Below are 288,358 nucleotides of genomic sequence, written 5' to 3' on the forward strand. Positions count from 1 at the left end.
GTAGAAGTAGGGAATTTTGGGAGATCCCTGGACTAAGAAATCCGCCTCTTTTTTACTCAGCCAGTCATGTGCTAGGGCCTCTTCTACCATGCCACCTATCTTAACTCGCAGTGACTCTGTAGGGTCAACTGGTAAAATGGTGTAGTTACGTCTGTCAGAAAGAAGTCTCATGCATTCGTCATCGTAGGCTGTAGTCGTTTGTATGACTATTTCTCCCCCTTTGTCGGCTGGTTTTATTATGATTTCTTTGTTGTTAGCCAACTGTTGGATCGCTTCTTGTTCTGAGCGGCTGGTATTGTGAAATTTTTCAGTGTGTGTTAAATTTAGTGCACTCAGTTCACTCATCACAGCCTTCTCAAATGTTAGTAGTTCAATAGGTAACATGGTATCAGGGGGAGTGAAGGATGAATTCGGTTTTAGACCTGTGTGTGTGGTTACTTTGGTGGGTTCTTTATCTTGGAAAAAGGCCTGGAGTTTTAGTTTCCTTATGAATTCCTGAAATTCTGTATGCAATTTAAAGGTATCCGGGTTGTTTGTGGGAACAAAACCTAGGCCTTTATTCAATACTGCTCTTTGGAGGTCTGTGAGTGGCCAAGGGGTCAGATTTACCACTAGGCCCCTTTCCTGTTGGTTGAGGTTGATGGTTGGTTGGGGAGGGCTCCTATCATGCTCCTTGTGCTCATTCTGGGGTCCTCTTGTTCCGGGTTTTGCCACATCACGGTGTTGCCCTTTCTGTTCTTGCCTCGTGGTCCCGGTAGTCCCTAAAAAAGGCTGTGGGCCGTAATAGCCACCTTCACATTCTGGATTCCATTGTGGGTAGCTGGGTCCTACTGCTGGTGGACCGTATTGGTAATGTGTGAAAGAGGGAAGGCCCATATATTGTTGGTATTGTGGTGGTGCCTGATAACCTCTCCACCCTCTTTGTCTAGGATATTGTTGCCTCTGCTGTCTCCGACCCCCTCTAGGTTGTCTGTATCTTTGATTACCACTAGAGTAGGAGCCTGATAAACCACTATCACAGCCATCAGTGTCTATATCACTAGAGGTATTTTTGGAGAGGTAACCATCTTTGGTATATGGATAGGCCCCCTCTGCTGAAAAACGGTCTTCATCTTTTTTTAATTTGTTGAATTTGCTTTGCTTCAAGCCAAGTTCAAATTCAGTCATTTGTTAGTTCAACTCATTGAGTCTTTTCTTTAGGGCACTGGGTGTCTGGTATGTTTTCAACTGAACTTCTATTTTCTGTATGTCTATTTTGAGTTCCTGTGGAATTCTTGCGGCAGTTTTCACTAACAGCACTAACCAGTCTCTCGTGCAGTGCCACGAGATAAGTGACCATTCTTTTTTGAACTGCATATCAGTTTGGAAAATGAACGGCTCATTTTTTACAATTAACCCATGGGGTGCTATCTTGTTTTTTAAATATTCAGTAATGAGCAGCCCATGTAGAGCTACTTTTATTTGTGTACGTCTTAGGTTGACCCATTCATCCCAGTCTGCCACACTGGGACCTGGATCAGTGTTGCTCAAGCCTTCAAAAGGGTTCACTGCTGCCACAATTCTGTCTATCTCCTCATCACCAAAGGTGAGAACGTGTTTGTCCTCCATAGTAGGTAGTTTTCAGGTTTGTTGGGTTATTTGAGTGTGTGTACTTACGTGTGTGTCTGAGATGTCAAATAATGGAAAAAGTCCCACAGCTGTGCGCTGTCTAGATCAAGAAAAAAACAAATGAGGGAGAGAGAGTGTCAGGAGTGGACACTGGCCAGGTTGACATGGCAGTCCACATTCTGCACACAGGCACTGCTGTGGCAGGCCTGAGACACCATTTTAGGGCTACTGATGTGGATGGCACAATCAGTGCTGCAGGCCCACTGGTAGTATTTGAATCACCAGCCCTGGCACACTCAGTGCACTTTACTAGGGACTTCTTGGTGAGTCAACTATGCCAATCATGGATAACCAATTATAATAACAATTTACTCAGGGAGCACTTGCACTTTGACACTGATCAGCAGTGGCAAAGTGCCCAAAGCATCTAAACCAGCAACAACGGAATCCAGCACAGCGTCAAAATTACAGGAGGTAGAAGCAAAAAGTCAGGGGAAACCACGCCAAAGATGCCAGGTCTAACACTGCCTCAAACAGCAGTGAAGCAGTGCTTTTCTTTTTCTGAGTCTTCCACATGCCCAGGAGTGATCTGACATTACCATTAAGGAGGATTTTAAGTTGCGATTCAAAAGAAACCAAGAAGTCTTTTTCTATCTGCCCCAATCTAAAGTTAGCACTTATTAAATGTATTCAAGCAAACCCAGTCTTAGTCTATAGAAGAAGTTGGCCTTACAACAGTGAAAAACAACTTTTGTCTCGTTTTTGACTGCCAGGAAATATAAAACTTATACTAACATGTCATACTGTTTAAATAGCATGCACCCTGCCATAGCAGCTTTTAAAGTCCATCTTAGGCATGGCTTATAAGTAATAAAAAGTAAGGTTCAGTCCTGACAAAAGGTTTATTGTGCCAGGTTGAAATGACAGTTAAACACTGCCCAATAGACTACAGTGGCAGGCCAGTGACATGTCTTAAATTGCTACTTTGGTGGGTGGCACAATGAGTGCTGCAGGCCCATTAATAGCGTTAATAGCATTTAGTTTACAGGCCCTGGGTACAGGGAGTACCATTTACCTAGGACTTATGAGTAAATTAAATGTGCCAATTAGGTGCAAGGTTATTTTACCATGTTTTATACAGAGAGCACCAGCCCTTTGGCACTGGTTAGAAGTGGTAAAAGAGCAGAGGGTCCTAAAGACAACAAAAACAAATTCATCAAAACATGGGGGGGGGGTGAAGGCAAAAAGATTGGAAGACTACCACCCAAGAGTGTCATGTCTAAGAGGCCCGATCTGATTATATGAAGGAAAACAATAATTGTTGAATTATTTCATTCTAAACATACTAATTCTACTCTTTTCTTCAGTTTTTTAATCTCACTTTTGCTATAATGAGACCATCTCACATTTTTAGAGAGCGAATGTTCGTGCTGTCAAAAGCACCAGAGTTAAAATGTGTGCTAGTGAACTGAGCGGAGCGTCACTGCAACAAAACATTTCATCACCAGGGGAGCGAACACCTATCTGACACATGATTTTTCCTAGACATTAAACCCTTGCTTTGTGTAGTCAGTCATCAGTTAAAAAAAGACTTTAAAAATGTAGGCTCCCAGAGACTACAGGACTTTAATACATACATGGAGGGGGGGGGACACAAAGGAGTACCCGTGTCACAGGGTCAGCTCTCCCTTTTTGAATCAAATTCCAACCCATCTCAGGTGTCGGGGTATCTGCTCATGGTTTGCAACTGCAATTTCAATCACAAATCCTTGATATGTAATTGTGAATCACAATTAGGAGGGGCTTCCCTTTCATATTCCTCCTAACTGTGGGCCCGATTCACAGAACTAACTTAAGACAAAATCCTAAACTTCCTACCATTTTGGTATTCACAGAAGGCACTTACTCATTTTGGTATTCACAGAAGGCACTTACTCATTTCGGCATTCACAGAAGTTAGGACTCCTAACTTTAGGACTCCTAAGTGCCTTCTGTGAATACCGAAAGTCTTAAAATTATGATTTTTCTTAATTTAGTAGTAGTAAAGTTAGGACTCCTAACATTAGGACTCCTAAATGCCTTCTGTGTATACCGAAAGTCTTAAAATTAGGATTTTTCTCAATTTAGTAGTAGTAAGGTTAGGACTCCTAAACTGAGAAAAATCCTAATTTTAAAACTTTCGCTTTTCATAGAAGGCATTTAGGAGTCCTAAAGTTAGGAGTCCTAACTTTACTACTAATAAATTGAGAAAAATCCTAATTTTAAGACTTTCGGTATTCACTGTGTAAATTGTGATTGGTTCTCCCTGATTGGCATATTTGTTTTACCAGTAGGTCCATAGTAAAGTGCACTGAGTATGCCAGGACTAGTAAATCAAATGCTACTAGAAGGCTTGCAGCACTGATTGTGCCACCCACTTGAGTAGCCCTGAAAGGAGAGACTTATGAGTGAATTAAATATGCCAATAGGAGTTAAGTCACTATTACCATGTTTAGGGTAAAGAGCACAATCACTTGAGCACTGATCCGCAGAGGTAGAGTGTACAGAGTCATAATGCCAGCAAAAACAATCAGAAAGAGAAGGGAGTCAGGCAAAACATTGTGGGAAGACCACACTAAGGCTCTCAGACCTCACAGGGACCAATTACTTTCTCTAATTTTGGCAGGTTGCATAATCAATGAACAATTGCGGCTGGTCGTCTGGTCCTTCAATGATCAAATGTTGTCTAGGTTTTTCGCTGTGGTAGTCTTACCACTTGCTGGTGCTGAGGTGGTTGAACCTGTACTACCCAAATGGTGTTTATGGAATCATCATGTATATGTGACATTGTTTAGTCAGTCACATAGATTTGGGGAATGAGCACATAATGTTCAGGCAAATCTGAAGCTTTTAGTAACCAGACCTAGGTTTCAGGTTTGCACTAATCTGTTAACCTAGACTGAACGAATACTAATATCCACACTTCTCTGAACCCACTGATAGCCATATGACAAGGGGTCCACATTCATTACAAAAGCATTTGTTGAGCCCCTTTCTGCTGGGGGACAACAGCTGAGTGGAATTATGATTTTCATATGTTTTTAGACCCCATCTAACAGAATAATAGATAGGAAAAATAGCTTGAAAACTAAGTCTTGACTTCATAGGTAAACGTTTTGGGAATATTGTGGTCTCTTAACCTGCACAAGACCCAGGAAGTACTGAATAACACGATGAAAAGCCTACTAGAGAACTGCACTCCTTATGATATCATCTTTGGGATTGAGACACATGTTTCTGATCTCCTATGACAAACAGTTAAATCACAGTCAGGTTGTGATTTATTTCCAAATGTAGAGGACAAGATAGTACTTCTACACAGCCACAAGACTCTCAACACTCTGTCTCCTGGACTGCTGTAGGATAAAGACTGAAACGAGGGAAAGTGGGTCAAAATAGCAGCTAATTGGGCCACATTTTCAATCACCTGGTTCAGTAACTGGTCAAGTGTCATATGCATTGGGACCTTTGCACTTCTGTCAGAATTCCAAAAATCTAGAAATCTTAAAAGACTCCATGAAGCCTCACCAGGTGATGGTGCTCTTCATCACACCACTGCCAACACCACAGTGCCACCGGTTCCCACCATCAGGGACCGTTCTTCGATTTGAACTGGTATTGCCCCAGAACACAGTTGATCCTCTAAAAATGGAGACTGGTGATGGAGAAGTTAGTTCAACAAACAAAGTTACTTGATGAAACAGAAGCATCAGTAAACTTTCTGGCATATGTTCCTGACAAATCATCACCATGCATAGTGGTGACACATAATTTGACCGTAACCCTGTCCCAGGGCCTCTACAAATTTTTTTACACTATAGCTGGCAACCCTGCCTTATACACTGAGGAGATCACTGCTAGTAATCTTGCTTATAGTAACCAGTAATGTAATCTTGTCTGATATGGATGCTATACAACACTGATAATATTAGAAGCTCTGGATAGTTTTCAATGAACATAAAAAGCTCTTATTACTAAAAAGGTTTGAGACCTCTAGCTAATGTGGCTCCAGTGATGTCCATCATTTTTGCTGGTGTTCTTTATTTTTTATTGTTGTCCTTTTTTTACTATTTTGTATTGTTTTCATTAAAGTTCATATCATTAAAAAAACAATTGCACTTGTTTCGTTATATTTTATATATGTTTTTGTTAACATATGATTGTTAATTTCAATTTTTAAGTTAAGTGTATTTTTTCGGTCAAAAAGTGTTTCAATATTGTTTTTATATTTTTTAAAGAAAGATATATATATTTTACATATATATCTAGTTGATAGTTATAATTAAAAGTATTTATTTTATATTAATTTTATCATTACATTTAGGTTACATGATCTGTTCATTATATAGGTTTGCTAATTTTTGCTTGTAAGTTATTGCTAATATTGATAATTCAACATATGTTTTAAATTGTTGAATTATTGTTTTTAGATTTTTTGAAGAATATATCTGTATATGAATATACGTAAACATATATTTACGTTCGTTATTTAAATTGTATATTTTTAATTATGTTATTATTTTCAAGTGTAATAATTTTAATAAATTACTTATAATTCTATACATTTACATTTTTTATATGCTTACCTTTTTTGATTATATTTTGTGACACAATATTTTGGTAGTTTACATCCAAAGTATTTAAACATGCAATTTTTGTACACTATATTTTTTAGCTGATATTTTTGGGTCATGATATTGTTATGCTGGATTTTCTGACATACAACCATCGTGATGATATCCACACAGCCAGGTACATACTTTACTACATATAAGTCTCAGTTTAGGTTCACGAAGGCCACCTGGCTAGCCCATTTTTCTATCTGCTGTAACCTCTAGGCTCTAAAACATCTCCATCTCTTTGGTCTGTAATCGGGTCTAGATGCTTAACAGCAATCTGATCTGGGTCTTCCACTATCTGATGAATAGGTTACTGTTTCCGGAAGCCACACTGTTTACACACACTGGAATATGTGGTTGGCAAGTGCCTGCGAGAAGTTGTCACCTTCTCTGGAGGAAAAAGTCTAAGGCATGAAAAATCTATTTTCTGAAGGAGAACTTTAGAGGATTAAAGAAAACCAGGTAATCTAGGTATCAGGAATCTAATAATCTAATTCTTCAGCATAAAGGTTTCAGGATCAGCAAGAGGAAGGGGCGAGGAAATAAGAGAAGTAACACAACTTTGTGCGACACATCCTCCAAACAGACTGAGGCCTTAAAATGCTGAAAGAACAGGAAAAGTTGATGACATCAAACACCACAGACAGTTGTGCTAATGTGGAGCAGTGTGTATTTACATCACTGGGATGTCCAGAAAAGGATCATAACATTTGGTGAGACTGGCAAAGTTACTCAGCAGATATTGATAAGTGATACTGTGGTAGCCAGTGTTAATCTTGTGTATCAGATGCAGTCGGAGGACCATACTCGCTGTGTTGCTGTTATTTATACTCTATTGACACTTATCATCAAAATTCTTGTATTAAAAAACCAAATAAAAAGAGTTCTAAAAAAAGAAAGCAAAACAGAAGGGAAACATAATTATTAGGAAAGTCAGAAAGAAACCAAGGTAGGAACAGGCATGATGGAAATGGAGAAAACAAACTGTAGTTGACTGGATGTGAGCCACCTAAATTGGCATCTGGAAAACCTCAGGAAGGTGATTGCCATTTTGGAGTTGAAGAAAGAAGGAGTGGCAGGCAAGTGCCCTGCAGCATGAGAAGAAACAAACTGAAGTGAGACTCTCCCAGGCCACAGCTGTGGGCTTCGCAAAGAGTCTTCTGAGGCCCAGAGGCCCCAGTACCCCGCAAAGTACAGCAGTTCTCGGGCGCCGAGACCACATGAATCACAGACTCAACAGCCTGAAGAGGAACAGTGTTGGGATTCATTTATTCTGTCCATTGTCCTGCAGTAAGCAGCCCTATTTTTGCACTTACACCACAACAACATTATAGAGGATAATCAAGAAAATTCTAAAATATTTACGATACATAAAGACCACCAAACGTGCCTGATATATCAAATCCTCTGCCTTCTGTAGCCTTGTACCCTTGCCTTGGGAGGGGGGATCATTTAGAACTTGGTGGATATTTAGCAGTTCTGCCAGGTATGATAGGTCAGCAGCCTCTACCAATCAGGTGGAAGGCAGACCACTCTATTTAGAAATCCCCATCCGCTGTGCAAAGATTTCTGACTTAAAGGGCAGCTGCCATATTGCAGCACTTAAAATGGGAGTTGTTTTCTTAATGCAAAACAGAGATGGAAGTTTTCTACATTTTTCCTGCCTGTATCACTGTGCCATGGCTCTGATGTGTTCCTTCTCTTTTATTGCTTTCTCTATTTGGAATGCACACCGTCTAGGCCATCTGCAAAATTGTGGGCCATTTTATGTTTAGGAAGACTCTTAAAATTCATCTACCTTATTATCTTCATATATTTTCTGATGTTGTTAGTCAAATCAGTGACAAGATGCCTTAGCACGCATGTTGCCTTTCAAATGTAACAACTCAGAACGTGTTTGTTTAAGCTTTCAGTATAGTGAGTGGGTACCCTCAGATACTCAAGCCTAGGCCTGTGGCGATGATGGAACAGATTGAGCAGAATAATGGATTGTGTCTTTTGCTTTTGGAGATGGAACATTATCACCTGAGGGATATCTCAGGTGTCTGTCACCTGCTCTATGGATAGACTGAGAGACAGCTCAGCTATGTGGAGTCTAAGCGCAGGCATACTTCGGCCAACTAAAGCAAACACCTTTATGATCTGTTTCTCAGAGTGCATTGTAAGGCAGATGTAGAACTTATTTTAATGTATGCCTTCTGTGTTTCTCTGTGTTTTTCTCCTGGATGATTTCTATACAGAGGAAGCACACCAGCACCGCCTTTTGTAGGCATTTCATCAGTGTGACCTCCATCTTCAAACTTGTGTAGTTGCCATCAAAATCCTTATGAAGCTTTATTCCGCTGCCAGACTATGCCTGCGCCTGTGAAAAGTAGCACAACTCTGATAATGGTTATAAGTGGTTACCAATGAAAAAGCATCGCCCAACGAAACACTACTCTTTGCACTGCTTGTTCCATTATTACAATGTCAAACAGGTAACCATTTTTTCTGTCTAGTGTTGCTCTTGTGCCCAATTCAAGGTTGTTCTGTTCTCTACCCAATACCAGGCTAATTGCTTTAATTAGAATACACATTGAGGAACAACCATTATAGACGAGGAATTTTGGAGAAATGCTTAACAGATGTTGCAGTTTATTATGCGTGTTATGCACATTGCCCCTGCAGCATTTAAAAACACATTTATATGTTATTCGAATCAGCACTTTATGTTGTACTGGGGGCTTCAGAACAGAATCGTAAGCAAGGTTGTTGTGATAACATATGCTATTTAGAGCCACAATATTTGTTTCTGCTGGAGTGACCTCTTAGCAAGACATTTCTCCAGAGCTACAGATTCTAGATGTTCTGGAGCTTGAAAGAATACCTGCATCCGTTACATGTTAGAACGTGTTTTATTGCTAAGTTAATTAAAGGCAACCACTTCTTAACACATCTTTAGGGCTGGTGGCTTTCCCGCTGTATATAGCTCATATAAGAACTGCTCAAGGTGGGGTGCTAACAACAGCTATTTTAATTTCATTTAAGACAGAGTCATAAACAAGTAGTAATATTACCAAAATGAGAGGCACTCACTCATTTCTAATCTCAGTAGGAATGGAAGACACACTAGGAATCAAACCTATAACTTGCCAATCACACATCCCGCATTTAGGTGCCTTAACACACCAGGATTAATATTCTGAAACCTGTAAATATGTGTCGCTCAAACAAACATATGTTGCAACACCCCAGTGAGCAGATTGAAAATGTCCTGGAATCAGGGGAGTAAACACACTAAACTCAATAACCTGAGACCTATAAATGTGTGCAGCTCAAACAAGAATGTGTTGTAACATCCCATTGTCCACATTGAAAATGTCCTGACATTAGGTGAGCTTACCAATTAAGCCCTAATATTCGTAGACCTCTACATGTGTGTGGCGTCAAGCAAGCATATGTTGCAAAATCATGAGTAAAAGCGTACGTTTGGTCAAAGTCTTTCACAGATGAACAGGAAAAAGGTTTACTGTCTTGAAATAGATTGCAAAAACGGTTCCTTAAATGCTTGGTTTTGAAACGTGCAGAAGCTACTTTTTCATTGTTTAATTACTCATTCACCTTTTTAAAGATCTGCCAGTAACTTATAAACAATGCAGGACATAGGGATCCAGACGTTCCCAGATCCTGCATTCGGCAGCCATTATTGAGCCGGAACCTGCGTCAGGGCTAGTCCCAATGAAATATGTTGAATTTGTTCCGGTATAATTTGCAGACACTGGAACACATTCAGCAGCTACAGCACATTGTCTGATCTCTCCTACAAGCAACAACATGCAGTCAGTGAAGGGGCATTCTTATTTTCAATTCCAGCTGGGCTCAAAACAAAGACCAAGTTTAAGGGGGTATTAGCCCTTCCTTTTTTTTTTTTAAGTATAATCCTTGCTGATGGTTACCTGGAGCCTATTGGAAACAAGACAACAGCGTGTTATCTTTTCACAACTACTTCAGAGAAACACTGGAGGCAGGTTTTTAACTTTGTACAACCCCTGTATATAAGCGATATGCATACACTGCAAGAATGTTAAATGGACCAGTCTGTCTGACAATTTAAATACCACTTACTATTTTTCTTTATATTTAATTCTTTATGTTATGTTATGTTATGTTTGGAGAGTTTTGTATAGCGCTCAGCTACTCCGTGGAGTGTCCCGGCGCTTAAAACCCTCGGCGGTACAGATGGGTGGGGAACAAAACAGAGCACCTACTGAACAAAGAGCCAAGATTTAAGGTCCTTCCTAAATGCTAAAAGATTGCCTTTTGTCCTGAGAGATAGAGGCAGAGTGTTCCACAACTGTGGTGCCAGACGCTTGAAGGAGCGGCAGCCACACCGGGCACGCCGAATCGCTGGTACAACTGCCAAAGCCAAAGTGGATGACCTGAGTGACCTAGAAGGCTGGTAGAACAACATCTGTTTCCGGATGTACAAGGCACCTGTGCCATGAAGTGCCTTGAAAGCCAAAGTAAGCGCTTTAAAAGCAATGCGCTTTCTAATTGGAAGCCAGTGAAGGGTATTAAGAAGATCGCTGGCACTGGCTCTCCGATTAAGGCCGAAGACGGCACGCGCAGCAGAGTTTTGGACAATTTGCAGGCGCGTTAGGAGGAATTCTGGGAGGCCAAGATACAGCACATTGGCGTAGTCCAGGCGAGAGCCTATCAGTGCCTGCACAGTGACTCTTCTGTGTTTATATTTCATGCAACAGCCATGAACAAGTTTCTTTTAGATACAAACAGGTTCTCACATATGAGAAATGAGACGTGTCAGAGATTATTTGCAGTAATGTAGTGAGCTGCTGCTGGGCTACAATTTTGAACACACACGTCACTATCCCTGAAAATTAATGTAAACATACTTAGAATTTTTTGCACTGTTAGTTATCTGCGCAAAGAAGGCATGAAAGCTGGAACTGGATCATTATTTCAAAGCTAATCAGAAAACAGGGAATACCAAAATACATTTGGCCCAGGTTCCCCAAAATCCTGAAGATGTCCATGAAAGCAGTAACCAACATACCTATCTACTTAAAATAAAAATCTGTGGTTTGGATGTTACATAATGTACTTTGCCAGGGACAAGTTAACCCTCTGTGCAACTTCTTGAGTCAAAACTGTGACTAGAGAAAACACAGATCTCTCCAGCTAATGCATGAACCACCGAAGGAATCTTACTATTATTATTACCCCATGAAATTTGTTGGGCACAAAAAGATCTCTACAGTAGGTGCCTTGACACCATAATAAAAATGCAGCCTTTTTGATTAAATAATCAGAACAGATTTACTATCACATTTGTCCTTGTTGCAAATTTCTTTGCGGCACAGATTGTTTTAAAAAATTTAAATGTTGACTTCATCCTCTATCCTTTGCCACACCTTAACCCCCCATTTATGAGACCCTGGAGTACATCTTTTCCAATTCCAGCACTGCCTATAAACATTGTCAGATCCACTAAAAATATTTGTTGCAATCATATCGAGTTTGACCAGTATTTTTAAAATGCAAAATGTATCTGTGTTGACTCTAAGGATAGTGTCAACCTTTTTTTCCCCTGGGTAAGCCCTGCCTCCAATTTTTTATCTGCTGCCTTGGTCCAAATGTCACCCAGAAAGGAAACAATTAAACGTCAGTAGTCTCAGTACAATGGAGCTGCCCTGACACACGGATGTCCGGCAATGTTTATCTAGTAAAGTGGCACACAAAAGTGGTAAAGTCAGGAAAGCTCAACATGCTATATTCACCTGCAATAGGTTGCCTTCAACTGCATAATATTTATTGCTTGGTGACAGTAACTGTATTTTGAAGGTAGTCTATGTAGGTCCACTCAACCTTTTAAATATTTTGTATATTCTAAGCCTTTTGTGAAGTTATATGTATGACACTTAGGGGCTTATTTATGAGGCTTGCAACACCGTAGCATCACTTTATTTTATGCTCCGAGGGCGCAAGCCTCTCAATCATATCCATGAGGCCACGCAAAGCCACTTTTCATGGCTTTGCATGGCTTCATAGATATGGAGTAAGAGAAAGAAGTGCAAGTCGCTGAGTTACCCTACTCTGCTTTCCCATGCAACACCCATGGATTTTGACGCTGCCTCAGATTCACTTGATCACGTAAACCCGGGTTAGTGCCACACCCTTACGTCTCCCTAGAGCAGGTGTAATGAGGAGAAATATTTTAATTCTCTTGGTTTTTCCCTCTTTCTATGTGTGCTATATTCTGCAGCACACGTAGAAAAAGGAAAGCTCCTCTCTAGATTGTTTATTTACAGGAAGGTGTGTCTTCCTGCACAAAAAAAAAACCTGCATGCAACACAGACACACTTGCACCAGGGTGCCTGCCTTGGCGCTAGCAGGCAAAGTGTGCACCAGAGCAGGGGAGAAAAGACAGGATTTCACCGTATTTCATAAATACAGTGCATTCCTCCCCTTTCACATTGGCATAAAGCAGCGCTAATATCAATATACAAACATACTGCTTTTGTTTCAAAACATGAAGCATGCTATCGCTGAAGCTGCCTCTAAGCCAGACCTGAAAAGACCGTAAACACCTGGCTGGGTAGGAACGGTCCTCTGCCACCTACGAGCATCTTAAACGGTGACGATCCTCCTGCAAAGGCAAATTCCGAAACAAGTAAGTGGCCTTTAAACTAGAAAACTAAATATGGAGATGATCTATCAAAAAGCAGGAGCGCCGTCAAATCACATCTGCAAAGATTCGATTATTTATCGATTAAGGTTTCGAACGCATTGTGTCTGTTGGCATTCCATCCTTTCAGTCGCCTGTGCTTGTCAGCGGCTGCGGTGGGCGGGGCTAGCGGCCCTACGACCAACCTGCTTTTAGGATACAGCTGCTGCGGAGACTGCAGGGGCTGGAGGAACAATGCGAGCAGGGGCGAGGATGTGCTGAAGGGGATCGGAAACCCTCCAAAGCTATTCATCTTCTACGGTAACAAAGAGGATCCAAACAAGGCCAAAACGCTATACATGTAAGTAAATCATATATTTATGAATGCTCTAAGCAGTGCCTGCTCTAGGGTTGCGCAGAATGCGGGGTGCGATTATTCCAGAGGTGCAAGGTAAGGAACAAAAGACGACGCATCTACGTTCAAGTCTGGGCAGCCGATAAGAGCCAATAATGATGTTTAGGGATGTATATTTAGATTTTACAGTGGGTGTGTTTATTTTTACGAGTTTTGTCTTTCCGAAATAATCTAATGGCAGGCAAATAGAGCGATGCGGAAGTACGCGCAGCAATGTGAATCGTATAGTAAACACAACCTCGACTACCCACTGCATCATGAAGAGGGGGATGGTGCGATATTGTGAAGGAGCGACATCATTTTCGCCAGTAAAGCGGACCCACGTAGAGCAGCATATATTTAGGGCCTATAATATTGCAGACTTCACTGATAAATTATGCATGCCGAGTACAGAAAAAAATACAGGCAATATATACTTCAGCCTCGGAATTCAATTTCACAACCACGGCCATTGTTTAGGAGTATTTAGAAATACGTCTTTCCAGGTGCATATTTTCTCTGAATGAACCAGCTTATACGCCGAGAAACGGGGGAATTTTTTGTTCATGGCCACTGCCCCATTAGCGTCATCCTTTTATGTGTGGCACGTCATAACACAAACGGATATCTATGCAAAACACGTGAATAAATGATGCTATATTGAGATCACAATAGGAAGATTAATCATTAATTCAGTGAAAATGGGAGACTTCATGTAAAACTAATAGCAACACCCTTACCGTACTCACTCATTTAATTCCTCCTCATATAGCCTTTTCTGTAGTGAGAGCTACGTCTGATCAGTGAAAATCATCATAAGCTACTGAACACTAGGCAACTTGTGCAATGTTACCAGACGCTCCCACACGCAGCTTAATTCACTTTAAGCCTAATGTTCATATAGCCGGATCGATAAATCAACCATTCAGGATTTGTAAATTTGATTTGATTTGATTTGATTTATCCATTTGTAGAGCGCGCGAATGCCCAAGGGCGTCTTGGCGCTGTGATTTACCTCTGACTCTTGAAGATGTTAATTAGGGATATGCTGAGAAAAGCCACGTTTTAACTTCCTTTCTGAATGATTTCAATGATGGACTGTTTTTTATATCTAGCGGTAGTTGGTTCCAGGTTCTTGCCGTGTGTACCAGGAAACTTCTTCCGCCCCAGTTCGCTCTCTTGAACCTTGGTACCGTGATTGTTTTCTTTTGGCTGGATCTAAGAGGTCTATTTGGCTCATATAGTTTTAAATGGGTTTTTAAAAATTGTGATCCAGTTCCATTGATTGCTTTATATGCTAGGCATAATGTTTTGAATTGTATCCTCTTTTCTATTGGTAACCAATGTAGATTTCTGAGTTTATGGCTGATTCTTTCAAATTTTGGTATCCCTAGTATCAGCCTGGCTGCTGCATTCTGCAGACGTTGGAGTTTGATTAGGATTTTCTTCCTGGCTCCAGCATATAGGCCGTTCCCGTAGTCCAGTCTGGACAAAGCTAATGCTGTCACCACTGTCTTACGTGAGTCATGTGGTAGGTAGGGTAGAATTTTTTAAATCATTTTTAGAATGTCTCACAATGATGATGCCAGTTTATTCGCTTGGGCATCAAAGGAGAGATTTGTATCTAAAGTGATTCCTAGATTTTTCACCTTTTCTGTTGGTTCGGGACATCCTCCTAGTTCTTTTGGCCACCATGAGTGGGTCCATATTTTTGTGTCCCCTCCCAGTATCATGACCTCACTTTTGTCCCCGTTTAGTTTTAGACAATTTGTTCTCATCCATTGGCTGATTTGTACCATGCAGATTTTAAATTTTTCTGCTGTGTTCTCTACGTCTTTATTTATTGAGACCACAATTTGGGTATCGTCAGCGTAGGATATTGGGGTGAAGCCACAGTTCCTTATTAGTTGTGCAAGGGGAGTTACGTACAAATTAAAAAGAGTGGGGCTCATCGAGGAGCCCTGCGGGACTCCACATGGTAGGTTAAATTGATTGGATTTTACCTCTCCCGATTCTATTGAGAAGGTTCTATTCTCTAGATAGGAGGTGATGAGTGCACAAGCTGATTCATGTAGTTGTGCTGTTTTCAGGCGTGTTATGAGGATCTCATGGCTGACTGTATCGAAGGCCGCCGATAGATCAAGTAGTATCAAGGCGGCCTTCGATCCGTTGTCCAGTACTTGCCTGAGTTCCTCCACTGCTGTAATGAGGGCAGTTTCTGTTCCGTGCCCTTCACGGAAGCCGAACTGCGAGTGGTCCAACCAGTTGCCGTCCAGTAAGTATCGGGATAGTTGTTTGTTTAGTAGTTTCTCTAAAACTTTGGCGGCAAAAGGGATCCTGGCTATTGGTCTGTAGTTGTTCGGGTTTTCGCAGTCCAAGTTAGGCTTTTTTAGAAGTGGTCTGATCGATATCATTTTCCAATCATCGGGGAAGATGTTGGTTTTAATGATTTGGGAAAAAAGTTTTTCTAGTATTATACTCAGTTGTTCAGAGCAGATATGCATTATTTTGGATGGACAGGGGTCCATTGGGCTGCCCGAGTTAATGGTGTGAATCTCTTTTTGGATCTGTTCCATTGTCGGGGGAGTGAATAGGAAAGAGGTGGTAGAATCTGTGTCCTTGCTCACTGGGGTTATTGTCTGTAAGTTGTCCCTTTTTGATAATTCTGTGTTATGTTTTTTAAAGGAGTCATATACTAGTGATACTTTGCTGACAAAAAATTCCCCTAACACGTTGCAGAAGTCTGAAGATAGTACTTCTGAGTTGTTATTCTCAAATTTTGATAGTTTTTTAACCGTGTCGAATAGAGTTTTACTTGAATTTTTAGATTCATTGATTTTATGGATAAAGTATTTACTTTTTTCTGTTATGATTAGTTTTTTATAACATGCTAAGGTAGCTTTATATTCTTGTTTAAGATGGGTGTCATAATTAGTTCTCCACTTTTTTTCCGCTCTTCTACATGTCTGTTTCTGGATTTTTAGTGCTTCCGAGAACCATGGCTGTGAGGGGGGTTTTCTTTTTAGAGTAGCTTTCTTTCGTGGGACAGTTAACTCAACTGCATTCTCCAACCATTCGTTAAATTGTTTGCAGGCTGTATTACAATTTTCGTGAAGTGCAGGGTATGATGATTGAAGTGTATCAATGAATGCCTGATTATCCAGTTTAGACCATTCAAGGTACGTTGTTTGTTTGATATGTTCCATAGGTCTTCCAGTGTCCTCTTTGATTTCTAAAGTAGAACTAATTAGTTTGTGGTCTGACCACGGGATAGGGATGGTATCTGTTTTTGTTAGACTTTCACATGAAGTGAAAATACCGTCCAATGTGTGGCCGGCATCATGGGTATCCATGTGTACTTTTTGTTTTAGATCAAAGTTTGACATTGCATCAATAAATGGGGCTACCTTCGGGTCGGAGATTTTTTCTAAATGTAGGTTAAAATCTCCTAAAACTGTATAGTCTGAACTAGTCACACTGGATTCGAGAAACGGGCTTAACAGCTCAATCAACGGCGTTTTTGCACTAGGTGGTCTATATATGAGTAATCCATTGAACGTATATTTGTTCGTAATTTTTATTTGAAATGTTAGGGTTTCACAGTCTGGGGTACTTCCTTTATCTGAAGTTTTGATGTTATAGTCTTTTTTTGCTATAATTGCCAATCCTCCTCCACGTTTTATTTTTCTATCCGCTCTGGAGAAGGAGTAGCCCTCCGGAATGGCCAGTGTCAGATCGGCGTCTGAGGCTTCATCTGCCCATGTTTCGGTAACAAACAGTATATCAATATTATGATTATCTATTAATTCCGCTGTTTCTATGTTGTCTTTAACTAATGACCTTACATTGAGCAATGCGATTTTCAGATGGTACTGTCTGTATTTTGGTATTCTAGTATTGGCCAGACTGTTAATGGGGGAGAAGTCAAAGATTTGTGAGCATGTAGGACAATTTTTACCTTCTTTGTGTGGGTCTATCCAGGCGCATGAGACGCGTGGTCTCAGTTTTTGAAGTTCTTGACTGGAGTATTTCCGTAATCTTTTCTCGACATCGTTTTGGACAGGGGATGTGGCCCTGGGCCCGGTCTTGGCGCGGACGGGCGCAGACGGGCTTGCCTTAGGCACGCCTTCGGCGCGCAAACGGCGCGCCCGCTGCGCGCGTCCGCTGCGCGTTTGTGGAGGGCACATTTTCTAATGGTGTGGAGGGGGCGTGGCCAGCGTCAGTGGGCGTGGCTTGTGCTCGCTCCGATTCTGGCGCCAAGAACTCCGACCCGCCGCAGCCCTGAAATCGGCAGCGCGGGGAGTTCAAAACAAGGTATGGTGAGGGGAGTGCTCTGGTTTTCAAAGTGCGATTTCTAAGCAAGTGAAATCTTTAAAAACAGCATCAATTTATCAACACATACATTTTAAAAGTAATTCTTTAAAATTAGGTGATACAGATCGTTAAAAAGCTCTCCCGGCTATCTCGCCTCAGGAGTGGAGTTATCTCTGTTGAGTGGCTTGGCTTTCGCTCGCTTTAAGGTTTTTTTGCAAGGGGGCGTGGCCAGCGTCAGTGGGCGTGGCTTGTGCTCGCTCCGATTCTGGCGCCAAGAACTCCGACCCGCCGCAGCCCTGAAATCGGCAGCGCGGGGAGTTCAAAACAAGGTATGGTGAGGGGAGTGCTCTGGTTTTCAAAGTGCGATTTCTAAGCAAGTGAAATCTTTAAAAACAGCATCAATTTATCAACACATAAATTTTAAAAGTAATTCTTTAAAATTAGGTGATACAGATCGTTAAAAAGCTCTCCCGGCTATCTCGCCTCAGGAGTGGAGTAAAGTAATGCTTATCACTCGCAAGGGTAACCAGGTACTGATGGGTGGAGAGTTGGCTGCTGCTGGTCACTGTTAGTCGAACAGCCAGGTCTTAAGAACATGTCTGAATTCATGGAGGGTGGGTGAGGTCCGGAGGTGGAGGAGAAGGCTGTTCCAATTTTTTACAGCCAGGTAGGACAAAAAGTGGCTGCCGCTTCTGCTTCGGCAGAAGCGTGGGGTGTCGGCGCAGAGGTAGAGTGCGGGTGTCTGGCGGGTGTGAGGAAATACAGTCTATAGTTTAGGCAGGCTTGTCCTTGATCGTGCATGGCTTTGTAGGAATGGGTCAGCATTTTGAACTGACAGCTTTTTGTGTACGGAGAGCCAATGGAGTTGTTGAGGTGAGAAGTGATGTGGGCTTGCAGAGGTAAGTCATGGTTGAGCCTGGTGCTGAGTTCTGGATGATCTGCAGTCTGTTTAGTAACTTGGTGGTGACACTCAAGTAGAGAGAGTTGCCATAGTCTCCAGGCGGCTGGTGATGAGGGCCTTGGCGAAGATGCATCTGGTGCTGATAGGGATCCACTTGAAGATTTTCTGGAGGATGCAGAGCATGAGGGAACATGCTGAGAAGACTGCGTTGATTAGTTTTTTCCTTGTGAGTCTGCTATTCAGTATAATGCTGAGGTTCTTGGCATGGTCTGCAGGTGTGAGGGTGGGGCCCAGGTCTGCTGGCCACCAGGTGGCATTCCAGGGTTTGCGCTGTTCTCGAAAATGAGTACCTCCGTTTTGTCAGTGTTAAGCTTGAGGCAGTTGTTTAGCATCCAGCTTTCGACGCTGGTCAAACATCTGTGGAAATTAGTTTTGGTGTTAGCTGGGTCCACGGATAACGAGAGTGTGAGCTGAATGTCGGCAGCATATGAAATGATGTTCATACAGTGGGCTCCGACTAGGGTGGCCAGAGGGGCCATGTATGCGTTGAACAGGGTGGGAGTCAGTGAGGATCCCTGGGAATGCAGCAGAGTATGTTCTTTGGACCCGAGATGTAGTGTAGAGGGTGGACGCCCTGAGTTCTTTCAGTAAGCAAAGATGTAATATCAATCAATCAATCAAGGACATTTATAGAGCGCACTACTTACCCGGAGGGTCTCAAGGCGCTAGGGGGGGGGGGGTGCTGCTACTGCTCGAACAGCCAGGTCTTGAGCTTCTTCCTGAAGGAGAGGTGGTCTTGGGTCAGGCGCAGGTCGGTCGGGAGGGGGTTCCAGGTCTTGGCGGCCAGGTGGGAGAAGGACCTTCCTCCTGTTGTCGTTCTTCGGATGCGGGGGACGGCGGCGAGGGCGTGACTGGCTGATCGGAGGTGGCGTTTGGGAGCGTAGAAGTTGATGCGGTTGTTGAGGTAGCTCGGGCCTTGATCGTGTAGGGCTTTGTGTGCGTGGGTGAGGAGACGGAAGGTGATTCTCTTGTTGACGGGGAGCCAGTGCAGGTCTCTCAGATGTCCGGAGATGTGGCTGCGTCGGGGGATGTCGAGGATGAGTCTGGTTGAGGCGTTCTGGATCCGCTGGAGTCTCTTCTGGAGCTTGGCGGTGGTTCCGGCGTAGAGGGCGTTGCCGTAGTCCAGTCGGCTGGTGACGAGGGCCTGGGTGACCGTCTTCCTGGTCTCGGTGGGGATCCACCGGAAGATCTTCCGTAGCATGCGCAGGATGTTGAAGCATGACGAGGAGACGGCGTTGACTTGTCTGGTCATGGAGAGGGAGGAGTCCAGGATGAAGCCCAGGTTCCGTGCGTGGTCTGTCGGTGTGGGTGCGGTGCCCAGGGCGGGGGGCCACCAGGAGTCGTCCCAGGCGGAGGGCGAGGAGCCCAGGATGAGGACTTCCGTCTTGTCTGAGTTCAGTTTCCGGCGGCTGGTCGTCATCCACTCGGCTACATCGTACATCCCTTCGTGAAGGTTGGCTCTGGAAGCGGCGGGGTCGTTGGTCAGGGAGAGGATCAGCTGGGTGTCATCGGCGTAGGAGATGATGTTCAGGTTGTGTTGGCGTGCGATGGGCGCGAGGGGGCTCATGTAGACGTTGAAGAGGGTGGGGCTCAGCGAGGATCCTTGAGGGACGCCGCAGATGACTTCGGTGGCCTCTGATTTGTACGGTGGTAGGCGGACTTTCTGTGTTCTTCCGTCGAGGAAGGAGACGATCCATTCCAGTGCCTTCTCCTGAATTCCGACGTTGCTGAGGTGCTGCACTAGGGTGCTTCCCATTTTAGTGGGATAACGTATCAACGCTTCAGAGAGGTCAAGGAGAATCAGGGCTGAAGTGTTCCCCTGGTCCTGGAGGGTTCTGATGTAATCTGTGGCTGCTATCAGGGCAGTCTATGTGCTGTGATTTGAGCAGAACCCTGATTGGGAGGCGTCCAGGAGTTTGTTGGTTTCCAGGTGGATGGTGAGTTGGCGATTGATGTCTTTTTCCAGGACTTTAGCCGGGAAGGGCAGGAGTGACATAAGTCTATAGTTTTAAAGTTCCCCATGATCAGCAAAGGGTTTTTTGAGTAGGCGTTTGATTTCTGCATGTTTCCATTCCACTGGGAAGGATGCAGAGGTGACGGAGGTGGTGAGGATTGAGGTGAACTCTTAGCTGATGGTGTTGTTTCCTAGGTTGAACATGTGGTGATGACAGGGTCTCTGGGGGCACCTGAGTAGATAGATCTCTGATGGTGGTGGTGGTCTGTTGGTGAGAGGGTCCCACACTGTGATCCTTCGTGTTGAGTTGGAGTTGGTGACATCTGGTAAGTTGTGGTTGCTGGGAGGTTGGTGGTTGGGGGTCGAAGTGTCTGTAGATGGATGAGATTTTTATGAAGTAGTCTGCAAAAGTGTCCCAGAGCGACTGGGAGGGGGTTATGGTGTTTTCAGAAGCCTGAGGGTTGGAGAACATTTTGACGATGCGGAACAGTTCTTTGCTGGGGTTGCAGCTGGCTTCGAGGCGGGTGCCCAGGAGTCCCTTCTCACTTTTTTAAGGTTTGTATGGTACAGGTTTAGTGCCTGTTTAAAGGTGGCTCTGTTTCTGGATGATTTGTTGGTGCACCATGGGTGGTTGTGATGGAGAAGTGAACCATTGAGTATTCCGATCAGGTTAGTTTGGTCATGTTGCTGTATCTGATCCTTTTGCTTGCTGTAAAGATGGGGTCTAGTGTGTGACCGGTGATGTGCATGGTGTCAGTGACTATTTTGGTGAGGCTTAGGCTGTTCATGCTCTTAATCAGGTTGACTGTGTTAGACTTGTTGAGTCCTGAAGGTGGAAGTTGAGGAAGATCAAGCTCTTGGATTTGATGGCTAGGGGAGTGATGAAGTCAGAGATGACTTTGCAGAATGACAGCCGTAGACCTGGTGGTCTGTATGCCAGGGTGTACCTGGTAGTGGTTAGGTTGTCAATGTTGAGCTGGAGGTGTAGGTGTTCCATGATGGGGGTGGAGTAGTCTGTGGTTGCAGTGCATGGAGGGACTCTTTGTGGATGATGGCTATTCCACCTCTGTGTTTGTTACTGCGATCTTGGGTATGATATTGCAATTTTTTGGCATGTTGTTGGCGATGTCTGGTGCTGAGGCAGGATTCAGCCAGGTTTCGGTTAGTAAGACCCATTGAGCCAGATGCTATGGTTTGAACAAAATACTTTGACTATGGGCACTATGACAGGGTTGCCATGTATGTCAGAGCATGGCCTTTGGGGATGTATGAACATGTGTGCGTATGTAGGGGATATATGGGTAGGGTAACTAAGAGACTGTGTTGTATGTACTTGTGGCACAGGATATACCTTTTGCTATATGTGGCACCGTAACATGTATAACTCAAACAGAAGTAATTTAGTGAAGAAAAATGTTCTGCAAAAACATTCAGGATATAGAAAAATTTTCTGAATTTTAAATTTCTCCAACTCATAATCATTGCTCTATTTATTACTTATAAATATGGCACTGTATTGAGAAAATTAAACTGAACTATTAACTTTGTATATGTGGATTCCATAAGACTCATCATTTAAATCTTCTCATATTTGCAAGTGTCATTGTTACAAACACCAAGGGGCACATGCATCAAAGGTTTTTGTGAGCGTAAACGGTGCTATTCGCAAAATGTGTTGGGGATGCGCAATTTAGGTAATCGCTTTTTTTTTGCGAATTCCTATATTGCAATCGCATTTAAGGAATCGCAATTTGCGATTCATTAAATGTAATGCAAGAACCACTTTTAAATAGTGATTTTGCTACTTGGGGCCGCAAATTACAGAGCATTTAAACTGGTCGGTAATTTGCAAAAACTTTGAAAAATGCACTAAAGTTCACTTTCAAAGTTTCATGTTTCGCACGCACATGCCCTTGGGGCATGTGTGTGCGCAACATGGGTGCACATCACAATTTCAGGGGTGCAACAGAGTGTCCTTTTGACACCCTTGCACCCTTGAAATTGCATATGCAATTTCTCATTCATTCCTATGGGCCTGAAGGCCCATAGGAATGAATGGGGAGACATTCCTTAACTGCGACTCGCAATTTGCGAGTCGCAATTAAGGAATGTTTAGGAATCGCCATTTTTATAGCTATTTCTACATGCTTAGGCTTTTGCGAGTCCTTAATTGCGATTCCTTAATAATCGCAATTAAGGACTCGCAAAATCCTACCTTGATGCATGTACCTGCAAGCATCTTGCTCTCAGTGGCCTGTAGACATGCCATATTTATAAAAGAAACATACATAAATGGGAGGAAATGTAAGTGAATAAACATGCTTCATGAGACACTAAGAGGTATTTGGCTTAATGTTTCATAGAGAAAGCTTTATTCACTTTAAATTTCTCCCATTACAAATACAATGACTATTTTTCAGATATAAAGATGGTACCTGTCTAATGGCCACTGGGAACAAAAGGCATGCTTCTTGTTAATGCAACAATCTGAAATGGGACAACAATGAAATGAAGAGTTAATCATTAAGGTAACTTTTCATTTTAATTTTCTCTCACTTAAAAACATTCAGAAACATCATTTTGTTCTCATGATCCAATACATAGTCAACAAGAACCTTTACTTAAGAGTTAAGTACTTCAGTGCTTCAATTCTTCACCTCTGTGACCCAGCCTGAACCAAAAACCTGACTGAGCACTGCTCATTATCAGAACCTGCTATTTGCAGGGTGATAATAATAATGTAAAGTAAACACAGCATTCCCTTACCAGTAAAAGAAAAATGTGACGCTGTGCTTATTTAAAAATTTAACTTGAAGGTACAAGCTACTTGAATGTGTCTGGGAATTAATGGTAGCTTGTGATCAACTGGTTGGAGACAGTAGTTCTCATTACAGTTAGATAATAGAATGAAAAAACATTAGAAATGTACAAAAAAAACAAAGGTTACAGGGACGTAATAGTTAGGTTCAGATTTTACACACACAAAAACATAGAAATTCAGCAGGTACAGGTAAAGTTATCTCAAGAAACATTAACTCGTGCCCTGGTTTGTGAGTGGGTATGTAAGTGGCTGTATGGGTGTGTTTGTGTCCATGTGAGTGTGTGGGTGCCTGTGTGGATCTGTGAGTGGTTCTCTGGGTCTGTGACTGGAGGAATCAATAACTGTATGGGTTGATGAGTGGCTGTATGGATATGTGACTGTGTGAGTAGTTGTATGATTATGTCATTGGTGTGAGAGTGGTTTTCTGGGTCTCTGACAGGGTGTGTGAATGGGTGAGTGAGTAGTTGTATGGGTGTGCAGGTGTGGGTGTGTGAGTGGGTGTGTGAATGCCTGTGTGGGTCTGTTGTGTCTGTGTGTCTGTGTGGCTTTGGGAGTGGGTTTATGAGTGGTTTTATCGGTGAGTAAGTAGATGTGTGAGGGCCTGTGTTAGTGCCTGTGTGGGTCTGTAGTGGGTGTGCGAGTGGTTCTCTGGGTCTCTGAGTGGATATATCAGTGACTCTAGGGGTATTTGAGCACCTGTGTCAACCTGTAGTGGGTATGTGAGTGATTCTCTGGGTATCTGAGTGGATGTATCTATGACAGTATGGATGTGTGAGTGGATGTGTGAGTGGCTGTATGGATGTTTGACTTGGTGTGTGAGTTGCTGTATGAATGTGTAAATGGGTGTGTGAGTGGTGTTCTGGGTTTCCGACTGGGTGTGTGAGTGCCGGTGTGGTTATGTGAGTGGTTCTCTGGGTCTCTGAGTAGATATATCAGTGACTGTATGGGTGAGTGAGAGGGGTTGTGAGTGACTTTATGGATGTATGAGTAGGTGTTTAAGTGGTTTTCTGGGTGTCTGACTGGGTTGTGAGTGCCTGAGTGGGTCTGGGATTGGGTGTGTAAGTAGTTCTCTGAGTTGATGTATCAGTGACTGTATGTGTGTGTGAGACGGTGTGTGAGTGGCTGTATTGATGTGTGTCTGGGTTTGTGAGTGTCTGTATGTGTGTGTGAGTGGGTTTCTGGATCTGCAGATCAATTTTGGATTCACAGAGAGGCTGCAGTGAGTGTTGTGGTGGATCCACGGATCATCATGCACCCTAGAAAATGTCTTTGGGCAATTCCTTGTCATGAGGGATCCAACACAGTCGCCTCCATCAGTCCCATGGAGTCAAAACACCTCTATCCTGACCCCTTATATACTATTTACACTTTATTTCCCCCCCAGAAACCGTGTCCAAATTGACAAAATGGCAGCTGCAACTTTTCTCTCAGGTTGCGGTCAGCCAATCACAGCATTGCTGGTGGCTCGTGGATCTGCATCTCTAGATATACATAAATCTTTTTTTCTTTAAGAACTCCAAACGTACTGAACATATTTACACCAAATTACAAAAATGCACTTCCTCTGGACCAAATTTGGTGCAATTAAATTCGGCAAATCAAGCTGTAGACGTGTCCTAAATCTCTATAGGAAATTGCATCGGTAAAAAGCGTTTTGGACCCCCCTTTCTTTTGGCCCCACCAAGTCATGTTGCAGATGCCGTTCACATCCACCCATTGCCCTAGGGCCAGTTTATGGGTGCAGCTCCTATATATCAATTAGGCCCAACTTGCTTCTTTGCAGTGAAACATTCTGAAATGTAGAGAGAAGCATGCACTTCCAACACCAGCAGCAAACTGTTAGTTAACTCCATATGAAACAATTGTGGTTTCACCACAGAGTTCTAATGAACATCTAGAGCACTAATATTTCTTATTCAAGACATAAGCAAGGGACTCCACATGCCATTTGTTGGAATAGAAGCTATGAAATTATAGGGATATAAATGCAGGCATGTAAGCACAGAGTTAAACAGTGAGGGGAGGTTTACGTTTTTAGTAATTTGAGGTATAATATATTTTTAAAGGGACTAAAAACAGTTATAGAGAGATATGGCTGCATAAGTACAGCTTTACCTTTTCACATCTGTTTATTTCACTTACGCATCTTCTCAGTCACCTAATAGCTCCCTAATTTTAAAATAGTAAAAAAAAATTAAACAAATATGAATCTATGTATATATTTACTGAAAAATAAAGGGAAAAGTGATGTCATAGTTAGGTTAGGTGCTAACACCTTCATTTATGTAAAAATAAAACCAGACATTCTCTAAAAAAGAAACAGCGAAAGTGTTGATATAGGTGTTGCAATGAGACACAAGATAAAACCCAAACCACTGAAATATGTCAGTTATAATTTAGTGAACTAACTATAACATGTGCCCCATCACACACTGCTTATGACATCACATATTAAATCACTCATGATATATTAAATTAAATTATTAATGACATCACTCCTGATATCTCAGTCACAGCCTCCAGCCAAACACTAGATCCAATCTGCATCAGGACTTGGACTCAGTGCAAGCATCAGACGTCCACTTCACATGTTCCCCACTCATAAGAAGGAAAGGTTTGACACAGGGCTTAATCTGTGGGCAGGGTTTACCCCCACCCTTTCACAAGTGACCAACCCCACAATGCACAGACTTTGGACACATACAGTAGAGGTTGTCTGCAAGTCTGGCTTCATACCATACCTTGCACCTAACGTCCAGTAGCGGTTGGAAGGTGGGCTTGCCCTGTGGCCAAACCCTGCCCATAACCCTCCACATGTGATCACCACCGATATGCATGGCGTTCGGCCATGTGCAGTGGTGTTTGATTGCATCCATCCCTACATGACCACCCAGCAGCCTACTTGCTCAACCTTGAGCCTGTCGCAGCAAAAGTTGAACAAAAAGTCTGTTGTTTAATGTTGTTCAGCAGCCAGTTCTTCATAAGTTACCTTTGCCCACTGCACCCATCCTTTTGGCGAATACAAGTAAAAAGACAATACTATACATCAAAAGAATTTCACTCCTGAAATAAATATTTTCTTTTGCATCTTTTGAAAACTTGCAAATAAGTTTATGTGTCCAACCATCAGTTTTATTTGTATTATTTCTCATTCACAAAGCCTATAGCACACTTTCAAAATCATTGATTAATCTTATTGGCAATTTCAGCAACGTTGATATTTAAATATGTTATGTCATGTTACACAATGTAATGCAGAGTTGTAGAGTGCACCATCACCTAGGTAGGTATCCAGGCTTTGAAAAGGCATGAGTTTGGGCGCAACTACGGACTACTGGGACTACTTGAAAAAACAGGTCTTCCGCTTCTTGTGGAATTCATGAAGAGGCTCTTATGTGTAGCAGCACGTTATTCCATGCTTTAGAAGTGATGCAGGAGAAGGCTCGACCGCCAGATCTGGGTTTCCATATGTGTGGGATTTGTGCAAGTAGGAGTTCTGATGAGCAAAAGTGTCTGGTGGTTTATGAAAGCAGATGCGATTCTTAAGGTATGCTGCGCCACTGTTATGCAGTGCATTGAAAGTGTGGGGAAGGAGTGTCGTACAGGCCTCAGCCTGGCCCGCTAGTGCAAGGGGTTCGCCCTTCTGCACACGAAGTCCTCAGACTCGAAGGAAAAAGTTGGCATGGAAACTGGAATTGCAAAACATAGAATTTATTACACTTCATGAAGTGGTGCTAAAGTTCAGACAGTACCCTTCGGCACTATGAGAAGTAGCACAAAGGGCTACCGGACACATGGTTTATTTATACCCACACAGGGGCTCAAGAGAAGGCGGTACAAACACAAAAGTCTCTCCTATGGGTGAAAACATAGGGTGTAGAAGCATTGTCCGGTCGATATTCTTCCCACTCCCATATAGTTCCATTCGCTTGAGGATAACCATGTTCATCTTGATAACACTCTTTATTCAAACGAAAAAGAAGTCCACCTACAGTAGGTTTTCTGTTCGAAAAGAGAAGAGTATACCAAGCTCGACAAGAACCATTATGCGAAAAAGGAAGTGGAATAAATGGTGTCCCACATTTCTTCTGATGAGCTGGAAGCATACCAGAAATCCAGCAATTCGTGGTATTTGTAGCATCATGAGTGTGGTGCAACATTTGAACAAAAGTATTATTCAAATAGGATTCTCGATGTTTATGCTCATGATAGGGAAGAGTGAAATGCTGATGCTCTTCCGGAATCGGAGTAGTAGGGACCATAAGAAATTTCCGAGCAGGGCTCAATATCTCAATCACCCAGGTAATTACTGCAATGATTATTAAAACAATAAAAACACTTAATACACCCAAAATTCTTTTCTTAGTAGTATTCATAGTCTCAAAAGTCTTTTCCAAACTAAAAAACAGAAAAAATAAAAATAGTCAATGAGCTCTTTACCCTGGGTAGACGTTGGTTTATTCGCCACAGACCAAGACAGGTGTCACTACACTACACAGGGCTGATCCCCCTCCCTTGTCATATCGGCTCTCCGTTTCCACTACCCAGAGCGGTTGCTCAACCAGTCTCGCAACAAAAAAACCTTCAAATCTTTCTCTTTGATCTCAAATCATAACGTGCTGCTCCAGAAGTCGTCTGGTCCGGGAAGAACTCCACAGATCCACCAGGTGATACAGCAGGGCCTTTCTCCGTAGATAGGATATCTCGGTGATCAGTCAAAACAGCAGGTTCCACCAAGGTCGACAATACCTTGCGGCAGTGGGTACTATGGACCCAGTTGCGTTTGTTGGTGATCCGGACTGCCGTCTTCGTAGCGAGAAGAACTTGCTCTGGTCCACGCCACCTTGGCTCCAAGCTGTTTGACCTTTCGAAGGACTTCACCATAACAAAGTCCCCGGGACGGAGACTATGGCCCTCACCCTGGGATTTATCCGGGAGCGCTTCTCGAACCTGTTGATGAATAGAAACCAAGCTGTCAGTTAATTGTGCCAAATAGTCATTCATTAAAACACAAGGTACATCATACACAGATCTTGGCTTCGGAACTCCCCAGACATTCATTGGTCGTCCAAACACCACCTCGTACGGGGTAAGACCCGTTCGAGAATGAGGTACTGATCTAATGGACAACAATGCCAATGGCAACACGTCTGGCCATGTCAACTTCGTGGAGGCTTGGATTTTTGCAATCTTAAGCTTGAGAGTGCCATTATACCTCTCCACCAATCCTGCAGATTGTGGATGGAACACAGCGTGGAATTTCTGCTTGATGCCTAATCCCTTCAAGACATACTTGATAACTTCCCCAACGAAATGAGGTCCATTATCATTCCACAAAAGTCTGCAAACACCAAACCTCGGGAAGAATTCCTTCAGTAGCACCTTAGCAGTAGTAATAGCCGTATTATCTTTCGTGGGGTATGCCTCAATGCATTTACTGAAGGCGCAAACCACTACTGGGACATACTTCAAATTATTACACCGCTCAAACTGAATGTAGTCCATTTGCAGGACTTCAAAAGGTGCAATTGGTGTAACAAAACCTCCAGATGGAACTCGTGTCCCCTTTCCAGGATTATATTGTAAGCAAATCAAGCAGGACTGCACTACTCTTTTAGCTGTGTTAGCAATCTCAGGATGCTCCCAAACTTGCGTAAGCATTTTCGTCATGGCAAGAGCTCCAACATGTGCCACACCATGTGCCATCTGAACCATGGGTTGCACGAAAGCTATAGGCAGCTTCCATCGATCCATTTGCTTGTTTCTCCAGCAACCTTCATCATCTAACTCTCCTTCTTTGGACCATTGTTCACGTTCCTTATCAGAAGCTGTCTTCTGTATCTCTCGCACTTCCTGTCTAGCATCGTACCATCTTTCAGCTTGTGACTTCACTACATACATAGAAGTGGTATTTCTCTGCATGGCGGTCTCACGAGCTATACGATCTACAAAAGCATTTCTTTGACCAATTTTTTCTGTGACTTTCTTGTGTGCACTACACTTCACTATAGCAATTTTCTTCGGCAATGTCAATGCAGTCAGGAGATTGTGCACTAAATCTCCATGCATTATCTGCATTCCATGGGACGTAAGAAAGCCTCTTTCCTTCCAGAGTAGGCCAAAGTCGTGCGCTACTCCAAAAGCATAGCGGCTATCTGTGTAAATGTTCACACACAAACCAGCGCTGAGCTCACACGCTCGCGTCAGTGCTATCAGCTCATCTGCTTGAGCCGATTTCTGCGGTATGCGAGCTGTCTCCACTATCGTCTCAAGTGTGGTGATTGAATATGCGGCCGAAGTCGTACCATCTGGTAACTTCAAACAAGACCCATCAACCCACAATTCACCATCTACATCTGGAAGGGGCGTATCTTGTAAATCAATGCGACTCTTTGTCTGTTCTTCAGTCAGAAAAATACAATCATGTGTTTCTTGTGACTGAGGCTGAGTCACCAGATATGGCAATAAAGTAGCTGGATTCAAAGTTGCACATCTCTTCAATGTAATGTGGGGGGCTAACAGTGTCAATTCGTATCCTGTAAGACGAGCGCTAGTCAGGTGCTGCGTCTTTGTCTGATTTAAAAGGGCACCAACAGCATGTGGTACTAACACTAACATTTTATGTGACAAAACTATTCCCTCACTCTGTCGAATAGATACCGCTGTTGCTGCAACTGAACGAAAGCATCCAGGCAATGCTCTAGCAACAGGGTCAAGAACTGCAGAAAAATATGCACACGGGCGTTGCTTATCGCCGTGTAACTGAACCAACACTGACAATGCACATCCTTCATTCTCGTGCACGTAGAGTGTGAAAATCTTTGTATAATCTGGTGTGCCTAACACTGGTGCTGAACAGAGAGCTTGACATAATTGTTGGAAAGCATTTTCACATTCATCTGTCCATGGGAGGAGTATAGGGGTATCCTTCGTCAAAAGTGCTAATAAGGGTTTAACAATGTGTGAAAATCCCAAAATCCACTGTCTACAAAAGGAAGTAAGACCCAAAAATGCACGTACTCCCTTCTGTGTGGTAGGAACTGGCGTATCTAAAATGGCTTGTATGCGATCTGATGTCAATGCACGTCCCTCCTTAGACAAAAGGTGACCTAAGTAGGTTACCTTTGGTCTACAATATTGCAGCTTCTTCCGAGAGACTTTGTGTTGATGTAAAGCAAGAAAAGAAAGCAAAGACAAGGTACATGTTTCACACTGCTCCGGGGTATCGGCTGCCAACAAGATGTCATCGACATATTGTATGAGAGCCACACCTTCGGGCAACACAAAGGAATCAAGTTCCCTTTTCAATGCTTGACTGTAAATACTCGGACTTTCAGTGTAACCTTGGGGAACTCTACAAAATCGATACGATCGATTATTCAAAGTGAAACCGAACAAATATCGGCTATCAGAATGAATAGGGATTGAGAAGAAAGCATTCTTCAAATCGATTACAGTAAACGTGGTAGCAGTCGGAGGGACTAAGGTAAGAAGCGTAGTAATGTCTGAAACCACAGGGTATTGTGGTATCACTATCTTGTTCACCTCCCTCAAATCAATAATAAACCTGTAAATTCATGTATCTGAGTCTTTCTTCAAAATCGGAAGAATTGGGCTGTTGCAAACATTATATGGGACCTCCTCAACAACCCCAGCTTGTATTAAATCATGAACAATTCGTATAAGTGCTTCCTCCCCCTCCTGTGAAATGCGATATTGTGGCAAACGAGGTAGCACAGCTCCCTCCTTGACACTGATTTGAATCGGAGGAATAACCATCTGACCCACATCAGTGTCTGAGGTAGCCCATAAAGATGCAGGAAGTGAAGCCAATGCAGCATCCTCTTTAAGCAAACAGATTCTATCAGATGCAATGTAATTATCATTTGAAATGACACGCACTGCTTCAGGAAAACATCGTATTGTAGCTCTAAAGTGTTTCAACATATCAAGGCCAAAGATATTATCTGGAGTGTTCGGGGAGAGTAAAAATGGACACGGAGCATCAAATTTATCAACAGAAAATAAAAGTGGTTGGGACAACGGGCTAAGGGAAGGTGTTCCATCGAAACCTATCGAAGTAATAGTTGTGCCAGACAGGGCAGCCCTCGGAACCAATTGTTTAGACAAAGCGCTACGTGTAGCTCCTGTATCGACCAGAAACCGATCAGTAGAGCCCAAAACAAGTGCTGTAACATAGGGACCCGTCTGATCTACTGGAACTTCAACTGATTCCTTACCCCATCCTAGGCAATCCTATGCATGAGCAGAGTCATATAGATCAGAGTGAACATAATCAGATACTTGACATTGATTCTGTTTATCAAATGTGTTCTGTCTTTGTTGTGGACGTGGATTCATATCAGACCTGACTCGATCATTCATAGTACCACGAGGCACCGAGAAACCTGAACCAGGTCTTCCCTGGCCCCGTTCTCGAGCTGCTTGTTGAGCATGAAGCACCGGGCAATCTCGCGCCCAATGGCCGTATTGTCTGCAATATACACATTGATTCGGAGCTATGTCTGAACGGCCAGAAGAAATATTGGAAGGTGATCGGCCACTTCTATCATAATTTCTGTTAAGGCTCCGATCATATCCTCTAGGAGGCGGGCCATACACTTGAGCCAACATAACTTTTGTTTTTAACTCTTTCGACTTCTTGTCCTCAGTCCCCTTCGCCTCCGTTTCCTGGCGCTCATAATACTGAGCCATCATCAACACAGATGCCGGAGAGGACGTAGTGCAAGAACTCTCACTAGCTTTTAATCGACTTGCTATACCGGGTAACAAATTCGAAACATATTTATCTACAAACAGATGTCTACCGGTATCGTCATTAAGAGACTGACCACTAAAATCGTGAAAGGCTTCCTCAAAGCGAGTAAAGAAATCAGAAACCGATTCATCTATCTTTTGTTTACAGGACGCTAAAACAGTCCAATCAATCTTTTTAGGGGGAATGACCGTTTTCAGTTTAGTTAAAATGGCTGTAGGAAGATCTAATATCAGTCTATGTGGTTTTTGGGCGGGCTCTCGATCCGCATCTATGCGCTCTATCTCTTTCCATTCGGCTCCAAAAACAGTACGATCATCTATTTTACGAAAGGTCCTCCACATATCTGGGGGTAAAATAAGACCGAAAAACAAATCTATATCACATAAAGTCATAACACAAGAATTCAAGGCACCCTCGACCTCTTCATAGAAGGCAGCTGGATTTTTACGCGGATCAGGTAACGAACCTTTAAGTGCCATTACATCTGCTCTATTCCAGGGAGTGTAAACCCAATTATAAATGAAATAGCCCATCGCATCGGCAGAATGTTTATCATCATTATCACCCGTTCCTTTAGGAGGAACATACAAAGGTGCGGCTTCCCGCATGGGTTTCATGACAACTGGTATCATCTTATCTGTCTCGAAGATAGGACTTTGCGCCACTCCGGACGGATTAGTCTGTGGAACGGCGTTCGCAGCCTGTTTCTGCTCCTTCAGATGCCTCGCCTCGTCTCGTATTTTAACCAGCCGTCTAATGAAATCGGGTGCCTGAGAAAAAACAAGAAGACCATTACGTATTTGCTTATGATCATTTGCAATATCAACAGGTTCTAAAATGTCGGAAGCTTTTCGATACAGCTCAACTACTTCATCAGCAAATGAGGCAGTGAAATACATTTGTTCTTTCTCTGTCCAATTCTGCATATCAGCGGACAGTTCAGCAGCAGAATGTGCACCACGCAATGCTTTACGGGCAGCTTGTCTGATCTCGGCCGATCGTTCTACAGACAGCATAGATCGGGAGTCCCTCGTTTTCTGTGTTTCCGCATCAGTCTTCGTCATCCCCGGACGGAGCCGACGGAGCAATATACGGGGGTGGAGGTCGATCTAATAACAAAAAATCATCTTGTGGTTTATTAAGGACAGGATAGAGAGGCTGACGGACAGGATATTGGCCAGATATCTGTAACCTTCGTTCTTTTTCCTCTCGCTCCTGTATTTCTTTCGTTTCTTTGTTTCGTAACTCCAGCGCTTTCTCATACACAGTCTTTCGCTGTTCTTTCTCAATCAACGCTTGTTCACGTTTCTCCTGCTGTCGTACTTCTTTCTCCCACATTCGCAAACTCTCAAACATATCAGGTCTAGACTTTCACTCAAACAAACAGTGCTCCATATATTCAACCTTTCGCGCATCAAACGACCCATGCAATGGCCAACGTAACTCAGGATCCTTTTTTGTGTATGTGTGCCACAATGTGCTGTACATTATGGCAGAAAGACCAACCTTCAAATACATATCTCGATTAGGAGTCCCCTCGGGGGGAGCCGGCTGTGATTCCTCAAGTCGTAAACTGGCGCCACCAAACAAGCAGCACATCTTACGAAGTGCGCGGCAAACAGGCATGCTTCAAAAATAGTGCAAGATATACACTAACATAGGTAAAGAGCGCTTAAGGTACTTTCTTAGTACGATGCGCTATACATAGAAAAGGCGGAGAAAGCTCCGTGCATCACCTGCCTATATGAATTGCAATCCATATATTGCTAACATAGGACCCAAACCAAACCAAAGTAGACAAGTCTATCCAAATACAAAGTGCTCGGGCAAGCGTTCCTAAAACTGCCTTACCAATATGGGAGCTTCCAAATGCCAAAACCTACAACAAAGCGCCGCAAAGCGACTCTCTTACCAATTGTAGGCTGTCCAGATTCCAACTGCCAAGTTTCAAAAATTCGACCAAACGGTCACTGCACGGCAGACCAACAGAAGACATCTCAGTCGAGGACCGGCGCCACCGGGATGGTCGGATCAGAAAGTAAGGAAGAAACACCTCGGATACCAAGACACTGGTCTCATCTGGTAGCGATCGCAACCTCAGCGAAGTTCCGAACCTTCGTCGCGACTTCAGCCATCCGAGTCGCCGATGAGCCCCACGTGCCGGGCGCCAATTTGTCGTACAGGCCTCAGCCTGGCCCGCTAGTGCAAGGGGTTCGCCCTTCTGCACACGAAGTCCTCAGACTCGAAGGAAAAAGTTGGCACGGAAACTGGAATTGCAAAACATAGAATTTATTACACTTCATGAAGTGGTGCTAAAGTTCAAACAGTACCCTTCGGCACTATGAGAAGTAGCACAAAGGGCTACCGGACACATGGTTTATTTATACCCACACAGGGGCTCAAGAGAAGGCGGTACAAACACAAACGCACATTTGATGCCCATACAAGGTAATATCGAGGAGCAAAATCGATCAGTGGGAGGAGCTAACAATCATGGGGTCTCGGCTAACACATTCCAATCTAGGACTAACCATTAGCAGATGGAGACCCTAACGGTCAGCGGTAAAACACAGAGATGCTATTATTAGACTGTTGCCGGGCAGATTCAAAGGACATGAGCAGAAAGGTAGGACAACGCACATAGTCGACACGAGGCAGTGTGTGGCAGACAAAATGGCTGCCATGAATACAAAATGGATGCCATCCAATGTCAAGATATCGATCAAAACTCGATGTCTTTTGCCAACGCTCAACTTAATCGACGTTAAAATACAACAGGAGTATGAATTGTGCTTGTTTGTAAGTGGGGAGCTAATGGAGCTCCTTTGTGTACGGTGTGATGTGAGTGCAGCGTGGAGGGTTGAGAGTGGTTCTGGCTGCAGAGCTCTGAATGGTCTGCAGCTTTCTGGTGAGTTTTTTTGTTTATCCCAGCAGAGAGGGTGTTCCCATAGTCCAGCTTGTTTGTGACGATGGCATGTGTGATAGCAGCAAGATCTGTATGTAGTTGGCAAGCGTATAAGGGTCCACAGAGGGTCTCTTCAGCAAAGGGAGGACAGTTTCGTTTTTCCAAGAATTTAGGAAGGTTACAGTAGAGGTGGAAGCATGAATGGGAGCATTGCGCTAATGGGTTGCAGTCCTCTGGAGTAGGCGTGGTGGGAGCAGGGTTCAATGAGGGCAGCAGTGTCCTCTGGGGTGATGATGGGCCATGTGGCTAACATTGGTTGGATAATATTTAGAGCCATTTGTTGAGGTCTGTCAGGTTCAGTTGTGGGATGTTGTTGCTGTAAATGGTGATGATTTTGTTGCTGAAGACGTGAGAGACACTGTGGCAGAGATCTTGTGAGGGGTGATTGATCTGGAGGTGGCTGATAGTCAAGTGAAGTCTTTCCCAATGTCAAAGATTTCTTTGCTTCTGTTGCTCATGACATCAATACAGTCTGCAAGAGTGGCGCATCTAGTGGTCGGGATCAGTTGGTAGTAGTGCCCTCAGTCAGATTTGGATGTGGTCCTGTCTGCATCCCGGCACATTCTCTATTTGCACTCCAGTTGTTTGCAGCGGTGTCTCATCATCCGAGTTCTTCTGTATACCAACTTGCATGGGGTCCGGAATTTGTTGTATTGCTGTGTTTGAGGGAGGCGGAGAGTCAGCGGAGAAGGTGATCCAATTGTTAAAATTCTCTTGGAGGCTGTTGCTGTGCTGGGGTCACTGGTGTTGAGAGCAATGTTCCAGTTCTTGTCAGTGATGCTGTTCCAGTTTCAGTGGTCAGGTCTGTTGGTTGTGCATGTGCACTGGACTGGGGTGGGATGCTGAACTTGACAGGGGCATGGTTAGTCCATGGGACTGGTGTGGGTTTTTTGACTTGGATATTGCTCACTGTAACTAGGGTACAGGTGGTGTACAGCGACTTGGGTAGGTCCCTAGGATCTAGGGTTGACATAGTCTTTCAGTGGAAGTTCAGGTCTCGGAGTAGGATGCAATTGCTAGCATAGAGGGCAAGTGGTGGATGCGGTCCATGAGGCTGTTGGTGAAGTTTGTGGTCTGTCGATACAAGTGTCACTTACGGTGAAGTTGGCTGTGATGTGTAGCTTGAAAGACAGGTGTTCCATGTTGGAGGATGTCATGTCCATGGATGTGGTGCAGCTAATGGTGTTCTTTTGGATAATGGTGATTTTAACATGTCATGAGTGATGTAATATGTGAGGTCATAAGCAATGCACGATCGGGGCGCAAGTTATTTTTACTTCACAAAACTAAACTGGTGTTTGTCAATGTTTTTGTGTTTTTAACATCAGCTTGTGTCTCATTCCACCAACACCTTGATATATTGTTACTTTAACCATTGTTTTATTCAGTGAAGAGAGATAGAATAGAGAGTACTAAATTGCCATTGAAGGGCTCTGATGACACCATAAATGAGGCAGAAAACTGAGTGGGTTGTAAATGTTACCAAAGTTCCCAACATGGCAATATAGTACCATATTATGCATGCTACCCGCAATGTATGTTTTTATATTACCATGTTTAATTTGTAGCAGTTAGCATGAAAATGGCATTTTTCAAGCAGGGAACTGAAAAGAGTAAGTACAATACTGGACTATACTGTTTGATTTTCTGTGATGAAAAGAAGAAATCATATTAAAATAGGCACTTGAAATACAGCACGTTAGAATAAAAATGCATACTGATTTGTTAAATACACATGTCTCAAGAAAAGTCTGATTTTAAAAGTTGTCACCTGCAAATAATAGCTAACAATGGGCTGTGATTGCAACTAGAATTTTCAGGGTTTGTTTATTGTTCAAGAAGAAAATGTTGATTAAACATGGAATAATGGCCTATGTTGTCAGTGGTTAGGGGTTGTTGTTTAAGTGCACTAATATGGTTATAGACTTATTAGAAGAAGGGAAGAAACTCATATCGAGAAAAGCCTTTCGATTACACAAATGTCATATTTTCACTGAAACGAAGTTGTTTCCGCTAACCATGGAAAGTATTTCCCATTTATGACTTCATCCCTATAAAATATGAGTTTTTAAACTTCTGTATTTTGATAAATAAAACCAACCACTAGTGTGCAACATATTGTATATATGCAGATGCACAAAGTGTTAAATGCTATTTATTTAAATTGTTGAGTGTAGGAAGAAGCCATGCTTCACAAGCCCCGAAGATTCGAGTGGGCCATGCTTCCCCTTTCCTTCATCAACATTTTAATAGATAGCCATAATTCAATGCATATCTTCATATGTGGCTTATACCACGTCGTTTTGCCATTTTGTGTAATTTAATACAGTTATATAAAAGAATTTAACCAGCCATGGCATAAAAGGGGTTAAATCCATACATTGAAATAAAATCCCATTAAATATACCTTCTTAAATTAACAAAACTGTTTTCCTATATCAAGTTATTGTGATATGCAAGCTTTATGACAAGGAGCATTATATCATTATCACATCAGTGACACTCTTCTATGTTAATAACATGGAATTTGAACTTTGCAATATAAAAATAAATGTGTTAATGTGTGTTTATTACATGTGTTAGATATTATGATACTAGTCAACTTTTTGCTTTAATTGACATTACATAAATACATGTAACACATGATGTATGCTGGAATCTATGACATGCTTTTTGTTTTAATTAGGGTTTAGTGTACAATAAGCACACTGGTAAATTAAACAGATTCCTTTGATACAAATCATAAATATCTAAGTCTACAGAAAAATATAATCACAGTATTGTGTATTCCTTCAAAAGAAGGTGTGGTGTCAATAAGACAAAGGCCAATGGAAGTTGCATGATTGAAATTTCTTCTGAACATGCTTTTGATTCTAGTGGAGGTGGCACCAATTGTGCTTTTCGCTGTAGTTTTGGTGGTGATACAAAGGGTGCTCTTGAGACTGATGGCACTGAACCATTTTTTGAACCCTTAAGCTTTTTGTGTGCAACTATCTGAAGGTCATGGTACTTGACACACAGAACATCCCTGTAGTGATTATTCTGTCAAAATCACCTTAGAACTATGTAGAATACATGGTGGACTTTTATTCCAACCATTATCCTTCATGGGAGATGACATTCACAGTATCTCTCCACTACTGAGCTAATGGATGATTCGAACCTGTAACTTGCTATACTTTAAAGTATTTCATTCTCTGCTTCAATGCTCTGGCAAGATCATGCCCACAGATGATGCAGTGTGACACTGAATACAACTCATCATACAATAAGGATGGGATGTCTGCAACACTGCACTCAAACCATCCTCCAATCAAGACTGGAAGAACTATTAAGCAGTTGGATGGCAAAGATGATGTCTCCCAGTTCCCTGCTAGTACATCTTTAGTTAATGAACATCAAGAGACTTTCTACTACACCAATTGGCAGAACTTATGTGGCAAACTCCATCTCATGATGGAAACACCCACTATTAGCACACTCCATAATGTTTTAGGCCGAGCGTGAGCCAGCACGCAAGTGCAGCTCTGCGAAGAGCTGTGGTAGTTGAGTATGAAGAGAAGCTTTTCCCACTCCCCGCCTTTTTTTTCATTGGCTTGTGAGTTTGTCCTTTGTAAATGCTGGCTTCTGATTCATTATGAGGCTTGTTAGTCCCTCCTTAGTACAGCCATGTCGTCATTTGTATCCTCCCATGGTTACTGGCCCCTTTACTTCGAGTGTTACACAGGGCATGTACTATTTCCTTCGTGCACATGTATCGTCACACAGCTTTGTCCGTGCCTTCTCCTCTCCTCCCTCACCCTCCCGTTGTCCGTGCCTTCTTGGTTCTACCAGTGAAACTCAATCACCCCTGCGGCCAGCCGACGTACTTCATGCCTGTAATGCAACTTGTGCTCATGTAAAGCGCTCTGATCCCTTTGGGTCGAGTTTGCGCTATATAAAATTTGTAAGATGATGATCCATATGCCTTCAATAGGTGTAACGTAAATCACTATGTAAATAGATTTATTTGAGTCATTCTTTGGAATAATTACGTCTGCTTCTGTTAGGGTGCTATGCTATGGTATACATTCTTCCTGCATTGATGGGCCTGGTACCATATCATGACTGACACATCCAGTTATGCCATTATAGCCAGGAGGACTGCACCAGTAGTTTCAATCCCTTACTTCTAATGAGAAGAGTGAAACTACAAGACCCACCATGCACAGAGTTAGATGTTCCTTGACATCTATGACTGCTTGTGGATGGCTATGCATGGCATATCTAAAACGGCAACACTTAGCGCACTTCGAACGTCTATGACTTAAGCTCACTCTTGTGAGTTTCTGAGGTCAGTCTAAAGTAGGTCAAGGATAACCCAGTTCATTAATTGTTAAACGACAACAAGCAATGAACAAGTCCACCCAGTGGCCCAGGGACGTGTTCTGCAATGCTGATGAGAGCCGAGGCAAGCTCAAGTTTTTTTGGCCAAACTCCTTTGACCCTTGGCACTAACTGACTGGAAGCACTTTTACCTGCTCCGAAAGGTGATCCCTCTGATGCATCAGTTATGTAAGACATAAAAGGGACTGGCCCATCGCATCGCATCTCAGAGGTGTTAACATTAGTGACCAGGTTTGCACCAGGGAGCGCACAAGTGTGTTCTGGGAGTGCTGCGCTCGTGAGGACACAGGTGGACCACGCAGGTGGGGAAGACTGACACTTTTCAGGTATATATTTACGTTTTGTCTATCAGGGGACGCATGTGCAATATATAAAATAAATGTATGTATGCGTTGTCCTGTAACTAGCGCTCTGAAGCGGCTGTGAGCTACCAATAGCCCTGTAAGGAGTTCAAACAATAATAACTGAATTCTTATTTGATGCGCTGTGCTCAGAACGGACTCTGTGTGTACCTTAGAGTCAGGAATGGTTGTTCTTTTGTCAGAAAGTATGTGAACAGTTTAGATAGAACTTAAAAAGCTTGGAAACATCGTTCCCAATAGATGTCACCCACTTCAACCTGTGCTTAACAGCAGGCATCATTAGCAACAGTCTATTCCAGGGCCGGCTCTAGGCATGTGCAAGCTGTGCACCTGCACAGGGCCACCAAACCCCAGGGGCCACCACGCCAATATATATCCTTAATATATTAATCCTCTGAGGATGGATACGTATTTGCGTGGTGGCCCCTGGCAGGGATTTGGCGGCCTCCGGCTCTGTTCCACATCCAAACACCCTGACCCCCTTCCTGAGCTCCGGGGGGCTCCGCCCCGCCCGGACCCCCTCTTCCGGGCCCCCTACCTACGCTCCTTGCCCAGGGCCACCATGAGCCTAGAGCCGGCCCTGGTCTATTCAGATTTTAAAGTCCCATAATTTTTCTCTATACACCTACCATATCCTGCACACTATTCTATTGCCCAAGGACATTGTCTACAGCAAGGAGACAATCTGCTACATTTCTTCATCCTAAGGTGTATCCACATAAGTTTCACCAGGTATCATTTGCGTGATGGAGGCAAATCCCGTTTTCCTTCTTGGGCCTATTTAAGGTTTCTAAGATTAATGTGGGCGCCTTATTGCATACCCCAATCAATCAGGAGCTCTTTGCTGAATCTTTGTTCAGATTGCAACCTCATGACCTGGCTCTTCATCTGCAATTTCTCTTGTTGCTGTCATCTGTGCAGTGCTGGAATTGGTAAGACATTTGGGGTCTCAGAAAGTTATATGAGTTTCCAATCAAGTCAAACCAATCACAAACAGCTCCATGACTTTTCTCAAAATTCTTACCTCTACGCAAAGGGTTGACACCGTTTTTGTGCATTTTGACATTTCAAGGATTATGATTTTCAAGGAAAGGTCTTTCCTATTCAACATTCCCTCTAAAAACGATGTGAGAAACAGCTCCTTTATTTTCAGGTAGATCCTGGGCAGCGCATACGCTGCTCTGCGAGCCATGCTGTATTGGAGTATGCACTTCAAACCCTGCCCACTGTCCCCCATATTTGTCATTGGCTTGTATCATTGTCCTTCTTAAATGCTGGTTTCTGTTATCAGGCCTGGTAGTCCCTCCTTTGTACTGCCTTGCCTTCATTTGTAACCTCCCATGAGGACTGTCCTTTTTATTTCTGCTGTTGCACCGTTCGTATTCTTTAGTCTGTAAGCACTATTTTCTTCAATGAGTTTCTCTTACTGCAGGAGGGTCTCTCAAGTACAGTTGTGACCACCAGCTTGTTTATTTAACTTGTAGTAAATAGGAAGTCCTTCAGGTGCCATAGGAGACAGAAGGTGGCCACTCAGCAATGCCTTTAAGCATTTGGAATGCAATAGGTCTCGCATTTGCGAGAGTTTAAGGTATTGGCATTGTAAATGACAATGCCTTTAATTATGTTTTAAAAGCCAAAACATTAATAAAAGGCTTTGTCATTTACAATGCCAATAGCTCTAACTCACGTAAATGCAAGACCTATTGCATTGCAGATGCTTGTTTGAGTTGGTGTAGGACACACATGCTTTCCCATGCTTGGAGTACTTCATATGATCCATGCCATTCTCAGTAGTATTGCCCGGGGTGATTCATTCCACCTAAACGGTAATGCTGCACGCGGCACTCTCAATACATTGCTGCAAGTGATTCAGATGACTCATTGAGCACTTAATGACGGTACTAAATGTGACCGTTTTAGTTCATGCAGTGGGTGCCCTCTTTTGACTCACTCTGTGACCAGGCACTGAGAATACTCCAGTTAAAACACATTATCAAGGGTAGAGAGTACTTTGAAAACCTGTGACCAGTTGGTGGTAGTGCTCCAACTAACAGGCTTTATCTCATGTTCAGAGGGAACAGAATCCTTCCTCACTGAGAGCGCTCAAGGTGGTATGATCAGTCCCCTGTTTGGAGTGGGATAGCTGTGAGTCTGTTGCTCAATGCCACCTGGTAGTTCTTTAAGTGATACCATTTGTACTTTCTGTGAATGTTATTGGTGACATACCCATACCCAGAAGTGGTTCATTTACCTTCTCTGTCTCTTCATATAAGAATTTGTCAGCTAATGTTCTCGGAATTTGTTTGCCCTTTGTCTGTACCTAATAAAAGCAAGGTACTGAGATCTCACACCTCATTGTGCTTGTGTTGTGGGTGCTTCTGTCATGAGACAGCCCAGCGTGCCCTGCTGTGAAAAGCATCACTTTACGCAAAGGCTGAGGCTTGAGGCCAGCCTTAGGAAGACACTTGAAAGAAAATCAAACCGGTTCTGTAGTATGAGCCATTTGCAGACTGTGCCCTGCTCAATCTGTTAAATGTTGTGCTATTACAAAAATTATGGAGTTACAATTCATTCGAACAGAAACTTTGCCTAAATAACCTTAGTGAAAAAATAGATTTTCTACCATCCCTTGGGAAATAACAATTGTAAATTCTACAAAATCAAAACTCTAATCATAACAAAGCAGAGAGAAAACGATATATGGACTAAACGGAACATGCGTTTAAAACCTGCTCTGAATACTCACAGACGAGTTCACTCAGTTGGCACAAGAAAGATTGCTAGCTACAGTTTATGAGTTTGACTGTCTTAGGACCCCTCGAGACAGGCCCACACTGTAATTACATCCTCCTCTCTTTTGTCATTATTGCATTGTGGACGGTTTAATGTATTCTCCCTTGTGCTTCTGTTCTCTTAAAATGTGTTAGTTTCATCAATTTCATCACACTGAATATCAATTCAATTCAAAAGTGCTTTATTTCGAGTTTTACTCATAAAAGCAGACAAACATACATATATTAAAAAACAATTAAATTTACATCGTCATATTAGACTTAAGCACACAGTTAGTATTTTAAAAACACAGTACATGATTAAAAATGTCAAAAGCAGGTTTAGTATAAAAAAGTGCCAGAATGATAATCACAAATAAACAATTTGTGAGAATATATCTTAAAATTTCAAACCGATGATACGTTAAAATTAAATATATTACAATGAAATATAAAATCGATACGAGTCTAGCAGTCACTGACCAATTAATCAATTTTTCCAGAGAATAGACTATAGCCTAGCAGTCTCTGGATTTATCGTAAATTATTACAGAGAATAGACATGTATCTAACAGTTCCTATGAACGACTCAATAGATTGTTATCCTCTGATCGTTCTCTGTCTTATAATCCAAGCCCACCCCAGGTACTTTGCAGTAGCAATTATAATCCAGTTAGCAGATGTAGTTCTTAAAATCCGCAATGCTACCATGCTGTTTTTTGTACCTAGGTTCCTACACATGGGAGCCAACCAAACTCGCCTAGGAGCGGAATACATTGTACAGGAGAACAAAAAATGACCAAGAGTCTCATTACCTACCCCACAGACAGGACAAATTGACGCACCCCCTGCTTTCCATTTAGATGTTAAATTAGATAGAGGAAGAGAGCCTACCCTCAGTTGGAAAAGCAGTTTCCTGCCCATGGGCTTTAATATGTAATCCCAATACATTTCATAAATTGGGTACAACTTGGTCTCTAAGTAGCTAGTGGTCATAGACCCACTATTTAAACTAAGCATACTCTTTTTAACAACATATTCCCAATAAATACTTTTTATGGTGGACTTGGAGGGGAATGAGGCCCCAGCTGGGTCAGCCCATAGAGCATTAAGTCCTATATCGAACAAGGCAATCTTCAATGATTTAAACCATTTGATTTTGTTGTAGCAGTCACTTGTGACAACATCTTTAAACCCATTCGCATAGTGAGAGAGCTCTGGCGTGGTCCAAAGCCTACGCCAGTATAAAATCGGGCGTAGTTTGGCCTTATCAGAGATCGCTCTCCTACCTAATTCATATCTTAGGGGCAATTGCGGGCTGCTCTGAGGGACGCCTATCAAATTCCTATAGAATTTGTTTTCAGAGGTTTGGAGCTCCTGAAGGTTATCATACCCCCATAACTCCGCACCATACAAGGCAGACCCTATTGCTTTTGCCTCATAGATTATCAGTGGTGGTTTAATGGGCTTAGTGAGCGATTTCCTTTGCTCCTTGATAATTGTGCCAGCTAGTTGCTTGTGCCTTAATGTAGCAATATTAAGGTGTGACTGCCACCTATTATCGTTAGAAATGTGGATCCCTAGGTAGGTGAAGGATTTTACAACCTCCAAGGTGCGACCACTCAACGAAATATTAGATTTAAAATTTCTGTGGGGATTGAAGGCCATGAGTTTTGTCTTGGACCCGTTTACCTCCAATCCGTGGGCTACACAGAAATCATCAAATATTGCCAATGCTTTTTGCAACCCAGCTGGTGTTTTTGATAAAATTAAGGTATCATCGGCGAACATTAAAATTGGAACTTTTTCACCTGCAAGAAAGGGAGCATCCACTGCCTGAGATTGCATAGAAGAAACCACACCATTAATAAAAAGGGTGAACAAAGTAGGCGCCATTGAACAACCCTGCCTAACCCCACGCTCAACTGGAAATTCAGCGGTGTCATTACCATACCCGCCCCAGCGAATTTTAGCATAATTGCCCTCATGCAAACGCATGATTAAGGACAACAGTTCCCCGGGGACCCCAAGTGTCACAAGAACTTCCCACAGTTTTGACCTTGGTACCAGGTCGAAGGCAGCCCGCAAGTCAACAAATGCTGCATACAGGCTGCCTCCACCTAGCACCACGGTCCTCCACTGAATCAGCTGAAGACGGAAGACTTGGTCCACAGTGCTGGTTGCCCTGCGAAAGCCGGCCTGAAACGGGGATAAGATGTTATTATCCTCAACCCAATCAAGCAGCCTATTAATAATTACTCGCCCCACTATTTTTTGAACAGTGTCGATCAAGCTAATTAGGCGGTAATTACTAGGCAGAGCACGATCACCTTTCTTGTATATCGGGATGATAACAGCACCCCTCCATGTTACAGGAATAACTGCACCTCTGGCAATATGATTAATTAACAGATGAATGTATTTGGACCACCTTGCAGTATCGTTTAAAAAAACGTCTGCTGGTACACCGTCAATGCCAGGGGCACGACCATGATGGACAGTTTTGAGTGCCATCAATATTTCGTGCTGCGTAAAGGTGTCAGCTTCTGTCATGGAAAAGGGTTGACATACGCTATCTGTAGGCAGGTCACTTGAGGCATATTGTTCGCTAAAAAATTTAACCCAGGCATCCTGGGGGACATTGTTTGAGGTGGCGTCTTCAATCCTGTCATGACCCCATTTGACTATGTGCCAAAATAACCTGGAATGATTTTGGTCACTGGCACTCTGTAACAAATTCCAGTGGGCTTCGTCCCAATCTTTTTTTGCTTTAACTATGGAAGATTTATATTGTATCCTAGCTGTCCTGATAGCCTCCTTGTTTTTATTCTTAATCGCGGCACATAAGCGGGCCCTGGCCCCCTTGCAATCTTGATTATACCATTTGGCTGGCCTATGATTCCCAGGCTTTTTATTATTAGCCGGTTTTAAGAAATGGCATTTTATTTCTTTGAAAAGGTCATTGTGGACCTGAGTAACCATATTTTGGGTTGGAGATACCCCAACCTCACCCTCAAGGGCCACTATGGCCCTATCAGTTGCCATATTTATTTTTTTCAAAACCAGCGGGTCAGTTTTAACACTGGTCCACCTCAGCCTGCGCATATCATTTGTGGGTATAGTCAATGGCGGAAGAGGTTCAGCACAGGTGCTTGAAACGACATCAGACATCCACCAATTATGAAGGACACATAAAGGGTTATGATCGCTCTCTAACCTTTCCAACACAACCATGTCAATGACATTTGGCCATAGGGGCATACTACATATAACGTAGTCAATACGGCTCTTATTTCTTCCATTGTTAAATGTCATAGCTGGTACTCTGTCAGACTGGTACTCTGTCAGACTTTGTCCGACCGTTCAAGGCCCTTAACCCATGTTCAAGACACATAGCGTTTAGGCCAAGAATATCCTCAGTCCAGCGAGTTATTGGAACTGTATTGAGAGCGGGAATATCCCATAGCATGTCTTCCTCCATGCCCAGTTGTACATCACCAATGTCTAAAGGTTCAAAAGTGCGATTTAGGTCGTCAGCTATTAGTATGTTATTCCCTGATGAGTGAGTTTCTAATAGTTTGTACAAAGACAAAAGGACCTCAGATTTTCTTACATTTCCCCCTCTGGCATATATATTATAGATATCTATGGGGGTAGATGAGTTACCCTTTAATCGGATGAGCTGAATATCTTTTTGGTAAAGCTCAATGTTTCTCACATCAATCATAAGAGCCTGGCGCACCCATATAGTAAGTACCCCCATCGGTCGCCCTTTTGGACCCTTGGTGGCCGGGAGGTGAAAATTCAAGTAACCAAGTGCGAATACAGGGTCAACAGCCCAGGTTTCTTGAAAAATACAGACATCATATTGGCTGACAAAACCAAACCATTCACCACAATCCATTTTGGAACAAAGCCCCGCAATGTTCCAAGACAATAAATTCCCGGTGGCATTTGCTATTGTAGAACAAGTGCAATGAGCTGACCCTGTTGGCAGTAGATCAACATTACCAGTTTCATTAGTATTTACAATAGCTAAACCAGCTCTAGGTACAATAGTATCTGTCACATTTTGTAAAAGTATAGGACAACTCGACACCACTGTAGGGCTTGCAACCGTAGGAACTTGCAACAAGGTGGTGGAAGTGGATGGTAGTCAATCACAAGCGTCTAGGTTGGAAAGTGCAGCGAATCTATTTTCCACTCCTAGACCCCACTCAGCAAGATCAGAGTTCTTGCTGCCCCTCTTAGTTACAACGTTCCATTTTGTTCTAAGAGTGCTGCAATTAGGACCTCTACCTTTCCTGGGATAAAAGAAATCTAAAGTCAGAGGGACAATAGGGGTAAATCTTTTCTGAGGCGGGTGGAGATTGGGCAAAATATTTGGCAGGACCTCGGGGTCAGAGAAGTTAAGTACAACACAGTCCCCCTTGAATTTTTTTGCCCTGTTCCCAATCCACTCGACCCTTCTTGCATTCACCAGTTCTTCCGCTAGTTGCTCCTTGCCCCAGGGTGTTATGGCCATGTTATTAGTTAGCCATGATAACGATTTGTTTAGTAATGACGCAGTTGACTCAGCATCACTGGGGGCTAATTTAGGTACATTTGCAAGAACAAGAACTAATGGTGAAGCTTCCACGACGAGCTCTGATGATCCTTTCATGGTGTTTGGTTCCCCGTGAGGTAAGGCAGATGGTACGTCTCCGGGAGGCCTGTCAAATAAATTTGCCATTAAATGCGACGGGGGATTTGGTGCAACAACAGGAGTCGGTCCATTGGAGTGGTTAGATTGAATTTCACTCATCAAAGGCTGGACACATGTTGTAATGACTTCTGGTAGTTTTCTCACTTCCCCCAGAGTTTTTCCCAATAGACCTTCCAGTTTGCTTACCTCAGCAGTTAATTTATCAATTTTACTAATCAGGGGTTTTACCATCCCTTTGATTTTTGTATCCATCAAACAGCAAAGTTTTTGTAATAGATCGTCGGAAAGAGTTACGTAGGTTTCCCCGGTCAAATCCTCCTCCTCCTCATCGGTAGATTTCCTTGGTGGCGACGCAGCTTTATTTTTAGATGACCTTAAGCCTCCCCGCTTTTGAATGGCTTTCCTTTTGCCCCCGGGAACCCTAGGTGCGGGGATGGGGGGAGCGGTAGAAATAGTAGACTCACTGTTTGCGGAAAGCACAGTCGGTGCATCAGTGTCACTATTTTCTTCAATATTAGCTACAATGCCACTGGGCTGAATGCAATTTGAATCCTGGAGGGAGGCGTGTGCCCCGCCCAGGAGGCTGTTGTTTAGCAAGGCGAATGAATCCTCATTCTCAATATCTACCAATGGTGATTGTAAAGGTGATTCTAATCCCAGTGAGGTCCTTCTGTCGGTATTGATTTTTGTCACAACTTGAACAAGATAGTTCTCCATTGTATTAGAGACTGTGGGTGGCTTTTTTGCAGGCATTTGGCAGCAAGAATGCACTTGAGGCAAAAATATGTATACACACAAGTAATGGGGTTTATAATTACCTGGAGCTTGGTAGGTCTAGTATGCCTTGTGCGATGAAGAGGAATAGAAACAAAAGGCAAAATCCCTGGCCCAACCCAACCGTGGCCAACCTCAGACGGCCCGCCCTTTGTCCGGGCTTCGTCCGGGCGTCCCGCGAAGCGGGTGTCTGCGGCGCTTTTGTGCGCCTCCTGGCGCCCTCGCGTCGTTGGAAAGCGTGCCGCCGCGTAGGCTGCCGGGAATTGAAGTCCCGGAGCGGCGGCGCGTTTGGTCTGTTTGCAGATGACTCTCGGCGGTGGCGGCTTGTCTCCAGGTGCCCCCGCGACCCCAAAGAAAGGCTCCTGTCTGTGGCGGCGTTGCGGCATCAGCAGGTAGGTTAACAGAGTCTCCCCCACTCCGCCGGTGTCTGCGGTGCTTTTGTGCGCCTCCTGGCGCCCTCGCGTCGTTGGAAAGCGCGCCGCCGCGTAGGCTGCCGGGAATTGAAGTCCCGGAGCGGCGGCGCGTGTGGTCTGTTTGCAGATGACTCTCGGCGGTGGCGGCTTGTCTCCAGGTGCCCCCGCGACCCCAAAGAAAGGCTCCTGTCTGTGGCGGCGTTGCGGCGTCAGCAGGTAGGTTAACAGAGTCTCCCCCGCTCCGCCGGTGTCTGCGGCGCTTTTGTGCGCCTCCTGGCGCCCTCGCGTCGTTGGAAAGCGCGCCGCCGCGTAGGCTGCCGGGAATTGAAGTCCCGGAGCGGCGGCGCGTGTGGTCTGTTTGCAGGTGACTCTCGGCGGTGGCGGCTTGTCTCCAGGTGCCCCCGCGACCCCAAAGAAAGGCTCCTGTCTGTGGCGGCGTTGCGGCGTCAGCAGGTAGGTTAACAGAGTCTCCCCCACACTGAATATCTCGGAGTGTCTAAGCTGAATAGCTTTGAGAGTCTTACAGTCAGAAGCATCAATTAAACGGAAGCTGCCTTTAGAATATTATATGTAGTTAGTATTTTTGTATCAAAGTTTGTTTTTAGGTAGAAAGGGTGCATTTAAAGTGAAATTATGTGCAGACTTCTGTTGCTTTGAATTTGAAACCTGTTGCACAAAACTAGTGAGCGTATGCATTATGTGCTTCTTGTTTTCTGTTTAGAGTAAATTAGACTTCTCCATTTCCAATTAAACAGCGTATCATTGACCTGAAGGCTTGTCCTATCAATATATTAATTCCAGCAGCGATCACCAATGTGCGAAACAGCTTTCTCAAAGATCATTTAAAACCACGGCCAACCAGCTCAGTGTCCCGTCTATCACATACTGTCTGCCCCCAGCCACAAGCTGTACTCATTGAATATGGTTAGGTGCAGCATTTTATCAGGGTTTGGCCCACATTTGAAAGGGTCACTTCCCCTGCCTCTCCAGACTCTTGTGAACTCTACACCAGTCCTCTTTGGTGCCTCCACCAAAACAAATCTGCATGTATATAAGCACACACGCACTCCTACACATAAAGACAAAACCCTTACTGAAAGCAATGGAGTAGAGGAGGGTAGCACCGCATAAAGTGTAAGGTGAAATGGTCCAAAAGAACTGGAACTAAAGAATCAAAATGTACACACCCCGTTTTTTTTAATAGATATAAAACTAACAGCACAAATATTAGGAATTGAGGAGCCTCTGCAAGGGCTTCAATAATAGCAATAGAAACATTTTAAAATCCCATTAAAACAAACAAGAAAAAATAGAGTACTGATATTACGTATGTGGTAAGGCAGACTCCCCTCATGAAACAGCTTAATCTACCAATGTAAGTTTGGAGAGGGTGAAGAGATCTTTGTCCTTCTGACTTCTGACTTTCAATTGTATCAGTCAGACAGGCCAAGCTAACACATAATGCCTGTCATTGTGGCATTGAATCTGGCCACAGGTGGTTTGAAGCTGCGGTGACTCAGAAACACTAGCAGTTGCAGCTTTATCTCAAATACGTTTCTGCCTAGAAAGAGGTGAAATAGCTGTTTTTTCTGTGGGTAAAATCACATACAGATGACCACTGAGAGAAAAAGGTTGGATGTGTGTCAATGCAACTCAACACTCTGGGTCTTTGGATTACAAATTTCAATCTTGCGTCTTAAAGCCATCGAAGAGACTGGTGAGTTTGAGCAGTAAACCCCCCATTTGAGTTCACTATGTAATGCTGGTTTGACAGAAACTTTCAGCTTGGTTCCTGGCTTAGTGGATGTTGAATAAAATCTTAGAAAGGGTAAAATCAGTTTTACCCTAACACATTTTAATATAGCTTTCCTGGACTGTCTTTTTTCTTCTTACAGTCCCAGCTCGAGGTTTCTGTGGCGTCTTCTTGGTTGGAGATATTTTCACTCTCAAAGCATGCAGTTCCATAGTAGAGTGACAAGTTTTATAGGATATGCCGATCCAATTATCACTGTGGACCTAGTTTTAAACCAACACTGTCAGTTCAGGAAACAATTTATATACAAGTAACCCAGGTTTCACAGTACCGCTCAGTTTTATTTTTAAAGAGGAGCAGGAAACACACTCCATCCCCTGCAGCCTGGATAGATGCCTGCTGCCAGGACAGTTCCACAAAATGCACATCATCTTCCTCATGGAATTGTTAAGGTGGAACAACGTGTGTCATCTTGGCTTTGAAATGCTTACGGTGATAATCTCTGATCCCTTGTTAGAATGCTCACCGAGAGATACACCATTGCTTGCTGGAACTGTTTCAGGTGACATACGCCATTCCCAACTGGGGGTGATTCAAATACCACACTATTTTCACTGCAAGGAAAGTACTATGTGACACATTCCCTTCCTTGCTGCCACAGATCGAGGAAAGGCTCTCTGACCAATTTTCAAAGGGCTCCAGGTGAAACATTTCAAATCCTGCTCGATTGCTACACAGTCAAGCCACTCATCCATTGCTGGCAGTTGTAAATGCATTCACTGACATATTCAAGCTCATGCAGGCAGTACTCCAGAAATACTCTTCCATTCCTTACCATGCATTCTCGTTCAATTCATGACCCAATGCTTCATAGTCACATGTCTTCAAAGGTCTTTTTTGTTCTGCTAAGGCAACACAAGTCAACACAGGATTTGCAAGCCAAGTAGTAAGGAAGATAGACATGTTGCTGCCTGCTAGATGGTTGGATTGTTTGAAAGAATTTCGTGAACAATAATACTGAGAGACAAAAATATAGAGTCACAAATATCCCAACTATATATATATTCACTGAAAAAAACATGGGTTATAGACCATATATAGTTAGGAATTAGCATTTAAAAAACCTTATTTTACTCACACAAAACCATTGAAATTCCATATATAGTTAGTTGCACTAACTATATATCGCGCACCCGCAATCCACTGCTGATGATGTCACATATTACATCATTCATGACATGGTCAGTGACATCACTGATGACATCACTGATGACATCTCAAATGACATCACTGATGACATCACTGATGACATCTCAAATGACATCACTGATGACATCACTGATGACATCATCCAGTGACTGTGTGTTTCTGTAAAGTTTAAATATGTTTTACATATTGAAGAATGAGTAGATGTAGAAGTGTCTGGATGAAGGATTTAGTAGGTGCGTGACTGACTGTATGAGTGAGGGATTAAATGTGTCTCACTGAATGCATGGGTTAGTGACTAAACTGTCTTAATTTGTGCATCATTATGTCTGTTGTTCTGTAAACTGCTGCATGTGTTGATCAGTAGCTATATGAGTAACTATATGGGTTATTGATTGATTGTCCAAGTATTTGTATGGGAGACTGAGTGTGTGTGTGACTGGCTGGGAGATGTGTGACTCTGTGCAGATCAATGTGTTCTTGTATCAATGATTGTATAAGAGAGTAAGTATGTGTTAGTATATGTTTGAAAATGTAAGGTACTCTATGTTTAACTGTATAGATTAGAAAATGGAAGTGTGATTGATTCTTTACAGGACTGACTAGGTGTGTGAGTAACTCCATGGATGAGTGGCAGAGTGTGAGTGTCTGTATAGGTGTATGAGTGCATATGATAGTGTTGTAAAGATGAGTGATTGTATGTATGAATGATTGTATGGTTGAATGAGTGAATGTGTGTGTAGACATAGGAATCAGTGAGTGCGTATGTAGTAACTAGTATTGGTGTGTCAATGGTTTAAAAAATTATATTCTGTATTTAACACTGGGTGTAACAGAGGTTATATTAAAGTGTGAGGAGATGCATTGTATTGTCACATGAATGATATCATCAGTGATGTGACCACTGGTGTCAAATGAGATGTCATCAGTGATGTCATCAGTGATGTCATTTGAGATGCCATCAGTGATGTCATCAGTGATGTCATCAGTGATGTCATCAGTGATGTCATTTGAGATGTTATCAGTGATGTCATTTGAGATGTCATCAGTGATGTCATCAGTGATGTCATTTGAGATGTCATCAGTGATGTCATCAGTGATGTCACTGACCATGTCATGAATGATGTAATATGTGACATCCTCAGCAGTGGATTGCGGGTGCGCGATATATAGTTAGTGCAACTAACTATATATGGAATTTCAATGGTTTTGTGTGAGTAAAATAAGGTTTTTTAAATGCGAATTCCTAACTATATATGGTCTATAACCCATGTTTTTTTCAGTGAATTTTCAAGGTTTTGTAAATGCTAATTCCTAACTATATATGGTCTATAACCTATGGTTTTTTCAGTGAATTTCAATGGTTTTTTAATAGCAAATATCAAAAGCTTTAAAATGTCAAGTACGTGGTAGGTAAAAACATTTTTGTGTTTATGCACGCTGATGTGCTTTGAACGCTGCCCCCCCCTCTTTTCTTTTAGGAGTATTCTCTCTTTGCAGATAGTGAAGGGTAGGTAACGCAGGCCTTTGCCCCCGTTGTAATCCGTCGTGCCTGCTTCCCTCTCCATTTGATTGATTGTTATCCAAGCATTTACTGTTTTGGAATTGGTTCTCTTTGGTTCATTCTCTATTTACAAACAAGCACAGAGTCGCAATACTCTGTTTAGTCTTTGCAGATAGTGAAAAATCGTCAGAAAAAACAAAAGGAATCAAGCAAAATCAGTAGGCCACAAATGGGATCTCTTTTTGACCTCGCTAAAATAGAAACATTAGGAACAACCCCTCATGAGAAATATGAAACTAGTGAGAGGAACCGAGCTCGACGCCATGATGGCTGCAAGACAGCTCGGCTCCGCCGCCCACCCCGCCCAAAATAACGACAAACCTTATGCAAATATTATAAATATATACAACACACCAGCAAAGTAACAGGGTAAAACGTTTTATTAAATAACTATTTACATGGCAGCCTGCTGCAACATCGATCCAAATGCATGCCGCCGTTCCCGGGATTTCTCCCCGACTACTCTGCGGCCTACGAGATGGAGAGGCCGGGGCGTTGACTAGGCGGGGCCTCCGGCCGCAACCACAGCGCCAACGATCGCTGCTGACGGAGAGGAGCCTTGCCGGTGAGAGCCACTGATCTGAAGAACCGCTGCCTGCTGTGCCTCCCTGACCCGCTTGACGGAGGCCCCCGAGGGCGGTGTGGTGGCGCGGACTCGGAGGGGACGCTTGGCTCCTGCCCCCTCCCCAAGTCTTGTTGCCTTCGTGTGGCCTGAGATCGCCCCCGACATAGGCGGCCGGCTCCCGGGGTCAGGCGGAACTTTTTGCCTTTTGGTGACTCTTCCATTCTGGACCTTCTCCCACAATCCGTTTGACCTGAAGACACGTCCTGCGGTGCCCTGGTCCGACCATCACATATACCTGCGCCAGGAGACGGCGTGGGGTGCACTGGAAGGGAGAGGCGGCGCGAACGAGCCTCCCCCACCTCCCCAGGTGGAGGTTTCTCAGCTGCACCCCAGCGCTTCACTCGGCCAGCTGAATTGCGCCTGCTCTTGCTATTACAGCGTCTCACCCGCCATCCGGCTGAATTGCACCCACTCTTGCGGTACAGCGACAGGCGGCTGCCACGGAGCTCACGAAATGGCGGTCGGCTCCACAGACTTGGGAATGTGAATGTGTATGTATTCCATATGCCCGGCCGATAAACGTTCTGTTTGCGCAACTGCCGCGTTAGAAAACAACATCGTGACGCGTCGCGTAACCGCATCATATCGCGTTGTCGCGTAATGCGTCATATGACGCGCCGCGTTAGCGCACCCGGAAGTGCTCCGGTGCGCGAGGCGCGAAGCGCAGCTTCCCGGAAGCGATCCGGGGCGCGGCGCGGAGCGCGTAACGTAAGCATAACAGGTCATGTGACTTGTTAATAAAACTTTTCATTGGTTCATTTCACTTTTGGGTTCCTAATGATGTAAGGCTAGGTCATGTGACCTAAAAATAACACTTTTCATTGGTTTAGAACTATTTTTTGTCCCAAATGATGAAAACCCCTCCTTGTTTCCTCACTCTGACTTTCATCTTTGTGAGAGGAAGACCTTTTTTCATGACTTAGCAATGGCAAGTGTTGTAGCTTCAGCTGGTGCATCCCCACCACCACCACCACCTCCTAGGAAGAGAGGACCACCTCCTCAGGTGGTGGTTGAGCAAGAGGTGCCCCCCCCCCACCTTCTTGTTGCCTGATCCGGCCAGCTCAATCGATCGAGCATGAGACTCTTAAACCCAGGGTCGTAGGCCCGGCCATCTTAGTGATGTGTAATGCATGCCGCCGTTCCCGGGATTTCTCCCCGACTACTCTGCGGCCTATGAGATGGAGAGGCCGGGGCGTTGACTAGGCGGGGCCTCCGGCCGCAACCACAGCGCCAACGATCGCTGCTGACAGAGGGGAGCCTTGCCGGTGAGAGCCACTGATCTGAAGAACCGCTGCCTGCGGTGCCTCCCTGAGCCGCTTGACAGAGGCCCCCGAGGGGCGGTGTGGTGGCGCGGACTCGGAGGGGGCGCTTGGCTCCTGCCCCCTCCCCAAGTCTTGTTGCCCTGGTGTGGCCTGAGATCGCCCCCGACATAGGCGGCCGGCTCCCGGGGTCCGGCGGAACTTTTTGCCTTTTGGTGACTCTTCCATTCTGGACCTTGTCCCACAATCCGTTTGACCTGAAGACACGTCCTGCGGTGCCCTCGCAATGCGGCCTGGTCCCTGAATGTGTGCGGGGGGACGGTATTGATTGGATCAAGATGGCGGCTTCACACAAAGCTGACTCAAGTGTTGCTGCTGATGCTATGCAGACAAAAACTGGTTTTCAGTTTGTACATTCTTCAGGATTTTTCCATCCAAGGCTGGTTGAGAGTTTGTAGAACGATGGCTTCAGATTTTCAACATACTACTCTTCAACATTCTTCATAAATGTAACAATGTGAGACTCACTAGGAGAACGGCCGTTTATCTTTCCTTTCAAAATGCTGCCAACAATATTTTCTGAATGGAAGACACCATCTTGTAGCATAAAGGGCTGCGTCAAGGGTGGTATTGCCCAGAATGTCTTGTTTTCTAGTGCTCGTAATGACGAAGCCAGAACTGCCGAAAGGGATTCTGGTCTTGCCGCTACTTATTGGAGACATTGAACTATACTCTGGACCTGCCTGGCCTCGACCAAAATGGCGCCAGTATGGGAGCGACTTGCAACTCCTTATGACGTTCTAGTTACTTAGCCTTGACGTTATGGGGGATGTATGCGGTCTTTGTGCACATGGCGGGCGGGGAAGGGTACTGACTGGGAATACGGACAACCCTATTGATGTCGATTTTTCATTATTGATTATTATATTAATAAAGCTTCGAAGAAATGTTACCCATGATACTCGCCCATGGTGTGCGTATGCACGATTTCATTGTAACTGATCCTGTTATACTTTCAATTAAAAAATCAACCTTCACTGATCCCGCAACCGTTTGTCACGTTTAGTTTTTTCAATTAAATGGCTCGCTTGTTACATACTCCTATACCCCTGGCTTTTGAAAGACACCATCTTGTAGAATAAAGGGCTGCGTCAAGGGTGGTATTGCCCAGAATGTCTTGTTTTCTAGTGCTCGTAATAACGAAGCCAGAACTGCCGAAAGGGATTCTGGTCCTGCCGCTACTTATTGGAGACATTGAACTATACTCTGGACCTGCCTGGCCTCGACCAAAATGGCGCCAGTATGGTAGCGACTTGCAACTCCTTATGACGTTCTACTTACTTAGCCTTGACGTTATGTGGGATGTATGCGGTCTTTGTGCACATGGCGGGCGGGGAAGGGTACTGACTGGGAATACGGACAACCCTATTGATGTCGATTTTTCATTATTGATTATTGTATTAATAAAGCTTCGAAGTAATGTTACCCATGATACTCGCCCATGGTGTGCGTATGGACGATTTTATTGTAACTGATCCTGTTATACTTTCAATTATAAAATCAACCTTCACTGATCCTGCAACCGTTTGTCACGTTTAGTTTTTTCAATTAAATGGCTCGCTTGTTACATACTCCTATACCCCTGGCTTTTGACCCTTTCCTACGCGCGGTCTGTACTACCGCCCTCGGGCGATCTATGTAATGAACAGACTACCATTGCCGAAACACAAGGGAATGCATCTCAGAGAGATAAGTCAAGTACGTGGTAGATAAAAACATTTTCGTGTTTATGCACGCTGATGTGCTTTGAACGCTGCCCCCCCCTCTTTTCTTTTTCTGCAGGTTACATTGGAATTTCAGCTGAAGTATGGAGAAGACCTAAACCGCACCGTGTTCCACGCGAGGAAAAATAGGCTAGCTCTGTGAGACGGTACATTATATGTAGGAGCTATCTCTGGGAGCGTGAAAGATTGCATGGTATGAATGTGCGCATGGGTCCTGATTTGTACGGTTTGAATGCATATGTGTGGCGCACGACTGGGTCAATAAAAGAATGCTTTTTGTATGACTGAGGCGTTGATCGAACGGTTAATGGAATGAGAAAAATAAGCCCGAACATGGTATCCGCATGTGAAGGACGAAAAAGAATATAGCACTTTCCTTACTTAGGAACGACTCTCTCTGGAGCTAGTGAATGGGAGAGTAGCCTACACCAGAAACTTGAAGGGTTCTTTCAGTACGACGAACCCGACCCCAACCAATATCCCAAATGTACACCCAAAATAATGCGCACCAGTAAGTCAATTTATGTGCTGACTAAATAAGAGAAGTTAGCTCGGCTCCGCCGCCCACCCCGCCCAAAATAATGACAAACCCTATGCAAATATTATAAATATATACAACACACCAGCAAAGTAACACGGTAAAACTTTTTATTAAATGACTATTTACATGGCAGCCTGCTGCAACATCGATCCAAATACATAGCCCAGGGGCGACACCACGCGCCAAGGCTCGTCCCCAGTACATCCAGAGGTGATGTCCGACAAGTTGTGTGTTGCTGATGCCGCCCCCCCCCAACCATCTTGTTGCCTGATCCAGCCAGCTCAAACCCAGGGTCGTCCCGAAGTGCAGCAGGTCCGCGGCTACGCCCATCCGGAAGACGAGGCCCCCGGCACGTATAGGGCGGGGCCTTGCTGGCAGCCATCGGCCGAAGAGGTCGTTGGGTGGATGGCCCGGAAGCACCACGGCCACGATGTTGTTGTACTGGCCTTCCCATTCGTCCACCCTGAGGTGGCATCCAGCGAGCCACGGGTGGAGGGGGGTGAATGCCTTGCTGATGACCCCCCTCTTATTGCCTGGTCCGACCATCACATATACCTGCGCCAGGAGACGGCGTGGGGTGCACTGGGAGGGAGAGGCCGCGCGAACGAGCCTCCCCCACCTCCCCAGGTGGAGGTTCCTCAGCTGCACCCCAGCGCTTCACTCGGCCAGCTGAATTGCGCCCGCTCCTGCGGCACAGTGCCTCGCTCAGCCAGCTGAGTCTCACCCGCTCTTGCGGCACAGTGCCTCACTCGGCCGGTTGAGTTTCGCCTGCTCTTGCGGCTACAGCGTCTCACCCACCATCCGGCTGAATTGCACCCACTCTTGCGGTACAGCGACAGGCGGCTGCCACGGAGCTCATGAAATGGCGGACGGCTCCACAGACTTGGGCCTGGCCTGCAAGGATGGCTCTGGGCAACCCTGGAACTTAGACGCTTGACTGCTAGGGCATGGGCCCCATTCCCGAAAGCGTCCCCTCAGCCTTGAAGATTCTACAAGAGTCACCGGGGCCCCCGACTCCCGCAGGCTTCCGGTGGGGAGCGCCTGCCATGATTGCTCACGGAATAGCCACGACGTAGCCACGGGATGGTGGTGCTCTCATGCTGACGCCAGCTTCAGTCTGAAACATCCAGAAACACTGTAGACTACCAATTTGATCACTTCTGGTGGAGCCCCAACGTGACCCGGTAGGGAAGAACTTGCCCTCCCCTCTTTGACTGATGGTTCTTGTTGCCTGTCCCTTCTGTTGTCATTTTACGGAACTTTTTGGACTGCTGAAAGGGGTTCTGTTCCGACCGCTGGTTGGTGGAGACATTTTGACTATATTCTGGACCTGCCCGGCCTCGCCCAAAATGGCGCCGGTATAAATGAGACTCGCAACTCCTTGATGTGTACTGGTTGCTCAGCCTTGATATGACGAGATATGTATGCAGTTTTGGAGCACATGGCGGGCGGGGACGGGTACTGATTGAACATTTGGACATCCCTATTGATATTAAGTTCTGATGTATTATTGATTACTGTACTATTGAAAGTTCGAATTAACTTGTTTTCTAGTGCTCATAAAGCCAGGACTGTGGCAGAGCGTCCAAAATCTACAAAAAACACCACTGCCAACTCTTCAATAACTTCCATCACCCAGCACCGCATTTCCAAAGAAACAGCATAGCAAGCTTTCGTGGCCTTTAGAGTTTTCCGAAGCAGTTTCCCAAGACCATCACTGCAGCCATTACAATCCAACAGAGGAACTTTTTCCAAGATCAGCATATTAACAGGGCTGCTGGTGTAATCGGGGCTCTTGCAGCCATTCAACTTAATTGAGGCTTTCACAATGACAGACCGCCCACTGAACTTCGTGCCATGACATTCACTTATAACATTCTGCTGGGTCTTCGCCGAACTGAAGTCTACAAATGCAAAGCATTTCATTCCGGCGCGAACGAGCCTCCCCCACCTCCCCAGGTGGAGGTTCCTCAGCTGCACCCCAGCGCTTCACTCGGCCAGCTGAGTTGCGCCCGCTCTTGCGGCACTGCCGAAAGGGATTCTGGTCCTGCCGCTACTTATTGGAGACATTGAACTATACTCTGGACCTGCCTGGCCTCGACCAAAATAGCGCCAGTATGGGAGCGACTTGCAACTCCTTACGACGTTCTAGTTACTTAGCCTTGACGTTATGGGGGATGTATACGGTCTTTGTGCACATGGCGGGCGGGGAAGGGTACTGACTGGGCATACGGACAACCCTATTGATGTCGATTTTTCATTATTGATTATTGTATTAATAAAGCTTCGAAGTAATGTTACCCATGATACTCGCCCATGGTGTGCGTATGGACGATTTTATTGTAACTGATCCTGTTATACTTTCAATTATAAAATCAACCTTCACTGATCCTGAAACCGTTTGTCACGTTTAGTTTTTTCAATTAAATGGCTCGCTTGTTACATACTCCTATACCCCTGGGTTTTGACCCTTTCCTACGCGCAGTCTGTACTACCGCCCTCGGGCGATCTATGTAATGAACAGACTACCATTGCCGAAACACAAGGGAATGCATCTCAGAGAGATAAGTCAAGTACATGGTAGATAAAAACATTTTCGTGTTTATGCACGCTGATGTGCTTTGAACGCTGCCTCCCCTCTCTTCTTTTTCTGCAGGTTACATTGGAATTTCAGCTGAAGTATGGAGAAGACCTAAACCGCACCGTGTTCCACGCGAGGAAAAATAGGCTAGCTCTGTGAGACGGTACATTATATGTAGGAGCTATCTCTGGGAGCGTGAAAGATTGCATGGTATGAATGTGCGCATGGGCCCTGATTTGTACGGTTTGAATGCGTACCGGATGCTCCCCACGCAATTTTTTTTTTTTTTTTTATTTTTTTTTTTTTTTTGCCCCGCGGGGCCCTTTTAAAGCCTCCACATCAAACCTAGGGGGTCAGGGAGGATCTACTATGCCCCCTTATGGTCTTTTCCCCCTTTGTTTTGGCCTCCTCTTGTCTCTCGATCCTACCGAGAGACAAGATGGCAGCCGCTCCGGACTGTTTAGAATGTTAACAGACACCGGAGAGCCAATCAGCTTCGCTTCGCGAAGTTCCGTTACGCGTCAAGTACGCGAACCGGAGCGCTACCCGGAGCGCTGTTACAGATATATATATTTTTTTAACGTTAATTTATCAAAATCCACTGGAGCACATATATTGAGACCTAGCAAAGGCACATCGGGCTAACAGTCCCTACAATTTTGCCAAGTTTCATGCAAATCCATTCAGCCGTTCGGGCTAAAAGTGAGGCCAACCGCCCTATGGAAATTAAGATGGGAAAAACGCGTTTTGGGACCCCCCTTTTTTCTCGCCCCCCCCTTAACGAAACCCCCCCAAATTTTCAGGGGCTGCTCAGAAACAAAATGTTCCATTTTCCTGAAAATTTCAGCCAATTCCGTCCACAAACGCCAAAGTTATTAGACATAGAATTTTCAAAAATCCCATAGTGAAAAAATCCTAACTATATATACCTACTGGCGACCGCCAGTAGGTAATATATATATATATATATATATATATATATATATATATATATATATATATATATATATATATACATTATTAATTGAAGTAATAAATTTTCTCAAAATAAAACATTTAACCGTATCAATGCGGCGGCTTTTCCAGCTGTACGCGGCAGTTTTGAAATTACCGCGTTACATGACGAGCTCAGCTCGTCATGAGCGCACGGCAGGTTACGCTTATGACGAGCTGAGCTTTAAAATATTTTTAAAAACAGATACAATTAAACAGCAATATAAGGCCACTCTAACCAATATGTGGGAAACTGTGGGCGTTCAGAGGGATTTCATTTAATATTCCCACTCCAATTTACACAATAGTAGACAAGGTGTTGGGCTTCAGAGGGATTAGACTGACTATTCTCACAGCAGTCTAAGCACCAGTAGGTAAAGTGACAGACTTAGATTTACTATTTCCATTCTAGTGTCAGCAACAGTAGGGATAGAGTTGTATTTCGAAAGGGCTAGATTTACTATTCCCACTCCAGTAATTAACAACCATAGGGACAGTGCATGCTTTCAAAGGGGTTAGATTCACTAGTCCCACTACAGTCTAAGTAACAGTTGGGAAAATATTGGGCTTCGGAAGGGTTAGATTTACTAAGCAACAGTAGGGGAAGTGTTTGACTTTGGGAACATTAGATTTACTGTTCCCACTTTAGTCTAAGTAATAGCAGGAAAAGTGATGGACTTCTGAAAATTTAGATTTACTATTCCCACCTCCAGAATAAGTAACAGACTTCAGAGGTGTTAAAGTTACTATTCCCATTACAGTATGGAAAGTGTTGAACTTTGTATTACTTTTGCCATTTCAACTCATAAAAATTAAAATGTAACAACTATACATTTTAAATTTTACTCTATGTAAAACATGCATACAATATGCATTTAACCCCTTCGCTGCTCATGACGAGCTCAGCTCGTCATGCAGTACACTGCTTGTGTGCTCATGACGAGCTGAGCTCGTCATGAACAATGGGATTTCTAAAATATGAGCACAGAGGGGGAATTTCTATAGCATTGATGTGGTTAAAAAAACAAAATAATTACAAAAATTCAATTAATTTAAATTAAATTGACTTCCCTCCCTATAACTCCCAAAAAACACAAACACCCAAAAAAGAAATGAAAAATATTGAAATGAGGATATGAATTAAACAAATACAATAAAAAATAAAAATGTTTTACAAATAATAATATTAAACAAATAATTTAAATAATAAATAAACAATGAACATATACTTACCTAATTCATTATCAATAAAAAATCATTTAAATTAACAAGTAATTAAAAAAAATTGTATCTTTTCACCCTCTCCCTCTACAAACCTCGTAACCCACTTCCAATGAATAGTCATGTCACACTGATGGCTGCATTGTGTGAAGCTCACCGAGTCGAACTCTAAGCACCACAAAGCAAATCTATCTGCCTTTTTTAATGAATTCTCTATTACCACACTTTTCTAAATGAGGCCTTACAAATTGTTTCATTACTTCCTTTTTTGTCCACTTTCTTCTATGATGGTATAAAGGTCCCTTTAGTCTTTTCTTCACAGAAAGAGTTAGTAGTGTGATCTACAATAAACCAGCTCCTTGACTACACAAACTACATGTACTAGGCCAGACTCATAGCAAAATTCTAAAAGTAGAGTTTGGCCTAAGGACATGCTATGGACTCCCTGCAAACAAAATAGTTACCTTCAGGATCCTCAGCCTCATCCACAGATGTATCAGCAGAACAATGTTTAAAGCCTCTTTGTGACAAAACAAAGCAGTACTATGTGACTTCAAACGATCAGAACACACTGCAGGTCAAAGTGAAATTCTTTTTCCAGTTCAGGGTCCTCAATAAAGTGAAATTCTCTCCTTTGTCAGCCACACTGAGGGTAACCTTTAGGTCACGTTTTCTCTAGAAAATAAGCACCTTTGGTGACTAAGTTTGTGGCACTGTCCTTTTTAAATCTATTTATCCGTTGATTCATGTATTATTCATCACTCACATGAAATTAAGCATGACCTGCTTCCAGACATCAGTCTGGCCTCAAGTGGTAGTGCTCTGATAGGCTAACAAACAACTCTCATAGATGTAGCTTCAGTCCCTTTCCATAACAAGTCCTATCCCCTCTCCTTTACCGAGCATAAACAGACATAGTTAAAATACGTTTCCTTCTAGGCGATCCATTATAGGAAGGCACATCAACTTATAGACAGGTGTCAGCAATCCCTCGCAGTGTCAAATGTCCACTGAATTGATTGTTCTCATTGTTGTTGAGGACTTGAGAGCTTTGAATACCCTGGAGGAGAAGCATATTTCCAAGGAAGGCCACCCATTTGATTGCCATGGGAATATTGTAACATTCTGTTCTTATCTCCAGCATTTTGAAACATGGAATACCCCTAAATGCAATTTGTAGACTTTAAAAGAGGTTCCTCTGTGTCACTTAAACTGTGCCGCTGATTTTTTATTCAAAGGTGAGAAATTTGAAATTAAAGGAAGTGGAACCTGTCTGCTTTTGAGCAGCAAATATTTGTAATAGTTTCTGATAGAATGTGTGCTGTAGGCTTTGTAGATAATGCAGAATATTTAGCGATATGGGCATGTTGGCACAATAAGCCATTATGAAGTAAGCCAATTATACCAAGTGAACTGCACTGTGGAAGGGTCCCGACAATTTCTCTATTCAGAATGTTTATGCATCATTAATTCTTAATAACACTTGTTAGAAATGGGGCTTCTAGTTGGCAGAGGTATGGCCCTGATCAAGAATGGACCACTACTCTGTCAGGGTAAGTTAGATATAAACCATAAATTAACCTATACTGTCCCTCGGTAGCTTGGCACAGAGCAGTCAGGCTTAACTTAAGAGGCCTTGTAAGTATTTGTGCAACATTTTAATTACATTAACACAATGAAAACACCACAAAAAGTCTCCCCACTAGTTTAGAAAAATAGAAAATATATATCTGATGAAAACAAGACCAAAACAAAAAAATACAATAAGTAGAAGTTGAGATATGCATTTTTCAAAATCTAGAGCCTGATTACGTCTTTGATGATGCAGGAGGGGGCCACCCCATGTGCCCCCTGCATGTATCCCCAGCACAGAGGCACAAGGCTTACCTATAGGTCCTACTTTGTTTCCTCCCCACCTCACTTTACATGGCAGGCTCATCACATTGCCTCAACAGCACCCGCAAGCATATTGCAGCCTCCAGACCCCTGCGCAATCCCTGGCGGTTGTGGCGGCACCCTCACGGTCTGACAGCCACACTCTTAATGCGGCTGTTGGACCACTGGTGTGGCAGTCCAACACCACACCTCCACAGTTCCAATTCACAGCGTCCTCGTCGAGCCTCGCATGGGGTTTCGAAGGATTGGCATGGCATCAAGCCATGCAGGGTTGTCCTTGGATCGGTGCTGCGTCGTTGTCGAGCTTAGTGGTCTGGGCTGGAGGCAGCACCTCAGGCACAGAGGGCAGTGTCTAGCAGCATCAGCAGTTGCAAGAATTGGGCTCCTGATACTTCACAAAAAAGGAGGCAAGCCAGCAAGCCTTTGGAGAACTTTGGGTTCAAGGATGTAGAGAGCAGGTCCAACCCTCTCACTCACAGGTAAGATGCAGTAAGCAGGAGGCCAACACAGCAGAGCAGGTTGCAAAGTGGCAGTCCCTCCTTTAGCACAGCAAGTAGCAGGGACTAGGCCAACACAGCAGAGGAGTAGCAAAGTGGCAGTCCCTTCTACAGCACTGTAGCTCTTCTTCCAGCCAAAATGTCCTTGGGTCCAGTAGAGGTCTGATTTGTTATTGTCAGGAGACCAGTACGTACACCCAAATGTGGATTTGAAGTGAGGGGGAGACATTAAAGAAGCCTTTAAAGATCACAAGGTCTCTTCTTTTCATGCCCTGGTTCTTGACAGAACGCAGGGGTTTATGCAGCTCTTTGTATGGGGACAGTCACATCCTTATTCAGGTGCAAGTATCTGCACCTCCTTCCCAATCTACCTCAGCATGAGATTGATGTACATGATAAGCAATCACAATGCAAGTGCCACACCCCTTCTCCCTTTGTGTGACTGTCTAGAAGGAATGTACAAAGCCCTGCTATCACTCAATCCAGACTTGTATTCAGAGACAGGCAGAGGCACAGAATGGTTAAAGTAAAATTATGCCAACTTTCTAAAAGTACCATTTTCAGACTCACAATTTTAAATCTGACCGCACCATAAGTTGTGATTTTAAATTTTGAATTCATAGACGGCAAACTCCAAATTTCTATCTGATCTCAATTGGAAATTAAAATGTGTTTAAGGCAATCCCATTGTTAACCTATGTGAGAGATAGGTCTTGTAGGAGGGAAAAACGAATTTAAAAGTATTTCACTACCGGGACATGTAAAACTTAAAGGTAAATGTTCTACATTTTAATTTCACTGCACCCTGCCCATGCAACTACCTAGGGCCTACCTTAGGGGTGACGTACATGCAATAAAAAGGAAGGGTTGGGCCTGGAAAGTAGGTTAACTCGCCAGGTCGAAAGGGCAGTTTAAAACTGCACACACAGGCTCTGCAGTGGCAGACATGAGCTATGTTTGAAGGTTTACTGAGCGGGTGGACAATCTGTGTTGCATGGTCAAAACTGGCTATGGATATATTTGGCCCAGTGGGTGTAAGCGATGGTCATATGAAGTATGGCATAGTGGTTTTTGATTATCACAGTAGGTGGTTTGAAGTAGCGTTTGTCAAGAGTATTACTTCCGCTGTAGTTGATGGTGTGCTGAGAAAGCAGTTTTTTCATGAAAAAACTGAAGAAATTGTCACTAACAATCTGCAGTCCTTTTCCATGAAGTTGAGGCCTTTCTAATTAGTTTTGGTGTCAAACACGTTACTTCTTCATTGTAGGAGTGAAGAAGCAATGGTTTGGCTGAGAGGTACAACAGCATAATTAAGGAGAACATACAATTATCTATTGCAAGTCTTCGGTAGAGAGGATGAAAGAGGTGAGGGCTTTAATTTGGGCTCTTCGCACTACATCTAATGTGGAAAATAAGGTGTCTCCTTTTGTATAACTTAAAGGGACATTGCCAGGATCACTTTTGAATAGGTTGAGGATGGATAAGAAAGTTGTCTCTGCTGAAGTTTTTCGTGGGGTGAAAGACGCGTGTGGAAGCTCAAGACAAGTACACTACTTCTGTGTCCAAATCTCTGGATGTGGTGGAAGGAGATTATGTCAGGGTATTCCATTCAGAGGAGCAAGGACAACGTCTTGTTTCTCATCACCCAAAAGAGTGGTTTGTGTTAGCATGTATTCATTAATACTTGAGGATGGGAAGTGTTGGAACAAAGGCAAGTTATCTGTAGTGCACAAAAGTATTCCAGGGGTTGTGGAGCAAAAGCATGGTGTTACCCCTGGTGTTGTTCTTAGGAGGTCTGGTAGGTGTTCTCAGCTGCCTTCCAAGTTTCAGTATTATGTTTTGAATTAATGATGTTGTCATGTTTCTGGTTGGATATGCCTTATCCCCGGATTAGTCATGGACCATCAATTTCATTCCGCCTCCTTTGTTTTGAGAGGAGCATATACATGCCGTGTACCTTGTTTTCTGTTGTTATTATATTTAAGTTTTCATGTGTGCTGGTACTTTTATGTGTTGTTTTGTCTTTTGTTGTGTAAGGGAAAGATATGTTGAGATCTTGGTTGCAGAATCTAGACTGTGGAATGTAGGTCATTATGTATGTGTAATGTGTATTCTTGAACCGGGGGCAGCAGTTTATGTGAGCCTGCTTCCCTGTCAGTCCATATTATAAGATGTTCTTCAATAAATGGCGATTTAGAAATTGGAGATTAGCAGCCAGCATTTCTCCAGTTATTTTGGGAAGGAACGCCCATTTTGCATCTCATTAGAGATGCAAAGGGAGGCATAGGGAAAAAGGGTGCTAACATGCAAATATGCATGTTAGCGCCCTCTTGTTTATAGGGCGATAGTTTTATTTCCACTTTTTTGGCATTTAAAGACCAAAAAAAATGAAGCCCTTGCTGATATGCCCCATAGTGTGCTGTCCGTTTATCTGCTGTCACAAAGGCAGGCAGAACTAATTGGAAGGAAGAAGTTTAGGGGATGAAGAAAGATGGAGTTGTGCAAAACTGAGGTAGAGGAAAACTTCTGTTTATGAATGACTGCGAGTGAGGTCACTATTATGTTTTTCCTTCTTTATCTGTAGGTGTGTGATATTGAGTGAATAGAGGATGCATGTGTTTGAGTCTTTCTTTTTGTGTGCATGAGTGAGAGTATGTTGCATTTGATTAAATCATGGATCAATTTTTAAAGAATATTTTTAGTTATTGTGTCTTGGCATGGCTAAGCTGAAGGAGAAATTACCCTGCTCTCAGTCAGACACAATAACTAAAAATATTCTTTAAAAATTGATCCATGATTTAATCATGTATTCAACCCCACTCCTCGCAGGACCCGCTGCGCGGGTCCCGCTTCGTGGGCAAGGACTGCTGGGCATAACAGGGCTCTGAACTGGTGACTGCTGCTGAGGCGAGACGGGGAAGAACTGCAGGGCTGCGAGCGACTGCAGGGACTCCAACTACCAGGAGTCCCTGCCCGGCCAATAGTCTACACCTGGCCCGCTCTCCCTGCAAGCCCCGCCCCCAGAGAACGGACTTCTTAAACCTCACCTGCTCCCTGTGTTGGTGGGACGCTCTGCTCATTTGAACTGCCCTCTGCTACTAGCGTGGACTGTGTCTCGGATTCCCGCCCCGTGACCTTGTTGCTGTATTCAACCCCACTCCTCGCAGGACCCGCTGCGCGGGTCCCGCTTCGTGGGCAAGGACTGCTGGGCATAACAGGGCTCTGAACTGGTGACTGCTGCTGAGGCGAGACGGGGAAGAGCTGCAGGGCTGCGAGCGACTGCAGGGACTCCAACTACCAGGAGTCCCTGCCCGGCCAATAGTCTACACCTGGCCCGCTCTCCCTGCAAGCCCCGCCCCCAGCGAGTCACTTCCTTTATAACCATCACGTTACCGCTGCGCGGGAGCGCGCGGGAGCGCCCGGGGCGAAGCCCGGGCAAAGGGCGGGCCCTCTAAGGCCCTCGTAGGCCGGAGTAGGCTGGGCTGGGCCTACCTTCTTGTATTTGTTGTAGGGGTATTGGATTTATTCAGCCCCAGTTTCCAATTCGGGTATCATATATTTGCCATGCCTTCACCAGCTTTGGACGGACCTACTGTGAAGGCGGGGGGTGTTAAAAACAGAACTTTGGATAATTATTTTTCACGCCCTCTGGGTGATGGGGATGGGGATAAGGAAACCTCCTTGGCGGAGCGCAGGGCCGAGCGCCGCCGCTCGATTGAAAATCTGAAACATAGGCCCCTTGTAGATACCTCCTTCTCCCTTGAGGGTGGCTCTTCTTCGAACACTAGCGAGGAGCCATTATCCCAGGATGGCGTCCCGCTTTTGTTGAGGGATTGTACTATTAGCCCCTGTCCATCCATCGTGCAGGCCTCTAAGGTTACCCCCCCAATCAGCCTCAGTAGTACGGCTGTTGATCTAACCTCTCAACCCACCCCAGCATTTAAAGCTAGGAAAGCTAAGCCAAAGTTAGTTACTGTGGCTGAATTGCATGGTCCCCCCCCTAATAAGCGAAGAAGGAAGATGAGGGGAGTGCAGAGTAAATCCAAACTCCCCCATTCCGATTTCGGGAAATCCTCCAAGCCCGCCCTAATTCCCGACAGAATGATGGTGGATGTGCGTAATTCTCCCCCTGACAAGGGTACTAATGGTACGGATCCTGCTGATGCCCCTGGGAATTCCCCGCCCAATACATTGCCCCTGGTTGCTCCTCTTGGGAACCTGGAATTTCTGCTTAGATCACTGCTCTTGCCCATCAGCGAGAGTATCAAGAAAGTGGAGATCAGACTCACTATTCTAGAGGCTACATTAAGTTGTATGAAACCATCAGTAACCTCCCAAGATAGATCCTCTGAGTCCAAGCTCTCTTCTACTACTTATCCTACCCCACAAATCTCCTTAGTTAATTTGGGACCCCCCTTGGCGACTACTACTATCCCCCCTCAGCAACCACATATGGCCAAACCAGCCCCGCCCTATTTTAGTAAACCTATCATCCCTCCATCACAATCCTCAGGTCCTGCCCTCCCAGCGACAATCCCCAGTGGGGCAAAAATCTCTGACAGGATCCCCCCCTTACTCCCCGAGAAATCTGTTCCCAGACCTCGGAGACCTGACCTTCCCCCCGAGGCTAATGGTTTTATGGTAGTCATGGCCGGGGTTCCCCCTCTTGATGTGGGTGAAGAAGAGAATTTCTGCTCACTTAAAAGCAAAGTAATCAAATGGCTGAACTATAACAGACCCCTCCCAGCACATTTTAACAACGAAATTATCATGGTGAGAAGGGTACCATGGCTGGGTAAAACTAGGAAGTCAATAATAGGGGATTGTATCATGGTGAGTTTTCGAGATACAAGGACTGTTCTTCATATATGTGCTGGGTCGAACAGATCTCTTGAATCCACCATCCGGACTTTGCCAGTGTCTTTTTTCTTCCCCCCTATACATATGTACCATGACCAAGCCCAAGGTAATTGGACGAGGGTTGACCGGGGGGGGCAGACATTGTGGGTATACAGCACGACCAGTTTTCCAACCCCCATTGAAACCCTTTTATGATTATAACCGTTTTAGTTGCTTGAACGGATTGGATGGTGTAGATTGACTGCCCACAGCCCCAGACTCCATTCTTCCTTCCTCTGATAAAGGGTTTATTGTAACGTTTGGCAGTAGTCCCATTCCTACTCCAAGCCCTGTAACGTCCTCCACTGCCCCCTGCTGTTTTTCCTGTTTCACTGGTTCCCATAGTTGCTAACAACCCTTTAACCACCACTGAGCCAGCGCCCAGTAAACCCTTGTTCCTCTGGTTTTAGGTTTGCTAGTTGGAATGTTGCAGGTTGGAGTAGGCAATCGGCGTCCCTAGGCTGGAGGGAGATCCTCTCCGACTTTGATATTTTATGCTTGCAAGAGACCTGGGCAACAACAGAAATTAACCTTGATGGGTTTGTGTCTTATAATAACTCGACACTAAGGTCAGGTATGGGTAGGGCTAAAGGGGGTCTGGTGATTTTACTGTCTGTAAACTTCCCAGTCTGTATGAAATCCTACCACCCTGTGGGTTACCACTCCCAAATTCTAACATTGAACATGTAAAGGGCCATGTAATAATGGTGATTAACCACTATAATAACTTGTTTGACGCTTCTAATACATCGGTGGTGGAGGAGTTGGGTTCTGCCTTGAGCAACTTACGAAGAGATATCAACAAACCAACTGATATCATATGGGGCGGGGATTTCAACCTTCGTACCTGTCCTCATTCCTTTACTAGAATCTGTGGATACGACGGGGACAATGGGGAAAATCGGGCACACTTTGTTCATTCACCCTATGGTGATTCCCTTAATTCCCTCATGTTAAGTATGGATCTTATGATCCATCCCCCGGCAGTAGATGCAGATGGCAAACCTGTCCCTACTTTTGTAGGATCTAACTCGGCTTCTGTTATTGACCACCTATTGGCCTCTACGCATCTTGTCCCATTTTGTACGGTCCCCGTTGTCTTTGACCTTGGAAGTAGCGACCACCATGCTATTACCATGCTCATTTCTGCTTGGGGGTCACCAGCCAACAGTGATCATCTGGTAATTGAAGATGTCACCCCTTGTAGACAGAATGGTATCCGTATAAAGTGGAGCCTGGACAACTCTGAAAAGCTGCAAGCTAAAATACTTGAAGCTGGGTTCACTGAAATCTACAATTGTTTAGACTCAGAGGCCTTTTATTGGTGCATTATAACCAATTTTGTGGCACTTGGCATCGTTATAAAAAGGTGTCTTACCATTACTAAAGCCCGAATTAGGAAGCAGAATGTGGGCTGCTTTGATAGCATGTGTACTAAATCTCTGCGGGAACTTAAGCAGGCTTTAACCAAACTCCCCAGAGACAGGGCGGCTATTAAATCACTTAGACTTACCTACAAAAACAATCTTGTACGTAGGAAACATGAGCTTAGGGAACTTGCCTGGGATGCCCTGAACCAAGCATCGGTACTACGTGACAGTAGGCTTTTTTGGTCTACTGTCAACAGCCCCTTTCTTGCTAATGAAGAGTTCCCTGTACTGTCAGCTCAGGTCAGTGAAGCAAATTGGGTTGCCCACTTCTCTGGAATTTTTAACCCGCCCAGGGAGGACTTTTTCAGCTCCCCTATTCAGATGTCTGAAACGAGGTTACCCCTGGATATTACCCTATCAGAGGTGGTTATTTCCATAAGTCGGAGTAAAGGGGGAAAGGCACCAGGACCCGACGGGGTCCCGGTTGACCTGTATAAATCTAACCCGACTCTCTGGAGCCCACTCCTGATGCAGGTGTTTAATGCTTCAGTTTTGGAGAATACACCACCTACCTGGAGTGAATCTATAATTTTACCCATCTATAAGAAGGGAGATAGAGGAGAGGCCAAGAACTACCGCCCTATCTCCCTTCTTGATTCCTCCCTGAAGATTACGAGTAGGGTTCTCCTGATGAGGCTGGAGGAATGGGTAGAGGAAAATAAAATTCTGGCTGAATCCCAATATGGCTTCCGCAAAGGACTGGGGACCATTGAGCAGTGCATTAATCTTGACCTCCTCATTGGGAAGTACACGAGAGCGAAACAGGGTACCTTATTTCTCTGTTTCGCTGATCTGTCGAGTGCTTTTGACCTTGTGGACCATAACTTGTTATGGTCCACATTATTGGGTATGGGTGCCCCCCCAGCAATCATTCACTTCCTGGCCCGACTTTACAATAAGTTATCAGCCCAGATACGCTTTGGCCGGTCAGGTGAATGCACAGAGAAAATCAAGGTTAAATCGGGCATAAGGCAGGGCTGTGTACTGGCCCCCCTGTTATTTTCCCTCTTCATTAACTCTATAGAATCAGAACTGAAGAGGGTACATGCAGACTCCCCCCAGGTTGGCGGCCATCCGGTACCAGTCCTGCTCTATGCCGATGACACGGTATTGCTCTCGCGCACCCCAAATGGACTCCAGAAACTTATAAATACTTTTTATAATTTTATTAATGAGAGAAAACTGAGAATTAATAACTCAAAGACTTTTATCATGGCTTGCGGTAAACAGATGAAATCTGTTATGCCGTTCCATTTTAATAATCATAAAATTGAGGCTGTGGACAGATTCTGCTACCTCGGAGTTACTTTTAACAACAAAGGGACTTGGGCACAAGAGATTTTAAATGTCAATGGTAGAATGGCTAAAAGTTCCTCTGTAATTTTCCGATTTGCAGCAAAGTTAGGGAGTCGCCGCATTCCAGATATGTTAGATATCTATAGGCATAGGTGCGTATCTATTGCTTTATATGGTTCTGGTATCTGGGGCTACTGTCAGCATAGGGAACTGCAAGTCACCGAGAATGGGTTCCTTAAGAGACTTCTTTGTTTACCTCCTTCGGCACCCACTGAATTGTGTCATAATGAGATGTGCTTGAAATATTTGACAGATTTGATGGGACTGAAAACTTTAATGGTATGGAGGTCAATCTGGGTTAAAGACGAGACTGACTTTACAAGGCAGATTATCCTAGATTGCCTGAAATTGGACAAAGCCCTCAAGATCCCCTGGTTAAGTTATGTCTCTTCTTCTTATAGTGATGTTTTTAACCTTGACGTCGTCAATGACCCATATTGTGCCGCCACTGTATCTAAAAAGGAACTCAAAGATGTTTTTATTGGAACTAAATCTGACTTACGCAGTGTGAAGTGTATTTCCATGCCTACTCATGTATTTTATCATTCCAATAAGTTGGAAGAAAAGGGCATGCCTATGTATCTAAAATTTATAACCAAGCAATCTCATCAGTTTGCTCTTACGAGGTTTAGACTTGGTATTGCACATAACTTAGTGGCCTTCCCAGTGATGAAATTACATAGTCAATCCCCCTGTCCCTGTGATGGCCAGTCTAGGCAAAGCACTTTGCACTTTATGCTTATCTGCCCACTTTATATGCACCTTCGCCGTCTCTACCTCAGACCCGTTTTTTTAAAATTCTCTGTGTATACTACAGCCCAAGCCCTGAAATTGTTATTTGCACTTGATTCTGCTGATATCTGTTTTTTTTACCGCTACCTTTTTACTTAAAGCCATTTCGCATAGGAAAAGTCTGGTGTTCTAATACTTTTAAATTCTTATATTGTTGAGTTATTGTTCTCACTGTAAAGTTTGTATTGTGTGTTTTTACATTGTATGCTTTTGTGATTGTTTTTAATAATCGAATAAAGCTTTGGAAATGAATGACTCTTAAGTGTACACCTACATGTAAATCTACACTCAGAAATGGTTTATAGCAAAAAAGCAGAGATATACACCTATGTTTTGTGGTAGAACTACATGTGAGTAGATCTTGCACTCATGTAAATGTACCTATGTAAACTGTCCCCTAAGTGTGTTCTGGTGTTTCCTGAAGTGAAATTGCTGGGTTTGAACATTCCAGACTCCTTTTTATCAGGAGATGTTTAGCACAAGATAGCACCAGGTACACCTGCAGCTAGAGATGAATACTTACAAAACAGACAGTGTCCACAGCCTTTGGTTCCCTTTCTCGCCTCTAAGCTCCCCCACCCACCACTGACATTTACTATCTGGATAGAGCAGTTGGTAAATGTCAATGAAATAGACCCAGAAATTACGGAAATCCTACAGATTGTCAACCATTATTCCCTATTCTTCATAGTTAGTCACCATTTTGAAGACTTTAACGCATAATGACCAGCTTTAGGTGTAGGGATTCCATCTAGACTCTACACCACTAGTCTCCCTGCTAATGTGTCTGGCCAACTTGTATTGAAGTTATTACTGTCATTCAGAATATGTGTCTCAATGATTTGGCAAATGAAAACTGCTCTGCTAATGGTTGGAAAGCATAGGCAGTGTAATTTTAACTCAGTGTATGAATTTAAATCCTTGTATCCTGCTTCTGATCAGACAATGTTGTTTATTAATAATTAACTTGACATAACAGCATGGCATAAATCACATATTGAGGAGGGTGTATACTATATAAACTGTATATGTGTGCTTCAGCGTAATCTCAATCCAGACTGGTAGTCATGCAGGAGACAGCTGGCAGTAATGTGATCCTGGAGTTGAGCATAGATTGCATTTTCAATTGGTCGGTGAGTGATGCGCCTGTAGTTGGCATTCACCATTTTCTAGTGTTGGTGGGTTTTTTTTATTTTAAGAGTAGGAGTTTTTATTCTGTACTTAGCAGCACTGGGAAGATGCATTAAACAAAAGAGGCATTAACTGTATTGCATGAGTATGGGTGAGAGAACTTCTCCAGTGAGAGTTTGGCGAACGAAAGTCATCATGTTTATAGGAGGTGACTTTGAGAGAATTGAGTATGTCTGTGAGGTCTGCAAGAGATAGGGTTATAAATTATGACCATTACAGGATGATGTGGAGAATAGTGGAGAAGTGTGGCTCAGGAGGCAGACCCTGAAGCAGAGGTCAGACCCGGGATCAGGGTTCAATTCCCGACGCGGCAGGGTCTTGAGCCCAAAATGTCCAGGGACTCGATAATTCTCGCTTCGGTGCCTACTCGAATCACGGGTTCACACTCTGCAACTCTGGGCAATAGCTTGCTTAATCTCCACTACGGCCCCCCGCGGCGGGATGCCTGGCTTTCACCTTGGGGATGCCCAGTAGGGGTTATTTCACAGGGAAAAAGCCAGGACGGGTTCCCAAAGCAAAGCGCTTTGAGACCTTGCGGTGATAAGGCGCTATATAAGAACCTTTGAATTGAATTGAATTGAATTGATGTGAGAAGGTGTGGATATAAGAGCAGAAGTAGGCTTGGTGTTGTTGAAGTGCTGTCTACTGTATTTTTTAACTGAGGGAAAGTGTTGATGTGTAATATCGGAGGGTAAAAAAGGGGTGGTTGATGCAGTGCCCTGTTGCCTTGAAGAGCATTCTGCTTCCATTGGCAGCTTCATTGATGGTATTGGCATAGCATTTTGCTTTGACTGATGTGATGACTTGTCAGCACGTTACCTGGAGAGACTTCGGTAACGTGCATTAATTGGGGTTGATGTTATTCTTCCCATTCTTTCCGATCTGCGGGTGGGGCGTTTGATGTCGACAAAGTCTTTTGGAGTGTTAGAGTTCTGAACGTGTCGGCTTGCACTTGCATGTTTTAATTGGAGCGCATTTATTCACCTGGTTTTGGATACAATTATGGCGGTCGTTTAAAGGGTGTTCTGTATGTCTTTTTTATATAACATCTTTATTTTGGTGCAGTTATCATGAAATCAATGTCATTACTTCAAACAGGGAATGGTTTCTAAAACAGCAAGTTAAATACTGCACCTTCTTGTTTGCTTGTCCATAGTATGTTTTTGAGAATACAGCGTGTCAGGTAAACATGCTTATCTTTCTTAAAAACACTGTCTATGGAAAACAAAAACTGTTGAAGCTAGTGCCAGGAAAGCATATGCAAGAATGGGGCCTGATTGCAGTTAGTTGTTCGGCATTTATAAATATGCTGCTAGGTAAATATTAGACAGTGGCTATATTCACAGACAGTTAAAGCAACTACCAGCAAAACATAGCTCACAATAGATCCTGATTGCAATTAGAAAGTTCCGGGTTATTTTGGCCCTCATGCAGAGGTTACTAATTAAATAATGGACAATGGTGAAGCTCTGCAGTGGCTGTCATGATGTAATTTCTGCAGCATCTGGAAAATATTGGTCAAATATGGATATCATTATAATGATTTATAAAATCCTCTGCAGAGCTTCACCAGTTTCAGGAAAACAGGTTTACAAAGCAATGAATAACTAAATATAGCAGCAGGCTTATTATAACTCTCCAGAAAGAAAGGAAAAATATGCAGCACTATGTGCCCAATTCTCTGGCACAATTATTGTGACCCATTTAAGTTAAAAACAGACAGGGTTACGCAACGCATCATTGTGCCAAAGGGAAAGAGACAAATAATCTCATATATACTAAGATTTGGTGTCTTTTATATGTTGCTAGTTTTCAATCCCTCTTCACTGGCACACTTTTGGCATACTTGCACGAGTGCACAGACCCTTTCAGAATTGCACGTGTAATGTCTAGCATAGGTTTTATGCTGGACGGGTACCGTTCCAGTATAAAAGGTACACTTTTACGTAATTTAATACTTCTCCACTGTAGAGTAAAACACACATGCAAAGTTTGAAAAGAAACATTTTCTGAAATCCTTTGTTTGCCTTGAAGAAGCGTAACTTTTTGTTGCAAAGTTTTGTCTACTTGTTTCTAGGCATGGCTGTGCATCAAACCTCAAGATTGCATGGGAATGTATGTACTACCCACGGAATGCCCCTTTGACATAAAGTAGAGCAAACCACTACTTTGCTTTACTTTAGTCAACATTCCAACGCAAATCAGGATGTGCATTGGAATGTAAATCCCAACAAAGCTGGAGGCCGAATGGGAGTACCTTGAACTGATAAAGACCGGAAGGGGTGGGAAAAGCGGTCTTTTCTCTAGCCTGCTGTGTCAGGGGTATTTGCCAATAACCTTTGGTGAGGTCTAAGGTTGATATATATTTGGCATTCCCCAATCGTTCATTCAATTCAACGATTCGTGGCATTAGATAAGAATCGAATTTTGTGATACTATTTACCTGGCGGAAGTTAATACAAAAGCGAAGACTTCCGTCCGGCTTTGGTACTAATACAATTGGGGAACACCAATCGCTTGTAGATGGTTCTATGATTTGTGAGCGTAGCATGGCTGTTACTTTCCTTTCTGCAGCTTCCCTACGCGCGGCAGGAATCCGGTATGGTTTCTGCTTCAAGATGGTTGGGATTAAGGATATAATGTTGTGCTCAATCATCGAGATTAATCCTGGTACTGAGGAAAAAAGGTTAGGAAACTTTTCCAATATCTCTTGTAGTTGGGAATGTTGTTCTGGGGATAATAATTCTCCTAGAGGGGGTTTCTCAGTCGGGGCTTCCAGAGTGTTCAGGGTAGGGATTTCTAAAGGTTTTTCGGTGCTTACGGATAGCACCAACCCCCTTGCTTTATCAGGCTCCACAGGGTCATTCCATTTCTTTAACAAATTTATGTGCTAAATTTGTTTACCCCAGGACTATGCGGCAGCAAGAAGCTATAGTAGAAGGAATACCTTCTCCCCTGGCTTAAACTCTCTCAGCTGGCTATTTCTATCGTAATATTGTTTTTGGTTATATTGAGCCTTTTCTGTGTTTTCATGCACTAGACCCCATATCCTAGTGATTGCTGACTTCAAATCAGCTGCATACTTAGTGAGAGGTTGTCCCTCCTCATCCTCACTCTCCCATTGTTCCGCTGCCATATCTAACAAAGTTCGTGGTTTTCTCCCGAACAATATCTAAAATGGGGAATATCCTGTTGTTTTTTGCTCATGCGTTCTTATAGCAAACAGGATAAGGGGTAGTTTCTGGTCCCAGTCCCTTCCAGTCTCAGGGATGACCTTGCGCAACATATGCTTGACGGATTATTATAGCGCACTACAAGGCCATCGGTTTGGGGATGGTAGACAGAAGTACTAAGCTGATGCATACCCAATATCTCACAGACCTGGGTCATGATACGGGACATAAAAGGAGTGCCCTTATCAGTAAGGATTTCCATTGGATACCAAGGCCCTGGCTATGGCTGGGGTGGTCATTGTGGTCAAAGGAAAGGCCTCAGGGTATCTACTTGCATAGTCCACGATGAACAGTATGTACTTGTTTCCTCTGGCCGAGGGTGGAAGGGGACCTACCATATCCATGCCAATTCTTTTGAAGGGGATATCTATTATGGGCAAGGGACATAAGGGGGACTTTTTTATACCTTCGGGGTGTGTATACTGTCACCTCACACAGGCTTCACAATGCTTCGCTACATCTTTATATACCCCTGGCCAATAGAATTTGTCCAGGAGGTATTATAGTGTTTTCTCTTTCCCATAATGTCCGCTTCCCTGTTTGGTTATGGGCCAAGTGTGTTTTCGGAAGGGAAGAGGCACTAGAAACTGTGTTTTGGATTGTGTGTCCCCTTTTACTGATCTATACAACAATTCCCAATTTACAAAGAAGTAGGGTCCTACCTTATCGAGTTCTGGTTCTTGTACTTGCTCCCAAGCATGAACAAGGGTGTTTTCATTTCTTTGTGCTGACCGGAAGCTAACTGGGGCCGGTTCGATGGGACCTGTGTTGGAAAGAGGAAAAGGATGGTAGGACATCTGTAGATACTGTTTCTTTTCTTTTCTCCTTTCCTTCTTACTTTTCCTATCCTTTCCTACTGTCCCACCCAAGTCACTGTCGTGGAAAGGGGCCTCATGTAACCAAATTCTATCTTTTCTTTTTGTCTCGTCTAGGTATTGTTCAAACCTGGGGTGGTAGTGCCTATTATAACAGCTTCAGGTAGGGAGGGAATAACCCCCACTCTTCGTACTTGCAGATCACCCGATATTTCCATAAGGACCTCTGCAACAGGGTATGTCTTGATGTCTCCGTGTACACAAGTAACATACACAAAATCATTATCTTTGATTTGGGGTTGGGGTACCAATGCTTGATCTACTACTGTCACATGGCATCCGGTATCTAAGAGGGCTTTTTGGTTTTTCCCGTTCAAAAGAATATCCTTTTTGAACTGTTGGGGACTGTCTCCGTTTTATCATTATCCGTCCTCTAGAGTAACCCACATCCATAGGCTCGGCTACTGAGGCCCGATAAGGACATTGCCGAGCAATATGGCCCCATTCACCACAATGATAACACTGTGGCCCTTGTCCGCTAGGGCCAGGAGTGGGCTGGAAAGGCTTAAAAGTAATACAGGGACTCGGCTGGGTTTTTGCTTCTGGTCTGGGTGTATTCTTAGGAGACAAAATAAGGGCCCGTGAGATGCCCGCCTTAAACTCAGATGATCTATGGAAAGCACATGCTATTTCTACTGCTGTCATAAGTTAGGGTGTTGTTTCACCCTAACTAGGGTGTTAGCAGGTAGGGCATCCAGATACTGTTCTAAAATCACTTTTTCTGTCACTTCCATAGTAGAAACCAGGGGTGTTAGCCAACGATGCCCCAAGTCCTTGATTCTATAATACAGGGCCTGTGGGTTATCACCAGCGGTACATTTTTCTTTCCTGAACTGGTTTCGATAATACTCCTGGTCACATCCCAATCTTTCAAGTATAGCTCTTTTTACTTCTTCGTAGGCGGTGGTACCAGCAGGGTTGGCTGCGTGATAGGCTGCATGTAGTTCTCCCGACAGGAGAGGGGCTATATACTGGCTCCACCTTTCACGAGGCCTTGCAGCCATGGTGGCAACCCTTTCAAAGTTGGTAAAGAAATAGTCAGGGTCTTCTCCCTCCTGAAACTTCTGAAGTACGGATCCAGGAACATTAGGGTGTACTCTAGTACTCACAATCGCATCTGTGAGCCGCAGTATGACCATATCCTGGGCCTGTTGGTTAGAGGTAAGGAGGGCAGCTTGCTCCCTTATCGTGCCTTGTAGTGCTTCCCTGTCTTGTTTAGCGGTTTGGGCCTGTTGCTCCAATACCAGCTGCAAGTGACGTTGTCCTTCTGCGAGTTGGGTAATAATGCTTTCAAGGGGCATGGGCTGTGTCATGATTCAACACCTGTATGTGACAATACCACTTCTGACACCACTTTTTGGCCGTGTGGGTGGTCGTAGGGTATGAAAGGATTGTCCAGACATTACAAAGTGGGGTATTGAGTATTTATTATTGTTTTATAAGGGAGATATGGTTAAGGGACTTCATAAACTACAAATAAAACAGTTCAGTCATTTACAAGTGGGGAAGAATCAGTCCACATAAAATAATAGTTTCTCCTCTGGTCAGAGTTGTAGTTGTTAGGTCTTCTGGATATTTCTTTGGTTCTTGAGACCGTTGGGTATAGAAGGAGAAAAAGAAAGAAAAAATATAGTCGGGTCAAATCCTATTCTATTCCATTTTGTATTTTTGTGCTACCGTCACCAAGGATTGTGAAATAAGGGGGGGCAGGGTAGATGCTGGAATAACGTCTCAACACCCATGTGCCCTACCTCCCAAAACCTCCCCTCCACCCCCACCAGAATGATTCCCCGAGGGCTGCAGGGCCGTGGCGTAGGGACCCAGGGCGTCTTCTCCCTTTTCTGGCCCACCGGGTATGCATGTTGTATAGAGTGCTCCTCTGGCGTCCTGCTGCGCTGGTAACCTTGCGTCTCCTCCATCCCTCTTCTCACTCAGCTCCTCGTCCGTCTCCTGTTCCACCTCTCCTTTCTTTCCGTCTCCAGTCGCCTTGTTCCGCTCTTCGCTCATCTCCCGTTCCTCCTCTCCTTTGATGCTGTGGCGCACCGTCTCCTCCGCTGGTGTTCTACTTGGGCCGCTCGATTCTGTATACATCACCGGCCCCTCCTCTTTGAATCCTTGCACCACTAGACCGCGTTCTATTTCCGGCGGGAAGGGTTCTGGCACATTAGCCTTCTCCCACTTCCGGTTCGCCTTGGACACGTCCTCACTACAGATAAGTAGGAGGTAATGTATCCTCTCATGATTGAAAAAATACTTAACAACAAGGGGTGGTGATGGACAGAGTCTCTGTATTAAGCAGAAAACTCTCACCCAGTCAAGAGATCAGGGCTAGATCCAACACCGTTTTTTAGTTCACTGCATCATCCCAGTTTCAGAACCTGGCTGTATGCAAATTAGTCTGTTCCTGTCCCAGTGCATGATGGGAACAGGGCAAACCAAACTACAAAGCCAATTCTTACACTGGAAAGGAAACAAGCTACCGGGGACCGGTTTCTGGCATTTCAGCCTCTTCGGCCCGGCTTGCTTGAATCCTGATGGTGCAGTGAGCAAGGGACTCATGTCTGAGTATACCCTTCCACGCTTAGGGTGGACAAAATAATTAACAACAAGGGGTGGTGATGGACAGAGTCTCTGTATTAAGCAGAAAACTCTCACCCAGTCAAGAGATCAGGGCTAGATCCAACACCGTTTTTTAGTTCACTGCATCATCCCAGTTTCAGAACCTGGCTGTATGCAAATTAGTCTGTTCCTGTCCCAGTGCATGATGGGAACAGGGCAAACCAAACTACAAAGCCAATTCTTACACTGGAAAGGAAACAAGCTACCGGGGACCGGTTTCTGGCATTTCAGCCTCTTCGGCCCGGCTTGCTTGAATCCTGATGGTGCAGTGAGCAAGGGACTCATGTCTGAGCATACCCTTCCACGCTTAGGGTGGACAAAATAATTAACAACAAGGGGTGGTGATGGACAGAGTCTCTGAATTAAGCAGAAAACTCTCACCCAGTCAAGAGATCAGGGCTAGATCCAACACCGTTTTTTAGTTCACTGCATCATCCCAGTTTCAGAACCTGGCTGTATGCAAATTAGTCTGTTCCTGTCCCAGTGCATGATGGGAACAGGGCAAACCAAACTACAAAGCCAATTCTTACACTGGAAAGGAAACAAGCTACCGGGGACCGGTTTCTGGCATTTCAGCCTCTTCGGCCCGGCTTGCTTGAATCCTGATGGTGCAGTGAGCAAGGGACTCATGTCTGAGCATACCCTTCCACGCTTAGGGTGGACAAAATAATTAACAACAAGGGGTGGTGATGGACAGAGTCTCTGAATTAAGCAGAAAACTCTCACCCAGTCAAGAGATCAGGGCTAGATCCAACACCGTTTTTTAGTTCACTGCATCATCCCAGTTTCAGAACCTGGCTGTATGCAAATTAGTCTGTTCCTGTCCCAGTGCATGATGGGAACAGGGCAAACCAAACTACAAAGCCAATTCTTACACTGGAAAGGAAACAAGCTACCGGGGACCGGTTTCTGGCATTTCAGCCTCTTCGGCCCGGCTTGCTTGAATCCTGATGGTGCAGTGAGCAAGGGACTCATGTCTGAGCATACCCTTCCACGCTTAGGGTGGACAAAATAATTAACAACAAGGGGTGGTGATGGACAGAGTCTCTGAATTAAGCAGAAAACTCTCACCCAGTCAAGAGATCAGGGCTAGATCCAACACCGTTTTTTAGTTCACTGCATCATCCCAGTTTCAGAACCTGGCTGTATGCAAATTAGTCTGTTCCTGTCCCAGTGCATGATGGGAACAGGGCAAACCAAACTACAAAGCCAATTCTTACACTGGAAAGGAAACAAGCTACCGGGGACCGGTTTCTGGCATTTCAGCCTCTTCGGCCCGGCTTGCTTGAATCCTGATGGTGCAGTGAGCAAGGGACTCATGTCTGAGCATACCCTTCCACGCTTAGGGTGGACAAAATAATTAACAACAAGGGGTGGTGATGGACAGAGTCTCTGAATTAAGCAGAAAACTCTCACCCAGTCAAGAGATCAGGGCTAGATCCAACACCGTTTTTTAGTTCACTGCATCATCCCAGTTTCAGAACCTGGCTGTATGCAAATTAGTCTGTTCCTGTCCCAGTGCATGATGGGAACAGGGCAAACCAAACTACAAAGCCAATTCTTACACTGGAAAGGAAACAAGCTACCGGGGACCGGTTTCTGGCATTTCAGCCTCTTCGGCCCGGCTTGCTTGAATCCTGATGGTGCAGTGAGCAAGGGACTCATGTCTGAGCATACCCTTCCACGCTTAGGGTGGACAAAATAATTAACAACAAGGGGTGGTGATGGACAGAGTCTCTGAATTAAGCAGAAAACTCTCACCCAGTCAAGAGATCAGGGCTAGATCCAACACCGTTTTTTAGTTCACTGCATCATCCCAGTTTCAGAACCTGGCTGTATGCAAATTAGTCTGTTCCTGTCCCAGTGCATGATGGGAACAGGGCAAACCAAACTACAAAGCCAATTCTTACACTGGAAAGGAAACAAGCTACCGGGGACCGGTTTCTGGCATTTCAGCCTCTTCGGCCCGGCTTGCTTGAATCCTGATGGTGCAGTGAGCAAGGGACTCATGTCTGAGCATACCCTTCCACGCTTAGGGTGGACAAAATAATTAACAACAAGGGGTGGTGATGGACAGAGTCTTGACTGGGTGAGAGTACTCTGCTTAATTCAGAGACTCTGTCCATCACCACCCCTTGTTGTAAATAATTTTGTCCACCCTAAGCGTGGAAGTGTATACTCAGATGTGAGTCCCTTGCTCATTGCACCATCAGGATTCAAGCAAGCCGGGCCGAAGACGCCTGAAATGGCAGAAACCGGTCCCCGGAAGCTTGTTTCCTTCCCAGTGTAAGAATTGGCTTTTGTAGTCTGGTCTGCCCTGTTCCCATGATGCACTGGGCCAGGGACAGACTAATTTGCATACAGCCGGGTTCTGAAACTGGGATGGTGCAATGAGCTAAAAAACGGTGTTGGATCTAGCCCTGATCTCTTGACTGGGTGAGAGTACTCTGCTTAATTCAGAGACTCTGTCCATCACCACCCCTTGTTGTAAATAATTTTGTCCACCCTAAGCGTGGAAGGGTATACTCAGATGTGAGTCCCTTGCTCATTGCACCATCAGGATTCAAGCAAGCCGGGCCGAAGACGCCTGAAATGGCAGAAACCGGTCCCCGGAAGCTTGTTTCCTTCCCAGTGTAAGAATTGGCTTTTGTAGTCTGGTCTGCCCTGTTCCCATGATGCACTGGGCCAGGGACAGACTAATTTGCATACAGCCGGGTTCTGAAACTGGGATGGTGCAATGAGCTAAAAAACGGTGTTGGATCTAGCCCTGATCTCTTGACTGGGTGAGAGTACTCTGCTTAATTCAGAGACTCTGTCCATCACCACCCCTTGTTGTAAATAATTTTGTCCACCCTAAGCGTGGAAGGGTATACTCAGATGTGAGTCCCTTGCTCATTGCACCATCAGGATTCAAGCAAGCCGGGCCGAAGACGCCTGAAATGGCAGAAACCGGTCCCCGGAAGCTTGTTTCCTTCCCAGTGTAAGAATTGGCTTTTGTAGTCTGGTCTGCCCTGTTCCCATGATGCACTGGGCCAGGGACAGACTAATTTGCATACAGCCGGGTTCTGAAACTGGGATGGTGCAATGAGCTAAAAAACGGTGTTGGATCTAGCCCTGATCTCTTGACTGGGTGAGAGTACTCTGCTTAATTCAGAGACTCTGTCCATCACCACCCCTTGTTGTAAATAATTTTGTCCACCCTAAGCGTGGAAGGGTATACTCAGATGTGAGTCCCTTGCTCATTGCACCATCAGGATTCAAGCAAGCCGGGCCGAAGACGCCTGAAATGGCAGAAACCGGTCCCCGGAAGCTTGTTTCCTTCCCAGTGTAAGAATTGGCTTTTGTAGTCTGGTCTGCCCTGTTCCCATGATGCACTGGGCCAGGGACAGACTAATTTGCATACAGCCGGGTTCTGAAACTGGGATGGTGCAATGAGCTAAAAAACGGTGTTGGATCTAGCCCTGATCTCTTGACTGGGTGAGAGTACTCTGCTTAATTCAGAAACTCTGTCCATCACCACCCCTTGTTGTAAATAATTTTGTCCACCCTAAGCGTGGAAGGGTATACTCAGATGTGAGTCCCTTGCTCATTGCACCATCAGGATTCAAGCAAGCCGGGCCGAAGGCGCCTGAAATGGCAGAAACCGGTCCCCGGAAGCTTGTTTCCTTCCCAGTGTAAGAATTGGCTTTTGTAGTCTGGTCTGCCCTGTTCCCATGATGCACTGGGCCAGGGACAGACTAATTTGCATACAGCCGGGTTCTGAAACTGGGATGGTGCAATGAGCTAAAAAACGGTGTTGGATCTAGCCCTGATCTCTTGACTGGGTGAGAGTACTCTGCTTAATTCAGAGACTCTGTCCATCACCACCCCTTGTTGTAAATAATTTTGTCCACCCTAAGCGTGGAAGGGTATACTCAGATGTGAGTCCCTTGCTCATTGCACCATCAGGATTCAAGCAAGCCGGGCCGAAGACGCCTGAAATGGCAGAAACCGGTCCCCGGAAGCTTGTTTCCTTCCCAGTGTAAGAATTGGCTTTTGTAGTCTGGTCTGCCCTGTTCCCATGATGCACTGGGCCAGGGACAGACTAATTTGCATACAGCCGGGTTCTGAAACTGGGATGGTGCAATGAGCTAAAAAACGGTGTTGGATCTAGCCCTGATCTCTTGACTGGGTGAGAGTACTCTGCTTAATTCAGAGACTCTGTCCATCACCACCCCTTGTTGTAAATAATTTTGTCCACCCTAAGCGTGGAAGGGTATACTCAGATGTGAGTCCCTTGCTCATTGCACCATCAGGATTCAAGCAAGCCGGGCCGAAGACGCCTGAAATGGCAGAAACCGGTCCCCGGAAGCTTGTTTCCTTCCCAGTGTAAGAATTGGCTTTTGTAGTCTGGTCTGCCCTGTTCCCATGATGCACTGGGCCAGGGACAGACTAATTTGCATACAGCCGGGTTCTGAAACTGGGATGGTGCAATGAGCTAAAAAACGGTGTTGGATCTAGCCCTGATCTCTTGACTGGGTGAGAGTACTCTGCTTAATTCAGAGACTCTGTCCATCACCACCCCTTGTTGTAAATAATTTTGTCCACCCTAAGCGTGGAAGGGTATACTCAGATGTGAGTCCCTTGCTCATTGCACCATCAGGATTCAAGCAAGCCGGGCCGAAGACGCCTGAAATGGCAGAAACCGGTCCCCGGAAGCTTGTTTCCTTCCCAGTGTAAGAATTGGCTTTTGTAGTCTGGTCTGCCCTGTTCCCATGATGCACTGGGCCAGGGACAGACTAATTTGCATACAGCCGGGTTCTGAAACTGGGATGGTGCAATGAGCTAAAAAACGGTGTTGGATCTAGCCCTGATCTCTTGACTGGGTGAGAGTACTCTGCTTAATTCAGAGACTCTGTCCATCACCACCCCTTGTTGTAAATAATTTTGTCCACCCTAAGCGTGGAAGGGTATACTCAGATGTGAGTCCCTTGCTCATTGCACCATCAGGATTCAAGCAAGCCGGGCCGAAGACGCCTGAAATGGCAGAAACCGGTCCCCGGAAGCTTGTTTCCTTCCCAGTGTAAGAATTGGCTTTTGTAGTCTGGTCTGCCCTGTTCCCATGATGCACTGGGCCAGGGACAGACTAATTTGCATACAGCCGGGTTCTGAAACTGGGATGGTGCAATGAGCTAAAAAACGGTGTTGGATCTAGCCCTGATCTCTTGACTGGGTGAGAGTACTCTGCTTAATTCAGAGACTCTGTCCATCACCACCCCTTGTTGTAAATAATTTTGTCCACCCTAAGCGTGGAAGGGTATACTCAGATGTGAGTCCCTTGCTCATTGCACCATCAGGATTCAAGCAAGCCGGGCCGAAGACGCCTGAAATGGCAGAAACCGGTCCCCGGAAGCTTGTTTCCTTCCCAGTGTAAGAATTGGCTTTTGTAGTCTGGTCTGCCCTGTTCCCATGATGCACTGGGCCAGGGACAGACTAATTTGCATACAGCCGGGTTCTGAAACTGGGATGGTGCAATGAGCTAAAAAACGGTGTTGGATCTAGCCCTGATCTCTTGACTGGGTGAGAGTACTCTGCTTAATTCAGAGACTCTGTCCATCACCACCCCTTGTTGTAAATAATTTTGTCCACCCTAAGCGTGGAAGGGTATACTCAGATGTGAGTCCCTTGCTCATTGCACCATCAGTATTCAAGCAAGCCGGGCCGAAGACGCCTGAAATGGCAGAAACCGGTCCCCGGAAGCTTGTTTCCTTCCCAGTGTAAGAATTGGCTTTTGTAGTCTGGTCTGCCCTGTTCCCATGATGCACTGGGCCAGGGACAGACTAATTTGCATACAGCCGGGTTCTGAAACTGGGATGGTGCAATGAGCTAAAAAACGGTGTTGGATCTAGCCCTGATCTCTTGACTGGGTGAGAGTACTCTGCTTAATTCAGAGACTCTGTCCATCACCACCCCTTGTTGTAAATAATTTTGTCCACCCTAAGCGTGGAAGGGTATACTCAGATGTGAGTCCCTTGCTCATTGCACCATCAGGATTCAAGCAAGCCGGGCCGAAGACGCCTGAAATGGCAGAAACCGGTCCCCGGAAGCTTGTTTCCTTCCCAGTGTAAGAATTGGCTTTTGTAGTCTGGTCTGCCCTGTTCCCATGATGCACTGGGCCAGGGACAGACTAATTTGCATACAGCCGGGTTCTGAAACTGGGATGGTGCAATGAGCTAAAAAACGGTGTTGGATCTAGCCCTGATCTCTTGACTGGGTGAGAGTACTCTGCTTAATTCAGAGACTCTGTCCATCACCACCCCTTGTTGTAAAAAATACTAACAACACAATATTCATTAAACTAAAGAAGTTCTTTTGGAATTATTTCGGACAGTTACAGGTTTTCTGAAAGAGTGGAAAGATGTTTGAGCATCATCATAAAATAAACATGCCACCCAGATAATGCCCTTTTACCTCCAAGATTTCCCATATCCCATATAATGATCTTTATTTAGTTTAAGAAACTTACTATAGCATAAAGCTAATTTTACAAATGTAGTACATTAGAAGACAGTTTGAGAACATTAAGGTTTCAACAACTAGCAAGTACGTATAACTGGGGCCAGGATGTTTGCAAAAATAGGCTAGGCCCCAGCGACATCTATTCTGCGCATGCATGGCGTGCAGCGCTAGAAACGCTCCCTAGCAGACATAGAAATTTGTCTGATGGTCCAGGATGGTGCCCTATCAATCTTTTTCGTGATCCGCTGGAGCGACTGGCTTCCGCAATACTACAATCCTTCTCCTTTCTTCTTTACCATAGTGTGGGACATCGATCTCCCCACCTCTCTGGGCTGGGATAGCTGTTGGCTCATATATATGTGCATACACCTCTGAGAGAGTGTACCATCCTAACATTTTAAACTAAATGAGCGCAGCTACACATCGCATCTATAGGTGCACTATATACCTCAGCACCAGAGCTACCATTCCATCATCTTCTAAAGGTTACGATGATTTTGTGTATCTGACAAGGTTTCTTTACATACATGGCTACCTGATGAAGGCGTAACGCAGAAACGCACGTAGGACATGAATTTCTTCAGCCATGACAAATATGAATATTCTCCATTATTGAAACCATCTGATGATAATTGAATTGTGGTTACTCCATTGTTTTGTCCATGTTGTGTCGCTACCTGCATATAAATTGTTCATAATATCCTCATAGCATATCTTTGCAGAAATAGGTAGTGTATGAGTGTGTTAGCATGCCTACATGCTTAGACTAGGGATCATGGTTTAATAATGTGTAAATATTGAATATTTATATTGCACATATTCAGTAACTGTATGTTATGATATATATGTTTTCAATTTTGCCCTAAAAAATACAAAATAATATAATATTTAAAAATAAAACATGTTGGTATAAATAAACCTATATTTTGGATACCTTACTGCATGTGGTTGCTCACATATTATGTTTGCATATCTATAGGTCCAATTTGTTATTGTATTTCCTAAATGTTTTTCACACTTAACAGGGGCAAAGATACAATATAAGAATGGGAGGAGAAAGAAATCACCTCTTGAGCTGAAAAAGGGTTCAAAAAGATTTTTCAATATTAAGTCATATTGGAAAAAATTGGAGAAGGAGCTTTGGACTTCCATAAAGAGGCTTCTGTGAACAATACCCTGACTGAAGGTGATATGTGGAAAATGTATACTATCTTTCTAATTAGGTTTCTTAAGTCTTTCTATAAAGATTCTGAAAAGTTTTGTTCTCCACAAAGCCAACTCTCCTTTCTAAAAATAAATGGAGGTGACATTTACAGGGATTATGCTGAAGACATATAATAATAATATAGGGCTGATCAATTTTAATCGGGTCAAGACGACCCCCTCCAAAAAAGTAAAAAGCTATTTCAAGAAGAAATAAATTATTCTAATTTTGTCAAACCTTCCTTGAGGTTAATATAAATTCAAACACTAATAGTGGGTGAAAACTATTTTCCAAAATATTTAAACTTTGAAGGGTTCCATTGAAAGTCAGTGGATTAAAATACATGTTTAAGGAGAATGTATTGAGAGGGAGAATTTCAGTCTTGTCAGTATTATTTTTATAATATAACATTGAGGAAAAATTAAACATTCCTTTAAGTAAAGCTGGAATGGAAGTATGGGGATTTGAGATATAGAAAAGAATGTCATCAGCACAAACTGATAATTTCAATTGATTATCTTTATAATGAAAACCAGTTGTTGATGGATTATTTTGATTATGGTAAAGGAAAGGCTCAAGAGCCAGAACAAATATTGGGGAAAATCGACATCTTTGACGTCCCCACATTTGAAGGGAGGAATAAGGGGAACATTTCCCACTGACTAAAACTGAGGCTTTTGGGGAGACATACAGTATGGAAATATGCAACATAATTTTTGTGCCAAGGCCATGTCAAGCTGAAGATTTTAGCATAAAGTTCTGGTCAGTCCTTTCAAATGCTTTTTTCCATCTACTGTTATGGACGCAAATGGATAGTGAAGAAGGAACGTTTTATTGCAGACATTAAAAAATAATCTAAGGTTAGCTGAAGCAAGTCTTCCTTTTATAAAACCCAGTTATTCTTTCCCTATTCAGGTGATTAGAAAGGGAGCCATATGTAAGGCCAGAAAATTAGCAAAATATTTGTAATCTATGTTCTCAAGAGAAATTGGTTTGTAATTTTTACAGTACAAGAAATCCTTTCCTTCATGGTGAATAAACCAGAAAATGGCTTATTGAAATGTACCTGTAGCCAACTAGGTCATGGAGAAAAAATACAAACAATTATAATAATCTCTGCAGCAAAATATTAGAAAAAATAAGAAAAAATTGTATTGTGAACCCATCCGGACCAGAGGTTTTACCCCTCATGAGTGCATTAAGTGTATTAGCAATCTATGGTAAAGAAATGTTATCTTCAAGAAGAGTAAAATTAAAACCATTGTTACAGGTTTAAGAATATCATCTAAATAGGAGTCAAAGCTTAAAGATAGTGGGATAATTTCTGAAGTATACAGAGTTCTGATAATATTTGACAACTTTAGTCAGTATATCATTATCTTTAGATAATGATAACCTTGGGAATTACATAAAGAATCAACGGGATTGTGTTGTTTCCTAATTTTAGGGTAATTAGCTAATAGTTTGCCAACGGTATTGCGATCACCAAAGTAACAAATACATCTTTTAAGTATTATGGAAGATGCATTATTTGTAGAGTGTTCATTAAAATGTATTTTGGCTTATATAAGGTCCTTTAAGGCAGCAGCAGAATTAGATGTGTAGCATTAATGTTCTAGTCGTTTGATTGTGGATAATAAGGATTTATGCTCCCTATCAAAGTGTTTCTTTTTCTGATGACAAAATCAAGATAAAACCACAGGCAGTCACTTTAAAAGTGTCCCATAGAAGTTGAGGTGAAATCTCAGAATCATCATGAATAGTAAAAATAATTGTAATGAAGGAGAGAAATGTGAAAAAAGAGTGACTGCTGCAGTAAAAAGTAATTTAATTTTCAATTTGGACTGGAACGGAATGAAAACAAAATCTGTAATCACCGGAGCATAGTCAGAAATCAAAGGAGGACCAATGGAAGACTGAATAATATTTGGGAGAGAGATTTACTAAGATAAATGTGGCCTAACTTAGTGAATGAGCCATGTGTAGGGAAACAGAGAGAATATTCGGATTACAAAGTCTCCAGGGGCAAATCAAGTGTCTTTGAGTAATGGTGGAGCAAAATTGTTTATGCATTATAAATGGTATGTATTTAACTGTGGATTGACGATCAAAAAATGGATCCATAATCTGGTCCTAATTGACTTTTAAATTAAAATATTTATCATTAAATTGCAAACCACGTTTAGAGACATCAGAGCAAAAATTACAACCACTTTGTGTGGGACCATAAACATTAAAAACTATTAAGTAAGTGTTATTCATGACAAATTTAACAGTAATTCATTTACCTTCATTATCTGTTACTTGAGATAAATTGTATCTTTTTGTGCCACAGAAATTTGACACCATTTGTTTTATGATGAGTCAATGATGTTAGATCTGTACTCACCCAACCACGTTTGAGTTTTAAGCCTTCAAGTTGTGAGATGTGAGATTCTTGAAGCAAAAACAAATCTGGATCATATTTTGTTAGATGGGACAAAACTCTCTATCCTTTTATAGGTTATAGGTTGAACTGGATCCAATCACGAATAGAAACTTTGATGAATTAATTCAAGTTCACAAGGACTCTGACTTGCTGCTTCTTATTGGATCAGTTTATGCAATGGAATTTTACATACTGTTCATTAGGGTACCCTCTGTTGTGAGTTGGGGTCCATTTTATTGCATCGCTTGTGTTTTCATTTGATGTATATTTCAAATTGAATTTTGTATTGGGGTTAAAAATTACAATGGTCTATAGGTAGTATTTTTTATATATATTATCTGCTTTTTGTGTACAAGTGAAGTAACATGAGTTGTATATAAATATTTTTTTTAATTTTTTTTAAAGCCTATGATGTGAAATTTCTTTTTGGGTGGTCTATATGTATGTCTAACATATGTGCAGATGCAAGTGAGTGGTGGTTTTATTTTGTGGTGATACCTCAAGGGGATATTTTAATTTGTACTTTTATAGGATTAATAGATGCTTTGGAATTCGATGAGATTACTCTGAATGTTACAAACAGCAGAACTAGTATAATCCATGATGTCTTAATTATGAGTGAAGTACAACAATGTCTGAAAAGAAATTGAAAAGGAGAAATCAATGAAAAAGGAAAAGATAGAAAAGAAAACGTGGTGGAAAAAGAGTGGATAAAGGAAGAATATAAAAAGCAGAAGAAAAGGAACAACGTCTCAGGCAAAGAGACAGTCCAGTAATGACTGAAGCAACATACCTTGTTATAAGGCATAATTAAGGATGGGATGGTGACAGTACAAGGTGAAGATGCTACAGCAGGGGACCAAGGTGTACCTACGACAGGGTAAATTAATATAATATGAAGAGACAAGAATGAGTAGTACACCTGCAAATGAAAAAAAATATATTAGAAGACAACACTGAACAAAACCAGAAATGAGTAAAAATATTATAATACTGCCAAACCATGTCTAAATGACAATAAATGACAATAAAATAAATAAAACATCAGCAACTAATAAGGCAAAACATCATTTTAACACTTATAAGGACCTGTAGCATCCATAACATTAGAGGATTAAAGTCTTAGACCATTTTTGAGGTCCACAGGATTTTCATAAGTAGCATTTTTGTCTTGCAAATTGACTTTGCAGGAACACAGATAAAGCACACCATATTGAGCACCCATGGCATGAAGTTGTGGGGGGAGGTCTAGGAATTCTTTCCTCCTGTTAGCTGTTGCTCTTGAGACATCTTGAGTAAGGAAGGTTTTCTTTCCGGACCAGAATGTGTGCTGCATAAAGGATTTTCAGAAGATCAGTAAATTCCAGAAATAAAACAATGACTACACAAGGTTTAGTAGTGGTATGTGGTGCGTGAGGGCACTGGCCAAGTCAGTGTGCACTTTGAATAAGAACTGTTGAAGCTGGCAAGTCAACTAGTTGGGACAAGAAGCATTTGCAAAAAATGATAGTGGATCTGTACCTTCAATGCCTACAGGCAGGCCTTAAAGTTGAAGATTGTTTTGCCTGTGTCTGTTTTCCAAGTCTTCCATCTGAAGTTTTAATTGACCCACTTACTTCTCCAAGGTAGCTATCTTATGAGTTTCATCCTGTCCATCTCTAATTCATTGGTCCATCATAGAGACTCTTGCATCCATATTAGACCATTTGTCATCCAAGTGTTGTATGTGACTATTGGTATCCTCTACAAAGGGGCGCAGCGTTCTGATTTCTTCAAGCAAGAGTTTCAATGAGATAGGTGACTATGACTTTAAAGGAGAGAGAGGGTCTTGTTTGCCCGCTTATTAGTGGAGGTAGTATTCTGTGGTCTCAGAGTAGGTGAAGGCATTAGCTCAGTCTGAGAAACTCTATTTGCCATTGGTGAATTACAAATTGAAAGTACAGCCACTGAGGAAGATAGTTTAAGTTTCCTAGTGGTGCTCATACAAGACCTCTTTTAAAGCACAAGAGGAATAACAGGTAGATTGTTATTAAGGAGCATAAAGTCGCAAAAACACAGATGAAGAAGGTTCTCACACTGTCAAGGATATAAGCAGAAAAAGGAGTAGAGAGCACTAAAAATAGCATAATCTATGAGGAATATATTATAGTCACTGAAACGAATTGTAATAAGTGCTTCGTTGTGGATACAAAATTGTATGCAAAAAGAGTCTTTGAAAGAAAAACCTTCTTCCTCGTAATGAATTAATCATCATTGCGAGGAATAGTGTACCGACTTATAAGCACTGAGGATATTCAAAATAACTGCTGCATCTCACAAAGTAGAGAAAGCAGAGACTCCTCCACACTGTCAGAGAAAGGAAGCACTCAGAGAATGGGAAAGGGAATCCCGCTTACCTGTAGGCTTTCCAAGGTAAGAATGACCTAATTGCAGAGAAGTTACACAGCAGGCAACAATGTCTTCAGAGAAAACTTCCCCGCCACGGCAAAGATCTCCCAGGTGAAGTGGCCATCTTCTGCAGTGGTCAACCCCACCCCAATCATGCTGTTCAGGTCTGGCCTGGGACAATGCATGCACTGAATGAGCTCTTGCTTACCAGAGATATTGTATATAACAGGGATCTTGCAGCTCCCTTATTGCTTAACATTTGTTGGCTTCATTGTCACTCCTATTTGCTGCCTTCTAATTGGCCAGCGCATGCTAACTGCGCTTCTGCATCTTTCAGCTGGAGCATGAACCAAGTACCTATACTTGAGCTCGAGTGCCATCCTTCCACTGATCGTGCTGTGAATGATGCGCTAATTTTATTTTTTCTTCTTCCCTGTCATCCGTGTTGAACCTTTTACCATTTGTAGCTATGTTTTACTATGCCTCATGCAAAGAAGCTCTTTTCTCCTTTGAAATGGATGATTATTGTGCCAACAGATGTAATCTGTGTTTGTTCTGACAATAGATGTTATCTATTTCCAATTGCATTTTCACTAAGACATGGACATGGACGCAATTGATTTCTTTATGTGCTATGATTTCTTTTCAAATGGCAGATTTTTTTCCTTTTTTATGCATGGGGAGATTAACTGATTTGCTCAGAATTACAGGGGTGTTGTGCTGAGACTCAACAAGAATTGGCTGAGGCAATAACTTTCACTTTTTATAATATTGGCTCTGCCAATATCTTTTGTTAATGCTATACAGCTTGGACATCGCTGACTTTGGCAATGATTTGTAGCCATCCTGTATAGCAGTGTGGCTGCTGTGCAGCATGGCTTAAAATATTAGTAAAAATGAACTATTTTGCGCCCAGTGCTAATGCACTTTTATTTTAAAAAAAGCATTTGCGCTGGCTGAATCATATCACTTTTTAAAAATGTGTTTTAGCCACACTGCAAAGCATCTGGTCTGCTGTACAGCATGGCTACAAAACATTGCCAAAGCCAATAGCTCTTACAGGTGAGACATATCGATTTTGCCAAAACCTGTTCCCTTTATGACAGGTTTGCTGTCTTACTTTACCTCCTTTTCTAATTAATCTATTTTCTGTGTCTGGCTTCTGGACAAAGTGTTAGAATAAAAAAAAGTTCCAGACCCTAGAAATGAGTGTTGGTGCACACCACCTGCAACCACCGGCAGAAATTAAGCACTGTTCCTTACCAGTTTTCAATATTGTTGGGATATTAAATCATTATTCTCACAGCCTTTAATTCTGTATTTAATATTACTAAATATGTTTAAATGTGCACATGATTTAAAAATTATAACATTCCATTCTCAATACTGTAGGTAAATACTGAACGTTTACATCTTGACCAAATACTGTGAATAGAAGTTTATAATGAACTTTACATCACTCCAGACAAGAGGACCCATGGATGTTCTGAATGAGCTACAAATACTTACAGCAAAACATATGGAAAAGCTTGAAATTAATAAATATTATGAAGTGATAAGAGAGCTTGGAAAGGGAACCTATGGCAGGGTGGATCTAGTCATCCACAAAACCAGAGGTAAGGAACGGCATCTGGTTAATGTGGTACAAATGGTGTATTAATCTATCATTTTATTTGTTTTGTCTTTATTTATTATTGCCTGACATGAAATCCCAGGCCACGTGTACAGCCCATTAAAGCATTTTGCTTCACTGGTTTTGGTGCTTCTTGCTGACTTTTAGATTTATTTAACTGGACTACAATGTGAGCGTGTGTTTCTATATACTATCTGCAATGTGCAAACCATCTAATTTCTTATTAGTATTTAATGTTTCTACCTCACAGAAATCTTAATGTTCTACATGACGTAAAGAGCACATTTTTGGGCATTCATTAGATGGTGCTAACTTTGAATTCTCCCAAACACCTGGACCTTACTGGAACAGGTACTAGTGCTTTTTCACCATTTTAGTCCACAATTTTAATTACAAACATTAAACAAAGGTTTACCTCAGACACCTCATAATAACCCATTGACATCTCCTTATCCACCTTCAAAGTACATAAAATGTGATCAGAAGATAAGCACCTAAGGGGAGGCGAAGTGGACGACTTTAGATGAGACTGCTGGAGGCACTGAAGATGACAAATGTCACAGTAGGCTCTTCTACCCTCGACCTCCCATGGAGCAAGTAGGATAGTGTTCTAGGATACTCCTGCGTTAGTACTACACTACACTGGGTGATTGATCCTTACAACCCCCGGTTTCCTTTAGTGGTTGATCCTTTATACACCGTGTGTAAAAAGGCAGAGCCCATTAACATCACTTGGTCCTGATGAATGCTATGTACCCTCCGGGGACCCCAAAGCAGAAACATGTTGACCAATATATAGTACAGTGAAGGGATAATGAGTTCCCATATCACTGCCCATTCTTTTAATACCATACATTTGTTCCTTTAATTAAATTAGTCTTTTGACAAAAGTAATGGGTTTTAGATCACTTTTCACTAAATCACGGGCCACCACTTAGTTTTAGAAGTGCATCCCTGTCTCCAGGTGCATGCCTGCCCTCTATCAAACAGAGTTTTTAGAGGGTGAGGACGGCCTATGATGAAGCATGACACCAGGTGGTGTGTGAGGCCAGTCCTACACTTTTTGTGAGATGCCCTCACTGGACATGTATCTCTAGAGACCCTGTAGGAACCCCAAATAGGGACAGCCCTATTTGTGTTTAGATTACAAAATAAGCACTCAACAGCTAGAGTTACAGAATCAGATTATATCATGAAGAGAAACCTGAATACTTGAATATTCGACTCCTAAGTATTCTAGAAATAATGTTTTATGGTCAGTGAATTCGAAGCGGGGTAGCAAAATATGTGAACTGTCATCCGAAAAGCATCTTCACACTTACATTGACCCAACTGTCCCATTCGATTTTCCACAAAAACATTATAATTGCATGGAATATGCGCCACCCTCAATAGCATTAAGAAGCACCTAATGGTAAGTGATAGAGTTTTAACCATGTACAGAGAAAAGTCTGGTTGTGATTTAAAAATCAAAAAGATGTACAAATCAACGTTTTCTATAAATGCACTTAAATCATTCCTATAAGAATGGTCTAAAGATCTATTTCTACTGTGGGTTATTAGCAAATGTACACTATCTGCATCTGCCTTCTATCCTTCAAATTGGTAATCCAGATCATATTTCATAAACAACTTTCAAATCTTAATTTTTGATTACCTTTGCTCCTAGACCTATCCTCAACCTTCGACACGGTCAAACATGACAGTCTCCTTGAATTACTTGAACACAAAATGAGATTATCAAGGGTTGTCCTAAATTAGTTTGCCTCATTTCTACACAACAGAACTCAAAGAATTAATGTTAACCAACCCTTGTCCACTAACACTCCTGTCACCTACTCTCTTTAACCTGTTCCTGGAGCCTTTAACCAAAATTCTGAAATTTTCCAATGTATAATACCACATGTATTACCTAGACCTTAAAATCTCCTCCCCATAGGAGATCCGGCTACTCAACACAACTCTTCAAAAACCCCAAAACTGGCTAACCAGAAACCACCTTAAACTCAACACGCTCAAAACCGAATTCCTCTTAATTGCCGCACCAAAAAGATCCCTCGACATCGAAGATTGGATGAAACACCTAACAGTGTTCAAATGCATTCCACACATTATAGATTCCACAAGATCACTAGGAATTACACTAGACAAAAATCTCAACATGCAAGAGCACATCAGCTCAGCCACCAGAGGAGCAAACTCCCAAATGAGTATTCTAAGAAAAATAAAACACTTCCACCCCTACGAAGACATTAAATCAGCGGTGCAAGCGCTAGTTATCCTCAGATTAGAATATGGGAGTGCTACCCTATGTGGTCTGCCACGATCCAGGTTGGCTCCACTAAGGGCATCCCTTAACTCTGCTGCAAGGCTTATCACAGGATCGAAAAGGTAAAGCCACATCACTCTGGATCTGAAGGCACCAAACTGGCTCCCTTATGAGGCAAGGATTCAGATGAAGATAGCGTGCATGACCCACAAAGCCCTACACGTCTATACACCGAAGTACCTAGCTGACAAACTGGAACTGTCCGGCGGTGGCATCTAGAAGCACCAGCACTTTACTGTTGAAACCTCAAATATTTCAATAAAAGAAAACCTACAACCGAGCCTTCTCCGGATTGGCCCCTAGAATCTGGAACTCCCTGCCCCCTGAAATCAGACTGATCCCTTCAACCACTTCATTCAAAAAAGAAGTCAAACAGCTTTTAATGAACAAATCTCTACCCTGAACCCACAAACTTATTCTCTGGATACTGATCTGACCAGCTGTTCTCCAACCAGGGCTTACATGCCGTCTAAGTACTGGTTTATAACTCACTGTCTCACTCCTGATTTCAAAGGACATAGTCATAGTTTATGTTTCTTGGTTAGCTATTTTCTAAATATTTCACTAATCTGTAAAGCGCTCTGTTACCATCTAGGGTCAAGTTCGAGCTATATAAAACTTTATAAATAAATAATAAAAATAAAATATTAGGTCTTTCAAACACAATGCTGCAATTCAGCACCATCAATCAAGGTTAAGTTAATCTGAAGAACTTTAATGAACATGAAATGTCATGATGTCAGGATATTACCTCCGAGAAAAGACAACAAACTGTGCCAATTGTTAAAATAAAAGTGATTTTTTTTCTAGAGAGTGGTTAAAAAAACATAGAAGGCAGTCACGTTGATGACAGAGTCAGAGTCATGTGTAGGCACAAACGCTGTATGAGGTTCTTTCTACTATTAGAATGTACATGTGATTATTAACATCATTATAAGAAAATTCGGTCTATGAATAGCAACGGTTTCTCCCAATTATTGAAATTCAATGAAACACTTTTATGTTGTGTCTTTTATAAATGGTATATTTCGTTTTTTTCTATAAAATCTAAAAAAAACCTGAAAACATACATAGTTTACTATCATCAAGTGTTTTTTGCTTTTATCAAAGGTACAAAGATGGCTTTAAAGTTTCTAAGAAAGAAAACAACAAAACAGAAGAGTTTTCTTCAAGAGTATTGTATTTCACGATACCTCTCTGCCTGCCCATACATCATTGGCATGTATGATATAGCATTTGAAACAGATGAACACTACGTCTTTGCACAGGAGTATGCAGCAGCTGGGGACCTGTTTGATATCATACCACCTCAGGTAAGCATTACATAAATAGGCATTGAAGAGCTTAAATTGTGGTGTATGTGAAACTTTGGCACTCATTAACTTAAATACATACTTTTCATTAAAACAATGAATTCCCATATTAAACCACACAGTTAATTAGAATAATGGATGGAATTAAAATTAAAAATTGAATTGGTTCAATGCACTGTAACTGTAACTGTTTAACAAACATTTCTAAGCCATGTGGATAGTTGTCTTCTTTGATTCTGTGGGATCCTCGCAGGTGGGTTATGTAAAGCAACTTTAGTAGATACAGGTTTGGACCCCAAACATCAGTTCTTCCTTTACACTAAGTAACAATACATACTGCTGTCACACATGGACACCAGTAACCTTTAAATCCTATTTATCATCATTATCAAATATCATGCTTATTCATCATGTTGACAGAGATTTTTTATCTCTAATATGCCAGGGATAGACAGACATATGTCAAGGAATGCAGCATTGAGTCAACAATGCCCACAGTAAGGCAGAGGGCAGCTAAAATGTTGTTGAAAATGTCCACGATATATCATGGTTTGACTACCATGGTGTCATTGATAGCCAAAACAAAAATCAGTCATGCCCATAATATGTCAAGGATGGATAACTATTATACCAGGGATGTCTGGAACATTCTGAAGAAAGTTTTAATACTGCACAAGATAGCCCACCATTATGTTATTGATAGCCATAGTGTTGCCATGAATTCCCACAGTATGTAAAGCATGGTCCATACTAAAGCATGGTAAGATACCAAAATGTAGTGGCACCTAATGTAAGTTTCTACTAAAATGGATGTTATAGATACCTGCAGTGCCCGCATTTTAAAATCAATCATACTGCTGCATCGCTGGGGTAAGTGGCTCTGCTCTGGTTACACAGGAAGACATGTGCAGACGTGTGCAGACTGGGGTAAGAAGACTGCTGTCTGACCTAGCCTGTTATCTACACACAGTAGCCTGTCACAGATGGGACTTTGAATAAATAGTTTGTGGCCTATGCAGACGTTTTAATTTAATGCCATATTTCCCTGAGCAAGCCTTAATGACATTTAGGTTTTGAACTATCCTTCGGGCCAAAGTTTAATTTATATGCTTAGATTGGGTGAGATTACATGGATCAGGAGAAACTGTAGTAAAGACTCTGACTTCCACACAGTACGTAAAGAATTGGAACAATGCTTCAGCTGTAGGGGATATTCACAAAGGTTCTGAACCAACCTGAAAACAAAATACTCTCTGCACAGCTACAGTCACTACTAAGGATCAGGGATGGTAAATACAAAAACACAAGTACAGGAAGCTTACCTTTATCACCAGATACAGTGCACCAAGCCGTGCTATCTACAAGATCGTATATAAATACAGGCACCTATTAAGACTGGTAATACCAGCAGCGGGTTTGTAGTGATGCAGTATATGTTGGTGCCTCCAGTCGTAAACGTGTGTGTAAAGCAAGACCATACAGTGAACGGTGCTACAGGTAAGAGGATAACCTAAAACCCCCAAAATGGACCGAAATCCTTGATACAATTATACAGGTAGCCTGTGCACACGTAATCCTCCTTAACAGTATTGATACTGCAAGTATCTCATGAACATAACAATAACAGTAGTCGTATTGACGTTTTTTTTCCGTGTGGTTTATTTGTGTTTCAGGTGCCCAGCCAACATGTGTTTCGTCAGGGTGTAACCCTCGACGTCTTCAGGGCTATAAGATGTATAATGGCAATATGTTACAACATAGCACTGTACAGTTGGAATCAACTGACAATGGCAGGCTAATGAACTGTGACTCTAGTGTAAACTTCACCCGTAGTGACAAGTACCCTCAAATCCAAGATCTTTGGGTGTACCATGCAAAGTGATAGAATGCATCCCCAGTGATTTTTTAAAACTTATGGTGTATGACAACAAGAACTTAGTACTTACATAATATATATACACATAAAATTGCACTAACTATCGATCCACATATTTCAAAAATATTACAATACCGCAGTTCTATTGTGAATCATCAGTGCCTTACAAGATCATCATACTTCTGCGTGACAAGTGCTGGAAGTGGAAGGGATACATTCCCCAGAAGAGACCAAAAGGAATATGGGGAGTAGGATGAAAGGGCATGCAGAAGGCTGGAAGAGCATAACCAGAGAGCACATCTTACCTATTGGACAGATGGCTAGATGAAAGAGTATCTGGGAGAAGGGAAACATCATAATTCAGTAAGTATTTAAGTTGGGTCGCGATACATGGGAGTAAACATAGGGGAAGCAGTTGAATAGCAACAGTGCTCACCTCTCCGCCGGTTATACTTCCGTCCCAGCTGTGGCGTAAGTCACTCAGTGGTGAGAGTAATCAGAAATAAAATGGTAAGTACCATAATATGAGCACTAGGGGGAGAAGCGGGAGCAGTGTCACCAAGACAGTCAAAGATAGCATATCTGTAAGACATATTATCCTGAAGGCATGTGCCTAGTGCCCACTGTCCAAGATCCTAAAAGTCCTCAACTGATTGGATCAATTTAAGATGTGGTAGCGAGTTTATGAAACAATGTCATCCTGAGGGCAAGCGGCAAGTATCCACTGTTACCCACCCCAGGAATCAAATCACTGTTCAAGTAGATCTATCATGCAAGCAAAATAATGCAGCAATTGAACATGGTAGACACGGTAATAAAATAAAAACCGTCCAATTCAAAGTATTATGATAAATAATGAGTTTGTTAGGTAGCCCACTATGGCTCACATAAATGCGTAACATATGACCCTATAAAGCGTTTAAGGAGCCGTACGGGACTCGCGGTAAATGTAACAGCAAAGTATCTAGAAAGACTTGTGTTGTCTGGTCCCTGGCAGGACCTTCAAATTCCCCTGGGTGAGGGTAAGTGCAACGGAAGAAAATCTAAAACAGGAGCAGGGATAGCACTGGCACAGGTTTCTGCCCATGTCCACTGGGAGGCAGGTGATCTGACCTCCAGCCTGGTGCACGGTGAAGTGGATTGACTAAGTCAGAATCAAACCTGAGAGTGTGGGCTTGGGCTCCCATGTAGTTTCACAGCACTTTGTGCTGGTGCCTCATGTGAGGCAAGTGCATCCACTGATGAAAAAAAAAATTGTGCCAGTTGGTGCTTTTGCTTCTAGGAAGAAAGGAACACAAAAATAACATGAAGGCAATATTAACCTGGGTGACAGGTTTCAAACTTAAAATAGCAGCAGTCTCAAGAAGGCACAAGGGCTCCCTCGATTAGGATAATTTCACTTTGTGCCCCAGAAGGAGAGGCTCAGCTGATGGTATTGGTGTGTGTTGGGGACCTCTAAAGAGCTGTGGTAGGCACATCAAGAATCAAAAAAGGCCCTTGTCACATTTTCAGGAATAACATATGCCTCCTTGGGCTAAAACTCCATGACTTCTAGGATAGTTTTTGCAGCAGATACAAGCTCTTTTGTAGGTTTTGCCTAAATGTTCTGGAGTGCCGGACTCTTTATTGTTTTATCCTCCGAGCTTGGTAGGCAACTGAGATAAAGCGAAAATAACCCTGGACACTGGAATTTTCAAAGCTTTGTTGACACATTCAAGTGAGGCTTAAATAACTAAATATTCTTAGTGCGAATGAAAAAGTTACATTCAGTGCATGTTTCTAACGGCAGCTCAAATGTTGGAAAGCACAGTGGTGGAAGGGTTTATGGTTAGACTTTGACTATAATGGTGACATTCTTATGAAGCCTGTAGGCCTGAATGTTCATAAATTCATGCCTCTTGTGTGATAAACGTAAGGGGGATAGTGCTAGTATGCACAGCATCATAGGTGCCTCTGGCTTCTGAGATTCAGACTGCATTTAGAGGGTTCTTTGACCTGGGTGACATTCTTTACTTTGTTCATCGTGTATGTTGGGAAGCCCTCTAAAGTGTATCACCATAGGTAATTCCTCTCCCCATTCTGTACATTTTTGCAAATTAATGCTTAGTATCTAGTTTTGTGTGGAGCCCAGTACTTTTAATTTCATAATAAAAACACTGACTGACAGCAACGTTTTAAGAGTTCTTTGTTGTGTTGCGGAGTTTTCAGTCTCTAACCAGCAGCACCTCCCATGAGTAAGCCTTGGACTGTTCTGCTTGGCAAGCCAGAGAGAGTCAGGTGCTAGAAAGAGACATTTAGTGCCCTGTTTAGAGGTCCACGGTACAGGAACCCCGGCACACCACATGCGAAAGACTACTGTGACATTTGAGACCCAGTACTTTCTAGCTGCTCTGGGACCCTCCACACCTATTTCTCACACTATCACATCAGCCCAAGTAGTTTACCGGCAGACTTGAGCAGGTAGTCTATCGTCTTGTCATGTGACCTGCTGAAGGGTAGCTGGACAGAGCAAACCATTGCATGCATATGCCCTTTTGCTGTAGGCACCAAGAGACGACCTGTGGTTAAGCATCGTCTGCAGAGAGTGGACGAAGAAAAAGGTCCAGTGGGTTTGGGTCTCTGCAGGCCAGGATGGTCTTAAGGCCAGAACTCTGACACTCAGGTCAAATATCCACACAATCTTCCACACGCACCATATAGCAATCCCCATTCCTATAATCATACTGAGACCATGGATGGGGAAGAAAATAGGAAAAGTAGAAAGATGGTGAGGAGTGAGATAACAACCAGATACAAGTACACATGGGGTGAGAAGCCATGCATTATCACTTAGTGCTCCAAGCCCAATGGTGTAGAGACATTCAAAGGGAAAAATTAGTTCTGTTATGTCAGAGGTTAAAAGAAACCGCTCATCCACTCAAAAGATGGTGAGACCCTAATACTCCTGAGGCAGTGTGTGCACAAGAATGGAGAGGAACACCATTTATTCAAGAACAAGGAACTGATAAGAAAGCCTTTGAATCATGAGGAGGCCAGACCCAAAGAAAACTCTGTGTGAAAGTAGGGTAACAATCAAGACCGCAAAATGGTTAGCCTGGTAGTACACATTTCAATAATTAGTCATGAACTTATGAAACACTCACCAGCCAACTGGATATCTAAACTATTGTCATTTTCTACAATTCCACCTAAAGAGCCTTGTGGAACTCAAGGCAACACTAATTATACGATTAATTAAACCCAAACACTCAGCATGATTACACACCAAAAAAGTCTCAGTCAGTGTGCCTTGCCCAGATAAGGGCAGAAGAGGACGTGGACCACTGCCATTGATGGCCACACTGAACTCAAAGCATTCTCCTCATCACATAGAACCCACACCATCAAAACCAAAGCCACCATCTGCAAAACGACCATCAACAAAGGAATAAATAGAGGCAAACCACTCTTCTAACCTGTCAACTACTGAATCAATCCTCTTCCATAATCAGTCGACAAGTGCAACTTCATGAACAACTTCTATGTATTTATGAATGTATGTATGTAGCAATGTATTTTTATAGGTGGAATTCAGGTATTGTGGCTTAGTCAAAAGACATTAGAGTGCTGTACAGAGTAAAAGGAAATGAAAAAGTCAACACGTGATAGAAAGATGGTTTCTAAGTGCATTAGCGGAATATTATTGCACTGTCCTGTAGTGTTCTGAAGAACCAGGTCTTCACACTCATCTCTTTCCTAAACTAAAGCAGTGTTGGGGCAATACAGTCATTCCAGATCCTGGAGGCCTATGTGTAGAAAGCCTGTTGTTTTATTAATTTCTTTCTTTCACGTCTGTGTCTCCAGTGCAATGGTTTCTTCGCTGCTAATATGCTGGAAGCTACTGCAGATGGTGATATCAATAGGCATGGGCTTCTATGTATTTTTGTAGAGAGAGCTGTTACTTGTCTATCTTGGTTTTCTTCAGGATGTCTTCCTAAGGGTGAGGTTTGTGTACAGGGTAATCTGAGTGATTTGCATTGGGTGAAAGTTGGGGTTAAAACCTGCCAAAGTTGCAAGAGATAGATGGATTGTCACTAAAAGTGACACAAAATAACATTTATGAGCAATGATTATGCCAGCAATAGCCATAATGTCAGAAGGTATCCCAACAGTATTTGAAGGATGGACAGCTTTATGCCAAGGATAGTGGTAGAAATTGGGTTTCTGGTTGGCACAGGTATACACCCTGTCCCAGCAGGAACCACAACCCTATTCAGGGTATGTCTGTAACATGTTGCTCAAATACAGATTTACCTTTAAAAAAGGAAAGACAAGAGGTGTTTGGCATAACAGAAACAGTTGGTTTAATTAAACACTTCGGCCAGGGGCACCGTTACTGAATCGTGTCTGAGGACTACCTCAAAGTACAGTTAATCTGAGTGGATGTTTATACAGTTTTTGGGAATCATAAAAATACCTCCTGCAATCCTCGTTTGGTAAAAGAATGCAGGCCTTGTCTGTGGAGTTGTAAAAAAGGTCCCTAGTAACAACTGCACTCATGCCTCGACCTTGCATGGACACAATGTGGGCCAGTGGGCAATGTGTCCAGCAGTCCCTGCTCGCATAGGGCATGCTGCGGGCCAGACGGGGGAGGTGCAGGGTGAGGGGTAGTAAACTCGGACATACGACAGAACGGAGGAAAGTAATTATTACGTTCCTCCATTCCGTCGTATGTCCAAGTTTACTACCACCCCATTGTACCTCTCCCCCGCCCTGCCCCATAGCCCCTCAGCATGCCTTATGCGAGCCACCACTGGTGTCCAGATGTCCAGCATGAGGGGCTTGTGTACTTTGTGTGCTGTGTGTTGATTGGCTGTGTGTGCCTAAATTCATGTGACATCTGACTTTATAGTATTTTGGGAATGTGCACACCCCATATGTGCTTTATTGGGGCCAATTTTCCTGGGCCCTTTTGGTGTCGCTGCGTATACCTGGGAGATGAACCTGAGTTTCCTGTTTGCACGTTTGTCTGCCAGCTACATGCCATCCCACCTGTGACCTGTCAATCAGTTAGCTCGCCACTAGCCTGTAAAGCCTAGCTGACCACGTATTTCTGAGACTGGGTTGATGGAGAGTTAATGATGGGCAAATTTGACAATAGTCATTCGTATATGCAAGTGTATCATTCATTATAAGCATTGGCATCGATGTTATCAATATCAACAACACACTTTAAATTAACATGTGCCCACTCTCTGTAGCTTGACACAGAGCAGTCAGGCTTAACTTAAGAGACAATGTGTAAAGTACTTGTGCGCACAGCCCATAGTAACTCAGTGAAAGCACCATAAAATGATTCCACACAAGTTTAGAAAAATAGAGAATAAATTTAAGAGTAAAACAAAACCAAAACCACAAAAATCCAGTGGGTTGATGTCAATTTAGGAAGTTTTAAAGAATAGACTGTTTTGTAGTGCTTAGAAATAAATAGTGCCAACCGGGGATATCTGGTCACGCCCGACAGATGCAATTCCAAAAGTTCAGGCCGACCGCAATGGAGTGCGTATCGGGTACAGGGACCAGTCTTGGCCCGCTGAAGAGTACCTTGGATCTGTCGAGGATGAAGCATGGAGCAAAGGAACCGATGCACCATTGTTGATCTCGCAGAGGGGTAGATGCGTAGGTTCTGAGCTGTGCAAAGTAAAAGGATGCGTGGAGAGTCAAATTGCGATGAACATCGGGGCGATGCGCCATTGTCAAACCGCTGGGCTGTAGAAAATGAGTGCAGCACAAAGCAATGCTTAGGCGCTGAGCCGCCCAAAGTCGGAGCTGCATCAAAAATAGGGAACAATGCGTTGCACTGTCGACGATGGTGTGTCGGATGTAAGTTCAAGTGGCGATGCAGCAGTGTTGAAGGAATGCGCTGGATCCGATCAGCTCAACTTTGTCAATGCTTGGATTTTCTGGGTTGTAGCACTGAAAACGTACTTCTATTGGCCCAAGACTGGATTGGCACCACTTGGCAGAGCAGGACTCACAGCAGACAGAGTCCAGGTGCTGTTTGCAGGGTGACGTCTTTGATATCCCTGAGACTTCAGAAACAGGAGACAAGCCAACAAGCCTCGCAGATACTTTGGTTCTGGGATGTATTGATGCAAGTCCTTCTCACTCCCAGCCAAGAGGTTACAGGCAGCAGGCAGCAAAGCAGTTAATCAAGCTGTCAGTCCCTCCCGGCAGCACAGCAACCCTTCTTCCTGGTAGAATGTCCCCAGTTCCAGAAGTATTCTGATTTCGTGGTGTCAGAGATCCAGTACTTATACCCAGTTGGGCCTTTGAAGTAGGAAGACTTCAAAGAAATGTCTTTAAAGTGCACAAGACCCTGCCTTTCCTGCATTGGCTTCAGACCCACTAAACGGTGGTATGCAACCCTTTGTATATGGACTAGACACAGTACTTTCAGGTGTAAGTGTCAGCTCCTCCCTCCCATCTGCTCAGGATGACCCATCAGCATGCAGATGGCCACTCAGTCCCACCTACCCTTCCCTTGTGTGTGACTGTCAAGAGGTAATGCAGGAAGCCAGCTGTCAGCCACTCCAGAAACCTATTCCAGAGACAGGCAGAAGGCACCACATGGTTACTGTAATAAAATGTCAACTTTGTAAAAGTGGCATTTTCAGAATTGCAATTTAAAAACCAACTTCACCATAAGTTGTGTTTTTTAATTGTGATTCTAGAGGAACCATATTGGGGGTTTCATCGTTTTCCCAATTGGAAATGTTATCCTATAGGAGAGATAGGCCTTCCAGTAGTGAAAAACTAATTTAAGAGTATTTTCACTACCAGGATATCTTAAACTTAAAAATGCATGTCCTACTTTTTAAGTGCACTGCTCCCTGACCATTGGCTGTCCTGGCCCTACCGTAGGTGTGACATGTATGTAATAAAAGGAAGGTTTGGGCCTGGCAAGCAGATTAACTTGCCAAGTCAAAATAGCAGTTTGAAACTGCACACACAGTTCGGCAGTGGCAGGTCTGAGGCATGTTTAAAGAGATACTTCATTGGGTGGCACAATCAGTGCTGCAGGTCCACCAGTGCAAAGAGAACAATTGATGGACAGAATGCTACACAATGTCAAACATTCACCCCAGTACAGAGATCTGGTCCTAAATCCATTGTTTATCCGCTCCCCGTGCCATTCTAGTTCAGACGCAACCATATGCAAATCAGTCTTGACCCTGTTCCCCATGGGAACATTCCAGCCGGAACTGCCAGGTCAGGTCCTCCCTGGACTGGAAACAAGCATCGTGGGACCGGTTTCGGAGCATCACCCCTCATCAGCCAGGCTAGCTTGACTCCAGTGGCATGGAAAGCACTGGACCCACGTCTGGGCATATCAGTCCCTCTCGGGGTAACGAATGCAAAAAGAACAATTGATGGACAGAATGCTGCACAATGTCAAAAATTCACCCCAGTACAGAGATATAGCATTTAATTTACAGGCCTTGGGCACATGTCGTGCACTTTACAAGGACTTCTAAATAAATCAAAGATGCCAATGGTGGATAAACCAATGTTACCATGTTTTAAGTAAAGAGCACGTGCACTTTAGCACTGATTAGCAATATTAACGTTCCTGGATTCTTAAAACCAGCAAAAACAAAGTCAGCAAAACAGTCAAAAAGAGGAGGTCCTGAGGCAAAATGTCAGGGAAAACCACGCCAAGGATGGCAGGTCTAACAGGTAGCCAAAGGTTTATCACAAATGACAATAATATATCATGGATGGGCTATTGTTACTCCAGGGATAGCTGCAGATAATGCCAAATATAGGTGAAGATTTGGCAGATATATGATGGAATCCCGCATGCATTTCCCACACATGCCTTTACTTCGCAGTCACTACCCTGACTGTGACGTTACCACATGTTCCTTTACCTCATAAGTCATTAAAAAGACTTGCCTTAGGGGGGCGCTGGACTTTAGAGTCCTATAAATTACTATTCCAACACCAGTCAGTGTTTCAATAGGGAAGGTGTTGGACTTAAAATCCAACACAGGTTCAATAATGCATCAGTAAAGCAACTTGTTGTAACCACTTGCGTGGTAAAGTAACTTGTGCTAACGTCGCAGTCGGGGTACTGACTGTGGAGTAAAGGCATGTCATGGTTCTGTTTGTGGCGTAAAGGATGTTTCCCAGAATTGGCATTCATTATATAAGGGTTAGCTAGAAGCTAAGCAGGAAAGTCCAACATATGTTGAGGACTGGACACTGTTCTACAAGGGATAGCCACCATGTTGTCATGGATGGCAACAATATGTGAAGATTGGGCCACTATCATGCCAAGGTCACCATGTGAACCCACAATATTGTTATGGTTTTGCCATTATTAAGGCAGGCATAACCTGATTGTACCCAAGAAGGTCCACAGTATATTAACAATCAGCTATTTTTCAATACTGGGAAAGTAACGAATGTGATACAGAGTCCTATAATGTCAAAAATGGTTGGCTGTTATGGCTAGCAAAGCACCCAAAAAGTAAAGAATTAGGTATATTACCTTCTTAGCTACATCAGCCGGACTTTAATGCCCTTTGCAAAAATACACACACAAACATCAGCCACTTGCACGAAGAGTACTGAAGTCCCAGTCTTCAATCGACTGGAATTGTTTGTTTAAATTCTCAAGTATGCGCTAACAGGCACAAAAGCAACCATACTCATGCTCACACTAGTCTACCAGACAGACACACGAGCATAAGAACACTCAACCTGACTGTAAAACACACACACATTTATACACGTATGCTAACGCGGGATTACTGGTTACTAGTTATCTTACCAAATCCCAACCTTGTCGACTGAATCGTTGGTACCTGTCGTTGAGTAAAAGGTAATCTTTATAATAAGTCAAACAATTAAGAACTTCCACCACTCTAAATGACCACTGACCAAATTTAAGTTTCAAAGATTTAATATAAAGTCAAAGATAACTGAAGATACAAACTTCTCAAAATGAGATTCAAAAGGTAAATTGGTATCACTATAAACATAAACTTCTTGAGTAATCTAAGTCTGAAAAACAAAATAATAAGTACAATCTCGAAAACCATCAGGGTTGCCAAAATAGATACAAGTTGCAACCTCAAAGTCATTACAGAAAAGAAAAATTAAGGTTAGTCTGTCCCTACACTATACTAAGTGACATCCCTACTTAGCAAGATCTTAACCCTCTAGGTGTCAGCCGTGGTGACTTCCTAAGAAGATCACGCACTTCTCTTTGTCTCTTCCCTGATAATGGGTCTCTCCTGATCAGCCTATCTGCCTACCCATCCGCTTCCTTAGGCTCCCAAAATCATCTGCTCTGCTCTCCTCCCGGGTCTCTTTCCCTAATACCAAATCACATTTTCAATAGAAACGCCCCTTGGGACGCCCCTCACGTGGTACATCTTTGCGCGGCAAACTCCATGATGGTACTCTTGAAGACCCTCGTTATAGTTGACCTTGGTTCCCAGGCTTCTTCTCCAGTGCGCTGATACCCCCTGAAATTCCTGGAAACTCCTACAGGCCTGCGCAAGGCGCCACTGAACAAAGTCCCTTTCATTCGAGCTGATTAGGACCCTCGCACCTGCATACAGCTCGTCCTGCAGTGGGCCTCAAATTCCAGACTCCACCATATCTTTAGTCGTAAAACACTCTCAAAGCTCTGTGCTGGACACCTCGCGACCTCTTCTCTAACGAGCACATGACGATTTAAACGACATGACATTATCTCCTCTGGCCTACTTGATTTACATGCAGCAGGTCCCTGCACTCTTAAAACGTTAACTTGATTTAAACAGCAAACATTCTTAACTAGCATACGTTTCTAAAATAACACATCTATAAAGCATATACTTTTAACCCTAAGTTCAATAGTACATTTGGAAGAACCATGTCAACCTTATCTCACATTAATTTAGCAGCACGTTCAGGTTTGCTGTGAATTGCCCTAAGGCCTACACAGTATACTGGATTTCAAAGTTACATTTAATTCGGACATGATTCTTTTAACATGAGAACATGAGGTTTTCACATATATTCCAACATTTCTACATTAATCTCACACCGTTATAATTATAGTTACTCTACTTAACATTCTATACATTTCACTACTGAATATAAAACACTCGTGTGCAAAACATGTTTAAACTAACTACGTGCTTGTAAATATGGCGTACTTATACATTTTTTCAAACTTGTGCTCTCTCAGTCCCCCCTTTGATGACCTTCAGGGGTCATCATCACCAAGACACCAAAAATGTAGAACCCTTCAAAGTGAAGACAGGGCAGTTCCACCTCTTTTCATACTCTCTAATGCTTTCAGACTCTTATATTGAGTGTCCTGCATCGCTGTCAACTCTTCTTCCTGTTTTCTCATAGTTCTCTGCAACCTATTTGCTCTATAACATTGATACAAACGCACCAATCCCCACAAAGTGATTACACAAATCACTATTATGATGATGGGTTTCAGTATGTACCAAACGATACCCTTTCCTAAGTTGGCAAACCAACTTCCAACTTTACCCATTCCATGACCTACTTTTTCCCACACATTTACCTTTGCTAGGTCCTCAATTTCGTAGTGTATGGCAGTGATATTTTGTATATACTTCTCTAGAGGTTTTGAATTGTCTGGAATGTAAGTACAGCATTCCTGGACCTTCAAGGCCTTACAGACTCCTCCCTCTTTAGCTAACAGAACGTCTAAAGCAAGTCGGTTCTGAAGAACCATTGCCCTAATCGATTGCATCTCCCCTTCTATCAGCATCAAGGATCTTGCAGTAAAGGCAGATAGCCTATCTACGACTGTAGCTAACCTCCTGATCTTAATGTCATTCATTATCAATCCTAAGAAAGGGAATGCAGCACCTAGTACATCTCCAACTACTTCTGCTGCACCCAGCCCTCGTTTCCATCTAGTTGATATTTCCTTCTTAGGCGTGTCTAAATTCTCAACATGATATATTTTAGGGAAGACAACAGCCAGATAGCATGATCCGTACCAATTATCTGGTAACTTCACATAGGCATTTCTTCCACATACAAAATATACATTTGGTATTGCTTGCATCCCTTTCAAAAAGTTCTTAGAGTAATACTCCAATTGAAAGGCATGTTCACAATGGACTTGACCTACATAAAAGTTTTCATAATAGGAGTAACTCCTGTGAATGCACAGTTTTCCCCGTTTATCCTTATCCAAAGCAATTGGACCAATACTACCTTTTCTTTGATGTGCCCTTTCCTCCTTGGTCCAATCTGTTTCCCATTGTCCTGATGCCTTCAATATCTTCTGCCTCCTGTATCTAGTATCTACCTGTGCTATAAACTTTTTCTCAACTTCTGATATTTGACAAGTCAGATTGTTCCTTCGAGCATGTGAAGTATCTAACGTTTTCCATGGAATAAACCATTTGTGTAATCTGTCTTCGCTTTTGTAGTAGTCCCATTTGTTCAAATGCTTGAAATTCGGAACCTCTGGCAATGTCGAGTCGAAATTCGAGAAATAATACTCGAATCCTTCTCGTCCATAAAACATGCTCAACAATAAACTGCACGTTATTCCATATGTCAACGGAAGATGATGGTATCTGATACCCTCCTCCACTGAAGCTGGTAATTGCATACAAACGTAACAATCCTTCACTTCCATGGCATCAACATATTCATAAAGCAATTTAGCATAAGCATTTGACTTGTAATTTCCCTGTGACTCATCTGTGTGAAGCCTTTTTATTTCTGCATCTAACAACGCTTTGTCTTTCTCATTGACGTTTCCCTTCCCTTTAATAATGGTAGTTTTCGGGGTTGATACTCCCTTATCCTCCTTGACTGCGGTTTCATCCCCTTCGTGTCCCACTAGGAATGAAACAGTTACCACTAAAATTATAAGAGAAACCACTACTCCTAAAAGTGTAACAGCTATACATTTTGCCCTGCGGTTCGGGTTGCCAGCCTCCATGTTCTCAAACAGTGTAGTTCTTGACTTTCTTCCAGCATTCACTTCCTCTTCTTTTCAAACAAAGTCTTTCTCTCTTGCAATGTCTTTCTTTGAACACTTGGAAGCTTGACAATTTATTTCCACAAAACAGTTCAAAGTCCAGTAGAAAATAGACAACCCTAGCCCTTCTCCATCCACTAAAAGGAATCCCCTATCACTTTTCTTCTTCCACTCGGCGCTAGGTTATCTTGCAACAAGTTTACAATTTCTTTTCAAAAGTCTTATTTTCGTCTGAAGTTATGTATGACTCAAGGAGTGACACTACGTCTTCATAAATGTCCATCCGAAGTATCATTCCCTCAGGTTCTGGGCAGTTCGTACCACAACATGGAAAGTCAACTTTTTCTAGGATTATTCTCCTTATTTCGCTCAAGACAAGTGGACGGACAAAATTGAGAGTTAGCGTTTTTTCAATTTCTACTCCTGGTACTATCAGTTCTACATCCACAATTACAAAGGGGTCCGTTCTAATCAAAATCACTTTCTTCACCTTTCCAGTTCTGCGCCCCTTTGAAGACATTCACAATATGGTATTAATCCACAACAATAAGCGCTCCTAGCATTTCTACTACTCGCTCAAGCATTTCCAAACGAAGAAGAGTTCCCTCCAATATTGGATATCGTGAACAGCAAACTGGAAACTCAACTGTCTCTAAAATCAATTTTCTTATTCCACTCAGGAGAGCAGGATGAACGATGTTGAGTGTCAGCAACCTTTCGGTCTCCGCTCCTGGCAGTAGAAACCTTATTTGCACTGTGATGATCGGGTCAGTTCTGATCAGTTCCACTTCCCTGATCCTCCCTGTTCTGTGTCTCCCAGACATCTGCAACGAGGTAGGTCCAGTCGGGAGTAGAGTATCTTCTACTAGGCACTCGCACCCTCCTTGATCTTCTAAGACCCTCCTCGGCTTGATCCTGGATATCTTCTTCTGGATCTGAGTCTTCGGATATAGGAGTAAGCGTTTCTTCCTGGGCCGACCTCAAACTTAGCCTTCTTCTCCTTGTTGGCCAAGTGGCAGCTTCAAGCCTTATTCTCCTATTCCTTGTCCTCTCACTTGGTTCTTGGTCGCTTTGATACGGATCTGAGTCTGAGTCGTATTCACTTCTGCTCTCTCCTTCAGTTGCGTCTTCTGTCTCACTGCCGTCCTGCCTTCGCTCTTCTTCTGAATCCGTTGCGTTCCCAACTTCTTCTGACACCCCCTCAGCTGCCTCAATCCCTTCTTGCAACTCTTCTTCCACTTCCGGGCTTTCGTCTGGGATGGGAGCTGTTCCTTCTAGAGGTGCTGGAACTCTTCGAGTATGGGAAGCATGGATCCAATTTGGCAGCCCCCCGCACTTCACCGCGGTGTTCGTTATCAGGATTACCTGAAAGGGCCCACGCCAGCGAACATCTAGGCAGTTCTTCCGGACGTGTTTTTTAACTAAGACCCAGTCCCCTGGGTTCAGATCATGACACAGGTTCCTCGATGCTGGAACTTCAGCCGCATGCACCTGAAGGGACACAGAATGGATGGCGTCAGACAGTCCTTTACAATAATCCAAGATCAGATCATCTGTAATATTCAATAGGGCAGTAGTTGGAACTGTAGGAAGTCTCATGGCCCTCCCCATCAGGATCTCGTGGGGAGAGAGACCTGTCCTCCTGTCAGGTGTGCTGCGCATGCTCATGAGCACTAAAGGAAGAGCATCTGGCCAACTCAAGGATGTGGATGCCACTACTTTAGCCAATCTATTCTTCAACGTGCCGTTCACTTGTTCCACAATTCCTGAAGCTTCTGGTCGATAACTACAATGCAGCTTTTGATCGATATTCAGTGTGGAGCACAACATCTTCACTATTTCGCTGTTAAAATGTTTTCCTCTGTCAGATTCCAAAGAGGCAGGCACCCCGAAGCGCGGTATCAACTCCCTGAGCAACAATTTAGCCACTGTGAGTGTATCGCACCTACGTGTAGGGTACGCTTCAACCCATCTGGAAAATACGCATACAATCACCAACACATACCTAAGGCGATTGACTCTTGGCATTTCGATGAAATCTAATTGCATTCTATTGAAAGGCCCCCCAGACCTCCCAATGTGACTCAGTGTGACTGGTGTTCGTTTGCCTACGTTCAGTTGTTGGCAGGTAACACATCGCTTACATACTGATTCTGCTGCTATCCTAAATTTAGGGCAATACCAGGTCTGCCTAAACACTCTCATCATAGCATCCCTTCCTAGATGTACTGGACCATGTATTTCTCTTGCCATGGGATTAGCTAATTCTTCAGGTAACACAGCTCTCCCATCTGCTGAAACCCAAAAATCCATTTCACTTCGCACACAACCTGCTATTTCCCATGCCTTTTTCTCTGTTTCAGGTGCGTTCTCCTGCATTATTCTTAAATCCTCCCAAGTGTCTACAGTTTCTAACATCATACTTAATTCAGTCTTTTCTTCTGCACCTTCTATTTCCACCTTTGAGAAAGAATAATTTTGTTCCGCACAATAGCGTGCGACTTCATCAGCGTATCTGTTGCCTTGTGACACAAAATCTGTATTCTTAGTATGAGCTACACATTTTACTATTGCGATGTCAACTGGACCTTGCAATGCTTCTAACAACAGCCGCACAAATTCTCCATTTCGAATGGGCGAACCAGAGGAGGTCATGTAACCCCTCTGAGACCACAACTGCCCGAAATCATGAACCACACCGAAACCATATTGGCTGTCCGTGTAGATGGTGACTCTCTTTCCGTTTCCTGCTATGCAGGCACGAGTTAGGGCAATAATTTCTGCTACCTGTGCGGAATGTACTCCTTCCAGGCAAGCGGCTTCCACAACTCCAGTAATGGTACAAACAGCATAAGCTGCTCTCAACCGACCAGTATCGTCTCTTAAACATGAGCCATCAACAAAATAAATGTCATCGGGGTCTGACAATGGCTCATCCACAATATCTGGTCTGGGTTTCGTGCATAGTTCAGTCACATCAAGGCAATCGTGGTCTTTACATCCTTCGCCTTCTATTACCGTAGGTAATGGCATCAAAGTAGCAGGATTCAAGACAGAGCATCTCCTGAGAGTCACGTTCTCTGCGGCAAGTATAACTTGCTCGTAGCGCGTGAGCCTACTATTGGTCAGATGCTGCGTCTTCGTCCTGGTCATTAGCAATTCAACTGAATGTGGTACATACACCACCACTGGATGTCCCATCACAATACTCTCGCTCCTTTCAATGCTGACACCCGTTGCAGCAACGGATTTGAGACATCCGGGCAACGCTGCGGCTACTGGATCTAATGTAGCCGAAAAATATGCAACTGGTCTACGGGCATTTCCGTGGGTCTGTGCCAAGACTGACAAAGCACATCCCTCTCTCTCACAGCAATAGAGTGAAAATGACTTTTCGTAATCTGGCATTCCCAGAGCCGGAGCACGACATAAATCGTCTCTCAGCTGTAAAAACGCCACCAGACATTCTTCATCCCATGGTACCGGATCACTCACCTCCTTGTGCGTCAGTTTCTATAAGGGCTTTGCTTTCAGTGAGAAGTTAACTATCCACTGTCGGCAGTAACCCACCATTCCTAGGAACATTCTAACTTCTCTCTGTGTTGTAGGCGCATTCATTTTCATTATCGCCTCAATCCTCTCTGGGGACACCTTACGTTTCCCTTTTTCTAACCTGTGCCCTAGATACTGTACTTCTGTCAGACAATACTGCAACTTGCTCGGAGATACCTTATGTCCATTTTCAGCTAAATGGTTCAGTAAGGCAATTGAATCTGCTTTGCAAGCTTCCTCTGTCTCTGACGCAACAAGTAGGTCATCTATGTACTGTACCAGAACCGAGTTCTGCGGCAGTACTAGATTTTCGAGATTCTTCTTCAACAACTGGTTGAAGATGGATGGGCTGTCTGTGAATCCTTGTGGGATTCGACACCATGTTAAAACGCGATCTTCCATTTTAAAAGCAAAAAGATACCTGCTCTCTTCATCCAATGGGATTGAAAAGAAAGCCTGACAAAGATCTATCACTGTGAACCATTCTGCTTGACATGGTATTTGAAACAATATCACTGAAGGATTCGGTACCACGGGACAACATGAAACGACTATGTTGTTAATTTTTCGTAAATCCTGCACTATCCTGAATTTCCCGCTAGGTTTCTGCAAACCCATAATCGGGGAGTTACAAGGACTACCCACGATTTCTTTCAGTATTCCCTGCTGTATCATTGACTCGATCACAGGTTTTATTCCCGCAATCGTTTCCTGGGACAATTTGTATTGAGGCGTTCTTGGAAACTCAACATTTGGTTTTACCAGAATTTTTACCGGTTCTACCCCTTTAATCAATCCTATATCTTCTCCTGTGAAATCCCACACCTCTGACGCCACTGCATCTCTTAAATCTTGGGGAAGATCTTCTACAGTCAGAGTAGGATATAGTTCTACACAGAATTTTGAATTGGCCACCTTAAAGGTAGCATCATCGTCGGTAGTCTGTACCTCCACTCCTTGTGGGGTGCAGTATATGGTGCAGTTCAATTTGCATAACAAATCCCTTCCCAACAGACATACCGGACTCGAGTCACAAACCACAAACTGATGTTAATTCATGTGGTTTCCAATTTTCACAGACACTGGTTCTGTCAAGGGACTAGTCATTCTTTTATTTGCGACTCCTACCACCTGAATTGTTTCCCCTGACATTGGCAAGTCTGGAACCACCGCTGATCTCAGAGTCGAACGAGTAGCCCCAGTGTCCACTAAGAACGTAGTGGGACACCCTGCCACTTCTGCCTCAACAAATGGCCTTCTTTGATCCACTTCTAGGACTGCCCCAAGGGTACAGTCCTCTTCACTGCTCACCCGTTGTCCTGTCAATGGATCAATGTAATAACACTTTTCTTCCTCGATAAACAGAGGCATTTGTTTAAAGACCTTTCCCCCAGCTGCTATCTTCGGTGGCTGTGGGAATTGGGCCCGTGGAGCCGAAGTCCCCCCTTTGGCCACCTTATTACTTGGGACTGTCACCTTTTGTACTGGGACTTCTTGGACCTGCTCTTCTACTTCCAGCTCTCCATTTTCAGGGTTAAAGGGACACTCGCGTCGCCAATGCCCCACCTGGTGACACTGATGACACTTTGTCGTTTTCTTTAAAGTGGCAAAGTCTATCCTAGGTCTCTGCCCTTCCTCATTGTCCTTATTCTGACCGTTTGGCTTTCGTCCCATCCCCTGTTTCTGCTAGCCACCCTTCCCAGCGGACTGCATTTGCACCACCATCAATTTCTCCTTTAGATTCTTGGCTTTAGAATCTATCTCGTCACTGCAGTACCTCGCATAACGTAAAATCTCATCTAGTGGTTTGTTCTGCCAACAGATTAAATGTTGCTGTATCATCAAACAAATATCAGGTCTCAACCCCAAGACAAACTTTGACACAAACTGCCCTATATCTTTGGGATCCATTACATCTAGTCCACTGTATTGCTTGAATGTTTTCAATAACCTTTCATAAAACTTGTGAACTGTCTCCTTGGGTTCCTGCCTTGTTCGGTCTATTTTTACCCAATCTATGTCCTGTGGTGGTACCTTATCTTTCAGCCATGCTATTACCCTTTCATACTTTCGCATGACAATCTCGGATGGTCCATTAGTTCGAGCATCCCTCAATGGTTCAGCATTTGGCCATTCGACACTAGTCTTACAAGGGGTCCACAGATCAGATGGGACCACGATGTCAAACAACGTGTTCAAATCAATCCACAATACCTTCGAAATTTTAACAAACCTCTCTACCTGCTTATACCATTCTACTGGATTGTCCCGCAACTTCGGAAATGAGTTGGTAAATGCAGCTAAGTCTCCTCTACTCCAGGGCACATGTACATAATTTCCATTTGATATTTCTCGCAAAGGGAATGCCTCCATATGCATTACCCTTCCCTCTGGGGTCATCACATTTGTAATTCGTCTAACCGTGCCCTTTTTCGACCACCTTTCTTCCCATTTATCCAGTTCCCTCCACACTCTTATCCCTGATACCAGCTCTCTTATGTGTGTTTTTAATCCAGTAGTTCTCTTCTCATCTAGATCCTGGTCTGCGTACTGTAATCTGTGGTTACTCTGTAATGCCCTTGTCCTAGACAAATCCACGGCATATCTATCTGCCAAATCAGTCAGTTTCTCATGAAACGCTCTAGCTTTCCTAGTAATATCCTTTGCCATGAACAATAACTCATCCTGTTCATACAATTCTATCCTTTCCAAAGGCAATGTTCCATCTATTATCTCATCAACATCTGATTTTAAACTGGTAACATCAAGCCTTTTTGCCTTCATTTCAGCTTTCAAGACACTCAATTTAGCTCCTCCATCCGCATCTCTCCCATCCCAGCTCCGAGATCTACGTTTAGGTATTGGTGAGTTATAGGGAGTCCTCCCCTGTTCCCATCTCTCTAAGTCCCATGCCTTTCCATCTTCTCGGGGTGGGTGGTGAAACACTCCTTCACGCCTCATAGCCCCTCTCTCCCCATCCTGGCTAGTTTCACGGGATGCAGGGTAAGATGTTCCATTACTCCCTCTTTCCTCCCTACTTCCCTGTGATTCCTGATTATTCGAGGCGTGGCGGGACCTATCGCTGTTCTCCTTTCTCCAATGTTGAACATCTTCCCCGAGTGTATGATGAAGGCACCTAAACCTATTCTGAAAAGCCCGTACCGCCTCATCTCCTCCTTTCCCCCAGAGACGGGACATTTCCTCACATTCTACAATCCTAGTATTTTGTTCCGGCTGTTCTCTCTGATTTGTAGGACATGCATCCCCTCTATTCTCTTGACTTTGGCCTTCCCGGCCCTGACTGCTTTCGCTGGCCCCACAATGAGATACAGTCCCGTTACCCCTGCTTTCCCACTCTGGTTCTGTTCTTGTCCTGTTACTTGGAGATACTATGGACCCGTCCCATTCCCTCAAATCAGCTCTTAACTCTGAATAGGATCTTGGCCGTGGTCCCCTTAGATCCATTGGTCCTCTCGGACCTCCCTGTTCTGAATTGGGACCGACAGTTGTGTCTAATGGGGTATTCCATGTTACCGATCCTGGCAACTGCTTCCATGCATTTGTCACGTTATTCCTCCTTTCCATCTCGATCCTTTCTCTATCCAATTGCCTTTGTTGTTGCCCCCTATCTCTCTCAGGGTTATAGATCGAAACTATGGGTCCTATGGTCACAGGCACTTGAAGAGCGTCTGGTAATCCCACAGACTCAGCCCTTTCGGTGGTTGGCGTTTTCTGCACCACAAACCTTCCCACTACACTCTGTACAGTGTTGTTTGGAGGTGTTTCTCCACTTTTGATAGGTGTCCATTCCGATATAGGGAGTGGTGTATATCCCTCTATGTCATTCCCATCTTCCCTTGCAAGCCCTCTATCTTCAATTTCCTCAACTCTCGGAGGTGGTCTATCCATTAACAATCTGTTTATCAGATTGTCCTCCGACTCGCTTTCCTCGTCTTCTTCCATGAGGTTTCCTCCTCCTGACACCTCCCTCATCGGATACATTTTCTCCACCTCAATAGTCTGTACCCTCCAACGCTTTTCCTCCTCATCCCATTTGGAATCTCGCACTGCCCTTACCGATCGCGTCAGTCTTTGTTGACGCCTGTTCAAATTTCGGTCGTGTGCAGCCTTAATCCATGCATTAAGAGCCTCAAACTGTGTTGGTCTGGGCGAGGGTTTCAATGAGGACATGGTTGCTTTTAGCCGATGTAACACCTCTAATTTAAACGTCCCGTACCTCGGGAACTGCATTTCCTCATTCCCTTCCGTAAGCTTATTCCAAGCCCCAATCCACAATATGGTATGCAGCCCCACATTCGTTGCCATATAATGAGCTGGCGTACCCTCCGGCGGAGCCTCTTCCCCATAATAATGTTCACTTCGTTTACGTTTAAAAATCCCTTTCAAACACTTAAAACACTTCATGATTTCTCTTTTCTCCGCGTTCGTTTACTTCCTGATGACACTCCACCAATCTCAGCGCCGTTCTCACTAACTGGCCTATCCGTACGCGACTTTCCTCCGACGTCACTCTAGCCGCCCAACCAGAGCGCGGCTCTAGCTAACGTCACACCATCCGCTCAATCACAGCGCGGCTCTAGCCGACGTCACCCGTCCCCCTTCGCAGCAGTTCCCCTCCTTTCTCAGCTCGTCTCCTCGGTCATGCACGCGTCCCATTCATACTCTGAAAAATGATTACTTCCGTCCAAGCGATCACCTTTCTTGACTGTACGCCCACAGTCTTTCTGTAGTTGTCACCTTAACTTAGCGAAATATCTTTCCGTTTACTTCCAGACAATCGCCTTCTCCGATAGGTTACTCACACACAGTAACTTTCGACCAGCGTCCGTTACTCATACACTCACTCTTACACTCCCCCTATCTTGGATCCACGGCGGTCAATGGTACATCGTGACCTCCGTACTATGGTCGACAACTACCCTGGATGTTCGATACACCCAAAACCACTTAAGCTCTGGCCTGAACTTAAGATTTCACCAGTTCACCCGTTTACCAGGTTACCAGCTTACCAGGTTGCGCGCGCTCACAACCTTCTCTCATTCACACTACAGGCATTCAACTCCGCAAGACATTACAATACAAATACAACACAAAACACCGCAATCTGTTCACGCATGACCCTTTTTATACTCACTCTCCGATACTGCTGCTTTTCTCGCACCGTCTGCACCTTTCGGCACACGATTCTTCCGCTGCTCGTCTCTCGGCGTCTCGGGCCTTGGGGTAAACTAACCTCTCTAGATTACCTTCCTCAAGAAGATAACCATCCTCACTCTGCTACCAACTGCTAACGCGGGATTACTGGTTACTAGTTATCTTACCAAATCCCAACCTTGTCGACTGAATCGTTGGTACCTGTCGTTGAGTAAAAGGTAATCTTTATAATAAGTCAAACAATTAAGAACTTCCACCACTCTAAATGACCACTGACCAAATTTAAGTTTCAAAGATTTAATATAAAGTCAAAGATAACTGAAGATACAAACTTCTCAAAATGAGATTCAAAAGGTAAATTGGTATCACTATAAACATAAACTTCTTGAGTAATCTAAGTCTGAAAAACAAAATAATAAGTACAATCTCGAAAACCATCAGGGTTGCCAAAATAGATACAAGTTGCAACCTCAAAGTCATTACAGAAAAGAAAAATTAAGGTTAGTCTGTCCCTACACTATACTAAGTGACATCCCTACTTAGCAAGATCTTAACCCTCTAGGTGTCAGCCGTGGTGACTTCCTAAGAAGATCACGCACTTCTCTTTGTCTCTTCCCTGATAATGGGTCTCTCCTGATCAGCCTATCTGCCTACCCATCCGCTTCCTTAGGCTCCCAAAATCATCTGTTCTGCTCTCCTCCCGGGTCTCTTTCCCTAATACCAAATCACATTTTCAATAGAAACGCCCCTTGGGACGCCCCTCACGTGGTACATCTTTGCGCGGCAAACTCCATGATGGTACTCTTGAAGACCCTCGTTATAGTTGACCTTGGTTCCCAGGCTTCTTCTCCAGTGCGCTGATACCCCCTGAAATTCCTGGAAACTCCTACAGGCCTGCGCAAGGCGCCACTGAACAAAGTCCCTTTCATTCGAGCTGATTAGGACCCTCGCACCTGCATACAGCTCGTCCTGCAGTGGGCCTCAAATTCCAGACTCCACCATATCTTTAGTCGTAAAACACTCTCAAAGCTCTGTGCTGGACACCTCGCGACCTCTTCTCTAACGAGCACATGACGATTTAAACGACATGACATTATCTCCTCTGGCCTACTTGATTTACATGCAGCAGGTCCCTGCACTCTTAAAACGTTAACTTGATTTAAACAGCAAACATTCTTAACTAGCATACGTTTCTAAAATAACACATCTATAAAGCATATACTTTTAACCCTAAGTTCAATAGTACATTTGGAAGAACCATGTCAACCTTATCTCACATTAATTTAGCAGCACGTTCAGGTTTGCTGTGAATTGCCCTAAGGCCTACACAGTATACTGGATTTCAAAGTTACATTTAATTCGGACATGATTCTTTTAACATGAGAACATGAGGTTTTCACATATATTCCAACATTTCTACATTAATCTCACACTGTTATAATTATAGTTACTCTACTTAACATTCTATACATTTCACTACTGAATATAAAACACTCGTGTGCAAAACATGTTTAAACTAACTACGTGCTTGTAAATATGGCGTACTTATACATTTTTTCAAACTTGTGCTCTCTCACGTACATGCAAAATCCCTCTCATTCTAGACTCCCATAAAATTATACTGGCTTGCACACACCACGTGTTTGCTGACAGGCACTCCATGAAGAGTGAATGCGCAGACTACGAAGACTGAAATAAATGAATTGTCAACCTGCACTATCATTTGCTTTTATTTCTGAATGCCTGAACACACATATGTACCAGCCATCAGTGGCAGCCAGCAAGTATCCTCTCGTTGTCATCTTTAGTATTTTTTGTGTGTGGACAACAAGCGCTGCTTTGGATTGGGCTAGTAATCATGCTAGGACTTTGGCCAATGGGCCTTGTACCATTTCGTCTGCACCATGACCCTCCTACATTTGAGAGCGGTATGGTTTCCTTTTCGTGGGTGTAAAAATGTTGAAACATGGCATAGAATCGCTATTGCTGTTGACCTCCATTTTTAAGGAAATTGTTAACATGGGTGTTGTACTGCCACAAGGGTTTGCATTTCTATATGATTTGGTGACATCAATGTGATCACCTGTAAAGGTATTAGTATGACAGTCGCCAGGATGCTTTTGTGACGTTCTTGTTCATCAGTACTCTGAATCAGAGCCTGTGATCAGCCAGTCTGCATGTTGGTGTGTGTGTGTGTGTATGTGTGTGTTTATGTATGTGTGTGGGTGGGTGTGTGGTTGTTTCTTCTGTTGTGAGCAGCAGGCAAATTATTCAGCAGTCTTTTGCTCATGGTTGAGTTTTATGCTCTTTTGATGTTTTTTTACATTGTGTGTATGTGCAAAAACATTTATGTTGTGCTGCGCCAACTTGATCACAGCCTTCCCTGCTTTCACATATGTGAGCTGATCTTCAGAGTTCTTTCTCTCGATGTCATGTAGGCACTCGATCTGGAAAGTCACTGTGTTATTGTGTCTGTATGTGGGTGAGTGTATACATGCCTGTGTGTGTGTATGTGCGTGTGTGTGAATGTTTTTAATGAAATGCAATTATGTGACGTACTTTTTCTTTGAGGAGGCTCATGTCTGTTCACTGACACCCATATGTGAAGCGAGATCATTTGGAATGGCGTCATGTACGTTAGTCTATGTGTGTGTCATTGAATTGTAATACATGTAATCTTTTAGCATTCTTTTAATCTTCACGTGTGTTTCGCATCAACTGTGTTTGCTTGATGCAAGTAGATCTAATGTGTTTCTTTATGAATAATTAGTACACTGCGTCGCCGCAGGATCACGATTCTCCCTGACTATATGACATGGCTTGCTTGAATATGTCCCGGAATGCATGCATACTGCAGTGTCTACACAAGTCAAAGTTCTGCATGTTTCATTGTAGTGTAAATTAATGCCTAATTAGGCAATCAGGACAGTGATAAAAATGTTGGTTCAATAGAGAGTAACATCAGGCAGGATAGTTGATGAATATGGCAAACCCATCTTCGTTATACTCCAGGCTTCAAGCATCTGTGCGCAATTCTTCATAAATGATAAGTGGGATTGTTAATACTCTAATAAAGGTTTTGTGGGAGACAGGGAAACAGCAACAAATACCGCATTTACATTGACGCTTTTTGGCAGTCTAAAAACTGGGTGCAGAATGATACCATATTCGAAACTCTTTCCTTAAAACTGAGAAAGGATTCCTCAGATTTAGACTTGAACATGACCCAACAAGAAACTTTGAAAGTGCGTAAATAGTACGTACCAGAAGACACAGAAAAAACAGCAGCAACTAAAATCTATAGACATATTTGGTGCAAAGTAGTGGCTTGCTACATTGCAAAAGTGTTTATATGAGTGTTGCATTCAGTTGAAAGCCAGTGAATTCCATTACCAGCTAAAGGTCTTGCGATTATGTTTTGTCCAGTTATAAGATCTGAAGGGCAGAGTCATACATACCATTGTACACATATTTGCAATAGTCTAGACAGGGGCAGTTTGTATTCTTTTATGAGATATTTTTAGATCAATTTCAAATATGACCTCATGAGATTTGGTGCGAAAGGAACATTCTATCCACCTTTGATGTACAGTTTTTTGTATAGTTCTTCAATTTCATTATTAGCTTGTCAACGACTTTAGAGTCACCCAAGCCAAGCCTTGTATCTTCTGAGTGGTTATTTTGTTAATGTGAGTAAGTAGTTAGGGAACAGTCAGTTATCTTAAATTTTTCAGTCCAAGACCTGTGTGTAACAGTGTACTGTATACCAAAGTGTATGGTCCCTTCACTCGCCCCTCATATCATAGAGAGCGTGGACTCTTAGGGTACCCCGTCGTAGGCGAAATGTCTTGAAATGGAGATGGCCTATGCTAATACATGAGTTTGGATTCTTCGGAATGAACTGGTTCAGTCCAGCTCTGCAGGCAGGACAGTCCTCTTGCCTTTGTTTTACTTTTTAAAATAGCTTCAGTAAGTGAGAAAAATTGTAACTCCGTATTTGAGAATGTGCAGTAGCATTAATAGATAAAATGCACATTAATGCAATATGTGATTTCTTCACTTTTTTTGTCTGAGCTAAGTGGCATAAAGGCATTACGTAATACTAAAAAATGTGACTTCCCCCTTATTCTTCATTTGGGGCCACATGCATCAAAGTAGGATTTTGCGAGTCCTTAATTGCGATTATTAAGGAATCGCAATTATGGACTCTCAAAAGCCTATGCATGTAGAAATCGCTATTAAAATAGTGAATTCTAAACATTCCTTAATTGCGACCCGCAAATTGCAAGTCGCAATTAAGGAATGGCCTCCCATTCATTCCTAAATTGCATGCACAATTTGCGAATACCAATAGGTACTCGCAATTTGCGCATGCAATTTCAAGGGAGCAAAGGTGTCAAAATGATACCCTGTTGCACCCCTGAAATTGTCATGTGCACCCATGTTGCTAACACACATGCCCCAAGGGCATGTTACCTGGAACCTACTTGAAAAATGCTTTAGTGCATTTTTCAAGTTTTTTCCAAAATACAGACCAGAGTAATTTCTCTGTATTTGTGGCCTCAAATAGCATAGGGGTACATGCATTGCATTTGAGGAATCGCAAATTGCGGCGCACTGGGATGCCGCGGCGCACACTTTAGGAACCACCACCCTAAACCCTAAAACACTACCCCCTGCATGACCCTACACTACACAAACACTACAACACTACCCTAAACCCTAAAACACTACCCCCCTGCATGACCCTACACTACACAAACACTACAGCACTATCCTAAACCTTAAAACACTACCCCCTGCATGACCCTACACTACACAAACACTACACCACTACCCTAAACCCTCAAACACTACCCCCTGCATGACCCTACACTACACAAACACTACAACACTACCCTAAATCCTATAACACTACCCCCAGCACGGCCCTACACTACACAACCACCACAACACTACACTACACTACACAAACACTACACTACACTACACAATCACTACCCCAGCACGACCCCCCACCCCTAAAAAATTAACCCAAACCCCCTTACCTCTCTCGTCGTCGTGGTTCCACACTCCTCCTGGTTCCAACTTCTTGAAGTCTATTTTTTTTACACAACGCATGTGCATTTACTATACATGCCTTTACAACGTAATTCGTTGTAAAGGCATGCGTGGTAAATGCACACGCGTTGTGAAAAAATGCGGAGTGATAGTATACGAGGTCAAGATTCGGAGTAAACGTGCCGCACCATCTATGTGGTGTTTGTATAGTGAAAAGGTAAAAGGAAAGGCAATAAAGTGCTTTAAAAGGTAAAAGGCAGATATACAATCAGACAGTGTTTCAAGAGGTGCGGGGTGCTGGTTTCAGGGAGAGGAGTTCAAGTTCAAGTTCAAATTCATTCATTTATAAAGCGCACTACTCACCCAGAGGGTCTCAAGGCGCTGGAGGGAGGGGTTTATTGTTTATCGAATAGCCATGTTTTCAGTTCTTTTCTGAAGGAGATGTGATTCTGAGTAAGGCGGAGGTGGGTGGGGAGTGAGTTCCAGGTCTTGGCAGCCAGGAAGGCGAAGGATCTGCCACCCATGGTGGTTTTTTGGATGCGCGGGACTGCGGCGAGGGCTTGGTTGGATGATCTTAGTTGGCGGGTGGGATAGTAGAAGGACAGTCGGGTGTTGAGGCATTCGGGTCCTAGATTATAGAGGGCCTTGTGTGCGTGGGTAAGAAGGCGGAAAGTAATTCTTTTGTTGACGGGAAGCCAGTGGAGGTTTTTTAAGTGACCGGTGATGTGCTCTTGGCGCGGGATGTCTAAGATGAGTCTCGCTGATGCGTTTTGGATGCGCTGGAGCTTTTTCTGCAATTTTGTTGTAATTCCGGCGTAGAGTGTGTTGCCATAGTCCAGTCGACTCGTGACCAGTGCATGGGTGACAGTCTTTCTTGTTTCGAGGGGGATCCAGCGGAAGATCTTTTTGAGAATGCGAAGGACGTTGAAGCAGGAGGACGATACGGCGTTGACTTGTCTGGACATTGAGAGGGAGGAGTCTAGGATGAAGCCAAGGTTACGAGCATGGTCTGTGGGTGTGGGCGCAGATCCCAAAGCGGAAGGCCACCAGGAGTCGTCCCAAGCTGAGGGGGAGGATCCTAGGATGAGCACCTCCGTTTTGTCTGAGTTGAGTTTTAAGTGGCTCTGTTTCATCCATTCGGCTACTTCTTTCATACCTTCGTGAAGGTTGTTTTTGGCGGTGTTGGGGTCTTTGGTGAGGGAAAGGATTAGCTGGGTGTCGTCGGCGTAGGAGATGATGTTGAGGTTGTGTTGACGTGCGATGGAGGCGAGGGGACTCATGTAGACGTTGAAGAGGGTGGGACTGAGTGAGGAGCATTGAGGTACGCCGCAGATGACTTCGGTGGGATCTGAGTAGAAAGGGGGGAGTCGGACTCTCTGGGTTCTCCCGGCAAGGAACGAGATGATCCAGTCCAAGGCTTTTCCTTGTATGCCGATGTTGTTGAGGCGTTGTATGAGGGTGTTGTGACAGACAGTGTCGAAGGCGGCGGAGAGGTCGAGTAGGATGAGGGCCACTGTTTCACCGTTGTCCAGGAGTGCTCGGATGTCGTCGGTCGCCGCAATGAGGGCGGTTTCGGTGCTGTCTTTGGCTCGAAAGCCGTTCTGTGAGGGATCCAGGGAGTTGTTGGATTCAAGGAAGGCTGCGAGTTGGCTATTGACGGCTTTCTCGATGACTTTGGCCGGGAAAGGGAGGAGGGAAATGGGTCGGTAGTTTTTCAGATCTGAGGGGTCTGATGTTGGTTTTTTCAGAAGGGCGCTGAGTTCGGCGTGTTTCCATATTTCTGGAAAGGTGGCGGAGTTGAAGGAGCAGTTGATGACATCGCGGAGTTGGGGAGCGATGATGGAGTCAGCTTTGTTGAAGATGTAGTGGGGACAGGGGTCAGAAGGTGAGCCAGAGTGGATTGAGTTCATGAGGCGAATGGTGTCTTCAATGGTGATTGGGTTCCAGGAGTTGAGGTAGTTAGTTGGAGGGGTGGGATCTGAAGGGGGTGGGGTGAGTTGGTCATTGGGAGTATTCTTGAAGCTGTTGTGGATGTCGGCAATTTTGTTGTAGAAGAAGGAGGATAGCGCATCGCAGAGGTCTTGGGAGTTAGTGATGTCGTTGGATGCTGCGGGAGGGTTGGTGAATTCTTTGACGATATTGAAGAGTTCCTTGCTGTTATGAGAATTGTTGTCGAGACGGTCCTTAAATGCTGATTTCTTGGCGGATCGAATCAGTTGGTGGTGTTTGCGGGTGGCTGTCTTGAGGGAGGCCATGTTGTCTGAGGTTGGTTCTTTTCTCCAGTTCTTCTCCAGGGTGCGGCATGTCTTCTTGGATTTTTTAAGGTCATCATTGAACCAGGGAGCTTTTTTGTTGGATGATTTCGACTGGTGTTTTTTCAGGGGTGCTAGTTCGTCCGCACTGTGGGTAATCCATTGCCTGAGGTTGGTGGCCGCTAGGTCTGGGTCCGTTGCTAGGGTGGGAGTGTTTTGGCTGAGTGATGTGAGGAGTTGGTCGGTGGTGATTTTGTTCCATTTTCTTCGGGGAATGGGTTGTGGACGGTTGTGGGTCAGGGTTGTTTTGTAGCTGAAGTGAACACAGCTGTGATCCGTCCAGTGGAGAGCTGTAGTGTGATCGAAGGAGATGTGCTTGCTGGAGGTGAAGATAGGGTCGAGCGTGTGTCCGGCTATGTGAGTGGGGGTGTCAACAAGTTGTTTGAGTCCGAGATTGGACAGGTTGTCCAGAAGGGTGGTGGTGTTGTTGTCGAGAATGTTGTCAAGGTGGTAGTTGAGGTCTCCTAGAACAATGTAGTTCTCGGAGGCGAGGGCGTGCGGGCTGACGAAGTCAGTGATGTCGTCGCTGAATTGAGATGGGTGCCTGGGGGCCTGTAAATGAGGGTTCCTCTAAGTGTGGTCCTGGGGTCGGTGTGGATCTGAAAGTGGAGGTGTTCGGCGGTTGCAAGATTGACGTCAGAGCTGGTTGTAATTTTGATGGTGTTTCTGTGGACGATGGCGATGCCTCCTCCAGTTTGATTGGTGCGGTCTTTTCGAATGATCTTGTAAGTGTCCGGTATGGCTATGGCGATGTCGGGGGCAGAAGATGCATTCATCCATGTTTCAGTAAGGAAGGCGATGTCAGGTGACGCAGTGTCGATTAGGTCCCAGAGTTCGGTTGCATGTCTGTGGACCGAGCGGGTGTTCAGTAGGATGCATTTCAAGTCGTTGGGTTCGGAGCTGTGTGTGGAGGAGGTGTGTTTGGTGAGGGTCCTGAAGCAGTTGAACTTACAGGAGAGGCAGGAGAATGGGCCGTGGGTACGTCCTGGGGTAGTTTCGCAGCAAAGTGGGGAGCGTCCGGCGTTGAGGGCGAGGAGAGTAGCGGCATCATAAGTTACTCTGGGGGGTTGGGAGCGGCATAGAGCAGGGGGACGGGCGCTGGGCGTGGTCCAGGCGCGGACGGGCGCAGACGGGCTTACCTTTGGCGCACCTTTGGCGTGGCCGCAGCGCGTGGACGCTGCGCGTGCGAGAGCATCTATCATAAAAGGATAGTGGGGGGGAGGGGCGAGGGAGGGTCAGCAGGGAGGCGGGATCGGGCGGAGAGGACGGGCTCTGAGGCACAAACAACAAACAAAATGGCATCCGAGTCCAATTTGCAACAGGAAGGGGCACACCGAGTGAGTGGCGGTTCCAATGCTTTTTAAAATTAATGAGGAGCACTCGGCAATGTGATAATAACACAGGCGCTATGCTAAGTAGCAGCTAGCACACACAACAGCTGGGCATGCGCGTCTGAGACAGGGAAAGTGCAGGAATCAGCAGAGCGCTGTGAATGGGTTAATATACCCACGCTTATGGCTTCAATCGGCAGAGCGCTATAATTAGATTGATAAACACACGCTTGTGGCTTCAATTGGCAGAGCGCTATAAATAGATAAATAAACACACGCTTGTGGCTTCAATCGGCAGAGCGCTATAAATAAATTAATATGCACACGCTTGTGGCTCCAATAAATGCGGCGCAATGCAATGACAAAGGCAAGTAATAGGTTATAAATAAAAAGTATCACAGGCAGAGCAGCGAGTATAATAACGATACCACAGGAGCAGGGAGCAGGGAGCGACCGCTTCTGAGAGCGTCAGGACGGTCACGGCGCTTCTAGGGGTGGGGGCTAGGCTGTGTAGTTCGTGGGAGGGAGGGTCAGCAGGGAGGCGGGATCGGGCGGAGAGGACGGGCTCTGAGGCACAAACAACAAACAAAATGGCATCCGAGTCCAATTTGCAACAGGAAGGGGCACACCGAGTGAGTGGCGGTTCCAATGCTTTTTAAAATTAATGAGGAGCACTCAGCAATGTGATAATAACACAGGCGCTATGCTAAGTAGCAGCTAGCACACACAACAGCTGGGCATGCGCGTCTGAGACAGGGAAAGTGCAGGAATCGGCAGAGCGCTGTGAATGGGTTAATATACCCACGCTTATGGCTTCAATCGGCAGAGCGCTATAATTAGATTGATAAACCCACGCTTGTGGCTTCAATTGGCAGAGCGCTATAAATAGATAAATAAACACACGCTTGTGGCTTCAATCGGCAGAGCGCTATAAATAAATTAATATGCACACGCTTGTGGCTTCAATAAATGCGGCGCAATGCAATGACAAAGGCAAGTAATAGGTTATAAATAAAAAGTATCACAGGCAGAGCAGCGAGTATAATAACGATACCACAGGAGCAGGGAGCAGGGAGCGACCGCTTCTGAGAGCGTCAGGACGGTCACCAGGAGTTGTCCATGAAACTAGTATTCTCCAACAAGTTATTTCTTTCAGCTATTTCCTAAATCGAGGAAGTGTGGAAGCTTACTACTAGCACTCTTGACTCCAACTTGTCTTTAGAGGTCCAGGCTAGTAAGGTGTCTAATACCTTCTCTCGGCTCGCCAAGATGCTGGTACTTTTGATCAGCCAAACCTGTTGCAGACTACAGTGCTTAATTTGTAAAATATGAAGTGCAGGTGCTTGCATTTTTGTCGGAGGTCACACCTACTTTTCTCTGGCTCCACCCACTTCCTCCGCTGACCCCACACACTTACTCTATTAGCTCCACCCACATCCTCAACTGGCACTGGGAAAAGTCAGATGAATTTCAGCATTGCTCAGAATGATGACACCTTGAGAAGGCTACTGACTAGAAAAGGGATGTTTAAAAAATATAACGCTCAAGAAATGTTACACTAATTTTGTGGTCTTTGGTATTTAGCCTATTACCTTCCAGGTGGCTGGGGGAAGGGAATCATAACTTTTAAATCTGTTTTAAATCACTCATCCCTCCCACTCACTCAAAAATGCCAACTTTGCGGGATTCTAGAAAACAGCGCAATCCCTGGGCGAGGTGCATGGGACGAGGGACACACCCCGCCCCATCCAGTGGCGTCACTAGGGTTGGTGTCACCCGGTGCGGGTAACTCATGGTGTCACCCCCTCACAACTTACCGGATGGACCAACTCACCCTCTGCCTGCACCATGTCCCCTCTGCCTGCACCATCTCTCCCTCTGTCTGCACCATCTCCCCTCCGCCTGCACCATCTCTCCCTCTGCCTGCACCATCTCTCCCTCTGCCTGCACCATCTCCCCTCCGCCTGCACCATCTCACCCTCTGCCTGCACAATCTCACCCTCTGCCTGCACAATCACACCCTCTGCCTGCACCATGTCACCCTCTGCCTGCACCATCTCACCCTCTGCCTGCACCATCCCTCCCCCTCCACCTGCACGCCTCCCCTGCCTGCTGCTCTTTTAACTCTTTCCCCATCGCCTTCATCACCACCCCTGGTTTCTCCCTCACAGTTCTCGCATTTTCTCAAAGTGACTGAAATAAACACATGAAATGTGCTTTGATTTCGTGCGCGCGCCCCTGAGGATAAGTGTAAATAGTTAGACACAGAGCAGAGGCGAGGCTGCAGAGCTCCGACCAGTCATTCTGGACCTTGGTAGCTCCATAGCCAACTCCATCCCATTGAAACATTGCACAATCTTTCTTACATGTTTTAAGGAAGGCAATGTGCACATAAAACAGAACACACAAGTTATTTTTTCGCACAAAACCGGTATCTTGACAAAGAGCTGCCTTTCACATTTTCCAATGTGGGAGGCAGGACCTGGGGTGCTGCAGCCATTCTAGTGACTTCATAGAGACCACTGCACCCTTTTTATGGCTACCATACGACCTTTATTAATGACTTGAGATAAGATATCATTGTCGCCTACCTCAGATAGACCTCTAATAATGATGGGCTTCTGGGAGATTGGCATTATGCAAGCCAGGAAAATGGGCCTCGTGCCTCGGTTAGGTTGCAAAAAAAGCTAAAGCTGGGGTGCAGTGGGCTCCTCGCACCCAGAAGCACCAGTGCCATGTACCTGCTACACTGCAGATAATAACGTTGTTTCACACAGAACACGCCTTGCAAGTGATTGTGTCGGCGCTTCAGCCAAAAGCACTTTCTGCAATACTCCTCCAAAGGGTACCAGAAAGGCAGCACTGGTGGGTTTTTAATATATCCTAAGCAGCATATTGTTTGTTCTTCAGAGAAAATAAAGGATGACAATATTGTACCCCTTTCCAAAAAGCATATCTGAAAATGTGTTCTAGATCTGAAAGCTACAAATGCCATGTTTTGTGATAGTAATGCACATGTGGTATATGCCCGCCGGGGATCATCAGTGCAGCGCTGGCATCAGGGAAGTAAAAGCCTGACAAGTATAGGGGAGGAAGAGGAAGCAGCAGCTGAGCAGATTGGAAACCAGTTAAGGTTTATCTACAGAAACAATGCATAAAATAAAGCACATAATGCATATACAACTGAGCAACTCGAGATATTAGCGGCATTGCGACTGATGAGTCACAAAATATCTTTGAAAATACTATCTTGCTCCTTATTGTGTACAGTGCAGATTTGTGAATAAGCCCAGACAATGGCTACAGCGACAACCTGGCTGATTGGTAAGCAGATACAATTTCTGTATAAGTCACATTAAAGCAGGGGGAGAAACTACGCTGAGAAAATGTTCGGTAGGGGTTAGATCTACTATCGTGAGCGCCGTGATGAAAGAGTCTGCACAGAGTAAACAAAACAGGAACACTTCTTGCTAGAAAGCAGGCCAACAAAATAAAATCTGTGTGAACTTGGAGCACTTACAAAGCGTGGAAGACGCGTGCAGCTAAGAACAGAGAAGTGATTTCTTCATTTATTCAAACGATTGCAGTGGTGGTAGGGAGGCCGATGTGCACTCTGATGTTTACAGGAATTACCCAATATATTCAAAAGAAACACAACTGCCTAAGATTAGACTATCTGACCAGAGAGCAGGACTACAGGCGGCGAGTATTACAATGCAAGAAAGAAAATAAAACTAGAATGCATGAGCTCAATTAAAAACGAAATGGTGAGATTGCTTTGTAGCTAGCAGTGGGTGATGCTTAATGCATGTTTTCCTTTGACACCATTATCTGTAGTGGGGCGTTACTGTAGCATCAATGTAACGCAACTGGTGCTATGTAAACCCCTCTGATACCCGATTCGGGTCTAGTTCGCGCTATATAAAAGTTTGTAAAATGAATGTGCTGTATTACATGGCAGTACCTACAACTCTTCTGCCCACAAAATAACAACACACTTGTCACCCGGACCTTGCTGGTTAGATCCACTTATGCCATCTGTTCGCCAGAGCATGCAATGTCCTTTTTACACAGAAGAAAACCAATGATTGAGGGTTGACGGGACAGATTACCCTTCCAATATTGGTGCTTAAATAGGCATGCAAACCCCCTAGCAATGCCCATACACTCAATCAAATGCTGCTCTGTGAAGACAAAGTGCGACAAAAAAAAACAAAAAAACACACTATAGGGCAATATTACTCCAACAACTAAACCACTCCACCCCTGTTCTATTTTTGACGATTTCCCCATGCCCCTGATCTTAGACTGCACCACAGGCCTCCATCTCCGTCCAGCTGGTTCCCGCTGTGTGAGGCAGGAGAAAGCTGGGGCCCCATGACCGATTGGAAAGAAGAGGGGGGGAGAGCAGAGAGGGTGTGATGGGGGAGTTTGTGGGGAGAACAGAACACTGAAAGCAATACCAGGGAGACGAGAAAGAGCTCATTGATACCTGCAGTTCGCTACAGAGTTTAGAGGCAGTCTTCGGCCAGGGCAGCTGTGAGGAGTAGCCACAGACAGAGTGCCCTCTGCTCGGAGGCAGGCTGAAGCGCAGCTCTCCCTCTCGCCCGCCTGGCTTCGCTGCTTACAGCGCTCCAATACTTTTGGGTTTTAGTTTGCGCTATTTAAAAACAAATGGTGCGCAGTCTGTGTGGGGCATGGAATGGAAGGAAGGGTCGAGGGTTAGCCAGAAACAGTCCCGCGCCCTCCGCCCTGTGGAGTTTGGTTTTTACGTTTTGAAACTCGAAGATTACACAAATCTCAGCAGCGAGTGTTCAACCTACTAAGCCATTTTGTAACCCCCAAATACCAAGGTGCGTGCACAGGGCAAGTTCTGAGGAAATGAAAGGCGCACAGCCGCTATATTTAAAGCATGCTGTGCTGCCACAGAAAAGAAAGCAAGGCTCGGGAGGGCTATAGAAAATGTGTGCCAGGCTGCCAAAGTTACCAAGCTAAGGCCGGTGATCTGGTTTTCAGTTTTAAGCAAATATCAGACTCCTATTTTGTGCCACCGAACAAAGGGCAGGCGTGTCATGAATCCGTGCCCATATCTTTAAAACAACACTCACCTTGTCTGGTTTGTTCAGCCCCTTACGGGTCACTCTCGCTGTAACCCTAGAAGACATAAAATGTGTTTATCTTTACTGTCTGTAACTGCAGAGCCGTCCGCTACCTTCCCTCGGCTCGAGATATTACTGCCATGAACCCTCACGTCTGCCGTGGGTGCGCGCGTACGTACTGTCGTTGCTGCATGACTGAGCTGTGTTACATACACAGCGTAACCAGATGGATGGTGTCACCCCCATGTGAGGGTGTCACCCGGTGCGGTCCGCACCCCCCGCACCCCCCTAGTGACGCACACTGGCCCCATCAGCGCCAAGACCCTCGCAGAAAAATGTGTCAGATGGTGGAATCAGTTCGGAAAGGAAATTATACAGTTTGCATATTACAATTCAGCTTAAACACACTGTTATACTTGATCCGGTCAGGACAAGCGTCACTTTGTGAATGCTGACAGACAGTGAGCACAATATTAAATATTGCACACTATATACAGCTTACAAATATGCAGATAAATTATTCAAGGGCTGCAGAAGAGAAAAAGATAACACTGACACCCGTAGCGGCCACACAAGTTCTGAGTTCATTAACGCATTCATAAAACGACCAGCTTCCAGTGGGTAGAAGAAGCATAACTGCTTCTTTTTCTTTTTACATTGCACTGGGGGCGTGGTTCCTTTCATTAAAGGGTTACAAAACAAGAAACATGCTAATGTTAAAGAGAGTACAATTTATTAAATCAGTGAGGCGCACATTACAACGATACAACTGTATAAGCTAGCTCCAAGTGCAGACACAGCAAGTCCGGGCTCGTTATGAGGCACTGTAGCGCCTAGTGCTGTTTAGACAACGTGCAAAGCAGTCAATGGTTTTTCCAGGAGTTTTTCGCTGTTTCTCCAAGTCCCATTTACTCCAGGAAAAGGAAAAATTATTAGTGATTCAGACCTGTGGTCTCTTCCTATCTGAGCATTGAAACCTAAGTCTTTATACCAGAGTTAAATATTCTGTAAGGTTCTTCGTCATGGTAAATTAAATTGTGACACATGTAAACCTCATTTAAATGTTGTGTAAGTGCTAAATGCTAATCAAATAAACTGCGTGGAAGAAATGAAACTGCAAATCAATTGAACTCATTTTTCACCGACAGTCATCTACGTAGAAAAATATTTAATCAATTAATTTCTTTGCAGCCTGCACCCTAGTTTCACCAAAATGGTTCTTCACAAAAGTTATGGAACACTTCTCCTACTACACAAATCATTCCTATTTCAAGAGCGATTACTCTGCCCATCAGAGTAACGTAATGATGCTGCGCATGCTGCTGCTGCCTGCCTGCCCTGTATCCTCAATGTCGTTGGGCTGCTGATGGCTTGTGGGGTGCTGTGGCCAGGCATGGCAATCAGAGAGAAATATGGGTGTGCCGCGCTGCCTGCCGCACAGCCCCTACAACTTCCTGCTTAGTGGCATGCCATACTGGCATTTAACAACTTACTTAACCCGGGCAGGCGCTGGCGAATGACCTCAACCGAAGCACACAGGGACTCGGGAGACCCACCCAGGCCAGAGCAACACTCTGCGCCGGCTCCCACCCAGATAGCCACTAAGCCACTGTTAAGCAGTAAACTGTTTAGGGGAGGTCCAGGATACTAAGTTCAAAGGCAGGGGCTGGGCAGGGCCTTTAAGTTTAAACACCGGCCTGCCTATATCGTGATAATAATTTGTACGGTACTATGATGTTAGTGGCTGCTACTAGGCCAGACCAGCCAAGGCACAGTGCATGCATATTCGAATGTGAATCTTGTGAGGATACTTCAAGGGGCAGGGCCTTCTAACAACTTCACCCAACCAGTGGCGGCCTTATTGTGATACATTATTGCATACCGTGGCGTGGGCCCGGGCTATGTGTAAGCATGGCCAGATGGCGGCCGCTACCAGGCCAAGCCAGCTGAGCCCAGGCAGGAGTATGCATCATCGTCAAATTCAAATCTTGGGAGGAAGGATACTACTTCAAGGGGCAGGGCCTTCCCTTCTTTAACAGCTTAACTAATCTATCCTATTGTGATATAATGATGAATTAAATAAATGTGTACCATGGGCCGGGTCAGGGCCAGGAATAGTGGAGTGCGTTGTCGTCATCGAATCTTGTGGATGGAGCCGGAGCTACCCCGGAGCCCGACACACCACCACTGGGCATGTTGTAGTATGTGGCAGGGCATGATGTCTCTGACTGCTACTTAAGTTAGTACTCACGGTTACACTTGTCGTGGTCAGCCGCGGCTGCGGGGCACTCTTTTTATTAACTGATAGGCCACCTGGTGGTGCTGCCTGCCCTCAACGTGGTTGGGCTTCTCTATCTCGTGGGGTGCGGGTGTGTCGGGAGTGGCAAACTTGCATGGCGATTGTCTCTGGCACTCACCTTCCAGATGGCCCATGTCACAAGACGCGCACTCCCTCATTCTCTCTCTCTCTCGATATATATATATATATATATATCAAAGCTCCAGTTACACCATACAACGAGTCACTCATAGAAGCGGGTGCTGTCACGCGACGGTGTCCGCGTGAAAAATGCAAGCTCCAAATTCCTCAAAAATCCAGCCGGGTTTAAGGAAAACAGCACTGACGCATATAGCAGCATGTCATCAAAGGGCTTTATTCAGAACAAACGCGTTTCAGGAAAAAATCCCTTCGTCAGTGTTCACATCGGAAACACACTTTGTGGCACCATTATCTATGTTTGTAGATATCATAAAAACAAACAATGGACTACATCACAGGCGCTGTTTTCGCGCGCCATCTTTGAGTGTGTAGTGAGTAAACCTGCATCGTTTGAAACATCAAATGGGTTATCAACTCCATACTTCAAGCCGTGTATCGGCAAACGTTGATTCTAGTCATTACTTGTAATCATAAGTAAGGTAAAATAGTCCAAACTAAAAACAAGAATAGACATCATGCAAAATATCGCAACATCCACATGAAAACCACATTAAACGATAATCACGGGGGCATACATCTTGCCGTGGATCGGCACTGGCAGCCAAATATTAGCTGCAAAAACTAGGAATTATTAAACCCAATTGTTTCTTGATGCAGGAAATACAATAGACATATAAGTTTCGGTGCAGCTTGAGACAAAAACCCATTCTTATGCTTATTATTTTACACATGAAAAAATGCCATATCAGGAAATTGCAGAATTATCAAATTATATACTGATATACTACTGATTCATCAACCCAAGTGTGATGCTAGTTCTTCACCCATGTTCAGGCCCTTGGGCGCCCTTGTCTCTAGATCAACAATGTATCGAGATTCTAGTCTCCTGAGCGATTGTAACCTATTGCCTCCTCTAGGATTTTCACTAACGTAATCTAGGCAAAAATATCTCAGGAGATTCCTGTCACTTTTGTGCTTCAGAGCAAAGTGTCGGGCCACCGGATACGTAAAATCTCTATTAGAGATGGCTCTCATATGCTCGAGCACCCTTAGTTTGACGGGGTTGATGGTACTCCCCACATATCTCAATAAACAAGCACATGACAGACAGTAAACCGCATGATCTGTGTGACAAGACATGAATTTGTCAATTTTCTTGCCATCTCTGCAGCCAGGGACTTCGTATGTTAATGTTCTCTTGCTTGCTATACAGGCTTTGCATTTCCCACAGGGAAAAAACCCTTTAGCGTCTTTTAAGGTACCTGTTTGTCTTTCTGGAGGCTGCAAGTAACTGTGGACCATCCGGTCACGTAGCGATCTTGCCCTTTTAAACGTGATTAATGGTATTTCTGGAATGTCTGGCCCTACAATCAGATCCGATTTTAAAATGTGCCAATGCTTGGACATTATGGATCTCAATTTGAAAGAGTTAGCAGCATATGGTGTTATCATGCGGAATTTACCATCTGAAATGGGGCGTGTTTTCTTAACAAAAAGGTCTGTCCGGGGTAGTTGTCTAACTTTATTCAAAGTGTCCTGGAGGATTTGCCCACTATATCCTCTAATTCTGAATCTCTCCATACTCTCTAATGCAGCTTGCTCAAAATCCTTGGTCTGACTACAGTTACGTTTGAGTCGTAAAAATTCCCCGTATGGGATGCTATTAATGAGTTTACGGGGATGCCTGCTTGTCGAGTGCAATACACTGTTCCCAGCTGTTGGTTTTCGATAGAGTTGTGTGCATAGTTGTCCCTCTCTAACACTTACTTGTAAATCTAAGTAGTTAACACTGTTCTTACTCACATCACCAGTGAATTTTAGATTGCACTCATTCTGGTTAAGTATTTTTATGTATTCCATGGCTTCCTCTATAGACCCGTCCCAAACAAGGAACAGGTCATCAATGTACCTGTACCACGATACCACCTTGTTAGTCCAAACTGCGTTCTCTGGGGCCCAGGCTACCTGCTCCTCCCACCAGCCCACAAATAAATTCGCGTAGCTGGGGGCGAAGCAGGAACCCATGGCCGTACCAGAGAGTTGGCAGTAGATGGTATCGAGAAAAAGAAAGATGTTATTACGCAAACAGAATGCGATCAATTCTAATAACATTTTGTTATGCATAGCATACTTCAACTCTCTTTTCTTTAGAAAATAGTCCACTGCATAAAGACCTTGCTCATGGTCTATGCAAGTGTACAGGCTTGCAATGTCCAATGTAATTAGCACATAAGAGGGTTGCCAGGTTAACAATTCCACCTTCTCAATGAAATCCGTGGTATCTCTGATGTAAGACCTCAAAGATAGCACAAAGTCAAAAAGAAAGTGGTCCAGAAATTTTGAGAGATTCTCGGTCAAACCTCCTATAGAAGAAATAATGGGTCTCCCAGGAGGACTGTCACTGTTCTTATGGATCTTGGGTAGATGGTAGAAACAAGGTAAAATGGGGTTCATGATTTTCAGAAAAAGGTATTCTTCAAGATCCAACATCTGTTTATCATGCCATTTTTTAAGCAAAATATACAAGTTGTCAATACTTTTCAGATATTCTTGTTTTTTTATTGGCATGTAGCAGGACACATCTTGTAATTGGCGCATAGCCTCTGAGACATAACTCGATCTTGACATGATCACAATGTTTCCTCCTTGGTCGGAGGGCTTACACACAATTGTTTTGTCCTCCGTTAACGTTTTGATTGCCAGTTTTTGTTCTGTTGTGATGTTATGTAATTTTGTTCTATCTTGATTATGTTCTCTCCTCATAGCCATCAGATCCCTAATGACCGCATCAGAAAAAACATCTATTGCATCAGTTGCAATCTGGGGGACAAATTTTGATGCCAATTTAAATTTGCTTTTGGGCGCCTCTTGATCAACATCAATGTTCATCAATCTCTGTGTGAGAGTGTGACCACTCCCCATTATTTCCATGTCTTCTTCTTGTCTAAGATTTTGCAAGACCTCACACGCTGTTAGGTCATTGACAGATAGAAGGTCAGTATCTTTCTTGTTGTGTCTCAGTTGTTTTGCTTCTTTCCCAGTCGGTTTTGTCTTGAAGAACTTATGAAGTTTGACCTTTCGGATGAATTTATATAAGTCAATCCGGGTTTGAGTGTATTCCATGTTATTGTTTGGGCAGAACGTAAGGCCCAGCTTGAGAACAGATTCCTCCGCTGGTGTCAATACTCGCTGGGACAAATTCACGATGGTTAGTTGGTCAGATGCTCTCACCATCTGCCTCTCCTCTTGCTCCTGGTTATCCTTGGAACTGTTCCTGTTTGTACGGTTCCTTTTCCCCTTCCAACCACCACGTCTGGTTTGTCTTGATCTTCTGGGGGCTTGTTCTTCCCGCCTCTGAGCTAACTCTCTCGAATGACTTTGAACTCCTGTTGCAAAGGAGTTTTAGTAGTTGGTACTACTGCTGTGCTTGGAGTTTCATCTCCAGATAATTCGCTAGCAGTCAGATCAGATTCTGAGGTTACAGTCGGTGATTCTACTGTAGTATTGGATATATGGCTCTTTCTTGCGACTTCCTTGCGTGGTTGGTCGTACTTCTTAGAGAACGTGAGGACCCTACCCATAGCGTAGTCCCGCTCGTCCCGGTCAAACTTTTCTTGTTTTCTCTGTTTGATCTTCGTTTCATATTTATGTAATCTCTTTTTCATGTTTTCCCTCAGTTTTTCTTGTTCCTCTTTATCAGTATTTTGGGCAATCAACTCCTCCAGAATTTCAATTTCCTTAACGACCTTGTCGCGGTCACTCCATGCGAAGTGGATTAAAATCTCCAGCATACCTTTGCAGGAATTCGCTATGTGGGCCGCCCAGGTTTCCAACAGGAGGGGGTCAGGGTTTTCATACGCGGGTACAGTAAAAATTCGTAAACCTCGCGGTACTCTCTGTACTTCAATGTACCCCTGTAGAGATGTACCCTCCCACCACTTGCGGAGTTCACGCTCATATAGTCGTTCTAGTCTCTGGAATTGAGTTGTCAAAGTGTTTTGAATTGGACCGCTTGGTGTAGGTAGCGGTTTCGAAATGTCTGGGTTTTTGTTCTTAAAGATGTCACCAGCCGCATCTCTGCGTTCCGACATTTGAACATGTTCCGTTATTTTGTTGTTACTCACTTTGGTCACCCGGTCCCGGGGACCAACAAATGCCCGATGACTGTTTGCTGCTAATGCCTCGCTTCGCTGCCCACGACCAACAAACACAGCATCACAGAATTGTAGTTAAATTGTCTGGCTTACGAATTCTAGATGAGCCGGTCTCCACAATGTCAATGCGCTATTCCAAGCTGTGTTCACAGTGTGAGGCGATCACTCTTTACTCCTCGTTCCTTCCGGTCGATGGCAGCGGTGCACTCGTTTTTGAAAATCAAAGCTCCAGTTACACCATACAACGAGTCACTCATAGAAGCGGGTGCTTTCACGCGACGGTGTCCGCGTGAAAAATGCAAGCTCCAAATTCCTCAAAAATCCAGCCGGGTTTAAGGAAAACAGCACTCACGCATATAGCAGCATGTCATCAAAGGGCTTTATTCAGAACAAACGCGTTTCAGGAAAAAATCCCTTCGTCAGTGTTCACATCGGAAACACACTTTGTGGCACCATTATCTATGTTTGTAGATATCATAAAAACAAACAATGGACTACATCACAGGCGCTGTTTTCGCGCGCCATCTTTGAGTGTGTAGTGAGTAAACCTGCATCGTTTGAAACATCAAATGGGTTATCAAAAGGAACCGTACAAACAGGAACAGTTCCAAGGATAACCAGGAGCAAGAGGAGAGGCAGATGGTGAGAGCATCTGACCAACTAACCATCGTGAATTTGTCCCAGCGAGTATTGACACCAGCGGAGGAATCTGTTCTCAAGCTGGGCCTTACGTTCTGCCCAAACAATAACATGGAATACACTCAAACCCGGATTGACTTATATAAATTCATCCGAAAGGTCAAACTTCATAAGTTCTTCAAGACAAAACCGACTGGGAAAGAAGCAAAACAACTGAGACACAACAAGAAAGATACTGACCTTCTATCTGTCAATGACCTAACAGCGTGTGAGGTCTTGCAAAATCTTAGACAAGAAGAAGACATGGAAATAATGGGGAGTGGTCACACTCTCACACAGAGATTGATGAACATTGATGTTGATCAAGAGGCGCCCAAAAGCAAATTTAAATTGGCATCAAAATTTGTCCCCCAGATTGCAACTGATGCAATAGATGTTTTTTCTGATGCGGTCATTAGGGATCTGATGGCTATGAGGAGAGAACATAATCAAGATAGAACAAAATTACATAACATCACAACAGAACAAAAACTGGCAATCAAAACGTTAACGGAGGACAAAACAATTGTGTGTAAGCCCTCCGACAAAGGAGGAAACATTGTGATCATGTCAAGATCGAGTTATGTCTCAGAGGCTATGCGCCAATTACAAGATGTGTCCTGCTACATGCCAATAAAAAAACAAGAATATCTGAAAAGTATTGACAACTTGTATATTTTGCTTAAAAAATGGCATGATAAACAGATGTTGGATCTTGAAGAATACCTTTTTCTGAAAATCATGAACCCCATTTTACCTTGTTTCTACCATCTACCCAAGATCCATAAGAACAGTGACAGTCCTCCTGGGAGACCCATTATTTCTTCTATAGGAGGTTTGACCGAGAATCTCTCAAAATTTCTGGACCACTTTCTTTTTGACTTTGTGCTATCTTTGAGGTCTTACATCAGAGATACCACTGATTTCATTGAGAAGGTGGAATTGTTAACCTGGCAACCCTCTTATGTGCTAATTACATTGGACATTGCAAGCCTGTACACTTGCATAGACCATGAGCAAGGTCTTTATGCAGTGGACTATTTTCTAAAGAAAAGAGAGTTGAAGTATGCTATGCATAACAAAATGTTATTAGAATTGATCGCATTCTGTTTGCGTAATAACATCTTTCTTTTTCTCGATACCATCTACTGCCAACTCTCTGGTATGGCCATGGGTTCCTGCTTCGCCCCCAGCTACGCAAATTTATTCGTGGGCTGGTGGGAGGAGCAGGTAGCCTGGGCCCCAGAGAACGCAGTTTGGACTAACAAGGTGGTATCGTGGTACAGGTACATTGATGACCTGTTCCTTGTTTGGGACGGGTCTATAGAGGAAGCCATGGAATACATAAAAATACTTAACCAGAATGAGTGCAATCTAAAATTCACTGGTGATGTGAGTAAGAACAGTGTTAACTACTTAGATTTACAAGTAAGTGTTAGAGAGGGACAACTATGCACACAACTCTATCGAAAACCAACAGCTGGGAACAGTGTATTGCACTCGACAAGCAGCCATCCCCGTAAACTCATTAATAGCATCCCATACGGGGAATTTTTACGACTCAAACGTAACTGTAGTCAGACCAAGGATTTTGAGCAAGCTGCATTAGAGAGTATGGAGAGATTCAGAATTAGAGGATATAGTGGGCAAATCCTCCAGGACACTTTGAATAAAGTTAGACAACTACCCCGGACAGACCTTTTTGTTAAGAAAACACGCCCCATTTCAGATGGTAAATTCCGCATGATAACACCATATGCTGCTAACTCTTTCAAATTGAGATCCATAATGTCCAAGCATTGGCACATTTTAAAATCGGATCTGATTGTAGGGCCAGACATTCCCGAAATACCATTAATCACGTTTAAAAGGGCAAGATCGCTACGTGATCGGATGGTCCACAGTTACTTGCAGCCTCCAGAAAAACAAACAGGTACCTTAAAAGACGCTAAAGGGTTTTTTCCCTGTGGGAAATGCAAAGCCTGTATAGCAAGCAAGAGAACATTAACATACGAAGTCCCTGGCTGCAGAGATGGCAAGAAAATTGACAAATTCATGTCTTGTCACACAGATCCTGCGGTTTACTGTCTGTCATGTCCTTGTTTATTGAGATATGTGGGGAGTACCATCAACCCCGTCAAACTAAGGGTGCTCGAGCATATGAGAGCCATCTCTAATAGAGATTTTACGTATACGGTGGCCCGACACTTTGCTCTGAAGCACAAAAGTGACAGGAATCTCCTGAGATATTTTTGCCTAGATTACGTTAGTGAAAATCCTAGAGGAGGCAATAGGTTACAATCGCTCAGGAGACTAGAATCTCGATACATTGTTGATCTAGAGACAAGGGCGCCCAAGGGCCTGAACATGGGTGAAGAACTAGCATCACACTTGGGTTGATGAATCAGTAGTATATCAGTATATAATTTGATAATTCTGCAATTTCCTGATATGGCATTTTTTCATGTGTAAAATAATAAGCATAAGAATGGGTTTTTGTCTCAAGCTGCACCGAAACTTATATGTCTATTGTATTTCCTGCATCAAGAAACAATTGGGTTTAATAATTCCTAGTTTTTGCAGCTAATATTTGGCTGCCAGTGCCGATCCACGGCAAGATGTATGCCCCCGTGATTATCGTTTAATGTGGTTTTCATGTGGATGTTGCGATATTTTGCATGATGTCTATTCTTGTTTTTAGTTTGGATTATTTTACCTTACTTATGATTACAAGTAATGACTAGAATCAACGTTTGCCGATACACGGATTGAAGTATGGAGTTGATAACCCATTTGATGTTTCAAACGATGCAGGTTTACTCACTACACACTCAAAGATGGCGCGCGAAAACAGCGCCTGTGATGTAGTCCATTGTTTGTTTTTATGATATCTACAAACATAGATAATGGTGCCACAAAGTGTGTTTCCGATGTGAACACTGACGAAGGGATTTTTTCCTGAAACGCGTTTGTTCTGAATAAAGCCCTTTGATGACATGCTGCTATATGCGTGAGTGCTGTTTTCCTTAAACCCGGCTGGATTTTTGTGGAATTTGGAGCTTGCATATATATATATATATACATATATATGTATATATATCATAGGCACCTTTTTAAATTAACTTTATTAAATTAAAAAAATACTCTATAAAATAGAAATAATAATTTTATGCTTCTACTTCTCTATATTGCGAAAAGGGCTAATGAGCACCAGAACACTGGATAACAATTTTAGAACAGCAGTTAGTAAATGGGACCAACCTGAGGTCCAGTTGTGTGTATCCAGCCGTGAGGGCAACGGCATTGCAGAACTACTCTATCCCTGCTACGTGGAGGACGGGCGCAGCCAGCAGCTTCATTTTCGCGCCGTGAGGGCAACGGCTACGAAAAACCACAACTCCCAGGTGCCCCGGGACCCACGTCGTACTTCCGACACCACCACCTGCGCCTGGAGGTGCTACAAATCACCAGAGCGTCTCCCGCCATGCGGGACGCGCGCAGGCATGTGTGCGCCGGGCTAAGCCTGGGCAAAGGGTGGGCCGTCTGTGGCCGTCCGGGGCAGACCGAGGCAGGGCAGGGCCACGGACTTTGGATTTTGGACTCCCACATTTTACAGTGAGACTTTGTTATTAATCTTGCCTTAGTATATAACTATTTTGCATTTTTATAAAAACAATTTTGTGCCACTAGGTGGCGGATTATCCTATTTTGGGCAATTCATGATAGCTTATACGGTCTTTTTAACCCCTACCTGAATATTTTATTTTGATAAACATGTCTAAAAATAAGATAGCACCAGCATCAGCCACATTGGACAACTACCCAGTCAAGGTTGTCCATAAAATTAATAGTGAGAGGCGATCGTCGCTAGGATTAAATAGTCCTCTTTTAGCCCCAGCATTGTGCATTTCTCCTGCCCCACTAGTAATGGATGATACTTGTAACCCCAATAACCTGGACGTATCTGTCGAGGTAGTGCCTGAGCAGTCAGGCTCCATCCAAACCGAAATGGATGATTCCATATCCACATCAGTACAGCGTTCCCGACCCCTGCCACTAGAGTGGTTAGAGCGTGTAGAAAAGTCCTGCCCGAACGAGGGGGTACACGTACAATTAGAAAAAGAGCAGTTACCCCCCCATAGAACCTGTTAAGGATAATGATGCTATGACTAATGATGATATTGTACAATTGGATGCTGAACAACTTAATCTTCTAGTCAGCATCATTGACCTAAAGATAAAGGGTATTATTAAACCTCTAGTGGAAAAACTTGACCAGATGTCTGCAGAGGTAAATAGATTAGGAGGACTTCTGAACAAGTATATGGATGATGCAGGCAGTTTAATAACCCCTGCACAGAGTAGTAATATTAACCAAGACGTTCACCCTGGGAGAGGGGCATGTGTGAGGGAGACTGTTGTTCAGAACCCAGCCCCCCCCCAGTATGCCATGGTATTCAGGCTGTAACAACAGCAGTAAGGAAGGAGGAGGGGTGGACTGAGGTAAGGCGAAGGCGCTCTATTAACCTCCCCCCTGAGTGTGCACCATACGTCGTAGTTTTAACTAATGTACCTGAAATTGGGAATGAGAGCCACCAGGAAACCCATGATTCCTTAAAAAACAAAACGGTATCTTGGTTAAACAGACAATGTGGATTCCCCACTGCATTCTCTGATCAAGTTTTAACTACAAGAAGGGTTGACTGGATAGGGAGCGCTAGGAAGAGCTGCAGGGGAGACTGTGTAATTGTAAATTTCAAACACGCACAACACGCAGCCACAGTTCTTCTTAGAGCAGCCTCCTTGCCGATCACTGACTACAATGTGTGTGCCCGCTCGCTTGGTTTTTTCTATAGCCACTTTAATACTACACTTCATGACACTAAAAGAAGCAGACCCTATTCACCTATCCACAGGCAACTTCTTGATATCACTATGCCAAATCGTTTTCAGGCCTTAAGCACTTTGGATGTAAATGATTGACTTAAACAGAATGGTCAGTCGCAACCCCAGGTTACTACCTGTACCAGTGTGGATAATATCGAAGTTAATACTGTGGTTTTTGAGTTAAATGCCACACCTGGGCCCAAACCGGTGGCTGATTCAAGTGTGACTATGGAGTGTCGGGACACAAGTATTAGCCCCCAGGGAAATGGATTGGGTCAAAATCAGTGTTTAATGTCTGATAGTGTTGGCATAAGTGATAAAGACACTACGTTTGTCAGCTGGCATGTGGCAGGATTAAAATCCAAGGAGAGGGATCCGGGCTGGCCAAACTTTATTAATACCTACGACATTTTATATTTCCAAGAAACATGGTGCAGGGACGAAGTTAGCTATGAGGGATTTGTCTCATATAATTTACCGGCTCAGGGTGTGGGACCAGGCAGAGCGAAAGGGGGCCTATTGACTTTAGTATCAATTTCACGCCTAATTGTGGTTAGAAAGTATCTACCCGTGGGCGACCACGGGCAGATTCTTTGGCTTGTTGAGGACAAAGATCGTAACATCCTATTGATTAATTATTATAATAATATTTTTGACAACACTAGGGCTAAAGTAGTTATAGACTTAGCTGGTGCTATTGAAAATTTATGTTTAGATAGGAATGTTGTATTTGATTTTATATGGGTAGGGGATTTTAATATCAATCTATGTGAACTGTCATCGCTAAAGGTCTGTGGGGTCACTAACAACGCCGGATGGGATGTCTTGCATTTCGGGCATAACAGCTACGGGGAAGAATTGCGCAAGCTCATGGGCTCCTATGACCTGGAAATTCTGGAGTATAGTAAAGACGTAAATGGTCTACCCAACCCTACTTTTAAAAACCGGCATACCAGTTCTATAATTGATCATGTGATTGTGTCCTCTAATATTATCTCCTGCTGTGCTCCCCCCAGAATTATTGTAGCTATACTAAGTGACCATAATTATATTATCTTGGATACTACCTTTTGGGCTGGTAGCACAGCTAATGTAGGTTTGACGATCACTAATGTAGAACCCCACAGGACCAATGGTGTCAGACTAAGGTGGGCAGGAGAAAGGCCCATGAATTGACTAGTTCCATTTTAGAAAATAGAAATGACCATGAGAAGGTTTTGTTCTCTTTTAATGAAATCAACAAAGTTATTAATGCTAAGTTCACTGGACGTAGTAATGCCCACCAAAGGAAGGAACCGGGCTGGTTCAATCATCACTGCACTGCCACTTTAAGCGACCTGAAACAGGCTTTAGCTAAAAAGCCCAGGGACATTGATCTAATTATTAAATCAAGATTGCAATATAAATGCCCACTTAAACAGAGGAAGAGGGATTTGCAGCAACAGGCGTGGGATTCCCTCAATCAAGCAGCAGAGCTATCAAATAGTACTTTGTTTTGGGCCACGGTTAACTCTTCTTGACTTAAGGATGAAAAGACACCTGAGTTAACCTCTAATGTCTCGAGTGATGGTTGGATAGCCCATTTTTCTAATATCTTTGATTCAAATAGATCGGTGGACATTGATCCCAATGGATGGGATGTCTTGTTGTTCAACATTTCACCTAGTGAGGTTGAACAATGCATACGTGCCAGCAAGGGAGGGAAGGCCCAGGGCCCAGATGGGGTGCCTATTGATGTATACAAAGCAGCACCAGAGATCTGGAGGCCTCTTTTGGCCTCCGTCTTTAATGCAGCCGTGTGCTCTAAGGCCCCTGTAACCTGGGGCGAATCCATCATTGTGCCAATCTACAAAAAAGGAAGTAGGTCTGATGTAAAAAATTACCGCCCCATCTCTCTTCTTGACTCGTCGGTCAAGATTATGAGTTGAGTCATGCTTGTCAGATTAGAGGAATGGGCCGAGCAGGAGGGCATTCTGGCTGACAGCCAGTATGGATTTAGAAAGGGCCGGGGCACACTTGATCAGTGCATCCATCTTGATCTACCGATCGGGAAATACACCGAAGCGAAACCCGGCTCACTCTACCTCTGCTTTGCGGACCTAAGTAGCGCTTTTGACATGGTAGACCATTCCATCTTATGGTCAACCTTGTTGATGCTAGGAGCTCCTGATGGCATAATTTTCTTCCTGGCAAGGCTGTACACGAAACTGCAAACTAGCGTACGCTTTGGAACCAGAGGAGAATGCACTCCGAAATTTAATGTTAAAAGGGGAATTAGGCAGGGCTGTGTCCTGGCCCCACTCCTTTTTATATTATTTATTAATGGAATTGATGGTATTTTAAAAAAAGTTAATGCAGATGCCCCTCAGATTAAAGGTGCCCCAGTACTGGTGTTATTGTATGCCGATGACGCTGTACTGCTATCAAGAACCCCTGTGGGATTACAGCGACTAATGGATAGTTTTTCTTCCTTTATCAAAGACAGAAAATTAGTAATCAATAAAGGGAAAACACATACAATGACCTGTGGGGCCAAAAGCAAATTTTTAAATGCCTTTTTTATTGACGGTGAAAAGGTGCAACAGGTTGAAAAATGTGGTTATCTAGGTATTACCTTCTCCAAGGACAGGAAATGGACTAGCGAATTTATCAATATACGGAATAAAATGGCTAAGAATGCTCATATTTGCTGCGAAGGTTGGGGAAAGGTGCAGGCTGGATATGCTTAAGATTTACCAGGCTAGATGTGTGACCATAGCATTATTCGGGGCGGGAGTATGGGGCCACAGCTGCAATTACAGTCTGCAGCTGGAAGAAAATCACTTCTTAAAAAAGCTCCTGTGTTTGCCAACATCTGCCCCATCTGAACTAATCCACCGAGAATTAGTCATCAACTACTTAACCGATCTGTTATACGTTATACGTTAGACCACTGATGGTTTGGTGCGCTATCTATCTGGCTTAAGGATGAGAAATCTTTTAACAGATCTATAATCGAGGATTGTTTATCATTGGACAAACATCTTGAGATACCTTGGGTTAAATATGTTGTTGTCTGTTTCTCAGACATATTCGAGTTGAATATTTTAACTGATCCCAGTGCAGCTTCGAAGATCCCAAAAGCAGAGATAAAAAGTAAATTCTTGGCATTTGTAGGGACGAAGTGAGCATTTGCCTCTGGATTGTTGTCCACTGTCATGTTTTACAACAGATACAGCTTGGGGGAAGGATTTCCTTTTTACTTAACCATGGTGACTAGGCAGTCACATAAATTTGTGCTCACTAGACTTAGACTTGGTATGCACATTACCTAGTGGCCCACCCGGACATCAAGAAACACCCGACGGGGCCATGTATGTGTGATGGTGTGTCTACCCAGAGCACTCTGCACTTTCTGCTGTTTTGCAAACTGTACATGAACTTTCGTACTACCTTCCTGAAACCCATGTTTGTCAAGTATGGTGTATGTACAGTTAAACAGGCTATGGACTTAATTTTTAACTTACAATCTGCGGATATCTGTTTTTATACTGCAACGTTTTTAAATAAGTGCATTAATTCCAGGAAAAGTATGTGTTTCAATGAACTTTGATTGTTAATTTTATCTGTAATATTTCTTACTTTTAATACTTCTTATGAATTACTGTATATTTTATGCTTGTGCTTTTATGGTCATTCATTTGTACCGAATAAAGCTTCATGAATTGAATTGAATTGAAATGGTAAATAAACAATATGTAGGCCAAACAGTGAATGACCTCTGTACACAATTCAGGAACCACAAATCGGCAATAATTCATAAGAAAATTGACCAGCATGTAGCCAATCATTTTAACATTGTGGATCATTTACTATCAGATTTGAAGATTTTCCCAGTGGAACATGTCTCAAAGGAAGAACTACTGGACTCCAGAGAAAACTTCTGGATGTACCGTTTAAAATCACTGCATCCAGATGGACTGAACATTACTGACAATACAACCTGATTACTGCATATCTAAAGAACTCTCAGGACTGCATTGATTCCACATTCCAAATGGAATCTTCCCTCATGATGATTTTTGAACATTCAGCTGTGTCAACTGTGCAGCCACTGAGCAAACCCTCTTGTACTACCTGAGGAAGGTGGAAGATGAAACGTTGTAGTGTAAATATATTTTTGTTCTTTGGTGAATCTATCTGTTTGAGTCACTTCTTTCTTGGACATATAAATATATATATATATATATATATATATATATATATATATATATATATATATATATATATATATATTCACATAAAAAACATAGGTTTCAGGGGTGTTGTAGTGGTTATTTCACTCGTACAAAACCATAGAAATTCCTCAGTTACAGTTAGTTCTGCTAACTATAACTTGCGCGCCCGCAATGCACTGCTGATAATGTCGCATATTACATCATTCATGACATCGTCAGTGACATCACTGATGAAATCTCAAATGACATCATTGATGACATCATTCAGTGAATGTGGTTTAGTTTGAAATTTAAATATGTATTATATATATATATCAATCTGTAATGAAGAATGAGTGGATATATACCTGTCTGTATGGAGGATTTAGTAGCTGTCTGGCTGTGAAGTGAGTAAATGAAAGTGTCTCACTTAATACATGGATTAGTAACTAAACTATGTGAATTTGTGAACACTGTTTCTGTTGTTGTATAACATGCTGCATCAGTTGGTCACTAACTACATGAGTGTTTATGTTAGTTATTGATTAGTTGGGTAAGTACTTGTATGGGACACTGAGTTTGTGTGTGGTTGGAAGGGGTGTGTGTAACTCTATGCATAGATGTGTGAATGGTTGATTGACTGGATGTATAGGTTTAAGAGTGCATGTGGAGACAGTTGTTTGGGTGACTGAGTGTATTTATTTGTGTGCTGGTGAGCTAATATATGTTTTAAGTGTATATCTTCAACAAAGTAAATAAATAAAAGACATTGTATGTGAGAGTTGGTGTATATAAATAAGTTTTTACTATGAGTTACTATGTGTTTGAATAAATGAGGTGTTGTGTATAATTGTGTAAGTGAGTAAATGTAAGTGTGATTAATTTTTTTCATGAGTGAGTTGAATGACTGCATAACCCACTAAGATGACTGCTGATGTTTCAACGGCTATATATGCGTATAAGTGCATTTGATAGTGTTCTATTAATTAGTGACTGCATGTATAAGTGATTCTGTTGTTGTATGGGTAGTTGTGTGTGTAGACTTAGGAATCAGTGAGTGGGTATATAGTAACTGGTATTGGTGTGTCAATGATTTCAAATATGGTACTCTGTATTTTACAGTGAGTGATGAAAGGTTATACTAGTGTATGATGAGGTGTATTAGATTGTCACATGGATGATGTCATCAGTGACGTCATCAGACATGACATTTGAGATGTCATCAGTGATGTCACTGACCATGTCATGAATGATGTAATATATGACATCATCAGCAGTGCATTGCGGGCACGTGAGTTATATTTAGAAGAACTAACTATAACGGAGGAATTTTTATGGCTTTGTACGAGTGAAATGTCCAGCTAACTATAACACCCCTGAACCCTATGTTTTGTTCTGTGAATTTCTAAGGTTTTTTAAATGCTAATTTCTAACTATAACGTCTCTGAAACCTACGTTTTTTTCCGTGAATTTTAAAGCTTTTTTAAATGCTAATTTCTAATTATAACGTCTCTGAAACCTATGGTTTTTTCAGTGAATTTCAAAGGTTTTTTAAATGGTAATTTTTAAGTGTAATAGTAGTTATACCTAATTTTTGTACTGATTAGCTACAGTTTTTTAACTGTTTATTTATAAATATTTTATTAATTAAATAACATATTTTTCTGAAAATTGCAAAAACAAATTCAAACTGAAATATTGTTTAATTTTTTTGTTTTATTTTTTATTTTAATATGTTTATATTATTTTCTTTTTTTTAAATTCCAATTTTTTTTCGGAGTCGCGCACCCAAAGCATACATATCACGGTGGGTGCACGGATTCTAGCTGCCATTTTAGAAAAATCGTGAAGGATCCGCATAAGGTGTGCGACGGCTGCGTGTTTTATAGTTTTTTGGGGGGTTTTTTCCTGACATTTATTGAGCGCGCGGCTACCCGGCGCTGAGGACTGCGAACGGGAGGAACCCAGAATTTAGAAGCTGGAAAATAAAAATGTCTTCAGTTTGCCCCTGAATTGCGATTCGGCGTCAATAAGACGGAGACTGATAGGTAGTGAATTCCAAAGTTTAGATACCACCACCGCAAATGCTCTACCACCCTTTCTTGCTAGGCAGAATCTGGGCGGGAGCAGGAGACGGAGGTGGTTTGATCTAAGAGCACGTGACGATTGGACTATCTTCAGCCTGTGTCTGAGGTATCTAGGGCCTTTTCCATTCAGTGCCCTGAAGACAAGTACAAGGGCCTTAAATTTGATGCGCGCAGTAATAGGGAGCCAGTGAAGCTTCCTTAGGTAAGGCGAGATGGAATGCCGGTAGGGGACCTTACAAATCAGCCTGGCTGCAGCGTTCCGCACGATCTGCAGCCTGTGGAGGAGGTAGGCTGGAAGTCCTACATACAGACTGTTTGCATAGTCCAAGTGCGAGGTAACAAGGGCGTGCGTCACTGTCTTCAGTGACTCAGTGGGGAGAAAGGGGGAAATCTTTCTTATCATGTGAAGTTTGCCAAAGCATGCAGAGGTAACTTTCAGGATCTGGGTTTTATAAGATAGTTCGTTGTCAATTTGGACACCGAGATTGCGTGCCACTTTTACCGGGGAAGACGGAGGATTCAGATCGGCAGGCCACCAGGTGGCGGGCAGCAAGGGGGTCACTTGATTAAAGAACAGCACCTCCGTTTTGTCGGTGTTGAGTTTTAGCGTGTCCAGTGTCATCCAGGCTACGATATTGGATAGGCAGGTTTTAAAATTCTCTAATCCGAGGGGCGAGTGGTCTCTGAAGGAAAAAATAAGCTGCGTGTCGTCAGCATAAGAGACCACTCTAACCCCAAATGCCTCTATCATCTTTGCCAGGGGTGCGAGATAAACATTAAAAAAAAGTGGACTAAGGGCAGATCCTTGTGGCATGCCGCAGCCAAGTGATTTTTTATCTTTAGACCAGAACGGTCGGCACCAGACTTGTTGTGTACGGTCCGTCAAGAAGGAGGTAATCCAGGCCAGCGGGGTATTACAGATCCCCAACTCTAGGAGCCTGTCCAACAGAATGGAGTGGGACACCGTGTCGAAAGCTGCGGACAGGTCGAGGAGCACAAGCATGGCTACCTCTCCCCTGTCCACGCTCTCCCGCACGGTCTCCGTGACCTCCAATAATGCTGTCTCTGTGTTGTACCCGGTCCTAAATCCGGATTGTGAATCGTGTAGGAGTTCATTCGACTCTAAGTAGTCGGAAAGTTGTTCTTGGACAATTTTTTCCAGAATTTTAGCTGGTTTGGGGAGCAATGATATTGGGCGTAGTTGCTGAACACAGCTGGATCGGACTCAGGTTTTTTCAAGAGGGGCATAAGATCGGCCTGTTTCCATGTCTCCGGGAACTGACCCTATAAGAGGGAGGCATTCCATAATGTTGCCAGGGGTTGTACAATCGCTGGTGCCACCGCTGTGAACACCTGGGTGGGCATGGGATCTAGTGGCAAACCAGATTTTCATAGCTGTATTTTTTTCAACGCCACGTCCAAAGAAATAGGTTTGATCGTACGCAGTCTCATGTCCCTAGCGGGAGTAGGATTGGGGGGTGCAGACTCTAAGTCGGACATATTCGCCACGTCAAATGAGACAAAGATGTCAGTGACTTTCTCATGAAAGAAATCCGAAAGTCCATCGCAGAGCTCTTGGCAGGGCTCTATCAGGTGCGTGAGGGCCGCAGGGTTAGTGAAGTCTTTAACAATCTGAAAGAGCACCTTTGCTGAGTTGTCTGAGGATTTAATTTTGCTGGCAAAATATTCTCTCATGATGCTATGTTTGGTCTTGTGAAATTTTTTTAGAGCCACTCTATACGTTGTTTTGGCAGCTGGATCGTAGGTGCGGCGCCTTAATATTACGTGATGTGCGTGATTTGGTATGCGACCAGTCCGCGACTCCTGCTCCCGTGCATTTGCAACACATGCGCATTATGGTACGCGACGCTTGCGCGGTGGCGGGTCCCTCGTGACGTCATATACGTGCTAGGGCACGCTCGGTGCGCGACTCCCGCAAAAAAAATTATGTTCTTAAAATTATATGTATGTGTCGTTAATATACATATTAGGGTGTGAGATTAACTAAGATATACATAAAAATAATATATTTGCACTTATAATAAACTTATATTATTTTTAAATATATTTTCGCGTCGAGTGCATGCTTCGTGAGCACAGAGTGCGCGGATCCCATGTGACCTCAAAAAAAATGATTTTATTGGTCCATATCTTAATTTACACTGTAACTATTGAAGGACTCCACCCATTTAAATTTTTGTTGGAGCATCTTTAGAGAGACATCTCTTTTCCTGCAAGAGCCGTTTTTGCTCGTTTTTTTGGGTGTTTTTCAAAAAATATCATACAAAATGGCATCTGGACAGCAGCAGGAGGAAGTTCTTCTGAAGAATAATTCTTGCAGAAGGCATCACGTCCACAGAGGCCGGAATCTGTTGTGTGGAAATTCTTCACTTTTCCACCTGAAGAGAAGAAAGTATATGCGAGAAAGGTGACATGCAAAATTTGTGACCGAGTCCTATCAAGAGGCAGTGAAAAAAAATACTCTTGTGGCACTGCTACTATGTACATGCATCTCTGGAACACCTGCAATGGACATTACGACAGAATTCACCTTTTTCAAGCAACACTGCATGAAGTGTAAGAAACTTATATGCTTCGGTGAGCAGTCAGTGGATGCACTTTGTGCTGCGCAACGCAACCTTCATTGCTAATTTTTTTTTGCTTGTTTTTGGAATGATAAGTAATTTCAAAGGTTTCCTGTTTTATTCTTTCTTTTTTTGTTCATTTTTTGAAAAAACACCCAAAATTGCTCAAACAAATGTAAAAAAAATACAAAAGGAAAAAAAAGTTCTTATCAGAACTACCTTATCTGGTTAAAGAAAGAACTATAATTGCAAGCTAATGTGTGAAAGTTTGATGGAATATATGCATACAGTATGATTGACTGAAAGAATGCATTCAAAGTTTATGGTGAATTTATAGGTGAAGATTTATGAGGAAGTACTGCAGCGTGACACTGCAAGCTCTTTAGCTGCACTGCACTGTGCCACTTCCGAAGCACCGGGATGTGACATATGTACATGAATATGTTGCAACTCTGTGCACTGCTGCATAAACTGCAGCCATGCGGTGACAGGCACCCTTGCACCATGGTGCAAGGATGTCTGTGTCGTGCGGAGATGTTTTTTTTGCAGGAAGGGACACCTTCCTGCACAAAAACAATCAGTAAAGGCTTTTCCTCTTTCAATGTATGCCTTGGAACGCAGCATGCATTGAAAGAGGAAAAAATGAGGAGAAATGAAAGCAATTCTCCTCGTTTCGCCTTGCTACACCAACTCTAGGATGGCGCAGCATTCACATACATCTTCAGATTTATGATTTCTCATGAATCTGGAGATGTCTTGATCTATGGGTGTTGCGTGGGAACACCCACAGCAACACCTATGGAACGCCCCTTCAACGCAAAGTTCTGTGTATGAAGGGGTCGTATTTACAAGGAGAGGAAAAACCACACAGGGTGGCTTTTCCTCTCCTTGTAAATATGAAGGACTGCCTGGTGCCATCACTACGTTACAAAATGTGACGTACTGGTGGCGCAGGGTGCTTGTGAATCTGCCCCAAAAGTGCTTAGATATTGGCAGACTGATACAATAAGAACATAGCGCTGGATGGGTGATTGAAGAATTCCATGAGACTGACAGGAGGTATCCTACACTGCATAGGTACTACTTCAGTATTTAATGGAGTGGACCAATAGTATGTATCTGCTTAGAGATTTGTAGGGATTATGCAAAGAATATTTTATGTGTACTTGTGTTGGTGCCTAGGTTATTTTATAAGAATACCACTAGCAACTGGAATGATGACAGTGCTGCAAACAGAGTGAACACTTAAAAGTGCTTACGTATTGGTGGAGTGATAGGATAAGTAGATAGTGGTAGGTAAGTGATTAAAGAATTGCATGGGACAGACTGGATGATTACTACACTGCATGAGTACTAACTGGGGGGCATATTATCAAAACACGGCATTAAAATTATTGCCGCTTTAGCTGCAGGAAACTGCCGCTAAAGCAGCGATAATGGGCTTGATAATATGCCCTTGAGAATTCCAATAAAAGCCCATGTTCTGGTGTTAACATGGGCTTCTATGGGAATTCTCTACGGCATATTATCAAGCCCATTATCGCAGTTTTAGCTGCAGTTTCCTGCTGCTAAAGCGGCAATAATTTTAACGCAGTTCCTTGATAATATGCCCCTGGGTATTTAAAAGAGTGTATCAATAATATGTAGCTAGTTAGAGGTCTGCTTGGATAGTGCACAACATATTATAGCTGTACTTGTGTTAGTAGCTAGGCCATTACATAATTTCATGATTAGTAACCTAGAATAATTACAGTATTACAAACAGAGTGTATAGTGAATTTATAAGTGCTTAGGGATTGGCGGAGCAATAGGATACGTAGATAGTGCTGGGTGGGTGATTGGAGAAATGCATGGAACCGACAGGAAGATTCCTAAACTGCATAGATAGTGACTGGGTATTTAGAAGAGCATATCAATAGTTTGCAGCTGGTTAGAGGTCTGCATGCATAGTGTACAAAATATTGTACCTGCACTTGTGTTAGTGGCTAGGCCATTCCTTAAGTATATGACTAATAACTGGAGTAATGTCAGTGCTGCAAAGAGAGTGCAGGCTAAATTTATTTGTGCTTAGGTATTGGCAGAGTGATAGGATACGTAGATAGTGCTGGATGGTTGAATGGAGAAGTGCATGGGACAGACAGAAGGATTCCTAGACTGCATAGGTACTAACTGAGTATTTAAAAGACTGTATCAATGCTATAGCTGATTAGAGGTCTGCATGCATAGTGCACAGAATATTGTAGCTCTACTAGTTCTACTGGCTAGGCCATTCCTTAGGTACATGACTAGTAACTAGAATAATTTCAGTGCTGCAAAGAGAGTACATGTTGAATTCATAAGTGCTTAGGTATTGCGGGGTGATAGGATACGTAGATAGTGGTGGATGGGTGTTTGGAGAAGTGCATGAGACAAACAGGAGGATTCCTAGTTTACATGAGTACTACTTTACTAAGTCGCTGGCTAGAGGTTTTTACATATAGTGCACAGCTGTTGTGCATTGATAGTGTTTCGATTACTTAATCTTACCTTGACAGTAGTTGATATCAAAAAATGCTAAACATTTTTTTCAGTTATTATAAGTGCTTAGGTATTGGTGGAGTAATATGATATGTAGCTAGTGCTGGATGGGTGATTGGAGAAATACATGGGACAGACAGGAGGATTCCTACACTGCATAGATACTAACTTGATATTTAGAAGAGCGTATCCATAGTATGTAGCTGGTTAAAGGTCTGCATGCATAGTGTACAACATATTGTACCTGCACTTGTACTAGTGACTGCCATTCTGTAAGTATATGACTAATAACTGGAGTAATTTCACTGCTGCAAAGAGAGTGCATGCTCAATTTATAAGTGCTTAGGTATTGGTGAAGTGATAGGATATGTAGATAGTGCTAGATGGATGAATGGAGAACTGCATGGGACAGACAGAAGGATTCCGAGACTGTATAGGTACTAACTGAGTATTTAAAAGACTGTATCAATACTATGTAGCTGATTAGGGGTCTGCATGCATAATGCACAGAATATTGTAAATGTACTAGTTTTTCTGGCTAGGCCATTCCTTAGGTACATGACTGTTAACTAGAATAATTTCAGTGCTGCAAAGAGAGTACATGTTAAATTTATAAGTGCTTAGGTATTGAAGGAGTGTTAGGATACTTAGATAGTGCTGGATGGGTGATTGGAGAAATATATGGCACAGACAGAAGGATTTCAACACTGCATAGGTATTAAATGGGTATTGAGAAGAGCGTATTAATAGTATGTAGCTTGTTACAGATCTGCATGCATAGTGTACAAAACATTGTGCCTGTACTTGGATTAGTGGCTAGGCCATTCCTTAAGTATATGACTAATAACTGGAGTAATTTCAGTGCTGCAAAGAGAGTGCATGCTATATTTATAAGTGCTTAGGTATTGACAGAGTGATAGGATACGTACATAGTGCTGGATGAGTGAATGGACACATGCATGGGAAAGACAGAAGGATTCCTTGACTGCATAGGTACTAACTGAGTATTTAAAAGACTGTATCAATGCTATGTAGCTGATTAGAGGTCTGCATGCATAGTGCACACAATTGTGTAGCTGTACTAGCATTGGTGTGTCTATGGTTTCGAGAATGGTATTCTGTATTTTAGGGTGTGAGGCGGTGCATCAGAGCATCACGTGGATAATGTCATTAGTGATGTAATTTTAGATGTCATCATTGATTTCACTGACCATGTCATGAATGATGTAGTATATGATGTCATCAGCAGTGCTTTGCGGGGGCGCGAGTTATAGTTAGCGCAACTAACTATAACGGCTGAATTTCTCTTGTTTTGTACGAGTGAAATGTCCAACTAACTATGACGTCCATGAAACCTGTGGTTTTTTTCAGTGAATTTCTGAGGTTTTTTAAATGCTAATTTCTAACTATAATGTCCCTGAAACTTGTGGTTTTTTTCAGTGATTTATATATATATATATATATATATATATATATATGTGTGTGTCTGTATGTATATATATATATATATATATATGTATATATATATATATATATATATATATATATATATATATATATATATATATAATATATATATATATATATATATATATATATATATATATATATATATATATACAAATATATATAAGCAGAGGAACCTTTGTGATAGAAGCGCGAGTATGCACATCCAATCACAGAGCGACACATGTCGTATTGCGAGTGCAGGTGAACTTGGGAGGTTTGGATAGGCCTGTGTAGAGACTCATGGAAGCAGTATGCAGTAACCCACAGTAACATATATGAAAAACAGACTTATCTTAGTAGGCATCTCGTATGTTTGACATATTTCAAGGGACACTAATAAATGTAAATAATTGTATTTGGAGGGTTAAAAATATTTGTTTGTGGTACCTGCGGCAAAGGGAAGGCATATGTTGATTTTATTTTATTTTATGTATTGATTTTATAATTTACAAAGGATGTTTTTTAGTGTTACAGAATAACTAGTGAAGAAAGACTTACATAGAACAAGGGAATATGCACAGTCATCAACTAGTTATGGTAATTCACTGGGTGGGTCCATGGTTGACAAAGTAATAGCCAGTCAAATGGCAGAGAAATGTATCACATGACTATGGTAAAATGTATAAGAATGCTAGGATGTAGCAGTACAGATGTTAGTGAGCAAGGCGGGAGCAAGCCGCCGAAACGCGTCTGAGCAGCAACTGAACATGGAATAAACGTTTTGAACTGAGATTCACGGAGTCAGCGCCTTCTTTGAATGGGAAAGTTTGGTGTGGTAAAGAATATATATATATATATATATATATATATTACCTACTGGCGGTCGCCAGTAGGTATATATAGTTAGGATTTTTTCTCTATGGGTTTTTTGAAAATTCTATGTCTAATAACTTTGGCGTTTGTGGACGGAATTGGCTGAAATTTTCAGGAAAATGGCACATTTTGTTTCTGAGCAGCCCTTGAAAATTTGGGGGGGGGTTCGTCAAGGGGGGGCCGAGAAAAAAGGGGGGTCCCAAAACGTGTTTTTAACATTGAGTTTTCCATAGGGCGGTTGGCCTCACTTTTAGCCCGAACGGCTGAATGGATTTGCACGAAACTTGGCAAAATTGTAGGGACTGGTAGCCCGATGTGCCTTTTGTAGGTCTCAATATATGTGCTCCAGTGGATTTTGAGAAATTAACGTTTAAAAAAAGATATATATCTGTAACAGCGGACAGGGCAGCGCACTGGTTCGCGGACTTTTCGCGCAACGGAGCTTTGTGAAGCGAAGCTGATTGGTTCTCCGGCGTCTGTCAACATTCCAAACAGTCCGTAGCGGCCGCCATCTTGTCTCTCGGTAGGATCGAGAGACAAGAGGAGGTCAAAACAAAGGGGGAAATAACTATAAGGGGGCATAGTAGATCCTCGCTGACCCCCTAGTTTTGATGTGGAGGTTTTAAAAGGGCCCCGCGGGGCAAAAAAAAAAAAAAATAATAATAATCGAACGGCTGAATGGATTTGCACGAAACTTGGCAAAATATTAGGGACTGGTAGCCCGATGTGCCTTTGCTAGGTCTCAATATATGTGCTCCAGTGGATTTTGAGAAATTAACGTTCAAAAAAAGATATATATCTGTAACAGCGCTCCGCTTCGCGTACTTTTCGCGTTACGGAGCTTTGCGAAGCTGATTGGTTCTCCGGCGTCTGTCAACATTCCAAACAGTCCGTAGCGGCCGCCATCTTGTCCCTCGGTAGGATTGAGAGACAAGAGGAGGCCAAAGCGAAGGGGGAAATGACCATAAGGGGGCATAGTAGATCCTTCCTGACCTCTTAGGTTTGATGTACCATTTTGCCAAGTTTGGTGTAATTCCGTTCAGCCATTCAGGCTGTAGACGTATGTAAATGTCCTATGGAAAATTGCATGGGGAAAACACATTTGAAAGTGTTGAAATTTAGAACCAATTAAAATGTTACTTTGGTTTTGTATTTGTGTGTGATGAAAGTTAATTGGTTATGTATATATGTCAAATGAGAGAAAACCACAGCCATTTTGTGATACTACTGTCTGAGGTACATTTGTGAGGAATTTTTGGTGGTGAATTTCTGGTGTTTGATTTACACAGTACTAACACTTCTGCTACTTTTAAAAAGGTGAGTTGTTAATTTGTAAGGGGAACTATGTTGTACACTTGAAGATAATTTGAAAAATGTTTTCTGTTATTTATTTGCAGTCCTTCTGTTATACTAAATACTTGATAAAGTTAGTTTTATATTATGTATTACTAAAAACGATAAATGAAAGTGATTATTTTTTTCTGCAATTTACAGCAAGCAATTTCAAAATAAAATGGCTCACAATGAAGAGACCGTGGCAATTTCTTTTGAATTGTCCAACACATTGATTGAAATTGAGAGCACCAATAATGAAATATTGTCACAAGGAGGACATGACTTGTATGATTCCATTAGATTGATTGAAATGGACAGCACCAAGAATGAAATATTGTCACAAGGAGATGACTTGAATGATTCCACTACATTGATTGAAATTGAGAGCACCAATAATGAAATATTGTCACAAGGAGGAGATGGCTTGTATGATTCCATTAGATTGATTGAAATGGACAGCACCAATAATGAAATATTGTCACAAGGAGGAGATGACTTGAATGATTCCACTACATTGATTGAAATTGAGAGCACCAATAATGAAATATTGTCACGAGGAGATGACTTGAATGATTCCACTACATTGATTGAAATTGACAGCACCAATAATGAAATATTGTCACAAGGAGGAGATGACTTGAATGATTTTTTTGATCAATCTCTTGATGGCGAATTTATCGAGTGTTTGGAGACCATAGAGTTACAAGAATCATCATTGGAGACTTTTAATGAGGACATTGCTGATGAGGACATGTTACTAGTTCTTTCAAATTTAGAAAATTCTGAAGAATAAATTTATATTTAGAAATCAAAAATTGTTTGAGACATTATTCATTTTTATTTTTAATTTATGAGGTTGTAGCGAAGTGATTGTAGTATAAAATGAGACTTATAGTATAGAGTGCAACATTTTTATGTTACATGGTAAGTTTACTCATATTTACTTCCCTTCTGCCACTATATTATCTCCAATGTGTATTTGACATGTCTTCTTCATCTCCGGCCTCCTTTCTCTCACTGTGTGTCTCCGATGCATCTTATCGCTGGTATTTTGTGTAATTACAGAAGAGATTAAAATAAAATAGTTCGGAACGTGAAAAGGGGGCAAAGTAGAGTAATCCTCACCCCCTAGGCCTTTTTAGGCGGTCCCAAAAGGATCAGTTTCTGCTTTCCTGAGAGATTATGGTATGAGTTCCATATACCACAATAACTTGCATTACAACATGCAAGATATCTATCTCCTATTACCAACTTTTGGAGATATTCGCGCTAAGCGCGAATATCTCCAAAAAGTAACACCTGCCCTGAGCAGTTCTTAGCCATGTTATCCAATGGGAGGTGGATAACATGGCTAAGAGCATTAGCTCGGTAATGCATGAATATCGCTGAGTTTTTAGCGATATTCATGCATTGCGGCCGTTTATTATCGCATTTGCGATAAACCTTGATAATAGTAAGGTTTATGTTCGATAATTTCTGACGATGCTTAGTGGTAAAAAATTGGTTGGTAAGCATCGTTAGCGATAAATATCGCTTAACTTTAGTAATATGCCCCAACGTCTGTTAACGTTCGATTCGAAGGAAATGAGGAAGTGTTGAAAAACATTGTCTGCGCCATCTTGCCTTTTTTGAAATGCCACACTTTTGTCGTGCACGGCAGCCATTTTAGGTGTCTTGACCAGACCCACTCTCTGCACGCTGTCGATTCGTAGCATGGCTCCTCACCCACGCAAGCATCTTCCCTAGGCACTGGTCACCACCGCTCTCTGTCTTATGCATGGGCAATAAACCTCCCCCCATCTGCGCTGCTCTTCCCTGAGAATCACACTCTGTGCCCGCCCGACACCTCCCTTTCGCCCTATTCACTACCGCACCCTCTGACACTCCTCTTTCTCTGTGTCCGATTGTCCAGGCTATCAGCTAGCCCTGCAGATGTAGTTTATGGCCCCAGCTGTAAAGAATCACCCCTCTTCAAAGGAGTTATAGTAGATCAAGGCCCACACTCGATGAGATCCGTCACACCACACGTGTTCCTACTATCTGAAAACCATCCTGTATTGTGATTGGGGAGGGGACCGAGCCTGAAGCGGAAGATTCTATGAATGACTCTTTGTACATCAAAGTTTTTACAATTATGTGTCACATTAAAAATATATAGCACTCCAACAAAGTAGTAGGAATATAAAACTTTAATAACATATATATATATACAACAAAACAAAAACAGTAAAAACATTTAAACAACGAAGAGACCGTGGCAATTTCTTTTTAATTATCCAATAGATTTATTGAAATTGACAGCACCAATAATGAAATATTCTTGTCAGTAGCGGTCTGTTGTGCGAATAGTTCCAAGGCAGCAGAACGCGCTGAAATCTAGATGGCACGAAAGTGATGTCTAGTAAGTTGCCGCCCAGCAAAAAACGGCGTGGGGCGCCGCGGGGGTGAGTGAGTCCAGTAGGCACCACAGCTATTCTTACCGGCATTGCAGAATTACTGCTGGGGACAATGCCTGTGCTGTAGCAGGGTCACAGCAGAAACAAAAAGGATTCTGTTGAAGATGTTGTTGGTTTTCAATTTGAAAACAGTTCTGGTGTCAACTGCTATGCTAATGTAGTGGTTAATGTTTTGTTTTCTCTAGAAAATGTAAAAGAGGGGGAGGCAGTCCAAAGTTCCGTTAAAAGGGCAAAGAAAAGGATCGGTGGTTTGAACTATCAGTCAAAAAGGGGAGGGGGTGCAATAATTTTTCCTACCGGGTCACACTGTGCTTTCACCGGAAGTGAGGTCTGCAGGATTCTAGTAATTCAAAGTGAGGCTGGCGCCAGCATGGGAGCGCCGACGTCCCGCAGATACAGTTTCGTCACTCCACGGGCGATCATGGCAGTCATTCCCCATCGGGGGTCGGAGACTCCCGCGGCTCCTCTAGAATCTTCAAGGTCGTGGAGGACTACGGTGGTGGAGTCAACCAGTGACCGGGCCATTTCTTTATGCTGGGCCCGCTCTTGCCAGGTCGCCCGCCATTTTGAGAGTTCGGCAGCTACCGGCGATCGCGGGGTCACATGAGCGGACGGGCTCCACCTTGCCGGGCGAGACGTTGCAGCATGGCCACAGTGGAAGAACCGTTTTCCGGGCGCCTGGAGCGCTGAGGGTGCAGCTGGGAAGTCTCCACCTGGGGAGGCGGGAGAGGCCTGTTCGCACCGTCTCTCCCTCCCAGTGCACCCCACGGCGTCTCGCTTGAGATTTGTTATGGCCGGACCAGGCGATGAGGACGAGGGGGGGGTCGGAGGCATGTGCAAGACATCCCCCCCCAGTGTTGTCGCAGCCATTATAAAAGAAAGAAGTGTCCCGTCCGTCTTCGGGCCGGGCTTCCGGTGGATGTCGGCCGGACGCCCCTGGCTCTGGCCCCATGAACGGGTTTCTTGGTTTATCGGCTGCAGCCGGATCCCGTCGGCCTCGGCCCCCCGACCGTTGGTGGTCGGACCGGAAGAGCATGTGGCGGGACTACCTGCAACTCTCAAGGGCCACCGCGGCCGGACTGGGAGAGAGAGGGGAGGGTCAAGGAGACATTCCCCCCCCCTGCAACTGTTCAGCGTTGTAAAGGCAATCCCCTGGCCGGGTCCCGCTGGCCTCGGCCTCTCCTTCGGCTACACCCTACGTTAGGATCTCCTGGCCGAGGCGTGGCAGCAGGACCTGCCTTATATGGGCTGCTCCCGGCTGGGCGTAGCCGGAACCCTGCCCCACCTTGGAAGTTTCCAGAGTGGGGGTGGATGTTCTACTGACTTGCATTTTCCCTAGTCTATCGATTTTTTTGGCGTGGCAGGCGGTGGGACAGCGAGGGGTGATTTGGTTTCTCTTACTGTTTTTCTGGTCTCTCACCACTGGCATATTTTAACGTTTTCTTGTTTCTAGGACATTAATAGGTTTTATCATTACGTTATGTTATCGTTTCTTTGTTCGTTGTTTAATAAAAGTTCATGTTCATCAGTGGCCTACTGATTTTCGTTTTCCTATTTTTTTCTTTCCAGGTTGTTTCATGGTAAAGTTTCTGTTAACAGGATACAGTGATCACTTCGTTATTATTGCATATGTCCTTTTCACTAGGGGTGCTCTCTGGTCGGGCCAGATGACGTATCTCTAGTAAATGGTCCGGGTGAAAAAGGTGCATCAATCAGTGGGGAGTAGATAGGCATGACAGATTACAACGGGGGAGAACGGTCCGCATTACGTACCCTTTCACTACTTGCAAAGATTTTCCTACGTTTATTTGCAAACAGGGAATACCTCCAAAAAGAACTAATTCCCAAACAGTCAATGTTCGGACAATCAATCAATCAATGAGGAATGAAATAGGTACGACGTGTTAAAGGCTTGCGTTACCTACCCTTCACTATCTGCAAAGGGAGATAGAATATTCCTATTCTTCCTTGTTTGCAGGTAGAGAAGATCCTTAAGAGAATTAACTTCGAACAATTCAATGCTCGATTGAAACAATCAACAAGGGGTACTGTGAACACAAATGAACGCCGCTTATATACATACGCATTGCTATTTTCAACAGGTTGTTCCTAATGTTTCTATTTTTGCGAGGTCAAAAGAGATCCCATTAGTGGCCTACTGATTTTGCTCGATTCCTTTTGTTTTTTTACACGATTTTTCGCTATCTGCAAAGACTAAACAGAGTATTGCGACTCTGTGCTTGTTTGTAAATAGAGAATGAACCAAAGAGAACAATCAATCAAATGGAGAGAGAAGCAGGCACGACGGATTACAAAGGGGGCAAAGGGCTGCGTTAACTACCCTTCACTATCTGCAAAGAGAGAGTACTCCTAATAGAAATGAGGGGTGGGGGGCAGCAATCAAAGCAGATCAGTGTGCATAAACACGAAAATGTTTTTACTTACCACGTACTTGACATTCGACAGCTTATGATATTTGCTATTAAAAAACCATTGAAATTCACTGAAAAAACCATAGGTTATAGACCATATATAGTTAGGAATTAGCATTTACAAAACCTTGAAAATTCACTGAAAAAACCATAGGTTATAGACCATATATAGTTAGGAATTAGCATTTACAAAACCTTGAAAATTCACTGAAAAAACCATAGGTTATAGACCATATATAGTTAGGAATTAGCATTTAAAAAACCTTATTTTACTCACACAAAACCATTGAAATTCCATATATAGTTAGTTGCACTAACTATATATCGCGCACCCGCAATCCACTGCTGATGATGTCACATATTACATCATTCATGACATGGTCAGTGACATCACTGATGACATCACTGATGACATCTCAAATGACATCACTGATGACATCACTGATGACATCTCATTTGACATCAATGACCACATCACTGATGATATCATTCATGTGACAATACAATGCATCTCCTCACACTTTAATATAACCTCTGTTACACCCAGTGTTAAATACAGAGTATAATTTTTGAAACCATTGACACACCAATACTAGTTACTACATACGCACTCAGTGATTCCTATGTTTACACACACATTCACTCATTTACCCATACAATCATTCATACATACAATCACTCATCTTTACAACACTATCATATGCACTCATACACCTATACAGACTCTCACACTCTGTCACTCATCCATGGAGTTACTCACACACCTAGTCAGTCCTGTAAAGAATCAATCACACTTCCATTTTCTAATCTATTCAGTTAAACATAGAGCACCTTACATTTTGAAACATATACTAACACATAATTACTCTCTTATACAATCATTGATACAAGTACACATTGATCTGCACAGAGTCACACACCTCCCAGCCAGCCACACACACACTCAGTCTCCCATACAAATACTTGGGCAATCAATCAATAACCCATATAGTTACTCATATAGCTACTGATCAACACATGCAGCAGTTTACAGAACAACAGACATAATGATGCACAAATTAAGACAGTTTAGTCACTAACCCATGCACTCAGTGAGACACATTTAATCACTCACTCATACAGTCAGTCACGCACCTACTAAATCCTTCATCCAGACACTTCTACATCTACTCATTCTTCAATATGTAAAACATATTTAAACTTTACAGAAACACACAGTCACTGGATGATGTCATCAGTGATGTCATTTGAGATGTCATCAGTGATGTCATCAGTGATGTCACTGACCATGTCATGAATGATGTAATATGTGACATCATCAGCAGTGGATTGCGGGTGCGCGATATATAGTTAGTGCAACTAACTATATATGGAATTTCAATGGTTTTGTGTGAGTAAAATAAGGTTTTTTAAATGCTAATTCCTAACTATATATGGTCTATAACCTATGGTTTTTTCAGTGAATTTTCAAGGTTTTGTAAATGCTAATTCCTAACTATATATGGTCTATAACCTATGGTTTTTTCAGTGAATATATATATATATGTGTGTGTGCGTATTTAATCTCCTCTCACTCTTACAAGGAAGAAAACAGCACTCAGGTTGTAGTTTGGAAGTATTGAATCTGCAAAGGACGTGATCCACACGTTTCCACTCACCCAAACCTTGATAAGGATACAAGACATCATTGTAGCATCCATATTTAAATGTACAAATTCCTCCAGTTGCCATCATTAACAAAGGACTACATATTACTTTAGCCTCATCGCTGCTTGAGAGTTTCCCCTGCTGTGTTGGACAGCAATGAAAATGGGTGTGGTCATGACGAGCTCAGCTCGTCATGAGAACCTGAGAGCTATATGCCATGACGAGCTAAGCTCGTCATGAGCATAGAAGGGGTTAATCCAAAAACATGGCTGCCATATTTGCCTGGTCACGATGTGAATATTCAGGAATTGATACAATAAAGAAAATAAAACAAGTGTTAATATGCACACAGTGTCATTACAGCATATCTTGCACCGTGACCGCCATACCTGTATGTTCGCCAACGTGAATTATTCATAATAAACATACTTAGGATTGTAAACAGTAACATAAACAATGGACTATACATTACTTTAACCCGTTGGCTGCTTCTGCGATTTCGCGGCAGTGAGGCCGTTTTAAAAAACGGGCAGGGCCGCGTCGGCCATTGGCCGACGGCAGCACCAGCGAGGTAGTGCTGCCGTCGGCCAATGGAACTAGTTAAAGTGAAAGGCTATCGGCCATATTAATCTGGGCACGTTGCATATTATATTGGTTCTTACACAAAAGAAAAGAAAAAAAGGAGTGTTAATATACCCACACTATCCCTAAATAAAGTTCTAGCGATTATAGTTCCATTCCATTCACAGCTCATTTGAGATGTCATGAGTGATGTCATGAGTGATGTAACTGACCATGTCATGAATGATGTAATGTCTGAGGTTATTAGCAGTACATTGTGGGGGCGTAAGTTATAGTTAGCTCAGGTAACTATAACTGCTTAATTTCACTGGTTGTGTATGAGTGAAATCTGAGTCTTACTATACCGTCCCTGTAATCTTTGTTTTTTTCAGCAAATTTCTAGTTTTTTAATTTTTTTTAAGTAAGATGCATATCACAATGGATGGTTGGGGGTTGGAAGCAGGGCCTGGCATTGTGATGCCCCCACCCAAGCTTGCTGCTCCTGCCTTCCCTCCTTCTGGCCATCCATTGTCCAAGTCAATGTCCCTGATTCCGTATTACAACCCTGTGTGGCCGTTGTTCTGTCACTGGCCTTCCCGCCTTTTCTGAACAATTAGCTTGCTGCCCCATCCACCTCCTTCCTATCCGCTGTTGTCTGAATCCATGGACTAGCCTCCTCCCTCCTGCCATGCATGGTCTGATGTCCTGCCACTTCCCTCCATTTAGCATGATGTACCAGTCCACTCGTCCTGCCCTCCATTGCCCAATTCTATGCCCCATCATTGACCTCCTGCTTAGCCTCTGTGCTTAGCTTGCTGCACCTATTCTCCTTCCCCCTGCCCTCCGATGTCTGTGTGCATGCCTCTGCTCCATCCTTTTTGCCCACCATGTTCCATGGACCTGCCACTCCTAACTACTCTGTTCTGTTGAGCTGCCACTCCCCTCCCACCTGCCTAGCATTGTCAGATGACTGTAACCTGTCCCTGCCACCTCCACCCTGCCTGTCCACATTCCATGCCCCTATCCCCTTACCCCTGTCCGCCATGGTCCATTTTACTGCCACACCCTTCTACACTCCCTGGTCTGTTGTGCTGCTAATGCTCCTCCTGCCTGCCACGTGTGGTCTGTTGTGAGCCCCCTTCCCCTGAACTCTCTTGTCTGTGCCCAGGTCCTGACCCTCCCTTCTATACTCTATGGTCATTTGTGCATGCCCCTGCACCCTCCTTCTTGACCATCATAGCCATTGTGCTGCCATTAACACTCCTGCTTGCCATTCATGGTCTTCGGTGCTGCCACGGCCCCTCCCACCTTCCCTGTATGGTCAGCTAGCTGCCCCTGACCCCCTCCCACCTTCCCTCCATGGTCTGTGTGTATGCCATTATAGTCTAACTGTTGCTCTCCATGGGGTGTCTTGCTTCTAGTGTCCATCCTGCCTGACCTCCATGGTCATCCTGCTGCTCCTGCCCTGCCCCCTTGCCCCCAGTCCTCTGTTTCCATGTGCAGACCCCTATTCCCTCCCTCCTGGCGTGTCTGTTCCATTGTAATGCCCCTGAACCGTCCCTCCTGCCCTTTATGGTCCGTTATGCTGCAGCTTTCTCTCCGGTCTGTCCATTATGGTCAGCTAGCTACCATTGCCTCTTTCCCTTTTGTCCTCTGTTGTCCATGTGCATGGCCCTGTCCCCTCCCTATTGCTTTCTATGGATTGTTGTGCTACACTCCCATCCTGCATGCCCTGTGTGGTGTATTGTGCTGCTGAAAACCCTGATGCCTGCCCTGTAGGGTCAGTTTGGTGCACCTCTCCATGTCCCTACTGTCCTCTGTTATCCAAGTCCATGTCCCTACCCCAATTCCTCCTGTCTTCCATGATCCAATGTACCATACTTGCTAACATTTTGAACTTTGTAAGAGGGAGATTTTGAAAAAAAACTGGGGTATTGATTTTCCCCTTTGACTTACATTGAAAAAGAGGAAATTGTAGACAAGAGGCAGATCAAATAAAGCCCATTTGGGGTTCAAAACATTGGATGTTTCCTGGCTGAATCGGGTCTGTTGGCATGTATGGTTCTACTACCACTGCCTCTTCCTTCTGCCCACTATGGTCTATTATATTGCCACAGCCTCTGTTGCCAGGACTGTATTGTTGGTTTGTTGCCCTTGCCCCCCTTTCCACTGCCCTCCATAGTCTGTTGTACTGCCACTGCCCATCCTGCCTGCCCAGTGTGATGATATTGTTGCCTCTGCAGTCTGCACCCTTCTATCTGCCTTCAATTTCCATAGTCCGTGCTCCTGGCCTCTGCCTCTCAATAGTATCCTAATGAACAACTAGATTGCTAACATTCTATATTTATTATAAAAGTGTGGAACGCCTGACGTCATCTTGATGTAATCAAAACTGTAATACCTAGAGCATTTCCTTTAGAAATGACATATATGAGAGGGTCTTATTTGCATCAAAATTATGGTTAGTGCTCTAAAAAACCTAAAATGAGGACATATTAGTTTTCAAATAGCGACAAATCACTTTTAAATTATTTATCTTTATGTTTTTTCATCCAGTTGACCACTTGATTAAATGTTGCACTTAGGGGAGAGGATGTTGTGTTACTTCCAGAGCTGCAGACTTTGCAACTGGGGAACCAGGTTGGAATTTCTGCTTCAGCTCGACATTCTGTGATTCTGGTCAAATCACTTAATCTCCCCATGTCTACAACAAAAATGAATTTGTTCTTGTGTTAATAACTAATGCTCATGTAAAGCACTCCAATACCTGACAAGTCTGCACTATATAAAACTGCAAAAACACAAAAAATAAAAAGTGTTTTGCACACTTCTGTCAGTGGGCTACATGTGGGCTACATCTGGGTGATATTTGTGCTATATTTGGGCTCTTTTGTCTCTGGCGGCCATGTTGGGAGATTTATTTGTTATGAAGTTTCCTAATTTCCTCATTTACTGCAGTCTCCTCAGTTGGAAATGTTTTCAGTTTTTTACTTTGATTCCATCAAGAAGGTATTCAGATATGTCATGCATTTGCAATAAATTCTGAATGTTAGCATTCTAGTTGCTCATTAGATCACTGTAGTAAAGCTACTGCTCACCACGGAAGTCTGCTGCTGGTATTAAAAGTGCATATTCCGGTCTGCATGTCAGAATTTTTTAATGAAATAAAAGAGGATTTGAGAAGTCACTCAAAACTGACCTAATTTTTCTTTCTTCAGCACTAATTTTAATTTCCATGGCAAAATGAACCCCCTCATTGTGTTCCTTTTTAAATTAAATGTTTTAAGTGTTACCAGTTTATTCCAATCAAGATGGCTTCAGGTGTGCCATACCTTTATCAGAAGTAAGACTGTTAGTGCTCTAGTTGTTCTTTAGAACTCTCTGGGACATTCTGTCATTGGGCTACACTTGGGCTAAATCTGGGTGATATTTGTGCTACATTTGGGCTCTTTTGTCTCTGATGGCCATCTTGGGAGACTTATTTGTTAAGACGTTTCCTAACTTCCTTATTTACTAGAGTCTCCTCAGTAGGAAATACTTTCAGTTTTTTACTTTGATTCCATCAAGAAGGCATTCAGATGTGTCACACATTTGCCATAAATTAAGAATGTTAGCACTCTAGTTGCTTATTAGATCACTCTAGTAAAGCTACTGCTCACCAGGGAATCTGCTGCTGGTGTTGAAAGTGCATGTTTCAGTCTGCATGTCATACTTTCTCTGGCAAAATGAACCCCCTCATTTTGTTCCTTTTTAAATTAAATGTTTTAAGAGTTACCACTTTATTCCAATCAAGATGGCTTCAGGTGTGCAATACGTTTGTCATAAGTTAGACTCTTAGCGCTCTAGTTGTTCTTTAGAACACTCTGAGAAGCTGCAGTAGAACACAAAAGAATCAACTGACAGTCTTTGCCCTTGTTGGATGTACATGTTTTACTGAGAATGTCAGACTTTATTCTCACATGACTGAGAAAGGTAATGTGAATTTACAGAATATATGCTCTCAGTTTAGCTTGTAGATCACCTTCCAAACCTCTGTGGGAAAAGCATGAGAAAATAATTTTCTCTCAAACATGATTCATGATATCCCAGCAGAAGGCTTTTTCACATGGTAAAATCACCTTAGAACACACCACAATTCCTAAAATGAGTATGGTACCATCAACAAATGATTTATAATGTAACTAAAGACTTAAATCCTTCTATTAACTGCAATGGTGCTATAATGTATATTGGTCCCAAGATGGCCGCCAACACTTCTTGGATGAAGTATTGACAGCCAATCAGATCTCACGATGAGATGTGTGATTAGGCTCCGCCCAGATATATATATTTCTTTTTCCATTAATATTTTAAAAACTACTGAACGGATTTACACCATTCAACAAAAAGGGCTCTTTCTGAACAACGGGCTACCTTTTTGCCAAATTTGGTAATTCCCGTTCAGCAGTTCAGCCTGTAGCTGTGTCTAAATGTTCGTATGGAAAATTGCATGGAGAAAACACGTTCTGGGACCCTCCTTTTTTCATGGCCCCGCTTGCCGGATCACCCCGAAACTTTCAGGATAGGAGCGGATACGTTTTGAAAATTTCGTGAAGATTTGTCAATCGGCGCCAAAGTTATTGAGAATAGAATGTTGTGATTTTCCTATGGTAACTAGTTCCTAACTATAACTACCTACTGGCGACCGCCAGTAGGTAATATATCTTAGTAAACTTAACATGAGAGGGCACAGCAACATCCTTTTTGTTGGGATGGTGGGGTGGGTGGTCACAGGTAGTAAACATCTAGCTGGGGTTTGTACTGTAGTTAATTGGTTGCAGATACCCTCTGTTGGTGAGGCGATTGATATATATATATATATATATATATATATATATATATATATATATATATATATATATATATATGTATATGTATATACTAGCAGCCCGTCCCGACCTTGTCCGGGTGCAACAGGCTTCCCCGACCCCCGCCCGCCCCGACATTGTGAAACAGCCCGGGCCCCCGCCCTGCCCGTCCCCCGCCTGCCCCGACATGGGTCCCCTTACTTGAGCCGCCGCTCCTCCCGCCTGTCCGCTGCTCGCACCGCCGCTGGCCTGTCTGCTGCTCCTCATGTCACCGCTCCTCCCCCGCGCCATGTCCGCCGCTCCCTTACCTCAGCCGCCGCTCCTCCAGCCTGTCCGCTGCTCGCACCGCCGCTGGCCTGTCCGCTGCTCCTCACGTCACCGCTCCTCCCCCGCGCCATGTCCGCCGCTCCTCATCGCGCTCCTGGACGCCGCTCCTCCCCGCACTCCTGACGTGAGCACGCACGTCGCGGCCGGCGCTACTTCGGAGGGACTACTATTTTTTTACTGTAAATTTTTAAAATCACGTTTTTTAGAAATTTTGTATAGCCTATAACCATCTACACACCCTGACGATTTCAACGGTGTATCGGGTGTGTGGATTGGCGCTGTGGTTCCCGAGTTTACCCGTCTCAAAGGCTGAAAGTTCTTCCTTTATTATAGTAGTATAGATATATATAGCTTTCAATTCCGGCGACCACCAGAAGATGGAATTGCCATTGTGCCTTTGGGCTTCTGTTACAAGAATTTGCAGCCTATAAATAATGATGGCCAGAATCCTCCCCCTAATACCCAGGCTAACTCTTCTATCACCACTAACAAAAGGTTCCTTCTGCTAGCAAGTCCTAATTGTGATGACTAACTCCCTGAAAAGTATGTCTCTTTCGTTAAATATAACAAGGGTGTGCAGCATTTGCTGCCACTGCTACCAGAAATTCATGTTAGTCTGGAAGAGTCGGTAGTCGGTCATTGAGCTCTTAAAATTGCTAGTTGAAATGTTGCAGGAGTTAAATCCAAACTAATGGACCCTGAATGGATAAATCCGATTAAAGTATATGATGTAATATTACTTCAATAAATAAATCTACCGTCATAGGATGGGGAAAGGGAACAACAAATAATTTTGTGTCCCTATCAACGCCAAAGGGAGCGCTGGTTCAAGCAGGGGATGTTTTATACACTTGTCACAGTGACCATAACCCAATAGTATTCAAATTGCTAATACCCCTGTGGGAAACAAGGGTAGGGAACCCAGGCCCAATTGGATTTAGCACTACAGATAAGGGATTTAGAATCAGCTGGCACAACATTCCGATCCCTGCTTTATTTAAGTCCTTAGTTAGCGCCAACCTTAGCAAGCTTATGGATCCATTACCTATGGTTGACCCTTCTCCAGAGGAGGTACTGGTGGCCTTTGGGTCTCTTAACTACTCAGCCAATTAGATCATGCAAGGCCTCACTGCCTCAGGAAGACAGGGGAAAAACTGGGTGGTTTGACCAAGATTGCAGAATAGCAAACAATGTCTCAACTTATAGTCGGGCCAAAAATTCAAGCAGATGTTATCCATGCTAGAGCTACTTATATGCCAGTCTTAAAGTCTAGGAAGCAAACCCTGAAGTAATGAATACTTGCAAGAAAGGTGAATCCAGGGGCTTCTGGGAGATAGTTAAGGGCAAGAATTTGCTCCTAGATGTCCATGAGGAAATAGGCACAATTATATCCCCTGGCCAGGGGGTAACTCACTTTTCTGCAATTTACTCAGTGGCCCGAGTAGGCCATTCGAAAGTGGTGTGGAAACACTCAAGTTTCCCATTGCTGTTAGATTTGGGATGTAAGAGGTATGGGAGCCTATGAAGATTAGTCCTGCTAATAAGGCTCCCAGTCCTGATGGGGTCCTTATGGACTTACATAAAACAAACATCTCCCTTCAGGCCTGCTAAATACCAATATTCTTAATGCAGCTGCAGTTAGAGACATTGGCAAGGAGCAGAAAGCTGCCCAATTGTGCCTGTCATTAAGAAACTGGATTGTAAGGGCCCTAGCTGCTATAGGCCCATTTGCTTGTTAAATTCGATCATAAAGGTGGCAGGAAAAATTATTTTGGGGTGGATTGAGGAGTGGGCTCACACCAAAAATATCCTGAGTCCTGCTCAGCATGTTTTTAGGGAGGGCAAGGGAACATGGAACAATGTCTCAATCTTAAGTTTTTGATTGGGAAATAGGTGGTGGTAAAGAAAAGAAATATTCATTTAGCATTCATGCATTTCAGTAGCGAGTTTGACCATGCTAATAGGTCCAAGATGTGGTCCCTACTGGCCAATTTTGGATTGTCTAAAACCCTTTTGGATTTTTTCGGTACCATCCACTGCCTTTAGGTATGGCCAGGATGGGGAGTGTACAGATTCTCTTACTCTTCACAGAGGTGTTAGGCAGGGGTGTGCTTTGGTGCCCCTACTTATTTTATTGTATATCAATGGATTTAATCTGGTTTTGATATACAATTGGAGGGAGATGGTCAGGGTTAATTCCGTTTTTGTCCCGTCCCTGCTATATGCAGATGACACAGTTTTGTTATCCAGTACAGCAAATGGCCTCAGGGGGTTTGGTGAACTTGTTTTTAATCTTTATGAATGATATTGATCAATATACTAATATCTCCAAATCCCAATTATTGGTCTGTGGGAAGTTGTCCTTCAAAATTAGGCCCCTAAGTATCAAGGGCAGAGGTTTTTCGCAAGTTAGTTCTTTCCCAAATTGGGTGTTACTTTTGACCAACATTGTAATTGGACCCCATCAGATGTCAGCATTTTAATCAAGCTTATGGTGCCCTTTTTAAGATATCTGCGTCCATTGGTAAGAAACCTGTGGTTCCTCAGCCTCAATTTTATAGGATAAAATGCTTTTTGGTTCTTAACTAGGGTGCATCTATTTGGGGTTACCAGAATTGTGTGAAAGAGCAGCAGGTAGAGAATCTGTTTTGCTGAAAATTGCTTGAGGTTGGTCCAGCTAACCCAAGAACTCCAATGCTTGACGGATCACTCTGAAACTTTCCATGCCCTATATGATCAGTAGGGCATGGGCAATGTTCTGCATTCTGTCCATCTACTGTTGTTTTTGTTTTTGCATCTACTAGAATCACCGGCACACTGATTTGGTAACATTTTGTGAACATTCATCAAACGGCGCCTAAGAAATAGGCAAGACAAAAACGCTTTTCCTATGGAAACATGGTCCTAATTAGAACTACGTGACTGCCAATAGGTTATATATATATTTGCCTTTCTCCCCTCTCACTTTATTCCCCTTCTGTCTATTTATTTCTTTCTGTCTCTCCCCATCTCTGCAATCTGCATACCTCTACCTATCTCCCGCACCCATAACTATGCATTCCCTACCTTTGTACCTAGTTTTCTTTCTGTACCTCACTTATCACTTGTTCTTTCATCTCTCTCTGCCTGCATTGCTGTCTCTTTACCTCCCTTTTTAGTTCTCAGTGCACCTACCTGTAACTTACACTTACCTTTTGGTGTACTCCATGCCTCCCTCACTACCTCTCTCGTCTCTTTCTACCTCAAACTACTCTACTTCATGTCAAAGTACATCTATAATGTTGTATCTCAGCTCTCTCTGTGTCACGATTCAGTAAATTCCCAGCTTTTTCTCAGCCTCTCCCACCACTCTTTATACCTCAACCCTCTCATCCCCATCACTCACAAGGGCACACTGTACCTGAAAATGAGTAATACATTTAAAGTTGTTCCAATCAGGAGGCCCCAACTATGGAGTCTTAGGAAGGCGGGCAGATTGCCCCCGCCAGGCTGGCGGTAGCCACCGCCAGCCTGGCGGGGGCAATCCGCCAGACATCCTTCCCTGTATTCCCTCCGCCATATTAGAATGGCGGGGGGACCACGGCGGAGCAAAACACCACCCACCACTTTTCCACCCCGGTCGCATTGCGGCCAGGGCGGAAAATGATTAATATGGTGGCGGTGTCTATGAGACACCACCAGCCATATTACAATGGCAAGAGTGCAATGCCTTTCCGCAGCGGCAATGCCGCCACGGAAAGGCAGGCGGTGTTCACTCTGGGGAACCCCTGTGGGCCCCCAGAGTGAAGGCCCAAGGGGGTGGCACACGGGGGGTACCTGTGGTACCCCTCTGCATTTGCATAATCAATGCGGCAGGCACCGCGCGGTGCCTGCCGCTTTGATTATGTAAATGATGCAAAGCATTTTTAGTATTGTGGCGGGCGGAGCAGAGAGCTCCGCCCGCCACAATACTATAAATACAGGATGTGCCCGCCACTGTGGCGGGCACATCCTAATGGTGCGTGCGGGACCCCCGCCCTTAGGGCGGGCGGTCCCGATTTCCGATAGGATCCCGCCCGCCATCCTAATGAGCCCCTATGTCTTGCCACAAAAATCCTTAATAATGCACTGTCCAATTGAGTTAAAATGTTTGTGAATTTTGGTTCTGCAGCTCATGTAAACTCTTTGGCCTCATGGCATCGAAAAGGAAAACACAGTAATATCGTTCATAATATGGGATAGAAGGAAGTCGTGGCAGGCATGGCTCGCGGGGTGGAGCAGGGGGTCATGCGGAAGGGTTTGTGGGGGTTTAATAATATAAAAAAAATTTAACTTACCTTTCCGCCGGCCGGGTCCCACGTCTTCTCTGCTCCTGCTCTACTGCCTCCAGGAACAGGAAGCAGGAAGCCTGGTTCCCTCCCCTAATCATTCACAACACTGCAAGGAGGGTTGTAGTTGGTCGGGACGCCGTCCAGCCATGGTTTTATAGGGAGGCCATTTTCTCCATGCAGGATGCATTGCGGCCTGCAAGAAGAAGGGCATGGTGCGCATGACTGCTTTGGGCGGCCCCAGGGTGCTGGCCAAAGAGTCTTTGCACACTCTGGAGTGGGCCGGCACACCACTCCTCCCTTGCCCTGCTCGATGAGCAGCCCTGCCCACCCGCCAGCAACCAAACATGAAATGTTTTACCATTTTATGTTTCTGCTTCTCACACTGCGAGAAAGCAGTGGGGCAACGCTCCTCCGCCCTATTGGAGAAGCCGCACCTGATAACATGCATATCCTTTTCCAAAAGAGTGCTTTAGTTTGGTGCATAGTTACAAAACCATAAATTTGATGCAGTGTTGGCACAATGATCCTTGTTATCCCCCACTTGCCAACAGCACCTAGAACATCGGCTAGCACAAAAAAAAACATGACAGAGGATCCATATCAGTCCTTCTTTGAAGAGGTCTCCCTCGGTTCTGAAAGTCAGGGTCTGAATAACGTTTTTATTTATGTGATTTTCTATGAAAGAGGTAGTGGACTTCTGAGAGGGTCTATTTCCAGTGCGCGTGGTATAATCTGTTTGCTCTCCGTTGACTTTGTTTTAGATATTTTACAATGGAGACGAGCGGGAAAGGCAAGTGCAGAAATGTATGTTTGCTTAAAAAGCTGTGAATCTATGTGCATGACAATAGTTTGAACCTATTGCACATATGCAGTGCATAGACTGCAGTCCTACCATATTATCCTCTCATTTTCCCTACTCTAAGGCCTCAGTGATTCCTGACAATCTCCGGGGCTAGGTTTGATCTTTTCTTTGGGCTTTGCTCGTCTCACGGTTTTCATGATACACTCGTGCTACAGCAGTCTTATGTCTAAAAGTTGTAGTGTGCAGTGTTTAGAGAGTTATACTCACTGAACCAGGGCACTTCGGAGTTTATGTACAGTTCACCTCAGTGTCCAGGGAGTGTTCTTGCTGCAGGAGGACGGAAGAGACAACCTGGGACATGCCCGGGGTATCACAATGATTCTTCACTATAGCGTAGATCATTCCAGGAACAGGGGCTTTTCCATGCTGGCCCAAGCCGATCCTTCTTGCTCTGTGACTTAGGTCCTATTACCGCCAGCAAAGAATGTATGACTCCATATCCTGGTACCAAAGGAGAAAAGAGGGCGGCATTTTCTACACAGCCTGAGAGCCCAGCCCTTCCCTAGAGCCCTAGTGGTCGACAGCCAGAGACATGGCCTCCCATTTTCCTGCCCTTCTCCCCCTTAACTCTCTTTCCATCTCCCTTCCACAGCCTATAACCCTCATTTAATTGGCCTTCTCCACACCTTACTAACTCCCTCCCCTCTGTCCACACCCCACTTTAGTTATTAAATACCCCTCTGCATTTCTCATCACCTGTCTCTTTTGGTAGCTGTTGTATGCTGCTTGCGTGTGTCCCAGCACGCAAGCTTCTAGAATGTGGAATGTTCAGATGCTGTTATCGGTGAGTTGGAGCTGGACTGTCCTGTTGGGCAGTTGGTGGTTGTATAAGCTGTTCCCTGTCTACAAATAAACCTATCTGATGAAGACTAAACCTTGTGTGGATACTTCATGACCTACAACATATTGGCGACGTCGGGAGCAACCCTAGAAGGAAACGAGTCTTCAGGTTCAAAAGGAAACAGCGTTCACGTCGGTTCTGACAAAAAAGTAAGACTTTACATTTTATTTCATGTATGCGCACTGAAAGCGCCAGCGGCAGGTTTAAAATAAAAATACATGTGCCTTGATAGCACCTGCGGCAGTGTGGAACCTTCGCCTCAGTTCAGTGTGGGACCTTCGCCTCAGTTTAAATATTGTGCGAGCGCAAGCACTGTGCGTGTCTCTGCTCAGCGGCGGTTTAAGTCTGTGCACTTGATGGCACTCGCGGCTGATATTTAGTGCAGGAACACGAAGGTCTACTCATATAAAGAGAAAGTGAAGAAACGTTTGACTTTGGGAAAACGTTGTGGATTCAAGGACACTTACGCGAGCGCACTGTAATTCCAACTGCGCAGTAGAACGCCGAGGTCCACCATTCTCTCCCTCTGCTGCACTGACGTCAGGGTTAGATCGCAGTGCGTTCTGGGAGTGAAGGTTCACATCTTCTTTATGGTTCGGCCATCTTGGTTAGGGAGAGTTCAACGAGCATATTGAGGAAAACATATAAAAAGACTGACAAAACGCTAATTTTGTTTTGTTTCACAAGAACAATATTTTGTGCAAAATAAAAAAAATAAATAAAAAAAAAAATTTTTTTTTTTTTGTTTGTTCTGGAAATAGATATTAACCTACATTAAGAGACATTTAGTGAATTAATTGAGTTTTCACCCTAAAGCCATGTCTAATATTATGGTTCCACCACATTTTTTACCAGTGGCAGGAGAACCGAAAATGGATTGGGATTTGTGGTATCCCATGTTTCTGGCCTATGTCAGTGTTTTGGAGGAGGAAGGTTGTTCGGCCAAAAGAAAATTAGATTTATTACGCTTGTCTTTAGGTGGACAAGGACTAAAGGAGTTATCTGATCTGCCTCCCTTGGAAGATTCTGACTCTGAAACAGATGTTTTTGAAATTGCAGTCAAGCAACTAACCATCAGATTTGGGAAAAAAGTAAACACTGTGATGGAACGTTTTAAATTTTACTCAAGGGCGCAAAAGGAAAATGAAACTATAGAGAACTACATTTCTGCGTTACGTGCTCTTGCTGGTTCCTGTGCCTTCGACACAATTAATTATGAACAGGTGCTTAGGGACCAGATTATGATGAAGACAAAGAGCAAGAAGATACAGGAAAGATTGTGGCTGGGGACGGAAACTTCACTAAAAGCAGTGGTCAATATAGCCAAAGGGATCGAACAGTCAGAAAAGTTTGTGTCTGAAATTAGAGGTCAGAGTCAGGGCATTTCAGTCAAGATCCAAGAAGCCGTACCTGAAGTTTCCGTTGTCAGAAGTCAAGCATTTCAAAAGAAACCTGTTGCATCCAATTTTAAAAGAGAAAGTTTTACGAGAGATAACAGGTCTAATGAAAGTTTCACGAAAGAAAATAGGTTCAACAGTAGACGCTCTTTCATAATCTGTTACAGATGTGGAAGCTTTGAGCATGTGGGGAATTTTAAAAGTTGTCCTGCTTTGAATAAGATCTGTGTTAAATGTAAAAAGACTGGTCATTTTGGGAAGATGTGTCGTTCACCACAAAAAGTTAATTGTATTTCTGTAGACGAAGAAGAGTTTGATGCAGAATTTAGTGAGTTCAACTGTATTTCTTGTGTATCCTCTGATGAATGCAAAAGTTTTCCTTCTGCTTTATTTCACATAGACGGAAAAGAGATTTCCATGCTAGTAGATTCATGTGCCTGGTATTCCATAATTGGGAGAGATTTGTTTGAAGAATTGTGGCCAAATAGAGAATTCACGAGTCCTGATATCAAACCTGGCAGCTATTCTGGCCACAAGATTGAATTAATTGGTTTCTTTTGGGCAAAGGTTGAATTTAAAGACAGGTTCACTCAAGCTAAAATATACATTGCCAATAAAGGGGAATCGCTTTTAGGCTGGCCCCATCAGAAAGAGATGGGCATTAAGCTAGATCCCAATGCCTCACCCCCTGTATATATTGACCCAACCATTCCATGGCCAGTTTGCATGGTAGCCCCGAATGACAGTGAATTTGTAGATAGCGTCAAGAAAGAATTCCCTAAAGTATTTGAGGAGAAGTTAGGCGAGTATACCCAATTCAAGCATAAGATCATCCTTAAGGACAATGCGGTACCTGTAAGGCATAGGGTTAGGAATGTACCCTTAGCCTATCGTAGCAAAATGAAAGGGATTCTTGATGATCTAGTTAAATCCAACATCATCGAACCTATTGAGTCTTCTCCTTGGGTTTCTCCTATTGTTTTATCTTTAAAGGCCAATGGCGACCTCCGCTTATGTGTGGATCTTCGAAGCCTTAATAAGGAGATATGGTCTGACATGCATCCCCTACCCAAAATCAATGAGCTTATTTCCACCCTCTCCGGTGCAAGCGTTTTCTCTACATTAGATCTTGCTAGTGCATACCACCAGGTTGTCTTGCATGAGGATTCTAGGAATCTAACAGCTTTTGTCACGCCTGAGGGTATGTTTCGCTACTTACGGATGCCGTTTGGCCTTGCCAGTGCTGCATCAGTGTTTCAGCGCTTAATGAAGGAGGTGTTGAATGATTGTGAAGGGGCTATTGCATTCCAGGACGATATCTTGGTTTTTGGCAATAATGTTCTGGAACACGATAAGAATCTCAAAGCTGTGTTGGGAGGGATACAATCTAAAGGGTTGACCCTCAAGTTGGCTAAGTGCAAATTCAGACAGGAGAAGGTAGATTATTTGGGACATGAGATCTCCAAGGAAGGAATAAGACCCAAATTTGATCATGTGTCCAGTATTTCAAAGGCTCCTCCTCCTACCAATAGGGATCAATTATTTTTCTTCCTTGGTTTAACTGAATATTTTAGCAAGTTTGTGAAGAACTATGCTTCCAAAGTGGCTGCTCTTCGACTGTTACTTAAAAAAGGTGCAAAATTTGTATGGGGAAACGAACAGCAACAACAATTTGATGTGTTAAAGAAGGAAATTTGTTCTGCTCCTTTCTTGAAACCATTTGTTGTGGGTAAAGAATGTATTGTTTCTGTTGATGCGTGTAATACTGGATTGGGTGCAGTTCTGATGCAGAAAGGTATGGGTGAAGAAAGTATTGTCTCGTATGCTTCAAGGACTTTGAAAGGTGCTGAGTGTAACTATTCAACGATTGAAAAGGAGCTATTAGCGTGCGCTTGGGCGGCCCAGCATTTCCGGCAGTTTTTGTGGGGCACAAAATTTGTGCTTAGAACCGACCACAAGCCGTTGGTGAGTATGTTGGCTGCGGGTGGTGGAAGGATTCTTACAGCCCGATTGGCCAGATTGGCGGCCAAACTACAGGAGTATCGATGCACTGTGGAGTATATCCCTGGTAGACTCAATGTGCATGCCGACTGCATGTCAAGGTTAGCTTTACCTCATCACGAAGTTGAACAATCTGATGAGTGTGACGTAGCGTACACCATGAAAGACATTAATGTGGATGTTTCAGAGGTCATCAGTGAAGATCATTGGGTGGAGGCAATGTCTGAGGATAATACTTTGAGTTTGGTTAAAACTTATCTTAAATGTGGGTGGCCTGAAGAAAGGAAGTTGTCGGGTGATTTAAGCTCATTTTTTAAGGTTAAGGATGAGCTCATGTGTTTTAACAACATTATCACCAGGGGTGACAAAATCATTCCTCCTTTGTCAGTCAGGGAGAAATTAATTAAGATTGCTCACGAGGGTCATATGGGCATGTCCACCACCAAGAGGAGGTTAAGGGAATACTATTGGTGGCCTTCTTTAGATGCTGTTGTGGATAGATGGGTCAGGAATTGCGTTTCTTGTTCCAACAGTGACAAGAGTGTGAAACCATTGTCCTCCTCGTTCACTCCCATTGAGTATGCTGAAGGACCTTGGAGAAGGTTAGGCATTGACATCATTGGTCCTTTAAATTTGCCTGGCTGCAAGGAAGTCTATGGATTAGTTTTAATAGACTATTTTTCGAAATGGCCAGAGGTCAAAATTGTTGAAAGAATCACCTCCAGGCAGGTCATAGACTTTCTTAACAATGTTTTCTGTCGGGAGGGCCTCCCTTCTGAGATTATATCAGATAATGGGACGTAGTTTACTAGTGTTGAGATTGAAACATTTTTTAAAGATCATGGCATATCTCACAAGAGGGTTTCCAATTATAATCCTCAAGCCAATGGCCAGACCGAGCGCTTTAATAGAGTGGTCAAGGAATCTATTCAGTTAGCGGTCAGGAATGATTTGAATTGGAAAAGAGCATTAAGTGCCACCTTGCTCACATACCGTACATCACCCAATTCGGTGACGGGGTGTTCCCCTTTCGAATTGTTAAGAGGTCGCAAACCTGGATCTAGGTTGCTACCTTGGTGGTTGAAATCCAATGGCCCCAGTGTGTCTGGTTTCAATGCCAAGGAAATGGATGAACGAATCAAGATTTATCAAGAAAAAATGGGCAAACGTTCTGTGGAAAATGTTTCACGCCACAAGGTCAAAGTTGGAGATTTGGTGCGTGTGAAATTTGGAAGTTCGTCTGTTAGGAATTGGGCTAAGTGGTCGGATCCTGTCAGAGTGATTGAGGTATTTAGTAAGGCTGTACGTGTTGAAGGGGGGAAAATTTGGAATTTCAGACGTGTTTCTGTTGTTAGATCTGACAAATTGTTGATGGATCCTAAGAAATGTCTTACTCACTCTTATGCTGAGGATAATGTTACAACAGTAGCATTTATGCCTCGAACCCCCTTCTGCTACTGTTGGGGGTATGTTGTAGGTGCTCTTGTTGTGGGAAAACGTTCACATTATGCATTTCTGCTGGCCCCTGTGCCAGTACTGCTCTGTGTTGAGGAAAGCCTGATCTGCTGCTTCAAAGTCTAAACATGTTCTGTGTATGTGAACAAGAGTGCATTGTTGCTACATTGATTGTACTTGATATATGTGTGTGGAGCGCTGTGTGTGCACGTGTGTGGACCATACACTGCTGTGGTCTTCACTTGTTCTGCGTCTCTGTGTTATAGAAGCTACATTGCTGTTCTGTGTGCTTGTCCTGTTGCTGCCCATGTTGGACCTCTATTCTGCGTTAATGAATCTTGGTAATAACCTTTCATTAATAAAAATTCCGAAACTATTGTCATTGTCAATGCTTGTTGCTGTAATGGTCTTAAAAATCATGAAACTTCTCCTAGCCAAGTAGTTTGATGCTTCTATTGTGCGCTGCCTACTCTACATTCAAAGTGGATTGGCATCGATCACAACATTATTCCAATGAATTTCTGGCACAGAGATGTCGAATAGTTCTTTCACTTTCAAATGTCATGCTTGATGGCAGTGTATTTTGAAAACTCTTTACGTTGCTTAATTACTTGATCATTTCCCCTCTCCTTTTCAAATTCTAAGGCTCCTTGCAGAAATGTGGCATTTGATTTCTAGAACAATGTAACATCCTAGAAAGCTCCCCTGCAGGTTGTGGGCCATGAGTCACTGTAATTAATTAGTCTGGGGTGCCTTTCCAAATGATTTCCTCGCTTCTGATAATTCCATCATATGACAAACATTACATTAAATGAAACCGAGTAAAACTTTCTTTGAGAACCAGAGGGCACATTAAGATTATTTAGATAACCGTAGCAGCATTGGCAGCCCATATATAGTTTAGCACCCATTATGTATTGAGCAGAAGAGTTGGTTAATGCTGTAAATCTTAACATTTTGACTTCTGTGGAACACCACTGAACAATTACTGGAATTTGGGACGCCCACTAAATCGATGTTGGAATACGGGGACCTCCTCTGATTCATTAATAGAACCCAGGGACTCCGGCCCAAGCAATGTCAGTGATTTGCAGAAACAAGCATGTATGAAACAAATACATAATGATGAAATGTTTTATTTAATTCACACACAATTATAAACAATTCTAAATCATTTTAAAGGTTGGAGCTATTCCTAATTCACATGAGGCCACCTGCCATCCATACCATATTCTGTTTAATGCACTTGCGCTGCTCCCACGAATCAATCCGATGAAGCCAACTTCATTTGTAATCTTCAATTTCAAACACCTTCACATGTACAGTACGTTTCAAAATTATCAGTGTTACATTTTGCGTCTTTGTTTACACGCGTGTTATTAAGCTGTCAATATTATTTCATTTTCTAAGTAGTCGCAGACCCTTTGATTGGGCTTCGCGGACCCCCCCCCCACTCCGCAGGGGGGGGCTGAGGGGAGGGGGGTCCGCAAACCCGATGTTAGAGGACTGTCGAAAAGCAGAACCCTCCGGTCATCGCAATAAGGTTACTAGAATGGCTCCTACCATCTGAATTTCACACACATTCTCTCTAGTAATGAATTGGTGAAACTGGATCAGCACCTCAAGGAAATAAAAACAGCAATTGAATGGTCTTTTTTCTTGTAGTTCGTGGATGTGAAGAATTTAATATGTCCAGCATAATAATTGAGGATAATACTTTGTGTTTTCTATCTATTTCTAGGTCGGCCTGTCAGAGCACATCACTAAGCGTTGTATTTATCAAGTTGCATTAGCACTGGACCATCTTCACAGCAGAAAACTAGTGCATAGGGATATCAAGCCTGAGAATATCCTGATATTTGACAAGGAGTGTCGAAAAGTTAAGCTGTCCGATTTCGGAATGACCCGCATCACGGGCACAATGGAGAAACGAGTAAGCGGCACCATTCCTTATACGGCACCAGAGCTTTGCGAAGCTTCCAAGCACGATGGGTTCCTTGTGACTTACAACATTGATGTCTGGGCCTTTGGTGTCCTTCTCTTCTGTATGTTGACTGGAAATTTTCCTTGGGAAAAGGCTCTAAGTTCAGACTCATTCTATGAGGAATTTCTACAATGGCAAAGATTCAAAAATGTAGACACCCCGTCTCAGTGGTGTAGATTTACCCCCAATGCCCTTAAAATGTTTAGGAAACTACTTTCTATTGAACCCCAAAAACGTTGTTCAATAAAGGATGTCTTGTGTTTCTTTGGTAAATGTTGGGTAGTGAAGAAAGACAGTTCACAGGCTTCTTCAATGAATTTGAACGAAGATATGTTCGCAAGAATAAAACACCAAGGCCTGCCTTTTGCAAATGGTGATGCTAAGAACTGTATCAACCAAGACTCCCGCACTAATTTCTCTCTGTCATCATCCAGCAGTATTGATGACGTAGCCAAGGAAGGAAACCATAATCATATGCTAGTATCCACACCCATTGAAATTTGTGTTTGAATGTGTCTCAATAAGTTTACTAAACGCGATACCGCTGCAACATATCATGAAAAGAAAACATCTAGGAATGGTGTAATTTCGGTAGACGATTGTCAGATCTCATGCTGTCATTTTGAATGCAAAAAAGAAACTTGTGAATTTTAGATTTATAAACTAATTAGGGAAGAATAAAATGTGAAAGAAACATAGCTCTGTAGTTCAGTTGATTGACTTCAGTGATGTTTCCAATTTTTTGCTGTTTATTTTTATTTACTTAATAGAATTTGTTAATATTATCAATATTAAGTGTTGCCTATGATTTCCACTATTTATTTTGAAAATTCCAGAAGTATAATAAAGCATATGTTTTTAAATCTAAGAAGAAGATTGCTAAGCATGGAGATCGAAAAGCAGTTTGTTCTGGAACAGTGGTTGGAATACTTGTTTGAGAAGAATTTAAGTGTAATGCTTATATGAGAGAAAATGACAACAGAGATAGGACGATTCTCTTTGGGAGAAGCCTTAATAGAATATCTCACTTCTGTTCTGCGTGAGTGTCTGTATAACTTACCAGTCCCTGAGTAGGCTATTGTGGGCCTGCAAAGAGTACAGTATAGTTAAGCCTTCAGTGGATTATGATGCTGCCCACTAATTGACACGCCTAACCTTGCTGTGTATGGGCAAACTCAATGTATTCACTACTGGAAAGGCACGGTCTGTTATACTAAGCCCATGCCCAAACATTTAGAGAGATATCCTTCAGAGTTGAGATAGCTAGACATGTTTAATATTTAAAATGCTACCCCAGCAGTAAACAGAAACTTCACAAGACTTCAAAAAGGATGGGATCGAGAATCAATTGAACATCATGGTGCAATTTCCCTTCTTACAGTGGTACTTAATTGAACCTTTTTTATTACTTAGGAGGTTATTTTGGCAAAGAGGGCATTCAACAAGGTGAGGGCCTCTCTCTTTATTAGTAGTGGAAATCTGTTGAAGTAAGCAGACTTTGGGCCTGATTTAAAGTTTGGCGGACAGGCTACTGCTTCACAAACGTGACAGATATTCTGGCCACCATATTACAAGTGCCATTAAATGTAATGCACTGGTAAGAAGGTGGACAGGATATCCATCACGTTTGCAAGGGAGTAACCCATCTGCCGAACTCTAAATCAGAATTTATCTTACAAGCAGAGAGAGATGCACAGGAGATATGCAATGTCCTCAAGTCAAAGATCTGGTAAATGTGGTTTGAGTCTCTTAGCATTTGGCACTATGTATTGCTATGAATAAAAAGACATGCAAAGAGCCAGGTGGTTTATGAGCCTCCAACAGAGAGTTGTGTGATACCAGGGCCGGCTCTAGGCTCACGGAGGCCCTGAGCAGGAAGTGTAGGTAGGGGGCCCGAGGCCGCCAAATCCCTGACAGGGGACGCCACGCAAATATGTATCTAAGGATATATATTGGCGTGGCGGCCCCTGGGGTTTGGCGGCCCTGTGCAGGTGCACAGCTTGCACATGCCTTAGGCCGGCCCTGGTGATACCTGTAAGTTGAAACTAGCACAGTGACTCAAAATGTCTTCCTATTTTTGGTTAAAAGAATACAGTCGATTTGGATAATAAAAGTACCCATCATGGTTAGACCCAAAAAAGACAACCGTCATTCAGCAAACAATAGTCTACATTAATACAAAATGATACGATTTGCTTAAGTCCTTCTGGGAAAAAAAAATATTTTTGGTCTTCTGGTGGGTAAAATATATTACTAAATGTTTGGATGAGATAAAAAAAACAGAACTTTCCACGGAATGAGCTACAGCAAATGCATCATGTTTTGTTTATAAATTAGTTGTATTGTTATTACTATAGCGCTTTACTGCCTAGATCCACAATTGTTGTTAAATGCACTTCACAAGTGAGAGAGCCAATATGCAGGAAGGGCCTTATAACTATCACAGTCCAAGGCAAAAAGGGCACATTGCTATTAGAACATCCCAAGTAAAGAGGCTGGATTTTTTTTATAGAACAGTGCGGGAGAGAAGTGAAAGGTTAAAACATATGGGCAGAAGGCCTATGCAAGTCAATATTTGTCCCTTTGCATCTCATTTGTCTTCAGGAGGGTCTCAAAATTCCAGTGTTTTGAAATGGCCTTCAGTTCTCTATAGCAAGCTATACAGTCCATTAAAGGCTCACTTTCATGCTACTGTCCAAGGATTTATTCAGGATTGTTTAATACTTCACCAATCTGCGATGGTCACAGACATCTTTTAGTCCCTCCCAATGGTCATTGGGAAAAAGCAGCATTGATTCAATCAGCTATCATCACAGGACTTTCCTTGGTCAGAAGGTCCACCCACACATTATCACCATCTACTCCTTTGCCTAGAACATTTGTGCCTATGTTTCCCCAAGAAGTGGCCATATAACTTACTGCATCACGCATATCTGGCTCTCTAGTTAAACTTACACCTCTTAACTTGTCAAAAAGTAGTTGCGACTCTTGCTGACAATCTTTGCACATTGTTTAAAGTTACTTAGTCTCAGGCATCATTACTAGCGTTTCGACCACTGCAGTTATTGTCGATGGACTTGCGCACCTCTTCTGCCAAGGCAGTTTGGAACCTTGGCATTATTCTGGAATGGAAACCTGATACTAGATCCATAGGCTACGGATGAAACTAGCTTCAGTTTTTAGGATCTCAAAATACTGCTGCACATAACCCCAGTACCATATCCAGGTGGTTAACGCCTTATTCAATCCAGGCTTGATTGAGGTGTTTTTACTTGCGGACCTCTGAGAATACTCAATCGACTTCATCTGATAGTGAGGACGAAAAAAATAGGATCATATCTCCCAAGCACTCCACCTACTGCATTGGCTTCTGTTTCTGAAACATACCCAATTCAAATACTTAACAGTCATTTACAAGGCAGCTTAATCATCTTCACCTGTTCTTGGTGATAAAATCAGCCGGCACTCCCTGCCTCGCTCTCTGAACTCTTCTACCCAATAACATTCGCACATTGCTCCCACAAGCAATGTCTGTTCTAGAGAAAGAGCTTTATCTGTTGCAGCCGGCAATTTGTAGAGTACTTCTGCACTCCATTTTCATGCTCAACCCTCCCATCGCATCTTCAGAAAACAGCTGAAAGCGTGGCTTTTTCCCTATAATTCTCTCACTTCACTACATTTTGTAGTAAACAGGTTAAGTCATGTGTACCAGAAAGCATTAGTCAGTGCGCGCTACAGATACCCAATACAAGAGCACAGCAAAAGACAAAACATAACATAAAATAACTTAACTAGGTAGCAAGACTTTCATGGCTGGAATAGCCGACCACGGGATGCTTATAAGAAATAGCAGCTCAGAAGGGAGGAAAGTCCTGCTAAAAAAACTCTCAGAAGACAAAAGGGATCAAAACCCATCAGGTTTTGGTTGCTGCTGCATCAACTCGGAGCTCCTGCTGGGATGTTTGGCTGTTATTGTAACATGCTAGCCCAGAGTAGCAACTGATAAAGATGGACAGCAGAGTCTGTGAAAGGAGACATAAGTCTTTGCATGCATCATTCTCTGTCAGCTCTGTCATGCTGCTTATTCTTCATTGGTCAGAAAGCAGGTGACACTCTGCTCTCCTTCCACGGATTTAGTGACACCATGAATCATTGGACAAGAGAGGCAAAAGGCTCACTGTTTCTTCTCAATCACATCCTCTGCCTCCCTCATGCATGATCCAGATATACTGAGGAGAGGCAGGGGAGAGGGAGTGTCAAAGGCTGTGGATAAGCACACTGTAATGTTAATAGCTGCAGGCCTACGTCAGTGTTCATAGCCTGTTGCTGTTCCATTGTCTACTGTCAAGCTGTCAACATGAAAACGTTCCAGTGTTTAACTATTATACGTTTATTAAGAACGCTGAAGCTACAAAAAGTTTAGTTGCTATTTGAAAATGGCTTTTGTACTTAATACTATTGTAGTGCTACCTTTGCAAATCTTGTTATATTAATTGTATCTCTGTGTGTGTTTGTATGTGGAAATTGTATTCAATTCAATACATTTATTATCTTTATATCAGCCAGAAATTATCCTTAAAGCGCACACAGATACAATCATAAGCATGATATATTAGAAACAAGCAGCCTTGTACAAAACAATAATTAATTAAAACCACCATTTGCAGATAAATACACGAGTCATATCAAAAAGTGCATAAAATGGAAGTTGCGTAAATTAATATTAAAACAGCATTGACTCGCAAAGTCTAACAGCAGATTAAAAAAATTGGCCCACTTTAAGAAATGTTTCCTGTGTACGTAGAGAATGCTCTACAGTTTTTAATCTGTACCTTTTGGGTCGCTTGGATAAGCAAGCCCTTAGACAATACCTTTAAAAAAATCTGCAGAAAGAAACAAAGCGCAACAAGGTTTAGTCAAATGTTTCATTTCGGCTGATGGTGGTAACATCATATTGACCAAGAGGGAAACAAAGTTTACTTGTAACTGAGCCCAGGGTGGAATCTGGTGAGAAGTGATCCTTCCCAAGGGCGATTAACATATTCCAAATATGGCGCAATCCCAGGGCAGGCTAAGTGCATCGCATAAGTTCTAAGGGTATAGGAGGTAGACATTGCCAGATTCCTTTCTCTGGGCCGCTTCATCAGAAAGCTTTCTTTTATCCACAACTTATCCTCCTTCTGAAATGTGGTTGAGTCGGTGAAGAGGCTAAATCTACCTAAACTAGAGAGGTTTGACTGGATGTACTTAAACCAGGGTATCGAAGATCCCAAGGCATATCGCAAGCAATTTTCAATTACATATCTATTGAGGGACGCCTGAACATTACACCAGATTAAACACCGGAGTAACAGAGGAGCCAGTGGCGTAACAAAGGCCCCCGCAGTACTGGGGTGCCCGAGCACCAGGAGACCCCCTCAGCACAGTTCCTTGGCCTGGGAGCTCCTGAGTGATTCCAGAGAGGGGCTCATCTACATACTTTACAGGGGGGGCCCTCAAGTTTTGTTACGCTACTAAGAGGAGCCAGTTTTATAAAGTCTTCCACATAATCTAAACTGAGCTCCTCATGCACCATGACATCATGGTTGCTGGAAGCAACCCCCAATAATCTACAATGCACCTATTTTCTTCACTCTGTAAATTGTCCGTTTTACAACCCCACCATCATATGTTAACACAGGGACCGAAGACGTCGTTTAGGGGTTGCAAGCGTCACAGTTGCGACCCCCCCTAGCTTGCTCCTTGTGCCCCCTAGCCCTTCCTTTGCAACCCCTGCCCTCAGTGGCTGCAAAGTAAGCAACAGGAATCTGAGGAACAGGCATTTTCATTCCGCTGTCTTTAAAGGAGCAGCTTCTGAAGGCAGCTGCACACAGAGAAAAATTGAAACATTTACATGTTTCAACTTGTGGGAACATCTAAGTTGTTACTTAGCAACACCTTTTGGGGCTTCCAGCCTCCACCAAGCACGAGTCAGCTTAGCCTAAAGGCTGTGGATTTTGGTGGCTTTTAGAGTGGGCTGTATTGCTTTCCAGTGTTGCTGGACCCCAGTTTTCTTTCTGGTACTTTACCGGCACTTTTGCAACCCTCCAAGAATCGCAGCATGGCAGTCCCAGTAAGTGGTTTCATTTTACTTTTTGTTCCATTTGATTCATATTTGAAAACCAATGTGTGATTTTGTTCGTTCTACAGCATTATGTATCTGCTAAGCAGGGCCAGACTGGGAACCCAAAGCAGCCATGGCAACATTTGTCAAAGAAGCCCAAGTACGGTGCATAGCGAGTGATTCTGAGCACTACAAGGAAGTTTTTGGGGTGTTGCCCCCCCAACCAAATTTACAGCACCTTTTTCAGTATTCAGTCAATAATATAGCTTTTAATATATAGTCAATAATGACCTTACAGTGCACCAGGATACAACAATCTTTTTTGGGGCTCTTCAATGATTCTCTCACTATCACCCTCCAACTGTGCCTCTCATCTCTATACAGCCCCTCTCTCACAATTATTTCATTTGTTTTGTAGCACCTCATACCACTGTAGGGTGTCGGAGAACTTTACATCACACACACATACAGAGACAATGAATCATATGAGTGTAAATAAGTGTAGAAAATGTTACATGACACAAAGGGAACTACAGGGGGTAGGATTCACATGTGATCCATACTGTTAGGTATTTGTTTAAGAGGGCTTGGTCCTCGAGAAGCACAAACTCAGGATTCAGAACATAACACATTGGTTAAGGTTGGCTTTACTAATAAGAATTTATTTCTACTCAATCACACCTTTTTTTAAGCAACATTAGAATAATAAAAGACTAGGAATGAACAGAACTTTCTAACCTGTGCCATCCAGCTTGCATTCAACTCATTGAAGACAGTTCATATTTCCCTAGCTGCCAATTTTGCAGATTGGTTATGTGTGACATTTCCATGGTTTCAATGCACTTATGAGTGACATTCAACTGAAAATAAGTGACTCTTTGTCGCGAGTAAAAGCAAGCAATCAAGTGCATTGAAAGAGCTAAAATATAAGAAATTTCAAACTTCTAAGCAGAGAAAGTTCTAAAAATATCTTGAAATGAATGCAAAACTCCTGAAATCTCTAACCTACAACATCTTTCTAAGATGACCATTTTCTATAAAACAATTGCGGCAACTAATTCAAAGCTTGAGGAAGTTCACAGCAGCCAGGCACCAGCCGGTGTTCAGTAACTTCAGCCAGTACAGGCTTGCTGTGAGACCCGTAACACAGCGCTGAACAAGGGCATCATCTGGGAAGAACTGAAGGACGTTTGAAGGAAGACAGCTGACAGGTTCCAAAGTGAGGTGTGAAAATGCCTGTATCATGTCTGAGAATGCCTGCAAGATGAAGAGGCACGCTGACAGCCAAAAAACAGATCACCCCTCACAATGACCTGTCATACGTACCTTTCAGGGACCTGACTTGAAGCCAAATGTACACTGGGGGGTGGGGAGGGGCTGTCCTGGTAGGAAGCAGGGCAAGGGAGAAAAACTGCCTTCCATGTCCTCATATGTTGTATACATGTTTTGCACAATATGCCAGACTCCATCCATTTAAGCTTGCTGCAGGAAAGTGTTTTTACCAGGAATATCAGCAGCTGAATCCAGCCCACCCACTTACCTAAACAGGAAAAAAACAGAAAAAAATACCTCACCCTCATACAATGACCTGCCACATTTACGTGCCGTCTTGAGACCGGAATGCACATGACGCACAATGGCATGAAATAGAAAGCTGCAGTCTGCAGCCTCAGTGTCTTGGGGGCAAATCACCATGGTCTCAACTCTTCCCAGAGTGCACTACCAAAACTCAGCGCTAAACTGAGAACCAAAACCGGCCCGGCAAAGTGCTCGGCCGGGCCCCGGGGAGGAGGTTGGGGGTGCGACCGAGCTCTTTGCCGGGGCCGGTTTTCGGCCAATTTTGTTACAGGGCCGATTTTGCCGCTATAAACGGCCCTGTAACAAAAACGGCCCCCAGGGGCCCAAAACCGGCCCCCACCCTTGCGGCACACCAGGCATTTGCCCGGTGCCCGCAACGGCCAGTCCGGCCCTGGTACTTGGCAGGGCTGAAGTTCACTGTGCTAGATTACGATTGTAAAGGGATCTTTGTGGCAAAAACAGTAAGCCAATGACCTCTGCAAACAAAATACTGTTCTGTGAAATGTATGGTACATGTTTTTTTGCAGCAGGCATATTAACTCTCTGTGCTACCTTAGATGAGTCAAAACTGCCACTAGACAGAACTGGATCTCTCTTTAGAAGGTCCATTAATCACCAGTATTATCTTGACACTTGTATTGTTGCCTCAAAGCTGCTAGTTATTCAAGGAACTCTGGAACCAGTGCTTTCAAAACTGCTGCACGGCTACAAAAATCAGCCTCCAGAAACAAAATCGGCCCCCCACCCTTCCTGCATCCTGGGGAAATGCCTGATGCCCAATACGGCCAGTCTGGGCTTGCTGCCAAGTGATCTGTTAGCTTGATTCTATATTTGTATGACATTTCAGTGACTTATTTATGACCCTTTATCCCCAACTCTGAGTTGCTTGTTATTATTAGGGTGCAAACTCTGCACCCAAAAATTCCGTTATCCTGCAGTAACAACCCACCAGTACCATGCAATTCTGAGTGTAACTCCTCAGAATGGAGAATAATTGTGCCCACCCAGGATCACCGGGCAAAATTCTGCACAATATGTCGTATTCAGAGAGGCGTAATCTTATTCAGAGAGGCCTAATACACACATTTAACACTTGCTCTGAGCAGTTAGTAAATATGGGCAGGGGCTTCAGTGTGGGGTGATAAGGTGATGGAAAGGGTGGTAGAGAAAAAGGAAGCTGCTGGCTTGTGGGAGACCGTTACATGTTTCCTCCACAATTTGCTTGAGAGTGGGGCTTGGCTGGTAAATCGGTCCAGACTGCAATGCAGTTCTTTCCTAATGTTATTTTACCTGCAGAATTTTCGATCTGGTAAAATGTGGTCTGATGTCCCAGCACATGATAAATCCAGGGGTAGGAACAACAGCTTACTCATGATTGAATGGAGCGAATTTCATACAAGAAATCTGCTCAACTCACCCATAATCAGAGCCTTTTACCACTTACCTTGTGCTGTAAAGGCATGCAAGGGAAAGGCATACATATGGTAAAGGCTTGCACTGTAATTGCAATTTGTGGTAAAGGCAATGCATGGTAATGGAAGCATGGTAAAGTCATATGTCATAAAGGCATATGTTGTTAAGTCATACATCCATCAGAGAATGTTTGAGGTAGGTGGGATGGTGAGGGAGGTACCCCAGATGATTAGAGAGAGGGCGAATCAAGAGATAGCTACAATTAGTCGTCAAAGATAAGAGAGAAGATTCTATGGGAGCGAACTGAGAGAACTCAAGCTAGCTGGTCTAGCAGTGCAGGGAATGGTGTTGACAATGAGAGAGGTGATAATGAGAGAGATGGAGTTGGGAGGGATAAGGTGCAGCATGTAGGTGAGCGTGAAATAAGGAGAGAGAAATCTGAGCAAATTAGAGTGCTGAAGTTGGAAGTAGGAGGCACATTCTGAACCCAAATGAGAGCAAAGGGTGTGCGGAGAAAGGAGATAGAAGAGAGAGAACCAGTGTGATAAAAAGGGGACAGAATAAGAGGGAGATATGATGGGAAATATGTGAACAATAGTAATGAGAATAGGTAGAGGGATGGAGCCGGTAATAGAACTGTGAGAATAAGTAAGAGAGAGTTGTTTTTAAAGGTGTGGTTAAGAGGTGAACTGAGAGAGGAGAACACATCACACGGTGATGTAGAAAAATGATTGAAGTGATGAGTATGACATAAAAAGTTGAAGGTCAGAGGAAGATGGGGAAGGAATATAAGATGGGTTGTATGTCTGTTGTGTGAGTGACAGAATGTGTTCTTAACCAGAACTTGCAAATTTCAATGGTTTTTCAGTTTTCATTAACCATAGCCATGATATTTTCTGGGATATTTGGGATTTGTTGATTATATATCACAAGTAACAGTTCACTATGCCCAAACTCACCATGGGCAGCAAACCCCTGCACCACCGCCCTTGGGCACACATCTGCCTCACACAATAGAAGATATGTGGTTGAGTGAATGATGTGGGTTAGGTGCAACGCCTGACTGCCTGTGGCCAACCCTCACTGCGCACTGCTGAAGTACATATGCAGCAGATATTGGGCTCCCGCAAATGATTGGGCGCAGGGTTGAGTTATGTTATGTTATATGCGGTTTTATAACGCGCTCCGATAGTCAAGACTGTCCTGGCGCAGGGAAGAAACCGGATCAGAGTGGGAAAGGAGTCTACTATTCATGAACTTGAAAGAGGTGAGTTTTAAGCAGTTTTTTAAAATTGGTCAGATTGGGAGCGTGTCTAAGAGCATCTGGCAGGGCATTCCACATTTGAGCTCCCTTTACCGATAGATATTGTCCACCCAGGCGAACTCTTCTAAACCTGGGGACGACCACCTGCTTTTTGGAGGTAGATCGCAACTGACGGGTCGGGAGGTAGAGAGTGAATCTTTTGGCTAGATAGGGAGGGCACGGACCATGGAGGGCTTTATAGACAATGACCAAAGATTTAAAACGCACTCTTTGTGCCACAGGAAGCCAGTGAAGCTCCTTCAGCTGTTTGCGAACGCTGTGTCTCCTGGGGATGTTAAAAATGAGTCTCACCGTGGCATTTTGGACTACCTGTAACTTTCTGATCATATAGTCAGGAGCCCCTAAATAAAGGGCGTTAGCGTAGTCCAGACGGGAGAGAACCAGAGCTCTGGCTACCGTTTCTTTGGCTGTTTGTGGGAGGAGGGGAAAGAATTTGCGCAAGGTGGTCAGGGTTCCAAAACACATCCCTGTCAAGCGCGAGATCTGGTCGTGGAAGCCCAAGTCGGCTCCGAACCATATACCCAGGTTCTTGGCTATCCCACTCTCTCCCGTTGGGCATGTCGAATCGCTGGGCCAAATAGACTCCTTAAAGTCAGTAGGGAATTGGCCGTAAAGCAGAATTTCTGTGTTTTCCTCGTTGCATTTGAGGCATGATTTGGCTAGCCAGGCAAATACGGAGGATAGGCATTGGCGTACTCCTGAGGTGCACAAGTGCCTGGTCTGATCAAAGTGATCAATGAAGTATGATAACAGGCTCTGGTAAAATGGTAGCCCAACCTTCCTGAAAATCAAGGGCTGACCACTAACAAATATTTATGTTAGGATCTGGCTAGAGGTCCGGCCCTGTGGCCAGTCCTCTCTGCAAATGGCCTTAGACCTTGCACAAAAGGGTTGGATGCCTGCAGATGTGCTGACCAAGCCCTGTGGCCATCACCCGGTGAACAAGGCCAAAGGCCCTCTACCGTGGGTGAAGTGCAGGTTTAATGGAGTGGGTTGGGGCAGGCCTTGTGGCCAACCATGGTCAGAGGCTGTGTACAGAGGGGTTGGTCACCTGTGGAAGGTTGGACACAGGGTCTTGTCGAGGGCAGTTGGGATTTGCTATCTATAGGTGACCTGACCACAGGGGCTGGATGACACTGCTCAATGGGGTTAGTCAGAGAATTCTTAGAAAAAGGAGGAGATACCACGCAGGAGCAACCAAGAGGGACTGGAGTGATGTTCCTAATCACATTCCGAGCTTATCATCATTGGTGAACTCACTCCCTGCATGTGGCAGGACTTAGATAAATGAGAGGGAATCAAATACCTTTCATGTTAACATCCTTGCCCTTTGAACTGTGCGAACATAAGCATGTGCCATGGTGTATCTTTCCATCAACTACCCCTAATGAGGAAGGGTACTACACACACACTAAGGTTGTAAACAGGTACTCATCTATCAAGAAGTTTAAAGTTGCAGTTTGCTGAAGAAGAGGCTATGCATGATGTACTTTTAGCCTGACTACTAGTTAGAACATGCTGAAATCAGGTAATCTTGGAAACTGATGTATGGCACAAAATGATGTTTTGCTCTTGGATAGAGATATTAGGGTTATGCGAAGCACAACCAATGTATTTACAGTATCAAATGAAAAAAAAGTCAATCTTTAATTTTATATTAGACACGGACCCTGGAGATTTATATCAGAGTAGAATTTTATAATCAGACTGAGTTCAGTTATAGTGCTGTGTGGGAAAGAGTATGTGTTGTCAAAGATAGCGATATTTTCAAACACGGATGAATAAGATTGTAAATGATAGAGAAGAAACTCGAAAGAAACTGAGTGATGTATTTTCATAGGAAAGAGTGTTGTAAAATGTAAATAGGGCAGGAGGTGCAAATACTCCTGGAACTACAAATCTCGGACATAATATCAAGAAACCTTTGGCAAGTGCAAGTTTGAGGGGAGTTTATTTGCAGTGTTTTGAAACGACATACTATGCTGATGTGATTTTGCAAACTGTAAAACTTCAAACCACCAACGAATGTGCATTAACTTTTGGAATATGATTCTCAAAGACTATGTACAGGAAGACTTAGGAAAACATTAGTGTATTTTACTTGCCATTTGTAGAAGGTTATCAGAAACAAAGCGTACGGGAGTCACACAACTGCTGAGACATGACTAACCCTCTGGACAAACATGTTAAGGAAGGTGATTAAGATTACTAAGTAGCTGGAAGTGAAAACAAATAGTGATAGTATTGTAAAGTGAAATCTCTCGGTGGGTGGTTACCTAAAGCAGAAAAGTCCAAAGCATTACAGGGGGAACATTAAGCATGTTAACAAATCTTCCATACAGAATGTCGGAGAACAGTTTGGCAACTAGCCATTCATTTCAGTGCTGGGGGAAAGGACCAGAATATGCTGTATCTGATAGATACAGCACATTCCTGCCCTTTTCTTTTGCCATAGACCCGCTCTGCAAGAAGGCATGGGGCTCTGCCCTAAGGCAAACACTCATAAATGGACCCTGATTCATTTGTTGCTAGTTGTGCGTTTTTGGTCAGGAGGGTTCCAAAACCTTTCAATCAATCAATGTTCTTATAAAGCACAACTACTCACCTGTGAGGGTCTCAAGGTGCTGGGGAAGGGGGTTGGGGAGGAGGTGGATCTGCGGTTCAGTTGAAGAGCCAGGCCTTAATGTCATTCCTAAATTGAGGCAGAGATGGTGATTGCATGAGGTGCAGAAGAAGGGAGTTTTAGTTTCAGGCCTTTGCAGCGAGGTAAGAGAAGGATCCTCCTCCAGCCATGGTCATGCTGATCCGTGGGATGGTGGTGAGGGCCGATTGGGCAGAGGAGAGGTGTCTGGGTGGAGTGTAAAGGAGAGGCGGTTGTTGAGGAATGCAGGACTGGCTTTGTGGAGGGCTTTGTAGGCATGAGTGAAGTGCTTGAAGGTGATTCTTTTGTTGATAGGTAGTCAGTCCAGGTCACTCAGGTGGCTGCTGATGAGCTGTGACATGGGATGTTCAGGATGAGTCTAGGGGAGGCGTTCTGGATGTTCTGTAGTTTCTTTTGGAGTTTCTGGGTGGTGCCGGTGTAGAGTGTGTTGCCATAGTCAATCTGCTGTTGATGAACGTGTGGGTGAGCGTTCATATTCATCTTGTTCCAGTGTTGTGTAGTTTATCACAGAAAACGGTGTACTTGTTGACTGTCTTTATGGTTTCCTGTGTGAGAAGGAGATGATTTTATGGTTGTTCCACGTGTAAGGTGTTTCCATTAACTAATGCTAGGTCCAGGTACAGAAAATGTAGGATCAGTTATGTGGCTTGGATTCAAACCGGATTAAACAGAATTTGGTTTTTAACATTTTTGGTTTATTGAACCAAATGTTTAAAGGCTTGATTTAGAGTTTTGTGGATGAGTTAGTCTGTCAAAAATGTATTAGATATCTTATCTGCCTTATTAAAAGTGCATTAGATGCTATGTCACTCGTAAAAAGGCAGATGTAGTACCTGTCAGACAAACTCTAAATCAAGCCAAGTATGCTCAAGTTTGTATGTCTAATACACAATTTGGATATTGGATCCAAAAGGACATTATAAAAGCTCCATTATTAGGTGATGGTTTGCATAGCAGGATGACATTATAAGCAGAGGTAGAGATAGGGTTGCATCTTATCAGGAGTACTTCACAACTTTGAATTGAAAGGTCATCCAATTTGGTGGGCATAATGTTTACCTTGAAAATGGAAAATTATTTCCAAATCTCCTCCTTTCTTGCCTTGACACTTAAGAATAATGCTTCGATATGCTGGTGGAATTGATTTTTATAGCCCTGGTGCCATATCCTATCTTAGCCATGTTTCTTTAACGAGTAGCACGCCCAGTTATGAATCATTTAGTAGATCAAACATGTTAAGCTTATTTTTGTTAATTGATCATGCATTGATAAGCATGCATTTTTATGGGGTGGGAAGGGAGTTTTGAAAATGTAGGAAGGGAAAGCGGAGTTACTTCTTCTGAATTACCCGTAGGACTCTATGGTTTATCTTTTGAGAAGTAGGGAGTGATAATGCAGAATGTGATGGTGACTGCCCATGGACAGATTTGCATGTAAACCATTGCTCTTTGGATAGTTAGTTTCCTGTTCAAAAATACCTCCTAGTTATCTGGTTGGTTTAGTATGACATCATATGTGTATTTGTACAGTGAATATATCACCCAAGGGTATCAAGGCACTGAAAAACAGATGTTTATTGTTACCCAACTCAATGGTACTCATTTTATGGACCTCAGAAGGATGAAAGGCTGAGTGAACCTGCTGGGATTTGAACCTGTGACCATGAGGTCGAACAGACACCTCTACAGTGGAAGCATTACTCCAGTAAGCCACCAGACATGGTATATGAGAGATAATTGTCTTTCAATATTGTGGTGTGATGATTTTGAGCCATGTTATGTTTGAGGAACAGAGATTCAGAGCATACAAGTGTATACATATTTTTTTTTTACATTTATTGCAAGTGGATGTAGTGTCAGACTTGAGAGAGAGGGTTTCATTTTTAGCACTGAATTCAGCAATTGATGTGTTTTTGAGGGTAGATGTGTTGTCTAATGGGGAAGTTTTACATAGTGAATTGTTGACATTGACCAGTGGTCAGTGTATGAAGCTGGCTCTTAACATAGTATACCAAAAAGACAAAAAGAGGAAGACAATGCAAAGAGTCCAGGTTTACCTTGTAAGTGGATAGGGGCTTGCTCTAACAATTCCAAGGTGCTCTTCTAGGGGATAGTGTGGTTGAACCAGAGACTTTTTAAATCGATGGGCAAAGTGGGCTCTGGCCCAGGGCCCCAAACCTTCAGGGGGCCCCGTGACAGAGACGGCTTCGTTGTCTAGAGTTTTGCCCTAATGACCTTGAATATTTCTTAAACAGATGGTTTTAAATACTGTTATCCTTTAATTGATTATTTATGTACCTGATGTGTGAGAGTGTAGTACAGCCATTTTGCAGAACAAAAAAAGTTTATTTTAGATCAAAACAAGGCCTAACATATAAGAAATGGGAGAGGTTCGCTGAGATTATTCGCAGTAATATTGGTGAGCTGCTGCTGTGTTACAATATTGAAAACACACATAACTATCCCTGAATATTAGATGTAAACACATTTAGGGCCCTATTTATGAGAAGTGATGCATTGCTGTGTGAAAACAGGGATGCGTCACTTCTCAGTGCGCCCTCCTTGCAACATGATGGATGCAACATATTTACTGAATGACGCATCATGTCGCAAGGAGTTACAGATACGTCAGTATTTCTGATGTATGTGTTGGCGCAAAAGTGATGCATTGCTAGGGTGTGTCTGAAAACAGATGCAACTCCAGCAATGTGTCCATTCACATGGGGCAAGCCCCATGTGAAAGGGCCTGCATCAGTCTTACGCCTGCTGCGAGGCAGGTATAAGATATTGACGCAATGGTGTCCTAGAAGTGGTGCACTGAGTTCTCATAGATTTCAATGCACCACATCTACGAGGATTTTTGCCAGGGAACACCCACCCTACTTATATTATACCTTTTGCAGGTATAATATGGTGCAGGATTTGCAAAGTGACGCATCTGCCTAGATGTGTTACTTTGTAAATATGGGCAACATGGCACATTGTTTATGCTGCTGGTGTGTCACAAAAAGTGGTGCACCGGCGGCACAAAATTGAATCAAGGCCTCATAAATAAGACCCTTAGAAGTTGGACGAGTGTTCCTTTGCACTGTCAGGGACCTAATGAAATGAAATAGTGTATTTAATAAAGCGTGCAGCTACTCAGACTAAAGTGTCCTGGCGCGTGACACCGGGAGGAAACCGTGCATAAAAGACCCATCAGTTAATAAAAAGCCAGGTTTTTAAGTTCTTCCTGAAAGAGAGTAGGTCTGTGGTTAGTTTCAGAAACTCAGGGAGCCTTTTCCACAATTTTGCACCTAGAAAGCCGAGGGATCTGTCTCCAGTGCCGGTACAGCATATTTTAGGCACGATGGCCAGGTTGCCATAGGAAGGGTCTATATGTTGTATAGTGATTAACGCGCTTATTTAGGTAGCCGGCTCCTAAGTCGTGGAAAGCTTTAAAGAAGATGGTCATCACTTTGAAGTCGAACCATTCTTTTATGCTGAGCCAGTGTAGAGACTTAAGAATAGGGGTCATACTAGAACTGGGTTTAGGTCTCAGGATGGCTAAGGCTGCCTGCGTTTTGTACCAACTGTAGGCGCTGGATAAGGGATTTGGGAAGACCGATGTACAAGCTGTTGAAATAGTCAAGCTTTGCACCACGATCTTTCTGCTCTCAAGTGGTAACAGTGGCAGGATTTTTTTAGCATCCGGAGTATGCCAAAGCAAGCGCTAGTTAGATTTTGGATTTAAAAGTGCATGGAGAGTCTTGTCTCGACTGGCAGGGGTGGCAGATCTTTTGGTCACCAAGAGCTCCAGTGAGGCATTTCAGGATTACCAAAGAAAACAACTTCAGTTTTGTCAGGATTGCACTTCAGCTGATTGATCTTAATTAAGCCAGTTAAAAACCTTTGTGAGGAAAGACCTAATCATTGCCCTGTCTTTTTCACATGTAAAAATCAGCTGAGTGTCATCAGCATAGGAAGCGATTTAGGCGCCCTCGTCCTCTACCAGAAATGCCAGGGGGGATAGATATATATTAAAAAGGGCAGGACAGAGAATGGAGCCCTGAGGGACACATACACTCATGGCCAGAACCAGGGATGAGAAAGGGGGAGCCAGATATCCTGCGATCTATTTGCCAAGAAGGATGACATCCATGTAAAGGCAGTCCAGCCAGGTCGTTGTAAGCAAGTCTCTCCAGGAGCCTCTAATGTGGGACCGTATCGAAGGCCACCTACAGATCGAGCAGCAGCAGAACAGCCTTGCCTCCCTGGTCCAGCTTACCCGTGAGAAATTTAGTCACTCCCAGCAGAGCGGACTCCATACTGTAGTTAGCCCTAAAACCGGATTGAGACTAATGAAGGACTTTAATGTGTTTTTGGAGGGCCTTGTTTATATGCTTCTCTAACACTTTGGAGAGGGCCGGAAGAAGGGAGATTGGCCTGTAGTTGACAGGGTGCGTCGGTTTGGCATTAGCCTTTTTTATCAGTAGAAGAATCTTAGCATCCTTTCAAAATTTCGGCATGCTGCCTGAGGAGAGGGAAGCATTAAAGAGCTGGTTTACCATGGGGTTTATGGTGGGAGCTAATAGATCCAGGATATTCACTGGACATGGGTCGGTAGGAGAGCCAGACTTAATGCTTTGGAGAAGGGTCAGTGACTCTTAAAGCAGAGACTCAGGGAAAGCTGGTAAAGATGGAGGATCCAAGAGGTGAAATTTGCTCTTAGAACTAAGGTAGATGGTCAGTTCTTCATCTGAGATGTTAGTGAGGGCTTGTTGGATCATGGAGATCTTCTTGCGGAGGAATTGAGCTATTTGCTTAGACCATTCTCCCGTGCATGGCCCTTTCTGTGTGCCGGCTTTCGGGGTGTTAAAGGATTTAACTATACTAAAGATGTCCTTACTCTTATTTTGAGAATTTTCTATCTTGGTTTGAAAGACATTTTTCTTGGCTGCCTTCACGAGAATGTACTGAGCTTTTAAGATGTCTTTATACAACTTCCTGTCCTCAGGTAGACAGTATTTACGCCATTTCCGTTCCATTTTTGTACAATTTATTTTGCTAGATCTGAGGGAATCATTAAATCATGGAGCTGGTGAGGCTGACCCCTTTGAAGAGCAGGAAACAATAAGTACCGCTGCACCAATGTTGGTTCAGAGCCATGAACCAATTGAGAGAGCATCCGAGTCAGGCAGCCAGACAGCTCCGGTGAGGAACGACCAAGGGCATCTTCTAACATTGGGATAGATATTTTATAGGCCGCCCTGTAATTAGGGACCCACTGCCCTGCGTTAGCCCGAGGGGCTGTGGCAGAGATGGGAATGACAAATTTTAATAGGAGGTGGTCAGACCAAGTAATGGGAAGAGGTAGTCAAACTGAAGTCTCAAAGTTTAGTCAAACTGAAGTCTCAAAGTTGAGAAAGATTTGGTCTAGGGTATGGCCCTTCTCATGGGTGGCCGAAGAAATAGATGGAAACATGTTGCAGACCTGGAGCGTCTCCAACAAGGAAATTGTTTGAGGGTCTTTCCCTTTGTCCATATGTATATTGAAATCTCGCAGAATATGGCAGTTGTTGTATTTTAAGGCCAGGGAGGTGGTGGCTGTATTAGGCGTAGTAATAACATTTTCAATTGCACCGGGAGGTCTGTAAATCTGAAAACCAGATATGCTATGATGGGGTATAAGGTACAGTGGAAGCCTAAGGACTCTGCGCCCTTGTTGTTTTCCATCGGGATGGGAGAGCAGTCTAGTTTTTGATTGTAAATGATGGTGACACCGCCCCTTCCCACTCAGTCAGTCCCTCCTAAGGATTTTATAATCTGTAGGGATGGCCGAGGTGATAGTAGGGTTGGAGGCTTCAGACAGCGAGGTCTCAGTGAGAAATTTAAGATCACGCTGTTTGTCTAAAAGTAGGTAATAAATGCGTGGTTCATGCTTTTGCAGAGAGCAACAATTTAAAAGGGTGGCCTTTAAGTCCTCTGTTTTCTTATTGTTTTTACACTTATTGTTGTGTGGGAGGATCTTGGGTGCGAGTTTCCTGGGCTGGAGGAGAGACCACTTGCACTTATTGCATCGAAAGTCTATCTCCAAGCTCAGATCAGCCGCTGTACACTGACATAATGAAAGCCGCCTGAGGCTAAGCAGTTTTTCCCTATTGTAATACAGTGGAAGAAACTCATCGGAGGGGAACTGGGCAGCATGGATGGCACCCAATGCCTTCGGGACCTGACGGGCGCAGACAGGCTTGCCAGCGGCGCACCCGCTGTGCACGTCCCTTTGCTTCGGGAATATATAGGCTAATATCTATGCAAACTGGATCACTAATGCAGCTGAGAAAGCAGAAACTGCATGGTCGGAAGCGAGGAGCCCAATAGTAGCCCCAGCCCTTCTGCACAATAAGCGTATCAGCCGTGGTAGACTAGGACTGCAGGAAAAGCGAGAAGCGAATCGGAGCAGCTAAGGCGGTGTAGGCAAGCAGAATCAAGTAAAGTGCAAGTGCGCATAGGTAGGAGAAATTTCTAAAAAGACACACATATACAATTTAAAAAGTATTAAAAACCTAGTAGCAGGGCAGAAAACACTAAATCCTACTGATGTCAGCTGCGTGTGTCCGTCTACTTCAGGAATTTATAGGCTAATGCCTATGATGCAAACTGGATCGTTAATGCAGCTGAGGAAGCGGAAACTGTGTGGGAAGCAGGGGCTCGAATTGGATCATAAATTCAAAGCTGTTCTGAACAGGGCACCCAAAATATGCTTGGCCCAGGGCCTCCAAAATCCTTAAGATGTCCCTGGGTTGATCAGCCTTCGGCTTATCAGAGAGGACCATTCGCCAACTTCATCACGGACATCATCTGCCCGCATGCCATCGCATCCACCAACTACACCCTGCTGGGAAACCTCAACATCCACCTCGACAACCAAGTGGACCCCAACACCACATCCCTTGTGGACAACCTCAACAACATTGGACTCCGCCAGATCATGACCGAACACACGCACTCAGCAGGCCACACCCTCGACCCACTCTTCACAACAGGAAACTCCATCACTTTCAACCTCATCGACGAACTCCCGTGGACTGACCACGGATACGTCTATTTCACCTTCAGAACACCCACCATCCACATCCATCAGCACCGGCTCCCACGAAGAAATTGGACTAAAATCACTGATGACCAGCTCACCTCCTTACTCAGCAACTCTACCCCAACCATTGCGGAAGACGATGACCCCAATACCGCAACCCGAACTCTGCACAGATGGATCTCCGACAGCGCCAACACCATAGTCCCCTCAAGAAAAACAACAGAAATCCTACTGGTTTACCACAGAACTTCGAGAGTCCATATGCATGTGCCACCACGTCGAAAAGGCCTGGATGAACTCTAAATCCTCAGAGGCCCACAACGACTTTAGCGCCACCACCCACGCCCACCACCAACTCATCAGAAAAACAAGGAAAAAGGCAATTGAAGACAGAATCGCCACACATGTGCACAGCAGCAAAGAACTCTTCAGCATTAACAAGGAGTTCGCCCAACCCACCAGTGAGTCTACTGACATCTCTCCATCACAAGACCTCTGCGACAAATGCAGGTCCTTCTTCCACCACAAAATCAAGAACATTTACAACAACTTCAACAAAGACAACCAACACACTGAACTCTCACCAGTCACCCCAACACCCTGAAGCCAACGATTGACAACTATACAGTCCTCACCACTGAAGACACACTGAAGACAACAAAGTCAATCCACTCCAGGGCCCCCACGGACCCCTGCCCCCACCACATCTTCAACAGAGCTGCCGACACCATCGCACCCATGCTCCTCCACACCATCAACCGCTCCCTGACAAACTCCTCGTTCCCCGACGACTGGAGATCAAACCCCTCCCGAAGAATCCCTCGGCGGAACCCACCGACCTCAAGAACTGCTGACTCATCTGCCGGCTCCCCTTCTCAGTGAAAGTCATTGAGAAAGCCATCAACAGCCAATTCGCCACCTTCATCGAAGAGCACAACATCCTCGACTCCTCCCAATCTGGCTTCAGTAAAAACCACAGCCCAGAAACCGCCATCCTTGCCGCAACAGATGACATCCTCTCCCTACTGGACTGAGGACAAACAGTAGTCCTCATCCTCCTCGACCTCTCAGCAGCGTTCGACACAGTCTCTCACCGCACTCTAATAAGCAGACAGGATCCACTCCTTCCTCTCTAGCAGAACGCAGCAGGTCAGACTCCCCCCTTCCTCTAAGACCCTACACCTACCACCTGCAGAGTCCCCCATGGGTCCTCCCTCAGCCACATGCTCTTCAACGTCTACATGGCCCTGCTCGCCCCCATTGTCAGAACCTACGGACTCAACAATGTGTCATACACAGATGACACCCAACTCATCCTCTCCTTATCCAACGAACCCAACACCGCCAGACACAACTTTCAAGAAGGCATGGAATCCTTCGCCAAATGGATGAAAAGCAGCTGCCTATAAATCAACACCGACAAAACAGAAGTACTCATCTTGGACCCAAACCTGCCGCCTGGAACGACACCTGTGGCCCACGCTCTCGGATGCCCACCCACCCCCACGGACCACGCACGCAACCTTGGAATCATCCTGGATGCCGAGCTCAAAATGTACCGCCAGATCAACTCTGTTGTATCCTCTAGTTTCCACACCCTCCGCCTCCTACGTAAGCCCTTCAAATGGATCCCTCTTGAGCACAGAAAGGCCGTCACTCATGCCCTCATTACCAGGAATAAACAAAAACCTCACCCGCAAGCTACAAAACATCAAGATCGCCGCAGCAAGACTGGTCCTCAACCTGCCAAGACACTGCCACATCTCGCTCCTGCACACACTCTGCTGGCTCCCCATCGAGGCTAGAATGACCTTCAAGATTCTCACCCACGCACACAATGCACTCCACGACACCAAAACAGCATACCTAAATAGCCGACTCAAATTCCACGCACCCCAAAGGACCCTAAGATCAGCCCAACTTTCCTACGCCGTGGTCCCCAGCACCAGAAAGACCAGATCGGGAGGCCGCTCCTTCTCCTTCCTCGTGGCCAGAGCCTGGATCACCCTTACGCTCCACCTCAGACATACAACTTCGCTCCCCATGTTCGCCAGAAACCTCAAGACCTGGCTCTTCGACAGACTCCCTCCTTGATGGACTCGAACCTGCACCCCCCCGAGCCCCAGGGCCTTGAGACCCTCACGGGTGAGTAGTCACGCTATAAAAAAAACCTGATTGATTGATAGAGGAGTGTTAGATATCTGCTGCATACAGGCACACACGACTCAATGAAGAGATCTACACCAATTTAGAAAAATAACACACATCTTTATATATATTTCATCACCATAATCAGCATGATCAGTCAAGTACATTTCAAGTTAGAACTATTTACAGTTTTCAAAAATCTCCACACTGCAATTTCTGAAGTGGTAATGTTATCCTATTTAAGAAAGGCATACACTGCATACAGGTACTTTACACTGATTTACAGGAACACTCTTCCGGACATAAGGTGAGTTTGGCACAGGGTTTAAGGTAGCAGCAACAGGTCTCCTCAGGCAGCACTGTGGTGGCCGGGTGCAGAGGTCAAATACAGTGTTGGGTGCCCCTTTGAAGTAAATGGGGATTGGTCCGGTTAAAAAGAGGCTTCTGGTTTGGACTGGGGGTCAGTCCAGCTGAAGCAACAATGTGTCTCCGGTCTCATGATACTCAGGGACACCTTTGGTCCTCTTCTCTTCAGGCTGGGGCGGTCACGCACACAGGTGTCCTGGGGTATCAGGTTTCTGTCAATGGAGACACTTGCGGTAGAGGAGGACTGCACAAAGAGGCTTCAGGCGACATCGAAAAGTCCACAGTTGGCAAACCCAAGGTGGGCTTCAGCACTGAAGGGTTGAGGGACCACATTGGCCCACTTCAACTCGGGCTAGGGGGCCTGGTTGCAGTGGTGCTTTCAGGTGTGAGGTTTTTGGCAGTCCGGAATACTCACAGTTCTTCTGGGATGCCTGCAGGATGCAGGTGAGTAGCTCAGCTACTCAACAGGAGTTCCAGAGTTGTGGGTGAAGGCTGGAAGTCCTACCAGGCTTTTGGAGACTCCAGCAGCTGCAGGACGAGTTGTCTTTGGTGCAATTGTAGAGGATCGCAGGCAGGCCAGCAGGGCTGGCGCCAAGTCATTTGTTGATCTTCTGCATTTGTTTTCTTCTTTCAGGCCGGCAGGATCTGATTTCCTAGTGCTAGGGGTTCCCCTAAACACTAGATTTAGGGGTACTAGGGAAGTGTAGGGTAGTAGCCAATGGGCTACTTACCCCTGGGGTGAATACACCCCCTATATGATAACTTAATTTTCACTGCCGTCTTTGAAAGAGGCACAGCCATGCGACAGCCACACTGCCTGCCCACAAGGCCACTTTAAAACCGTAATCTGGCAGGTGGGCGGTGGCAATTCTTTGTGTGTTGGGGCATGGCGTGGAAATACTACTCGCTCCCGCACCACTGAAACTTATAATTGGCCCCTTAATAGATTTCTCCCAAACTTACAACATATGTCTGGGAATATACCATTAAATGCAACCACTTATATTTACAAAATACCAACACTACAACTATTATTGTGTGGTTTAATGGATTTTACTCATTAGAAGCCCCATGAACATACATGCCAACATTTTAGATGAGGAAAGTGGTAGTTTTGAAAAAAAAGAATCAGAAGAATATATTTCTCCCATTGAGGTCTATTGAAGCAGAGGCAATTTCAGGCGGGAAACAACCAGGGCTGGACTGGGAACAGAAACTGGCCCTGGCAAACTGCTCAGCCGGACCCCTCCTGGGATGAGGGGGAGTAATGTAATGTAATGTATGTATACTTGTAAAGCGCACTGTTACCTCGATACGTGGTGTCCTGGAGCTGTATACCGCTGGGGAACCCGTCCTGGCTTTCCCTGTGAGAGGGGACCCCAAGGTGAAGCCAGGCATCCCCGGCGTTGCTAGGGCCGTTGCAGCTGAGTGCAGCTGAGCAGTTTGCAACGGCCGGTTTCTGCCGATTTTGTTACAGGGGGCCGATATTGCCGACCCCCTGTAACAAAAAAATGCCCCCCTTGGGCCCAAAACCGGCCCCCACCTAGCGGCCTACCAGGGAAACGCCCAGCGCCCGCTATGGCCAGTCCAGGCCTGGGTACAACCAACATAAAGGCATTTTTGGCTAAAAACTTTGGGAGACTCCCTCCTGAATCTGGGTTATAGGCAGGTATGCATGAATGTCTCAAAATGGCTGATGAATGAGAAGCCTGCTCTGTCAACCAGGCAGCTGATTCCCTCCGTGTCATGAGAAGCAGACATTTATTCAATCAGTGTTCTGTTTATTTACTGTCAAGTCTTGTTATTGACAAATGTGAGGCCGAAGAAGTATGGACCGAATGCTCTGTTGGCTGCTTGCAGCTCACCCTCCCCACCCCTTATCCAGTAGGCGGATACACAGCAATTCCCAAAAATTAAAATAATAAAAAGAAAGCGGACTTTCTGGTTTTTGAATCTTCATGCAAACTAAAGAGAGAAAAATACCATCATAATATAGGAGCACAGGACTCTAATTGTTTCCCAACGAGGGGTGAGTATTCATCAGCCTCCGTAAGCATCAGTAAGACCTGCAACAATTAAAACAAGAATTTGCAATGCAATAGGTCTCGCAAAAGTTTGAGCTATTGGCTGCGTAAATGACAATGTCTTTTAGCCCCTTCCTTGAGTGGGTAATTCCCCCACGGTGGAGGGGGCTGGGGAGAGCGTGGCGCTGCAGTGCTCGTGACGGGACCAGCTCGTCATGAGTCACGGTGGAGCTGTGCTCATGACGAGCTGGTCTCGCCACGACTCCATCCACTGATTAAAACGCCTGCACAGGCGAGGAATTATTTGTGCGTGGGCGGAGCGGTGCCGTTATGACGAGACTAGCTCATTATAAGCATAGCTCCACTGTGACTCATGACGAGCTGGTCTCGTCACGAGCACCAAAGAGGTTAACTATGTGCTTTGCTTTACAGTGCAGTGTACTTTGGGACCTTATAAGTGTTTAACAATGCAGTATATTGTCCTGGGTGCTGTGCCGCTAGGAACTGAATAGTTATATAATTATTACACACTGGGTCATGCAGTCTGATTCAGGAATATATATGTGCCCCCGGAAACATTGATAGATACAGTCCAAGGCTTGAGGACCAGTGTTGTCCAACTGAAATGTGACTCCTATGGCTTCCACTCCGGCTGTATAGGCCATAAAATAAAATATAGATTTACCTTTTCCTGTCCTGTCTGGCAAACACCATAAAAGGAGGCCATCTCCTGACTTCAGACAGCTGTAAAAATATGTCTCCTCACATGTTTGAAGAATATAAGTTATGAAACTGGTGGGCCACAAGGCACAATACGGGGGTTGTCTCTATCTCAGGTGACATGATGAGGTAGGAGTAATGTGTCCATGAAGGATTTGTGACAGCGCTGTTCTCAAGACTAGAAGAGAAAATGTGTCCCTGAACCAAGAATAGATTTAAACTGCATTTCAAATATAAATAAATGTATAAGTCAAATCTGATATGTTTGAGTCAATCCATATTCAAAAAGGCTTGCAATCAGTAATTTATAAACCATGAATGTTTATTAAAATATTAAAGTACAATACAGAAGGTAAATAAATAGACACTCTCAATTGTATAATATATGAGTCATTGGGAAAAACAGCATGACCAAAATGAGAGCAGAGCATGCAGCAAATCAATAGAATACGAGGTAGTATACCCAGCGGCTAAGGGAAAAGTGTAAAGTATCTCTCTGGCTCACTCCCAAACATGCAACCTTTTATAACAAAATAAACCATAACAGCAACTTAAATCGCACAGTTAGTATACTGCATATTCTGCCTGTTGTTTCTTGTGGAGTCACTGTTTGGGGCCAAGGACCGGACTCGGTGTATTGCGGCGTGAGTGAGAGCGAGACTACCGCTCCGAGGGTCCTTTGCACAGTCGCGCACCTGCCACTGTCATCAGAGCGCCAGGAGGCGCCGATAAAGACTCACTGGAGCTCCAGCAGTGCGGGACGCCCTCATTACTGCATATTCTGCCAGTTGTTTCTTGTGGAGTCCCTGTTTGGGGCCAAGACCGGACCCGGTGTATTGCGGCGTGAGTGAAAGTGAGACGATTGCTTCCAGGGTCCTTTGCGCCGTCGCGCATCTGCCATCGTTATCAGAGCACCAGGAGGCACCGATCAAGACTCACAGGGGCTCCGCAGCATGTGATGGGCGCAGGCTTGCCCCGGCCAAGCCCGGGCCAAGAGCGGGCCCGTCTGCACCCGTCAGCAACTGACAGAGGCTGGGCAATCCCTCTGACCTGTGGTCACCCGTATGGGTAAGCTCAAGTCTACATGTTTAAACGACCTGCCTAAAACTAAAGCGAAAATATCTCGAAATTGTGTGTCTATAATGTCATATCTAAGAGATGCTGTTGGTGCTATTACGACGGAGATCCACAATGTAGAAGCCCAACTGGCGATGGGAAACGCGATTGAGTTGGTCGGTACTTCCCCCTTGTTGACCCCTTGTACTATCGGGTCAGCCAATGTTAATAATCCTGTAGAGGGGGCCTAAAGTCTTGACAATGATGGTATTTCAGGAGAAGCCTCTGTGTCCCCCCCTCTTTGGAGCTGACATTGGGGACTATCACTAACAATATGCCATGGCCCACCCTAGTTGAACAGCTCTGGACTTTAGCAAAAGCTAAAAGAAAGAAAGGTGTCAAGGGAACCAAGGGTGGTGCCATGAAAAAAACTCCTGTCACCCAGGCGACACTTGACTGTGATTTAAATACCGCAGCACGGCCCTCTGTCACTTCTGGAGCTATCACCTCGGTAAATCAATGGACATAATATTGACTCATATTTACACTTTGTTTGAGACGTTAAGACTTGATCTGGTTAAATGTACGAAATACGGGGTAGAAGGCATTATGAATAAATGATCATCTCTTGAGAAAACATGGATGGGGGGCCTGCAGGAATACCTCCCTTTAGGAATTAGTAACCCAAATAGATTAAGTGTGGTTAGTGGGCACCTTGGAGGAACAGATTGTTCTATTATTTCTGACTCTGGTACTGATCCTCGGAAACCTACATCTTGTATTCAGGAAGGGAGTATTAGTGGTAACTTAATTCGTCAGGGCAACATGGAATCTTGTGAGAGAGAGGATATAGTTACGAAGGTTAATTTGCCTAGGCTGTGCAGTGAGATGAGCCAGACTAGAGTTAGTTTGCCCCTGGAAGCGACCCCATTAGTTGGGATTCTTACCAGGGTTCCACAACTTAAGTTAAATCATAAAGAAACCACAGAAGAGCTAATACGCAAAGTAAGATTCTGGTGCTTGAGACACTCCGAGGGAGGTTTATTAGCATCTAACCATACTATAATGGCAAGACGCGTTGGCTGGGCCGGCCTCGGTCCTAAAAGTATTGAGGGGGATTGTGTGGTAATCAATTTTAACAGGAGCAATGTAGCAGGCTGGGTTTTTGAAGACGATAAGTTTGGTGGTTTGGAGGGACTTAGAGCTCTTCCGCTGGGAGCATTTTACCCACCGAGAATACCTGAAATATCCTGTAACTCAGAAAGGTCCACTGGTCTATTTTTGGATATGAAACAGCAAAGTATAACGACCGGATCTATTGCGAAGAGGACCATCGCCCATGGGATGGTATTACTGCAACACCCCACACTCTTGAGGGATTCTAGTGGAGCGAGGATGATGATTAGAGGGGTGGAAATATCAAATAGATATGAGGTACTTTCTCAATTAGATACAAATGATTGACTAACCAGCGTCTCATCTGCTCAGGGGCGGTAGATGGAGATATTAATCACGCAGATTAATGATTCACCATTACTACCACCTCATGGAGGTTTGATTAAAATGCTTCGCTGGAATATTGCGGGTTTGAGAAACAAAGTGGAGGACGTAAATTGGATTACCTTTTTAAAACATTATGATATTATTGGCCTCCAGGAATCCTGGGAAGTCGAAAATTCATTATGGATAAACAGGTTTTCCTCTTATTTTGAACCTGCCAGACCATCCACTATGGGTAGGCTAAAAGGGGGTTTGATTGCTTTGATTTCCCTAAAAGTTGCATAAGCTAGAAACAGGTTTGGTAAATTGTCTAGTTGTTGAGGTTACATCTACAGATTCACCCAGAATTTTAATTGCAAATTTTTATAATTCTTTTGATAGAATCACAGTCGTTGGACATTTGGTTAACCTAAAAACCTACATAGAGGGATATAAGGAGACCTATTCTTCGCCTTGTTCGGTTATAATTTTAGGAGATTTTAATATACATTTATGTCATAAGCATTGCAGTGTTTTGGCTTGTTTGGTAGGTTTTCAGAGAGTCACTTTGAGCATACCCCACAAGGTGTATATCTGGAGCAAATCATGGCAGATTTGGGACTCTTTTATCCAACTAACCCAAGTGAGACACATGTTATCCCTACCTTTAAAGGGAGAGGATGCCACACAACCATTGACTACATTCTTATAAACACAACCCTGGAAGTATATGTTAAGGAATATACAGCCCTATGGTCTCAATTCTGTGATCATAATCCCATACATTTGATTTTGAGGGGGGGGGTCACTCTTAATTCAGAAGTTAACACATGGGTTGCCTCAGCAGCAATGAAGAATACAGACCAGGGCCGTAGACTAAAATGGGTATGATCATTCCAGAAGATTTTTGTAATGAATTGGTCAATCAAGTTGGTCCTGAAATGGAGTTATGTTGTGACAGTGGGGCAGGTGATAATAGGGTTCTAAAAGCCTATGACACAACTAGTAAGCAGGTAGCTAAAGATCTCCCATACTCCTGCAAAGAACACACACACGGAGGAGAAAGGTGGTTCGATCATCGGTGCTCAGTGGCACATCATAACTTAATGGGTGCTTTAAAATCTAGTCCACCAGATAAGACTAAGATTGCTGCCTGTAGGAAAGAGTATAAACTGGCAATGAAGACTCGTAAAACAGACATAAAGAATGATGCTTTTAACAAATTAACTACCATTGATGTGTTAAAAAATAGTTTAAAATGTTGGGGTCTTTTCTCAGAGGATTAAGGAACTACATTGGAATGTAATTTAAGGGAAAAGGATTTGGTCAGCCATTTTAAAATGTTATATGGGGATCAGGAATATACTGAATCCAAGGATCCTATTTATGTGGGCAAAAAATATTCTCTAATTTCTACAGATAGTGAAATAGAAAATGCCTTAGCCCAATGTCTAAAAATAAAGCCCCGGGACCAGATGGGGTTCCAGTTGACCTCTTTAAAACGAATATATCTCTATGGTCTAAACTGTTGTCTAATGTTTTAAACAGTGCCTGTAAGGTGGGTTTGCCACAGTCCTGGTCGCTATCAGTAACAGTACCAGTTTTAAAAAAGGGACTAAGAAGTGACCCGCTCTGTTACCGGCCTATTTCTTTGATTGATTCAGCTGTGAAGGTCTTAGGCAGAGCGGTACTGGCAAAGCTTATGGAGTGGCTGGATCACGCTAATATCCTCTCCAATCTACAGTAGGGTTTTAGGAAGGGGAGAGGTACCACTGATCAATGCCTAAATTTGTTTCTACTGACCGGGAAATATACCCTCGCGAAGAAGGGCACTTTACATCTATCATTTATGGACCTCTCCTCGGCCTTTGACCAAGTAAATAGATCTAAGCTGTGGCACTTACTGTTAAAGCTAGAGTAGATGAGAACATTGTAAAACATTTTGCGGATCTTTACCAAGATCTTTAAGCTACAGTAATATTCGATCAAAAAGGTAACTTAACACGCAACATCCGTATAATTAAAGGTGTGAGACAGAGCTGTATTTTAGAATCACTTTTATTTACTTTATGCATTAATAACCTTGATGAAATTGTATTGTGTGCTAGCATGGATATCCCTCATATAGGACAGAAATGAATCCTGGCCCTTCTATATGCAGATGACACTGCTCTTTTAGCTAGAACTGCAAATGGTTTACAGCATCTTTTGACCACTTTTGCTACCTTTATGAAGTCCCTGGACTTGGACGTTAATTATATAAAATCCCTCTTTATGATTATGGGACCCAAGCCCAAGAAATACAAGTCTCACTATTGTGAGGGGAATTAACTTAATTGGATAACGTCATTCTCATATCAAGGTGTGCTATTTGATGAAAGGGTGTCTTGGTTCCTACAAATGCAGGACAAAAGAAACATAATGGCTAGGTAATCTATCGCCGTCTTAGATTTTGCATGTAGATTGGGCTCTAGACCCATCCAAGCTATGTTAAGCATCTATAAGGCTAAATGCCTTGCTATTGCGAGTTATGGATCTGACCTTTGGGGTTATAAGAGTCCTAAGGATATCCAAATCGTGGAAAACAAATTATTTTTACGAAATTTGCTGTCTGTTCCGTCCTCGACTGCAACTTATATCATTCATCAAGAGCTGGGCATTGGTTTCATTTCAGATATTATAGAAGTGGCTCCCCTGCTGAAATGGATTAGTATTTGGACTAACCCTGAGCTCGTGATGAATCATGATATTATCCGTGATTTTTTATCTCTTGATTTGATTAGTTGTATACCATGGTTAAATTATGTAAAAAGTGTTGCTACATATTTAGGGAAACCTGAGTTGTTTAGTTCTCCGGAAAAAATGGTTAAGGCAGACATATTGTGGGCTAAAAACATGTATGTCCAAATATCCCAAACTAATAGAGAGTGGAAAGAACTAAATAAGCCTCTTGTGAGAGTACACCAGTTGATATGCACAACATTGACAATTGAGACGTATTTGCCGATAGTGTCAAATCAGCAGCATCGTTTTCTCTTGGTTCGATTTAGATTGAATCAACTGCACTTGTTCTTTGCTGAACCCAAGGGATGGAAAAAGTTGGAGGATTTACATGTATGCACTTGTGACAATTTTTCCACTCAGGATTCCATGCACTTTGTTCTATTTTTTGAGCACTTCTTACATATCCAAAAAGTATTTATAATTCTCATTTTAAAAGGTAAAGGTTTTATCCAGGCAAGACCGGCCTTCATTTATCTCCAAATGTTAAATAAGTCATGGGAAATTTTTAGTATTGCTAGCTGTTTAATTGCTGCAGTTAGAATAAAGAAGAAAGTAGGATATGATCATAATTCGTGTCCGCTGATAGAAACTTTATGAGATTTCTTTCTAATGTGTACATTGAGGAATTGGATTGTATTTTTTGACACTTCATGGATATTTTTATTGTACATTTATAGTATGCTTTTATGGTTTTAATTAACCAAATAAAGTGAATTTGCCTGACTGACTGACTGATAGGGTGTGGAAATGTATTGCATATTGTCTATATAGAATAAAAAAGTAATAAAGTGGTGGCAAACAAAAAAAACAAGGGTTGAAAGGGACTGAGCCAAAAACAATTCTAAGTATATTGCAGACATCAGGGGTTTATAACAGCTGAACTGTGAAAACCAGAAACAGGTCAGTTTGACAGCTGAACTGTCAAGACCCATACCTAGAAACTGGTGGTGAGTGAATCAGTGCAGCACTGTATAAAGAACTGCTCTTTCAGAATTTGAAATCAAAGTTTTGTTAGTATGTAATCTGGTTTATATCTGTAAACATGCATAGATGCCCCCGTTGACATCTCATCTGAGGCTGTGCTCTGTACCTTCTATTTCTGAGTGATAATACTGGTCCACTGGCTCAATGCATCACCTCTAGAGTAATACTTTATAAGCTAAAGTGACCTAGAACAATCAAGAGAAATACTAGACAATCACAATAGAACACTTCCTTTATGACGGACCTATGAAACTGAATTGAGGGATGGCATAAAACTTTAAAAGTTCAAGTTATATGAAATTGAGGTTTTATAAGTGGCGGACCTTCAGGTCCCAACAGCCACATTCATTTTATAGAACTGGGTACATTTCCTGATTTTATTAGTTATGAAACTATCTGCGTAATTTGTACAGTTCTGCATCTAGTCAAGTAGCCCTGACGGTCCAAACATTATTTTCCCATGGTAAATCCATCATGCTCTAGCTTGAAGGACTTCAAAGTACATAAAATATGAACTTATTATTCTTACGATTCAGTTACAGAAACCAATTTTTGGGGAGGTTCTTATCACTAATTGAGACAAAGGCTTCACAGAAATATCATGCAGCAGAACAACAGCTCACAACTAACTCCAAGATAGGAACACGGCATGTCACTTGGTTGTGCATACACCTGACAGCACAGAACGTTCACAAGGAAAGAACGTTTAGCCTCTCATTACGCAGGAAGAGAACTTGAGACAGTGCACTAGACAACAGGGAAGGAACAAACAACCAACCTTAAAAGGCTTCTGGCAAACGTATTGCACCTGCATTCATTTTTCAAACAGCAAAGGAGCCATGCTGGGGGTGTATGTACCAGAAAATAGGTTTTAAAACTATATATTCTACTATTACACCCCAAAGGCATGTATGGGTGCATATTTGTACTACAGTTGCAGTCTGAAAGCTTATCTAATATGATGTGGCATACCTGCCTCCTCTTGTGTCGGTCCTTGTTTAGATACATGGCATTCTTTCACTTGCAGGAGAGGATCACCCCAGAAATCCACATTTGCATGTCCTCTGTGTTACCAATGTACAGGCTCTCGAAATGAGCCCTTGGAAGTGTACGTGCAAAATGGATCTGCTGACTAAGTGGCTAGTGAGTGCCCGGAAAATTATAGAACATAGCTGGTGCATTTTAGAGCATTCCACAGCCGGGCTTCTGTGACACAGGACTGTTAGTTAGTGGTGTTAGCAGACTGGGAGAGACACAATGTGGGGCGCAGTTAAAAGAGCAACCCCGAGTGTTAACTCGAGATGGAGCTTAACTGAAGACGGAGCATTAAACGTGCAGAGCTAAATCAAGTCGGGAGGCGCTGAGTCATAATGACAGAGCAGCACACACGGACACGACACTGACGGCCATATGTACAAGGACTGGCGATAACTACCGCTAATGCCAGTTAGCAGCAGTTTTCTCACCACTGTGAACCGCTGAAAACTATTGCCTTCTTTCTGCACTTCTCTCTCCTTTTTCTGCACCCCTCTTGCCTCTTTCTGTACCTCTGTTGCTTCTTTCTGCACTGATCGTGCTTCTTTCTGCATTTCTCTTGCCTCTTTCTGCATCCCTCTTGCCTCTTTTATTCATCTCTTTTGTGTCTTTCTGCAACCCTCTTTCCTCTTTCTGCACCACGTTTGCCTCCTTCTGCTCCTCTGTTGGTTCTTTCTGCACTGCTTTAGCTTCTTTCTGCACATCTTTTGCATATTTCTGCAACTCTCTTTCCTCATTCTACACTTCTATTGCCTCCTTCTGCACCTCTGTTGCTCCTTTCTGCACTTATCTTGCCTCTTTCTGCTCCCTGCTTGCCTCTTTCTGTACCTCTGTTGCTTCTTTCTGCACTTCTCTTGCTTCTTTCTACACCCATCTTGCATATTTCCACACCCCTTTCCCCTCTTTTTGCACCTCTCTTGCCTATGTGTGCACCCATGTTGCCTCTCTGTGCACCTCTCTTGTCTTTTTCTGTACCTCTCTTGCCTCTTTCTGCACCTGTCTTACCTCTTTCCGCATCTCTTTTGCTTGTTTCTATACTTCTTTTGCCTCTTTTTGTACTCCTCGTACCTCTTTCTGTACCTCTATTGCTTCTTTCTGCACTTGTCTTGCTTCTTTCTGTAATTCTCTTGCCTCTTTCTGCACCCTTTCCCCTTTTTTGTACCTCTCTTGCTTCTTTCTTTATCCCTCTTGCCTCTTTCTGCCCCCTTCCTTCTTTCTATACCTCTCTTCCCTCTTTCTGCAATTCCCTTGCCTTTGTATGCACCCCGTTCCCTCTTTCTGCACATCTTTTGTCTGTTTCTGCAACTATCTTGCCTCTTTGTGCAGTTCTCTTGCATCCTTCTGCACCTCTGTTGCCTCTTTCTGTACCTCTCCTACCTCTTCCTGCACCCCTCTTGCCTCTTTTTGCAACTCTGTTGGTTCTTACTGCATTGCTGCTGCTTCTTTCTGCAGCTCTTTTGTAAATTTCTGCATCCCTCTTGCCTCTTTCTGCACCTCTATTCGCTATTTATCCACCTTTCTTGCTTCTTTCTGCACTTCTCTTGGTTCTTTCTGCACTGCTCTTGCTTCTTTCAGTGCAAATTCATGTATCCCTCTTAACTCTTTCTGCTCCCCTGTTCCTTCTTTCTGTACCTTTCTTGCTTGTTTCTGCTCCTCTCTAGCCTCTTTCAGCAACTCTGATACTTATTTCTGTCCTTCTCTTGCCTCTTTCTGCACTTCTCTTGCCTCTTTCTGCACCTCTGTTGCTTCTTTCTGCACTTCTCTTACTTCTTTCTGCACACCTCTTACCTCTGTCTGTATCCCTTTTGCCTCTTTTTGAAACTGTCCTGCCTCTTTCTGTACCTCTCTTGCCCTTTCTGCACCTGTTTTGCTTCTTTCTGTACTTTTCTTCCCTCTTTCTGTACCCCTCTTGCCTCTTTCTGGACCTCTGTTGGTTCTTTCTGCACTGCGCTTGTTTCTTTCTGCAGCTCTATTGCAACTTTCTGCATCCCTTTTGCCTCTTTTTGTACCCCTCTTCCCTCTTTCTGCACTTCTCTCGCCTCTATCTGCACATATGTTCCCACTTTCTGCACCCCTTTTCCCTGTTTCTGCAACTCTCTTGCCTCTTTCTGCAGTTCTGTTGCCTCCTTCTGTACCTCACTTGCCTCTTTCTGCACATCTCTTGCTTCTTTTGTAGCAGGGATTCTGCTTCAACACAGAACTGTGCATAGAGACTTGGAACCTCAGTGAATTAGGGTGTGCCAAAACTCACCTTAGTACCCAAAATCCCCTACCAGACTTGCAATCAGTGTCTCATGGGTTCTTCCATAACCCCAATAATTAGACAACCCAGAACATGGAACTTAGAATACCTCAGGCAATGTGGAACACATGAACACTCTTTCGTTATACTCTCATACCAGTCCGAAACAGGGAGTAAATAGAGACACGTGCAAGTTTGAAATATTTATTTCTAATGCCATGTTCTCATGCGCAGTATTTTAGCTAATACATTATCAGCATAGTTACTATTCCATAAAATACAAAGGGAGAAAGCATGTTACAATGCTATATGGAAACAGGTTAGAATACACCTATACCTCACCCTCCCTAGCTAGTAAGTTATTTTATATCTACAGAAGGTCTCTTGGGATTACAAGGGCGGCCCCATACCTCTGGTGCTAACAGAAATGGATCACATCAGTTTCTGCACCAGCTCTCTGCATGCGCATGTTCTCGAAGTGTGTGTGATCATGCCTACGCAGTGCATTATTAAACGTGCCAAAATCAGAGGTGGCCACACCTGCATATATGTTATGTCTACAACGTGCGCTGATCAGTCCGAACAACAACCACTGTGTTGAAATAACCTTGAAGGCCTCGGCACTCACTGTTCAGACAAAGCTTACCAAGCAAGGCTGCTAATATAGAAAAACATATTATTCTCGTGTGAAGCAAAACACTCTGCTAAACTCTAAACATTTATAATAATGTGTGCTGTGTGCAAAGGCAGCAGAAAAGAAAAATGGCGTTTAAACTTCGAATAAGCTCATGTCAACTTAACACAGTGTAAATGCAAGGCTCATCCCATGACACTTTCTGCACTCTTTTCCCCTATTTCTGCACCTCTCTTGCCTCCTTCTGCACATCTCTTGGATCAGTCTACACTTCTCTTGCCTCTTTCTCCACCCCTCTTGCCTCTTTCTGCGCCTCTGTTGGTTCTTTCTGCACTGCTCTTGATTCTTTCTGCACCTCTCTTGCTACTTTCTGCAATTCTATTGTTTCTTTCTACACCTCTCTTGCTTCTTTCTGTACCTCTCTTGCCTCTCTCTGCACACACAGGGCTACTTTTAAACTGACCTCAGGCTCAGCAGTGCACACATGCAAGTGCAGAAAAGTGCTGCAGGCCTCTAAACAGCCATGCCCTATTTTTTTGGGAGGGACCCATAGGCAGTTTTAATCCCCCTGCCCTATTATGTACTAGGACCTTACAGGGAAGGTCATTCCAATCACAGGTGTACCACAGCCCATAGTGTACCCTAATGTATGTACGTGTTTTCACTGTATTCTAAATGTCTTTTAGCATAGCACTGGCTCCGGGCCTGGTTAGTCAGAGTCAGTTACTACCAGTAGGCAAAAAGTTGAGGGCACAGGATGACTTTGCAACAAGGCCTCTTTCTGCACCTCTGTTGGTTCTTTCTACATATCTCTTGCTTCTTTCTGCACTTTTCTTAATCTTTCTGGACTTCTGTTGCCTCTTTCTGCATTTTTCTTGCTTCTTTCTGTGCCTTTCTTCCTCTTTCTGCACATGACCTACCTCTGTAGGCATAGTTAGAAATTTGCATTTAAAAAATCTTAGAATTTCAAAAAGACAAACATAAATTCAAGGGATGTTATAGTTAGAAATGAGCATTTAAAAAACTTTTTTAATTCACTAAAAAAACATAGCTTTCAGGGATGAAATAGTTAGAAATTAGCATTTAAGAAACCTTGGAAATTTACTGAAAAAACACAGGTTTCAGGGAAGGTATAGTTAGTTCAAAATTTCACTCGTACAAAACCAGAGAAGTTTGTCTGTTATAGTTAGTTGAGCTAACTGTAATTTGTGCCACCGCAATGCACTGCTGATGACATCACATATTACATCACTCATGACATGGTCAGTGACAGCACTGATGACATCTCAAATGACACCACTGATGACATCACTGATTACATCATCCACATGATAATCTGATGCACCCCCTCACATCCTATTATAACCTTTGATACACCCACTCTAAAATACAGACTACCATTCTGAAACCATAGACACAGCTATACCAGTTACTACATACCCACTCACTAATTCCTAAGTCTACACACATCTACTCATTTACCCATACAGTCACTTATACATGGAGTCACGTATCAAAACAGCACTAACATATGCACTCATATACCTATACAGACACTTACACACTGCCTCTCACCCATAAAGTAATTCACACACTTAGTCAGTCATGCAAAGAATCAATCACACTCCCATTTACCCCCTACACAATTATATACACACCATTTAATTTTTTTCATACAGATACTAACACATACTTACTCTCTTCTACAATCACTGACACAAGCACACATTCATCTGTACAGCCACTCTCACAATCACTCACTCTCACATACAGTCATTTATATAGTCCAACACTCACATATATTGCCTTTCACATAGGTAGTTACTCACACATGTACCACTGAGACATCTAAACACTCACCAACACACCATACACACACTTACCCACCGATACAGCCCTTCACAGATGTACTCTTGAACCCATACACCTAGTGAATCACCCACTCACACATCTATGCACTGAGTGTGAGTGCACACTCGCCCTCCCACCCACATAGACATGCAGGTAACCATACAGATACTCAGACAACCAATCTATAACCCATATAAACACTCATGTAGCTACTCACCAAGCCCATGCAGCCGCTTACACACCAACTGACAGACTGATACAGCCATTCACATAATTTAGTCACCAGCCCATGTATTCAGTAAGACACGTTTAATCACTCACTTATACAGTCAGTCATGCACCTACTAAATCATCCATGCAGACACTCTTACACCCACTCACTCTTCAATAGACCTTGGTGTATAAATAAATACATGTGTGTGTGTATATATATATATATATATATATATATTCACTGAAAAAACCATAGGTTATAGACCATATATAGTTAGGAATTAGCATTTACAAAACCTTGAAAATTCACTGAAAAAACCATAGGTTATAGACCATATATAGTTAGGAATTAGCATTTAAAAAACCTTATTTTACTCACACAAAACCATTGAAATTCCATATATAGTTAGTTGCACTAACTATATATCGCGCACCCGTAATCCACTGCTGATGATGTCACATATTACATCATTCATGACATGGTCAGTGACATCACTGATGACATCACTGATGACATCTCAAATGACATCACTGATGACAACATCCAGTGATTATGTGTTTCTGTAAAGTTTAAATATGTTTTACATATTGAAGAATGAGTGGATGTATAAGTGTCTCAATGAAGGTTTTAGTAGGTGCGTGATTGACTGTATGAGTGAGTGATTAAATGCGTCTTACTAAATGCACGGGTTAGTGACTAAACTGTCTGAAAGTGTGCATCAGCATGTCTGTTGTTGTGCAAGCTGCTGCATGTGTTGATCAGTAGCTATATAAGTAGCTATATGGGTTATTGATTGGTTGCACAAGTATTTGTATGGGAGACTGAGTGTGTGTATGACTGGCTGGGAGGTGTGTGACTCTGTGCAGATCAATGTGTACTTGTATCAGTGATTCTATAAGAGAGTAAGTATGTGTTAGTATATGTTTTAAAATGTAAGGTACTCTATGTTTAACTGTGTAGATTAGAAAATGGAACTGTGATTGATTCTTTACAGGACTGACTAGGTGTGTGAGTAACTCCATGGATGAGTGGCAGAGTGTGAGTGTCTGTATAGGTGTATGAGTGCATATGATAGTGTTGTAAAGATGAGTGATTGTATGTATGAATGATTGTATGGGTGAATGAGTGAATGTGTGTGTAGACGTAGGAATCAGTGAGTGGGTATGTAGTAACTAGTATTGGTGTGTCAATGGTTTCAAAAATTATACTCTGTATTTAACACTGGGTGTAACAGAGGTTATATTAAAGTGTGAGGAGATGCATTGTATTGTCACATTAATGATATCATCATTGATGTGACCATTGATGTCAAATGAGATATCATCAGTGATGTCATTTGAGATGTCATCAGTGATGTCATCAGTGATGTCACTGACCATGTCATGAATGATGTAATATGTGACATCATCAGCAGTGGATTACGGGTGCGCGATATATAGTTAGTGCAACTAACTATATATGGAATTTCAATGGTTTTGTGTGAGTAAAATAAGGTTTTTTAAATGCTAATTCCTAACTATATATGGTCTATAACCTATGGTTTTTTCAGTGAATTTTCAAGGTTTTGTAAATGCTAATTCCTAACTATATATGGTCTATAACCTATGGTTTTTTCAGTGAATTTCATTGGTTTTTTAACAGCTAATATCTGTAGCTGTAAAATGTATTCTTCTTTAAATCCAAAAATATATTTTATATGTTTATGAATAATTTTTTTTTTTAAATATTTTTTTTTCTTCGTTCCCGCTTCGCGAATCGGGAAGCTTCCCGTTAGCTGACCTTGATGCCGCGAAATAGACCGCGAGCCGGTAAACGTTTCTTTACCGCAACTGCCGCGTTAGAAAACAACATCGTGACGCCTCCCGTCCGCATGACGTTTCGCGTTGTCGCGTGATACGTCATAAGACGTGCTACGTTAGCGAACTCGTACGCTTACCGAGTCGCAAAGCACAGGTTTCTGGAAGCAAACCGGGAGGCCCTGCAAAGCGCGTAACGTAAACACAGCAGGTCATGTGACTTGGTAATAACACTTTTCATTGGTTCATTTCACTTTCGGTTTCCTAATGATGTAAGACTAGGTCATATGATCTAAAATGAACACTTTTCATTGGTTGAGAACTATTTTTTTTCCCAAATGGTGAAAATCCCTCCTTCTTTCCTCACTCTGACTTTCATCATTGTGAGAGAAAGACCCTTTGTTACCAGTGAGCAATGGCTTCTTTACTAGCTTCAGCTGGTGCTTCCCCACCACCTCCACCACATCCAAGGAAGAGTGGACCACCTGCTAAAGTTATAATTCAGCAAGAAGAGGAAGAAGAGGAACAGGACGACCTAGATAATCTCCCTATTATGGCCAGAAGATCTGTTGTACCGGAAGTAACGGGACCAGAGGGCAGGGAGATGGTGCCAAATATACAAACGAGATTTCGTGAAGTAAAACAAGTCTGCGTACATTGCAGTGGAATCATTTGCTACGCAGAAAGTAGCATCACTCTGATCAACAGAGCTATTTACAATCATGCTCATGTTTGTCCGAAACTCACCAAACAATAAATTCTTTTTTTTGTTTTCTTCCTCCTGTTGAGCCCTTTACAATGAATCGTTTTCGTTGCCCCCTCCGAAAAAAAACCAAAAAAAATATAAAACTGTTCAGAAAAATTCAAAAAAAGTAAAAAAAATGTTCAGAAAAATAATAAAAAAAATATAAAACAACAAAAACAATTTAAAAAAAAGTTCTTTTCAGAACTACCTCCCCGTTATAAAAAAATTGGTACAATATTTGCAACTGTGCCAACCTCTATTTCTCTTAGTTCGCTTCCCAGTTCGCTCCCCGGTACGCGAACCGGAAGCGAACCAAAACATTTTTTTTATAAAAAAGAACAGTAAGTATAAGGGAAGGAAACAGACAGTTATGTTAAAAGAAAGACAGCTATAGGGGAGTAAACTAGAGATACTATTACCCGTAATCCACTGCTGATGATGTCACATATTACATCATTCATGACATGCTCAGTGACATCATCAGCAGAGGATTGCGGGTAACAGTATCCCTAGTTTATTCCCTATAGCTGTGTTTCTTTTAACATAACTGTCTGTTTCCTTCCCTTATACTTACTGTTCTTTTAAAAAAAAATTTTTTAGATCTGTCAGAAACAGTTAAAGTAATGAAATATAAAAGACTACGTAGAATATGAGCACTGTATGCAACAACTTTGACACTGACAGAAGCCTCACCTTCTCCATGCCTCCTACACAGTTCTACATGTACATCATAAATGCAAACAGAACAGAATTAATTATACATGTTAAATGGTTTATTTTTGCTGTTCTCAGAATGTATCAAATTTCACTAAAACAGTGACTTGAAGGTATTCATCATATAACAGCGGGGAAAAAAAAACACAATCAAAATGATTGTGTTTAAAAAACCCATACATTACAAATCAGAATTCAGAACTCCTTAAAGTTAACTTACTTTCCATGACGGCCAAGGATGTCCTATGAACAGCTTACACTCTGTTGTGCTGTTATTACTTTCAACCCGCCACTTTCTGAAAGAAAACCTCCATCGTTTTCAAAAACATGTTACATACAATAAATGACTTCTCGCTCTCTACCACACGATTCCACAAGGCCAAATCGTGTCAGAGCCATGTATAACTCTTGGATTTCTTGTAAGCCAATCCCGTCTTTTCGCATTTCCGCAACTTTCAGAATTAAAATGTTGAAGATCATTTACACAATCCTGGACTAGTAATATCTTCCCCTTCTTGCTCAATCATGTTCTACATTTCCTATCACACTGATACTGCTTACTATGAAGCAGACTTACACTACCTTTATGACTAGTACAATTATTTAATTCTCTACATCACTTTTAATCACAAAGCAATGTAAAACAGTAGACAGCATTGCAGACTTACATTCCCTCTACTCCATGTTTTGATTCGCTGCTTCAATTAGCTTATAAAAAGAAATAGTTTTTCTGAACTCATTCAAAGTGCAGTTATTTTTCCATGACGTCCAGTCTTATGGTTAGAAGTTATGTCTCTGTACTACACTTATCCTCAAGGCCAAATAGTGTAGGAGCCATAAGAACTTCTTGAAATTCCTCAGAGCACATCCCGAGATTCTTTCCCTAAAATTTTGGTTTTAAAAACACCAGGTAAGAGTTTTTAAGGTCATATGGCAATTTTTTTTTGAAAATTAAAACAGAATCATTGCAGAATGACCAGCCATTTCTACACTTTAAATAAGCTGTATAATGTCCTGATGTTATTGAAGGACCATCATGATATATAATTGCTACAGTTACAAAAGTCCTTCCTGATATTGACAACTGTGAAGCCACAAAATTTTTAATTAAAGTTGTCAATTTTGTTCCATCAGGCCTACATCGTTGGAACATTAAAATGACATACTGGCCATATGTTCGTATAAATAAAGTGGACATCATTTCAGATTTACATTGGCTACACTCCATGTTGTGATCAGCTGCTTTTACTAGCTTATTAAAAGAGACTGATTTACTGTCTGGCAAAGTTAAATATATAAATCTTTCTGAGTCTACACTAGTAGTAGCTGATACCCTACAGTTCTCGCAGTCATGCTGCCATTGATAAGAAAGCCCAAACAGGTGATCTACATCTACACCTTCATCATGCAATACATCAAGCATATACATTAAAAACTCCTGACAATCTTGCTGACTATTTTGAGAGAATTGTGTTTGGCCTGAACATCTGTCTAACAGATTTCGAATTTCAGACACACTTTCTATGTTTGTTCTATCAGTGCTACATTTCTCTAACACAGAATTTAACAAACTGCAAAATCTTTGATCCGAATTGACCACAATCTGTTCTTTTAAAGTTTCTAGAGAAAAGACAACATTAACCACTACATTAGCATAGCAGTTGACACCAGAACTGTTTTCAAATTGAAAACCAACAACATCTTCAACAGAATCCTTTTTGTTTCTGCTTATAATTTCAGGTTCATCAACTTTTCGTCTTTTTGCTACAACCTCCCCAGTATTGGTCACATTTCTTCGTTTCCGGCCTACCACACGTTTCTCAAACAAAGGATACTGAGGCAAATGTGGCGCATACTCTCTTCTCAACCTATTGTATTCCTTAACACAATCTAGATCCGCACAAATGTTTGTGACATCACACTCAATCAAGTACAATCCCGATAAAGTCCTAACTCGTGACAATGCCACATATGCCATACCCTCCTTGAACACAGAACTGCCAATATTCACCAATGCACAGTCTACACTTAAACCTTGCGATTTATGGATTGTCACCGCATATGCCAAGCAAACAGGAAACTGCTTACGACGAACATATAAGTCTTTTACAAGCAAAAATCTAGCAGAACAACGAGCAATTAGCTGTACTTCCTCAATGCCATCAAATTTAATTTTTAAAAATTCAATTCCATCTCTATTTCTGTATTTCACAAAATCAACAACATTACCCATTGATCCATTTACCAGACCTCTTTCAACATGTAAATTCCTTCTTAAAATTATACGGCAGTTCAAGCACACATTCAGAGTCTTTTCAAAACCCGCAGTTTTAGATATACTCTTCTCTAATGAATCCAATTTTGTTTTCAGATTCTCAGACAAAATAATTGTTGATCCCATATGCTCTACTCTGTCAATAGCTTCCAATTTCACAATCTCTTGCTTTTCTAAATGCAACATTTTGTTGTTGAATTTGGCACATTCTGCAAGAGTTGGCATCAAACATATTCCAGATTTTTTCTCAGTAACTTTCTGAAAAATATTCTCAGGCACAACATCTTCGTCTGGATATAAATTTGTCAGTAATCGTGCATGTAAAGCTTCTTTCCCATGCTCGGTCACTTTTCCAATTCTAACATCTTGTAGAATAGTCTTGTAAACTTCATCCTTTGCCTGACGCATATTTTCATGCAGTTCAGCATAATTGAAGTTTAACCATATATTGACGTTGCCAATACTCCCTAAGCACTTCCTGGTATCTTCATGCGTGAGCATTTTGAACACAGGTTGCCCTTTCACTGGTGTCAGCTGCAGAAGATCTCCAAAAACAATGATGTGTTTGCCACCAAATAACACATCATACTCTGTTTTGAGAACTTCTTGCATCCTCAAATGCACAAAGGCAAGCATGACATTGGAAACCATGCTTACTTCGTCAATGATAAGAAGTTTCATTTTCCTCAAGACTCTTGAAACTTCAAAACAAGCATCTCCAGATAGCTTGTGATATTCTAATTTGTTGTCATGCTCCACTGGCAGCATCAGTAAACGATGTAAAGTAATCCCTTTAATGTTATGTGCTGCCAGTCCAGTTGGAGCGGTGACAACACAAGACAGCGATGACTCTGTCCTTTCCTGCAAATAACATGAAATTGCTTTAATAAGGAAACTTTTTCCAGTTCCCGCTTCTCCACTCACGTACAGTCGGACAGGCTTCAACGACGTACATGAGCACTCTTTCTTATCATGACTTAATCCATGATCAATTTGCATGGTAAGTTCGTCATATATTTTCCTCTGCTCAACGTTGAGTTGTCTTTCCAACTCTTCTAAGTTAACCGCATCCTCCTGAGCATGTGCCATGGCTCTTTCCACTTCATTCATAGCAGTGGCAGCTTCATTTTCGATAAGAGGTCCTCCTAGTGGATCCTGACTCAATGAAGCAGAACTCTGACTGTCCTGAGAACTGTCTCTGGCAATCTCGGCTGCAATCGTTGCTTCCTGCTCAATTTCCACATTCAACATTTCTACATATTTGGGAAAAGCAGGACATTCTATGGTCTCCTTGGCAGCATTGAAAGAGTCTTCGTAACAGAGGAAATCTCCAAGCAGTTCCTCTTCTGCACGCCAAGGCTTAAAAAGTTGCAAAAGTGCTAAATAGAAAAACTCCTTTTTTTCAGGAGATTCGCCACTCAATTTTCGATGGTTTATCAAGTGGCATTTTCTTTGCTTGACCAGACATCCCTCACTTCCTATTACAGCATACACTCCTTTCTCAGTATCTTCTTTGATGTTCCTCTTGAATATGTAATTTTGCAGAACCTCATACAGACAAACATTCTCGAGGTGACTGCTTCGATTTGGATAATATGTATCCAACATGTTGCTCTTCAAAATGTCGGTACTGTTTGGCTCCTTTTCCGCCAAATACTCAATTTCCCGCACAGGTTTCAGAACTCGATTACGCGTTGCAGCAAGACCAACACTCGCCCAAACGATACTCCTGGACTTGGCATAGAGACTTGCTGAAGACAACCGGTCAGAACATTCGTAAGCTCCGATTTCTCGATGCGACAACATCTTCAGACTGAAACTGCACAACTTCTTGCTGAGGCTCTTTTCATGGGAAATGTCCTCCCACATATCCTTCAATTCTGTCTTCTCTTTTTTGGTGATGTAAGATGTCACATACCTAGCCACAGCCATACAGTTATCAGCCACAAACTGTATATCCATGTTAGCATTCCACATGGACAAAATCACCGGGTTGTAGTCGTTGATGTACTTAGACTCTTCGTTCCTCTTCAAATTGTATGTGTTTTTAGGTGATTTCTTCATCACATTATGTCGCAGCGAAGACATCAAACTGTTCACTCTTCCTTTAGAAATCACCGATCGTGGAAAGCCGAAACGACATTTGGTGTAGAACTTGTCTTTGTTCCGGAATTTACGACGACAGTACTTTCCACATCGATGGCTTTGGAAACGTAGAACTTTTTCTCTTAGGCTTTTTTTCTCCTTTGCGTTTGGAACAGCACACGTAGAATACTGTTCTATGAAACTCATCACTGAGTCGTCTGCATCCGTTCCAAATTTAGGTGCATCCTTGATCCACAGCAACATATGTATATGAGGAGCACCTCTTGCTTGGTACTCCTTCCTCCAGAAGAAATCCAACACCTCTCCAAGAGGTGGATTCTTCTTATTCATGATGAAAGACATCATACCTTCAAATCTATGATTGAAGTACCTACATACATTGACTGGATCCAAAGAGCACAGTTCTCCGGGTGTCTTGAATTCGATGTTTTCTACGTTAGCATTTGCCTCTCGTAGAAATTCAAGTAAGTCTTCCCAGCCATACTCAGCACAGCTCAAAGTGAGGAACCATGTGGGAGTTCCTAAGTTCCTCAGCATACATTTTAAATCACCATGACGACGGTACCAGTACTCATTAGTACCACGCTGACACGCCATGAGATTAATCAGGTGAGAATCCAAAATGCTGTCTTGGACATTGACTTTATCCATAAAGTCACTTGCCGAGATGTTTTGCATGTGTATACCACTTTTCAAGATGTGGTTCACTGCATATGACAGTCCAGACAGATCGCTTTCAAACAGGAGATGAAACAAATAAGGAATGCATTGTCGAAACCTAGGATCTCCTGCATACAATCGCAAAGTCCGGTATTCAGAAGCAGGAATTTGATGAGGTCGCTCATCATATCTTCCTCCCTGACCTGTTGGAAAAAGCTGTGGGAAACACCGAGCTTCCAAACTTTCCTCCCAAACACTAATGGGACTCCCTTTCGCTTGTTTCATTTGAAACAACTCAATAGCATTCCCCATGACTTCCTTGGAATGCAAAGGATGAACACTATAATGTTCATATATTTCTTCACTAGTACAGGGTTCTACTTTCTCAATTTGACCAGCACACAAATCGCTATCCTCTTCCTCACTTACTTCCTCTTCTGCAACATATACATTTTTATAGTATTTATTATATTTTTTCAAATACAATGTTGCCCTTTTGACTTTCCTAACATCTACTAAATCTTGCCATATTTTCTTATTCTTTGTCGGAACCCCATTAACTAAGATAACCAGAGGTTCCTCTTCCACTTTTTCTACTCCAATTGTGTTAATGTTTTTCTTCAAATCTAGAGGCAAATAAACAACTCTTCCCTTTAATCCTCTCTGTAAATCTGATGGAGGCAATTTCCCTGTCTTTGGCTCCATTCTTACAATAGCCTGAAAGGGATGGATACTTTGAATCAAAATAGATTCATAAGTATTTAAATCCTTCAATTCAGAAGGAATTTCAACCAATTCCAGATTATTATGAACTGCTCTAGCAGGCATCTGGTTTTGATTTAATTTGTTACAACAATAAGTACACACACGTTGATCCAATCCCAAATCAAAACAATTTTCTACCATCAAGTATGTTGTAAAATCCTTCCATTCACTATTATTTTCCCTTTCACTTTTTCCATATAAATCCACTAACTTAGTCTGATTCTTATAATAAGTGCGTCGACAACACACACAAGTGAAATTTGGCCTCTCACTTGATTTCACCTCAAACGTCGCAATTTCCCTCTGGAAATTATCTGTACTGGAAACCTGTACACTATCTTCCACATTACTCTCTTCTTCTTGGTCAATTTCAACATTCTCCTCTTTACTTCCAAAGTAACAAAACTCAATTTCTTCACATATATTTTTCACATCTATTTCAGAACCATGCAAAAGAGCAGCGCATAATTGTTTTAGCATAATTGCTGGACTCTTAGCATAATACAACATTCTAACTAATTTCCTCACTTTATTATGATGCACTGCTAGCATCCTGAAATGATGAAAAACACTCTGGCATACTCTCCTGGAAAGACAAGCCAGTGAATGACCATGCAAACCTATCACTTCTCTCACTCTGCAAGGATCTAATTCTTGCAACAACTTCATTTTCTGCTTCAAACTTTTCTTACTAAATGACCGTATAAAATCACAAAGCAAATTGATGGAATCCTGTCGTACACTGCAAATACTACTACACTTCCAGGTGTACACAGGACCCTTAGGACGTCTCCCTAAAACCTCATTACCTAACACCTCTTCTATCTCTGTTCTCACAAGTTTTTCTTTTTCAACTGGACAACCATCTTTCACTTCATAAGCTCGACCACTGGTGTCAACTGCATGCACCAAATCATTATCCTGGAAATAACTCTCCTCATTAAAAAATGCCTCAGAGCTTGAACTATGCATCCATTCTCCAGAAAAAACTTCACAAAAATTACTACGATTAACTATTCTCTTCCATCTACTATTTCTTTTGAAATCATAAATTACCTTGTTTAGCTTCCTAATTCTATTGATTGTCAAAATAAATAACTTACGTTTAATTTCAAAGGCCTGATCAATAACTTTCTCAACTATTTTTTTTCTCTTATAAAAAACCACTTTCTGCTGACCTTTCTTAATATTTTTTAACAAATTCCCAATTATCCTGTTGCGGAACATTCGTTTACGAATATCCCTAAACTGTTGTTTCCTTCTACTTTCATGCATAGAGTTATCTCTTACTCTAGCAGTAACATTTCTCATTGGCCTTTCCTTACCATTTGAATTCGGTCTCCTTTTCTGGAGTGAAACATTTTCTGTAGTAATATTTTTTTTACTACACATATTTCTTATGACTGTTTTTCGACTCTTACCCGGTGCTTTCTTGGTGACTTGACAAATCTTTTTGTTAGAGGACTGCTGCAATATTCCATGCTCCTGCTGTCTTTGACGTTTTCCAGCCTTTCTTACTCTTTCTTTGCTAGGCATCCTAAAATCTTGAAATAATGTGCAGTTGAATCTGTGGTAAAATATAATAAAAAATGTTATTAACCACTATTACCCAACAGTAAATTAATAACAGTCATCAAAAACTTAACACACTACTTAAGTATATAATATACTGAAGCCTATCTTCAATTTTTCACTGAACAGGACTCATCTCTTCTTAACCTTGGATAAACCTCACCTACTCTGTGTCCCCTGCACATAATTAAATGTAAAGGGGCAGATTTATATTAACTAGCACATCCCCAGGGATGCACCAGTTAACGTGCACCGCTGCTCTGCCACCCACGGTGTGCCGCATTTACAATCAGATAGGACAAAGCTACATCAAAACCCTGCGCCTGCTTGAAGCAGGCATAGATCTTGACGCAGGTAGGCTGAAAGCTAAAGCAACAACTAAGTGTCGTGTGCAGAAGTTACAAAAAAGGAAAAATGGCGTTTAAACCAGTAATGAGACCATGCTAACGTAATACAGAGTAAAAATATCCAGGATCTACATCAGTTTGGGGTTCACGAACCTGGCAGGTACAAGGCACTGAGGCTTTCCACCGTGCATGTCTCATCCCAAAACATATGTTGTTTGTGAATGAAACAATTTCCCAGACCAAATGCTTTGGATTGGCTACTTCTAAAAAATTAAACACCCCTACTATCCCGGAGTTAGAGGAATACGATGGTTGGAGTAATTTTACTCGTTGTCTATTAAAGATTTACAGGCCCTACTCCGTAATTCTTCCTTTAACATTTCCAGTATAAATCCAAAAGGTTGACTGCTTTGGCAACGTGCCTTATCCACGGTTTAATAACGCTGCCTTTTGCTTTATATAAGTTTTCAAATTGTATGAAATATATACCAATAGGTCGTTATTAACCTTTAGGTAGTGGTTTTCTTCATCAAGTCTGGTCGCTTCCATACACATACAGATTTTCAAAGATGATCAAGAACTTTATCTGAATGGAGAGGAATGCACTGAGACGCCAGATCATTCACTAATGTGTAGGCACAGACAGTTACACGGTTCATGCAACAAACACCGACCAAATATGGCTTGCGTGTTGCAAGGCACGCCAGTTCCTGCTATCATCCCCACGTTCAAGTTCTTGGAAAATGGTAGTTATTTGATGCTCAATAATGAAGATTGTTCTGGGTTAATTAAAAGTATTCATTTTATCGTAACAGTAAATGAACGGGTTATTTGCTGCAGAAATGTTCTATTTCCTCCCACACATGAACATAGGGAGTTTTCAATCTGGCCACAAATACCAACCTTGGGAGCACATTTCAACAGCATGGCAAGAATAAGAGCTCTTTTGTCTCAGAGAGAGGTGGCCTTGAGTTCGGCCCGTGAAACTTTCGTGCTTCACATAGCGAACACCCGTACAGAGGTGCAGACCCTTTTAAATACAGATTCGACTTTGCATTTCAGCAAGATTACCCATTCATTTCCATGCAGCAGGAGGCCCATAGGAATGAAGGTGCAATTTGCGATTAGCAATTACCTCATCGCAAATTACGAATTTTTCCGACGGTGCAGGGGTATCTCAAGAACACCCTGCTGCACCCCTGAAAAAAAAATTTGGGGTCATATGGCGCACATAAATTTTGAAAACATTCCTTTACCTCAAAAACGATTTTCAACTCATAATTTGAAAACACTGCACATGGGGAAATGACTTAAAATGTCCTTAAGACACATAAAAGCATTTTTTGATTGCCTTTGCAGCATGTTTCAGTCACCTTTAACATGCCTATGTAACGGAAACATTCAAAATCTAAATTTGCCATGCACAGGTGGGAGCATATTTACAAGCAATTTGCTCCACAGACAAACTTCTTACATTGAAATGGGAAAGACTCTCAATTACCTTATAAAGAAGCAGACACCATTATGTCCTTCTCATCAATATTAAAACCATTGCTTTTTCTCAAAAACGATTTACAAGTCATAATTTGAAAACACTCCACAGCTCCTATGCACATAAAAGCCCTGTCAGTACTAATACTTCACATTTTCTCCAATTACAATTTCTCAAACAAACAAAATCTATTTGTGAAACACTTGAGACAAAGCAACATTTGAAAAACACAACTTTCTTCATAATTTTCTCCTTAAAGCACACTATTTTCTATCTAAATTAAAGAAATTTTTTCTCACCTTAGCAAGTACTTTGAGTTTCAAAACAGTCTCAGAAACACACCAATTTGTCTTCAGCAGAGCAAAAGGTATGCACTCCAGAGTCTGCAGCTATCAAAAGCACAGAAATGCTGTAATTCCTCACACAGATCTCTCATGTCACCCAATCAAAACTCTTCCCTCACTTTTTTTCAAAGCAAAACCCTTCCCCCCTCTGCCCCCTCTCTGCTTTTTCTGCATAGCAACCACCTCTTGCAAGACCTCTCACACAACAATGTTGCAATTGAACTCTGAACTCTCAGTGCACCTGCATATCCAAAGCATTCTTTCATTTAATGATTTTTTCTTCGCCACTCAAAATACATCTTTCAACGAACTCATCCATGCACACTAACTTTCTGTTTTCAGCAATCAAAATCCACCAATCACTCTTACTGCTTCATTAACACAGAAACTCCTCAGTTTTTTTCATTTTACACTCTCATTTTTTCAACTGCCATTTCATTGCCACACTTCATCTGACTGCAGGAGAACCTTCTCTCGCCATGTTTTCTGTCTGGATTGTTGGACATAGCTACATCTATTGGGCTCAAAGGTACGCTGAAAACAGGAATTTACCTAACCTCAATTTACAAGATGTGGAAATTAAGTGGTTTGGCCACAGAGGATTAAAATGTCACCAATTGATACCATTGGTGAAAACCTTTATGCATTTGCCAAAACCTGACCTGTTAATTGTGCACTGTGGAGGTAATGATTTGGGCACTTTGACTGGGGTAGGTCTGGAAATGCTTTTAAAGGACACCTTTGAGCAATTGATGGCACTTTTTCCTCAGACTGCCTTGGTATATTCAAATATATGCCAAAGACAGAAATGGAGGTGGTCGAACCAATTTTGTCCACAAATTGAGAAATCGAGGAAGCATGTAAACAAATCTGTTTCAGCTTACATGAGAGACCATGGAATGGGCTCCCTGTACAACAATAACTTGCGTTACTACATGCAAGATATCTACAGAGGAGATGGAGTTCACTTCTCAGATGAGGGCAACAGAGTTTTCACTCTGAATTTAAGAATGTGCATTGGTACCTACTTATAAGTACCTAAATGTACCATAAACCCAAAAGCTCTTCTCAGAGCTACCCTACATCTGATCACTCACAATTATTATTGTACTCTAACTTTTTTCACTAATTTTCAAGAAAGTACGCTCCCCAGAACGCTTCCCGGTTCGCGAACCGAGCGCACTCCACGCAAAAAAACTAAAAAAACGGTATATATTTTTTTGCCCTGCGAGAACCTTTCAAAGCCTCCACATCAAACCTAGGGGGTCAGGGACGATCTACTATGCCCCCTTATGGTCATTTGCCCCTTTGCTTTGGCCTCCTCTTGTCTCTCGATCCTACCGAGAGACAAGATGGCGGCCGCTACGGACTGTTTGGAATGTTTACAGACGCCGAAAAACCAATCAGCTTCGCAAACCTCCGTAACGCGAAAAGTACGCGAAGCGGAGCGCTGTTACAGATATATATCTTTTTTTGAACGTTAATTTCTCAAAATCCACTGGAGCACATATATTGAGACCTAGCAAAGGCACATCGGGCTACCAGTCCCTACAATTTTGCCAAGTTTCGTGCAAATCCATTCAGCCGTTCGATTATTATTATTATTTTTTTTTTTGCCCCGCGGGGCCCTTTTAAAACCTCCACATCAAACCTAGGGGGTCAGCGAGGATCTACTATTCCCCCTTATGGTCATTTGCCCCTTCGCTTTCGCCTCCTCTTGTCTCTCGATCCTACCGAGAGACAAGATGGCGGCCGCTACGGACTGTTTGGAATGTTGACAGACGCCGGAGAACCAATCAGCTTCGCTTCACAAAGCTCCGTTGCGCGAAAAGTCCGCGAACCAGACCGCTGCCTGGTCCGCGCTTACAGATATATATCTTTTTTTAAACGTTAATTTCTCAAAATCCACTGGAGCACATATATTGAGACCTACAAAAGGCACATCGGGCTACCAGTCCCTACAATTTTGCCAAGTTTCGTGCAAATCCATTCAGCCGTTCGGGCTAAAAGTGAGGCCAACCGCCCTATGGAAATTAACATGGGAAAAACGCGTTTTGGGACCCCCCTTTTTTCTCGGCCCCCCCTTGACGAACCCCCCCCAAATTTTCAAAGGCTGCTCAGAAACAAAATGTGCCATTTTCCTGAAAATTTCAGCCAATTCCGTCCACAAACGGCAAAGTTATTAGACATAGAATTTTCAAAAAACCCATAGAGAAAAAATCCTAACTATATATACCTACTGGCGACCGCCAGTAGGTAATATATATATATATATATATATATATATATATATATATATGACAAAGAAGAGACCAGACTTGGGAGGCCACGCACTTGGTAGGACTCTTTACTCCAATAAGGCAACAAAGCTCGAACACTGTAAAAGCACAAATGTTTATCATGCCGGTGAGTTTCTCCTTACGCGTTTCGGGCGTCCCTGCGCCCTTGATCACAGGACTCTGGCAAAGTGGAGGGCAGAATGCCGTTCCTCCAGCTAATAAATTTTCTACCCCGCCCGGGGGCGTGGCTGCAGTTTGCATGCTGGTAGTTGGAGTTCTACTGGTAGTATAGTACTTGCATACAAACGGCTGCTTGCTCCACAGTAAAACAGTATATTCACCTTGGTAGGTATTTGTTAATTCTGCAGTTGTGGCAATGTTCGTAATCCCGGAGGCAAGAGGGATCCAGCCAAGCTCCATGCTGCGCTGTAAGGTGAGGCGCTGGACACCGCTGTGTGCGCGGGGGGGCCTCCCGCGACCCTGGCAGGCCGCAATTCAATATGACAAAGAAGAGACCAGACTTGGGAGGCCACGCACTTGGTAGGACTCTTTACTCCAATAAGGCAACAAAGCTCGAACACTGTAAAAGCACAAATGTTTATCATGCCGGTGAGTTTCTCCTTACGCGTTTCGGGCGTCCCTGCGCCCTTGATCACAGGACTCTGGCAAAGTGGAGGGCAGAATGCCGTTCCTCCAGCTAATAAATTTTCTACCCCGCCCGGGGGCGTGGCTGCAGTTTGCATGCTGGTAGTTGGAGTTCTACTGTTAGTATAGTACTTGCATAAAAACGGCTGCTTGCTCCACAGTAAAACAGTATATTCACCTTGGTAGGTATTTGTTAATTCTGCAGTTGTGGCAATGTTCGTAATCCCGGAGGCAAGAGGGATCCAGCCAAGCTCCATGCTGCGCTGTAAGGTGAGGCGCTGGACACCGCTGTGTGCGCGGGGGGGCCTCCCGCGACCCTGGCAGGCCGCAATTCAATATGACAAAGAAGAGACCAGACTTGGGAGGCCACGCACTTGGTAGGACTCTTTACTCCAATAAGGCAACAAAGCTCGAACACTGTAAAAGCACAAATGTTTATCATGCCGGTGAGTTTCTCCTTACGCGTTTCGGGCGTCCCTGCGCCCTTGATCACAGGACTCTGGCAAAGTGGAGGGCAGAATGCCGTTCCTCCAGCTAATAAATTTTCTACCCCGCCCGGGGGCGTGGCTGCAGTTTGCATGCTGGTAGTTGGAGTTCTACTGGTAGTATAGTACTTGCATAAAAACGGCTGCTTGCTCCACAGTAAAACAGTATATTCACCTTGGTAGGTATTTGTTAATTCTGCAGTTGTGGCAATGTTCGTAATCCCGGAGGCAAGAGGGATCCAGCCAAGCTCCATGCTGCGCTGTAAGGTGAGGCGCTGGACACCGCTGTGTGCGCGGGGGGGCCTCCCGCGACCCTGGCAGGCCGCAATTCAATATGACAAAGAAGAGACCAGACTTGGGAGGCCACGCACTTGGTAGGACTCTTTACTCCAATAAGGCAACAAAGCTCGAACACTGTAAAAGCACAAATGTTTATCATGCCGGTGAGTTTCTCCTTACGCGTTTCGGGTGTCCCTGCGCCCTTGATCACAGGACTCTGGCAAAGTGGAGGGCAGAATGCCGTTCCTCCAGCTAATAAATTTTCTACCCCGCCCGGGTCACTCACTCTCACATACAGTCATTTATATAGTCCAACACTCACATATATTGCCTTTCACATAGGTAGTTACTCACACATGTACCACTGAGACATCTAAACACTCACCAACACACCATACACACACTTACCCACCGAAGGTTCTTCGATTTTCTTCCTTGAACGTCTCAATCATTGAGTTGAAATATTTACTACGTCCCTCTATCATTGAGATATTGACTGTTTTTTAATATGTGCAAAGATTGATTGTTTGCCAGTACTCAATAGACAAAAGGTGTACAGTATGATTGTTTGTTTGTTAGAATAATTCATTTAGTGTATTTTTGTATTGTTATATGTTAAGTGTCACATGTTGAGTGTCTTTCTCATACATATGGTTTCTGATTTTAAATGTTGAAATCTTCAAAGTAAAGGGTATAAATAAAACATACCGAACAACTCTATAATCTAATTCGATTTGTTTGCTCGGATTTATGAGCACTTGTAAAGTGGTGGGGTTGGCATCTGTTCTTCCAAAAGTTTATCATATGGTCCAGCTGACCCTACGTCTCGGGACCTATCTCCTTAACTATTTAAAGTAATGTAGAAGTTAGTCACTCTCCCTCTCTTTCACTCTCTGTCAATGTCTTTCTTTTCTCCACCACTGTTTTTTCCTTCCTCTCTTTTTCTTTAAATTCTTCTGTTTCACTTACTCCTTTTTCCTTTTTCTTAATATGCTTTTTTTTCTCTCGGTCTCCTTTCTTTACCCTCATATCTCTTTCCTCACTGTTATTATCCATTTCCTTTTCTCCTGTTTTGTAACTCCCTCTCTCTATCTGATTTACTTCCTTTTTTTCACTCTTAGTGTCTCTCTCTTTCTGTCTCCCTCACCCTTGCTCTCTTTATAGAACATTACTAGCAAGACCCCCTCCTCCCTCCCTTTCATTATAGTAATCATTTGACTGAATTGCAAGGATTTCTGTTATGTGCCTAAGGTCATAGTATGCGTCTCATGTTTGGATGTAATGCTGGGAAAAAAGTAATGCTGTAAATTGGAAATGTATTTTGAAAATTACTCTTTCTGCACTGTATTGTAGTTCTGAAATAGGTAGGTTGTGTTCTGTCTCTTAAACTTTTTCGTGTGGTAAATGTGTTTTGGTAAAAGTCTGGTTTTAAACTTTTTGTCCAGGATCACACTGAGTGTCTGTGTAAATTATCCCTATCCCACTGCCTGCACCCTCTCATCTGCATCTGCACAGGCCTATTAAGATATGGCTGCTGGTGTGTATTACACAGCACTACCATGTTAAATCTTTTCCTTCTCTGCCTGTAGTCTCACATCTTGTCTGTGTCACCTTGCACTATCTGTGTCACTGTTTGAACCATTTCACCCTCTCTCTGCACCATCTTTTCTGTGACTGCACCATCTGTCCCTCTGCCTGCAGCCCTGCACCATCTATCCTCTGATTGTACCAGTTTAATCTCTGCCTGCATTATCTCATTTTTTGTCTGCACCAACCATCTCCCACTGCCAGCACCCTCTCATCTGCATCTGCACAGGCCTATTAAGATATGGCTGCTGGTCTGTATTACACAGCACTACCATGTTAAATCCTTTCCTTCTCTGCCTGTAGTCTCACACCCCCTGCGTGTACCATTTTATTACTGTCTTCACTATTTCCCCCCCTGTGTGCTCATTTAGCCTCTGCATGTAACATTTCTCAAACTGTTTCCAGCATTTCTTTTCTGTTGGACCATTTTATCCTCTGTGTGTACCATGTCTGTGTCTGCTTGCACTATCTGTGTCTCTGCTTGAACCATCTCACCCTCTCTCTGCAACATCTTTTCTGTGACTGCACCATCTGTCCCTCTGCCTGCAGCCCTGCACCATCTATCCTCTGATTGTACCAGTTTAGTCTCTGCCTGCATTATCTCATGTTTTAGTCTGCACCAACCCTCTCCCACTGCCTGCACCCTCTCATCTGCATCTGCACAGGCCTATTAAGATATGGCTGCTGGTGTGTATTACACAGCACTATCATGTTAAATCTTTTGATTCTCTGCCTTCAGTCTCACACCATGTCTGTGTCTCCTTGTACTATCTGTGTCTCTGTTTGAACCATTTCACCCTCTCTCTGCACCATCTTTTCTGTGACTGCACCATCTGCCCCTCTGCCTGCAGCCCTGCACCATCTATCCTCTGATTGTAGCAGTTTAGTCTCTGCCTGTATCATCTCATTTTTTGTCTGCACCAACCCTCTCCCACTGCCTGCACCCTCTCATCTGCATCTGCACAGGCCTATTAAGATATGGCTGCTTGTGTGTATTACACAGCACTAGCATGTTAAATCCTTTCCTTCTCTGCCTGTAGTCTCACACCCCCTGCGTGTACCATTTTATCACTGTCTTCACTATTCCCCCCCCCCCTCGTGTGCTCATTTAGCCTCTGCAAGTAACATTTCTCAAACTGTTTCCAGTATTTCTTTTCTGTTGGATCATTTTATCCTCTGTGTGTACCATGTCTGTGTCTGCTTGCACTATCTGTGTCTCTGCTTGAACCATCTCACCCTCTCTCTGCAACATCTTTTCTGTGACTGCACCATCTGTCCCTCTGCCTGCAGCCCTGCACCATATATCCTCTGATTGCACCAGTTTAATCTCTGCCTCCATTATCTCATTTTTTGTCTGCACCAACCATCTCACACTGCCTGCACCCTCTCATGTCCATCTGTACAGACCTATTAAGATATGGCTGCTGGTGTGTATTACACAGCACTACCATGTTAAATTGTTTCCTTCTCTGCCTGTAGTCTCACACAATGTCTGTGTCTCCTTCCACTATTTGTGTCTCTGTTTGAACCATTTCACCCTCTCTCTGCACCATCTTATCTGTGACGGCACCATCTGTCCCTCTGCCTGCAGCCCTGTACCATCTATCCTCTGATTGTACCAGTTTAATCTCTGCCTACATTATCTGATGTTTTGTCTGCACCAACCCTCTCCCACTGCCTGCACCCTCTCATGTGTATCTGCACAGGCCTATTAAGATATGGCTGCTGGTGTGTATTACACAGCACTACCATGTTAAATCTTTTTCTTCTCTGCCTGTAGTCTCACACCATGTCTGTATCTCCTTGCAGTATCTGTGTCTCTGTTTGAACCATATCACCCTCTCTCTGCACCATCTTTTCCAATTTACAGCACTATTTCCATACCAGCATTTATTCAAAACATGAGACAATATCAAAATAAAGAGTACCCTATAAGCAGAGACATGCAAACTGTAAGGAAACACTCACGACATTATAGAAACATATTCAAATATATTTCTGCCATGGCGGATTCGAATCCAAGATGGCGGAGTGAGGATTCGTGCCGCTGGCTCTCCTGGAGGCTTCGCTCCCCTCTCCTGAATCCGCAAGGATTTGCAACTCAACGGAATGGCACTGACTGGAACTGAGACGGGATAGAAACGAACTCAATCGGACTGAGTATATAAAGCGCTGAGTCAACAAATCTAAAACCTCCGAATCTTTAAAAAAAAAAAAAACTGCGCTGGTGGCTCTTTCTTCTAATAGAACGCCGATGCTCCGGCTCCCAGACCCGGCCTGGCTGCTCCGGCGGATGCTTCACGACCTGCTCAGCAGCTCCGGGATCGGTTGGATTGGGCTCAATCTTGGCCGGCGTGTGACTGCCGGCGTTTTGCGGCTTAGGAGAATGTCTCCCAAGAATCCGAATCCGCCGCGCTCGACGAGGAACAGCAAGCAGGCGACAGCGCCCCCCCCCATTACAGCATCTCCAGTAACTACAGCAGCAGCAGCAGTGGCAGCACCACCTCCGCCCATTGCGGAGGTGACGATCGAGGGAGCCTCATCGGAAGACAGCAGGGGCCCCGCTTTGCTTGGCGGAAAGAAAGCTGCAGCTGCCACATCGTTTGGGGAGTCGGAGCCAGCTGTTACCACCAAGAAGCGGAATCCAGCCGAAGATCCGGTCAAAGACAAACAGGTACTGAGACCACCTACCCTCGTAGTAGGGACACAGCCTAAAGGTTCTAAGGACTCTACCCCTAAGACAGCCAAAACGGGGCCTAAACTGACCGCCAAAACGGGGGGGTCGGCGGGAGAAATAGCTCCACAGACTCTAATAAAAGCTACTATAAACCCCAATGCGACCCAGGAGGGGGGCCAAATAGCAGTGCCTATACATAACCATGATGATGATACTAATGCTGACACTGACTCTGAAGGACTTTTGATTAATCCCTCGGTTGCGCAGCTATTGATAGCGGGGCACTGTAATGGTGACTGTAATGGTGACGCTGAACAGCCACTGCTTGGGGGAGGTGACCCAGCCATCCTAGCCCCTGTACCACGGCCTGACCCCTCAAGTGTCACTCAGCCAGCATTCTGTGATCCGGGCCCAACCAGTCTGGAAGGACTACCAGAAGCCCACTTGAAGGTCGACGAACGCGGGGCACAAAATGAGCATATAGCGCATACAGTGCCTACAGTGCCTACAGGGGATATTGAGCTGGACTCTTATGAGGACTACGAGGTTGAGACTGAGACTGAGACCGAGGATGGCTTCACTGCCAACCCCCTTGTGGGGGGGCGCACTTCTAAGGTTAAAGCTAAGGGTAAACAAAAAACAAGGAGAGGTAGCAAGGCGGGTGTTATCTCTAAACGTTCAAAACTAAGCACTAACCAAGCTTTAAGGAAAAACTTGCCGGACAAAAGCCCACTTAGAAAATGGATTGAAACAAAGGGCTTGGTCAAAACCATGACGCTAAGGCTCTCAGGAACAAGCCCCACAGACTCTATACCTGTACCTGTACCGATCACTCCGGATAAAAGCATCTTAACCGACCCTGTTAGTCTGCCTTCTGAGGACTATACAGAGGAAGCACAGCCTCAGGTGCAGGGGAATCTGCCTGCTTCGTCTGATATTCCGGGATCAACACTAGCCTACACAAACGATGCTTTGCATCCTAATACTAATTTAGCCGCCCATATAGTAGGCAACACCAGTTTCCCTTCTTCGGAGGGGTCAATTCCTGGTCCTGTTCTAGCCTCTTCTTCACCTGTTTTGGCTAAAAACAGGGGCAACCCACCAGATGAGGGATCACTGAGACAAGTCTCAAGAACGGAAGCTGCCAACTCTCCCCCCCTGGACGAAATACTAAACATATTGAGTAAGCAGTTGAGCAACCAACGTGCAGAAGCACAGGAGCACTATCTTCAACTTAGAGAGGACAATAATAAGATGCAATCCTCTCTATGCGACCTTACCACTAAAATCGGAGGGATCACGCAGGAAACCAAGGAACTACAGCAACGGGTGGTAGAGGTGGAGGATTCAACCACTAAAATGACAGTTGTAGTGGAAAAGCATGATGACCAGCTGACTGCGCTACAGTTAAAAGTCGAGGATTTGGAAAACAGACAGAGACGATCTAATCTAAGACTATTTGGTATACCGGAGAGATCTGAGGGCTCAGACCCAAGAGCGTACATTGTAGGGGTACTCCAGAAGGCCTTTCCCGACTTGGCAGACTGGAATTGGGACTCGCAAATCCAGCGGGCTCACCGTCTGCCTTTGTTTCAAAGAAATAGAGAGAATCGGTTTCCACGTCCCTTTCTAATTTATTTTGGCAACTTTCTTTTGCGCCAGTCGGTCTGGCAGAGAGCCCGCCCTAATTCTCCAATAGCTGTAGGGGAGTTCTCGTTTTTTGCACGATCAGACCTAAGCAGGGACACCATGGAAAGGAGGTGGCAGCTCCGTAAACTGATGGATCCCATTAAGTCTTGTGGAGGGCAGGTGTTCCTCCAAGAACCCGCCCGCCTTAAGGTTATTAGAAACGGGCGGACACATTTCTTTAATGATGCTAAGGAGGCAGAGGCTTACCTCTCTAGTATTAGCTCTAGCTAGAGCCAGACGTAAAATAACCATAACTGGCCCTAAGGGTGATGGGAAAAAAAAAAAAAAAGAATATAAATATATAATCTTTTCAAGTGACAGGATTCAGTTTAGAGGGGTTAATAGAGGATTACCCCTCAGTATATGAAAAATGCTTAATAAGCTCCATTCTTATTTAACACTTGCTTAGTATACAATGATGTTTGACAAGGGGGGGGCAGGAGCCTCTCAGGGTGATCCACCACACGAGCTGCCTTTTCAACGGCAGTTTTAGCTGGAGGGTGGTTCTTCCCCGGCTGGGGAGAGAGCCAGGGGGGGTAAGAGGGGGGGTGGGACCCATCTCCGCAGGTTGGGGGCTAGGGGAGCTGGGGGGGGGGGAAATCACTTAAAATTTGTTTGCAGGCTTACAGGGGAGAATATGATGAAGATTCTGATAAAGACATCAAAACACTGTTTATTGAATGGTTTACTGGCTGTGTTAGTTGTTTGAGGGACCAAGACCAATTATTTGATTATTTGAAGCTGGGTTTGATTTTCCTGCTACTTTACAAATGCATGTAATAAAATGTCTAGCTTGGAACGTAGCGGGGCTGAACAGTAAAAACAAAAGATCTTTGGTGTCAGAAGAGCTAAAATTACATAATCCCTACTTCTGTTTACTGTCAGAAACTCACATTATATGGAAGGACAGAAAAATATTAAGCCAATTGGGGTATGACATTATGGTCTGCTCTACTTTTGGGAGCCTCACAAGAGGGGTAGCTATCCTCAAGGATAGACGTTACAGGGTTGAAGTAATGCAAACTGCCAACGATAAAGACGGCAGATGGGCTATCGCACAAATTAACTATGAAAACAACAAATATGTTTTATGCGTGGTTTATGGCTCAAATTTAGATGAACCAATGATTTTCGATCAATTAAATATGAAACTTTTGGATTGGGAGGGGGAAATTATTATAATGGGGGATTTTAATTGCTCATGGACTATAAAATTGATACAACTAAGCCGAGTACTCATCAGAGGATGCATAAGACCAGGTCATCTATATTAGACTTATGCCAGACTCATAATATCAAAGATGCTTGGCGCCATCTACACCCAAAAACACCAGGGTATACATATTTCTCAGCGCCCCATAAACTGTGCACCAGATTGGACATGGCATTAGTTAGTGATAATCTATTGCGAACTAGCTCCATGGTTTTATGCCCCCGAATTACCTCAGACCATAATGCACTAATATTGACATTTGACACACCAAGCATTAGGACACCCCCTCTTTTCCTAGATACTTAATCTCAGACTCAACCTATATGACGCAGCTTAAAGCCCACCTCATTGAATTTATAAATATCAATAAGAACTCAGCTGGATGCTGTATGGTATGGGATGCCTGCAAGGCTAATATCAGGGGTTTCTCGCAGGCCTATGTGATCAGGCAAAACGTAGAACGAAGGAAGCACAAGGTCATGCTAATATCAAGCATAACTAAACAAGAAGAACTGCTGGCTTCAGCGCTTCAGCTAAATCTTCCAACAATTACAGAAATCAGCCTCAAACTCAGTGCGCTTAAAAACGACATAAAATCTAATTTTATCCCAAAAAGTAGCGCCAAGATTCATAAATTTAAAATTGCACAATACGGGGGGGGGGGGTAAAATCGGCAAAATCCTGGCCTATGAAGTCGCCGAAGACAGAGCAGACACCCTAATCTCTAATATCCGGGGGCATGGCAACAAATTATTCAACCAGCCACGAGATATACTTGAGCAATTTGCCGATTACTATAGAAATCTATATACCCCAGACAACTCTGTAAACCATGATCTAATCCGTGATTATGTTGAGGAATATTCATTGAACACAGAGAACATCTTAGGGATGGGCTCACTGTCCGACGATATAACGATGGCAGAATTATATCAGGCCATCAACTTCCTGCCTACCGGGAAAGCTGCAGGAGAGGATACAATACCCCTGGAATTATATAAAGCCTGTAAAATGGAATTAGAACAGCTAATGCTGGAAGTTATGCAATCAGTTGGGCTAAATGGAAAGGCTCCCAAATCTTGGAACAGGGCTAAAATAAAAAATTGTTTAAAGAAAGATAAGCCCAAGGAGTAGAGAGGGTCATATCGACCAATCTCCTTGATAAATACTGATGCGAAAATATTCGCAAAAATCATGGCACTCAGACTAGCTCCTATCATGCCACAAATTGTTAACCCACAACAACACGGGTTTATCTCCGGGAGAGACACTACGACACATGTAAACATGGCCATTACGGCGTTTGACGTTGTGGAGACAGAGTCCACCCCACTCGGCATGATTTTATTAGACGCTGAAAAAGCTTTTGACCGAGTGGGGTGGGACTATCTCTGGAGCGCGTTGTCTAAGATGGGTTTCGGGGGGAACTTCCTGAAGGGCATACAGGCACTATACGATAATCCCACCGCTTGCATTAGCTACGGGGGTTTGACCTCTTCAGAATTTCCAATTATGCGTGGTACCCGTCAGGGCTGTCCCCTCTCACCTCTTTTATTTGCCCTTTCGTTAGAACCTTTTTTGCTTGCCCTTCACTCCCAAACCTTGATTGTACCTTTTAGCTCCGGCTCACAGGAGCTGAAAATGACAGCTTACGCGGACGACATTGCCATTTATACTTCTGACATTGTTGAAGCATTGAAAGGGATCTCTACAGAGGCCGGGAAATTCGGGAAGGTGTCTGGCTATAAACTTAACCCACATAAGAGAAGACACAAATCATAGCCAACTACTCCCCTGCCGTGGTTGTCCCCGAGATCTGCAAAGACGCTACCTATTTAGGGGTCAAAATAACGGCCAAAATACAAGATATTAACAATATAAACTATAATGAACTGATCAAACAAACCACTCTATTATTAAAAAAGTGGAACAGATTGCCCCTGAATCTGATTGGAAGAATTAATCTCATAAAGATGAAGGTATTGCCAAAGTTTGTCTATTTATTTCGATCCATCCCACTGGCACTAAATAATCAGCTCTTTCAACATCTAGATGGAGTTCTGAGTAGCTTTATATGGGGCTACAAGAAGCCGAGAAGGTCATTAAAATTGCTAAAAAAGAAGACAAATATGGGAGGGCTCAACTTTCCAGATTTTAAATTGTATTTCTGGTCTGCATTTTTTACACGTTTGCGTTCTTTACTTCACGGAGAAAGAGCTTTATTTTTTCACTTTTTTATGTTGAAACAAGACTCACTTTTGTTTTTGCTTAGAGCTAATGACCCGAATTACTACAAGAGGGTGAGATTCAAGACTGCTAGAGACATTGTTAGGATCTGGGGCAATGTATTAACATACTGCAAAACATCTTTCTTTCATCCAAAGCTTCTGTTATGGGGTAACCCAGGTCTCCCGGCTATCTTTACGGATAATATCACTCACAATTGGGCGGCACTTGGGATTAGGGTTTTTGCGGATTTGTATGGCACGCAAGAGTTCTTGGAATTTAATACGCTCAAACGAATATATGACTTACCGGAAGCCACAAGATATAAACATCTACAGATACACGATTATTTGATTAATAAAAAAAAGATTCAAAATGATGCTGAATGCGATGTATGGACCTGCTTATACTCAAACAAGAACAAGTCAGTCATAAGCGAGGCATACAAATCACTCAGTAACTTTAAAGTGAATGATGGTGTTAAACTAGCTGCGAAGTGGGGCACTCAATTGGGTTTAAATATTACTCCGAAACAAATCGAGCATTCTCTGTCTAATATCAATAAACTAGTACGGTCATCCAGCCTTAGGCTCCAACAATTCAGAACAACCTGCATGCTCTATTATACCCCTGAAAGAATCTCTAGATGGTCCTCTAACGCCGTTTATGGTCATCGCACTAAATGCCCTAAATGCTCAGCCGATGCAGCCAATTTAGTACATATGCTGTTCTCATGCCCCAAACTTAAGACCTTTTGGGGGGACATACAGAATGTTTTGAGAATAAAGAATATTATGTTACCTACCTTTACAGCTGCTTCGGTTTTACTAGACTCTTATCCCTTGTCATCTCCACAATCTGCTCTAGTTACTATACTTATGTCTTGGGCTAAACTAACCCTGGCTAGAGCCTGGATCTGTACGGAACCACCGACGGTTTGGGACTGGTGGGCACTAGCAACAGAGATACATGCCATGGAGCTAGCCCTAGCAAATCTTAGGGGAACGCGCTCACTGATTAAATTTAATAGAAACTGGGGAACCCTCCTAGAGTAAAAATCTGCTCAATGTTTTTCTTTACGAATGTGCAAAGAAATCTACTTATATTGACTGATCATGAATGTGGAATTTCCTCTATGTCTTTATATATTAATTCATTTGTTGTATAACATATTTTCCTTGATGTCCTTTAATACATGTATGAATTTATTTATGTCTTTTTTTGTCAGCTTGCTAACAATAAAAAATGTTTTTAAAGAAAAATATATATATATATTTCTGCCTGTAGTCTCGTACCCTCTGCATGTACCATTTTAACACTGTCTTCACTATCCCCCCCGTGTGCTCAATTAGCCTCTGCATGTAACATCATAGGGATGCAGGCAGAGGGACAGATGGTGCAGTCACAAAAAAAGGTGTTGCAGAGAGAGGGTGAGATGATTCAACCAGAGACACAGATAGTGCAAGCAGACACAGACATGGTACACACAGAGGATAGATGGTGCAGGGCTGTAAGCAGAGACACAGATAGTGCAAGGAGACACAGACATGTTACACACAGAGGATAGATGGTGTAGGGCTGCAGGCAGAGGGACAGATAGTGCAAGCAGATACAGATCTGCTACATACAGAGTATAGATGATGCAGGGCTGCAGGCAGAGACATAGATAGTGCAAGTAGACACAGACATGGTACAGTGAGAGGATAGATAGTGCAGGGCTGCAGGCAGAAGGACAGATGGTGCAGTCACAGAAAATATGTTGCAGAGAGAGGGTGAGATGGTTCAAGCAGAGACACAGAGAGTGCAAGCAGACACAGACATGGTACACACAGAGGATAGATGGTGCAGGGCTGCAGCCAGAGGGAGAGCTAGTGCAAGCAGACACAGACATGGTACACACAGAGGATAGATGGTGCAGGGCTGCAGACAGAGACACAGATAGTGCAAGTAGACACAGACATGGTACAATCAGAGGATAGATGGTGCAGGGTTGCAGGCAGAGGGACAGATGGTGCAGTCACAGAAAAGATGGTGCAGAAAGAGGGTGACAACTTCTACGCTCCCAAGCGCCACCTCAGATCAACCAGCCACGCCCTCGCCGCCGTCCCCAGCATCCGAAGAGCGACAACAGGAGGAAGGTCCTTCTCCTACCTGGCCGCCAAGACCTGGAACTCCCGACCGACCGACCTGCGCCTGACCCAAGACCACCTTTCCTTCAGGAAGAAGCTCAAGACCTGGCTGTTCGAGCAGTAGCGGCACCCCCCCCCCCCCCTAGCGCCTTGAGACCCTACGGGTGAGTAGTGCGCTCTATAAATGTCTTGATTGATTGATTGATTGACATGGTTCAAGCAGAGACACAGAGAGTGCAAGCAGACACATACATGGTACACATAGAGGATAGATGGTGCAGGGCTGCAGGCATAGGGAGAGATAGTGCAAGCAGACACAGACATGGTACACACAGAGGATAGATGGTGCAGGGCTGCAGACAGAGACACAGATAGTGCAAGTAGACACAGACATGGTACAATCAGAGGATAGATGGTGCAGGGTTGCAGGCAGAGGGACAGATGGTGCAGTCACAGAAACGATGGTGCAGAGAGAGGGTGACATGGTTCAAGCAGAGACACAGATAGGGCAAGCAGACACAGACATGGTGTGAGACTACAGGGAGTGAAGGGAAAGAATTAACATGGTAGCGCTGTGTAATACATACCAGCAGGCATATCATAATAGGACTCTGTAGATGCACATGAGAGGGAGCAGGCCATAGGAGAGAGGGTTGGTGCAGACAGAAAATGAGATAATTCAGGCAGAGTGTAAACTGTTACAATTAGGGGATAAATGGTGCAGTGTTGCAGGCAGAGGGACAGATGGTGCAGTCACAGAAAAGATGGTGCAGAGAGAGGGTGACATGGTTCAAGCAGAGACACAGATAGTGCAAGCAGACACAGACATGGTGTGAGACTACAGGGAGTGAAGGGAAAGAATTAACATGGTAGCGCTGTGTAATACATACCAGCAGGCATATCATAATAGGACTCTGTAGATGCACATGAGAGGGGGCAGGCCATAGGAGAGAGGGTTGGTGCAGACAGAAAATGAGATAATGCAGGCAGAGTGTAAACTGGTACAATTAGGGGATAGATGGTGCAGTGCTGCAGGCAGATGGACAGATAATGCAGTCAGAGAAAAGATGGTGCAGAGAGAGGGTGAAACGGTTTGAATTGGAAATTTATTTTCTGTCTGCACCAACCCTCTGCCTCTGGGTGCACCCTCTGCCTGCACCCTCTCATGTGCATCTTTAGAGGCCTATTATGTTATGGCTGCTGGTGTGTATTAGAAAGTGCTAACATGTTATATTTTTCCCCTCTCTGCCTGTAGTCTTGCACCCTCTGCCTGTATCATTTTGTGTCTGTTTGTACTTTCTCTCCCTTTGTGTGCTAAATCACCTAAATCAAGAAGTGAGTCATGATTTAGTTGATGTAGTTGTAGAAAGTCCTATGCAGTATGTGTTTCAGGCCTCTTAATTTTCATATTGTGTTTATTCTGTGCAATTGAGATGCTTGGTGTGCTGTTGAAATGCAAAAGCAACTGTGTCTGTAGCATGTAGTAATCATTTCAGTGAATTTCAATTGTACATTCTCAGTCACACCTTGACTCACTACACTGATTTAAATTCACTTCATTGTCCTAAATCCTGAAACTCCATTCCCAGAAAAATATTGTAAACTCTTGCAACACAACTGCAGTGTTGTAAACCCTGAAAGAATATTCCCAGCAAGACTCCTTTTCATTGTAGTAATCATTTTACTGAATTGGAAGGGATAGTGTTATATGCATAAGATCACAGTGTGAGTCTGTTTTCATTTAAGAGGAATGTGGCAGAATAATTTGCATAGTTAGTGTGTTGAAAAATATGGGAATACATGTATTTATAAAATTGATAAAGGTAGTTTTTTATTATCTATTAGTGAAAATGATATAATTAGGTGTTTATATTTTTTTGCAAGGTGCAAAACAATTATCATATTGGTGCAATGGAACAGCATCAGGAGCACTTCTCTTTAAATGTTGACATCTCAAACGAACTAATAGAGGAGTTAAATGGACCTTTTGCAGAGGAAATTAATAAAGAAAATACAGATTTCTTTGATGAGACTTTGGACAGTGAATTACTAGAAGCGGTGGAAGATATTGTATTTGAAGATTAAAATTTTGAAATTGAGGAAAATCAAAATGAAATACCGGATGAAGTGATGTTGGAGGTTTTATTGGAATTCGAAATGTTTGATGAATACATTTATAATTTATAATTAAAAATTATTCGAGTGAGTCTTTTTGTACTATTGTAATAATTTGCATCCTTGATGTGTTTAAAAAATATGGGAATACATGTTCTGATGAAGTGTGTTAGGGTTTAGGGTATGTAGTACTAGAAACTGCTATGCAGTATGTCTGTCAGGTCTCTTAATTTGCAAATAGTCTCCATGCTGTGTACTGAAGATCCTGGCTGTGTTGTAGAAATGCCATAGCAACTCTCTCTGTAGCATGTAGTAATCATTTCACTTCCTCGGTGTATGTGTTTTAAGACATGTGAATACATGTACTCATGGAGTGAGTTAGACTTTAGGACATGCAGTGCTTTATACTCCTAGCCCTTGCATGATACCATACACTGCCGAAGCACAACTGTATTGCTCTAAAGTCAGAAATATCAATCCCACCATGACTCTCTACACTGTCTAAACACTACTGCACTGTTCTGAAGCCTGAAACACCATTCTCAGCAAATTACCCTACAATGTTAAAACACCACTGCACTGCCATAAACTCAGAAACAGCACTCACTGCTTGATTTCCTACTCTGCTCAGACACTGTTGCTGTACCTTCATCTTACTTATGAAGTGAATCAGTGTTTACATCATATAGTTGTTCTAATTGCTATGTAGTATGTTAGTAGTGGTCTATAACATGTTTTGTTTTCTTCACAATAGATTGTTATTATCTACAGAAAGAAAAACTAAGATGCCTACCAAGGATGCTAAAAGAAGAAAATATAAACAGGCTTACTTTTCCAAGACAACACAATTGCAAGATGTATCTGAACAACATTGTACAGAGAAAAATAAATGTGGATAATGTGGAAAAGATAAAAAAACATTTGTAAGAACAAAGAAAAAGGACTTAAAAAAGAAAAATGTTGCAAAAGTGTCTGGCGATCAAAATGGCTATAGTAATAGTCGCTAAAATCAGTTTGTTGAAATTCGTAAGAGAATGTTTTATAACAGAGTATTATTAAATTTATTGAAAAGTGGAAAGACTTATAAAAGTAAAACAGCTTTTTATAAGCACAAAAAAGAATAGAAAATATTGTTGATCAGGCGTTTGAATTAAAAAAAGAAATTGTTTATTTTAGTAATCAATAGACTTCGTACACTAGACAAGGCAATTAATCTTTTGAAAGCAAAAAGTAAGTGTAAAAGAGTAATTAATAGAACTCATTTTTGTAATGTTTTTTCTGGAGAATGGAAGCATAGTTCAAGTTCTGAGCCATTTTTTAATGAAGAGGCTTACTTTCACACTAATGATTTGTTGCATGCAGTTGACACCAGTGGTCGAGCATATGAGGTGAAGGATGGTTGTCCGATTGAAAAAGAGAAAATTGTCCCAAGAAATGCAGAAGAGGTGTTAGCTGATGAAGTTTTAGGGAGACGTCCTAAGGCTCCAGTGTACACTTGGAATTGTAGTAGTATTTGTATTATGTGGATTTAAATACTTATGAGTCTATTCTGATTCAATGTGTGCATCCATTTCAGGCTATTGTTCGTATGGAGCCTAAGACAGGGTAATTGCCTACTTCTGATTTACAGAGAGGATTAAAGGGAAGAGTTGTATATTTGCCTCTAGATTTAAAGAAAAATATTGAAACAATTGGTGTTGAAAATGTGGAAGAGGAACCTCTAGTCATTCTAGTTAATGGCGTACCTACGAAGAGCAAGAAATTCTGGCAAGAATTAGTGGATGTTAGGAAGGTGAAAAAGGCAACGTTGTATTTGGTAAAAAAACAATCAATACTACAAAAATGTATATGTAGGAGAAGAGGAAACAACTGTAGAAGAGGACAGTGATTTGTCAGCTGGACAAATTGAAAAAGTGGATGCGTCCAGAAGTGAACACATTTATGAACATTATAGTGTTCATCCACTGCATTCAAAAGAAGTAATGGGGAATGCTATTGAGTTATTCCAAATCAAAGAAGCAAAAGTCCTATTAGTGTATGGGAAGAAAGCTTGGAAGCTTGTTGTTTTCCTCAGTTATTTCCAACAGGTCAAGGTGGACGATATGATGACCGACCTGTGCAGATCCCAGCATCTGAATACCGGACATCAAGATTGTATGCAGAGGATCCAAGATTTCGACAATCTATTCCATATTTGTTTCATCTTCTGTTTGAGAGTGATTTCTCTGGACTTTCTTATGCAGTGAACCACATACTAAAAAGTGGGGTACATCTGCAGAATGTTTCGGCAAGGGACTTTATGAATAAAGTCCAAGAGAAAGACATTGTTTTGGAATCTCAGCTAATTAATCTCATGGCATGTCAGCGTGGTACTAACGAGTATTGGTACCATTGTCATGGGGAATTGAAATGTATGCTAAGAAACTTAGGCACTCCTACATGGTTCCTTACTCTAAGCTATGCTGAGTATGCTTGGGAAGATTTACTTCAATTTCTTTGAGAGGCAAATGCAAACATAGAAAATATAGAATACAAGACACCTGGAGAATTGTGCTCTTTGGATCCAGTTAATGTATGCAGGTATTTCAATCATAGATTTGAAGCTATGATGTCTTTTATCACAAACAAAAAAAAACTCCTCTTGGAGAGGTTCTGGATTTCTTTTGGAGAAAGGAGTATCAAGCAAGAGGTGCTCCTCACATACATATGCTGCTATGGATTAAAGATGCCCCCAATTTGGGAACAGATTCGGATGAGACAGTGATGAGTTTTATTGAACAGTATTCTACATGTGCTGTACCTAAAAACACAGAACAAAAGAATTTAAAACATCAAGGGCCAGATGTAGGTAGGCTTTTACCGGTCGGTAATGGCTGAAATCGGCCGTTACCGACCGGTATTAGCCTTTTCCTATGTAGGTGTCATATTTACCGATTCGGTAAATAACGAATCGGTATTTACCGAATCATCATTTACGGATTCGGTATTTACCGAATCAGTAAATGAGATGTATGAAGCATATTAAAAAGTGCTTTTGTGCTTTAAGGATTCGTTATTTACCACCGACTATTGGTTGGTGGTAAATAAGGAATTCCTGTGTAAATGCAAATATGTGCATTTAAACCTGTGCCATGTGACAGACATACATGCCATTAGGGCATGTATGTGTGCCACATGTGCACACAAGCACTAATCAGGGATGCAGCAGGGTGTCAAAGTGACACCCTCCCACCCTTGACTTTTTCCCAATTTTATTGAATCTGTATTTACCGATTCGGTAATTGACATTCATTCCTATGGGCCTCCAGGCCCATAGGAGTGAATGGTAATACCGAATCGGTAATTACCGATTTGGTAAAACCAGAATCTTACCGATTCGGTATTTTTTACCGAATTTTTATCTACATAGCAATTACCGATTCGAAAATACCGAATCTGTAAAATTTGGTATTTTCGCATCGGCAATTTACAATTACCTACATCTAGCCCCAAGTCTTGCGGTTTCATGCCCATCATTGTGGAAAATACTGTCATCGAAAGTACAAATCAAAGGACAAGTTCTACACAAAATGTCGTTTTGGATTTCCACGACCAGTAATATCAAAAGGAAGAGTGAACAATTTTATGTCATCATTGCGACATACTGTGACATGAAAATCACCGAAAAATATCTATGACTTAAGAAGAAATGAAGAGTCAAAGTATATAAATGACTATAACCCAGTCATTTTGTCCATGTGGAATGTAAACATGGATATTCAATATGTTGCAGACAATTCTATTGCTGTGGCTCGATATGTTACATCTTACATTACGAAATCTGAGAAGACAGAACTAAAGGAAATGTGGGAGGAAATTTCTCATGAAAAGAGCCCAAGTAAGAAATTGTACAGCTACAGTTTGAAGATGTTGTCTCATCAAGAAATTGGAGCATATGAATGTTCAGATCGCTTATCATCTGCAAGTCTATATGCTAAATCTAGAACAATTATTTGGGTGAGTTTAGGTCTCGCAAGTACACAAAACCGAGTTTTGAAATCTGTACAAGAAATTGAGTATTTAGCAGAGAGAGAACCAAACAGTACAGATATTTTGAAGACAAATATGTTGGATACATACTATCCAAATAGAAGTAATCATCTTGAGAATGTTTGTCTCTATGAAGTACTGCAAAGCTATACTTTTAAGAAGAACATTACAGAAGATATCATTAAAGGAGTATATGCTGTGATTGGATCTGAAGGATGTCTGGTGAAACAAAGAAAAGGACATTTGATTAATCATCGAAAATTGAGTTGCGAAACTCCTGACAAAAGGGAATTTTACTATTTAGCTCTTTTGCAACTCTTTAAGCCATGGCGTAAAGAAGAGGAACTACTTGGTGATTTTCTCAGTTATGAAGATTCATTCAACGCAATCAAAAATACTATAGAATGTCTTGTTTTTACTAATTATCTCCAAATGTTGAACGAGCAAATACAGCAAGTAGCTACAATTGCAGCAGAGATTGCTAGAGACAGTTCTCAAGACAGTCAAAGTTCTGCTTCGTTGAGTCAGGATCCACTAGGAGGACCAATTATCCAAAATGAAGCAGCCGCTGCCATGGATGAGGTGGAAAGAGCAATGGAGCAAGCTCAGGAGGATGTAATAAACTTAGAAGAATTGGAAAAACAACTAAATGTTGAGCAAAAACAAACATACGATGAAGTGACAGAGCAGATTAAGCATGGTTTATGTCATGAGAAAAAAGAGTGCTCATGTACGTCATTTAAACCTGTCCGACTGTACGTGAGTGGAGAAGCAGGAACTAGAAAACGTTTTCTAATTAAAGCAATTACAACTTATCTACAGAAAAAAACTGAATCGTCACTCTCTTGTGTTGTTACCGCTCCAACTGGGTTGGCAGCACATACCATTAAAGGGATTACTTTACATTGTTTGTTGATGCTGTCAGTAGAGCATGAAAATAAATTAGAATACCACAAGCTATCTGGAGAAGCTTGTTGTGAAGTTTCCAGAGTCCTGAAAAAAATGAAACTTCTTATTATTGATGAGGTAAGCATGGTATCAAATGTAATGCTTGCCTTTGTGCATTTAAGAATGCAACACATTCTTAAAACAGAGTATGATGTGTTATTTGGAGGCAAACACGTCATCGTTTTTGGAGATCTACTACAGCTAACACCTGTGAAAGGACAACCAGTGTTTAAAACTGTTACACATGAAGATACCAGAAAGTGCCTGGGAAGCCTTGGAAATGTTAATATATGGTTATATTTCAAATATACAGAACTCACTCAAAATATGCGACAGGCAAAGGATGCTGATTATAAAAGTATTCTTAAAGATATAAGAATTGGAAAAGTAAGTAAACATGGCAAAGAAGCTCTACAGGCAAGATTACTTTCCAATGTGTTTCCAAAGGAAAATGTTGGTGCAGAGAATATATATAGAAAAATTGCAGAAAATAAATCGGTGATATGCTTGATGCCAACTCTGCAAGAATGTGCAATCTTCAATGAAAAAATGTTGCAGTTAGAAAATCAAGAAATTATAAAATTGGAAGCTATTGATAGAATAGAGCATGAAGGATCTACTATTATTTTGTCAGAAAAGTTGAAGTCAAAATTGGATTCTTTAGACAAATCAATATCTAAAACAGCTGGTTTAGAAAAGAATCTATATGTATTTTTAAATTGTCGGATAATTTTACGACGTAATTAAGATGTGGAAAGAGGTTTAGTAAATGGAGCAATGGGTCATGTTGTTGATTTTGTGAATTATCCAAATAGAGATAAGATTAAAATTATGAAAATCAAATTTGATGAAATTGAAGAAGTTCAACAATTGTGTCGTTGTTCAACTCGATTTTTGCTTGTAAAAGATTTATATGTCCGCCGAAAACAGTTTCCTGTTTGTTTGGCATATTCAGTGACAATTGATAAATCTCAAGGTTTAAGTGTAGATAGTGCTTTGGTGAATATTGGAAGTACTGTGTTCAAGGAGGGTATGGCATATGTTGCTTTATCTCGAGTCAGAACTTTATCTGGATTATATTTGATTGATTTTGATGAGACAAAGATTAGTGCAGATCTGAATTGTGTGAAAGAGTATAATAGGTTAAGAAGAGAATATGCTCCAAAGTTACCTCAATATCCTTTATTTGAAAAGGTTGTGGTACGTCGAAAAAGAAGATTGGAGAAAAATTGTAGTGAGGTTGTAGAGAAAAGAAAAAAACTAGATGAACCAGTAATTGCAAGGAAAAAGAAAAAGGATAGTATTGAAGATGTTGTTGGATTTCAGTTTGAAAACAGTACTGGTGTCAACTGCTATGCTAATGTAGTGGTTAATGTTGTTTTTTTTCTTCAAACTTTACAGCAACAGATTGTTGATAATCGGGATCAGAGATTTTGTTGTTTGTTGAATTCTTTCTTTGAGAAATGTAGCAGTGATAAAACAAAAATAGAAAGTGTTTCTGATATTCGAAATGTTTTAGACATGTTCTGGAGTAAATCAATTTTCACAGAATATTCAGCAAGAATGTCAGGAATTTCTTATGTATATGCTTGTTGTATTGCAAGATGAAGGTATAGATATTGAAAATATATTTGGTGTATCTTATAAATGGCAACATGACTGTGATAATTGTTCGTTTTCAAGTAGTACTCAAATAGACACAGAAAGATTTATATATTTGACATTACCAGACAAATCAGTGACTTTTAATAATCTAGTTAGAGAAGCAAATCAAAACATGGTTTGTACCCAATGTAACTCAGAAATGTTATCAACATTATTTATACAAAGATATGGACAGTATGTCATTTTAATGCTCCAACGATGCAGACCTGATGGAACAAATTTGACAACTTTAATTAAAAAGTTTGTGGCTTCTCAAATATCAATTTCAGGAAGAACTTTTGTAACTGTAGCAATTATTTTCCATGATGGTTCTTCTACAATATCAGGACATTATACAGCTTACTTAAAATGTGCAAAAGGCTGGACTCATTGTAATGACACTCAATTAACTTTTAAACAACGTTTGCCTTTAGACTTACCAAATTCTTACCTAGTGTTTTTAGAACCCAAATTTTAGGGAAAACAATTGGCCTAGGAAGATTAGTGCTGTAAAAAAAGGTTGATCTGCTGCTGAGAATTACTTTGTAAGTCAGGGTGATCAAGATATAAAAAACCTTAAACTTGTCATAGAGGTAGTGTAAGTGTATCATATAGTGAGTGATATGAGTATTACAGGAAATGTTGATCATGAGTGAGGCAGAGGTGTTTTAGATTTGTTGTAGTTGTTGGAGATGTTGGTGACATTTTTTATTCCCTTATAGAGGTTTCTTTTAATGGTATACATCTCCTTGGTGAAATAAAAGATGAGCAGAGTGTGATCGGAATACCAGATGATGTTGAGGTTCTGATAGCATGCTATTTGTTTAAGGTTCTATGTTCATGATAAATACTATCGGGTGGAGGTATAACCATTGTTAGATGGTCCAAAAGATGTGGGTGCTTTTGTTTCAGAAGGTCGGGAGACGGATGCTTCAGAGTACTATTAAGTAACTTCCAAACTAATGATTTTGCAGATACTATTTGGCCATGAGGAATAGTATCACAAACAAATGACTATTTCGAGTAAATGTTATTAGCATATGTTTGGACATTACTTTATTTATTTAGAGTGTATAAGAAAGAAGTAGTATTGTTGTGTTACTTTATGAATGTTTTTCACATTCTTTACTTATGTAAGACATTGCTGTTTGAAAAAGACATTTAAGATATGTTTTTTTCTAATTGTTACATTGTCAATGAAAATGTTGAATTGGTTTTTTAAACACAATCTTTTTGATTGTGTTTTTTTTTGCCCGCTGTCATATGATGAGTTGTATTGAACTCACTGTTTTTAGTGAAATTCAATATATTCTGAGAACAGCAAAATAAAATATATAACATATTGTACAAATTATTTTGTATTTTGTATTGTGAAAAATATATTATAACTCAATTGTTTCTTCTCTTCCACAGATATTATATTTAGGTAAGTACGACAAACAAAAAATACTTTTTCATTACTTTTTTACTTCTATTTCTCTCTATCCTTTCTTCACTGTCTCACTTACTTCTTTACCTTTCCTCATCTTACTCCTCTTCCCTCATTCTACTTACTCCCCTTCATTCACCTTTACTCTGCTTCTCTCACCATCAGTACTCTTCCTTCACCCTCACTCATCTTGTCCAACTCCCTCTTTCCTCTGTCTGTTTCTCAATTCTCTTTCTTATCTTCCTCCATCACTACCCTTGTCTTGCTGTATCGATCAGTCTCTTGTCACTGCCCCCTTACTCTCTTTCCTTCATATGATCACTCAGTGACCTTCACTCACTCCACTTCTTTCAGTTCCTCACTCCCTTTCGCTCACTGCCCTTTTCTCCATTCGTGTCTAAGTCTGTTCCTCTGTGACAGTCAGTATAACTGATTTACTACTTCACAGTCCGTCACGCTCCCTCTGTTTTTCTCTTTTACTGTCTTCCTCTCTCTCCACCAGTCTTCCTTTTGTTTTTTCTCTCTTTCCATAAATTCTTCTCTCTCACTTACTTCTTTTTCCTTTCTCTTAATATGCTTCTTTTTCCATCACTCCCCTTCCCTCACTCTTATATCCCTTCCCTCACCATCCCTGCCCTTCATTCAATCTGAGTCTTCTTCCTCCACTTCATGTTCTCTTCTCTCTGTATCACTCTCATTCCATTTCTCCTGCACCCATTCCCTCACTCTTCCTCACACTCTTTCGCTTACTCCATCCGTCAATTCCCTTCCCTTAATCTCGTTTCCTCAATCCCTTTTGGTAACTCTCATTCCTTTAGACTCTCACTCCTTTTAGTCTATTACTTAGTTCCTCTCTGCCTCTGTGTTTCTCCCACACCCTTCCTTTCTTTGCCTTTCTTTTTTTTTCACTTCTACTTTCTTTTGTATTATGAAAAATATATTGTAATTAATTTTTTTCTCGTCTTCACGGATACTATATGTATGCAAAAGAATTCTATTAAGTTGTCATTATTTATAAGGAAAGTATGACAAACAGAAAATACTTTTTCTTCACTCTCTTACTTGTGTTTTTTTCTTTCCTATTCTTTATTCTCTCTCTTACTCTTCTTCCTCTAGTGGTCTAACTCTCCTTTTGTCATTGTAATTATTGCTCTTCATCCACTTTTATAGTATTTCTGTGACTATCAGTACTCTCTCTTTTCTGTCACTCACCTTGTCCAACTCCCTGTTTACCCTGTCTGTCTCTCACTTCTCTTTCCTATGTTCGTACATCACTACCTATGTGTTACTGTATCATTTAGTCTCTTCTCAGCCCCCCCTTACTTTCTTTCCATAACATTAACCCTCACTGACCTTCACTCACTCCATTTCTCTCACTCCCTCACTCCCTTTTGCTCAATTCTCTTCCTTTATTCCTTCCCTCGCTCACCTTTCCTCCATCTGTTTTTAAATCTCTTCCTCTGTCTTAGTCACTGTAACTGATTTACTCCTTCACACCCCCCCACTCTCCTTTTGTTTGTCTCTTTTACTGTTTTCCTCTCTCTTCACTACTCTTTCTTTTATTTTTTCTCTCTCTTTCTATAAATATGGTCCTCTTTGAATCACTCCCTTTCCCTCAATCTTATATCCCTTCCCGCACTGTCACTGCCCTTCATTTAATCTGAGTCCTTTTTCCCCCTTCATGTTCTCCTCACTATGCATCCAACTTTGTCTTTACCCTCTCTGTCCCTCACTTCTCTTTCTATCTTCCTCCATTACTACCTTTGTCTTGCTGTATCACTCAGTCTCTTCTTAGTCTCTCCTTACTCATTTTTCTTCATATCATTCCTCAGTCTCTTTCAATCACTCCCCTCACTTTGTTTACCTCACTCTGTTTGTCAGTCCCTTTCCCTTACTCCTCTTTCCTCATTCACTTTGCTTACTCCCATTTGTTTAGTCCCACACTTCCTTTCACTCCTTTTCTCTCTCCCTCTCTCCCTCTAGCTCACTCAGTCTAACTGCCTTACTCCCTCTCAGTCACTTGCTCTCCCTCTCTTTCTTTCTTACTCTCTCTCTCTCTTTCTCTCCCTCACCCTTCCTGTCTTTCTCTTTCTGTTTCCTTTACTCCTACTTTATCCCTCAGTCCTCTTTCCTCTCTCTTAATCTTGTTCCTTCTGTCTCTTTGTCTTTCGTCACCCTCATACCCCTTTCCTCAGTGTTACTGCCTTTCACTCACCCTCAGTACCTCTCCCTCAGTCACCTTGCCTCACTCCCCTTTTCTCACTCCATCTCACTTACTCCCCTTCACTTATTCCTTCCCTCATTTTTTTTTCATCCATTTTTCTCTCCCTGTTTCCCTCTGTGTCATTCAGTCTCACTGGCTCACTCCTTCTCAGTTCTTTGCTCTACCTCTCCCTGTCTCTCACTCTGTCCTTGTCTCTCCTTTACCCATAAACTCCTATCCTCTCTCTTCCTATCACTCCTGTTCTATTCCTCACTCATTTTCCCTGTCTCTTAATTTTGTTCTTTCTCCCTCATTCATCTTTTGTCTTCCTCATACTACTTCCCTGTATTTCTTACCACTTCACTTTCCCGCTCCTTTTTTGTCACTGCCTCTCACTCTGCTTCTGTCACTCCCCTTCCCTGACTTTCCTTCCTTTACTCCTCTTTCATCACAGCCTCACTCCATCTCACTTACTCACCTTCGTTTACTGCCTCACTCACTTTTTTTTAATTCTTTTTTTTCTCTCTGTCTACCTCTGTCTTACTCACTGTAACTGATTTACTGCGTCTTACTTTACAGATAACAAAGAATATCATTGCAGAAGTTACATCAGATTTGTACATTGGCGAAAAGTGGCCAGATATTCAGAGCAGTCGATGAAGGAGATGCTCCTGCAGATGAAGTGCTGGGAACAGCAACTGGAGGGTTCACTGCAAGGGTTTGGGTAGATTCCCCTGCATAATCGTTAGAATGTACATTTGTACATTTTTACGTGTGTAATCAATGTGTGTATACTAAAAGTCTAGTGTTTCTTTTGGTGTGCTCTGGATAGGACACTACCACAGATTTTGCAGGTGAACTTTGGTGCATTACTTTCTAGTGTCCCTCTGGAAAGGTGGAAAACTTCCAGATAAAGGACACCTTGGTGTTCTTACTACGTGGCTGCTCTTCAATAAACTCCACATCTGAGTCAGATGATAAAGTTTCTTTACTCTCCCATTCTCCTTAACTCCATTTCTCTCTCTGTCTCTTTTTCTGTCTCACTGAGTGTAACCGCTTTACTCTATCTCAGTCACTCACTCTCCTCTCTTTCTCTCTCACTCTATCTCCTGTCTTTCTCTCTCCCTCACTCTTTCTGTTTTTCTGTTTCTGTTTGCTTGATTTCTACTTTATCTCTAAGTCCTCTTTCTTCTCTCTTAATCTCCTTTGTTCTTTCTCATTCCCTTTCGTAACCCTAATACCACTTTTCTCACTGTTAATGCTGTTCACTCACCCTTAGTACTTTTCTCTAAGTCACCTTGCCTCCCTCCCCTTTCCTCACTCCCTCACTCCATCTTACTTACTCCCCTTCACTTATTCCTTCCCTCACTTTTGTTTCATCCATTTTTCTCTCCCTGTTTCTCTCTGTGTCACTCAGTCTCACTGGCTCACTCCTTCTCAGTTCTTCGCTCTCCCTCTCCCTGTCTCTCACTCTGTTCTTCTCTCTCCTTTACCCTTATTCTATTCCTCAGTCACTTACCCTGTCTCTTAATTTTGTTCCTTCTCCCTCACTCATCTTTCCACTTACTACTTCCCTAACTATCACTGTTGTTTACTCACCATCATTCACTTTCTCCCTCTGCACTTCATCCTATCTGTATTTTTCACCACTTTACTTTCCTGCTCCTTTTTCGTCACTCCCTCTCACTCTGCTTCTGTCACTCCCCTTCTCTCACTTTCCTTACTTTACTCCTCTTTCATCACACCCTCACTCCATCTCATTTAGCCACCTGTTTACTCCTTCATTCACTTTTTTTTAATTCTTTTTTTTCTCTCTGTCTACCTCTGTCTTACTCACTGTAACTGCTTTACTGCTTCTCAGTTTACAGATAACAAAGAATATCATCGCACAAGTTGAGTTGGAGGCGGACATTGGCGAAAAGTGGCCAGATATTCAGAGCAGTTGATGAAGGAGATGCTCCTGTAGATGAAGTGCTGGGAACAGCAACTGGAGGGTTCACAGCAAGGGTTTGGGTAGATGCCCTTGCATAATCGTTAGAATGTACATTTTTACATTTTTTACGTGCATAATCAATGTGTGTATACTAAAAGTCTAGTATTTCTTTTGGTGTGCTCTAGATGGGACACTACCACAGATTTTGCAGGTGAACTTTAGTGCATTTAATTTCTAGTGCCCCTCTAGAAAGGTGGAAAACTTCCAGATAAAGGACACCTTAGTGTTCTTACTACGTGGCTGCTCTTTAATAAACTCCACATCTGAGTCAGATGATAAAGTTTCTTTACTTCCCTATTCTCCTTCACTCCATTTCTCTCTCCGTCTCTTTTTCTGTCTCACTGAGTATAACCACTTTACTCCATCTCAGTCACTCACTCTCCCTCTCTTTCTCTCTCACTCTCTCTGTCTCTCTCTCTCTCACTCTTTCTGTTTTTCTCTTTCTGTTTGCTTGACTTCTACTTTATCCCTTAGTCTTCTTTCCTCTCTCTTAATCTCCTTTGTTCTTTCTCATTCACTTTCGTAACCCTAATACCACTTTTCTCAGTGTTAATGCTTTTCACTCACCCTTAGTACTTTTCTCTCAATCACCTTGCCTGCCTTCCCTTTCCTCACTCGCTCACTCCATCTTACTTACTCCCCTTCACTTATTCCTTCCGGCATTTTTTTTTCATCCATTTTTCTTTCCCTCTTTCTCTCTGTGTCACTCAGTCTCACTGGCTCACTCCTTCTCAGTTCTTCGCTCTCCCTCTCCCTGTCTCTCACTCTGTCCTTCTCTCTCCTTTACCCTTAAACTCCTATCCTTTCTCTTTCTATCACTCCTATTCTATCCCTCAGTCACTTTCCCTGTCTCTTAATGTTGTTCCTTCTCCCTCACTCATCTTTCCACTTACTACTTCCCTAACTATCACTGTTGTTTACTCACCATCATTCACTTTCTCCCTCTGCACTTCATCCTATCTGTATTTTTCACCACTTTACTTTCCCACTCCTTTTTCCTTAATACCCCTGCTTCTGTCACTCCCGTTCTCTCACTTTCCTTCCTTTACTCCTCTTTCATCACACCATCACTTCATATCACTTACTCCCCTTCGTTTACTCCCTCACTCTTTTTTTAATCCTTGTTTCTCTGTGTCTACCTCTGTCTCACTCACTCTAACTGCTTTACTTCTTCTCACTTAATAGAAAACAAAGAATCTCATTGCAGAAGTTAAATAGGCGTTGTACATTGGCGAAAAGTGGTGAGATATTCAGAGCAGTCGATGAAGGAGATGCTCCTGAAGATGAAGTACTGGGAACAGCAACTGGAGGGTTCACTGCAAGGGTTTGGGTAGATGCCCTTGCATAATCGTTAGAATGTACATTTTTACATTTTTTACGTGCATAATCAATGTGTGTATACTAAAAGTCTAGTATTTCATTTGGTGTGCTCTAGTTAGGAGACTACCACAGATTTTGCAGGTGAACTTTGGTGCATTTACTTTCTAGTGCCCCTCTAGAAAGGTGGAAAACTTCCAGATAAAGGACACCTTGGTGTTCTTACTACGTGGCTGCTCTTTAATGAACTCCACATCTGAGTAAGATGATAAAGTTTCTTTACTTCCCTATTCTCCTTCACTCCATTTCTCTCTCCGTCTCTTTTTCTGTCTCACTGAGTATAACCGCTTTACTCCATCTCAGTCACTCACTCTCCCTCTCTTTCTCTCTCACTCTCTCTCACTCTTTCTGTTTTTCTCTTTCTGTTTGCTTGACTTCTACTTTATCCCTTAGTCTTCTTTCCTCTCTCTTAATCTCCTTTGTTCTTTCTCATTCACTTTCGTAACCCTAATACCACTTTTCTCAGTGTTAATGCTTTTCACTCACCCTTAGTACTTTTCTCTCAGTCACCTTGCCTGCCTTCCCTTTCCTCACTCGCTCACTCCATCTTACTTACTCCCCTTCACTTATTCCTTCCGTCATTTTTTTTCATCCATTTTTCTTTCCCTCTTTCTCTCTGTGTCACTCAGTCTCACTGGCTCACTCCTTCTCAGTTCTTCGCTCTCCCTCTCCCTGTCTCTCACTCTGTCCTTCTCTCTCCTTTACCCTTAAACTCCTATCCTTTCTCTTTCTATCACTCCTATTCTATTCCTCAGTCACTTACCCTGTCTCTTAATTTTGTTCCTTCTCCCTCACTCATCTTTCCACTTACTACTTCCCTAACTATCACTGTTGTTTACTCACCATCATTCACTTTCTCCCTCTGCACTTCATCGTATCTGTATTTTTTACCACTTTACTGTCCTACTCCTTTTTCCTTAATCCCCCTGCTTCTGTCACTCCCGTTATCTCACTTTCCTTCCTTTACTCCTCTTTCATCACACCATCACTCCATATGACTTACTCCCCTTCGTTTACTCCCTCACTCTTTTTTTAATCCTTGTTTCTCTGCGTCTACCTCTGTCTCACTCACTCTAACTGCTGTACTTCTTCTCACTTAATAGATAACAAAGAATCTCATTGCAGAAGTTAAATAGGCGTTGTACATTGGCGAAAAGTGGTGAGATATTCAGAGCAGTCGATGAAGGAGATGCTCCTGCAGATGAAGTGCTGGGAACAGCAACTGGAGGGTTCACTGCAAGGATTTGGGTAGATGCCCTTGCATAATCGTTAGAATGTACATTTTTACATTTTTTACGTGTGTAATCAATGTGTGTATACTAAAACTCCAGTGTTTCTTTTGGTGTGCTGTAGATAGGACACTACCACAGATTTTGCAGGTGAACTTTGGTGCATTTACTTTCTTGTGCCCCTCTGGAAAGGTTGAAAACTTCCAGATAAAGGACACCTTGGTGTTCTTACTACGTGGCTGCTCTTCAATAAACTCCACATCTGAGTCAGATGATAAAGTTTCTTTACTCTCCTACTCTCCTTCACTCTTTGTCTTTCCCTCTCTCCCTCTGTCTCACTCAGTCTAACCGACTTACTCCATCTCAGTCACTCACTTTCCCTCTCTTTCTCTCTCACTCTCTCTCTCTCTCTTTCTCTCCTTCACTCTTCCTGTCTCTCTCTTTCTTTTTCCTTCACTCCTACTTTATCCCTCAGTCCCCTTTCCTCTCTCTTAATCTCCTTCCTTCTCTCTTTCCCCTTCCCTCAGCCTCATACACCTTCCCTAAGTGTCACTGTCCTTCACTCACCGTCACTACCCTTTCCCACTCCCATTCCTCCTGTCTGTATTTTTCACCCTTTCACTTTCCCGTTCCCTTTTCCTCACACCCCCTCGCTCTCCTTCTGTCACTCCAATATTTACTCCCTTTCTCTCACTCCCCTTTTCTGAGTTCCTCCATCCCCTCACTCCACTTCTCTCTCCCTCACTCCCCAACTCTCACTTTCCATTACCCCTTCCCTCACCCTAACACCCCTTTTCTCTTCATCACTCCACTTCTCTTACTTTTACTCCCTTCACTCTGCTCTACTTCTCCCTTTCCATACCTTACATACCTTCTATGTCTCTGTTCCATGCTCCCCTTTTCTCACTCCTCGTCTCTCACTTTTGTTTTTCTTACAGCCCTTCCCTTACTTTCTTTCCACTTACCTCACTCCCCTACCCTTAGTCTCCTTGTTTTAGTCACTCTTTCACTCCGCATTTCTCACTCACCATACTACCCTTCCCTCACTCATTCCATTAGTCCTTTCCTCCTTTTCACTCAGTTATTTCAGTCATTCATTTATACTCTACACTTTCATTCAAAAAAAGTATGACACAGTATATAAAAGATATAGCTCTTCTTTGAGAAGTGAGGTTAGTTCTGAAAAGAACAGTTTTTTTGTCTTTTTTGTTTTGTATTTTTATTTTAGTTTTTAAACAATGTAATATTTTTGTTTGGATTTTTCTTGAAACAAAAACAGTAAACAGGTAACAAAAAATGGTATAACTGGAACAAAAATGAAAAAAAATAAGTTTAGCTGCATTTATGCTCTGCAATCCTAATGTCAATTAGGTCCACACTTTGTTCTCCGTAACAAATGATCTCATTGCAATCATTGCACGAAATGTGGACTTTTTTAAAATTAGGATGTATGTCCAGTTGTCTTGAAGTAGGAGATTGAACTCCCGAAGATGTGCTTGGCACAGGAGGTGGAAGCTCCAAAGCTTTAGCTCTGGTTGCAGCACGAGCATAGTTGTTGGGATGCACATTCTTGATGTGCCTAATCATTGTGTAGATGCTGAAGCTGTATTTTTCTTTCGGGTCTCCTCTCGACAAAACAGCCCCACAGAGCACACAGGTGACTTTGGGGGCATTCACCTTTTTTTGCCCCTCTGGAATGGTGAAAAATTGCCAAATAAAAGAAATTTTCTTTTTATCTTTTGGTGGCTCCACAAGGAAGGTTTCCACATCACTCTCCGATGAAGACTCTTGTGCCATGTTAAAAGTTGAAATCAACAGGATATCTGAAGAGGTCCTTCTCCTAACAAAGTGAAAGAGATAGTGAGGGAAGTGGGTGGGGTGTTTGAAGATTCTAGAACAGAAACTGCCATGAACCAATCAAAAGTGGTGTTTTCAAGTCACATGACTTTACGTGCGTGCAACGTGCGTGCACGCATGCGCGCACGGTGCACGCACGCCGCTTCAAAATGGCGTTTTGCCCGACTTCCCAAAAAGTTTCAAAACACAAAAAGAAGGCAGGGAAGAGACTCCCTGACCCCCTAGGCTTTCTCAGGGGGTCCCTGAAAGACTCCGATGGGCAAAAAAAAACAATTTTTTTAAATTAAAAAATCGCGAGGTGCGTGCACGGTGCACACACCACCAAAGCAAAAGTGAGTAAAAAACAATAGTGGAGAACGTGGTAAAGGAGGCAGTGAAGAGACTCCCTGACCCCCTAGGCCTTCTCAGGGGGTCCCTGAAGGAGCCCTAAAGGCAAAAAAAAGGTTGTTTTTAAAATAAAATCGCGAGCAAAAAGTTTCAAAACACAAAAAGAAGGCAGGGCAGAGACTCCCTGACCCCCTAGGCTTTCTCAGGGGGTCCCTGAAAGACTCCGATGGGTAAAAAACCCTATTTTTTTAATTAAAAAATCACGAGGTGCGTGCACGGTGCACACACCACCAAAGCAAAAGTGAGTAAAAAACAATAGTGGAGAACGTGGTAAAAGAGGCAGTGAAGACACTCCCTGACCCCCTAGGCCTTCTCAGGGGGGCCCTGAAGGACCCCTGAAGGCCCCCAAATTTCTTTTGTTTTAAAAAACAAATTGCTGGTGCACGCACGCTGAAAAATATCAGAAAAAAAAGTAAATAACAACTATGACTGCTATTTGTTGTTTGAAGTTGTAGACTATACTGTTCAACTTTAAGCAAATCATAAAAAGTCGTTGTGCCACTGCATATTACTGGATACAGTCAATCCATTATAATATACAAAGGCAGTTTGTGAAAAATAAATATATATGAAATAAAAAAATTGATACAATAATGAGCATGTTAAAAACGTTTGTAATCCCAGTCATTTATCTCATTCCCAAGATACATAAAGATTCAGCGAAGCCTCTCGGTAGGCCGATAATATCAGCAAGAAATAGTATCATGGAAAACACCTTGTGATACATCGACCACTTCTTGCAGGAGCATGTCAAACATTTACCATTGAACCTGCAAGATACTGGAGACTTTCTGAGGAAGATTGACAATATAACATGGCAAGATGATTACCTGATAATTACCCTGGATATACACAAGTATACACCATTTGGATGGCATCAAAGCAATTGAACACTTTTTGAGGACTAAATCTTTGTGCACGTTGAACCATAATAAAAAGGTTTTTGGAGATGATTTCAATATGTTTAAACAATAATTTCTTTTGATTTCAGAATCAGGTCTTTCAACAGATGAGATGTCTGGCTATGGGGGCTTGCTTCTCCCCCAGCTATGCCTGTTTGCATATGGGGCTGTGGAAGGAGCTGGTCCCCAGTACCTTATTTGCAAATGTATTGGCTGAAATTGTAGTACCATGGTATCGCTATATAGACAGTCTATTTCTCATCTGGAAGGGCCCTGAGGCAGCAGCCATTTTGTTTATTCATGAAATCAACAACAATGATTTCAATTTGTGGTTCACAGCACATATCAGCCAGGAAACAGTCAATTTGTTGGATGTTGAAGTGTACATTCAGGAAGGTGAGTTAGAGACCAGATTGAATCGCAAGCCAACTGTGGGCAATACTGTGCTCCACGCCACCAGCCACCATCCTGAGCATCTGATAAACAGCAACCCCTATGGTGAGATGCTGCGTATCAGATGCATATGTAGTGGGGATGAGTACTGTTCCAATGCTCAGAATGAGGGTAAGAACAGGTTCCTGGCCAGGAGCTACACTGTTGAAATGGTTGACAAGGCGATCTTGAAAACGAAGTCTATATCCAGATCAACAGCATTAAACACAAGTCCCAGAACAGGTGATACACACAGTGCACCTCTCTCAACTGCAGAACCTCTGCGATTAATTGTTACTTACAACCACCAAAAACGCACTTTGAGTAAGATTTTCAATAACAACTGGGTCGTAGTCCGCAATGACCCTGTGATTAGCAAATCATCAACTGTGGTTCCCAAAATCACATTTCGAAATGCACGCTCAATGAGTGATATGGTTGTTAAAAGCAGTCCAGAGGTTGTAACTCTTAGGACATGGCTACAAACTGCCAAAGGTTTTGTCAGATGTGTAACGTGCAAGGCTTGTAAACTTGGAAAGGGCAGAACATCTTACAGAACTCCTTTCCATGATGTGTCCACCTTAATATCTAAGAGACTTACATGCAAAACTGATTTTGCCATATATGTGCTGGAGTGTACGTGTGGCCTGCAATATGTAGGAAGCACTAAATTGCAGGTTCACAAGCGTATAGTCCAGCACATGAGGGCAACCAGTAACAATGACGCAACGTATCCAGTAGCCAGGCATTTTAAGGAGGTCCACGGCAGCTGCCTGGATCACTTCAGTTACTGTACATGTGTTCCGCCACTTACACGTGGAGGCGACCGAGAGGCCTTGTTGAGGAAACTAGAAACAAGGTACATCCTCGAGTTGGACACAAAGATGCCCAACGGGCTCAACTCGAGTGAGGATTTTTTCACCTGCCTATGATTAGTTCAACATCAAATCAGAAATTTGCTGCACATCTAGCTAAAAACAATTTCTTATGCCTGATCTCCCCAAATTAAATTCTAGTCATTTTAACTCTTTTTAAAAAATAGATAACATGTTCACTTGCACGAGCACTTTTTCATACTATGCAGAATAGACACAGGGCCCACTTGGGCACAAGCCTTTATCTCGATGGCTAAAATAAAATTTAGTTGGTTTTCTAAAAATGATCAAATAATTTGCACACTAGACTTGATTTTAGATATTTATGATGTAATAAATATTTATTAAAGCTTTAGCATTTTAAGGTAATATGATAGCTTTTAAGTTATTTGTTATTAAGCTTTATCTGTTTGATGGCCGGTCAGATATGTGGATTCTTAATTGATTCAACTCATTACATGTGATTGAGTCATAAATTTCTCCAACAACTAAAGAATTACCTCATTCGAATTGCCATCGATTGTTTAACATCCTTTCTAGTATTAATTTATTGCATCGCTGATCATTAACAAGTATATCAGTGAGCAGTTTGAATGCAGCATGTGCGGACCCACTATTGTGTTATGTCTGGCATTTATGCATCTATGAATGTATAATGGGAGGACAAGAGGGAATGAATAGATGTGACTTCCCTGCCCAGTTTAGGGGCATTTCGCCATATTTTAATTGAATATATTTATGTTCATTAATTGTGGCATATTTGCACTATGTTACATAGCACTGATGGCTTGTTTGCACAAGATATTTATTGTCTTTTAAGCTATTCATTTTAAATCTATGGTTGTATGCATTCTTCCGCATTTTTTAATTGACTTAACAAGTTTCATCAATATTTGCGTATTGCACGTTGCCATGTAGCACTATTTGCATATTTAAACAACTGCATTTATGTTCAGAATTGTATTTCAACCCAATGTTTACAAGGTACAATGAACTGACGAAATACTTGTTCTATGTCTATGTGCACCACTTCACGTGGTACTACACTGTCATTTTAAATTTGTGGGTCACTCGTCATGGCGTCATGTGATCAAGGCCTCCTGAAGGCCGAAACGCATCATAGCAGCGGTGCTGGGTGTACTTATTGAACAAAGAACCTTGCACGAAGTCTTCTGGATCCGTGTTCATCTTTCCAAATCATTGGGAGTATCGGGCGGAGCTCTTTCCAGATATATATATATATATATATATATATATATATATATATATATATATATATATATATATATATATATTCAGCTCAGCCTCGGAAATGTAAGATCCAAAGAACCGCACTCGTGGAGACCAAAGGGTTGCAGTGCTCACACCAAAAGTTTAATCACACTTGTTGACAGACGCGTTTCAGCAATACGCCTTCCTCAGTGTCAGTTACACTGTGAGGACCTGCCTGGGATATAGCATCAACATAATCATCAACATGGTAGATGGACTACCTCAGTCTAACGGGCGCGCCATCTTGGAACATGTTAATACAGTTCACATTAAGGTGCATATTACCCAAGGGAAACAAATAAAATCAAGCCGTGGATCGGCATGGAACCCCGTATATCCACATCCGGGGTGATGCGGGGTGCTCTAAGATAAGGCCCCTGGTGAATGTTTCCAAAGTCCATCCTGCCATGTATTGGCAAGTACTCCAGTGTCTAATATGTACAGTGTCCCCATACGTCCTTAACCCATCAATGAACTTAGTAAGCTAAACTATAATAAACAATTAATGAACAGTTCTTAAACTATATCGCTGTTGATTTCACCAAGTCTCTGTACATCAGTTCATGAAGAAGTGTCGGGAAAATCTCTTATTATTTATATATATATATATATATATATATATACCGCGGAAGCTGACGCAAATGCGGTGAGGACTGTTGGGCATATTCGAGTCTTTTATTCACCGGTCCCCCTCCACCCTGAGTATGTGCCTGTTTGAATTTATACTCGGTGCTGCTGGTCCATTATTGACACAGAGATTTAGATTTCTAAATGAAGGTATTTTATGCTTGTTAGACCTATGCTTTTGCCCTCTGACCCCGGAATATTAAATGGATAACTCTGACTCACTCACTAACATTTTTGCCCGAGAACTGCTTCCGAATGTATTTTGGCCAAGATGCGTTATGGGATTGGCAGTCCCGATCAGAAGACAGGCATGCGCTGGGGGGTTTGCATTTTAAGGCAATTAGCTATGATGCAGTCCCGGTGGCGCTTTCATCATTGTTCTGTCTCCTGTGGCTTCAAGGCATTTCCAGATATCTTAAGTAAGCAGTCACAAACTTTTATTTGGAGCTGAGGTCGGAGTTCAATTACCGGGGACACATTCACGAACTGAGCAAAAGCAATATTTGAGCCAAAGTAATGCCATGTCTTGCAGCAGCGTCGTTCATTTGACATTTTTACTACATATTGAGTTTTAAATATAATGGCATTATATCACAAGTGATTAGCGCCGCAGGTTTCTATAGTTGAATGTTCCCTTAAAAGCCGATGTCATGCAGTTTCACTTTGCATTTGTTTGCACTTATGCTTTGAATGTCGAGGTGAACCACATTATGTGATTTGAGCATTGTGCCCAGCATATATAGTTAGATGTTGTCTTACCTGCCATATTAGCCGTGAAACCAGCACACTTTGTACATTTGCACACATTCATGTATTTCATTTGAAAGTATTTTTTCAGTATTTACTATTGTCCTTAGAGGGAAACACACTATATATACTTATTGCTAGAGGGCGCTAATCAGATTGACAAAGCCTGCTGTGCAGGTGAAACGCGTCTCTCGTGTCTCCGGGTTGAGGGTGACCTGATCCATTAAAGAAGCCATATTCTTACAGCCTCGTGTCCGTGCCTACTTCGTTGGTTCGTTCTGAGGAAGCAGGATTGGTTGCTCATTTAATTCAGCGTTAGCGGTCTCAAACGCTGTTCACGGAACACTGGTCGTTTTTGTGACTCTCCCTATGACCGCATTTTGTTGGAGGAGTACGGAAGTGCTAAAGGGTGAGCCCCCAGCGGAGCTGCCAGGAAGAGGAACAGGGATGACAGCGTGGGGAGTCTCCGATCCTGGAGCGCGGCGGTTTTTCAACTGCCAGCACGGGGTCAGCATTTCCCTTGCTAGAAATGCCTTGCCCATAAGACTGATGCCCTCTGGTGACCGGGCACCGCGGAAGCTGACGCAGATGCGGTGAGGACTGTTGGGCATATTCGAGTCTTTTATTCACCGGTCCCCCTCCACCCTGAGTATGTGCCTGTTTGAATGTATACTCGGCGCTGCTGGTCCATTATTGACACAGAGATTTAGATTTCTAAATGAAGGTATTTTATGCTCTTTAGACTTATGCTTTTGCCCTCTGACCCCGGAATATTAAATGGATAACTCTGACTCACTCACTAACATTTTTGCCCGAGAACTGCTTCCGAATGTATTTTGGCCAAGATGCGTTATGGGATTGGCAGTCCCGATCAGAAGACAGGCATGCGCTGGGGGGTTTGCATTTTAAGGCAATTAGCTATGATGCAGTCCCGGTGGCGCTTTCATCATTGTTCTGTCTCCTGTGGCTTCAAGGCATTTCCAGATATCTTAAGTAAGCAGTCACAAACTTTTATTTGGACCTGAGGTCGGAGTTCAATTACCGGGGACACATTCACGAACTGAGCAAAAGCAATATTTGAGCCAAAGTAATGCCATGTCTTGCAGCAGCGTCGTTCATTTTACATTTTTACTACATAGTCAGTTTTGAATATAATGGCATTATATCACAAGTGATTAGCGCCGCAGGTTTCTATAGTTGAATGTTCCCTTAAAGGCCGATGTCATGCAGTTTAACTTTGCATTTGTTTGCACTTATGCTTTGAATGTCGAGGTGAACCACATTATGTGATTTGAGCATTGTGCCCAGCATATATAGTTAGATGTTGTCTTACCTGCCATATTAGCCGTGAAACCAGCACACTTTGTACATTTGCACACATTCATGTATTTCATTTGAAAGTATTTTTTCAGTATTTACTATTGTCCTTAGAGGGAAACACACTATAAATACTTACTGCTAGAGGGCGCTAATCAGATTGACAAAGCCTGCTGTGCAGGTGAAAGGCGTCTCTCGTGTCTCCGGGTTGAGGGTGACCTGATCCATTAAAGAAGCCATATTCTTACAGCCTCGTGTCCGTGCCTACTTCGTTGGTTCGTTCTGAGAAAGCAGGATTGGTTGCTCATATATTACCTACTGGCGGTCGCCAGTAGGTATATATAGTTAGGATTTTTTCTCTATGGGTTTTTTGAAAATTCTATGTCTAATAACTTTGGCGTTTGTGGACGGAATTGGCTGAAATTTTCAGGAAAATGGCACATTTTGCTTCTGAGCAGCCCCTGAAAATTTTGGGGGGGGTCGTCAAGGGGGGGCCGAGAAAAAAGGGGGGTCCCAAAACGCGTTTTTCCCATGTTAATTTCCATAGGGCGGTTGGCCTCACTTTTAGCCCGAACGGCTGAATGGATTTGCACGAAACTTGGCAAAATTGTAGGGACTGGTAGCCCGATGTGCCTTTTGTAGGTCTCAATATATGTGCTTCAGTGGATTTTGAGAAATTAATGTTCAAAAAAAGATATATATCTGTAACAGCGGACTGGGCAGCGCTCCGCTACGCGTACTTTTCGCGCAACGGAGCTTTGTGAAGCGAAGCTGATTGGTTCTCCGGCGTCTGTCAACATTCCAAACAGTCCGTAGCGGCCGCCATCTTGTCTCTCGGTAGGATCGAGAGACAAGAGGAGGCCAAAGCGAAGGGGCAAATGACCATAAGGGGGCATAGTACATTGTCGCTCACCCCCTAGGTTTGATGTGGAGGTTTTAAAAGGGCCCTGCGGGGCAAAAAAAAATAAAAATAATAATAATCGAACAGCTTAATGGATTTGCACGAAACTTGGCAAAATTGTAGGGACTGGTAGCCCGATGTGCCTTTGCTAGATCTCAATATATGTGCTCCAGTGGATTTTGAGAAATTAACGTTCAAAAAAAGGTATATATCTGTAACAGCGCACCGCTTCGCGTACTTTTCGCGTTACGGAGCTTTGCGAAGCGAAGCTGATTGGCTCTCCGGTGTCTGTAAACATTCCAAACAGTCCGTAGCGGCTGCCATCTTGTCTCTCGGTAGGATCGAACAGCTGAATGGATTTGCACGAAACTTGGCAAAATTGTAGGGACTGGTAGCCCGATGTGCCTTTGCTAGGTCTCAATATATGTGCTTCAGTGCATTTTGAGAAATTAACGTTCAGAAACAAGATATATATCTGTAACAGCGCTCCGCTTCGCGGAGATAAAATTATATGTGTATTACCTAGCTGTTGCTAACACCAGTTAGCGACGGCTTGTAGAAGATAGCGACCATCTTGGGCCCCACTTTGCATGTGAGTGATATTTATCACTAATGACATGCAAAGTGGGCATGCCAAGATGTTAGCGACTGGAAACAGTCGCTAACATCGCTATCTCCTATTATCAACTTTTGGAAATATTCGAGATAAGGGCGATTATCTCCAAAAGCTACCACCTGCCCTGAGCAGTTCTTAGCCATGTTATCCAATGGGAGGTGGATAACATGGCTAAGAGCATTAGCTCGGTAATGCATGAATATCGCTGAGTTTTCAGCGATATTAATGCATTGCGGTCGTTTTTTATCGTATTTCCGATAAACTTTGATAATAGCAAGGTTTATCTGCGATAATTTCTGACGGTAAAAAAATCGTTGCTAAGCATCGTTAGGGATAAATATCGCTTAACTTTGGTAATATGCCCCAACGTCTGTTAACGTTCGATTCGAAGGAAATCAGGAAGTGTTGAAGAACATTGTCTGCGCCATCTTGTCTTTTTTCAAATGCCACACTTTTGTCGTGCACGGCAGCCATTTTAGATGCCTTGACCAGACCCACTCTGTGCACGCTGTCGATCCTTAGCATGGCTCCCCACCCTCGCAAGCATCTCCCCCAGGCAGTGGTCACCCCCGCTCTCTGTCTTATGAATGGGTAATAAACCTCCCCCATCTGCGCTGCTGTTCCCTGAGAATCACACCCTGTGCCCGCCCGACACCTCCCTTTCGCCCTATTCACTACCGCACCCTCTGACACTCCTTTTCCTCTGTGTCCGATTGTCCAGGCTGGTCCTAGGGTATCAGCTAGCCCTGCAGATGTAGTTTATGGCCACAGCTGTAAAGAATCACCCCTCTTCAAAGGAGTTATAGTAGATCAAGGCCCACACTCGATGAGATCCGTCACAGCAGAAGCGTTGCTATTATCTGAAAACCATCCTGTATTGTGATTGGGGAGGGGACCGAGCCTGAAGCGGAAGATTCCAGGGATGACTGTTTGTACATCAAAGTTTTTACAATTATGTGTCACATTAAAAATATATAGCACTCCGACAAAGTAGTAAGATTATAAAACTTTAATAATTTATAAATATATACAAGAAAAAAAAATAGTAATAACATATAAACATTTTTAGGGAAAAACAACGAAGTAGCGGTCGGCTGTGCGAATAGTCCCAACGCAGCACAACGTCCAGATTTCCGGCGTGGGGCGTCGCGGGGGGTGGGTCATCAGTAGCAAACTGTTGTGCGAATAGTTCCAAGGCAGCAGAACGCGCCGAAATCTAGCTGACACGAAAGTGATGTCTAGTAAGTTGCCACCCAGCAAATAACGGCATGGGGTGTCGCGGGGGGTGGGTCATCAGTAGCAAACTGTTGCGCGAATAGTTCCAAGGCAGCAGAACGATGGCACCAAGGTGATGTCCAGTAAGTTGCCGCACTGGTTTTGGTATCCTACAATGCTGCTCCGAATAACGGCGTGGAGCGCCCCGGGGGAGGCGGCGTGAACGGGCCTCTCCAGGTGGAGTGTCATCTGTTGTAGTGGGGCGCCCCTTTACCGTTTCAGTTGCCATTCCGTCCGTTTTTGGTCCACTGTGTCAAAAGCCGCAATTCAGCTGAGTTGCGCCCACTCTTGCGGTGCAGCGATAGGCGGCTGTCACAGGACTCTCAAAATGGCGGCAGGCTGTTTCCTTTTTGGGCCTGGTCCACTGAAATGGCCCTGGGACACCTTGGAAATCGGACGCTTGTCTGCTAGGTCTTGGACCCCATTCTCGAAAGCGTCCCCTCCGCCTTGAGAATTCATCAAAAGTTTTGGGGGCTCCGACTCCTGCAGGCTTCTGGTGGGGAGCGGCTGCCATGATTGCTCGCGGAATGACCACGACTGAGCTACGAGATGGTGGTGCTTTCATGCTGACGCCAGCTTCAGTCTGAAACATCCAGAAACAAGGTGGGGCTTTCATCGTTTGGGAAAAAAAAAAGTTTTCATCCTATGAAAAGTGTTGTTTTTAGGTCACATGATCATGCCTTCCATCATTAGGAAACCAAAAGTAAAATGAACCAATGAAAAGTTTTATAAACAAGTCACATGACCTGTTATGCGGCATAGGGTGTAAAATGCGGAGAAAATACGTTGGCACGTGAGGCGGCGTCAATGTGGAGGCTTTAAAAGGGCCCCGTGGGGCAAAAAAACAAAAAAAAAATTTGTTTTTTTTGCGTGGGTAGCGCCCGGTACGCGTACCGGGAAGCGGTCGGAGGAGCGTACTGAGGAGAAAAGAAAGACAGGGTATAAACATTTTGGCAATTTTGTTATAAATGGAAGGTAGTTCTGAAAAGAACTGTTTTTTTATTCTTTTTCTTTTTTTTCTTTTTTTTAATGAATTTTCTGAACAATTTTTTGATATTTTTTTTGGATTTTTGAAAACTATTTTGTGTTTTTTTTGTGTTTTGTAAGGGGGAAATAACAAAAAAGCAGGGTTAGAACATGTCTCAACAGGAGCAAAAAAAATAAAAAGGATTCATTGTTTTCTCATCTTGTAGCATTTATGATTTTCTCCAGCTCGGTTAATCAAAGTAATACTCTTCTCTCCATAAGCAATAGTTCCTCCACAATATATACAAACTATTTTGTAGTGTGCAAAAGGAGCTTGAATATTGGGGATTATTTCTCGGCCTTCTGGTCCGGCGAATGAGCTTTGACCCCTGTTGGTGCTGGGGATGACATCTGGGGGGTTGGCAGCAAGATCCCTTACTTGTGCTTGGGAAAGATTATTAGGATGCCATCGCTCCATGTGGCGAATCATTGTATGATTGCCAAAGCTGTATTTCTTGTTGGGGTTGCCACGAGAAAGTATATTTTTGCAAATCAAACAAGACACCTGGGGTGCATTGACCTTCTTTTGTCCAGGTGGAATTTTAAAGAATTGCCATATGTAGTGGTCTTTAATATGGCTCTGCCTTGGTGTTTCTGGCAGGAACTGCCTTACTTGCTCTTCCTCCTCCTCCTCCTCTTCGTCCTCATTATCTTCCTCTCTACCAAAGTCCAGTGTTGGTGGTGGTCCTTTTGGTGGTGGTGGTGGTGGTGGTTGCTGAGAAGCACCAGCTGCAGCTATTACAGAAGCCATTGTGAAAAATAGGTCTTGCTCTCTGGAAATAGAAAGTAAGAATGAGGTAAAAAGAAGGAGGGGTTTTCATCATTTGAGAAAAAAAAATAGTTCTAAACCAATGAAAAGTGTTATTTTTAGGTCACATGACCAAGCCTAACAACATTATGAAACCAAAAGTGAAATGAACCAATGAAAAGTGTTATTAACAAGTCACATGACCTCTCACGCTTATGTTACGCGCTGCGGAACGCGCCCCGGATAGCTTCCGGGTCGCTGCGCTTCGCGCCTTGGTCCGCGCCCCGGAGCACTTCCGGGTGCGCTAACGCGGTACGTCATAAGACGCATTACGCGGTAACGCGATACGTCGCGCTTACGCGCCGCGGATCGCTTCCGGGGAGCTGCGTTTCGCGCCTCGGTCCGCGCCCAGGAGCACTTCCGGGTGCGCTAACGCGGCGCGTCATAAGACGCATTACACGACAACGTGATACGTCACGCTTCCGCGACGCGTCACGATAATGATTTCTAACGTGGCAGTTGCGCTAACGGAACGTTTACCGGTTCGCGGACCGGGTCGCGGCATCAAATTGAGCTAACGGGAAGCTTCTTACATCATTAGGAAACCAAAAGTGAAATGAACCAATGAAAAGTGTTATTACCAAGTCACATGACCTGCTGTGTTTACGTTACGCGCTTTGCAGGGCCTCCCGGTTTGCTTCCAGAAACCTGTGCTTTGCGACTCGGTAAGCGTACCAGTTCGCTAACGTAGCACGTCATATGACGTATCACACGACAACGCGAAACGTCATGCGGACGGGAGGCGTGATGATGTTGTTTTCTAACGCGGCAGTTGCGGTAAAGAAACGTTTATATGCTCGCGGTCTATTTCGCGGCATCAAGGTCAGCTAACGGGAAGCTTCCCGATTCGCGAAGCGGGAACGAAGAAAAAAATATATAAAAAAAAAAAGTTATTAATAAACATATAAAATATATTTTTGGATTTAAAGAAGAATACATTTTACAGGTATAGATATTAGCTTTTAAAAAACCAATGAAATTCACTGAAAAAACCATAGGTTATAGACCATATATAGTTAGGAATTAGCATTTACAAAACCTTGAAAATTCACTGAAAAAACCATAGGTTATAGACCATATATAGTTAGGAATTAGCATTTACAAAACCTTATTTTACTCACACAAAACCATTGAAATTCCATATATAGTTAGTTGCACTAACTATATATCGCGCACCCGCAATCCACTGCTGATGATGTCACATATTACATCATTCATGACATGGTCAGTGACATCACTGATGACATCACTGATGACATCTCAAATGACATCACTGATGACATGACTGATAACAACATCCAGTGATTTTTTGTTTCTGTAAAGTTTAAATATGTCTTACATATTGAAGATTGAGTGGATGTGTAAGTGTCTGGACGAAGGATTTAGTAGGTGCATGACTAACTGTATGAGTGAGTGATTAAATGTGTCTCACTGAGTGCATGGGTTAGTGACTAAACTGTCTTAATTTGTGCATCATTATGTCTGTTGTTCTGTAAACTGCTGCATGTGTTGATCAGTAGCTGTATGAGTAACTATATGGGTTATTGATTGATTGCCCAAGTATTTGTATGGGAGACTGAGTGTGTGTGTGGCTGGCTGGGAGGTGTGTGACTCTGTGCAGATCAATGTGTACTTGTATCAATGATTGTATAAGAAGGTAAGTATGTGTTAGTATATGTTTGAAAATGTAAGGTGCTCTATGTTTAACTGTATAGACAAGAAAATGGAAGTGTCATTGATTCTTTACATGCCTGACTAGGTGAGTGAGTAACTCCATGGATGAGTGGCAGACTGTGACTGTCTGTATAGGTGTATGAGTGCATATGATAGTGTTGTAAAGATGAGTGATTGTATGTATGAATGATTGTATGGGTGAATGAGTGAAGGTGTGTTTAGACGTAGGAATCAGTGAGTGCGTATGTAGTAACTAGTATTGGTGTGTCATTGGTTTCAAAAATTATACTCTGTATTTAACACTGGGTGAAACAGAGGTTATATTAAAATGTGAGGAGATGCATTGTATTGTCACATGAATGATATCATCAGTGATGTGGTCATTGATGTCAAATGAGATGTCATCAGTGATGTCATCAGTGATGTCATTTGAGATGTCATCAGTGATGTCATCAGTGATGTCACTGACCATGTCATGAATGATGTAATATGTGACATCATCAGCAGTGGATTGCGGGTGCGCGATATATAGTTAGTGCAACTAACTATATATGGAATTTCAATGGTTTTGTGTGAGTAAAATAAGGTTTTGTAAATGCTAATTCCTAACTATATATGGTCTATAACCTATGGTTTTTTCAGTGAATATATATATATATATATATATATATATATATATATATATATATATATATTCAACGCTGAATCCTGACCGCCAAACGTGACGGAAACAACAGGCGCGGACCTCGTTGTCAATCCAAAAAGTGTTTAGTTAGATCGCAAACACGAACAAAAGCCACATTACAAGAGTCAATGCCAGCAATCCATTTAATTGCAATTAAAGTGCAAGAGCAAGTGCCCTCCCTGACGCGTTTCGCTCCGCGAGCGGAGCTTGATCACATGACGCGTCAGGAGTAGGACGTGCATTAAATTGAAATTAAAAGCCCAAGCGCCTAAAAAAACAGGATGCAAGGGTATCCAAAGAGCAGATAGGCATACAATTCATCATTAAAGTAATCATATCACTCAAAATATGTTTACATAAATGGAAACATGGGAATACAAAATAAAAGCATAGTGCTCAAAAAATCATGTCAAAAAATTGGTGCAAATCAGTATAGCAAATGATCAAACAGAATCAAAACCAATTGTGATTTCAGCTCGTCTACCTAAGGACTTGAACAATAAAGAAAAACAGAAAGTGTATACCGCAACTGAAACCTCAGGGATGACAGAAGATCAGTATGTTGGAACAATTAATTGCAAGTGCATTCATAACATTCTATTTATCCTTAGTCACAAAGGTGTTGATTATCTTCTTACTGGACCAAATTGATGACAATCCCTTGTTATAAATACCATGTCAATTGAGTGATGATGAGAAGTGCCTATGTGCTAAAGTGCAAATGCTTAAAATTCATTGCGTGATACAATGAAATACATAGTACTGGCTGTGGAAAGGCTAATATGAAAACTACAAATATTAACATGAGAAAAACACAATCAAACAAATTCTTTACAACTCATGGCAAACTACCAAAAAGAGAAAATTTGCATGTTCAATGTAAGGTCAGATAAAAGAATATACATAGCTCATAGAAAGTGGTGTAATTCATCAAAAGCATTAAGTCCATTAGGGGCCCGAGTATCGCATAACAAGATGAAAAATGCCTCTTTTTGACGCAATAATTTCTCACGATCCCCACCTCTGCCTGGGTTTGCTACCGAACACAACAAAGTATATTTCAAATCTTTTAATTGCTTGTCGTGTACTGCTTTAAAATGGCGAGCCACCGGGTAACTCATATCCGAATTAACAATGGCTCGGATGTGTTGCAGGATGCACTTATGTGCAGGGAGTTTAGTGCTCCCAATATATGACAAAGAACATGTGCAGGTAAGTTGGTATACTACATATTCACTGCGACATGTCAGATGTTCTTTTATGGGGATCAACCTGTCATTGAAAGCCGATGTATAATGGGTTCCATTCACCGCAAATGTGCAAGCACGGCATGAAGTGCATCTGAAAAAAACAGATTTCTTTAACCAATTAGTTTTAAGAGGCAATTCCGGTTGGGTTCTATCCAATGCATCTTTCATGGAAGGGGCCCTCCTAAAAGTTATGGCTGGTGATTTAGGCAGAAATGGAGCTAGAATAACGTCAGTTAGTACAGTGGGCCACTCAGATCGGATGATGTTACTGATCTTGGATATCTGAGAACAAAAAGTGGTAATAAACCGAACAGAGCCCTGTTCAGTAGGATCCAAGGTCTCCTTGTTTTTAGGAGTGAGAAGGTCCTCTCTTGAACGAGCACGTACCTTGGACATAGCCTGATCGAGAATGGCTCTACTATAACCCCGGCTAAGGAATCTAATCCTAGATTCTTTTAAGCAATGCTCTAAACTGTCAGGGCTACTGCAGATTCGTTTGATCCTGATGAATTCACCCAAAGGTATACTATTGATGGTGTGAAGTGGATGAGCACTGCGGGCATGCAAGATGGAATTACCCGCAGTGCTTTTTCTATGGAGTTTGGTCTGTATGGTGTCCCTGTCAATGTAAAGCTGGACATCCAAGAATACAGCCATATCAGATGTAATGCTGGCCGTAAACTTAAGATTCCTATCATTGACATTGATGTCACTGACAAATGACGCTGCCTGGTCTTTAGTGCCTCGCCATATGAGGAAAATATCATCGATAAAGCGCCAGTAATGCACCAAATGAGGAAGCCAATGTGCGTGAGTGACCCCGAGAACATGCCTCTCCCACCAGCCAACGTGGAGACAGGAGTAGCTGGGGGAGAAGCATGAACCCATGGCCACCCCACGTTCCTGATGATAGAATTCTTTGCCAAATTGGAAATAGTTATTGAACAGGCATAACCGTATCATTTCCTCAAGCATGAGGTTGTGATTTCTGAAACCTGCCTCCCGGCCATCCCAAAAATATTTTACTGCCTCAAGGCCCTGCTCGTGGTTGATACTGGTATAAAGTGCCTCAATATCCATCACCAGAAAACAAAAATATATATATGTGTGTGTGTGTAGATTGTTGTACACCAAAGGGCAACGGGTGCTGAGAAGTGTGCACGGTGTTTGTCCGTAATTGGATTACAGTATATATTGTGAGGTGCTTGCTTTAAGTCCGTTGCCTAGGTTTCTTTTTTGTACAAACAACGATATTTGTGTTCTCAATATTTGTTGTTTTATTAGATGAGTGTAGGAAAGTGATATTTTTGTTAATGATATTTATTTTCTGATATTTTTGTGTTTCGATATTTTATGCATCAATACTATGGCAGTGACCCAACAACGGGATATAAGGTACACCCCAGCCTCTACTGCCTATTGGCTAGGTTTTGAGCTGTCTCAATTCCACATACATACATACATACAGCCTATTTTGGGGGTGGTGGGTAGTCAACTTATGTCCTAATAAACTTGAGAGATGCCAGCTAGGCCATCGTCAGATTTTTCAGGTAAAAGCATCATTTGGAGTTAAGTTGGTGCTCTAGGTGGTTCAAGAAATGACATCGCTGATCCCTCAGAAAGCAACCCAAAAAATAT

The 288,358-nt window shown here is 42.9% G+C and overlaps 1 protein-coding gene across 1 annotated transcript; it reads left to right on the forward strand.

Moving 5' to 3' along the window:
- Positions 1-13,178: 13,178 nt before the first annotated feature.
- On the forward strand, positions 13,179-188,084 carry LOC144767453 (serine/threonine-protein kinase SBK1-like). Its single transcript, XM_078650876.1, has 4 exons — positions 13,179-13,291; positions 94,755-94,978; positions 98,435-98,637; positions 187,144-188,084. Exons 2-4 carry the CDS (start codon positions 94,807-94,809, stop codon positions 187,894-187,896), a joined length of 1,128 nt encoding a protein of 375 aa, XP_078507002.1. The 5' UTR covers positions 13,179-13,291; positions 94,755-94,806; the 3' UTR covers positions 187,897-188,084.
- The last annotated feature ends 100,274 nt before the right edge of the window (positions 188,085-288,358 follow it).

Source organism: Lissotriton helveticus, chromosome 7 (genome assembly GCF_964261635.1).
Source record: "Lissotriton helveticus chromosome 7, aLisHel1.1, whole genome shotgun sequence".
Classification (NCBI taxonomy): Eukaryota; Metazoa; Chordata; class Amphibia; order Caudata; family Salamandridae; genus Lissotriton; species Lissotriton helveticus.

What these genes read in the sequence shown, in the direction of transcription:
- LOC144767453 (XM_078650876.1), top strand. Translation starts at nt 94,807, where the DNA reads ATGAACTTTACATCACTCCAGACAAGAGGACCCATGGATGTTCTGAAT. An exon ending in AGTCATCCACAAAACCAGAG is followed by an intron (nt 94,979 to 98,434) that starts GTAAGGAACGGC and finishes CTTTTATCAAAG; the next exon opens with GTACAAAGATGGCTTTAAAG. An exon ending in TTGATATCATACCACCTCAG is followed by an intron (nt 98,638 to 187,143) that starts GTAAGCATTACA and finishes ATCTATTTCTAG; the next exon opens with GTCGGCCTGTCAGAGCACAT.